The sequence below is a fragment of the Argopecten irradians genome, chromosome 1 (assembly GCF_041381155.1).
Source record: "Argopecten irradians isolate NY chromosome 1, Ai_NY, whole genome shotgun sequence".
NCBI classification, from domain to species: Eukaryota; Metazoa; Mollusca; class Bivalvia; order Pectinida; family Pectinidae; genus Argopecten; species Argopecten irradians.
Window position 1 is genome coordinate 23,049,044 of NC_091134.1, and position 256,445 is coordinate 23,305,488.

Genomic DNA, 256,445 nt, shown 5'->3' on the forward strand with positions numbered 1-256,445 from the left:
CAATAAACACTTTAAAGTTGTGTTTTGAAATGCGTGACGAGTTGACTTGCTTGTATAACGTTTGGGTTTTGGGCATGTTTGAAAACTCGTCCCGAAGGTGATGAACGGAAATACTTTGTCAGTCCGGCAATTTGGTTTGCTACTCCGTACGAGCACTGCACTCTTTTGCCGAACGGCAGATACACGTTTAACTTCATATTCACCAAAGTTGTACAAATGTACATGAAGATAAAGACTTTCGACCATTTCTACATAAAAATTTGTACAACGTCGATCCTGTTGTAGACATATTTCAATAATTCAAATAGATTTCAGAGATGAACCATGAATTTCAATGAAAATCCTTACTCTCAAAGATAGAAAGAATTATATTGTAATACAATTTTATCATGCAACCTACCACATATATTTTGCTCTATTCGGCACTGACGGAAAACAGTTGTATTTTTTCACATGTGTCGATTCCATCGATCTCCTATTAGTTGATCCATTGTTTGAAAGTCGTACATGTTTGTTGAACATTGTAATATACGAATGTGTTAATAAATGTAACACTGCTAAATATAAAAATAATATGCAATTTTGTTGGTGTTGCAGGTGGCTCGCCACTTTTGTCTTTCTTAACCCTCGCCAAAATGCAGCTTTTATTTTAAAACAATAACCATGTTTTGTCTATATATTCAAAATATCGATGGAGTATTTGGTATTTCAAATTTCAGCAACAAGGGTATATTTACTTATGTTTTGGGAGTATTTTACTCCCTCTACCTCGAGCAACGAAAGTTAAACAGACTTGTGTTGTAAGCAGACGACCCTCATAGCAAACTAAACATTTCCAATGTATTAGCATAAGATTATATTCTGGATCAATACCGACCTTCGTCGATATGCCTTGATCAGCTTGTATCTCTATTGTTCCACAACTAACTAATACTTACCAAAAGGTAATTGACCTCCGCTTGCCCCAAAATAGGGTACTTCGCTCCATGTAACGATGAACACCAAACTCGGAATGAAGTCTTCCTGCCCTGGAAATCCTGACTGTACGTCCGATCCTGTTCGGTTTAGAAGTTCTGGATTTGTGCTGAGCTTATACCAAATTTGTCCTTCATTAATCGTTGATAATGTCAGTCCAAAATCCAGCTATCATCACGAAGCTGGAACTAGGGAATGCGGAGGGAGTGTAATGTACTTAATGAATTCGCGAATGTAATGTCTCCGTTTGTGTTCACCTATAAAATATCAAACATAAGAATCAGAGAAACGTACATCCTCGATACTCCAGGCGTTATTATCACTGTTGTTATATCCACCCTCGTATACAATCATCAGAAAATAAAGAGCCGCAGAAAACAAGTGGTGTATTGAGAGCTTGGTTTTACCTAGCCCTCCACCACTGTTTCGCGAGTTCCGAGACCCAATTTGTGTATCAGCTAGGAACTACCAATAGATAGAGAAGAATTTTGTCCATCGAACTCAAATTTATTTTTCATTATGGCCGAAAATCATCAATTTTGTATTTTTAAAAATAAATACACAAACCTGTATCTTACATAAGCCTGAAGTGCCGCGGTGGGGGTGAAAATATGGGAACGAAATACAGGATTGCTTGTATGAACTACCGTGTCGTCCAATGCGATGTAGAAGCAGATCATCAGCTGTCGAAACATTGTCGTACGGGGTATGGATAAAAAAGAGTCTGTTCCAAGGTCAAAACTGACCACGCGCAAATTAAACAAATGGGCAATAGTAAACTGTAAGTACTTCCATATTGATCAGTACAGCAACATTATCCGACAAACATTATACAATCATTATGACTACATCTAACGTGAGTTTTACTTCAGGAAGTTGAGTGTAACTTATAACAACTATAAAACCCGAGCAAGGATGTATACCAAAAAAACCTGATTTTTATCTTTTTTTGTACTCTTATGTGGAAAATAAGGACGGCGGCTTATATTAGTGCCAATTGCATAATTTTATAACTATTGTAAAACGTACAAAAATAGTATCCTGTGGCAAGATATTATCTTCCTGCTTACAACTTAATTTGAGGCGTACCTGCAAGATACGGGATTGGATTTATTATTAGTTATAAACTGTCCTATTAACATTACAAGGTCACGATAAGGACATTGGCAGATTTATGCTGGTAGTGGAAATGCCGTGAACTCAACCCGAAGAAAAACCACCGTAACATCGGACCAGTACCTGGCAACTGCCCCACAAGGGTATTTCGAACATCGAACGATATTGTGTATGGCCTGTGGTAATAAGTCTGAGGACATCTTGAACCCACTACTCACACCGCACGCCCATCTGCAAGATACAATATACAGTTTTACGTTATATACTTGATAATAAGATTGTAGATACAAGATACTATGTTGTACGTAGAAAATCACTTTCTCGCGCCTCTATGAGTATCAACCAAAACCCATCAATATACGCCGTTTAGGAGTGGCAAAGTAATCGCCTGTCCATTTGGCCACCTGGTTCAAGGCCGATTAACCATTTCTTCCTGCGCATCCGAATTCAGTCAATCCCGCTTATAACTCTATATTCGGTTATATCAAAATAAAACGTAATGATTCATTCTGGTACATATTGTTTTCATAATTAAAAACAACCAAACAAATTGCATGGGTAAATGAACTGGAACGTCACATATTTCTAATAGCATTTATTAATACGAAACATTGTACCAATCACCAATGGCGGCGGACCTGTAACAATCACGAAAATGGTACCAGCACCAAATCGGACGAATAGAAAAATTCTAGCACCGGGTATCATGTGAGAATTCTCTGTCCGAGGTGCGAGAAAACTCGATCTCGATCACTTGTACGTACAAGATACTAAGTGGTTCGTACAAATGTTAAGTAATCTACAAGATAGATTACATAGTGGTCCTAATACGCCGCCGTAATAAAACTGGTTTTAAAAAATATTAGATTTATGTTTTAAAACTTTGATAAAGCTTTTTGTCGTCAAGATTAACCAGATAGTGTCTGTCAATAACATTAAGTAATATTACGTTGTCTTTTGTTCCGATTGCATAATCTTAGTATATATTTACATCCCATAGTTACAAACTGGTTCTGTTTCTTTTTTTTCTTGACTTCTATTTTATAAAGACCTGTCCAATCAAATTTAGCCGCGTGAGCAGGATGTAACTTGATAAACTGAAACAAATGAAAACTAAATCGGTCACATAAAGGATGATCCTTGTCTGTGTCATAGACAGTTGACTCTAACTATACTGCATAGTTGCAAATATGCGTAGGTGTTTGAATTTCGCTAAAGCAAATGCACCCTAAGTCGCGAAAAATACCTCGCTAATTTTTTCCACGAAGATGTATACATGTTGTTTACATACAATTTGTACTTGTATCACACCCTGAAACGTGAATGACATTTCAAAAGGCTATAGACTGCATTTTAGAGTTGTATCTTTGATTTCATAGTTTAATTAGGATATTGAATCAGAAAATAAAATAAATAGACAATACAGGTTTATGAGGTCAGAAACCATCAAATGAAATCACCTCACAACTAGAAAATACAAAGTTATCTGGTCGGCAACCATTAAAAGAAATCCCCTCGAAAACTAGACAATACAAGGTTATGTGGTCAGCAACCATCGAACGAAATCACCTCATAACTAGACAATACATGGTTATCTGGTCAGCAACCATCAAATGAAATCACCTCACAACTAGAAAATACAAAAGTTTATCTGGTCAGCAACCATTAAAAGAAATCACCTCGTAACTAGACAATCCAAGGTTATGTGGTCAGCAACCATCGAACGAAATCACCTCATAACTAGACGATACATGGTTATCTGGTCAGCAACCATCAAATGAAATCACCTCATACCTAAATAATACAAGGTTATCTGGTCAGCAACCATCAAACGAAATCACCTCAAAACTAGACAATACAAGTTTATCTAGTCAGCGACCATCAAATGAAATTCACCTCACAACTAGAAAATACAAAGTTATCTGGTCAGCAACCATCAAAAGAAATCACCTCAAAACTAGAGACAATACAAGTTTATCTGGTCAGCAACCATCAAACGAAATCACTGCTTCCCTAGACAACATCTACAAGAATAAATATTCTTCGGATCTGTCGATCGGCAAGTCTACAAACAAAGTCCCACCATTTTGAAGTATGACGTCCAAATTCATTAACGAAATGACATTATGATAGTTCGTGTTTGGGGAATCTCTTTGTCAAAATTTTACCGCCCATGTGGTGTTCAGTATGACCACAGTGACACTTTAACTGAAACCGCATACAGGTGCGTGTTACATCTGTCGCGCCAAAAAAACGTCCATTTTTTCTCAACAAAAACACATCAATAGAAAAATCATATTACAAATATTTTGATAAAAGTCCTCCCGTAATTGAATAAATATATCCTTTCTGTTTTTCAATTTAAAAAATAGTATTGCGCTTTATATTATTTTACTGTTCAACGCTTTTTCCAATGAAATTTCCGGCGTGACGTAAAAGTGACCGAACATTGTGCGTTTATGTTCATATCATTGCAATCAATGACCCAGTTCAACAATGAACCAGATTGAGGTTCAAAGGTCAAAGACACTATGTCCAATTGTTTTAGTTTGTTCTGTTCGTGTAACTTCTAGTAATCAATTTTAAGTAAATTTCTGGTATTAAACTTTTTAATGTATTAGTAGAGTAAAATATCTAAGCATAAAAACGCGAGTATACTTCTGTTTTCATCAGGTTCCGAAAATCAATCCTCCTCGTGGAGGAGACAGCCTTGTGACATTGTTCGGGAGTGGTGACCAGACTTCTCACAGTCTAGAAGGCAAGGAACAGGAGACGAGTTTCTCCTTCAAACTTTGGTACAGACAAGGGTGGCGATACTCTCATGTCTCTGTTCGGGGGAGGATCAGACAGTCAAAACAGCGGCAACGCAAAGGATTCAGGTTTCTCCATGAATTTTGGCGGTGGATCCAGCATCCCTGCCAATTCGCGAAGTTTTTAGCTTATTCTAAACGTAACCTTTTGAAACCAACGGTTAATGTTTTGTAAATGTATCAATATAATTATTTCTAATTGATAGTAAAAATATAGATAATGTATTGTAGAGAAAATTTGATGTCTTTTATATTCAATCTTCGTGTTTACATTGTTATTTGGGATTTTTTGTTAATTAACTTATTGAAATTTGTTAATGGTGAAATAAAGGGATTGAGTGTTTTTTTTTCTTCATTTTTTATGTGTTTGTAAAAACAATATTGCTGCACGCAAGCAGTGAATGAAAAACAAATTACCTTGCTATTTTGTAAATAGATTTGTATTCTTAGATTATTTATATTTTACATATAAAACTCCATTTATTTATATGAAGTGTAATGTAACACTATTTCTTTGCTAAAGACAACTGACTTTGAGCAAAAGGATATCCTGACCTGATTGTGAACATTTTCTTAAAAGGGACACACTGGTAAAATGCAGTCAGTTGTGGAAGAACTGTTGAAGTGTTAGCTGCTTACATACTTTGGATGAAAATATTATCCACTGGTATTTGATAACTCCTTAAGTTGCCAAAGTAAATGGAAACTATTCATCTAAAACATTGGCTACTGCTATAAATGGAGCACAGCAACTTGGCTACCATTTAAATTGTTTCCCGTTAATGGATTGAAACGATGAGCAGCGTGATTCTTCATTAGCTGCACCCTCTTAAGTAAGATATCCATACGAAATATTTGTTTTAAAATGGACGTAACAATTCGTTTAAAAGAAATATTGAAATATTATATATTAGTCATTTCATTGTTTTTCATCCTGAATCAGGCTTTTTAGAATCAAGAGCTACAAAAAACAAAAACAAACAAGCAAACAAAACAAAAACAGGGCATCAACATGTCGTCACTGGAACAGTCCAACAGTTTGTTAACCGACTTTAGTGTAAGGTAATTATATCCATTGTGTCTCCTCTTTCTTAGTTATGATTGAAATCGAAATTTTATGCATTCATATGTATAAATAAAAATTTCAGCTGTTTTTGCAAAATGCCCTCTTCAAAAATAATTTTCACAATAAGGGGTTAATTTAATTTTACGTTTTAGGCCAATTAAGTGAAACATCCTTGGTATTTTTGACAAAGACAAATGTTCTAAAAATCTAATACATGTATTTCCTTTTCAACAATAAAACCGGTATTATTTTTTTATCGACGGCTTGAACAGACACCATTCCTCCATCCAAAGTCCCAATCCCCATTTGAGTTACAGATGTAACAATACTACAATCCCCTGAAAAGGTTACAAATTTTCTTTCACATATTTGTTGCAAGGTTTCTTTCACATATTTGTTAACAAATTTTCTTTTGCATATTTTGGAACAATTTCCATAGTTTCAAAACTTTCTTCATTTTTATCTATAAATGAATCTTCTTAGTATTTTAAAGGGCCACTACCTTTTCCGAACGGCTTTTAATTTTTAAAATAGGAATGTAAAACGAGATCAATAAATTTTGTCCGCAGAATGTTATTAACTATACATTTACTAGCACACTTATCATCACCTTCAGAACTGTTTAATTAGAATAAATAAAATGTTAATTTTTCATAACGCGGGTCGTTTTATGTTCCCGCCGTCGTCCTAAATGCCGCGCCGGTAGTTGACTATCACTGCGCCTGATACTAACCTTACTTGTGATATATCTTCTTGTCTTTAAGCAAATACGATTCACATCAGGCAGTATTAATTATTAGAGCTGGACGTATCTCATGGTACTAGTAAAACATTTTTTTAGGTTTAATCTTAGAATAAGAAATAAAAAATGTCACTGTCACTTATACTTACCAGTATACATATATACATTGTACATGTACTTATTTCATCAAAGGCAAATGAGCGTTTTTAAGAAATATGAAAAATGTACTTACCCCCCCGAATATCATGTAATTTTTCAAAAAACAAATATTTCAAAATCAGCACTCAGTATATTTAATTGTTTTGATTTACCGCCCGCTCAGACGACGATTTGATCTTACTAATAAACGGCGGACTCTTCTGCACGTACGTAATATTTCTATCGCTCTTGAAATTGATAGTTGCGTTGTATGGTCCAATATAAACGAACGAGATATCGAGAAACAGACTTGATCGGTAGACGAGGTCACGTCAATAAATAAACAAAACGTTAATAGTACGTAAAACACATGTACAGAAGTGGTTTTATTCACCACAACTTGCGACAATATAACAAAGGTGTATACATAATTTCATTGTTTTCACTGTGTACATTAGGTCGTACACGCGGCCATATGTGTGTAGCTGATTACCTGTCAAAGTTGATCATGAGCACCTTACCAATGGGGACACCTACTCACCGGAAAAAACAGACGATAATCGGACACACAAAAACATGATGAAAAACGCCCGCTTCAAGATGAAAATACTGAAATTATGACATAAAGCAATGCATCTTCTTAACCTATCGTGCGTCAAAACACGTGTATTGTTAGAACTCTGTGAAATTATTAGATGTCGTCAAACTAGCTCAGATTTTGCAAACACATCGACACAAATTTTTTTTGACAGCAGGGATAATCGGTCACATTTTTAATTCACCCGTTATAAATTGCAAAAAATAAATTTTGCTGCCACAAAACTGTCCCGTTTACTAATATGTAATATATGACTGTTGGAAGAAAATATTTCATTCATTATATTGCTAGTGGAGAATCATATAACGGTGCTTAATTAGAAGTTATGAAAGTGATATCGGTCAACTTTAAAACTTTAGGGATGACGGTCACATCCAAAGTTACGAAAACTGTGGATAAGACGCCAAAATACTTTTATTGGATTTTATCTGATCTTGAAAGACGACTTTTGAACCCCCTATCAGCAAATGGTTAACGAGCTATTGAAATCGCTTTTCGTCTATTGCTCATCATCCGTCTGTCTTTTTTTCACAACGTGGCTATTGGTCACATTTTATTCACCGAAAATATGTCATGTGTAATTTTTTTTAACTTTACTGTTATTTACTGATATAAAATACCTTATATTTCAAATAGTAGCTACAGTTCATTTTATCCGCTCCAAAGACACTAAACCCAATAATCCCTTGTGGAGTGTATCTGACTTCGTTTTACCGTCATATATATAGGCGGTTGCTCCGATGCCGGAGGAATTTACCTTGATACATAGTGATAAAAAAAATTTTTAGAATAAGAAATAAAAAATGTCACTGTCACTTATACTTTACCAGTATACATATATACATTGTACATGTACTTATTTCATCAAAGGCAAATGAGCGTTTAAGAAATATGAAAATGTACTTACCCCGAATATCATGTAATTTTTAAAACAAATATGAAAATCAGCACTCAGTATATTTAATGTTTTGATTCCGAGTAATAGATAATCTACGGTAACATTCTGACCAAGAAATTGAAACATGCAGTAGAATATGATATATATCAATAAGCAAATGTTAGTATTTAGTATTACTGTGGAAATAGTTTAAATACGTTTGTAAAGAACCAAACGCATTACAAAATATATACATGTACATGTGTGCATATTCGATATTGCAATGATTTTAAAAGAGATAAATATGTTTATCGATCAGCCAATAATAATAAACATAAACATTCAACTATGGTTAATACACATTTATCTACAATATATATTGTAAAAGAAGATTTCATTGTTTTAAAACCATTAAAGGCCCAATATCCGTATCTTTCTTATTTTTTTCTTGATTTAGAAGAATGTTGAAAAAAAATCCTGTTGTAAATCATGCAGAGACAGGACTAAATCGAAGTCAAGATGAGCGATAATGATTCGTAATATTTCTTTAAAAATCAAATAAATATTAACTATCGCTAGGTTGGTCCCACTAAGTCAAACAAGCCGAAGTTAGCCGACAATGTAACGTCTGTTGCCGAGAACGTCATGTGACTACTGTAACTACGTAACGTCTGTCCGAACTCTTCCGAAAACGGGTCATGAACTTTCCGACTTCCGTTCGGCAATACTCGTAACTTCTATGGCGACCAGTTTAAAAATGAAGGCATGTTTACATGTATCGACTTTTAACAACTGCTGTACCAAAGTTATAAAAAAATCATTATGAATATTCTTTAATATATCTTAATTTTAACTACATCTACAAATACTAACAATATCGGAATCGAATTTAACTTGAATTTTTTTGTTGATAGTTACGTAATAGGTGTGGCTTTAATTAGCTACATAGGCTCATTGGGCTGTATTCAAATTTCTAGACCGAATCATCTCACTCTTAAAATAAGCAACAAAAACAACCATATCAATAAACAAAAAGTAAAAGTGACTCATTTTTTAGAGACAAATAATTCGGTCTATCGAATTTCATGATTGACATCATTTAACGTTTATTGTGAACTTGTACATATGTCCGTAATTACACACCTGTCCCCGTTGTTTTAAGAGATAGTTTCGTAGGCCGGCTGAATGGCACCTCTGTCAACCCGGAACAAGAACTTCCCAGGAACTCCAACATTAGATCGTAGTAGACGAGGTTGATCACGTCATCAGAGAGGGATCCGTTAACAGTGTAACAACTTATACCATCCCCAGCATTAAACCCAACCTACAAAAATGCCACAATGAACATTTCTGTAACCAGATACAAAACCAATTGACTGATTGATCAATAGATAATACAAATGTGATTAACGATAATATTGAATATCATCCAGGATTGTTTTTTCTTTTATTAAAGTATTGATCATATCAACATTTGCAGTGTTCAACTTCACACAAAATAATATACTATGTACTTAATTAAGCTATAGGCATGTAATTGAAATTTCATGCTTCGTGTTTTTGACAACAGATACTCCACATTTACTTCAATATCACGCAATACAAAAAAGACACAGAATGTCAATGCAATATGTAAATCAACACCTACAAAATAACATTTAAAATTGGTAACGCGAGAGGAAAGCTTCAAACAAGAAACGCATTTATATGTGTTACCTATATTTCTGGCTAACAACAGAAGGTTGTGAGCACAAGAATTTGAACTTACCATCGCGTTTCTGGCCCAGTCTAGTTTTAAATAATGCAGCATTACAAAGGACTTTGTACCATCAGTTGTCAGGACGATCTGGAAAGGGTTCCTCTGTAATCAGTGAAGGAAAAACGAAATAATTTCGTCCGTGTGTTGTTGTTTTATTAAAAAGATATAAAAGAGTCTAATACAAAAATGTTTGAGGAATCATAAATTAAATTACAGTAAATCACAAAAATGTTATTACATGTATATACGAAAATATGATGTTATTAATTCTCAGCTCAAAACATACGACAAAAATAATACACGAATGTTTCTGAAATATTTAGAATACCCGGTACTGACTATTGATTATATAACATTGTTGGCCTTCAAAAATCTGTTTGGAAACTCAGACAAGATAACGTTTTAAAATTCCTATGGTGAGTAGTTCAATGTACAGTCAAAGGAGATGAATTTCACATTGGTCAGGAAGTCCTTGTTTTCCGCTGACGAATGCTATTTTTTCACTATCAAAAACAGGAGCAGACGATTTAGTATTTTTCTTGAGTTACAAAAAGGTTTTTTTTTATATTTATTTTTTATTTTTCAAGACATTTTATAGTACATAACATAATACAAGCATATACACATTCACTCCGACATACCATATACATTATACATGTATAGTAATTGCAATCAAATGAAGTACATACATACATTCATACATCTATTACATAGATTTATACATACACACATATATTGTAAATCATATGTATAGTAGTTACATATTTCCTTATAAAAATACATACTTACATGCATACATAGATACATATACAAGCATACTTACAAAGCGTACATGCACAGGTACATATATAGTGTTGAAGTTATATACATATATGACATACATACATACATACACACCCTAACATATGCACACACACTTACACACCCTTGTATACCTTCACAAACTCTTAACTCATACACAAAGGAAAGAAAATCATCGTTTTTATTATCAACTATACATCAAACACTTAAATTTGGAGAGGGGGTGAGAAAAAGAGGGAAGAAAGAGAAAGAGAGAGAGATCCCACAACTGCTATAAGATGATGAAGAAGAGAAAAAAAAAACAAGAAAAAAAAACGAAAAAAAAGACATTTTTTCTAAAAAGGCAAAGTCAGGAATTAAAATTAAAGTTTTGGTTTCACACATGCCTGTTAAATTTTTATAGCTACATTTCAATAAAATGTTTCCATTTTCTCCAATTATTGTCAAATTTCCTTTTTATGTTTTCATTTTTATAATATGCGGTAAATTTCACAGTATTGAAATGATCTTTAATCGTATTGATGAGGGCGTCAACAAGAGTTACAAAAAGTTCATTACTTTACACCATTACCACCATTGAAAAGTTTGAGCTTTTAATTTTACATAAAGTTAAAAATATGAAAAAGAATTAACTGCATCCGAAAAAAATCTGTGGCACTATATCCTATATGAAATGAAGTACTGATTGCACATGCACCAATGGCAAAATAAATTATTTTATGTTATTTTTTGTGTTAGACATATATATACATGATTAAACACCAATTATTGCTCAAATGATGACTATCATTTATGCTCTGTCGGCGGTGGAGTTCTCAAGATAATTTTTGTATGAAGTGATTTGCCTTACTCCTGTTTTTTTATGAGGGGGTAAATACGAGATAAAGGAGTACGTTTAAGTTCATATTCATCACAGTTGTACAAATGTACATGATGATAAAGACTTTGGATCGTTTCTACATAAAAGTTTGTTTAATGTCGATGTTATTGCATCTACAGATTTCGATAATTAAGACAGATTTCAGAGATGAACCATGGATTTCAAGGAAAATCCTTGCTCTCAATTATGGAATTGTCTCACAATTGTATTCACAATAACTACAAGTTAAACACGCATACGTTATGCGCAAACGACCCCCATAGCAAACAAAGCACAACATTTCCAGTGGAATTTAATAGCAAAAGATTAGACTCTAGATCAATCTTCAACTTGACAGAACATCGAAATCAACACTTACCACTGAGAGGAATTGGTCTCTGCTTGCCCTATAAAAGAGTACTTCACTCCATGTAACGATGAACACCAAACTCAGAATGAAGTCTTCCTGCCCTGGAAATCCTGACTGTACGTCCGATCCTGTTCGGTTTAGAAGATCTGGACTTGTGCTGAGCTTATACCAAATGTGTCCTTCATTAGTCGTTATAATGTCGGTCCAAAATCCAGCTATCATCACGAAGCTGGAACTATGGAATGCGGAGGGAGTGTATTTAATGACTCGCGAATGTAATGTCTCCGTTTGTGTTCACCTATAAAATATCAAACATAAGAATCAGAGAAACGAACATCCTTGATACTCAAGGGGTTACTATCATTGTCGTTATATTCACCCCTGGAATATGTCATAGTAAAACTGGAGGCAATAGAAGAAACAGGTAATTTTTTGTTGATCTACATCAAAGTAATCGGATAACGAATTAACGATACACTTTGGTTAAATGTGTGGCTTTCAATCTGAGCGTCGTCCTCAAATGAAGGCTCTACAAGCCTGTAATATTGATAAGGTTTTTTCTCTCCTGAACTGCCCCAAGTTTTACTGTGAGATACAGAACGCAGTTTTAGAGATGCACCTGTGATTTCATAGTTTAATTAGGATATTGAATTAGTAAATAAAATAAGCATTAGCAAAATAGTTTATCTTATATAGTTAACCGATGCGAAAATATTACAACATCTAAGTGTGTTACCCTAGCTCGCAGACTTTTTCGAAAACAGTGGCACGAATCTTTATTGGCTGTGACTTTTAACATATCTTTATTCTAGTGGCTCCAGAATTTCCAGTTATTTAGTCTTTTATTTCTTGATGATTCAATTCAATTCAATTCATTTATTTGCATTTTTACATCCACAAACAAGGATCGATAGCAAATTACAAAGATAACATTACATGTATAACACAAAAATAATAAACAAGAACAACTTAATTAAGCATTCAGTAAGCCCGCTTTCCTCATCTTGCAGAAGTTGTTGTTCATTAGATGACAATAACTTTATTAAATTTTCATAGTCTGTGAACATAGAATTAATTTTGTATTTATATAAGAAAGTTTTTCTTTCAGTAGAATTTACTTGGTACTGTTAAGGATGAAGTTTTTCTCATTTTTTCCAGAGCTATATGGGCTTATCAGCTATTTTATCTAAATATTGCTTAATATCGAAAACCGAACTTTTCTACTTTTTTTTCACCAAGTTCCTGATTTTGAACTACATGTACATGTAGATCTATTTAAGACTATTTCTATCTACTTCTACAATGAGTTTATTGAGGTGGTTTGTGCCATTTCGTTATTTCGTCGAAAAAATAAGTCTAAAATGAAATTGAAGTTTGAATATTACTTGAAATCACCATTTGATTATTTGTTTTTTGATGATTTGGTAAGATCATCAACTAAGTAGGAGCTGACTGCTATGACGTAATTTCGGACTATCTCGTTAGAGTTATCTTTCTTTGATAACTTTCTAGCGAGGAGCTTTCCACGTGCGTGCTGACTTGTAACGTTAGGTAAAGTATGTTTCGTATTAGTCGATTTTTGTATCATTTGATGTATGACAACTTTGTTTTATTAGTCACTGTTAAAAATCTCATAATCTTTGCAATGCAGCTTTCTACAAGAAAGTGTTACCCATGCCTACTGTAACGTTATCTGTCAAAATATCCCTTCCTATGACCTAAGATGTTGACATCTCGCACGGACTGTTATTGACGTTTTACTGCAGAGCCATTCCTATCATGTGTGGTGGAGTAAAAGGGCCTTATAAGAACAGAAGTAATTGCGACCAGGTTAAATAATATGTACGTTTTCCACTTGACAAAATGGTAAGTGAAAAGACTCAAAACTGTCTTCGACCAGTTCTGAACCCGTGCTATTCCTAAAAGCATAAGACGCGTATTTAGAAATGAATCTAAAATTACCCGTGTAATTTACCTTGATTTGGTACTTGTGTCCTTGATTGCATGAGTACATTAGGGTTTGTTTCTGGATTGGATGCATGTGTCACTGTCATTGTGTTTTGTACCTGTGTAGTGTAATTTGACTTGGTACCTGTGTGAATGTACACTGTTGTACCTTGATTGCTTGAATGGGTACTGTATTGAATGCATTGTACTTGGATTGGTTACCTGTGTATTGTATCTGGATTGGTTAGCTGTGTATTGTACCTGGATTGGTGACCTGTGTTTTTTTCTGGATTGGTTACCTGTGTATTGTACCTTGATTGAGTACCTGTGTATTGTACCTGGATTGAGTACCTGTGTTTTTTCTGGATTGAGTACCTGCATATTGTACCTGGATTGGTTACCTGTGTATTGTACCTGGATTGGTTACCTGTGTATTGTACCTGGATTTAGTACCTGTGTATTGTACCTGGATTGGTTACCTGTATATTGTACCTGAATTGAGTACCTGTGTATTGTATCAGGATTGGTTACCTGTATATTGTACCTGAATTGAGTACATGTGTATTGTATCAGGATTGATTACCTGTGAATTGTACCTGAATTGAATATCTGTGTATTGTACTTGGATTGGTTACCTGTGTATTGAACCTTGATTGGTTACCTGTGTATTGTATCAGGATTGGTTACCTGTGTATTGCACCTAGATAGGTTACCTGTGTATTGTACCAGGATTGGTTACCTGTGTATTGTACCAGAATTAGTTAGCTGTGTATTGTGTCTGAATTTTGGTTACCTGTATATTTTATCTGAATTGAGTACCTCTGCATTGGAACTTGTACCTGTGTGTACCTGGTTTATGAACCTACAAGTGAGTACCATCTGTACCATATATTCTGTACCTGTGTATTGTACCTTGATTAGGCATTCTATATTTGTACCTTTGTGTTATTTGGTATAATCGTCGATAGATAAACCCTGAAATATCATCAAAATACAGGGGATTTTGCCTATGTGTGTTTGTACCTGGTTCATTCCTGACTAAGGCAGCGTTTCATCTTGATTTGTTTCTCTGGACTTCCTGTTCTTATCATTATGGTATCACTGAAGGGTTTCTGCTCAAATTAAATATGGAGGATAGGTCTGGTAGTCATGGTACTCCCAGCTTCTATGATAAGAACATTACCTGATAAAATACAACCAGCCAGGTGGAGGTTCAAGTGAATGATTAGTAGCCGAATGTGGCTTCTATGTTCTACTTCCCTAACATGGCTATTGTTTAATAAAAACACTCATTATGACACATCGCAGAAAGAAATCTCCAATAGAGGAAAAATTTTATTTCACCGGAAAAAGACTTGGGAGATATTATCTCCATATGAAGTAATAGGGAAAATTCAAATGTTTCAGTCAGATTGGAAAAAAGTTGTCTCTTAATTTTACTCAGGGATTTTTTTTATTTCATCATTTTAATTCTAAAAAGAAATGTCTTGTGCTAGTTTTGTTGTTTTATGTTTTCATGCATAGAAAAAAGGTTGAGTTGAACCAATTATGGATTTAAAAACAGTTCTTATTACATACAATCAGTTATTGAATCCAATTTCAGGGCAACTAGAGCATCTCGGTAACATAAACTAATCAAAAAACCAAAGTGTTGTGGTACCAAGATTCTCTAGTTGCAGGGTCATGAAAGGACATACCAGGTTTAGATTGTGGAGGAAAGCCTGAGTACTTGGAGAAAAACCACTGACTAGCAGTCAGTATCTGGTAAATATTCCATATGGGATTTGGACATTGGGGCAGCTTAACTAGTACCTACTTGGTCACCTATGATTCCAGAAAAAAATAACTGCAGATTTCTGGGTACAAACTTTGATCATGAGTCATGTACAGATAAGTTACAAACAGCTTGTATGTGGAACAAAAGTTCACTTTTACTAACCTCAGAAACAAATTGAGGTTGATATAGACAAATTGTATGTGACCTCTTGAGATGTTTGAGGAATTTCAGTATGTTGTTCCATAACAGTAGACAAGATAAGCTGACTGTAGTCCAGATAGTAACAGTGTCAAACCTGATACAGGGTCTGAACCCTCCTATTGTGTGTGAGGTAGATAGCTGTTTTTTTGATGCATCATGCCTGAGCGAAAATAAGGAATGCTCCAAATAATCGCTACTGATTAAAAATTGTAAAAGTCCACCAGTGTAAATTATTCTGGCAGTTTATTTTAAAACTAAACCAGGACAGGAATTGAATTTACATTAGGTAATTATTGAGAAATTGATTTAAATTACATATAATGAGGTCTTTAAAATCTGTATGAGATTGTTTATTGAGTTGTTGAATTATTTTACAAGCAATAAGGCTGAAGGAAACATAATAACATTTAGATACAAATACACAAAATGATTATATAAGTAGTTGAAATTTAGAGCATATATGGAAGAGAGAAGGTTCATTTTAATCCTCTATCTCCTTTCAGTGATAAATCTATGTGCGCATCCCGAGTCCTGGACTCACAGAATTTTAAAAGGACCCATGAAATTTCTGGGAACGGGTATCTATAACACTGTGGGACCCATTGTTTTCACAAAAACCTTTGAAAAGAACCCACGAAAAATAATCGTAGATTGAACACTGTCCTTTAAATAAAATGTGTTCGTGTAATGCTATTAATGGTTAACACGCATTGTGTTTGTTAAATGTCTTTGGAGGAAGGCTTCAGTGAGATAGCACTATGGAATGGGCATGAGTGCCACTGTCAGAATGAGATACAACACAAATGTACTGCAGCCTCCAAAAACACAGTCATTTATACAAAATACAAACCAAACCAATGATCCTCTTCAATACATCCTTAACTGTGCCAAACCAAGTTTAAATATGATGGAACATACAGTATATTATGCACAGACAATGTGCAGTACTTTTTAATTAGGTCATTTTATATCTGAAGCATGTACAGACAATGTACAGTGCTTTGTAATTACGTCATTTTATATCTTAAGCAAAAGTTTTGAGTAAAATTGCTTTCAAAATGGAAAGGTGTACACAAAATTTTTTACGAAAAGGTCTGATTGTTTAAATTGATCACTAAGACAAAGTTGAAAGAAAAACTTATGGTAGGATATGTTTGACTAAATGCATGTCAGGATTTAGTGGACAAGTATCTTATTCACTCCTTGTGAAGTTAATGTTATTCTTTAAGACGGTGACTTCTTCAATATATAGATTAGTAAATATTTATGAACTTCTGGTCTGATCATCAAAACAGTTTGTTTTTCATCCATAAGACCAACCATGACAACCACACAGTATGGATAAGATGGCAGGTCCATTCGTACATGGAGCGGGACTTTTTATACCATTGGTAGGTTTAATCTAAACACAGATAGTAATTTTGAAGCAGAAACGTCATGTTTACATTTCTGTGTATAAAATATAAATAGAGAGGTGGAAGCTGGCCAATCGTCAGCAACCTATCTGATTTCTTATCAGGACTGCAGCTGTGTACAGACCACCATTCTGTGATCTTTGACCTCAGCAAGAAATTTCTGCTCATCCAGAGGTTCCGGATTTCTTTTGAAATATTTACTTTACTTTCTGCTGCTTTTTGCAAGTTCCTTAAATTTAGTTTAATTCACTCAAAATTGGATTTCTGATCACCCATAAATTTTCTTCAGGTTGTTTTATATAAGGCATCCAATTCATACTGCAGCCTCCCAAAACATTCAGACATTAATCACACACCGCAACACAAGCACACACGGAAGGCCATCCTTAAATGAACCTGTCTGTTAAATAGGACCTTAAACCTAATCAAACCAAATCAATAAGTTATCAAATCTTTTGTCAACAAGGATTATTTTACAATATCAACAATAAATCAAATGACAAGAAGTTGTAGTGATCATAAATTAGCATAAACCCCAGTTCTGTTTGTCAGTTTCAGTATTTTACCCTTATCACCCAAATCATGTTCATTCCAGAATTCATATTTGAGTTTGTTCAAACACAGGGGAGATAACTCTGTTGTTGACATTGCCTGCTATAAACTTCACATTTTTCTGCCTGAATGATTTTCCTTATAAATGTGTTACACTTCAGGTGAATAAGTGAAGTGGAAAATCCAAGTGTCGTATGTCTGTTATACCTGAGGATGATTTTACCTGTTTACAACTTAATTGTCAACTTATTATGCTATCATATGAAGATTCCTGTTGATAATGTGTAAAATCAAATGCACGTTTTTTTGTGTGTTTTTATTCATATTTGATGTAATTATTTTTCTGGCAGATTCATACATGCGTGAAAAACTAAATGTATACATGTATAATATTTGGATTTGAATTAAATTCTTTCCCAGAGGAAATAACTACTTTATTTGTTTAATATCCTTATTGCTTCACAACCTGCAATAAAAGCTATTTATGAAAAAAAAGTGAAGGTCACTTACAAAAGCTTTAAAGAAAGCTCCTTACAAGATATTTTTCAGTTTCTTTGAAATTGCCTGTGAGACACAACTAACCATCTAGTGTTATAATTCTGAACACAGAAGTTATTTCCTTGATGTACTTTAACAATATCACTCAGCTTCTTATATCAAGGACTCAAGGTCAGCTCAACTCAAGGTCGTTGTTAGGTTAGAGGTGTCCACTTTATTTCAAGGTTAGATTTGGTCATAAGGTCATTTTTCAATTTCAATGCCGTTGTTCGTTTCAAGGTCATTAATCTAACTCAAGGTCAGACTGCACTATCTGAAAGTCTTTCATTTCCTTTTGACTAAAGGTCACAGTTTGGTCTCAAGGTCATTTGAATGACAGTTTGCTGTAAGCTGATTTTTTTATGTAGAATATAGAAATTCATGAATTCATTAATACTAAATCAATAATTACCAAGTATGAGTCAACTCAAAATAAATATGTATTTTGAAAGAGACACTTAGAACTATGGTAATTGGTAAAGGCTAACTATGTGTCAGAACCAGGTTATTGCCATGGCCAATGAAATATAATACAGCTGTTTAGGTCATTCAGACTGTAAAAAGGTGAGGCCAAAGCTCTCCACAGAGAGATGTTAGATCCATATAAACATGGTAGAAATTCGGAAGTCTTCAGTTAGAAATATGTTTTATGTGATGGTGATGGGAAGTTGTTATCGTTTTGTTCCCCTCTGAAACATCAAAACCAGTAAGGTATGGAAATACCCACTGGGAACCATGACTCATCCCCGCATAGTGGTTGTAGACTCAACACCTGTTCTGTACATAAATGAACTTCAGCAGAGAAATAAAGAATATTATATGGTACATAAGCTCCAGAGATAAAACAAGTATTTGAAAGATTTATCAGTGGTATCTTTCAATTAAAAACTGTATTTAAAGTATCTATTTTAAGTGATTTATAAAAGGAACTTGGTAAGGAAAGGTTATTTACAAAGAATGATGTGTATGTGTTCTATTTCACCCCATTACTCCTACCTTATCTTTACCACATTTGCAATAAATAAACCCTTCACATTGTGCAAAAACCGTATTCAACCCAATAGGCACACCAGAATGTGTAAAGAATATTATCAGGAGCGTTGGAGGAGTGGCTGCTGGTATATTTGTTCCAGGAGATTCTCATCCGAATTTTTGTGGTAGTCAGGTGTGGGAGTAGCAGAACCTTTGTTCCTTTATGTAAGCATTGATTTAGCAAATTACGAAAACAGCTAACATAGCATTGGACAACTTCATATAATGAACATGTTTTAAACAAGTAACAATGTGGTTATAAAATGTTTAGTTTTAAGCCACCTGTTTATTGAACAAGGATGCTTCAACCTATACCCAGATGTATGGTGTCTAACTGGAAGCCAATGACATTTTGCATTTTCGAGTCTTGTCTGACAGAGAATCGGTGCAGCACTTCAGGTTATGAGCTCCAAGGTTTTGTTTCTATGTCAACACTCAAAATTCATACAATTCTATTGTCATTGTGCATATAGAATATGCTGAATACGTTATACTGGAAGACTTGTAAGGTACTTTTGTAGTGAAATGGTTGGATGCACTATTGACCAACCAATGCTTTATCTGAATTTCAGTTTTACTTAGCAAAATGAAAGCATGTATATACTCTGACCACAGGCACACAGTAGCAAACGAAAGCACATAAGGTTGAACAAGAGTCTAGTCGAATCGAATGATATTAAGGCAACCCAGAAAGAGGCTTTGGAAGTCTTATGAAGCCAGCCAATACCATGATAAGGATTTTGATAGTGAAAACTAATCAAACATTTAGCTTGTTCTTGATGTGAACAGAAACACAGATGGAGTGTGGCAACATTTTAACAACGTTTTGATGCATGTAAGAATTCATTTGCATATGCAACAAAATTTTTCTTTTCAATCCCATTCCTGTTTCAATAAATGTGTAGATATGTATGCAGTGGTAAAGTAATGTACTGGTAATGTTGTTGTGAACATGCTAGATGGCTTTCCTACCACATACAATAAAGAAGATATTAGTGTGTTTCTTCTTCACTAGCATTTACTAGATCACCCTATGAAGTACAAAAAATCATCATCATCTGTACCCTTCACTGTTCATGCCTATCTTTGCTCGTCTGAAATGTAGGCTACAATCTTATATAAAATGCATTCAGTATTTATAGGAACATTCCTGCTGCACAAACTGATTGGTGCCAAGATTGATCAAGATAATTTAGAAATTGTCAGTGTAGTGGAGACTGTAACCTAGCAACAGTATCTAATATCACTACTCTATAGATGTAGCTTCAGTTAATAAAACCCAATGTAACAACTCAAATGTAAACAAGTAGCACATGGGATGTATTAAGGGTGAAACTTTTCCAAGCCTAAATCTTGTGTCTTTACACTTTAGCTGTACACAGCTGATCAAAATTTCTAAAGGTTCTGCTGGAAATATAAAGATTATCTTGACTTTTAATTAAATTTGAAGGATGCCATCTAATGCAGTGAAAAGATATCCTATTAACCTTTAAAGATGCTCCACCACCGACAGAGCAATAATGGTATTCTTCATTTGAACAATAATTGGTGTTTAATCATGTATATATATGTCTAATTAACACAAAAAATAATACAAAATAGTTTATTTTGCCTTTGGTGCATGCACAATCAGTACTTCATTCCATAAAGAATAGTGCCACAGAATTTTTTCGGGATTCATAATTATTTTTTAATATTTTTAACTTAAAGTAAAATTAAAAGTTCGAACTTTCCAATGGTGGTAATGATGTAAAGTTAGTAGCTTTTGTAACTGAAGAAAAATACTAAATCGTCTGCTTGTGTTTTTGACAGAGAAAAATACCATTTGTCAGCGGTGGAGCATCTTTAAGTATCATTATTTGTCAAATTAGAAAAATAGAGCAAAAAAAAGTGTGATGAAGATGACTGTATGTCTGAACATTATTTATTTGTTTTAAGTCCAATCCATGGGCCTTCAGACCCCAAAATGGAATTTAAATAGGTTCTTAATGTATGTTTTATGCATATGCATTAAGGTATTACTACTTTAGAGTGTTTACTGCAAAATTGCGAGTTGTATTCAGGTCTGTAAAAGAAGCTTGCTGGAGAAAAATGCTCATTGCAAATGGACCTCCAGTACGATACATTGTCAACTGCAGTTGACTCACAAGTATCTGTGAATTAGTGACAAGCATTATATGATTGGAACCAAGTATCAAACTGTTTCTTATCTATTCAGTCCTGCTTAATTCAACCTTCTTTTATTGTACTTTTGTAACAATTCTGGATCAGGTCGATTGATGGAAACCAACTAGTGGCTAGTGTTTAGAGGTCCTGAGTTTGAGCCCTGGTAGAACTTCCAGCTAGCATTTGAAAATCCTGAATTTGAGCACTGGTAGAACATACAGCTATTGTTTAAAGGTCTTGAGTTTGAGCCACGATAGAACTGGCTGCTAGTGTTTGGAGGTACTGAGTTTGAGCCCTGGTAGAACTTGCAGCTAGTGTTTGGAGGTCCTGAGTTTTTTAGCCCTGCAGCAAGTGTTCGGAGGTCCTGAGTTTGAACCCTGATAGTACTTGCAGGTAGTGTTTGGAGGTCCTGAGTTTGAGCCTTGGTAGAACTTGCAGGTAGTGTTTGGAGGTCCTGAGTTTTTAGCCCTGCAGCTAGTGTTCGGAGGTCCTGAGTTTGAACCCTGATAGAACTTGCAGCTAGTGTTTGGAGGTCCTGAGTTTGAGCCTTGGTAAACTTGCAGCTAGTGTTTGAGTTGAGATGTCGCTGTGTGAGTCTTTTAGCCTTGGTAGAACTGCAGCTGTGTTTGAGAGTTTTTAGCCTGCGGAGGTCCTGAGTTTGAACACTGATAGAACTTGCAGCTAGTGTTTGGAGATCCTGAGTTTGAGCCTTGGTAGAACTTGCAACTAGTGTTCGGAGGAGTTTGAGCCTTGGTAGAACTTGCAGCTAGTGTTTGGAGGTTCTGAGTTTGAGCCCTGGTAGAACTTGCAGCTAGTGTTCGGAGGTCCTGAGTTTGAGCCCTGGTAGAACTTGCAGCTAGTGTTTGGAGGTCCTGAGTTTGAACACAGGCCCTGCACAGGCCCTGCAGGTAGGGCCTTAGAATTGTACCTGCTGCCCCTACTGCATGATCATAAAAGGCGACTAAATTTAGGATCTTATCTTTTCTCTTCTTCCTAACTGACTTTATCTTTCCTAATGCCTCCCTTGGCACTGCCTCACTTCTGGCCTTGGGTTGAGCGTTCACCCCTGTTAGGAAGACTCTGGGTTCTGTCCCCTGGCCGAGACACACCAAAGTCTGTAAAAGTGGTAGTTTTTGCTCCTGCTTAGCGCTCAGAATATAGGGAGTGTAATGACTGGTTCACCCGTTGTCAGTATAATGTGACCGGATGGGGTGTGTTGCTTGGTGTCTTCAACGGTATGCTTCAGTGATGTAGCACTATAAAAAGGCCAACAGTTCCACTGTACAAGAAGACACAACACGAAACATACCGCAGTCTCCCAAAACACGCACCTCTCACTTCAAACATGCTACACACTGCAATAACTGCATACATGGGGGGCCGTCCTTACACAACCCTGGCTGTTAATAGGAGGTTAAAATAATCAAACAAACAAACAAACAAACAACAAAAGAGTTTGAACACCGATAGAACCGGCAGCAAGTGTTTGGAGGTCCTGAGCTTGAACACTGATAGAACCTGCAGCAAGTGTTTGGAGGTCCTGAGTTTGAACACTGTAGAACCTGCAGCTAGTGTTTGGAGGTCCTGAGTTTGAACACTGATAGAACCTGCAGCTAGTGTTTTGAGGTCCTGAGTTTGAACACTGATAGAACCTGCAGCTAGTGTTTGGAGGTCCTGAGTTTGAACACTGATAGAACCTGCAGCTAGTGTTTGGAGGTCCTGAGCTTGAACACTGATAGAACCTGCAGCAAGTGTTTGGAGGTCCTGAGTTTGAACACTGATAGAACCTGCAGCAAGTGTTTGGAGGTCCTGAGTTTGAACACTGATAGAACCTGCAGCAAGTGTTTGGAGGTCCTGAGTTTGAACACTGATAGAACCTGCAGCAAGTGTTTGGAGGTCCTGAGCTTGAACACTGATAGAACCTGCAGCTAGTGTTTGGAGGTCCTGAGCTTGAACACTGATAGAACCTGCAGCTAGTGTTTGGAGGTCCTGAGTTTGAACCATGATCTTGCCATTCATTTTGATTCTGCTATCACACTATTATTATAAGTACCTGTTGAATACATGTTACTATAGCCTGGCACATGTCAGACGGACCTTTAGTTTTGTATTTATCTCTCAGCTTGTCACTTTGTTTGGGGTATATCTAACAAACTCACACTTTCAACTGCCAAACGATATCTGTGATTAGATGCCAGGGTGTCAAGTACAAAAAAGCCAGGTCTAATGTCAATAATGTTTACTGGCACAGTTACAGTTGTACAGCTGACATCTAAAGTACAAATGAGCTGAACCAAGGTGCAGCATCTGGCAACATTCCATCCATAAACAAGATCTTTCTTAAAACAATTTTACAATTGAAGTTGTTACAATAACTCTCTGCTTCATTCACTAGGTACCTTTAGGAGCGTGGTTGGAAATTAAATGATGATCTGTAATTAAAGCACCCTTAAATGATATACCATTATTTAACAAAAGCTGAAGTTTAGTGAATATCTTAATCAATTATAAGGTAATAATACTTGTGTTTGGTTTGATTTTATGATCTTGTGTATCAGTTCTGTATGGGGTTGATCACTGATATTAACATTGAACAGTTCATCAACTGAAAAAATGACGAGTTTTCAAAGTCCAGTTGGTGCTAACCATGGTCATATCATGCATTGCAATCCTTTTACACTAGTAACAGATGAGGAACATTTATGACATTTAAAAAATTGCAAGTTTAGGTAGCGGAGGAATAACTACTTACCTATGACTTGTATATATGGTAACTGAACACGGGCCAAACACTCTTGACCAAATATGGAAAAATGTGGAAGGCTAGTGGTAGACCTTAACCACTTGTTGGGATGTCAGACATCTTATCCACTTGGCCACTGCTTTCTCTATCCAGGTTAGTTATAATACTACTACAGTGCTCTCTTGAATTATCACCACTTGATAATACCACCACCCTCGCATACTGCCAATTGAACCCTCAGAACACTTTTGCCCTATATGTGATTCCCCCTTTGATTCCGCAACACCTGCTGCCATATAAAATATGCTGTGCTGAAATATAATTGTTCCAAATATTAAAATTCCTTCCATAGTATCACCATTCTGTACTATTTTCAATTATTTATAAATCAAATTCAACATGAACACCACTATCTTTATAACACCAAAATAGACTGGACTAAAGGTGGCGGTATAACGAGGATGGACTGTATTTCTACCTGAAATGTAGGTCAGCCATTTTATATGTCTTCATTTTGGAAAAATAGCATGCTTTGAACAATAACACACTGTTTAAGAGAGAAAACACTGTCAAAAATAAATTATGGGGTGTTGACTATAAGGGGCAGTAAGTTTTAACAGATGATTACATTTAGTCCAGTCATGCATGATGTGTTTGTTCCGGAGACTGATTCAGGTGGTTAATTAGACATCCATAACGAGGTGGGGCAGGCAATGTAATAAAATTCATATTTATCTCAAGTTTTACCATATAGCCTGTTCGAACTAGGATATTGGTAAAACAAACAACTGTGAAGTTTAAGGTTACCTGGGAATATTGTTCTTGGCTTTCTCAATTTAGAATTTTAAAAGGAATCATTGATGTCAGAAAGGCAATGTATTGAATGAATTGCACAATTTATTGTTAAATCTTTTGTTTGGCATTTGTGATTAATATAACTAGGATACTACATGTTTTAACAGCTTGAAACTACTAGTATTTATTTCTTTACAAACAATTGGTTAGAGAAACACTTGGGGTAGCAAGCTATAACAGGAACAACATTTACCTGGTAATTTCACTTTTTGCTTGGAAGAAATTAAATTATTAATAATTAATTCTAAAGGAAAATTGAAATACCAAACAATTTGTCAGCCACAATGCAAATGATCATTTCATCCCAGACAGAATAACTGCTGACAAGAAAATAAATTAGTGTTGTGTTGACTATGCTATTTGCAGCAGAGCCAGTGAGGTAGGGTAGGACAATAGGTTGGGTAAGGAATGGCAACATGGTTCAGGTGTCTGATAAACTACCAATATTATCTGGCTGTATACCTGGTTCAAATATTCCCATTTGTAGTCCTGTATAAGATTGAAAAATTGTGTGTTTTAAACCACAGAGCTGTTTATTGTTTAAAAATGTGAAAGTAGGATTCTTTGTTTGCCCATAGAATTTACAGGTCTTCTTATAAAAAATAATAATTAAAAAGCCTGAAACCTGAAACATTAAAATCATGGTTTATACTGAATATAGGATATCTTATCTATATAGATTTATGACAGAAGTATAGGATTACCAAATATTATCATTTCATTTCAAATAAATACCGGTAAAAAACCAATTCATTGCTTTCTCCAAATTTGTAGTTTTTATAAAGAGGATTTATTGCTTTTGTGTAGTTACCTTTTTTCATGATCATAAAATTTGAATAAATTACAGAAGACTTGAATGACAATCATAAAATTGGCATCATGTTTCCTAAAGGAGCCATACATGCTATTGTTGTGAAAATAGGTAACCTTGTTGAGTCTGAACGATGCACATTAGCCGCAGCTGCACTGCAGGTTTGTTTGTGTAGAATGGCATAGCTGATTACAGGTAGGCTTTTATACCTGCTTTATGTCTACCTGGGCAGGTGACATGTTTGTTTTGGATGCAGATGTATGCATGGTTTGCATAATGACCGACTGTTAACAAGACCACTTAATTGTCCAGAGCTCAGCTAGTGCATGATGATTATATTTTAATGAACATGATTAAATGATAATTTTCGATGGAAATGTATAGCCGCCACATGGCTTTTAGTTTGGATCATCTAAAATGAAAAATAATTGAGACAGATTTCTGAATAAGTTACCTTCATCAGAATATCTACTGTTCCTTTTACCTGTTTGCTGAACCTGCTCAGTACAGCTACCTTTCTCTCATATCTTCCTTTTAATGAGACCCTAAACATCACAATGGATGAAGTATTGGTATGGTATTCAGCCCAATAAGTGCCCAGGGTGGTTAGAAATTGAAAAACTGAGGGGCACTTTATAGGACTAAATCTTTATCTTAAGTTTTCCCACAATGTAAACCATTTGTAAAAGAAATAAAATAGACAATACTGGCCTCAGAAAGGGGGAGGAGGGCTCATAGAGACAGGGGTGCTTATTAAATAAGGTGCTATTCGATTGGGGTTAAAATAAGGAAACCTTGAAGTTTAAGGTGGACAACTCTGCATCAGTAGATATGGTACTTTTATACTGCTGAACCTTGTTAGATTCGGTTTGTGTTTAAACTAAAAAATAGGGAAATATTACATCTTTGGGTAAATAAACCTCCATATCACACTGCCATTAAGGTTCATGTAAAGGCTTTAAACAGTGATATTTTACAAGCCTAAAACTCATTACTGTGCTGCAATTGAACAGAACTAATTTCATGAATTGTTGGTATATACCCTGGCTAACTGTCAGTCTTACTGTTGATATGTAATTTGTGAAGCTGCTTGTAAAATTCAGTAAAATATGAGAAAAATGTATATTTCTGGAGAAGACATAGAACTCGTTTGAATTGCATTGATGGAACCAAATAATCATGCCATCGTGTTCAGTTGTGAATATGTCAGGTACTCCAACAGTTTGTTTGGCAAAATCGGACCAGCAAATAGCGCAGGAGCCTATTGTAGTAACTGAAAATGGCTGCTATAAATGGCGGATCACAAATATCGCATATAAGAAGCCATCTCAATTGATACAAATGTTCTTATAGACACCATAAGGTACTCTGAACATGACAAGAAGACTCTTCACGAAAAAAATAGTTCAACCGATCTGTTTGGGGCGAAAAATGCAAATTTCCGGAAAGAGCCTCAAAGTCCACATTTTAACTATTTTTTTCGTAAATAGTCTTCTTGTCATGTTCAGAGTACCTTATAGTGTATATAAGAGCACTTGTATCAATTAAAATGTCTTCTTATATGCTATATTTGATCCGCCATTTAAAGCAGCCATTTGCATTTACAACAATAGGCTCCTGCGCTATTCGCTGGTCCGATTTTGCCAAACAAACTGTTGGAGTACCTGGCATAGTTACTACTGAACACGATAGCATGCTTATTTGGTGCCATCAATGCAATTCACACGAGTTCTATGTCTTCTCCAGAAATATACATTTTTCTCTTATTTTACTGAAATTTACAAGCAGCTTCACAAAATACATATCCACACTAAGACTGACAGTTAGCCAGGGTACATACCAACAATTGAAGTTAGTTTTGTTCAATTGCAGCACAGTAATGAGTTATAGGCTTGCAAAATATCACTGGTTAAAGCCTTTACATGAACCTTAAGGCCATAAATGCATAAAAGACCATGTGCATTTAGAAGTGTAATATATACCATATTTAACCCAATAAGTACACCCGTTTCTGTAAGTACCCTCTCACAGTTTCGATTTTTTTGAAGGCCTAGAGATTACTTACCTTGAATTAAAATCTTTATAACTGGGAGAAATAGGAGACTATAAAAACTTGAATATCGTAAAACCCCTTATTTCATTCCTTTTGTAGATTGATTTGTGACTTATTTTTATTATTAATTTTTTTGAAAGGGCTAACTTTGATCTCAAATGCCCAATCAATTTTCTCAATGTTGTAATTTAAGTGCTCTTGGCACTTACTTGGTCATATATGGTATATCAAAAAGATTGTGCAATCTTTAGTGCAGACTACACCTGTTTTTCTTGACAATTCCAAGAAATTGGCAAGTCAAGATAAGAAATGATCACATACACATTACAAAAAGGACTTACAACAGCTTGGTATCTACAGTGTCTTAAACTATTGGTCTTCTATCTGTGGGTTACAACTTTGACGCTTACATATAGGGTTATGTCTGGTTGTTGTTTTTTCTCTGGGAACTTTGATATATCATGAAACGTGGACAAATTTCTTCAATTATAACAGCTGTTAAATGGATGTAAGTATAATCAAATTTAAACAATTAACATTTATTCAATTTTGATTTTTCAGATGATGATTCAGTCCATGTAGAACAATGTCCAGACCATGATTACCATTATGGAATCATGAATGAAACATTGAAGGTAAGCTTTATCTCAGGATTTTCTTGTTAATGCTGTTAGTCAAAAAACATTTTGGCTAGTCTAGTAAAATCTATAAGATATAAACGTTACTTAATGTATGTCAAGTTTACTTAATTGTTTATAATTATGTTTTCGATATCATATTTCAATGCAGGTTATTCTGGTTCTGGTACTAGTTCTTATGTTTTCTGAGAAAAGGCTATTTAGATCAAAAGTCATTGCAGATGCCTTGACAAAGTCTGTTAGTTTGATGTTTTGTGCTATTAGGTCAAAGATCAAAAAAAAAAAAAAAAAAAAATCTGGTATAAAAATGTATAAAAAAGTACATCATAAATCTTGTTATAAAATTATGAAAGTCAAGTTAATCAAATATACCTTGTTCCAGGATCATGAAAGAATCTTAGACTTAAGTTTAGACTTACCCAATCATTACTAACCGTTATTAATGTAACATTTTGTATTGCCATTTTTGATTGGCTAAGTCTAAACTTAAGAGAATTTTGGACTTAAGACTATGTTATGGTCTCGAGACCTGATTATGCCTAGTGACAGCAATATACAATCACTTTCGCTTACGACGACAGTATATTTTTTTGAAAAATGCAAATGTACATGTTATGTGCTAGTTTAGAGCTTGCAAATAGAAATATATCAGTGTCTCTATGCCTGTGGTTTATGGGGATAGGAGGACTAATGCATTAGCATATTTCAAACATAACATATAACATTAAATGATGAGAAACTCTGTAGGCATATTGTGACCGACTTTTTCTGATTGATGCTGTTTTGAAAAGCAAAAATAATTTGAGACAACATGCTGTTTATTTTCTTGCTACATTTCAATTAGGGTGAATAACCATCTTGAGACATCTGGTGTATAGCCAAGGTTATTAGCTCACCTGGCTGAAGGTGTCAACTTTTCCCTTTAAACAACCTTGTCTTCAAAAGTATGAGATCTGAAATCGAGCTTGCTTGGATGATGGACCACCAAGTTTGTTCAAATGAATGACCTTGGCCTTTATTCAAGCTCACAGGGATCAAATAAGCTAAAATATTTAAACAACTTATTAATAACTAACAGGCCTATAGACCTGATATTGGGTCTATTGGATGTTTGTTCAAATGTATGACCTTGACCTTCATTCAAGGTCACAGGTCAAATACAATTAAATCTTTAAATGACTTGTGGTTAGTAACCATGAAGTCTAGAGACCTGATATTACCTTGGTCATACGTGGAAATTTGTATTGACTCTCTTAAATATGTTTAAGTAAGTACCATATTAACTAGATAGCAGGTGAACGATTTAATAATTGGGCTCTTGTTTGAGACATATTGTGTCATTGCCAAAGTCATTTTAGACATATTGAATATAGCCAAGGTCATGAGAGCCATGTGGTTGATTGTCAAGGTCATTTGAGACATTTGGTGAATTGCAATTTAAAGGTCATTTGAGTCATGTTTTTGGCTAGCTAAGGTCATTTGAGACATCTAGTTAAAATATAAATTGTTAAGATCAATTCTTGTATGGGTCATTGCTAAACATGTTAACCTTTCAAAAATAACATGTTACATGTATGTAGTTGCCATAAGGGGTAGTGAGAAATATTGTTCAGCCATTGGCTTACAGTTCATTAAGTTAAATCTGAGTTGGCCTCCTGGTTCTAGTTGTTTCAGTATTTTATTTAAGTTTGGCGTTGTTAAAACAGTATGTACATACAAGTTTTGGTTTATAAGTAATTGAGTTTTCAAAATATGATATCAGGATCAAGGTATATAAGTATAGCAGGTTTTCATTGTAAGCATTGTACATATATTAAGTGATTTGGTTGCCATTTAGCTTCATGTTAGAGGGAACTTCCCATAACTAGTCCGTAAAGCTGTGCACCTGTGAGTCCGGATTATGGGTTTGATCCAACTGGTAGCTCATTACTCTTGCCCTATTACATATATCAGAAAGATGAATTTAGCTAGGCTTCCCTATTTTAGTTGACACTACTTTTAACATTTGGACAGGTTCTACATGACTGCATTAAGTGATTTAGATGTATCTATAATCATGAGTTGGCAGTTTGGTTTCCAATAGGTCACCTTTTATAATGTCAGTGCGAAGAGTTCCGAGTCAAGGGAGATAATTATAGGGTAGGTGACCAGTTTATGGCTGGTGAACCTGACACTGGTACATTATTAGTCTGTCTGTGCTACTGTGGTAGTATAGTCTGTAGACAATATCATTCCACAAATATCAACCAAGATAAATTTTCAACTTTTGAGTGTGTGTTTCTTCAATGTATTGGAATAAATCATCGGTTAGATGGTACATTGCTAACACAAATTGCTTTTCACTGAGACTGCCCTACAGATGTGTATCCAATAGGTGAAGGGCTAGTCGGGTAATACATAAGAATACCTTATCAATTCTGTCACCAACACCTTCTCTTCCCCAACCCCTTCACTTCCCCCACCTTCCCCCACCCCTTCGCTGTCTCTACTACAAAAGTTCAGTAAAACCTCCACACTGAAAGTAATTACTTCATGAATGTCAAAATATTTTATTCAATGCATATAAACCATCAGATAAGTCAAATATTTTGCACAGTTTCATTGACTCCTTGGACTTGTGTGTATTATACTGTAATAAGGTCATTACTTTCTGATTATTAACATTAGTTATGCTCTTTAAGAATGGTGTGGCTACAGAATGCTGCCTTCTGATGAAGCAGTTTAGATGAACTACATGTCTCTTCCATAATCAGTAATGTCATAACTCATTCTGAATAAAACCTCTTAAAGATATCGAACTTCTTATGTTCAGAAAATCTGATTTGCTGAAAAGATTGACGATTGACTTCTGTCATCAAAATTTTACTGCTATAATAATGAGGTAAAAAGGATTCTGCCTTCAAATTCTTCCAAATTTTATTAGCTATAAATGTAGTTTGAGTCTGTAGATCATGGATGAGGATACCGTCACTAATAAGGGAGAAGTCTGTCCAATGTCTGGCGGTCTCCTGGGATTTGTAAGGTCTTGTGAGCGTTTGCATCCAGCATGCCTTAGGAGGTGGTGACACATAATTATACAGACATTGATTTCAGATTAAACGTCTAATCACCTAATGTTAAATAACTGCTTGTGGGAAAATTTCAATGGCTGATGGTAAAAAATGATAAAAGTGCAGAGAAATTTTAATGACATTGGATAACAGCATAAAAATTTCCTTCACTGCACTATTGTGTTTGAATTGTATTAACTTTAGGGTCATTTAGGAATAACTGATAATGGGAACTGATTAATCAAAATGATGATGTCTCTTCATTTTTTAGCTGCATTTGAAAATGAAATCTATAGTTTCTAGTAATTAAAGCAGCACTTTAAACAGGCAGTTCACAATTGATGAACAGAACAATTTATTGCATTACATGCAATAGTTTTGAAAACCATAATATGATAAAACATTTTATGGAAGAAATATTTGATAAAAGAAAGCCTGCAGTTCTTCGCTTTTCTGTAAGTGTAATAACTGTTAGCTTGTTCCTTGTAATTTTACTTTATTAAAAAATGCTAAGTGTTCTTAAGCTGCTGCAGGTCATTGGCAGATTTACACATTTCAAGCTTTTATTTTGAGTTTGAATGGACTGAAGTCTAATTCAATAAAGAACACGTGTCAAGTCGCTCTACTTTCCGATTTGTTGATTTGCATACCAATAACGAGGTAATATCATTATTAGGGAGTCTGTATCGCTGTGGGCTGTGTGTTTATTCACATGTCTGCAAACCATAGGCTTGAAGATTGCTATCGATGTATAATTTACCGGAAAAAAATCAATTGATGAAACATCTGATCTGCCCTGTGAGGTTGGACTTTGAGCATATATTAGTACTGCTGTGTATGGCTGCATAGTCTTTTTACATTATGTTTCTTTGATCAAATTAATGGTAATTTAAATACCCAAACATTTATTTCAGTTTAATTCATAGTTTAAAGCGTGTATATATTTCTGTTGCTTTTCTTGTTTCAATCTTTATGATTTTAATTAGTGGCATTAACATGCTTCAAAGTTCTCATATTACAAATTCATTTAATGATTCTTTACCAAATCATACATTGGTACCAGATTAAGAGCAGATAAAACCATATTTACTTATATTCAAAATATAGATTAGATAGAGATATATTAAGTTAAAGCTTGATTAAATTTCATAGTACTGCTAATGATACAGGATACAGTTTGCAATGTTATTCTGATTTCATTTTTGAAGCATCGAGTGAAAGTTAAGCAGTATGTGATAAAACACTTAAAATTACATTGACTTATTATAATTATAAACATATTGGAGGTCGATTTAGCTGATGATTAATTTCATCATTGGTCAACAAAAGTTAACTGGAGTAGTTTCACTTGTTCAGATAAATGAAGAAATATTAAAAAAAAGGTAATTCAAATTTACATGGTTCGATAAAAGTCCTAAGTGAAGATGTACATTGCCTTGAGTATAGTAAATAAGAGTGAACCCTATGGTGTCCCAGTTATGTTACATAGGGCAGTTGTCTGGTACTGCATGTCTTCAGCAAAGTAGGACATGTCCTAAACTGACCATTACTGTAACTATGACATAAAACACTAACAAACCAATCTAGTGATTGTAGACTTGTGATGTGGAGGTCAAGGTCACCGTGCCTGTGATGGAGTTGTTAGTCACTGGTATAGTATTGATTATACAGAAGCTGAGAGAAATACTGGCCATAGCTCTTACTGGCATGCTGTAGTCTCCTTCAGTCACACAGAACAAAAAGATTGGAATTTTATCATTGGCCAGGACAGTGCAAGTGTCTTCCGTCCTGTGGTCGTGTCAGCCTTCCCTACTGATACAGTTGTGGAGGGACCGAGTCACTCAAGGGGAACTTATTAGGTATCAGTGTGAAAAACTCAGTGAAGTGGAACATCGCAGCCTTTTACAGTCTAGGTGTTAGTTCATTCTTCTACAGGGAAGTACAGCAGATGGGCCGACAGAGGATTTTAAACTGGTTTGTATTGTACTCTATATGACGCGTGTGACAGTTTGGTAGACAGATGTGTTGTAGCGTTTTGTTGGTGTGTCAGTTCTCCTGAATTATTTATAAGATATTCAAATAATAAATTTGTCTATTTCACGGTGAATTTGAAGACTTCATCCAGAGTTGATTCCTATTACATCAGCTGGAGTCTGAATATCATAAGGAAAGATCGAGTTGGTGATACTTTTAAAACCTTTGGTACATGAGGACTGAAAAATTGGAATTAATTGTTTATTGATTTATGATTCCCCCATCTTATAGAGGTTAAAGCAAGTTATTTTCTAGAGAAATCCAAGAAATCAGAATGATTAATTTTGTTTACTTGTATACTGCATTCACCTACTGACATGCAGCATCCATATACTGCTCTGCAATCGTCAGACAGCCACGGTTGGGTGCACTACACTATGCTGTTGTAACAGTGGGTCTCCCTCGATGGCGTTTTACCTGGGTTTCAAACTCATGACGCAGAGGATGGAAGGGACGATGGTATGCCTTGACATAATAACAAGCTGCTATTGTTGCAGTCTCTTGGAGGTTAAGACATATTTTTTCATAGGTCCCAAGTATTCTTTGATATCTATTGTATTATAGGTATGCGACAATGGTACCGATTGAAATGGTACCATTCATAAGGATACCTATATTCCTTCATAGAATGGGGAGGAGCATTTATTGTGAGGGGGTTCGAATAAGGATACCTATACCTTTGTGAAAGGAGCGGGTCGGTGTGGTTTGTACATACTGTTAAATATGGTCTTCATAGTGTTAAAAACATACTAATGTCCGTAGTCAAATGACTGTCCTGGAACTCCAAATCGTCCTATTACACCTTCATAGAACTAGGAGGGAGGGGGGAGCTCTAATTAGGTAATTACACTTTTTTCAGGTATAGTTATATTTATCAACATCTGATATACAAATGTGTGTTAATTAAAAACTGTTTATTATATCTAGCTAAATGATTGGCTTATTGGAACATTTCTATCAATGAAACAATTGTATGAATACTCCATTGCTGTACACTTATAGACGACGATTTAGTGAAGCGTGATCGTCCTGGGTTTCCGACCATGTAAATTTTCCCTTGGTACCTTACTCTCACTTAGTACCCCTCAGCTTTACAGGTGAAAAACAATTCTGGATTTTGGAATTTAGGTTCATGTGAGGATTGACAGGAAAATGGTGTGATAATGAACACCTTTATACATGTACACTTTCAACTTTTACCATGACACTGTTGAGAAATTTAAGAAATTTCATTGTTTATTGCTGAAAGTTCACCTTCATCATATTTTTCTTTTATTCGTAATATTGCAACTCTATATTTGTAAGATATAAGATATGTTGTCTCAGTCATGTCATTGACATTTGTCTGTCTTGACATATCAACAACTTCATTTTACTTTCTCTTTTGCATTTATCTCATTTCTAATGCAAAATGAGAATGTGGCCACGAGGCAAATGCATATTTTACATTTTCTACTTACTTCACAGCTGTTAACTGATCGCAGAGCTGAGGTAATATTTGTATTATACATAAGGTTTCTATATCTAAGAGGCACTGTCGATAATATCACTTATATTTCTAATTGGTGTTACCGATGTCAGTGATGTTAACGATGTTACTGATGTCACTGATGTCTCTGATGTTACTGATTCCTGATGTTACTGATGTAACTGTGTTACCAATGTTTCTGATTTAACAGTTAATCAATGTTACTGATGTCACGATATCTCTGATGTTACTGATGTCTCTGATGTTACTGATGTAACTGATGTAACTGGTGTTACCAATGTTTCTGATGTTTACTGTTAACCGATGTTACTGATATCTCTGATGTTACTGAGGTCACTGATACCTCTTGATGTTACTGATGTCACTGATGTTACTGAAGTCTATGATGTCACTGATAACTGATGTTACTGATGTCTCTGATGTTACTGATATCTGTGATGTTACTGAGGCACTGATGTTACTGATGTCACTGATATCTCTGATGTCACTGATATCACTGATATCTCTGATGTTACTGATGTCACTGATATCTCTGATGTTACTGATGTCACTGATATCTCTGATGTTACTGATGTCACTGATATCTCTGGTGTTACTGATGTCACTGATATCTCTGATGTTACTGATGTCACTGATATCTCTGATGTTACTGATGTCACTGATATCTCTTGTGTTACTGATGTCACTAATATCTCTGATGTTACTGATGTCACTGATATCTCTGGTGTTACTGATGTCACTGATATCTCTGGTGTTACTGATGTCACTAATATCTCTGATGTTACTGATGTCACTGATATCTCTGATGTTACTGATGTCACTGATATCTCTGGTGTTACTGATGTCACTGATATCTCTGTGTTACTGATGTCACTGATATCTCTGGTGTTACTGATGTCACTGATATCTCTGATGTTACTGATGTCACTGATATCTCTGATGTTTACTGATGTCACTGATATCTCTGGTGTTACTGATGTCACTGATATCTCTGGTGTTACTGATGTCACTGATATCTCTGATGTTACTGATGTCACTGATATCTCTGATGTTACTGATGTCACTGATATCTCTGATGTTACTGATGTCACTGATATCTCTGATGTTACTGATGTCACTGATATCTCTGATGTTACTGATGTCACTGATATCTCTGATGTTACTGATGTCACTGATATCTCTGATGTTACTGATGTCACTGATGTTACTGATGTCACTGATATCTCTGATGTTACTGATGTCACTGATATCTCTGATGTTACTGATGTCACTGATATCTCTGATGTTACTGATGTCACTGATATCTCTGGTGTTACTGATGTCACTGTGGTCTCTGATGTTACTGATGTCACTGATATCTCTGATGTTACTGATATCACTGTGGTCACTGGTGTTACTGATGTCACTGATATCTCTGGTGTTACTGATGTCACTGATATCTCTGGTGTTACTGATATCACTGTGGTCACTGATGTTACTGAAGTCGATAATGTTTCTGATGTCATTATAATGTCACTCTGATGTTACTGTTGATAGAACTGAACCTTTAAATGTGCAGAATACTGAAAGTATACAAAACTACCGATATAGTGCATTTGAAACTATTAGTTAGGCAGGCATGATGTCATATTATAATACAACAGCGTTGCACAGATATGGGCAACACTATTTAGCCTCCCTCGTCCAGCTTGTTGTGAGGGCATAATTAGGATGTCTTGAGTTAAGTTTACAGATGAAGGAAAGTTTGTGGTGAAAAAGCGATCTAATATCGGATAAAAAAGGAGCAAAAAAGAGAGGAGAAAAAAAAATTGATATGAAAGTTTTATAGACAAAATATGATAACATTACTGGGGATGTTGGCAGGTTCTTTAAAAATTTATTTCTCTCCGAACTCTCTCATTTACCTGTATATCTCACCTTAGAATCAATTCAGACGTAGATAAGTACTCTTAAGTATACATAATAAGATTTGTGGTCCTTTCCTGGGATGTAAAAACTGCTGAAGTTCATTGGTAGGTCCATTACATAAACATCTTGCCTGTGGAGGTCAAAGGTTACCTGTAGAATAGGTGTTTATGGTGTGCAAGTTCAACCTCAGGACAATTAGGTTTAGATGTTTATTGATGCCAATTAACTTAACGCACCTGAGTCTGATGAGGTCAGGTAAGGACGTAGGTAATAGGTACATATTGAACCAGCCTCACGTAACAAGTTCATTACAGGTAATAGTGACAGGTGACCTAGTGTGAGGGACATGTACATGCTTAAATCAGATTTCATACCTACTTGGTGTCACAATTGGGTTCTGATAAAAAGCACTTAGATAATGTACAATGCAATATCATTATCCAGATCTAAAGAAAATCTGTTTGAGAACAGACCATAATTATGTTTGAAAATCAAGAATATTTTCAAGAATATACCTAAAGCTCAATGATGATCTTAAGCAATGTTACATTTACATATAAATCTGTTTTCTGTTTGTCAGACTCCTTTATGGCTTATTTCTATATAAAAGTTCCAACTACATGTACAAAGTAGACTTTTTACATTGAGAAAGTCCTAATGTAACTGGATTTCGGAACCAAATTCTTTGACATGAAATTATGAAATTGATTCAGTCATAGAAAAAAATAAGTTTGTTTTAATTTTGTTCCATGGGAATAAAATTCAGATCAAATGGTATTGCCAAGTATTTGTACAGATCTGTGTTACCCGGAACATACAGTTGATATTACTTCTTTGACCCACAAGGATTGATAGGAAAGTCTTAAGCCAATAATATCAATTAATGTTGTCACTTTGAGTTGAATCCTGAAGTATTTGATACTTGGATGATATTTTTGTTTATTTTGATCATTTTATCAATATTTATTTTAAGTGTAAAAAGGACAAAATCTGTATCCTAACAACTCCTGAAACGTTTGATGTTTTGAAGAAATGTTTACATTGCTATATCTCTATTTGAATCCAAGTACTAGTTAAGGTCAGTCAAACACTGATTGTAACAGGTGCCCTGTCAAATATTGACCAGACCGACCTGTAGGATAGTACTGACAAAGCCATTACTAAGTCAAAGTGTAAATACTTCAGAAGTCAACTGACTGTGCATGGGATATTGAATTTCCTGCTAAGTAAAAACATAAACAGTTGTAGAGGTTGTCTATTGATTCTTGATTGTTCACTGTTGTTTTACAAAATATCTAAATATTTAGAAAAATGTAAAAATATTATTAGAATATGCATAGAAACATTTCATATTCACAATATTACAATTGCATGCCAAGATTATCTGTTAATGAATTTGTGTCAGCTTCAGGGCCAATCATTGTTCCTTTATATGTATACTACAGATGTAAAATTTACAGAAAAGGTACACAATGATGGAACTTCAGGTATGAAGGTGTGATCTTGTCTTCTACTCAGGTGAGCACAGGTGTAAAACAGAGCCACTAAATTAGGGTCAGACTATTGTGTGGGTTTTTAGGATGGGACCTGTTGACAGAGGAACTTTTTAAGGGTTATAACTCTACATAACTGTGGTAGATACCTCAATCAAGTGTATGTACAGAGGTACTGATATTGGAGTTTACATATAGGCATCTTTCAAGCCATAAATTAGGATTGAACTTATCAGGATGATTAAATAAGTGGTACTTTTCCAGCATAATCCAACACAATTCCGAAACAGCCACAAAAACGCCAAAAACCGAACAGAAAATGCAAGAAAAAAAGCTCAGGAACTTTACCCAATGTATGGAAATACCTGACTAATTTTGAATTCCATTTGCCCAAATATTGAGGTTTGTTGACCAGTGAAAAGTTTTGCCATAATCTAACATTGATGAATATTTTAAGATTTTAATAATAGTTGTATGGGAATGGTTTGAGCTATTTATAGCATTTGACCCAAGTCAGAGTTCACAGACAATGGACCTTTGTGAGTTCAGATGTTGTTCTTCTGAGGAGAAAGTAATGAGCTTTGGAGACTGCTGAGGCCGTTGGTGGCCATTACTTTTTATTACCAATTGATGGTGGTGAGTTAGAATGAGACCAGGATAAGGGGAATGAACAAATCTGTAATCGTCACACTTAAATTACTGATCCATCCTGGCCTTTGGTGATGGCTTATAAATTGGCTAAAGAACCTGTTTCAGAATCTTTCTGCCAATTTTAGATTTTTTATCCCTTGACCTTTACTGTTCTAGATGTAAAACAAAAGTAAACAAAGTATACTCATCCAACCGTATCTGTCACTTTGCACAATTCTGATTTCATATGGATATGCCATAGTTGAAGAGCAAAACAATTTGTTTACTTTTTAACCAATTGAATTTTAAGTGGATTTCAATAAATTTGAATAAAGAAAAAAGCTCTTTGAAAGCAAAACGTATCTTAATAATTGGATAAAAATTTAAAGTAATAAAGGCTCCCTTGAAAGCATTGTCTACAGTATATATATCATCAAGTATATATTTCCCAGGGGAAATAATGTATACTTAACTCCATTGTTATTGATATACCCATGTGGCATGCTCTGTTATGGTTTCTGTTCATATAGATATGGTATAAGGGTCCAATGGAGAAGATGTTTATGCAGCATCCCAATCGATTTGAAGCTTTGTATATGTAGGATGTTACAAATTACTGACAGGGGCACAGTAAAAAACTATCGAGGCATTCTTGAAAGTTCTGATGTGGGGTTGTGAACAGCTCCCTTCTTCATTTTAATGTCAACCATTATTCATTTGAAAGTAATATATATTGATGGTTTGCATGTTAGCTACATGGTGTGCATCCCTATCAAATTGTAAAAGAATTAATTTCAAACATCTAGCTAGTATCTCAGCTTCCTTGTACTCCATCGGTGAAATTTAGATGGCCAGTAATGAGCATGTTCAAATGACTGACCTTGACATTTTTGAAGGTCAACAAGATCGGACATCTTTAAAGAAAGTCACAGATGTGCAGTTAATAAGCCATGTCATGAAGAATCTTAGCATTAACTTTAATAGGTCATTGAAGAGCTTATCAGCTGCAGAGATATACAATCCCAAATGGACAGTGGTTTATTTACCTCCTTTAATGATACAAATTAGATAATATTTGTCAAGATTGAAATCCAACATCTGTCTCCATTCCACTTTACTGTAAACTGTTTCTATCTGATATCTGTCAGAACTGTCCCCTGTCCAATAAGGAATGGCCAACCATATGGCATTATCTCCTGGCAGTGGTGATATTTTGACAGTAATAATGATTAATCAATCGTCATGACGACTTCACTGTGAATCAACATTCCTGACTGCTAATATACGCCCTACTAATCAGTGTCTGTGTGACAACATCAATATTGCTGCTGATGGCGTATTATTGTATGGTCGCCGTGACAATGGCACAGAAATATTGGGTCACGATGACCTAACCTGATATTTTGGATGTCATTCAAATCTAATTATATAATGGACGAATCATTGTTACATGTAACATTAAAAAAAAAAAAAAAAAATATTGAAAAAAAACTCAATTACTGAAATTAGAACATGAAATTTAATGTTGAAATTATTGAAAATTAATTTGGCTATTTTCTTTATCATTCTCATTCGCACTCCTTTTCAAAAAAAGAAAAGATCCCATGATTCACCATTCTGATTCCTTACCAGCTCTAGAATAATACTTTATATGATTTCGGTTGACTTGTTGACCTGGGAACCTATTGTTACCAAATGTCTAGGAACTAATTTGGTTGAATGACTAATGATGTGAGAGTTGTCCAGATATTGATTTCTTGGTCTGACTTAATCTTGTGTTTAAATCTAATGTGGCCAGTTTACCTCTAAGAGATGTCCTCCATAGAGAACGCTCCAATAATCAATGTTGTAAAGGGCTCTATCAGAGCTCAAACTGTCAAATGCAGGTTCACGAAACTTTATGCTAACCCTTGGACTGAAATCTGAAAACTGATGTCCAGCTAAGTACCTACAAACTTAAGACAATTTTGTACCTTACTGTAAACAGAAATTTATCAAAAAAGTGAATCAATGTTTGTTGTATATATCTATATTTACAATGTACTTATCATGCTAGGAGTCAGATTTTATTTATACAAAAATTACATAATATTCTCACGATGCTTGTCAATGTAAAATGCAGTTGATCACTTTGAATAGCTAGTGTTGGAATCTTGAAGCACACCAGGTGTAACCTAAATTGGATGAACAACCAGTGTTGATTGGTAAAACATTGCCCTTCCTCTACATTGGAGTTATTGATTTAGACTAGAAATATTGACTATAGTATAATTAATCAAACTTGAGATAGTGAATTTGATTTACTCTGTGAATACAATCAGCTGTTCTTTGTTTGCACATTCATTGACTTTGGTTCCTATTGGTGATGACCTTCACAGATCAGTGGGTAGTGTCCGTGTATTACAGTAAAAACATGTTTATAACAAACAACTTCCTCTCATGGTTTCTATATGATATCTGCAATATGTAACAAACTATGCTTATAAAGAAGTGATTTTGATGGTCCCCTAGAGTTTTGTTATAACCATGTTTTACTGTACACATACTTAAGAGCCACCTGGGAACACATTGGACAGGTAGAATCTTTTAAGTTACTGGTATATTAATTCTTTTAAGAATTCGTCATTACTTTTTCCATTCAAATGAAAGGAGTCGTGTACTGTTTTAGTATAGATTATTATTTTATTATTGATTACCTTTAACATTTGTTAGTTATCTTGACAAAGTACATTAAATGTATGCATGTATTACTTAAATCTGATATGCAGTTTGCTACTGTTAGTGATTGTGCCATCAATTCAAGGTCAAGGTCAAGTAAATGAGAAATTGAAGTTGATTTAGTTATTGTAATAAACCTTATCAGTTATAGAATACTTGAATCAGTCACATGATGTGCTGTGTAAAGTATTTAGGTCTGTTTGGTGGTGACATGACGGTCATTAATCGGACATTCTATTTCAAACATTTGCAGTTGTACATATAAAGATATAAACCATTGCATTCTCACAAACCTTCACAAAATGAGATTCTGATCATTTTGTTCTGTAAACAATGTGCTTTTGTTAATTTATAGGGCTGAATTGAAAACAGATTAATTCTATGATTTAACATGTTGCTTTCATAGAAGTATTAGAACTTTCAGTAAGTAACCAGTATATTCTTTGCTTCATCTTCTACTTGCCATGGCATACTATCTGTGCAGTCAAGAGTCTATCACCTATTCCTGTAGCTATATATTTTCATATAGCCTGGTTAATGTTTGTGAAGCAGACAGCATGTTTTCATGTAAATAACTGTACTTTACATTTTACTCATCTGCTGCATCAATTCAGTAACTGTTGTCTTCTCAGATTCTTAGCCCATGTAATGAAAAATTGATCAGTTTTATCCATGTCCTCGGCAGCCATCTTGGCAGGCTGATTGTCACTTCTGGTTGCCATGGCAACGGTCCAAGAATACCGTGTCCTTGTTAAATATTTATAGTTGGATGTGTTTTGTTCTCAAGGATATAGCATGTATGGTTGGTGAAAGTTTTCACAAAATATGAAGCAAATATTTTAAAAATTATATGTCTAAATTAACTTCTTGAAGGCTTCCAAAATTGTTCACATTTTCGCATTATTGCTTACATGAAACCATTGAAAGTCTACTTTTACATACTGTACAGTTTTCTAAATATCTTTATTAAGTGTCAGCCACAATTGTCACCATGTTTGGTGGTGTGGCCTAGTAGTTAAGGTGGCTGACATTATACCATTAGCCCTTCACATCTGGGTCTTGAGATCAGGGCTTATTAGGGCAGTTTGTCAGGAATCAGCTGTTATAAGGGTTGGTTGTTTCATTAGATACCTATATACAACAAAGTCTATGCTTTCCAAATTTTTGGCTACATAGATTTTGATGAGAAATATTCTGCAGCTTCCACTTTTAAGTTACCATCTTGCTGTTCAAAGAGTTTTTATTAGATTATGTATGTTGCGTTTGTGTACATTCTGGTACATGAAGAACACATCTGTCATAAAAAAAAGAAAGTTTATTTTAAAGAAAGGGTGAAAAAGTGTTTCAATCAGTAGGAGATAGATTACCGCTGTGCCAAAATAAATAAATACACACTCTATGATTCAGGGGAAATGAATTCTAACATAAAAACAAATCTAACACCACACTTTCTGAACTCTTGCAACGCCTTGATGCTTGTTGTTATCTGGTGGAAAATTGAGTCGCCATGTTGATATACATAAATTCTTCACTTCAAATTTCACTCAAATTCCAGTTGTATATTAATTTCAAAAAGCAGGCATGAATCATTGAGCCAAAACTGATAGAAGGACTGATTGTGTGGTAACCATGGAAATAGGACAAGGACCTCCACAACCATTGGTTAGAGGCTAGGTGCCAGGTTCCTGTATGGTGGAAATCTCTATCAGTATACTTGGGGCTATAGCAGCTTCCTGATAAGTCATCTGAATGGTTTTTCTCTTGAGTTTTTTAAATCAAATATTGAAATGGCACATTGGAAATTACGGTGCCTTTGGTTTTTCATGCTCTGATGTAAAACAATTTTCTTGTTCCTGTAAAAGTCTGTAATTTAACCCATCTGGAACTAATGAAGTTAGAGTTATGATAACAAAATTAGTTTACATGAAAATTCCACAAAGAAAAATCCACAAAGTTTCTCTAAAAAATTCAACAAACTATGACAACCCAAAACAATAAAATGTGTGCACATTGTCATAACAACTGCTAGTTGACACCCAAAAGTTTGGTGTAGTCTCAATAGGCAGAAGCAGGACATGTCTCTGGAGTTTCAAACATGATGAATAAAGTTTTGGAAAATTGATTAAGTTTTATCTTAAATTTCAGTCTCTAAGATAATTTGATCAATTAAAGCTAGTCAAAATTATCTTTTAATTTTTTGCTTTTTTATAATTCAACCAGTATAAGATTCCAGTATATCACTTCTCAGCTGAGAATTAAGCAGTGCCCTGGCTGTATAAGTCTATATATAGTTTGTACAACAGCGTTAAGGCCTCACTCAGCTGTCAATCAACTTGTGGTTATGTAGACAGCAGCTTTATCAATGGTAATGTAATTATTTCTCTGCACTTCCTGTAGCACAGGGGCCATGCTGGGGACAGATAACAAGTGGAGAACTTTTTATTGGTCTTTTAAAACTGAAATAGTAAGTTATAGGTACATTCTTTGATGTATAAATGTTACTTGTGAGCCAAGATCCTTTCTTTTCACTTCTTCTTTTCCTGCTGTCTTTTATCAAATATATAGGTTGATGGTTTTACTTCAGGTTCTCTGACTTTTTCCATATTATAAACCTGACTAGTATGATGTTACCAGGTGGAGTGTGCTGTTTGGTGACTTTGGCCGCATGCTTCAGTGAGATAGCACTTTACAATAAGACAAGAGCTCCTTTATTACAAGGACACACAGCATGAATATACTACAGTCTCCCAAAACATAAAGACATTCATACATGTAACACCTTAGATACGTTAGCTGTTAATATGATGTTAAACCCAACCAACCAATCAACCATAAACATGGTTTGTTTTTGTTTAGTTTTAAGTCCTATCAACAGCCAGGGTCATGTAAGGATGCACATAATTTGACATTCAAGATTTGAGGGTGGAGGAAAATTACCGACCAGCGGTCAGTACCTGGCAACTGCCCGACTTGGGATTCGAACTCACGACCCACAGGTGGAGGGCTTGTGGTAATATGTCGGGACATCTTATCATTGGGCGACCGCAGTCCCATCCTTAAACAACACCAGTTGTTAAAAGAATGATACACAACATTAACCAACATTTTATAAGTTATAGCCATAGATGGTAGCCAACCTATAGTTGTACCACTTTTCTCTAAATTGGTTTTATCTGGAACCCCACAGTGTCATCATTACAGGGTTATGAGGAGAACCACAGCCACATTTAAAAGAACATAAAATGACTGTCCTATCTCAAGGTTAATTGTGTATTATCTGTTAAGGGTGTCATCGGTAATTTGTTTGACACTCATGTCATTGCTGGTGGGCTGATGGTGTAGTGATATTTCTCAAGATCATCTCAGAATCTAGAACTATTAAATACTGACAACATTTAGTACAAATTGAGATTATTGTATGGTGTACTTGAATACACCAAGATACATGTTGGTCCTAGCCTTCTTAAGATATTAAGCTACTTAATCTCCCATCTTGTTTAGATAATCCAGCAATGTTCTATTCTATTGATAATCCTGCCATCACCTCACTTCCTGAGTCAGATAAACCAGTCGTCTTTGTTTCTAGTATTTAGAGATTAGTACAAGATGAAGAGTCAGCCATCCAGATTAGTGGTGACTGGTTAGTGGGCAACCAGATTAGTGGTGACTGGTTAGTGGGACAACCAGATTAGTGGTGTCTGGTTAGTGGGCAACCAGATTAGTGGTGACTGGTTAGTGGGACAACCAGATTAGTGGTGTCTGGTTAGTAAGGCAACTAGATTAGTGGTGACTGAATAGTGGGGCTACCAGATTAGTGGTGACTGGAAAGTGGGCAACCAGATTAGTGGTGACTGGTTTGTGGGACAACCTGATTAGTGGTGACTGGTTAGTAAGGCAACAAGACAAGTGGTGACTGAGTAGCTGGACAACTAGATTAGTGGTGACTGGATAGTGGGGCAACCAGGTTAGTGGTGACTAGATAGTGGGTCAACCAGATTAGTGATGACTGGATAGTGGGCAACCAGATAAGTGCTGACTGGTTAGTAAGGCAACTAGATTAGTGGTGACTGGGTAGCCGGACAACCAGATTAGTGGTGACCGGAAAGTGGTCAACCAGATTAGTGGTGACTGGATAGTAGGCGACCAGATAAGTGTTGACTGGTTAGTAAGACAACCAGATTAGTGGTGACCGGAAAGTGGTCAACCAGATTAGTGGTGACTGGATAGTAGGCGACCAAATAAGTGTTGACTGGTTAGTAAAGCAACCAGATTAGTGGTGACTGGAAAGTGGGCAACTAGATTAGTGTTGACTGAATAGTAGGCGACCAGATAAGTGTTGACGGGTTATAGTAAGGCAACCAGATTAGTGGTGACTGGATATTAGTGCTATCAGATTTAGTGATGACTTGATAGTGGTGCGACTGGGTAGTTGGACAACATGATTATTGGTGATTGAATTCTGAATGAGGCATGTTTGTACAGTGATATATTTCATTGCGCTTTTAATGTAAATAGGCGTCAAAGGCTATCATAGTGAATTGCTTTAAGATTACAACTGTATTGGCATCTGGTTACAGCCTAGCAAATCGGTAGAAGCAGACAAGGTCTATGTTTGTATGAATGCCTGAAGGTTAATGTGTAGGATTTTCTGTAACATAAATAATTATGTTATTACATTACTAGTGCAGTTCCAGGAATAAACAAATTGGCTGACTTTTAGATTGGAAGCTCTGTAAATCTTTGATAAACATACAAACTCCCATCAGACTGAACTAGCCACCAGACCCTATACAACATTGTGTACTAACCCTATCTCTATAATGAAGTAATGTATTCCTTTATTTTATACGCAACCTTACTTTAACGATGAAATTTACTAGCAATTGGATTTAAAGTTCATTATTCAGTTCCTGCTGCAGAGAGATTTGAAAGTGAATTATAAACCATTGTAAAGATCTCTTACACTGTAAAAAAAATCTTGGAAAAACAGAATCACATAACAACTCTGCTGAAAGCCACACTATACGTAACTATCAACAAAATTCAAGTTAAATTTGACTCCGATATTGTTAGTATTTGTAGATTTAGTTGAAATTAAGATATATTAAAGAATATTTATGATGTTTTTGTAATCACTTACAGCAGTTGTTGAAAGTCGATACATGTAAGCATGCCTTCATTTTAAACTGGTCGCCATAGAAGTTATGATTATTGCCGAACGGAAGTCGGAAAGTTCATGACCCGTTTTAGGAAGAGTTCTGACAGACGTTACGTAGTTACAGTAGTCACATGACGTTATCGGCAACGATGTTACAATGTCGTCTAACTTCGGCTTGTTTGACTAAGTGGGACCCACCTAGCGATGTTTAATATTTATTTGATTTTTATCAAAGTATTCGGAATCATAATCGCTCATTTTGACTTTGATTTAGTCTCGTCTCTGCATGATTTACAACAGGATTTTTTTTCAACGTTCTTCTAAATTTAGTTTGTGATATTAACTGATTCTAGTTGTTAACTCGTAAGTCAATCTTTAACATCTTTAATAACTGCTTTTTGTAGCCTTCTGAGAGGAAAAACACCTGTTAATACATAGTGATATCCAGGCCAGTATATTAATGTGTTATGATGACTCACACACTGTGTAATTTGTTAGCATGATTAATTACGCTGGTTCATTTATTGTGGTAAATGGGAGAAAAAAGGCATTCCTCATGCACAGGTAATATTGTCTGACAGGGAAAAGTCAATAAAATACAATTGTGTTTCAATACCAGTCTATTCCTTTGGACCAATCTCATTGATCATTAACCAATTGGATTGTATTGTTATTCTTAGTTTCCTCTCCTGTATGAGTTGTCATTCTGTCTCCCTTTATAACCTGATTTGTCGGGCCACCAGGTCTTAAATCAAGGTCATCTTCATGCAACATCCAAATCATATTTTTAGGTCATCTGACCCGAAGGGTCAGGATGACCTATTGTCATCATGCACCGTCCGTCGTCGTGCGCCGTGCGCCGTCCGCCGTCCGCCGTGCGCCGTGCGTAAACTTTTTATTCAAACGACTTCTTCTCAATAACCGGAAGGCCCAGGGTACTCATATTTGGCCTGTAGGTTGCTGGGATGGAGGGCTACCAAGTTTGTTCAAATGAATGACCTTGACCTTCATCAAGGTCACAGGGGTCAACAAGGCTAAAATCTTTAAACAACTTCTTCTCAAAAACCTTCTCAAGAACCAGAAGGCCCAGGGTACTGATATTTGGCCTGTAGGATGCTGGGATGAAGGGCTACCAAGTTTGTTCAAATAAATGACCTTGACCTTCATTCAAGGTCACAGGGGTCAAATAGGCTAAAATCCTTTAAACAACTTCTTGTGAATAACTAAGAGGCCTAGAGACCTGATATTAGGCCTGTGGGATGAAGGGCTACCAAGTTTGTTCAAATAAATGACCTTGACCTTCATTCAAGGTCACGAGGGTCAAATAGGCTAAAATCTTTAAACGACTTCTTCTCAAGAACCAGAAGGCCCAGGGTACTGATATTGGGCCTGTGACATGCTTGGATGAAGGGCTACCAAGTTTGTTCAAATGAATGACCTTAACCTTCATTCAAGGTCACGGGGGTCAAAAAGGCTAAAATATTTAAACGACTTCTTCTCAAGAACCAGAAGGCCCAGGGTACTGATATTTGGCCGGTAGGATGCTGGGATGAAGGGCTACCAAGTTTGTTCAAATAAATGACCTTGACCTTCATTCAAGGTCACAGGGGTCAAATAGGCTAAAATCATTTAAACAAATTCTTGTGAATAACTAAGAGGCCTAGAGACCTGATATTAGGCTGTGGCATGCTAGGATAAAGGGCTACCAAGTTTGTTCAAATGAATGACCTTGATCTTCATTCAAGGTCACAGGGGTCAAATAGGCTAAAATCTTTAAATGACTTCTTCTTAAGAACCAGAAGGCCCAGGGTACTGATATTGGGCATGTAGCATGCTGGGATGAAGGGATACCAAGTTTGTTCAAATAAATGACCTTGACCTTCATTTAAGGTCACAGGGGTCAAATAGGCTAAAATCTTTAAATGACTTCTTTTCAAGAACTAGAAGGCCAAGGCTACTGATATTGGGCATGTAGCATGCTTGGATGAAGGGCTACCAAGTTTGTTCAAATGAATTACCTTGACCTTCAATCAAGGTCACAGAGGTCAAATAGGCTAAAATCTTTAAACGACTATGTTGTATTGTACTAATAGTCAGATGACCGTTAAGGCCCATGGGCCTCTTGTATGATTTTGATGTCTGATTTAAATTCACTTTGAACAGATCCTGAGGCATAGCTGCACCAAGTCTCTGTCCTCTTGTGTCCCACTGCACTACCTATTTCTTTTAATTGCCTCCCTCTCTTCCAACTCCCCCTTCACATCAAAACTGACCATCAGCCCCTGTTAATTATAATGCTACATTATCCCCCTAATTTGAAACTTGGAATCAAACTCTAGGAGACCAAAATTATCAAACCAAATTTTAGTAATGATTTTAATATTCTAGAGACCTCACAGGTGGCCAATCTAATGTGGTTGATGTTTTGTTAAAGTCAACCCCTCCCTATATCCAAGGTCAGCCTCTGCCCCTGGGAATGTGATTACCACACAATCTAATCTACACATCTCTTTTGACTCAATAATTCAGTGTAACCAATCACCTAATTGGTAGTAAAATCCTGGCTGATAGAGGCTGCAATGTGTCCCTTTATGTGGTTCTGGACTGCTCTCAAGGGACCTTGCATTATTATTGACATTTCATCTTAACAATTAAAAACTTTGTTTGGGATTTGTTAAGTTACTTGTAAAACCCCATCAAAGAACAGGTACCAATACAGGCAACTAGAGTGTGAAAGGAGTGACGGATTCTTTCTAGATCATTGATGTAGAGTATTTCAGTAATTTTGCTTCCCCTCATTTCTATACTCTTGACTACAGAAAAAAAAGCAGATATGTAATTGATCTACATACAATTTGAGAATTATCAAAACAACGTTAAAAGTAAACAACATAGGGAGGAGCTAATGATCTAACTTTTTACAGACTTGATAAAAAAAGTGGAGGGGGCTTATTACTGAGCGAGGGCTTATTTTTGGTAGAATATCATACCATCAAATCCTCTATCTGTAAGGACGGTAAACAACGTGATAAGGATGTATCATTATGTTGTGCCTTGAATATCTGTGACAATAAACATGTTTTTGTGGTTTATCTAAGAGGTTTCTGCTTCAGTGAAGAAATTAGTGATGAGAATTATTGTGTATGCTACACTGACAACGATGATAGTTAATTATTAAATGCTGACGCATCTCATCGACACAATTACTAAGGGAAATTTCAAAATGTAATACACAAAAAATTAAGTATCTTTTAAAAGGTACACAAACTGTAACATGTACAAAAATGAAATTCGTAAAATTAATTTCATTCTAAAAAAAACCCCACATAACAACACAGGTATTTTGTACCACCATCTCTCTTGCCTGTCACAATGCCATGGTAGGTAGGCTGTAACAACATAAATTATGGTAGAGGAAAAAAGGCAAGACATTTGTGGACTTGAAAACATAAAAGTGATATCACATTTGTAATTAAATTAGCATACCATACTTCATCTAATAAACAACCAATATAAACAATTATTATTAAACTTATCATAGGCTTGTTGATCAAAGGCTGATAGGTCTAATCACATTATAACAAAAATACCAATTTCTGTTAAACCTTAATTTTTGAAACCTCTTAAGTACTCCTCTCATTCCCAATCCTAAGGGTCTATCAAGACTACCCAAGGGAGTAAGTAATAGCCAAGTGGTCTTTATACAGAGGTTGAATTGTGTATGGTCTTTATACAGAGGTTGAATTGTGTAGAGAAATTTACCATTTAGGACCCTAAGATGGTGGTCTTTATACAGAGGTTGAATTGTGTAGAAATTTACCATTTAGGACCCTAAGATGGTGGTCTTTATACAGAGGTTGAATTGTGTAGAAATTTACCATTTAGGACCCTAAGATGGTGGTCTTTATACAGAGGTTGAATTGTGTAGAAATTTACCATTTAGGACCCTAAGATGGTGGTCTTTATACAGAGGTTGAATTGTGTAGAAATTTACCATTTAGGACCCTAAGATGGTGGTCTTTATACAGAGGTTGAATTGTGTAGAAATTTACCATTTAGGACCCTAAGATGGTGGTCTTTATACAGAGGTTGAATTGTGTAGAAATTTACCATTTAGGACCCTAAGATGGTGGTCTTTATACAGAGGTTGAATTGTGTAGAAATTTACCATTTAGGACCCTAAGATGGTGGTCTTTATACAGAGGTTGAATTGTGTAGAAATTTACCATTTAGGACCCTAAGATGGTGGTCTTTATACAGAGGTTGAATTGTGTAGAAATTTACCATTTAGGACCCTAAGATAGTGGTCTTTATACAGAGATGGTCGCTTAGGAAGGTTTTGCAGATTTTGCTGCAGTTAAGGAAGAAATTGTCTCTAATCAGGTGACTTTGAACAACTGGGTCTGGGTATCAATATCAGTGTAGCATAAGATCAAATTTCAATGTTTTCAAACTGAAGCATCAGATTTGATGAACAGGAATCAAAATCAAAGAAAATTTTCCTTGGGGTGCCCCACAGCATAGTACACAAATAGCACTGTATGAGAATTCCCCTCGAGGTGCCTCACATTACTCTATATTATTCTGATTAGGGAGCATCCCTTTGAGAATGTAGATGACAGTTTGATACTGAGTGTGTAGGTCCCCCATGGAGAGCCCCATGCCAGTCTGAGATATACCAAGGGAAGTATCCTATTACTTGTGGGTTGGTACAGAGCAGATCTTTGTCCCCACTAGAACCTCACACTGCACAGTACCACAGACCTTATCAAATTGTGCCACTCAATTTAGAATCAATTTCATTCAGAAATGTTCAGGTGAATCTTCTTTCTGTGTTCACAGGCATTGAGTGATTGATATCTGGAACCTTGGAGGCAGCTGAATGAACTATTGGATTACACTGCTAGTGCGTTTTACATCAACCAAATATTTTTCAGTGAGTTTTTCTGTGGATTAATCTTCAGTGCTGAATGGAAGCGGAGATATATAGCTACTGCAGAGCCCAGTGTTAGTCGGGCAGTATTTGGAGGATTTTGTACTGTTCTATACACAAGATTGTGGAGGTGAAATTTGAGGTGAGTCCGCTACTGCAGCATCCGAACAAAGTAAATAGACCCTGGCCCCAGGTAATGGAGATAGGATTTGTACCATTAACTGAAGCATTTACCGTTTCTGAAGCAAGTTTTCTGGGGCCAACAAAAGACTACCCTGGAACCAAATAGGACCTCCAATTCCTATTTGAAATCATTTGTTTTGTAGAATCATAAGTTGAACTCACTCTATAGACTCTCTCTCTCTCTCTCTATATATATATAGACACATACTGACATCTTTCTGGTAGCAGTTTCTGGGTTAAGTTGAAGGCCCAGGTTCAAATCATATCAGGCGCTTATTGAGCTATGACCATTATGGGATGAAAAGTAACCTATTTCTAAAATGAAAATATCAAATTTTAAATCCAAATTTTCTTAATCCACAGATTGCTCCTTAATCTTCCTTCCCTATTGTGTAACTCCTCGTGTATATATGTCCTAATTAAGTTGAGCCTGTATCAGACTCATGCCATTGAATTACAATCCAATTATAAGGATAAGTACTCCAATGCCTATATGCATGTTCAATTAAACTAGTGTTATTATGGAAATATGGAAAAGTACATGTGACAGAAATAATTTGTATAGAAAAAATTGTGTTATTTTGAAGAATAAAAGTAGATTTGATAATTGGCACCAGATTGAAGTTTAAACTAAAACAAAAACCAAATAAATCTTAACTCACCAGGTGTTAGAAACTTGGATATTATTTTCTCCATACCAACAACCTATGTGGTCCTGTCAAATCATACCTGGTTTGTATGTGACTTGTCAGAATCCTTCAGTACAGAAAAAGCATCTTGAGCTCTGATAACACAAATTTCTATTAAAAGTGAGCCTCAAGTGAGTGGATTTTGTACTCTGCCAAACCATACCTGTGTCTATGGAGGGTTTTATTGTCTGTGGTTTGTCAGATTTCATAAAGATTTCTCAAAAAAAAATTCTGACATTCTATAAAAAAGACATCCATAAAAAATGAATATATAGCAAAGTGGTATACTCTGCCAAATCAGATTTGTGACTGTGTAAGCATTTCATTGAAACTATTAATATTTCCATTAAGATATTGCAGTAAAAAAAAACACCAAATGATGCTGTAAATTGTCAGTAAAAAATGAACATTCAACATGTAGATGTTCAACATATTGTTTCAATGCGCTGCCAATGTGATCTGTGTCTGTGCAGGAGTTTTATTGTTTCAGACTCGTCAGAATCCATAAAATAGCAAAAAAAATTACTGACAATACATCAAAATATCGTCAACAACATAGATGCTCAACATATAGATGCATACTCTGCCAATTTCTTCATTGTGTGTGACTTGTGCCTTGTGGCAAGTTCTCAAGTACTGATGTAGAAAACAGGATGAGGCGCTTCTGTGTGGAAGGTATTAGATGTAAGCATTTTAACACACATTGCTGGCCCATTAAACATGGCACAGACTTACATATCTGTTGGGAAATCTCAAATTCAGCTACAAACTATTAGAAAACTGTCCGTCATCTCCAGCATTTCTGTAAACTTTTTCCCATGGTAGAAAAGCTTACTTGTGATTGTTGCTTTGTATTTAACCATCAAATTTTTATTTTCTCAGGATTTACTTTGTATGTCTGTTTGCATCAGCTATTTATAGTCATAAATTCAGTACATTATACTATAATCAAATCACCCTCTAATATAAAGAACATTTGTCTATAAAAACTTCTATATAAAGGACACTTGTCTATAAATAAACTTCTATATAAAGGACACTTCAACTTGTCTATAAAAAGACTTTTATATATATAAAGGACACTTGTGACGTTGTCTATAAAAGACTTCTATATAAAGGACACTTGTCTATAAAAAAAACTTCTATAAAAAGGACACTTGTCTATAAAAACACATATATAAAGGACACTTGTCTAAAAAAAACTCTATTTAAAGGACACTTGTCTATAGAAAACTTCTATATAAAGGACACTTGTCTATAAAAAACTTCTATATAAAGGACACTTGTCTATAAAAACTTCTATATAAAGGACACTTGTCTATAGAAAACTTCTATATAAAGGACACTTGTCTATAAAAAACTTCTATTTAAAGGACACTTGTCTATAAAAAGTCTTCTATATAAAGGACACTTGTCTATAGAAAACTTCTATATAAAGGACACTTGTCTATAAAAACTTCTATTTAAAGGACACTTGTGACGTTGTCTATAAAAAGACTTCTATATAAAGGACACTTGTCTATAAAAAAACTTCTATATAAAGGACACTTGTCTATAAAAAACTTCTATATAAAGGACACTTGTCTATAAAAAACTTCTATATAAAGTACACTTGTCTATAAAAAACTTCTATATAAAGTACACTTGTCTATAAAAAACTTATATATAAAGGACAGTTGTCTATATAGGACTGCTTGGTTTGCTTTGATTCTTTGATTGGTTTAACGACCTATTAACATACAGGCTCTTATAAGAATGTGCCAGGTTTAGATGGTGGAAGAAAGCTAGAGTACCCAGAGAAAAATCACTGACCAGCGGTCAGTACCTGGCGAGTGCCTCATATTGGATTTGAACATGTGACCCCGAGGTGGAGGGCTTGTGGTAACATGTTGGGACATCTTAACACTCAGCCATTGTGGCCTTTTATATAAAGGACATACTTGTCTTGCCTTAGCAATAGAAGATATCAAATGTGTGTACAGGGGAGAATAAGGTAACTGTAACTTTCACTTGATCTAGTTTTTTTAGGCAAAATTTAAACTGGATGCCAATTTTATAGAGTCTAATGAACCCTAAAGTTTGATGACTTCCTACTATAAGATAATATCTATCAGCTTTTCAGTAAAAATATACCTACAAAATCCAGGATTATATATCATGCAGATGCTAATGGCTGATTGAATTGCTCCTTTGTATGGGATGCATTACTACACAATTTGCCTAAAAAGCAAGGGTGCCAAGATTTGGTATCTGTAGGCGTGTTGTAGACAGGGCGATGTTGGCTACAGTACTGTTTATATATTGGTCTGTAGGATGTGATAAAACATGCTACCTGTAGTACTGCTGTGTAATCCAGGATGTATTGGAGGAAACAGGTACAGAAACTAGGTATGTAGCCAACAGATAAAGTCAGGTAGATGTTACCTAGCCAACAGATAAAGTCGGGGTAGATGTTACGTAGCCAACAGATAAAGTCAGGGTAGATGTTACGTAGCCAACAGATAAAGTCAGGTAGATGTTACCTAGCCAACAGATAAAGTCAGGGTAGATGTTACGTAGCCAACAGATAAAGTCAGGGTAGATGTTACGTAGCCAACAGATAAAGTCAGGTAGATGTTACGTAGCCAACAGATAAAGTCGGGGTAGATGTTGCATTGAGGTAGATATCAGTGTAGGATAAAGTTTCTGTTACCGTCCCTCATACAAAGCCTGTAGTCTTCTGTGGTGCTGTTCTGTCACTCATATACACACTCTTGCACTCTTTGAATTGATGGCCATTTTCATCACCTTTACAGGTATTATGGCTGTTCTATGTCTCTCTTGCATATTTTTGTTAGTTCTTCTTCCCTTACTATTGAACACTTGATGGCTATTCTATCTTTTTTGCACACTTCTAATGGCTGGCCATAATTCTTCCATATTTTTGATGTCTGGTCCAATACTACTATTTTGGTGGATTTCTTGACAGAGTACTGATCATTAAGGCTGCTTATGTGGTCAATAGGCAAGGTCATGTGTAAAACTCATAGGAACTAACAGATATGAGCAAACTTTAGGAAAGTGTGATATTCCTGTCACATGTGTGTTAATTCCATGTGAATGAACAATTGTTTTGTGGTATGTGGTTGATTGTCTCGCCAAAGATAGCCTAAAGATACTTATTTTACAGGTGTAGTGTACAAGTGTGTAGCCTATATAAACAGATGTTTAATCGCCCTATAAAGTACTGCCATTTATAGTGTTTACCTAAATACTTTGACCTTGAAATCTAATGACCTTGTCATTGAGACCAATGGTGTAGCTCTCCAATAACCACTTACACTACGATTTAACAGGCCCTGTTATACCTAACAATGGTCTTATACTAGGTTGTCTCCCCTTAGTATGAATGAATCATAAGGACCAAAGTTATGAACTCTGTTTTTGAATGATTTTGATATTCTTACATATGTCTGATGACAAGGCACTGGATTATTTGTTTATAAATCAATAATATTTGCTTTGTTTGGATTGTATGTCTGGTTATCATTTATGAAAGTTGAATCTGCAAATTCTCTCAAGGGAGGATATGATAAAAACAGCAAAATAGCAAAAACCACAAAAGCATTCCCTGCAAATTATATTTGCGTGAAATGATTCCAGGCTTCTAACTTGCAGCAATGCTCTAAACTTGCACTTAAGTCATGTTAAAATAATTTATGGGGTCTTTTAAGAGGAATATAATTATTTATCAGCAACCAAAGAGTACAGGGACATTTCCCCCATATGATAAACATACATATATGTACAGATACATGTACCAGTAATGTTAAAGTGTTGTTGATGTTCAATTTCCTAGTGTAGATCAAGGTCACTAACATTACAGGCAGAGGTCAATGGCTGATAAGCTATTTTACTTATATCCATCATGTTGTTTTGGACTTCTTGACTCATGTAGTGTGCTATATGAGGTGTTATCATATTGATAATTGATACAAGTCAGTTATGTTTTATGTGGAGGCAATAATTAAAGACATGTAACTAGACATTACTTGTTGTGTGTCTGGGAGGTCACTAAGAGATGTAAGTTGACCATTCTTTATGTGTCTCTCTGAGGGCACTAAGAGATGTAAGTTGACCATTCTTTATGCGTGTCTCTGTGAGGGCACTAAGAGATGTAAGTTGACCATTCTTTATGTGTCTCTGTGAGGGCACTAAGAGATGTAAATTGACCATTCTTTATGTGTCTCTCTGAGGGCACTAAGAGATGTAAGTTAAACATTCTTTATGTGTCTCTCTGAGGGCACTAAGAGATGTAAGTTAAACATTCTTTATGCATGTCTCTGTGAGGGCACTAAGAGATGTAAGTTGACCATTCTTTATGTGTCTCTCTGATTGCACTAAGAGATGTAAATTGACCATTCTTTATGTGTCTCTCTGAGGGCACTAAGAGATGTAAGTTAAACATTCTTTATGTGTCTCTCTGAGGGCACTAAGAGATGTAAGTTGACAATTCTTTATGCATGTCTCTGTGAGGGCACTAAGAGATGTAAGTTGACCATTCTTTATGTGTCTCTCTGAGGGCACTAAGAGATGTAAATTGACCATTCTTTATGTGTCTCTCTGAGGGCACTAAGAGATGTAAGTTTAAACATTCTTTATGCATGTCTCTTGAGGGCACGAAGAGATGTTAGTTGACCATTCTTTATGTTCTTGAGGCATAGATGTAATTGTTTTCTTCTGAGGGCACTAAGAGATGTAAATTGACCATTCTTTATATGTCTCTGTGAGGGCACTAAGAGATGTAAGTTGACCATTCTTTTATGCATGTGTGTCTCTGTGAGGGCACTAAGAGATGTAAGTTGACCATTCTTTATGTGTGTCTCTGTGAGGGCACTAAGAGATGTAAGTTGACCATTCTTTATGTGTCTCTGTGAGGGCACTAAGAGATGTAAATTGACCATTCTTTATGCATGTCTCTGTGAGGGCACTAAGAGATGTTAGTTGACAATTCTTTATGCGTGTCTCTGTGAGGTCACTTGGAGATGTAAGTTGACCATTCTTTATGTGTGTCTCTGAGAGCACTAAGAGATGTAAATTGACCATTCTTTATGCGTGTCTCTGTGAGGTCACTAGGAGATGTAAGTTGACCATTCTTTATGTGTCTCTGTGAGGGCACTAAGAGATGTAAGTTGACCATTCTTTATGCGTGTCTCTGTGAGGGCACTAAGAGATGTAACTTGACCATTCTTTATGCGTGTCTCTGTGAGGGCACTAAGAGATGTAAGTTGACCATTCTTTATGTGTCTCTGTGAGGGCACTAAGAGATGTAAGTTGACCATTCTCTATGTGTGTCTCTGTGATGGCACTAGAAGATGTAAGTTGACCATTCTTTATGTGTGTCTCTGTGAGGTCACTAGGAGATGTAAGTTGACCATTTTTTATGAGTCTCTGTGAGGGCACTAAGAAATGTATTTAGACCATTCTTTCTTTGTGTCTCAGTGTGGGCACTAAGAGATGTAAGTTGACCATTCTTTATGTGTGTCAGTGAGGTCACTAAAAGATGTAAGTTGACCATACTTGTTGTGTCGCCTGTCACTTACCACACCTGAGTGATTCTGTCAGCCATAGAAGGTCGTGGTTCCTAATCGGCTAAGTGCATAACAAGCTTATCTAGCTTACTGCATAAATATATCGGGGAGAGGTGTACATGTAGTAATTGTGATATGGATATGAGGTAAGTATGTACACTCCTGTATTTACATTATATGATAATACACAACTTTAACGTGTGTCACATACATGTATTAGACAGTGTAGTCTTGTCTGTGCTGTCTGGATTCTCTGGCCTTTAATTTGATTTAAGTGGACCTAATATAAACATAAGGATTCTACCATTCAAGGTTGGTAAACTGTCTGTGGGTATACTATCAATGTAGATAAAATATACCTAAGATTGTTTGTATACTAGTGGTTTGTTTGTGTGAATGCAGTTTTATGTAGTTTTAATGACGTATAACTTCAGCTTTATTCCGTAATATTCTCATGAAACTGCTTTATAGTTGATCGATAATTCAGTTTTCTGTAGGCTATATACGCCTGTTAATGGTTGTATGTGTATATGTGCACGGAATCTTAATATAGCCTTTCAAGGTTATTATACATGTCATCCACACATATAGTTGGTAATCTAAATGGATAAGTCCTGTGTATACGTCTGGCCTATACACATGTATTTTATGGTCAAGTTCTATAAAGCCATGATGTACTTATAGATAGTAAAGTTGTACAAGCTAGACCTCAGCTGTCTGAATTGCCTGCCTGACATTTTCAAACATTTGATATCCACAAAATGTTATTTATATAATATAAATGCATAAAGGAACAAACTTATCAAATATTGATATGAACAAATAATAGAACTAATACATGGGTGGTATGATGGGGTGTTTGGAGGGAGGGGGGTATCCGTTTTTGAGTCTTTGTAATTAATTGTCTTAATTTTTGCTATATAAGGGATAAGAGATCCGGAGGAGGTTGCATATTGCACATCCGTCCTATCTCTGAATTTTACCAGGTCCAGTTTTGGATATCCAGCATTCAGAAGTATTGAAGGATAAGGGGGGAGGGGGATGTGCATTTTGCATATCCCTCGTAACCCTGATTTTGACCTGGTCGTTCAGGATATCAAGCATTATGAAGTATTTGATCTAAATGTAAAGTCTGAAAACTAGAACATATAGCTATAGGTATATAGGAACTGATAATACACAATGTATATGTATCTATTGCATGACTTTGAATTTGATTAGACATCTCCTTATATGGGCATGGTATTGAATTCCACTTGACTTCCCTTTCAATAGGAGAGAAATCCTGAGACGGTATATTGACACAGGTGTCTAGTGTTATTACTAATCTGGCTGTGTATCTGTGACTATCTGGTACAAAGGGATGGCCACATCGATAGGTAGATTTGTCAAATCCATGTGTGCTTCTACATACTAATGATCAAATGTACAAAATGATCATATTATTATTTATCTATTGTTTACATTATATTTCTAGTTCAACAAGGCTTCTTCAGTTTTGTTGATGGGCAAGTGGTCCAGGTGTCTATGCCCTCCACCTCTAAGCTTTGATATCTTCATAGTTATAAAAATTGTCTCAAATTAGATATCATTTAGCTCTTGGCTCTTGATCCAAGTGGTATAGAAGTCTTTGCACTGGGCCACTTGTCATCTAACTCCATGAGCTTCTTATGCTAGCCCATTTAGTCAATCTCAGTGTCTTGACATTCTACCAGAGTTTGTAAACCATTGGGCCATGTCTTCAAGGTTGATGTAGGGTAGATGCCAGGTGCTCATCCCAAAGTTCTGAACTAGCTTTGAGTTCATGGGATTTGCTTGGTAATTTAACCCTTATGGGGCAGTTGTTAGGCACATGACCATAGGGCAGTGGTCAGTTGGCATGTCCTTAAATGACCCATGCCTGGCTGTTGATCGGATATGCTTTAAAAGCGGATTTTGTCTTTTGAGAAATTAGGATTGTTTAATAACTATGTAATTAACATTTTTAATTTTAAATTGCAGATACATTAATTATCAGTTCTGTCACTCCTCTACATTGTTTGGGGACACCAACATTTAAACTGTCTAAAAAAGTGTCTGGAAGATAATTATATTACTTGTATAGAGATAAATACTCCAGACTACATGACCTGTAATTATTTAAGGAAATGGTCCATTTGAAATGTTGACTGGCAGATCTGATCAGTAATAAGCTAATGTCAGTTCAGATGGATATAAACAGTTCACTTCAAACACTTCAGATTCGGTAACGCCAATGTCTGTTTCTCTAGAGTAAGGAGTGTAGCGTAAACCAATTTTCAAATTAAGATCAATTCCAAATGTAGATATATCCTGATTTGTAGTAATGTCTGTTTCCCATTGTACCAGAACAGTTGGTTTTAGATAGAACCTTGGTCGACATGAATAAGGAGGGAAATGTAAGGATTGAAGGAATAGAGTATATCTCGTTTTGTGTCCTATCAATAGTGGTACGGAAGTGGATGTGGTCCCTGGGTATCTTAGGCTCTGTCAAACAACTACTAATATAGTCAAGATTTGGTTGTTTTCTGTTTTACACCTTATTGATTTTTGGTTGTTTATAGTCAAGATTTAGGTTAAAATCTCTACCTGAGACTTCTTCCCTCCTCCTTTCTCAACACAGGCCCGGTACAGGTTACATTAGAGTTACCCGATTGACAGCCATGGACATGTACATTGCATGGTATGGGTGACAGAGCAATGCTGGAGTACCTGAAGAAAAAACTCCTACCAATGGTCAATACGTATCTGTATGAAATTGCATGTCTTTATTCTGCATTGGTTACACTACAATACTAGAAGTTCTTAGTTTCTTAGATTCCATTAACTTGTAGTACTTTTAAGTTCAAAGGCAACAATTGGTATAGGTATCTTTTGTTTGAGTGAAATCTGAAGTAGCTAGTTGTAATTTCCTTGTTGCCACCTCATTCAAGCCATAAGATTAGATATTTACAGCTGAATGGAATACCAGTAGTAGGATGTACCTTTGTGTCTGAATGAACAGCATGGTCTCGGTTAATTTACAACAAGGAATGGATTAGATTAAGTACTATAACCTCAAGAGTTTTGGTGATGGTTAATTTCTACCCAGGAATGGACTAACTACTGATCCCTGTTATACCATATATGGTCAGGGTCAATTACTTCCCAAACTTGGCCAGTGCTTGGCCCACTTAGACAGAATGTGTGAATGAGTATATGGGCCAGAAAACAGATAGCCATGAATTAGAGGGCTATTGTTAACTGCTATCTCTGGTAAAGAATACAACCTGCTGGCCTAGCTATAGGTATTTTGTATTCTCTGGATAATAGACCACATTTTAGCTTGTCAACTTAGCTAATCAAGAAAATAGGGACTGAAAAGAAAAAGAATTACCTTGTAAAGTGACACTGTTGTTAGAAAAACTGTCAATGGTCTTATAAATCCATTTTAAAACAACATGATACTTAAATATTTCAATGGAGAAATAACATTTGACTGAAAAGCTTTTCCATGAAACTTGATCAAATTTCAATTATCGTTTTACCATTTTATAGATCACAGAAGGTCTTTAATTAAAAGTTATTATTTACCGATATCTATAGTGCTGTGTTAACTTAGTTATTTAGGTGTCTCACACACTTCCAACGATTCTCCAGTCAAGTGGTTAAGATGTCTGACGTTCTACCACTAGTCCTCCACCTTTGGGTTGTGAGTGGTTAAGATGTCTGAAATTCTATCACAAGCCCTCAGAACCTCTTGCCTCTGGTGGCTGAATGGTTAAGGTGTCTGACATTCTACCACTAGTCCTCCACCTTTGAGTTGTGACATTCTATCACAAGCCCTCAGAACCTCTTGCCTCTGGTGGCTGAATGGTTACGGTGTCTGACATTCTACCTCTGAGTCCTCCACCTCCAGGCTCTGGTGGCTTAGTGGTTAAGGTGTCAGATTATTGTCCTGTCAGTAGCCCAGTAGGGTTAGCTTCCATGTAAGACAATGATTTATTTCTGGGAAGTCTGCCTCTCTTACAATTCCAAAAAACAGACAAGTCCAGGTTTATTGAATGAAGTCGTTGACCGAAATTTAAACTGGCCACCAGACTCTAGGGTGTTTGTGTAATGGGAATTCCTCAGCTGAATTCTTTTCACATACTGTAATCTACCCAATAAGTTCCCAGGGTGCTTAAAGCAACTCAGGGATTGCTTAATAGAAACAAATTTGGACTTGTCTTTCATAAATCATTCTACAAATAAAATCATTCTACAAAGTAAACCATAAATCAATTTGCAAAAGAAATCAGTAAGAAAACCAACAATTTTTTTATTGAAGCATAAAAAAAGGGGAGGGCCGCTTATAGGGATGGGGGCACTTATTTGGTTGAATGCGGTATTATCATCTCCTCAAGTTGGAACTCTAGGATCTCAAACAATGTCATAGAGACAAAAATGATCAATCCAAATTTTAGTGATAATTTTTTATTTAGAAATTGATATTCTAGAAATTGAAAGCTAGTCAAATGGAAAGTGCTAAGGAAAGACTTGTACTTTTCTTAGTTGGTCATATCCTAGATGGTTAATGTTGTGTATTCTGGAATTGCTTCATCATAAGCTATGCAACAATCCAGGCCAGTGGTTCTCTGGGCTTCTCCTGTAGGTTTCTAAGCACCACTTGCTTACATGACTATATGATTCAATAAATAACATGAGAAATGTTCCCATGGGACAAATTAAAGAAGGAAATCTTTAGACTTGAAACCAATTTATATAGCTCGATGTATAGATTTATTCATGTGTAATGCCTCTGGTTCTTTACAAATCCAAACCATATCCTTCAATTTTCCCCAAGGCTTGGTTGTGTCTGTTAACATGCTAAGAAGTATGTGTACCACCTTTGACTTATTTATCCAAGCATTTTAAAGAATGTTTACGTCATCGTAGGAGATGAAATAACTGATCGCAGAAGTTGACTTCAGAGAATAACTTCTAAAAATTCTAAATGGTCAAGATGAAATTCCATGAAATAAAAGTTAACAGCAAGGAATAGACTTCATTTTATTTCTCAGAAACAGCTGATTTCCAGAGGAAGTTTTTCTTTCCTTAGAAATTGCAGATTTTATTTGTATGATATGAAAACATCTTAATGTTGGCAAATTGTTTTCGCCCACGCATGTTTGAGATTTGAGAGAGTTTTGTCATCTTTATAAACAAAGTGTAATGCAATGAGTTTGTTGTTAAACAACTGGATATTACAAGTATAATATCCTGGATTAACGGTGGCTGGATATAATGGCAACTGGATTAACAGTGACCGGATATTATGGCAACTGGATTAAAGGTGACTGGATATTATGGCAACTGGATTAAAGGTGACTGGATATTATGGCAACTGGATTAACGGTGACTGAATATTATGGCAACTGGATTAAAGGTGACTGGATATTATGGCAACTGGATTAACGGTAGCTGGATATTATGGCAACTGGATTAACGGTGACTGAATATTATGGCAACTGGATTAAAGGTGACTGGATATTTTGGCAACTGGATTAACGGTGACTGGATATTATGGCAACTGGATTAAAGGTGACTGGATATTATGGCAACTGGATTAACGGTGACTGAATATTATGGCAACTGGATTAAAGGTGACTGGATATTATGGCAACTGGATTAAAGGTGACTGGATATTATGGCAACTGGATTAACGGTAGCTGGATATTATGGCAACTGGATTAACGGTGACTGAATATATTGGTAACTGGATTAAACGGTGACCGGATATTATTATGGCAACTGGATTAACGGTGACTGAATATTATGGCAACTGGATTAAAGGTGACTGGATATTTTGGCAACTGGATTTAAGGTGACTGGATATTATGGCAACTGGATTAACGGTGACTGGATATTATGGCAACTGGATGAATGGTGACTGAATATAATGGCAACTGGATTAACAGTGACTGGATATTATACTGAACTGGATTAGTAGTGATTGATTGTGGTATGAAGAATACAAGTGGCCAAGAGGTAGCCCTTCCATGAACTGGAATAAACTGCTTTATTCGTGGGATAAATTATTAGTGAAAAATTATTAAGTGTTGGAAACAGACAAAAACTTGTTTCAAGATAAACACACTCGAAAGTTGTCAGACTGTTTCAAGGCTTGTTATGTATGCTGTGTAATTTGGTATCAGTGAACTTAATTGAATCTGACAAAATCTCTGGGTTAGGAAATATGACTGCAGATACAAGGCTTCTTTAGTTACAACACAGACAGTCATTCTCTGGTTTTACAGATTTAATACATCTGTGTATATGTTTACAACTTTCGATGAGGGAACCAACACATGTCACTGTTCATTAGTTTCAATGGGTTTTAGTGTTCCAAAAAAGCCCACAACATAAACAGTATAATTTAAAATTGGTTTTCCAGTACACAACTTAATTTATTGGTCTTAACTCTAACAGTACATGTTTTCCAATATAAACTGCCTCCTGGAGTTCATGGTATATAATTCCACTTTCAAGCACTTTAATAAAAAAATAAGCTACGGGCTCCAATTATTGATTTATAATTATATTGCATCACAAATGACTTACTCTGCATTTGAGGAATAGGGGATGTAAATAAAGTTTTGTTTTTTTTTCAATTTAATGATCTGTTAACTGTTGATAGATAAGTTAATCTCACAGTTGCATGTATTTTATACCTTTCCATAAAAATCTTTGAATTCATATCACAATATTGAAATAGTAATTGTTGAAGAGTTGTTGAGCCAATGGTTCACATTGCCATTCCATGTTAAGTTTTTTTGCTCTGACAATTTTTGAACATACTCTCCTTGTTCTTTCTTTGACAATCTAATGCATTTGCCCCATACCATGTGAGTTCTCTACCTCTTACTTTGACACTGTTTGAGTCCTTTGACTCCTGCCCTGATAAAATGCCACGCCCAGTATGATATTAACACCAGCTGTGGGAGGGAGTGATGCTGAGTCAGTCTCTATCTCCAATGGATGTGTGAACACACATGTATACACCTTGTTATGTAACAGATGGTAGCTCAGATAATGGGCTGTAAATATCCTCAAGTTTGATGGCTGTAATTAGTAAATAATTAATGTAATGATTCCTAGACGTTGTGGTAAATATCAACAAGTTTGATGGCTGTAATTAGTAAATAATTAATGTAATGATTCCTATAGACAGTGTGGTAAAAATATCCTCAAGTTTGATGACTGTAGTTAGTTTATAACTGATGTATTGATGGTTAGACTGTGGTAAATATCCTCAAGTTTGATGACTGTAGTTAGTTTATAAACTGATGTATTAATGGTTAGAGTAGACTGTGGTAAATATCCTCAAGTTTGATGGCTGTCATTAGTTTATAACTGATGTATTGATAGTTAGACTGTGGTAAATATCCTCAAGTTTGATGGCTGTCATTAGTTTATAACTGATGTATTGATAGTTAGACTGTGGTAAATATCCTCAAGTTTGATGGCTGTCATTAGTTTATAACTATTGTATTGATAGTTAGACTGTGGTAGATATCCTCAAGTTTGATGGCTGTTTTTGATTTATGACTGATGTATTGATAATTAGACTATGGTAAATATTCTGAATCTTCGCTCATTGTAAGTAGTGTTCAGGCCTGGGCAAGGAAGTAAACATACCAGTAAACGTTGGCGATATCATTTTGTTTAAGAAAAATATATGACACCCAGACAATAATGGAAATATATGAATCTTTAGTAGTTGACATAGATTTACAACATTTATCAGAATCAAATATTACTGATGATTATTTTTATCTCAAAGTGCAAATATCCCATGTAGTTATAATTATAAGTCCTCATCAAACTTATGATTTATCATTTAAAATCAATTACTAGGTAACTAATTTATCGCAGTGTTTCCGACTCCTTTTTAACAAAGGTTCATCTGTTGACAGGGCTGTAAATATCCACTAATCAGAATAAACTTAATAAGTTTATAATTACTGTTATGATACACATGCTGATATAGATTTATGGTTATACAGAACAGCAGGTTTTATAATTTGATCATTTAAAACAGATTGTGTGACAGGATGACTTGACATAAACTTTATTTACCATTATAAGTGCCCTAATGAATATAAGCATTCCTTAACTGTTCTGTGGAGATAGAAGTGCTATGTAAATGTTTATACAGATTGTGAAAGACCGGAATTATGATTTTCTTCTTATTTCTGGATTATGGATGACAATCCACAGAGTGCTATTGTGATACACAGGCATGCTTCCAAATATCTGAACAGTTAAACAGGTGGCTAAAACTAAATTTTAAACTTTGTCTCACTTCTAAATCTCCTTTTTTTAAATCACAACATTCCTGGATAATATATTGACTTGGATACTCAAATAAACTGACACACATCAAAAAGTGCATATATATGTTTTATTATTATGGACAACAAAGTGTAACCTTTAAGATGACCGTACAATAATTACAATTAATATGGTTCCTATGATTCAGTGGATACAAGGAATTGTAAATAGAGTGTTGATGTAATAATTGTACTGACAGGAATATTGGCTAGTATCCAACTCCATCAACAACAGAATTAGTTATATAACCAAGATTTTAAATGTCAGAGAATCAACGTCATGGTTTATTTACGTTATTCTATTATTGAAGTCATTAATTGTTAATGGGGCGAGGAATAGAGTTTGATTTAATTAATGTATGCAAACATGGAACTATAAATACAACAAACTGCACTTGATTTCTTATTTCAGTAGGCTGTTTGTGATGCAATTCTATTGTGAAATTAAAAACTTTATCTAAATGTATTTGCAAAGCTCTAGGGAACTTTTTGTACACCAACTGTTAACCGCTGCCAACTTCTCCATTCTCTCTATTTACTATTTGTATATGAATGGATCTTGCTCTCCCATGGTATTAAATCATAAACATAAGAAATCTCCTCGTGAAACTGAACTCAAATTGAACCAGGTTTCCACTCTATCACAAAGAGACATATGCTGAGTATATTGCAGATTCCTGTAACATGCAGACATGTAACTCATGTAAACTGATCTATAAAACCAATTTTAAACCATTTACACCTCTTTTATAATGGTATACAGTTTGTCATTATAAAACCTATTTAAGCTACAGAGATTTTTTTTTTGTATTTTGCAGAGTTAAGGATTTATCTTCCATCATGCTGATCCTGGGATTAAAATAACTTCAGAAAGGTAAGGGATTCAACATAAAATTCTTACTACTATCCTGAACTTGCTGTCTATTCTGTCTCTGCATATTAGAGTTACTTCCCTTGTGGAATGGTATTGATTGTGACTACATTATTTTGTGAGAGAAACACAGATCATTTTCTCTGAAAACTTTTGACGTTAGCTCTCTTAAACACATGACATCACAATCGATACCTATCGGCAAGGGCAGATAACTCTGCAATTTTCATTACAGAATAATTTATCTCAGTAATGGCAGATGCAAGAGAAATACTTTTGAGAGAGCACATCAGATTCCCCGTCTATCATATTCTGCTTTCTTATCATTTCTCATACATGGCCATTTTACAATTCAGAGCATGTATATTTAGCTTTGGAATTATTAAATCAACTTAAACTCTTCAACAAGTGTGATGAAATTTGATGACAATTTTTGTTAATGTGTTACAAATCAAGCCAGTGCAGATTTGTATTGCATAGTACACAAAGATACATCAAATTTATATTGCTACAAAAGAGACATGAAATTCTTTAGATGTAAATTGAAAAAAGACCGGAAGCCAAGAAAGTGAAGCATTTTAATGATAAAATATTCTGATATTTGGTTTCGATGAAAGAAAGGAGGACACCACAGGAATTTACAGAAATCTGACTCTAGGTTTGTTTTCTGTGACATGAATATCAATACGCTATGGAGGATTTTTGTGGTTCAGCAGATCTGACCTGAAATAGCACAGAGATGCTCACTGACTTGTTAGATTCATAAAATGATCAAAATTGATTAAAATGGCTTTTCTGCAACTTAATTGCTGAAGTTGCAGGGTCTCTAATTCTGCTAGTAGACAAGTAGGTCTAAGAAAAGCAAGTTTTCTATCCTGTCAACAGCAGAATTTAATAGCAGCAGGAGAAGAATTTCTACATAAAGCTAACCATGCTTAATAATTGTTTAATCTGGGAAATATATTTAAGAGCATTGTCAACTTAGTTTGAACTGGTTGTAGAAAGTAATTTCCAATAGATATAACTTTAGAAGTAAGTAAAATATGGAGTCCAAAATTAGATAAATGTCCCGAATAAAAGATAAAATTGGCAGTGATTATTGTTGATCATTATTGATCAGATTATGAAATATTTCAAGAGTTTCTAGACTTTGAAGATGTTTCCTGTTATGGACGAATCCATGCAGTCTTGCAGAATTTCCCTAGCTTGTGAAAATTCTGAAAAAAGAATACATTCATGTTTCTCTAAAATAGTGGTGAAGAAATGTGAAATCACCCAGGCGTAAAATGTCGGTGACAGATGAAGGTTGCATCACTCATGTGGAACACTGTCACATACCTTTGCAATCTACCTTTCCTACCCAAGGTATCAAATTCTTACCTGTCAAGTGTTACAAAATCTTAACAACATTCTACAAAGAAACCTTCTTCATAATTAGATTGAAAAACTTCAAGATCATCGAATAAAAGATAAAAGTATGATATTTGTTAACCATATTCGGGGTGAGGTACTTAAACTGGTATAATTTGTATTGTGAAATCTAACCATGAATTGTTTGAATGAAAACAATATATGCTAACCATACTTGGTATACTTTGTTGTATATAAGTGTAATTCATATGTTGAACATTTTGTTGTTATTATAATAAATCATGCCTGGTTCACTGGCTGACTGACTTTCTTCTAATCATGAAGCAATAAACTTTTCTGGGGTAGCTATAGAAAGGTGTGAGAAATATTACTTGGGATGAAGATGAAGATGTTTATATGTTACTATAGGTATGTGTTATACTCAGTTACGTGTGTACAGATCCTTATCTTTTAACTGAGCCATATATATACTCAGTTACATGTGTACAGATCCCTATCTTATAACTGAGCCATATATAAATCCAGATGACACAACTTAATTAAATATCTGTATTATAATGTATATCTTCTCTCTGGATTTCCCAACGGTAGAATATTAATGTTTTGTTTGTTAACTTGAAGATGTTGTGAATAGCCATCAATATAGAGACAGCTCATCTATATGTAGTAGCTGATGCGTACGTCATTAAACATCATTACTCAAGTTTTATCAACTATAGCATCATGCAGAATTTAAACAAAACATTGACTTAACCATAAAAAACTTTGTGTGTTTTATCATTTTTGACCACTTGGCCATTGTGACCCAGAGATGGAGGGCAAGTGGTAGAATATCAAGACACCTTAATCAAGATGTTACTATGATTGACGGATTTAGTCTTATTAAGGTTTTTTCCTGACTAATGTTGAATTATTTGGCCTTCACATCAACAAATTTCTCACCCTGTCTTAAATTCCATGTAATATTCATGATGTTAATCTTGATTTTCAAAAATTGTTTGTGTGGCATATTCCTGATCATGACAGCTATGCGGAAGATTTTGCAACTTATCAACCCAGTTGAACAGATTATCTGCAGAGTATGAATTGCCTTGAATAGAAACCTTTCACAGGTTCATTTAAAATTAATAAGACTTGAAGTTGAGCATTATTAAAGCTCTGTTTATGTAGTTTTATTGGTTAATTTGTGACATCCTGCAGTGTTTTGTTAAAAAGGAAAGCAGTATCGTATGATTTATTATAAAATTGTTTCCGACATGCAGTTATTTGCTGCAAGGCTCGTGTGTAAATTAATATTACCGACAGAGTCAATCAGCTGAATGTGTTTGTTGCTGTGGGCCTAAATGTATTTGTAGGTTTTAGGTAGACAAATACATTGTTAATGCTATTCGTCCACAGTGAGTAAAATATTTCGTATTCTGACTGGCTAATGTCTGAGTGATGGTGTCATGGTTTTCTCCTTTGAGACAAAAATAAACGCTTGCAATACCGTATTTGTGGTATTAAAGCGCTGTGGATGCCTGAAAAATTGATGCCAATTGGAAACTCCTTTAGACAGATAATAAAGATATTTTATATGCTGTTTGATTTAAGCGGCATCTATTGAAAAATTCATTCTGTGCAGCTATTGTAAGTACATTGACACCTAATGGTGTAATAAATTGGAGGTAGAAGTGTTGGCATATTGTCAGCACCTCTCAAAAAGCTAAGGGGTGTAACTATGCATTGGGGCATTAGTTCATTGGGATGGATTTATATAGAATTGGTGTAAAGAACTGTTAAGAACTGTTAAGGACTACAGAAAGTCCAGGTAAGGTTTGATAGATCATTCCATACTTTGTTATAGATCATACCATACCTTGCTAAATGATTCCAAATTGAGGCCAAGTCCCATGTGGAATGCAACCTCAAAAGGGATGAACTTGTTGACATTATATGGATATTGAATCTAAATTTTGGTAAGTGCATCAAAAGTTATGGAACATACTGAACATGGAGTTCATTCTAATGGTAGTGAATTAAGGTAATAAAAGTCTCCCAAAAGTATAGTGCTGATATTTACAAAACCTTCAATAGTAGGCTAACTGGTAGTATATAATCTACATACAAAAACAGTTAGGATAAGAATTAAAGCTCTTTAACTTGTGCTAACACAAAGGTAAAAAAACATCCTTAAATCACGATAAACGTTGACATACGTAGGTATGCACTGACAGTATAAGGGCTCTCCTGCATGAGGAGATGCATGTGCAGACGGACAGGTAGGTCAGGTGACTCACAGGTAGGTAATAATGAGGGACAGGTGAGTCACAGGTATCAGGTGTTATGTCTACTATCAAATATATCTTACATCACCTGGACGTTTTCAAGGACTCAAGTTTTCTCTGTCTATATACATAGCTGTGAGGTCGCTGGTTAAAATACAGACCATAATGCCTCTTTATAGAAATTTATATTTAAGTGCATTTAGTTTTGAAAAGAGAATATAGCTTGGGATGGGTTTGTCATCATACTCGGAGCAACTATTTTCTGTAGTATACAATGAAGCTTATTCCATGTTTTGCATTATCATTGAGTCAAAATAGCTAGTCTAAAGAATGTCCCAGCAGCTCTTCATAACAACCTTAAACCATATGGTGTATGGTAATTAATCCAATTAGCGATAAATGTCTGTGGACATGATATATTTGTTGAACTGGGGGTTTTATTTACCTATAATCTATAGAAAAGTACTGCATACTGAAACCATATAATTGGTTATTTTTTTGGATTTAAAACTTTGGTAATTTTGACAAAATTGGATCATGTTAGTAAATCATTGCTGCCTTGCAGCTATGAGGCACAGTAAAAAAATTTTTAGAAAATATTTTAAGTGACATGTTTTGAAATTCAAGTTGGATTTCAAATGTTCATTGTAATTGATATATGGTGTTTTTACCTTGCTAGATTTTAATCCATGGATTCAGTGGAATGAGACATTTTGTATTAAGTCTGAATGAGATTTTCCCTGGTGTCAGTAATGAGTTTGAAACTGATAGCTATTGTGTATGGTGTGGTTGAGCTCCTTTGTGAAGGTGATGTATGGGGCTATATGGTGACACTTGTATACTGAGGATACTCGGGTGATTTACTCATTGTTCTCCAAGTCCCGGTCCCTGTCCTGTTTTTTTTACAATTTTTGTGTTATAATTAAATAGAGGCCAGGAATGTTTTTGAAAAAAAAAGAGGTTAAAAAGGGAAACAAATGTTTAGGGTTCAGTTTTGACCATCTGTTATGTTTACCTTTTTCTTGAGCATTTTCTCATCTTATTTGATTTGAAATATTCCGTCACATGCAGAGATGAAAATCAGCAGCTGATTTTATCAATGGATTTGCAATCATGGAAAGTTTGAAATCACGTAATATATATATTTCTTGCTGGCAGTGCTTAAGACGATATTACAAGACCGAAACAGTACTTTAAGACGATAAGACATATAGTGACAGATTGATGTCGTGCTAAGGAGCCTTATATTCTATTGGAGTCTATAATCTATACTGCGCAGAACCACATAAAAAGGATATGAGCGTCATTCTGGAAACCGATGTACGATTGTGAGATGATGAATGGCTGTATCATATACCTTACTACGATCATTACTATAAGATGGTGTAGTGAATAGGACTGGTCATCCCGACAACTGTAGTGGTCAATTCTGACCACCACCTGTAGCTGATACACAAAAACAGGTGTGAGATGACATTTTATTTATACTTTCATTGGTCTCTCTGGAATGTTAACTGGCTACTGGTATATATACTAGGTAGCTTACTATATAGGTGACACAGAGGTCAAGGATGAAACTGTTCTCATACTGCTTAAATATCTAACCTGCAATGTCCTAGTTTTCTGTATGGGATGATACTACCGCTTATTAGGCAGTTTATTTATTTGAATATCTAAATATGGATTACCTTCAAGTAGACCATAATTCACCATCTTTGGATTTTATACTTTAAATGACGAGATTTCTGTTGTGTGTTTGGACACTTTACCTGAAGTATCCAGTAATTACAGGTGAGATTGTCTTTATGTTAATTAAAGTCTTATCCTTTACTTATTGTAAACTATTTTCATTGTATAGTATTCTAATAAGTATATTTCTTCTCTAAAATAATGAGTTAATAATACAGGAATTGTGAAACATCTTACGTACATATTTGATATGATTATTATCCATATTTTGCCCCTTAATATGCAGGGATTGTGAAACAGGTTATGTAACTGTTTTGTAATGTCACTATTTTGTCCCACAGGGATCCGGTAAAGGAAACATTTGTGGTGTTGAGCACAGATCTCTGTCTCAGATTACTGAATCAAATCTCCCGCCCCCACATCCTCAAAATAAAAAAAACTGAAGAAAAAACATGAAAGGTGACTGTATATCTCTTCCGCCTGCATTGCCCAAACATCAGTATGTCAGTAGTGTATCACTTGTCTACAGGACGTTAATAGAGGATAGAGAGGATTTGAAGGAGCTGAGATCCCCCCCCCCCTCCCCAGCTGATCTCTAAGACAGGTGCTGTTTGTTTGTATCACAGTCAGTATCCTGTATAAAACATGAAAGGTCTTATCACAGCTCTGAGGGCAGTCTCAATAAAACAAATTTATACACAGCAGGACCAAGGTCATTAGGTCAGATGTCAAAGAGCATAAAGGGGCTGTGGTCAGGTATAAACATTAGACCACAGCCCTCAAGTGATTGATATGATTTTCTCAGCAAAATTCTTACACTAGATTGAGACAAAAATTATTTATCTAGCTAGTTTTTAGTGGTGGTTTTATACTCTATGACATGGTGGCCTGTCTGTTTTAACCCTCCCACCTTTGGGTTTGGAGTTTGAAACTCTTACAACTCTATAATTACGTTTTGTATTCATGGAGTGAAGGCAAAGGGGTGGGGGCGTTAAGTCATACAGACATGTCATGTGTTTGGCAAAACTAAAATGTTTGGAGACAAGGAGAACTTGTATTTATGAGACAAATGTAGAAATTAATTACGTGTGTAGTACATTTTGTTTATGTGGTGGCCCTGTGTGTACTGACCCCTATGACCTTACAGTAAATAGTGACAGACTAAGTGTCCTGCTGGCTTTCACAGATTACTTTCTCCAAACTAATCTGACTTTCATTAGTTTGTAAACATGAACTTGATGTTTGTGGAGACTGGGCGCTGAGGGAGAAACCCTTACTGTCATGTGGTGGGGCCCTGAATGTTTGTGACACATGAAATATTTCTATTTCATTTTACAGATAAAACTAAGGTGGGGGACAATTTAACCAGATATCCCTTGTCTAAGGTTGGTGTCTCTTACTTACAATTTATTGTGTATCAGAGAAATTCTACTCTTACAAATTACATTTTTTTTCCATTCAGAAAATGAAGACTTTACAGTCTGAAAGATAAATGTCTCTAGTTTTATTTTTTTCAGTCATGATTGGCATTTCTTGTATTGTAAACCATTTGTAATGGATATTAGGTTTTTGTGTCACTATCAATGTGATAGCTTACTGTGAAATTTCAAACATTCTATGATGCAACTATGTCTCATTCAGTATTGTCAAAAGCTTTCTCTGTCTTAGTGGTTTTCTCATCTGAATTTCATGTAGGTTAATAAGATTTATAATGAAATTTGCCTTAATAATTTTGGTTTCAATTGTCTTGTGATACAGTAGTAGTCTTTACTAAGGGGGAGATAACTCTCATAAAGTCTAGCTACACAAACCTATACACAAGGGATCAGCCAGCATTTCTATATGGATATTGAAGTTTAGTGGTTTTAATACTGAAAATATGTGAAATGTAGTCTGAAAAAAACTATTCAGTATGAACATTCTTTGACTAATACTAGAGGCAGTTGAGAGGTGGATTATTAAGCTTTAAGACCATCATATGGTTCTGATTAGGTCCTATTTTTGCAGGCCTTGAGCCTGCTGAGGCTATTATCTATGTAAAGGGTGGTGACATGTTTACAATACTGAGCTCGGCCAGCTGGTACCAAGAATGTACTGGCATATTATCAGAGATTGGCTTTTTGATCCCAATCTGTCTTACTCATGGGCATACTGTTTCTTTTTATTGATAAGAATGCAAAATATTTTGAGGAAATATCATTTTAGGCGGAGTCTATATACAGCAGATGTTTTCTTACTTACTGAAGTGCATTTCAGATGACTGCATGCATGTCATCCAGATTAACAGAAGTAGAGACTGGTTCATTTCTCTGTTGCCAGATCTTGACACAATTTAATAAACACTGGGGGATGTTTTTGTCAAAGAAAACTAAAAAAAAAAAATTTCTATGATTTTTCTAAGAGATACAAATATATGAAAATAATTTGATTTTTTTTCCCCATTTATATATTATATTAGACAATGGCATGGGCATTATTAGGACACACTCAGGTAAACAGTCCCAGTAGGTGAAATGAAAACCTCTCCTATTTTATTTTTCTTACATTTACAGATTGTTTGTCAGTGTCAATGGCTTTTCCCTACGTTGTAACATCCATTTGTTTCGTGTTCTCCAGCGTTAATGCCTATTCTGCCTGTCAGAAACAAACAAATTCTGGATAACAAGTATATATACCTGATGTTTTGGCAATTCTGCACAACTTTCTGGTGACCTATTGAACATTTTCCCAGTGTAAAAAGGTGAAGGTCATCACTATGCAACTTGGATTGATGTATGCTTTTCAATCAATGGTTGTCAGGACGACAGCTATTCAATTTGCCTCCCTTTTCTGTAGTCAGGAGTAATTCACTACTCCATCACTGTCCATTGTGTAAATCACGATACCAATCACAGACAGTTTTTCAGAGAGGATGAAACTTTTTCAAAAAACTGAGATACACATTAACGATGAATCGTAAAGCTATTGATGAACATTTTTTTTGTTTAATGGATAAAACTTTTTCCATGGTATACCACTTGCAGCATAATGGCATGGATGTACCAATCTACTGAGATACTCTCTTGTGCAGCTACAGTTTTTATTCTCTTGATTATGCAGCTAAGGAAAGTTGTCAAGTAAGCCAAAGGTCAATTGTTTAACATTCAGCACCAATTTAAAGATGTTTTTATTTGTGTGCTTGACATAGTTTTACTGGATTGGTAGGGAGTTCTCACACAAAAATAGAAATTGTAATGTTCCCTGATAGAAATTGTGCTATAAAACAGAATCAGTATTTATCTTTAAAAATGACTGTGCCTTCAAATACATCATTAAGGTAATCCATGAAATATCATTATGTTGATATTCTGTTTTCTAGTTTGCTGATGGAAGCTCACCATTCAGATGTAGGAACTATTTTTGGTGTTCTCTACTTGTCTTTATAAACAATGTAATATAAATTGTTCCAGAAAAGATCAATTAATGAGATGCAGACTCTACTAAAGCCCTCACTAGTAATCCATTGTAATAATAGAAACTCTTGTTTCCAATGCAATCTTCTTAGGCACAAGACTTGTATAAACAAGGTTAGACTCCCTTTGTGGTGGAATGTCAATGGTTGTCCATCTGGCTTCTGTAGAAATGTCTGCAGATCTACAATTTGTGTACTTCAGCATAGCATAGTAACACTACAGAGAAATTAGGTACAGGCTGAGGGGAAGGCAATAAATACCAATCCAGCTATCATGGTGGAGCATCACAGGCATATTTTTTATACCTGGAGTACTCCAGTCACAGCATCATGAACAGAATGTCAAAAATCCTAGACTATTGGCTATGTTACTCATATCTAATTATCTTTTAATTATCCTCAAGCCTTCGACCCCTTGGTTGCAAGTTTGAAACCCACATGTAGCAGTTGTCAGGTACTATATAACCTTTTGACCTAGCTGAAATAGTTTTAATGATATAATTGTTTGTTCAGTGGATAATTTTGTGACAGATCCTTGTAGATGGTGACTAGCCTGTTGAAGACATGGCAATTTTTTTTTTTTTTTTTTTATTTTTCATCTTAGATGCACACACATCAGCATAGCCCGGTTAATTTCTCACATACTCAAAGTTTGCGGTCAGCATTAAGATACCTGGAATCTCTTTTTTGTGGTCTCAGATTGTGCTTATAATGTCTACTGCTTTCTGCTCTGAGCTGTCTGTCTTTCTGTTAAAGTAGAAAAATGTATTCCTGAAGGACAATGTCATATTCTCATAACAATCATGTTATGTGTGTTGGGGGAGCTTAATTATTGCCAGACAAAAGGTTATAAGCTTCCTGTATATTTATTCTGTACAGTTGCATCAGAGACACAATTTTTGATGCATCACAAAGAAAACAAGCGTATCGGTATAACAAATGGCATCTGAGGAAGTATAGAATGGTATTGTTGACATGATCAGACTGAACAGACTGGTGAAAACCTAGAGATGTAGGAATCTGTTGCTATTCCCAGGCGGTGTGCCATCAAGATCTTGTGTTTCACCTATTGATTTCTAAATAGCACAAAGACAAACAGCAGACATCTTTTTGAAACTTGTGTTGGCGTAATCTCAAAATGTCCTATTAATAGGACCATATAGTGTTGATGTAGTTTGCCAGACGTTGAAAGAAAACCTTGGTAATGATTGTTTTTGATTGAAATATATCAATTTCTCCTCCCGGTTTTTTCTGCCACCCTTTTCCCTATGTTTTGTTTATTACTTTTACATGCAGCCTGCCAAGATTACATCATCACTGACTTGTATGGTAACAAGGATATTTCTGTAGCAAGGTCTTTACAAGTCACACAACCAACCAGGAACCTGTGAAGGCATAGAAGAGGGCATACTTTAGTGATGGTTGTGTTTGTGGTGGTATAGGTGGGCCTGTATAGCCAAGTGGTTAGGTTCTGACTTTCTATCACTAGCCCTCATCATTTGGGTAGTATAGATATTCCAATTGAGGTAGTTTTAAGAGCTGGAATAAATTCATGTCTTTGTTTGAGAACTATAGCAAGTTCTGTACTACTGAATTTTGGAATATCTATGATGACCAAAGTTGTGCTACATATGATGCTTATATCAATAAGGTACTCCTTACACAATATTAAAAGTACTTAAGCTACGGTAAGAGTAGTGGTCATTGTGTTGTTATTTTGCAAAATTAGATCATCCATCATAAAACCTGTGTAATCATTTTGGAATTTTTGTCTTTAAACACATTATTTTTAGAAAAAGCTATAAGATTACTCCAGTGGTTTGTTTTTGTATGTGAAGTGATAAGTTTCAAGTGTTTGCTGGAAAAAGTTTACTTCTTTTTCTGTTGATACATTTCTTAAATGTTTCAATGAAAACATTGCCATTCCCTATGTGTTTTAGCTGTGTAATTTTATGTTACCTATTTATCCAAATTGGACACATAATGTAATCTTTGGTTACTGGATGAATAGGTGTCCCAACCTTTAACCTCCTTGTTGCAGTTGCCAGGTGACCACCAGTTTACCTCTAGCCTTTGCAGGATTGCATGTTCAAGGCCTTTACAGGAAAGTGACCAGATAATAGGTCATGGCCGGCTTTTCTCTTAATTGTTAGCTTTCTTCACCAAATATAAAGAAACTATAGCCATTAGCATGATGAAGATAAACACAAGGACCTGACAATATTGCACTATAAGACCAGACAACATCACATGTATTGACTGTTGACAGGCGTCAGTGACTCCAGGGGACAGTTGTCTGTAACATGTTGAGGTAATTAGCCTGCCGTAATTGGTCCATGTTAGTATAGGCTTTAATTGCTGCTGCTGCTGCCTTCAGGGAAATATTTTCATCTACACTACAGTTATTTCTGGGATAAATCTGTGTCCTGTACATATTGGATCCTGATGTTTGTATAACAGAGGTTTATCATGTTCAATGTTTGTACTCCTGAAGGTTGATGGTCACAGCACAATCATAATGTCTCTTCTGTCTTTGACTATATACAGGAGGAAGGTTCTATACATGTTCTGTTCAATATCATTTATAGAGCTGAGAGGTTTTCCATTTCTTCAGACCTTTATTTAGAGATTATTCAAACGATTTTAGTCACAAATAAATATCAGTTCACATATCTGCCCATGTTCACAAATAAGCCCACCACCTCAAATAAGCGTATGTTCCTAAAATAAGCTCATAGCCATAATGAAAATCAATTTTCACACATGCAGTCAACGTCAGCAATTATGACTCTTTCATCTTTGTAGAATTATCCTTCTTAGATAGTTGAGATAGTATAGCTAATTAACCTAGATAAAGCCCTCAAAATGTACATAAAAAACTCTTGATTGTAGATAGCTTTGATTTAATGAAATTAAAGTTTATTGTTTTGCAGATTCAGACAGCTCTGTCAAGGTAAACACTAGAGTATAAATAGTGTCAAGGATGCGTGGTGGATTTGTTTTGGTAGTATGGTATCAGGACACTCAACTCTATCAGAGATCAGATGTACATATTGCTTTTCTCTGTTTTATATAAAAGTATTTAAAATACTACTTATTTGCCAATTTTGTATGAAAGTTAAGGTACACCCTATATTGGATACTATAAAATGCAGCACATAAATGTATACAATACCTTGTGTAGGTGCATAAGGCAGTGCTAAGGTTTGCTGTACTTGGGTCCGCATGTGTATCTGATTTTTGGATGTACGTGCAGACAAAACACTCGACAGTAGGCCCAGACATTCCTCCATTAATCTTTGATGTAAAGGAACCAATTATTAATTTTCTTACTCATGTGACCTTTGACCTTTGTTTACCTGCATGCACACTCCAGTCTAACCATGCTAACTATGGTTATCTGTACTTGGTTCTAAATTCAGTGATACCACACACAAAAAGGGAAGGAAAAATCAACTGGTGACCTTTAGGTGATATTACACAGCTGCAATCTTATGTTGGTTTAGTTTAATAACAGCCAAGGTTATGTAAGGATATGCCAGATCCAGGAGGTGGAGGAAATCTGGAGTTCCCTGAGGAAAACCACTGACCTATGGTCAGAACTGATCATTACCTGGTAACTGCCCCATGTTGGAATTAAAACATCGCAACCCAGCTCATATATAACTATAGTTGGCTACTAGTGGTAATGTCAGAACACCTTAACCACTTAACCACGCGAGCTAAAAAGACTGCAGTTCATATCTTAGACCGTCCTAAAATATGAGTGACACTTGTGCTACTTGGCTACCAATGATTGTTTAAGACGTGCCTACTTTGTATACGTGACTCGTGTACATGCTGTTGTACATGTATGTGTGAGGAGGCAAATGCAAATATAACATGTATTTGATTAATATGTGCAGACAGCATAATCCACATATAGCAGAGTGTGACAGTATGGTAGTCCGCTAGCCAGCTGTTGTCTAAGGTATTACATAATAGTCATGCATGCTCAGACAAAACAAGCTTAACAAAGGGATATTTTACAAAAGTTTAAAGCTTAATGATTATTAAATGTTCTCACATATGATGTTTCAATAAACTTCTTTTTAGTGATCTCATTTGAACATGATACATATTGTTTCAGATATGCTACTAATAATAGTACAATAACTGTTAAGTTGAAATATTTTTGAGGGTTAATCAGAATCCATCAAGCTAACGTGTGAGAGTTGTTTCCTGGTGTTAAGTCAGTCTGTCAGGGGAGATTAATGGTTGTGTAAGGGATACACTGACAGATATAAATGGATTTTATAAATATTTCTAACATGCTGATTGTTTGGTCTGCTGCAGGTCCTTCCCATCATTCCTACTAGCCTCAGATATTTTCTGTATTGAGATACTCTTCTTTCAAAATCTTTTCTCAAATGAGGCATGCAGTATTAATATGGTGCCTCTGGTTCTATGTCTTCTAGAAAATTTTACCTGGTCAAAAAAAACCCAGAAAACTTTTGGCGATATCTTGACAAATCCTGAAACAGTACCATTTGGTTGCAGTGACTTTGACTCCAAAGCCAAAGGTGAAAATGTGTTGTTGATTTTGTTCAGGTGATAACTTTGGACCATTAAATTCAAAAGCTAAGATGCTACAGAATTTATGTATGATAATCCTTTACTATATGTTGTAGCCGATTATAGAATAACATAATCACACTCAAAGTGTCCCAATAACCACCCAAAGCAAATAATTGTAAAAGGAAGGGGCCCTTATTAGGATCAAATTTGGGTTAGCATTTTACACAATTATTACACAAAGGGAACAAGTCATAAATCAATTTACAAAAGATATCAAATAGGGAAACCTACACAATATTTTCATAGTTCAAATCTGTATTAAGTCTATAAGTGAAATTGAGGCTTAAAAAATAGGGCGTATATTGTGTCAAATATGATAGCTCAATTTGATTCAGAGACGGATAATACACCCACCAAGGTGTTTGCCAGGGTGATGTTATTTGTCCTTACTTTTTAAAGTGTTTAAGGAGAGATCTTTTTATTATTCACAAAATATTATTTCTAATCACTGATTAAAATAACATATGAATAACACCCTGTAAATTTCTGATGATATAGTGAAATGGAAAATCTCTTTAAGATTTAAACAAGCAAGGTTACATTTGTGGGACTTCGTTGCACCACCTTATTGACAATAGTTCACTATAAACCCTTTGCTGTTACAATCTGTTTATCCTTGTGCACTTCGTTATTATCGCTATCTAAAGCAACTTGCGTGATTAGTCGAGTCATCTTTGTTACAAATTACAGGACTTAGCCATTTAATATCTGAATCATGTGCCTGACTTCTTTCTCAAACAACTTTCTGCTTTGGTGATCTTTCTAGTTATAAATTCCTGCCTGGAGTTGCCTAAGCACATGATGCCTCTCGGTCAATCTGTTATTTCTAATAGGGTGCACCCCACTAATTACATAGCTAATGCTGTATATCTTCATCTCTTTCATCAGAAGCTGTCGCTGTTCAGCTATGTATATGGAACACCTGGGGCGTGATTTGTGGAATTCCCTTAAAAACACATGTGTATTTGGTGGAGGGCACCCTAGGATGGGATAGTTCAGGGAGAGAGGTGTACAGTTTGTACAAGCTGTTCACTTACTAATTCTGTTCTGCAGGTGTTGATGCTCCTTATAAGAAGCTAATGGGTAGTACACTTGTATTCATACAGAGTTATTGCCCTTTAAGTAATCACCTGTCTGTTTTCTATATGTTTGACCGGATAATTACTGCTAAAGCACTGAACCTATTATAATGATGTTTTCCAGTCCACCCTATGTACTGATGAGGTTTCTGTTTCTTTAAAGAGTTATGACCCTTTATTGTACCCTATGGCTATCCAGTTGCTCAATGAAATTCTGAACTTATATCAATAAATTGAGATAATTTGGATAATAAATTTAGGTTTTGTACTGATTTATTTCTGATCAGGGTGGTTTGTCATATCATAACTCATACAAAAGAGTGTTTCTCCCATTAGAAGCTGAAAGTTCAATCTAATCTTTGTATAGGTGGTGTAACTGAAGCTAAAAACTAACTGATCTTTGTTTAGACAGAGTTATCCCCCCCTGCTATAATTGATTTTAATGTATAGATATAGAATTATCTCCCCTGATATTGTTGCTGTAACTGTATAGACAGAGTTATTTCCCCCTCCATTGGAGATGTAACTGAATCTGACAGCTCCAGCTAATCTATCTATATCTTTATACCCTGACCCAATAACAGACTGATTTACATGTATGGCTGGCTGGTAACACAAGGGAAACTGAGAGATGTTCTGTCAGGTGGAGCCGCCATTGGTGATGGTGGTATGTGTGGCGATGAAGTGGTGAAGTAGAGCAGCCACACATGTAGAGACAGATTGTTTGGTGATAGTTATGTTGTAATCTGTATTGTAGATATTGTAACTCTCGCATCTGGTGTAAGTTAGATCTACAACCACGACCTAGTTAACATACAATTGTATCTTATTTGGTAGCTTACAATAAGTTTATAGAATGTTACATTGATATAAAGGAGATGATTATAGTATTGTCTCTTTCCTATGTCTAATTCAGCTTAGGCAATAGTAATCAACTTTGATGTTGAACCTTATTTGTTGGTAATTAGTTTTGATTGTTGAACTCTGTTTACGCAACAACAGCTTTATTTGATAGATTTGGGTGTCTTTTGAATCTTACTGTATGAATTGATCCTTTGAAAGTCTTGAATCACCATGCAAGCAATAATGTACTTTTCCTGACCTTGTCTCGAGTGATTCTGCAAATTCCACAAGAAAGAACATTGATGTATCCATTTGTCTGGTGCAAATATGTGAATTAATGGTACTTTAGTTTTAAGATTATACAATTGGTCTTGGATTTCAAACCTTGAGAGATGGTAAGTTCCTTGTCTGGTTTGGTTACAACACTACAATTTGTGTTCAATTTCAGTCTGAGATATAAACCTAATTGCTGTCTGTCTGAGGAATAAGATAGTCCATTGTCTGGAAGTGTCTGACAGCTTGTTTACATCAGCTGGCCTGGATGTTGACACTGTGAGATAGAATTGTTGACATGTTTCACGTGCCCCTGTCAGCCATGCTTTACTGTCCTGATAAGGCCATAGACAAGGGGAGACAACTGGCCAGGAGATCCTCCTCAGGACAGAAAATGGATATAGAAGAAAATAAACAAATAGATTAAACTGACCAAAATCATTAATAAATTTCCTGAGCAGAAGTCTGATACTAGGTTATTTCCCTGTAGTTTAAAACTTAAGAAACGAAAAAATAGATATATTGCTATGACAAAGATTATATGAAGACAAATTTTAGTGATTATTTTAATATTGTATAGATTGGTGTCTAACTGACTACCAAACCTCAGGTTTTTGAAAGAATTTCTTCCACAGAATCATAATACTCGGTTATCTCCTCTCATTTATAAGGAATTTTCTTATGTTAAATAAGCTCACCTGCAATTTGATAATATATGGAAAGAACACATATTTAATCCTGATGAATTCATAATATTCCATAGAGATTGTTGCCACTGTTGAGTAGGGGTTGAAGGACATGAAAAAAATGATCTGGCATTGTTGTTGTCACAAAATCTGAATAACTTGTCCACAGTCTCTAGAATAACATTGGTTTGTAAATTAGAAGAATATGAGATTAGATGTTGGTTAGAGAGAGAGTTTTACATCACATTTCCTGTGTTATGTAGAACAGTACATGTGTGACAGTGTCAAACAAGGTCAAGGATTCTGTGTGATGTTATGAATGGTTTGTAAGTGTTGTGGTTACCCCATCATCATCCCACTAATGACTCCATCTCACTACTGGTCTCCCTTTGTAGTCACAAGAGGCTGTAGAGACTGCTTCACAGCTGTACTGATAATCTTACAGCTTCATCTGGTCACAGTGAAACCTGTCTTAACAACCACCTCTGTACAAAGTCCACCTCTGTAGAATGACCACCTCTGTACAAAGACCATCTCTGTATAAGGACCACCTGATTAAGGCCACAATTTGACATGGGTATATGGACTACTTGTTTATAGAGACCAATTTTTCCTTAATGGGTCTTTATAAATAGGTTTGATTGTAGGACATTAAATTTGTCAGTAAGCTGCAGAGATAAAAAGAATATGAAAAATGATGTTCCCCTTGCCATGTGCTTTACAGACAAGTTAGAATTAGCATAACTGGACTGGGTCGCTCATGAGAGAATTAGCAAAACTGGACTGGGTCGCTCATGAGAGAATTAGCAAAACTGGACTGGGTCGCTTATGAGAGAATTAGCAAAACTGGACTGGGTCGCTCATGAGAGAATTAGCAAAACTGGACTGGGTCGCTCATGAGAGAATTAGCAAAACTGGACTGGGTTTGCTTATGAGAGAATTAGCAAAACTGGACTGGGTCTTTCATGAGAGAATTAGCAAAACTGGACTGGGTTTGCTTATGAGAGAATTAGCAAAACTGGACTGGGTCACTCAGAGAATTAGCAAAATTGGACTGGGTCGCTCATGAGAGAATTAACAAAACTGGACCGGGTTTGCTTATGAGAGAATTAGCAAAACTGAACTGGGTTTGCTTATGAGAGAATTAGCAAAACTGGACTGGGTTTGCTTATGAGAGAATTAGCAAAACTGGACTGGGTTTGCTTATGAGACACTATGATGCAAGGTTATTTTTAAGGCATTTTTATCTATGAATTAAAAGCCTCTGCTTATCGAACAAAGAAAAATGGTGGACAGAATGATGCATGGCACTGTCATTCTGGTTACTTCATTTTACCTGCAAGATTGGTTTTTCAAAGGACATGCAATAGTCCTGAAGCAACACCATTTGTCACTGAAGCTTGTGCTTGGATAGTTTGCTCGACAAATACCACACCATGATACATAATCAATTCTGTCTAGGGAAGAATTGTATGAGGGCAAAAGGGTTAAACATTTCATTTGATATAGAAGTGAAAACCATTTCTGTTTTTGACAGATTTTGAATCCATGTAAGATGTTGACCGTCTGGTCCTGTCCTTCTAATGAAAGGATGTATGCGGTATCAATGCTGCTCATCTAGTGTATTTGCTGTTGTTAAAGATTTCCCCAACATGAATTGGAAAAGAGGGAAGGTGATGCATGTAATATAGCACATATTGAATGTATCCTGTCACAGCCAGACTTAATATAGTGGCAGAAGCATTTCGGTCTTACATGTATTTTTACTTCTATTTTATCAAACAGTAAATAATCTTACGATTTCAGCAAAAATACTCCAAAGTTTGCATCCTTGTGCCATCCAACTGAAAGAATCAGTAAATCATATATAAATATTTTTGTTCTGTTTTTGCAGTTGTGAGGTAACAATCCCATCGCCATGGGAACCACACCCCGAGACCTGTTGGACTTCCTGGAGGAAGCGGAACTCTCCCAATACTATAGTGCCTTGTCCTCGGACCTCAAAATCACCTCCATTCTCCAGCTCAAGTATGTGGAGGAGGACGACCTGGTCGGGATCGGGATGACAAAACCAGAGATGAGGCGTCTCAAAAGACACTACAAAAAGGAATGTCCACAAGGTGCCCTTGGCAGGTTGAAAAAGGTGATTACCTCCCTTGATCAAGTATCTGATATTCTTGGCAAATTAATTAGATAATCTCCTTTTATTGTATTCATGCAATGAAATAGAATAGGCGTCATCAAGTGTTACCCATATCATATCCTATCCTGTCCCACCCAGGCCTGTCCCTGTACTTGAAATATGGAGGTTGGGCTTGATATGTGTTAAGACATTTCTAATTTTTAACACTACCATCATCAGATGGTGGGCTATTCAAATCGCCTTTTGTCCGTGGTCCGTCGTCCGTCCGTCCTTCCGTCCGTCCGTCCGTCCGTCCGTCCGTCCGTCCGTCCGTCCGTCCGTCCGTCCGTCCGTTAACAATTCTTGTTACCGCTATTTCTCTAAAAGTACTGAAGGGATCTTTCTCAAATTTCATATGTAGGTTCCCCTAGGACCCTAGTTGTGCATATTGTATTTTGGGACTGATCGGTCAACAAGATGGCCGCCAGGCAGCCATCTTGGATTTTTGATAGTTAAAGTTTGTTACCGCTAATTCTCAGAAAGTACTGAAGGGATCTTTCTCAAATTTCATATGTAGGTTCCCCTAGGACCCTAGTAGTGCATATTGCATTTTGGGACTGATCGGTCAACAAGATGGCCGCCAGGTAGCCATCTTGGATTTTGATAGTTAAAGTTTGTTACCGCTATTTCTCAGAAAGCACTGAAGGGATCTTTCTCAAATTTCATATGTAGGTTCCCCTAGGACCCTAGTTGTGCATATTGCATTTTGGGACTGATCGGTCAACAAGATGGCCGACCAGCCGCCATCTTGGATTTTGATAGTTAAAGTTTGTTACGGCTAATTCTCAGAAAGTACTGAAGGGATCTTTCTCAAATTTCATATGTAGGTTCCCCTAAGACCCTAGTAGTGCATATTGCATTTTGGGACTGATCGGTCAACAAGATGGCCGCCAGGTAGCCATCTTGGATTTTGATAGTTAAAGTTTGTTACCGCTATTTCTCAGAAAGCACTGAAGGGATCTTTCTCAAATTTCATATGTAGGTTCCCCTAGGACCCTAGTTGTGCATATTATATTTTGGGACTGATCGGTCAACAAGATGGCCACCAGGCAGCCATCTTGGATTTTGATAGTTAAAGTTTGTTACCGCTATTTCTCATAAAGTATTGAAGGGATCTTTCTCAAATTTCATATGTAGGTTCCCGTAGGACCCTAGTTGTGCATATTGCATTTTGGGACTGATCGGTCAACAAGATGGCCGACAAGCAGCCATCTTGGATTTTGATAGTTAAAGTTTGTTACGGCTATTTCTCAGAAAGTATTGAAGGGATTGTTCTCAAATTTCATATGTAGGTTCCCCTTGGACCCTAGTAGTGCATATTGCATTTTGGGACTGATCAGTCAACAAGATGGCCGCCAGGTAGCCATCTTGGATTTTGATAGTTAAAGTTTGTTACCGCTATTTCTCAAAAAGCACTAAAGGGATCTTTCTCAAATTTCATATGTAGGTTCCCCTAGGACCCCAGTTGTGCATATTGCATTTTTGGACTGATCGGTCAACAAGATGGCCGCCAGGTAGCCATCTTGGATTTTGATAGTTAAAGTTTGTTACCGCTATTTCTCAGAAAGCCCTGAAGGGATCTTTCTCAAATTTCATATGTAGGTTCCCCTAGGACCCCAGTTGTGCATATTGCATTTTGGGACTGATCGGTCAACAAGATGGCCGACCGGTGGCCATCTTGGATTTTGATAGTTAAAGTTTGTTACCGCTATTTCTCAGAAAGTATTGAAGGGATTGTTCTCAAATATCATATGTAGGTTCCTCTAGGACCCTAGTTCTGCCTATTGCATTTTGCGACCACCATCTTGGATTTTGATAGTTTAAAGTTTGAAAAGCAGAAAAAAGAATTGTAAGTTTGAAAAGCAGAGAAAAGATCCCTCTTTCATTTGTCAGACATAGATCAATCTTTGGTGGGCGCCAAGATCCCTCTGGGATCTCTTGTTAACACTATTAACTCCCTTTATTTGGAAAATGGGTGTTCTAGGGAGACAAAAAATGATGGGAATAGGTATTTTAAGCTTGTATCTATAATAATCCTTTTTCATCTATTAGCCCCTTAATCTATCAAAAAAATCTGTATTTTTTTGGGGTGGGGGTGGGGGGGGGGGGCCTGGAAGAAATAAACAAAAAAATATTTGAAATATTTGTTCAAATACGTATTTTAAACTAGTACAACAATACACTTGATATTAATATTGTGCTATTTATAACAAATATAAAATTCAATTCTAAAATTTTCCCTTAAAATGAAATATTTGTGTGTACATTCTTGCACGAATGTGGGTGTGTGTAAGGGTGAGTGTGTGGGTGTGAGGATGTGTGGGTGTGTGTATGTGTGTTTTTATGTGTGCTCGCGAGTGATATGTGATTGTGAATACATATATATGTGTACCTGTATATTGTTTTATGTGACTGTGTACATTGTGTTGTAATGTAATTATGCAAAAAGAAAAAAAAAGAAAAAAAATTAAAAAAAAAAAAGTTTAAATATTTGAGATGATCCTATATATAAACTGTATACTGATTGATTGCGTGGGGCTATTTATCACAGACGAAAGTGAAGGGATTATCAGGAAACCAAATATTGAGCTAGTGCATCAACTAAATGGAGCTCAAGCTCAGTAAAAAGATATGAACTTTATAGATAAAGGGATGTTTATGTAGGAAATTAGAATTCCTTCTCAGCAAAAACTGTAGTATCGGCCAGGAGAGGTGGAATCTGGTAGGATGGCTGATGTTTGATGGATGGTAGCTGTGTTCAGTGTTAAACTTCACAGTAACTCCTATACTATAAAACTTTACACAGTCTGATGTAGATATGTATCATAGATTCATCACCTAAACATGTCCAAAACATACTACAGAACTCTGGTCCAATGTACAGCATCAATATTATCATCAGTACATCATCTTAAATGATACAAAAAAATAAGAAAAACCAGCACCAATATCCTCTTATGAAATATTACTAATTTAGTAATGTCGTCGGATGATTATAAACCCCAGCAGCAACATCCTCATACATGATATTCATCATTCGCACAGTCAGCAACACGTCATATTCTATGTGCTGAATTCTGGTCTTCTGGCAATCTGACTTGAGTCTTTGAAAAATTATTTCTATCGGGAGGGGGGGGGGATCCTTCACTGAGGTATAGACATCCTATGATTTGTTGGCCTAAAGTGTTCAAAGTACTGACATATCAAAATCTATTGTTCCTTGTGAGTAAATCCTTCCTCTACATTTCCTTAGTACTTTAACAATGATGCTGTAAAAGTCACCCCGACAGTGATTCACATCTACCTGATACATCAGCAGTATCCCAATCCATTGTGAAGCCAACACAAGCTGATCGTATCACAGTGACCTATTTAAACAACAACATAAGGCCCAATACAATCAGCCCGATTCTCTGATCTGAAAGCTGATATATTTACTGTTGACAAAGATTTTTATCAAGATTATTTTTTATCAAGATTTTTAACAGCCAATTTCTGCAATCGAAAGTTTTTTATTGTGCGGTAAAAGGCTTTGAAATCGTATATAGCAACAGATGATTTGGTCCAACAGGCGGAAATGTGTTGTAATTTTAATCTTGATCTTCTTTCGGCCTGTTGAAATAATAATCCCCATCCTTGTAATGTTATTGAAGTAATTGTGGTGTGAAGTGTGTAAGTCGAGAGTATGTGATATTGTGGTCTTTGAATGTATACATAGGAATCTCATAAAGACTTGTCATTGGTTATTAAGATCATCATAATATACCCAGAGTACATCGACTCGGCACCGAGATGATACCTGTACAAAGTGCACGGACTCTACTCTAAAGATGATACATATAATACAAAGTGCATCGACTCAATACATAATACGATCTACAGCGACTTGAACATTAACCTGGTTAAAACTGATCCTAAGAGATGATAATAGCAGTCTCTCTTGTTTGTTATTATGTTAATGTAACAATATCTGTAGATAAAAGTTCATACATTATTTGTGTTTTGTAACTTTACAACTGATTTACAACTCATAGTAGCTGACTTATGTATTATGAACAGGAAATTGCCCATAAAGATATTCAGAAGTACATCATTAACCATCACATTTAAGCTCAGCTAAGCTTGACACACAAGTTGTTCTTTACACAAATTATCCAAATAATATGATCATGAGTATATCTTCCCTTCATATCTTGCTACTTCCACAGACAAGTGCACAAAAGTACACACTGTCCTTTTTCCTAGGTCAAGACAATTGTGGAAAACTAAAAGTTTGGGGCCGCGGTGGCCGAGTGGTTAAGATGTACCCACATATTACCACATGTCCTCCACCTCTGGGTCGCGAGTTCGAATCCCATGTGGGGCAGTTGCCAGGTACTGACTGCTGGTCGGTGGTTTTTCTCCGGGTACTCCGGCTTTCCTCCACCAACAAACCTGGCATGTCCCTAAATGACCCTGGCTGTTAATAGGATGTTAAACTAATCAAACCAAACAAACTAAAAGTTGGTATAGCTGACTCAAGAATCTTTAATGTAATGAAAGGGGAGATAATTTGGTTGTAAAACTGAGGGGTTATTGACGGTACATCTCTTGAGCACATAACTTGAATTCTTTAAACTTGTTAGTGGAATAGTTCATAACTGATTTGCATAAGTGAAGAAGGAGAATTCTGAAAGATGGACTTGCAGGAAAATTATGTAACACATTCTGGAGCATAACTTAAGAATCGATAGAACAATATTTATTGGTTTTGGATTTAAGTTGCAGTTGATAGATGATGATTGATAATCTTGATGGTGTGATTATCAGATTAGTATGGGCTCTGCTTTGGTAACCAACACTGATGTTTTGGCAATAGAAAAGAACATTGTTGCTGTTGTTGCTAGGGAGATGAAATGCTTATGTACATGATTCAGTTTCAGCATCTTCAAATCTTATAGTGTATAGCGCAGAAATACTTGTTGTATATATAGTCATAACTTGTAAAACAATTCATTCTGTATCAATATGTGAAATTATGTTCCATGAGGTTTGTGATATCATCAAAAATCTATAATATATCTGGGGGCCTGCCCTTCCTTTCCTTTTCAAATACAAACTCCATTTCCTAAATGTGGTTTAAATTGGATACATTATCAAGTTATATGCCTGTGCAATTATATAGGTATATTTGAGCACATGAAAGTGATGATTGATCGACAACAAAATCGCCCTGGGGGAAATGGTGACCTTCTGGTAAATCCTCCGATAAAAGTTAGTATATAGCTTACTAACGTACTTCATGAACTCAATAGATGTTGTTTAGATTGTGATTTTAATATGAAACTAAAGGTAAAATGTTTGTTTGGAAGTTTCTCTGAGTCACTTAACTTTTAAATAAAGCCATACCTGGTAAGAAGCTTTTAAATGTATTGGTGTACCTGAGTTTTATTTACCTGTCGAGACTTTCTCGACTACTGACTGGCCCAGTGAAAGGTTACTTGTGTGAACTGTCTGTGTTGTCATTATAATCTAGTAATCGAGGGCTAGAAAATGTTGACACTTTCACTGGCAATGTAGATCGTTTAGGGTAGATATTTCCGCCAGACCACAGACCTAGAAATGTGATACCATTGTGTCCGACTGTGTGTGTTGATATGGATTTATATGACATTTACTGTGTGCATATAACAGAAGAGCCCAGAATTTGAGGGTTAAAAAAACGAAGGCATTTTCATTGGATGTGTGGAGGGTAGAAGAGGCTTCTGAAAGCGTCAGACTTATTGTATTGAATCTGTACTGCATATATTAGTAGTATCATCTAGTAATCTCGCCCATTATTTGGATGTAAGAGGGAACAACATCAGACAAACTCAGACCAGTGTAGTACCCTGATGTCCTCTGTGTTTGAAGGGTCTGTGTAACATGTAGGTACAATGCACGATTGTGTCCTGATTGGGGTCATACAGGTGTTTAAAAGGGATGACTTCCGACCACTACAGACCGATATATGATACCTGGTGTCTGAGGACAGGGACCAATAGAATCTGCGTAAGCCTGTCGGATACCCCAGTGTCCTGAAGACTATGACAACCTAATATGATACCCCATCAGCGTGTTGACGTATCTGCGGTGGGCCTGTATGACGTGTACAGGACTGCAGTGTATAGGATGTACTACCACTGCTAAGTTAACTCTGTGCCATGTGTAGCAACCCTCCATGAATTTACTCATAGCCACTCCTGAAATCATTTCATTGATTTTTGAGGACAATGTGCGATACACGCTTAAACTGTTGAAGATTTCGGGACATATTACGTCTGTTTGGGAATTATGTGTTTTCGTAACGTTTCTGCCTGTATTAAAGGTTGTATCCTCTCAGGCATGTCACATAGTGTGATCCCTGTGTAGGGAGGATTTCGGTGTATTTTTGATGTAGTTGGATGTATGTGTGTACCGACAACTTGGTCTGTGTGATTATATAGTCAACCATTTTGTACTTGCTCTTACTCATTACGTGACGTGGAGCATTTACTTTCAAGGCACACCTCGATATTATATAATTGTTGTTTTTGTGAATGATTTCCTTATAGTTGTGTACTATAGCCTTGCGTGATTGTTTTACACTTAAACAATTCTCCGAGATTCCATGATAAATCACAGCGAATCCTTCTGTTTACATGGGATGTAACCGGATGTACAGGACTTAGGTTTTTGTGAATGATTGCTTGATTAAACCCAGAAATATAAATACTTCAGTATACTAAGGTGTGGATTGTGTACGGCCTGTGATATTTATACACTGCACGACTCCCATACGGATTACATGTGTACTTATTAACAAAGGATATATGTGTACAGTAGGATGAGAGGCATCGCAGCTCGAGCTCGGGTAATTCTCTAATTAATACCTTTACTTTGATTACTTATCATTTTATCTAATGATTGTCAATTAGAATATTGTGTCATGTAATGATGTTATTATATTAAGAGTGGGGTGTTCACAAGGATGATGATTATCCCAGTACCTGTTGTCCAATTCTCATTCTAACACATTTGTGTTTAAACATCAATTACCATGAAACAGTATACAATATATTAAGTTACTCATGTCAGTCTTGATGCATTTTACATTTTATAAGTCCCATTATCTTCATGATTTCATTTAGATATGAGGAGGGGGTAATATTGATGTTTTATAGGCATTTTTCAGTTATTTTTATATGCTCTATTATAAAATAATGAGGTAGGGTATAGTATTAATCCCCTTTGTCCCATCCCATGGCATCATATGTGTCACATTCTGTTGTGTGCAATCTTATCCCATCCTGCATGGATATGAAGGCGGGTCATTTATGCCTTATATAGGTAGATATTTTTAGTTCAATCTATTAATTAATTATTGGAGTATAAGAGCTAGATATTGCAATGAATTCCAAAGCCTATTGTCTTTTGAACATCTATATATAAATTTGAAAAACTGGTTTTATAATTTTTTAAATGAAATCTAAAACCGAAAATTAATTTTAAATATCCTACAAAAATTTTGAATATAGACATAAATTTGTAAAATTCTTCAGCTATAATAACATTGTCTACCTCTTTATCCAATCTTCTAAAATTTACCACCCATCATTATTTAAGTTTTAAAATCATTTTATATGATGTCTTCAATTATAGAAGTATGAGGACAGGTATGCAGTTGGTATGTGACCTAGTTAGGAATGTTGCTATACATGTGTATTGGTCCATCAATAGATACAGCCTCTCTATAGGATGTTCTCAGTGTTTAATTTCACTCTGTATAATGACTGCATTATATATACCCTAGCATTTCTTTCCACTACATTCTACAGTGATAAATCAAATTTTACAAAAATGAGAAATGTGTCTGGAATTTCAATTTACTCAGACAGTGAAATTTAATTGCTTTATTTCCATATATGCACATTAACTAGCTGTGTGAATGATGTGTATAAGCTGGTATTAATAATGAAATAAGGATTGCAAAAACAATGTGTGGTATACAACCCTATGAACACCTAAGCCTGTACAGTAAAATACAGTTATAACGAACCTCTGGTGACCAACAAAATCACTTCGTTATAAGAATAGTTCGTTATATACATATTGCAGATAAATTATAGAAACCTTGATGGGGACTGAAAATTACTACATTATAACTATGAAGTTGGTGTAAACATGGTCGTCATGAGGGTATTATACTGTTTAAAGGCCTACAACATCCCTTTCCCAACCAAATGTTAAGATATCAGATTTCACTGAAGCTGTTAGACTAAGCAAATAGCGTTTAAAATCATATTTTCATATCATAATGTCTACCAATGGATGTAGTCTGTTGGTTCTGTAGTGGCTCATTCCTTCCAAGATTTTCACGGCCGCCCCAGGCTTCCATGAACTAGGGGAGAAGGGGGCGTATTATAATGTTATACATTGGCATGTATGTCTCCTCCCAATTCAGTTTCAATTTGGTCGAATTGGAGTGGGGTGGAGTGCATTTATATCTTACAAACAATTATTGCTTTATTAATTTTCAAAATTCGGTTTCATGGAAATAAATAAAGATGTGGGTCAAGTCAAAAGATAAGATCTATGTTCCCACGGGGGTTTTCAATAACATCATGGTGCAACAAAATTGCAGTTTGGTTTCCATGTCTCCACCATGAAGGGATGGGGGTAATATAACCAATGACTCTGCTGCCCTGTCTGTCAAGATTTCTCATGGAGGCTGAGGCATTTACAATCTGATAGATTTTCTGGTGTAAGCATCTATAAATACAATGGTCAACAAACTTTTTGATGGTATTAGCAACACTATTGTGCTATATGTTTGGCCAAACCAAATTATGTATGTAGGTTTCTGTTTTTTCTCTAGGTACTCCAGCTTTCCTTCAACTCCTCTGTAAATGACCAAACAAAACAAACCCAACCCTAGTGAAACTTCTTGTATGAAATGACTCTTACAAAATAAGTCTGTAAACCATTTCATTTCAACTGCTAATTGATCTTAAATAAAATTGAATTATAGCTAGGTGTATGTGTTTGGAAGTCTGCCTCCATCAGGGGGCTTTAGAGGTAATTCAGGGACTTGAGTATAAGTCCCACTGCCCACCTGGTTTAGCTAGCCATGTGTTATTTTACCATTGTAGAATCTGATCCCAGGCTTCCCTTACACCCTATACTATATCACTATTACATGTTGGCATGGAAGGCATGGTTGACCTGTTCTTTATTTTTAAAGAATGGCAAAAACTTGACAACAAATTCGTGAAAGGGAAGACCAAATCATGTCTGTGTGTGATATATCAGATACCAGCCAGCTGCAAGGGGATGATCGGAATAGTTTGTGATATACTATACACTGCATAGTCATCCCCACCCTGCCATATGTCTATCTCGTGTGTACTGTAATACTGCAGCTCCCACCCCTCCACTCTACCTAGTATCCTGTAATACTGACAAATACAAATGTCTTTTAACTATAAGTGATTTATTTGCCCCGAAGAAATCTGAGAAGAGAAAATGCAAGTTCTGCAGTTTTCAGCCTAAGACCACCCATATACAGTCAATAACTCCTAATGTTTGCATTTGAATTAGCATTTTGCTCTGTGAGATAGGTTTTGTATTCTAATCATTGTTTTATTTCGCTACCCTAAACATAAGGGATTGAGGGTGATAATGGATTGCCAGGTTGGGTGCCCTACCAGTATATTGGGTGGTACATTTTAGTGGGGTCACACTTTAATGTGGATTATTCATTGTAGTTTGCTCCATCACAGGGGGGGGGGGATATATACAACAGCCTCCAAAAAAACAGGAGCAAATCCGCATAATGTATGCGTGTATTCATATAACACAAACAAGATCAGTGACACATTACACACTCTACGTTTGGAAAAGCTTTGGATCTTGTTTTGGTTATCTGTATCTGTGAAATCCTTTCGCTATGTAGAAAAATCACCTTTTGTAAGCTAGTAGTATTCTTTTCACCATTAACATGCATGTAGAAATCATTTTGTTCCTCAAAATAAAATTATGTAAAAAAAATAATACATTCCTCCATTTATATCTGTAGATCACAAGAATAGCCTACTAGAATCAACTGTGTTTAGTTCAATACTATATCTTGATGAAACTGGTTAAATTATGTTGTGTTTTCTCATGAATTATGAAGAACTGCCAACATGGGTTAATACCTCTGCATTACTCTATTATTTTATATGCTTCCACTTAACACTAAAAGACTATTCCAAACTAAATGTTGAAACTAAATGTTGATGTTTATTTTCAAGGCAATTCTGTCAAAGACCGGAAACGATGGCCTTGGAAGATCCCTTAGTCCATCGCCTCCAGAAAACCGGGCAAACAGGTCATCTTCTCGGCTATCGTCATACATCAGACCGCCCAGCAAACAGATTATACCTGCAGATTCCATCCAAGTCAACAAAACTCTTGGTGAAGGGGAATTTGGTGTTGTACAGCAAGGAGTCTGGACAACAGAGACTGGTGAAAAAGTAAGCTGTGCTATAAATAGACATCTTCAATTTCTGATTCTAATTTTAGATTAGATTTTCATAGAACAAATAAGTTTGAGATTAGTTTCTAATTTTAGATTAGATTTTCATAGCCCAATTGAAATTAGACAAAACTTCTCAACTATGACTATCACTATTTGAGAAAATCACTTCAGTTCATTTTCAAAGTAACAGAATTTTAGAAAACTTAATACTTGTATCAAAATTTTATTTATAAATCAAAGATACTATTTTCATTTTTTTTTTTTAAAGTTTTTTTTTTTATTATTATCTCTATTTAAAAATGTCCTTCCACATCACAATGTCCTCCCCACAGTGAGACATAAAGAGTCCTTCCTAAATTACCCAGCCACTCCAGGAAATAAACTCAAGCCAATGTTTATAGATGTAACTGTCATTATAATGATACTTTGTGATCTTTCACAGATTAAACTTTGTAAACAAGGAAGTAAAACATTACCATTGTTTTATGTTTGTTACCTCCTAAACCTGACTTCATCCTTACATGACCCTGACTTTTAATAGGACATAAAATAAACCGAACCAATGTTGAAAGTAACAGCCCTCCAGATGTGAAAAGTGTAATTAGAGTGTAATATCACTTAAAAATGTACTGAGAAGATTCTTTATAGGTTATGACTTCAAGATTCTGAAAGATGTGTACAGATAAAGGGAAGTAACCCTACTGATAAGATTCCAGCTGGATTCTCCTTCTTCCCCCACTCCCTTCCCCTATGTATGACTCAGCCTTCCACTCTACTACTAGACCTGATGATTTTACTCTAACAGAAATGTTATTTTTAACCCCCTAGGATTGTTGCTGAAATCCTACAGATTAGAAATTCCACTGAACGTTTTAAGGCATGATAACCCCCTGTGTTGTTTACTAGCCCAGGTTTGTTTAGAAGTGTAAACTTTATGATAAATCTCTCAAGATCAGTGAATTTTCTGCCAAAAAATGTAGATAATTTCTCATAAGAAGAATTTTTGGTGAATATTTCGCTTTTCACAAAGTAATTCAAAGTGAAAAAATGTATCTCCCTTCCTCCCCCATTACTTTCTGTTCCTGCTCCTTAGCTTTTCCTTGCCTTCAAAGGATAAGCCAATTCATTCAATTTGCAATAATGAAAATTTTAACAAGTCATTATATCATATTTGCTGTAAGTGCTCAAAAATGTTATGCAAAGTGAGAGAAAGAGAAAAATATTGGGGGATAGCATTGTTAGTGTGGTCAAGTGGTACAGATATGACATTTTACCACAAGCCCTCCACTTCTGTTTTACGAGTTAGAATCTTATGTAGGATTGTTACCGGACACTGACCACTGGTCAGTTGGTTTTCTCCCGCTACTCTGGCATTCTTCCACCTTAAGCTTAAGCCAAAATGACACTATCAGTTAAAAGGATATCTAACCAAACCAAAATAAAAAAACAAACTATTGTCTTACATTAGGATGACGTCCTATTACCAGAAAAAAACCACCAGCTTTCCTTTTCAACTTAGGACCAAAATTTACCTGTTAAGTCTGACCTATATGGAAAGACACTTACAATATTTAATGTGTATATTAGAAGTCCAAGTAGGTGACAGATTTAGGAAATGGAGGAAATCAGATAATAGCCTGCAGTCAGTTCCTGGTGACAAGTGGTAAAACTCATTCAGTCACTTAATTATTCCCTACTGTAAACTTAATTTCGAAACAAATTAATTCAAGGTCACATGATTAACTACATTTTCAAAATGATTTTTGTGATAAAGAGTCCTGTGCTTCTACTTGGCCTATGTTTGACACTTTTTGTGGCAGTCGAAATAAAATCGCACACGAAAATATGTTAGTTTATAGCATATAGGAAGACATGAAGTACCTAAGGTTTAGGGGTATTTAATTGGGGTGGAGGAGGTCCATTGAGAAAGCATGAGTACATGTTACTGTAAATACCACACTTATCATAATAGATCATTATTATTTAATTTTTTATCACATAAGATATTTAACACCAATTTATTCAATTAGTTCTAGTTCACATCAATTACCTATTAAAACGCTGTCAGACCTAATCAATATCTAAAAAGAAAATTAGTCAGCTTTTCAAAGGCGCTATCAGTATAGTGTACCAGTAAGACATTTACACAGTTTGAAGACAAGGAATAAGACTCCTGACATGTCTTCATTTTCTTGTTAACAAAACTTAACATGTAAATTTCTATTTAAGTCATAGACAGTACAGTTCTCATGTGTCAGTTACAACACATAAATTACTCATGCATTCAATTTGAAATTAAAATCTGTATTTGATAGAATCCTTTCCATCTATGGTGTATATATATTTTGACATGTCATTTCGTCCAATAAATTATTGCGTTGCTTTAGGTACACATGTCAAGAAGAATCAGTGAAACATGACTATATAGAACTTTTGTAATTCTGACATATTACTTTTTATCAAGTTCTTGTATTTCATGTTGTGCTTGAAATTCAAAATCAGGAATTGTTTTGTCATTTGAATTTGACTCCAATTTATTTGTCAGGATGCATGATCACTTTTAAAGACATAAAGATATACAAACTGGACATATTTAAATTCCATTGAATTTAATAATCTATAGGTTTCATATGTGTATGCCCCATGATAGATTTAGGGACCTTTAATGTAATATAAGTACATCCCATCCTGTGGTATCCCATTTCTATCTCCTATGATCTGGAGGCATACATGTTTAAGTCTTACAGATATTTCTTGTTGAATCTAACTGTGGAAAATGACTTTCACCTCCCTAAATCCACCCCTTAGTTTCTCAGACATTTGCATCCCCCTCATAAATATAGATATTACTATATCTCATAGCTACATAGCTGACTGATATATTTTGTTTTTTAAGGTCCAGGTAGCCATTAAGTGTCTGAGTAAGGAGAGGCTACAGAATGGAACAACAGAATTCCTCAAGGAGGCCGGTATCATGCAGACCATTGACCATGAGAACATCGTCCGGATGTTCGGGGTCGTCCTCGACAAGGAAAACACCATGATGCTGGTACACTCTTTTTTTTCTTCATCCTCTAACCCAATATATTGATTAATAAACATAAGACTGACAGAGTTGTTTCCCTTTTGCCATGTTAAAAATGCTTTCTGCTACATGTACACTTTCTTTCTTCAAATTGTATGTGTCCATTTTCAATTTCGGTTCAAACTCTTAGCTGACCAAAAAATATCTTCACAGTTAAATTATCAATAGAATCCATAGTCTTATCTGAATTCTGATGATTATTTAAGAACAAAAAGTATTTGTCACTGTGAGCTCACAAAAATGTTAATATAATTGAGATTGGTTGATAACCAACATTTTAACTTGCTCACCCCTATAATTATATTATGAACCGTTCCTGCTTTGATCTAAAAGAGTTCAAATGTGTTAATTACCCTGTGATCTGTTTGTAGGTGACAGAGTTAGCTCCCATGCGGTCATTACTTGAGTGTCTGAAGGAGCAGGCCCTACGTCTAGATTTCCCCCTGCCACGCCTCTGTGATTTCGCCCAGCAGATATGTGACGGCATGACCTACCTGGAAAATAAACGTCTTATTCACCGAGACTTAGCCGTCCGAAATATCCTGGTCTTCAGTAAAAATAAGGTAGGACACAAGAAATAGTTGATGGAAGAAATTATTACAATTTCAAAATATCCTGGAACATAAGTTAGTTTAGTACATTGCACATGTGAAGAAAAAATAAGAAGCAAAAGTAGAATGTCATTGACCAAAATATTTAAACTTGGACATAAACCACTGAGGCAAAGTTTCATTCATATTTCTTTATTTATGCTCGTTAAGTACTATTGTTCATAGGAAAACATCTAAGAAGTGTTCGGAGATTTTTTTACTTTTAAAATTTTGCTTGACTAAATGAAACTCAGGCCTGAAATATCCTATTCATTAGTAAATTAATGTTCTATGGTTGTAGCTAGCATGCTACAATAGTGTTTAGATGCATATTTAGCGAGCCAAATATTGTTTTCCTTCAACATTTCATTGAATTGTGTGACTTATTTTCATTTCAGGTTAAAATAAGCGACTTTGGGTTGTCACGGGCATTAGGCGTGGGTAAAGACTATTACCAGAGTAATTTCAGTATCAACCTTAAACTGCCAATAGCATGGTAAGTTGATGAAAACAACTGAGGTCAAAGTTCAGAATCCTGAAACAATCTGACTTAACCAATCACAAATTATGTAACTTGATTTATATGGGATGTGCAAAACCTCTAGAATTCTTTCATTGTCCTCAGGAAGTATTACCAATTAAAGTTCAAATTCACTCAGATTTGTGTGACTCAAAAATCCCACTTAATCAGAATTAGAAGTACATGTAACCTAATAATTCAATAATTATCACTAAAAAAAAAGGGAAAATAAAAAAAAAAGTGCAAAAAAATGATCCTCACCAGGCAGGTTTTGATACCAGACAAGAACCATGTACTTTGGCATGCGTAAATTTTACAGAACTGAATGTGATTGAGCATAATGAGTTTCTCTACCATACTAAGAAATGCCTATCTGAAAATATTTCCCAAATAGATTTATGAAATTGTTTCAACTTTGATTAGGATGTTATTATTAAAGTGTTGAATGTTATTTGTTATACAGGTGTGCCCCAGAATGTATAAACTATCTGAAATTTACGTCGGCCAGTGATGTTTGGGCATTTGGCGTTACTATGTGGGAACTTTTCAGTTACGGCCTCCAACCTTGGGCCAGTATGACAGGCCAACAGGTATTTTACAGAAACTGAACCATTTAAAAGTACAAAGATGTAAAAAGAAAGTAAAGATCAGAGAATATGTAACAATAACATGTTAAAACAAATAAAAAAAACTTTGAAAAGAATATTGAAATAATTCAACCAGATAATTCAATCAGATACAATATAAATCCAGTTTAAGGTATTGCTGATTATAGCCCCTTTGTTTATCTTTTGTTTGTATCATGGGTTAACTCTCCTGAGTTGATAATTTGTTATTTGTCTTCATAGATACTAGAAGCTATCGACACACCGAATGGTCAGAGGCTTGACCGACCTGACCTCTGTCCGAAGGAGTACTACGACCTAATGTGTAAATGTTGGGACCATGATACCACCAAACGGCCGACCTTCAGTGATATCTACACACAGTTACCATTTGTAAGTATTCCCATAGTTTTCACTATCACGAGACAAACAGATATCTACTGCAGTCATTTTAAACGCCCACTATTACAACGAGACAAATAGGAATAAAGGACATTCTCTAGAATGCTTACACTGACAGCATGCACATCCATTACATATGCAGAGTAGTTCATCAGTTCATCTATAAATAGCTTGACCTTTCTATGTATAAGTTGCTAAGGGGACTAAATCAAACTCTACATTCACAGTGGAGAATATCTTTGTTGACTATAGCTACTGTAGGTTATTAAGACACAAATCTATACAAATATTCAAAATCAGAAATAACTGAAAACACATAAGGTTTATACCTGGTTTGTCTTAAACGTCATGTGACAGTGATATCTGGTTATTGTTACAGATGCGACCAGTCCAGATGAAAGCTCTGAAAGATTTCCCAGAAGTCACTGTACCCAGGGACTTCCTGTACTACAAAGCGTCCGATATAATTTATGTTATTGATAAAACGTAAGACAAGATGTTTATTTCAGAATTTCAATAGTTTGTGACTAAAAGTTTTTACCTGAATTAATGAAAGTCATGTTTTACAAGTTTACTACTGTAATGCACCTTATCATATCGTTCATTCTTAATAGATATATATAAGCTTTCCTTAATTGATTTTATATATTAAGAACAAATCTTCCTGATGTTTCTACATAATGTCCTCTGAGTTTCATTTTGACAGTTTCTTTACTGGCATACAGGTCAACATGATTAAAAAAAATCTTTGGGGGCGCAAATGATATAAATATATGCATACAAAATGGTGCGTTCTTGTCTAGGAATATTCACTGTTAAGGTGATTTTGATATCTTTACATTAATATTCTGTTCATAGCCCAGTGAATGCACCTTCCTTTGGTCTGTGTCGAGGAGTCCTAAATAACGGTAAAGCTGGATTCTTTGACCCTGTCAACTGTACACCAATAGCGGAGACGAAACCTGACAGTCCCATCACATCTCTACCAAAACCTACCATCTCCAGGAAAGGTAGAACCTTTTACTTTGTAGAGTTAGGCTTGTTTGCATAACCAATCCTGTTTCAAACATCTTCGTATGACTCACATGATAATTTTAGTGTTATCGATATTGCTTCTACACTGAAAAAAAGAGATATTGTTATTTTAATATGTGGCTACAAATACTAAAAAAAATACTTATAAAACTTGTGGCTCATCATTCTTACATTATACATAAAAAGAAAAACTCCAGAAGGAGAAATTCTTAAGAACCAACGTCCTGCTATAAGTTCATGTGTGTTGTGGTTCATCTTCTGGTCGTCAGGACCTATTTTATACACAAAAGTTCTTCTGAACCACAAGACGAAATGTCAATTTTGAATTTTGTTGTAGAAACTTTAGGCTAATTAAGGTACTTCACTGAAATATACTAAACCTCATCTGAACTATTAAGATCAATGTCTAATCAGTCACTTTTTGCTTACACTATGTTTCAATGTGGTAGCTAACAGCTATCACACTGAGCAACATACAAGAAGTATGATATAAACAGGAGAAATCATGTAGAAATACTGGGTAATTTGACATGTGACTTTTTATCTTGTGTCTGATTGATGTGAAAACCTTCAATTACTAGCATTGTAAAAAGCTGGTGTTATGGCTACACAATTGATTAGTAATAGTTCTATCTAGGTAACCAATCATTCAGAAATTTGTTTCTGTTATTAATCCTAGAATCAAAGCGGAGTTCAAGCAGGAAGTTACGAGCAGAGATGATCAGTGGTCCAAAGAATGACCTCCGACACACAGGACACATTGGCTATGACGGAGCGGTGTTTGGGGACGTTTCCTTTATTGGTGATAACTACGACAAACTACCAGTTAATGTCGGTAGTGGTAGTGCAGGTAATTAGCATACTGTCTGATAATTAGTCTTTTCAATTTGATAAAATATAGATGAACTAAAGTCAATTATGACAATTTTCGATAATTGTGTTTTGCTAAAAGTATTTTAGGAGGCAGGTGGTGAAGGTTTCTGACATAATACCACAAGCTCTCTACAGCTTGGTCCATGAAGAAACTGTGTGGATCATGTGTCTTGACATTACACCTATAGCGTTTCACTTCTTGCTTATAATATCCCTCATAGGACAGTTGTCAAGTACTAAAGATATAGTTCAGTGGTTTTTCTCGAGGCACTCCTACTTTTTACAACCACCAAAAATCCTGTACCTCTCTAAATAATCTTTGATATAAATTAAATCGTTAAATTGGACTCATGGTATATCTTGGAGAATTATTTCATATAATTGCTCTGTTATAGGTGACAGATTATCGTCGTTTAGCTTACACAGACAAAGCCCTGATGGAGAACATGTGGGCCTCAATGGTGGAACCAACGGAGTCGGCTCTAATGGCTTGGGACACTCCTGGTAAGTAATTGTTTGATGCTAATATCATGTTTGATCACTTGATCTTGATTGTAACTGGTGTGAAATGAAATTCCAACAAATGCTGTAGTGTTTATTGTTGATAAATTCTAATTTACTCATATTCTACAATATAAGTGTTAGGGGAGATAATTGTATAGAAAATGTTCAAAGATTTTTAATAATAAGTTGAATATTGCCATTTAGAGAGGACCTATATCCTTTGGACGGTCGTAACGTATTTATGCGTAATTATTCATTTGCCCCATTTCATGCACCCTTCTGGAGCCCCATTGAGACCGATGAAAACCAAATACTAGTTTTTTGAAAAGAAGATGTTCATCCCTATATAGCATGTCAATATCGTTTCGGTCATTGCATTAGTGACGTCACAAATCACCTTTGAACATGCCCAAATAAGTCAAAAATTGAGGTCTGAAATCCGGATTTTAGTGTGTGCCCGGAAACCTGTCGTTGTGACCTTAATTAGCAAGATACAGACATGCAAATGGTCTTAAGCGATAGAAGAGATATCAAAGTAGGAGAAAATAGAGAGAAAGGGAAAAGGAAGGGGAAAAAAGCACCTATTTAAAAAAAAAAAAAAAAAAAAGTCCCGAACATGTCCAAATAAGTCAAAAATTGAGGTCAGAAATCCAGATTTTAGTGTGTGCCCGGAAACCTGTCGTTGTGACCTTAATTAGCAAGATACAGACATGCAGATGGTCTTAACGATAACGATAGAAGAGATATCAAAGTAGGAGAAAATAGAGAGAAAGGGAAAAGTAAGGGAAAATAGCACCTATTTAAAAAAAAAAAAAAAAAAAGTCCCGAACATGTCCAAATAAGTCAAAAATTGAGGTCAGAAATCCGGATTTTAGTGTGTGCCCAGAAACCTGTCGTTGTGACCTTAATTAGCAAGATACAGACATGCAAATGGTTTTAAACGATAGAAGAGATATCAAAGTAGGAGAAAAAGGAAAGGAAGGGGAAAATAGCACCGATTTCAAAAAAAAATAATCAAGTCCCATGCGAAGGTTTCTGCTTCCCATGACCCGTGCGTGGTGACCTTTAGGGGACTTCCGGTGACTGTTTTTGCTTGTTTGTAGTATGTACTGCTTGTTATCATCGTGAAAAGGGCATCAAACCGAAATCTAGATGCAAACTGCTTTAATAAATGGCATTTGTTATAACCTTCTATCAAAATTGAGTAAAGATCGAATCCTGCCGGCCGTCGAAAAGATATAGGCTTTGCCTGTTGTCTAATCCATTTATCAATACAATAATATAATATCTTTCTCTGTAACTCCTGTATAACTTGTATTGTTTAATAAAATATTCTGAAATGAAATTGAAATGAATATTGCCATTTGTATCAAATTTTAGTAGTTTTCAAGAACTTAAAGCAAAATACAATCAACATCAAAAATCAAAGCTGAATTTTTTATGAATTAAATGAAATATGAAGTTTTTCTACAAGTTCAGTTTTCAAATTTTGTTAGTAGGAAATGGTTTCAGTGTAAACTCTTGTTGTCTTTCAGGATCAGCCAGGAATCCATAGACAGCACCTTTAGAGATGAAAATGATGGAGATCGAACCCCACATTACCAGGACATAGAGGATGACTCACTGTTTGCTGACTTCAAGATGCCCGACATTGGGGTACCATCTTTGTTTTGTTCTGACAAATCTAGAAATCTAATATTAATACCAAAGACTGTGATGAAATAAATGTGAATCCATGAACTCGTCATTGCGCTCATTTTTGTAAAGTCAATTTTGTGCTCAATTTTGATTTGCACCAAAAAAAGGATGTTTACACTGTTCAGTTCATCTGTAAACACGTGTAGAATATTCTCATACACTCGGGATATTCAAATAATTTTTCATAACCTGATATCTTCAATGTAGAAGAAATGGATTATAGTATTTGAAAATCCTATTCATGGAAAAACTGGAAAGTCAAACTAATTTTCAATGAAAATAAACAGTAATTTATGTTTTCGTTATTGCAGTCGTCCTTTGATTTCGGTGGATCGTTTATGGACGAGGTATTAAAGGCTTTGAATGAGAAGGAAGCCAAGCTTGAGGCTTCTTCTCCTTCTGACTCAACTCCTTCACCTGATTCACAATTCCGCAACAGTTTCAATGACCGCAGTGGGTCCGTGTCACCACCGTCAGTGAAGGAATTTAAACACAACACTCCACCTCCACTGCCCGCTCAACCTCCAAGATCTGTAAGTGTTACCATAGCAACGGAGTAAGGCTGTTTATAAAGTCAAAATCTAGCATTATATTTATGATATCAAAGATTATGTTAAATTCAGAATTTAGTCAGTGTTGGATAATATAGATTAATAATATTCACACATGATCATCAGAAGAGTAAATATATTTATGTGCTGAAAGAAATTAATGTTTTTTTCTAAGTGAATTTGTAATGTGATTTGACTTGTTTCAAAATACTTATTTAACAGCCATGTTCCTAAAAAATTCATATGTATTCATTTTATATTTTATGCATTATTTAGCTCCAAAAGTAAATATAAACAGAACAGCATAAATGGAAAATCTCTTCTCGCTGCTTCTACTTGAATGTACTGAATTTCTTGACTACCCGTGTTGCTTCTAGGTTGCGGGATTCACGATCTTGCAGCAAACGATACACTTCGTGCACGCCATGGGATATACACATGTAAATGTAGGGTGCATGATGTGCAAAATCAAACGCTTCTTTGCATCCAAAACTATTCTGCATGCAACGAAGCTCTTTTTTTTTTCTTCTTTCTCTCAAACAGTATTTTATAATCTACTTACTAAAAATGACGGTTTTCAGATGTAGAAGCCATCTTGTCATCATAAAATAAATGGCTAAATTATGACAGGTTTTGTTATAGACCTGTGTATTGTGTTTTATGGGAGATATTCTCTACCATTTGTGTATAAAATCTAGTTCTAAAATCCATGTATGATACATACATCATGTACATTGGATTGCTATGTAGACAATGGAAAGTTGTTGTAGTAATCAAGAAGTTATATGATATCCCATATTTTAATGCATTCTAAATGGCCAGCATCAAGTTCTGAGATCATAGATTATTTAGATTTAAGTTGTTGTAGTAATCAAGAAGTTATATGATATCCCATATTTTAATGCATTCTAAATGGCCAGCATCAAGTTCTGAGATCATTAAATAATCTTAGATTTAAGATTTTGCTTTGCCCATCAAAATCAATACTGTTTTAGACTTAAAACCATTTCATGATGGTGGGGCAAAGTCTTCATAATGCAATCTAAATAGCTAGCCATAGATATCTCTAAATTTGTGACCTCAGCCATCCCTTATTTATCCTTAATGGATAGTTTCAGAAATCCCAGAAACAAACTGAAGGACCAATCTTAGATATCCATGCTATCAGGCTATCGTGGATTATTCGTGATAATCTTAAATGGCCTACCAGCCTTATATATTCCAGATACAACATCCTTAATGAATAGTCTGATATCCCTGATAGACCCTTATCTTGTAGCCTCAGATTCCCTGATAGTGTTTTAATATGTACATCCTTTTTGATTAGCTTCAAATATCTTTGATCTGCCCTAAATAAAAAGCCCTGACATTTAGATATCCCCAATACATTCTTTATACTCCAGTGCTGAGATACCAAAATGACATGGGTAAAGTATGACTTACTGTTGATTAGTCTCACCTTCTGGTGAATGTCAAGTCATTATTTCGACTGGATTTTTGTCACATCATAATCACCGGATGGTGGGACTTATCAGTGGTAAGTTACATCGTACCCATGTCGTTTTGGTTTTATCTAGAAACCCCTCTGTTAATTAGTAATGATTATATCACCACCACATCCTAAATTACCAGTCTTGTATATCCTCAATACAGCCTAAATGCAACATGGGTAGTATACTGTGCTGTATAAAAAGCTTTTACTATTATAAAATCTTATAAAAAATGCTTTGAAAGGAAATTGAATATTTAGTATTGTAAACAGACCACAAATATCTGTACATAGGTACCATATACTTCAGAACCTTGATATCTACAACTTTATAACATGCAAATCTCTTTTAATTTGAATTTTTGAATTAAATATTTGGTACTGGTCATACTATCATAGAAAGCTTTCAAGTGCTTTTTGTCCAATAGTATTTACAACATGTTGTTGCAGATGTTAAGGTACCAAGGTTCAACTGGATGTGGTATAGAATTCTTGACTAAATAGAGTTTTTTTGTTTATGACTATAAAAGAGAATTTTAACTTAAAGGAAATTTGGTATCAAACGAAGGGAGGTAAACAAGAAATATTGTTCTTAGCTTAAATGCAGAACTTCAGTACCTTGTCATATTTTAGTTAGAAACTCTGTATGGGAATAACAATGCGTTTCTATTGCAGGAGATTAAAAAGGAACCTCCTAAACCTGAGCCAAGGAAACAGGCAAAGGTCAAACCTATGTCTGCTTCTGAGGAGAAAATGATGGACGATGCCATCGCTCTGGCAAATGAGTGTGCTGTTGTGTCTTCTCAGAACCAGACATCAGAGACTCCCACTTCTCCCATGGGAGATAGGATGCGGTCTGACTCCGAAAGTGGGTCAGACTCTCCAAAACTCATCTCCAAATTAAAGAACTCATTTAAGAGAAGCCCTAAACTTGAGCGTAAACGAACTTTTTCTGAGGAGATTGCTAACAAAGGGGAAATAACTGAAGATGTTCCTCCGGAGGCTCAGGAAGCTTACAATATTCTTGTTGTCCGTGGTTCTGTTAAGGAAGACCAGAGGAAGGAACGACCTAAATATCCTGCACCGGTACCAGAGGCGAGGCCTTCATGGGAATCCAGGTCAGAAACGAAACCTTGGGAATCATCAAAGTCAGTAGAAACCAAGCACTCTTGGGAATCATCGAGAACGTCATCAGAATCCAAACCATCTTGGGAAACATCTCGTAACACGTCTGACTCCAGACCACCATGGGAGACAACAAAGAGCGACTCAAGGCCGTCGTGGGAACCAAAGAAGACTGTGAAAAATAGCATTAGGAGTAATGTGCCTCTAGCTAGCACAGAGGAGGTGGAATTGTTTGTTGACCTTGAACCCATAGAGAAGGTCGAGCCTTCTCCACCTCGTCCTGTTCCTAAACCTCGTGTGGAAATTCCTAAAAAATATGAGCCACCCGTCCCATCACCGAAACAGAGGCCTGAAATTCATCGTGTTGAACCAGTGCCTCGCCCCCAGCAACCGCCGCCACGGATTCCCATGACGTCGGCTGTGGCAGATCTTCAGTGGGACCTCAACGAAAGTTTTGGGTCAAGTCACAGTGTGGCTTCAAACCAGAGCTTTGGCAAAGACAGTTCACGTAGTGGTGGTTCAGATGTCCTCCGGATACAGGAGGATCGGGACGAGGTGTCCGAGAGGACGTCGGTACGTAGTTCAGACTATAGTGACTCGGATGATCCAAAAAGACATAGCGAAGTGTTACGGATTGACCTCCCTGACTCGACAGAGTATAGTACAGACTCATCAAGTACAAAAGAACTTCACATTGATGAAGGTCCACGAAGGGACTCGAGTTCTAAATCAAGTAGCCTGTTTGATGAGGAATTTAGTGAACCTTCCCCTCGAGAGATAATGAACAAACTAGCCAGAGAGAGCCGTATCCGGCGCTCGCTGGACCACCAGCGTGGTGTTGTTGGAGATATGGGCGAGCCTGCCCCTAATAGGAATTTACGTGAGCCCCAAGGGATCCCTGGTAAGAGCATGCCCACAAGTAACGGTGATGATGAGGAAGTGGATACAAATCCTTTGCGGATGTTACGTGGTGGAGCTATTCCAATACGTGGAGGCCGGGCGGGACAAGGTAATGCTCGACCCCCAAATCGACCTCCCAAATTACCATATAGAAAACCACAGTTTCACCATTCAATGAGTGTTGACTCTGGAAGCAACCATGTGCAGCATGTCAATATTTCTAGTTCAGTATTTAATGGGCATGAAGCCCCCAATAGTCGTGTAAATGGGTGTAACAATGTTTCCCGTACGGAGACACCTGTGGAGGGGTTTCCTGGGAGGTCTAGACCCCCTGCTATCCCACCTAGGTCTTACAGTGTTAGTGGTGATGGCGGAGGTCACCGGAACCTAAATGAAAACCCCCTTCCATTGCCACCTAGGACCGCCGCAACGCGATCAGTGATCCTAAGTACAACTCGGGAGCGAAAGTACCCGCTCATACTGGACGATGCTGACGACTGCGGCAATTCCACGGAAGGTCGCTTATCGTCCCAGTCTGTGTTGTCATCGTCATCAGCTGCTGTTCGTGTAACCTCTACCTCCTCCTCTTCTGTTGCATGGGCTCCTGCCGTCCCGGCCCGACAGGGACGACCTTCTGACCTTCGGCAACCTTCTGACCTCCCTCCTGCCCCTCTTTTACCAACCCCAAATTTAGATGAATCAAGTGATGATAGTTCTGACAGTGAAAATGATCATTTAAATGATAGTGTATTCGAAAATGAATCTAGCCCTGTGATACCTCGAAAAAGTCTTTCAACACCTATATGCCGATCTGGCTCCTCAACATTCCCTCGAGTGAAATTCCGTTTAAATAATAAAAATAATACTCATAATTTGGAACAATTAGGATTTTATAATCGCCATGATCCATTTTGGGTCAAGTCTTTAATATTGGCAGGGGAGAGAATTTCAGATAGGGAAGGCTCGGAAGAAATCTCGCCCATCATGCTTGCTAACTACAAAACATCTGATGGCGTGAGCTACGAAGATTTGCTTGATTTTGCATTAGATAGGTATGGTGTTATGTGTCTATATAGCCACTTAGTCACCTGCCTTCCCTCACACTAAACATCCTTTGGGGAAATGCATAGTTCATCAAAAACAAGTCACAGCGACCTACTTAACAGCACTGGTACAGGGTTAACAGAGTCAGGTTAAAGGTTTGTACACAGCTGACACAGGGCTCCATGGCCTGCTACCATCAGGACATTTCAATTCTTTGCAACATTTTCATTTACTTTATTTTGTCTCTTTGTTTCTATTTAGTTACTTTTATTTTCTATTTATTCAGATTTAATGCTTTTTCTTTTCCACTAATTTGCTTTAAGTTTACCCAGACCTATAAAATGGCTGTATTAGATATGTTACACTCCATTAGGAGTTCAATGACTTAAAGCTATAAATAATTTCATTTTCATTTCAACAGACAGAGAGGTAAGGTATGTAAACTTGAGTTACGTCCCCTTGTTTGACCTAGAAGCTTCAACATCCATTGTGTAAGTAAAACAAATGAATGTCACAGGTAATGTGAGATATAAACATTTAAGGGGGAAAATATAGTTATACTGGGTCCTGTACTAATGTATCAAAGTTAAAAAAATAACAGTTATTAATGCTTTGAAATCATTTAAACTGATAAAATAATGAAAGTTTGATTAATGATATAAGATAATGGAGAATCTGTGTCATCTTATCATAATGGATGTTGGCTAGTGGTCTCTATAAAATATGGGCTGTAATTTGGTACACAAGGAATTAGTTCTAACTAAAACCAAGATAGCTATACTCCACATTGGTTAACATTGAATGTGATGTAGCTGGAACAATGTAACCATGGAAACTGCATGGTAAAATCTAGAGTCACCTCCCTTGGCACATGGCATGCTGTTACTTGTCTTGTTTCAAATTAACGAGAGTTGTGGTTCTGACCTTGTTTACTTTTGACTTCTAAATCATAAATCTTGTTTAATCTCCACTTCATTTGCATTCATACTTACCCCATCTGACTGTTTCTTTTTCTCAGGATTATTGCTGTTTTTAACAGAACTATTTTAATCATTTTCAAATTTAGATCTTCTCGTGTGCCCAGAAACGATTACGTTACGGCACGTTAAGCTCTTCACTAATTCAATTTTAGATCTTCTTTTTTTAATTTACTAAAAAAAAGATATTTCAATTAGAATTAATAAGGTACATGGAATACTAAAACATGTTTACTATATCAATAGTTAGATCAGTTGTTTCTTGTAACTTAATTTTCAAACTTTTTATTAAATAATATCTTTCATAAATGTCCAAATAATTGACTATTTATTACATAGAGTGCCTTAATTTGCAAAATAACAATGGTAGCATCAAATTGAATCATTTTCTGCATCATTCTAGCAAATAACTAGTCAAGTGAAATTCTTTAAAAATTAGTGTCATTGTCAGATATTTTTCTAACAGAAACTCTGTGGTAAATATTTATAGGAAGAAATTCCACCTGTCTTTTCATGAGAAATGATAATTACCACCCCATCATTCTCTACAATGTGTTTCTATGACAACCAGAAAACTAAATAAATTGAAAGTAACAGCTGTGATGTGCCGAGGCATGTGATGTTTTCACCTTGTAGAGATAATACTGTTACACTGCTAGCTGGTGCTTCCGTTCTAACTTTTTTATGAATTCAGAATGAGATTCTGCTATGTCCTTTTTGTCATAGAGCAAAGATTTCTTGATTTTCTATTTAATATGTTAAATTTGATCATTCTGTAAATAATGCATTAATCATTTCTGATGTTATTTTGACATTTTTTTAATTGTGATTGCATAAAATGTTTTTCGTGAAAATTTCTCAAGCTGTTATATTATATTATGAAATTAATATTATGTATGAAATTGAATTTATTTCGGTAATTTGCAAATTCAAAAGAAGTAGAAATGGAAGCCTAGCACTGAAGCAGTGATAACAGTAGGTGACTGGTGATGAACCTAGACCAATAGTAATAGGGTTATAGGATAGGACACCTATATGTGTTTGTGTATAGAAACTGTAAACAGTGTGTGATATGTTAATCGAGATGTATCCATGACCAATAGTAATAGGGTTATAGGATAGGACACCTATATGTGTTTGTGTATAGAAACTGTAAACAGTGTGTGATATGTTAATCGAGATGTATCCATGACAAACTGTATTCACAGAAACGGAATGAATCACATATCTGTATATTACAGTTACACATGTATTCACAAGAACAGATTAGTTTATACTTTCACTATCAGAATGACACATGTATGTGAAATATTTTATACCAGAACATCTAGCATCAATAGAGAGTGTAAAATGTACAAAAATTAGAATAGCCATAATAAATTTAGTGAGCTCATTAAAGACATTTGAGCATTTCTTTGAAAGTTGTTTTCATATTCTTTCAGTATTTTCTATTTATTTCTGTATTGTATGTAGAAATCTATACAATTTCAATGGATTATTAATATCCTTACTAAGTATTGTACCAAGTTTATATACCAATCTGCTTCCTAATCTGAAGTAGTGATCCACTTCCTTATATGAAGTAGTGATCTACGTCCTGTTGTGAGTTATACTTCCTTTATAGATTAGTGATCCACTTCCTGTTGTGAGTTCTACTTCCTGCCATAGAGTAGTGATCCACTTCCTTTTGTGTGGTAATGTTTTGCTTCCTGTCATAAAGTATACATCCACTTCCTGTTGTGAAGTAGTGTTCTGCTTCCTGACTTTAAAATAGTGATCATTCCTGTTATAAGTAGTGATCCACTTCTTGTTGTGTGGGAATATTTTGCTTCCTGTCATAAAGTATACATCCACTTCCTGTAATGAAGTAGTGTTCTGCTTCCTGTCTTATTCCTGTCATAAGTAGTGATCCACTTCCTGTTGTGAAGTAGTTATTTATTTCATGTTGTGAAGTAATGTCCTGCTTCTAGGAGTGTCATAAATTGGTGAAGTACTTCCTGTTGTGAATGAAGTTATGATCCTCTTTGTGTTCAATAACTATGTTTCAATCCTTCTGAGAAGTGATCAGAAGTGACCCACTTCATGTTGTGAGAAGTGACCCACTTCCTGCTGTAAAGAAGTGACCCACTTCCTGCTGTTAAGAAGTGACCCACTTCCTGTTGTAAAGAAGTGATCTACTTCCTGTTGTAAAGAAGTGACCCACTTACTGTTGTATAGAAGTGATCTACTTCCTGTTGTAAAGAAGTGACCCACTTCCTGTTGTAAAGAAGTGATCTACTTCCTGTTGTAAAGAAGTGACCCACTTCCTGTTGTATAAGAAGTGATCTACTTCCTGTTGTAAAGAAGTGACCCACTTACTGTTGTATAGAAGTGATCTACTTCCTGTTGTAAAGAAGTGATCTACTTCCTGTTGTAAAGAAGTGACCCACTTACTGTTGTATAGAAGTGATCTACTTCCTGTTGTATAGAAGTGATCTACTTCCTGTTGTAAAGAAGTGACCCACTTCCTGTTGTAAAGAAGTGATCTACTTCCTGTTGTAAAGAAGTGATCTACTTCCTGTTGTAAAGAAGTGACCCACTTACTGTTGTATAGAAGTGATCTACTTCCTGTTGTAAAGAAGTGACCCACTTACTGTTGTATAGAAGTGATCTACTTCCTGTTGTAAAGAAGTGACCCACTTCCTGTTGTTAAGAAGTTATTTACTTCCTGTTGTAAAGAAGTGACCCACTTCCTGTTGTATAAAAGTGATCTACTTCCTGTTGTGAGAAGTGACCCACTTCCTGTTGTAAAAAAGTGATACACTTCCTGTTGTAGAGAAGTGACCCACTTCCTGTTGTATAGAAGTGATCTACTTCCTGTTGTAAAGAAGAGACCTTCCTTGTGTTGTGGAGTTATCTTCCACTTCCTGTTATGAAGCAGCAATCCATCCTCTGCTTTGATAAAAGTGATTTAATTCCTGATGCAACTTTGTCAAAGACATATGTGTTGGTTCCATGCATATTACATTAGTATTTGATGCTGTACTTGTCACATGTATCTTTTTCTTATCACTGTAACACAATTCCTGTTGTAATATGTACAATATTATAAGATGTATTAGGTATGGGTATAACCATCACTCATGTACATATGGTATTTATACATCCAAAAACATAAACCGCCCTCTAAAACCATAATTATTATAAACCTGATTCTGAAAACTCTGTACCTGAAATATATACGTAGATATTGGTACGGGGGAGTTCTATCTGGTCGGCTGGTGGCGGGTATCTAAGGTGACACTACGCGTCCCCAAGGTGACGTCTGGTCGTGAGGAAGGCTGTTTGCTGTGTACTCTATAGATAATAATCCTGAGAGTGCTATGAACTGTAGTCCTAGTGATATTAATCTGACATATCCTAGTATAACCTTAATCCACATAGACCTTACCAACATTAACCACGTTCTTTCTCTTTCAGTTTTTTCTCTAGATATTTAGCTGATTTTAAACCTTTTAAAAGTTTATAAAGGTATCTTCTTTGATTTGTTTTTTTTATTTATTTTCTTTTTATTTTTGTTTTGTTTATTATTGATTTTCATTATCATATTTTTTCTTTTCTTTTGTAATGAATCTTTACTTTTGTTGCATTTTGGGTATGGGATTGCATTTTGTCTGTTTCTTATTTGTTTTCTGCATTCTGTTTGAAAAGAAGTTTTTTATTTCACAACTTAACTAAGTTTCTTTGGGTTTATTTTTAAATCTATATAATGTTTAGTTATTTTCAAGTTAGCATTGTATATATATATGTGTGTGTGTATATGTATACATGAACTTAATAGCCTATAAGCCAAATTGTAAACAAAACTTTTAAAAGTATTATTTAACCCGGACTTTGCTGGCACTATTAGAATCATGGTCAAACTCTATTTACCTATTACATGTACCTATGTTCTTTTACACACAAAATAATGCTATCACAGCTGCGATTATATATATATATATATATATATATATATACAATGACAACATATTGCGTTTATTTGTACTAATTTTGTTTTTAAACCTTTTACTAATCATTTTTCACCGTTTTGATTTTCACATATTTGCTGAATTTTGTTTATATTTATTTTGATTTGTTTATATGCTATCATTGATGTATCCAACATGACAATATTGAGTCTGGTTTTTATACAGAGTTATCTGTTCTTGTGACTTTGATCTTTAGTTCATTATTTACAAATTATGATAAATTAACTTATTTTCACAGTGACTTATTTTTGTATTTTTATACCCAACATTTTTCACATGATTTCATTATTTAGGCTGCCAGGTTCTACTGTGTTATGTATGTTTTTCACGATGATTGATTTTCACAATTTTTGAACACTTGCAAAATATTAGAAAATTGATCAGATCTACACAAAAATAAGTTATACTGGTTGGAATTTTCCGAAATATAAGTTTGTTTACAGTATGTTGTGTTCAAACAAGATTTGTCAGAACAATTGATACTTGCCCACAGGTGTGGATAACTCTGCATAACAGAAGATTATACATTGTATAAACACCAGTTATATATCTTGGTATCCGTCTGAAAGTACAGAGAGCTCCTAAAGAAAATATGGATTTTTTTGTATCATTTGTAAATTACGTTTTTGCATACAATTAACCATGTAATTCCGTCAAGTAAAACCGTCTTGTCGAAAGAATTAGATTTTAAATGGTAAATTTCCTTACATTTCGATGATTTATGAAATTTTATGAAATCATCTAAATTGAAGATGACTCTTTCACATCTCTAAGATAAGTTTTCCTGAAAATCTGGAAAATCATTTGGCAATTATACATTCCTATGAAACAAGTGCATGATGTGTATTCATTGTTACGTTACATTTTAGTTTATTCTAGTCAAAGAACTTTGTTTGTTTGAAACTGTTTTGTTCCCCAGTAATATTGCTTATTGATTTAGTTATTTATTTTATTGTTGAATTAGCATGTTGAAATGGCAAATTCCTATGATTTTGATTTTTTTCTATTCTTTGATTTGATTTGATTACATACTCAGATACATATTAAACATGCAAACAAGATATTCCTTACAAGCAGAGCTAAAACAAACACGTATTATACTACACTGCTGTGAAGATTTCACCCATCCATGGTACTCTAGGGCTGGGATATAGTAGGGTTTTTTTTCTTTTCTGTTCAACTTTCATTCTTTGACATGTAAGCCCTCAACCTCTAGGTCACAAGTTTGAATCCCATGTGTGGCAGTTACCAGGTACTGACTGCAAACCTGGACCGTCATTTTATGACCCAGGTAATAGGACGTTAAACTAATCAAACCAAGTCTATTGTACAATCTCCTAAATTATATGTCATAGAAACTGTTTATAAAGATTCAAATTGGTGAGACACATTTTCATATACCAACTATGCATCATTCTGACCTATATTTTGTCTATAGTATACAAATAGACATCTATTTGTGGTGTATAATTTGACATCTGATGAGGCTTTATGTGTACATGTCTCTTGGTTCACATCAGATTTACTCAACCCAGTTTGTTATAGCTGGTTTATAATGAATTTACATGTTCATGTATCTCAAACTTCTAATCCTTTTGAGGATGGTTTAAAATGAAATACTTAACATTTATTTCACCTCATCTCTGTTTTTCTTCCTGTCAGAGTTTACTACCGTTCCTTTGACTCGATCTGTTCCAGTAACTTTCCTTTAATTTCCCCCATAAGATGGAGGGTCTATAGTGTCCCACCTTGTCCTGCAATGCCCTGTCCAGTCCATCCTGTCCTGTTGCACTGCACCCCATCTTACTTTGATGTATGGTGGCAGAGGGATTTATATTGTACAGACCTTCCTGTTACAAAGCTTCTTCTTTTTCACTCAGCACAAGTTGCTTCCCCTTGATTCAAATTTTAAGTGTTCATGAAGCAAATCATTAATCTTTTATCAATAGAAAGGTTATTGTTGTGTATAGGACCCAACCAGACAATCTGCATGACAGCTTATGCTTCAAACACAAGCTTCTAAATCTTAACACAGTGAAACAGCAATTCATAAAATCAAATACATGACCGCCCGGGCAACCACTTATGACCAGGGATAATGGTCAAATTGAGCAGTTGACATACCCGTACCTTAATTTCTCATTTTGGGATCTACCACCTTCTGTTGACACCTGCTATTCAAATTTTGCGAACTTTTATTTCTTATCAGTCTTATATCTTTCAAATAACTGCATGTATACTGCTGCAGAGAGATACCCTCATACATCATAAGAACCTTATTAAGAAATGAAAATATGAACTTTCTTTTTACATACATTTATATTTCGACTTTTAACATCAGTAAATCAACAAAACTTATTGAGCATCAAAATAACTCCATCTTTTGGATTGAGCATCAAAAAAAATAACCTGTAAATTTTCTAATTATCAAGAACTGTAAATAACTTGCTAATGGTGTTAGCACCAAAAATAATATCTCACTAGTTAATCTACATCATAAAATTGTATACATGTATGGAAAAAAGCTTTTATAACAGCGAAACATAGATAGGCTTATTTAGCTTATTAACATGTTTGGCAGTTGGCAAGCTATTGTTCACTCTTTATCTTGATCATCTACAGTGAGTTGAAAGTTTGCTTGAATTGGAGTTGCCCTACTAAGTGTAGATTTGTTATAATTTGGCTTGGCTACAGTCCATGGTAACAGCTTGAATACTTACACAGGTTGTTTGATTCACTTAAGGTTTATTTTGCTTGGTCTTTTTTCTACCTTGGGTTAATAGTCCCTTTTTTCTTTGGGATTAGTTTGCTTCTTCAATACTGTGAATATGGCCTTATTAGCGAAAAGGAAATATTTCCTTGATGGTGATATTTGCTTTGATGGATACATTAAGTTGAAAAAGTGTACAAACACATTAAAATTGACCCCCTTTGCCTATAAAAATCACAGGATTTTTTACCTTTATAAATAATAGTCATTTATTGGGAATCACTTGCTTTTGCACAAGAATGCACTACTCAGTAAGTCTCCGTGCTTAAATCCTATGGTGGCAACAGTACCATGTCAGCACTGTTCTTTGGTCTATTCTCTTGTGGTTTAGCTTCACAAATTGATGTAGTTTGGTATGAGTCATCATCAAAAAGTCTCTTGTTTAGAGTTTTATTAAGTCCTACACAAATCATGCTTGCATATCTCTCCTAATGCTTCTGGCTGCTATCCTATTAACCGAGGTAGACTTCTTCAGAGCCACCCAGGACTCCATGAGATCACCTTTAGTGGACTAGACCTCTTCGAAGATTCAACTTTTAACATTTTGTCATTAAAACCATATCTCTTTTCATGCCAAACTTATGATGCTGAAGATTCTTCATTATGCCATTTTTGAATTTGTAATCAGTACTTAATAATCATCATACAAAAGAAAATAATAATTATGAGACTTACAACACGATACCATCATAGCCTCCTTAAAGATTTCAAAGTAAAGTGGAAAATAACTAGTGACTAGTTTATAACTACTTATCATGTCTAACCTCTAGTGTTAAGCATTAGCTTTATGACTACCAGAATTCCTAATGCTGAAGTATATAAAGAGATTATAACATAGTCAGTCTCTGTAGTTGTAGTCAGACCATAGTTATATGAATAAGGTCAGACCAAAATGTATGTAAATTTATTTATTTTCATTATTATTATTTTCTGCCTAATATTTATAGCTATTGAAGCTTACCAACTTGATTTAGTTACTTCAATTAGTTATCTCCCCTTCCTGAATCTGTACACCAATATTGTCATTTAATGCACACAAATCCCCGGAGAATATCTCCAGTCAAGGTTCCCAGACCTTCATTTTTAAGGGTATTTTACGAAAATTGGAAGATTTGAAGATGGATACAATGCTGAATACTTTTGTTGGACTTTTTCCTTCATTCTCTTCTAAGAATGGTGAATTGTGACAGGATATAACCATTGTGAAGACAAATGTGTTAATCTAGCTTAAATGGATTAACAAGGATTATCCTGTGAACTTGACATTTTGGTCTGACTAAATATGACAAATTCAGTATGTTCAGACACTAGTTTATACTACATGATAGTCTACTACACCTTCTATTCAAGTTGAGACTGGATTGATATAATTTTCCTAAGTCATCTTTTCATCATGCAACATGGTTTTTTCATGTGAACGTGTAGAAATCGTTAAAGGGAGAGTAATGTTGATAAAGTTATACATTCACAGTTTTTGCCATATCAATGTCACAAAGTAAATTTAATTCTTACATTTATTTTTACATCTCATATATTTTTGATGCAAAATTTCTGGTGCAAAACTTGTTAAAAGATGATTTATACCATTAAAACTTGTCGTTTTATAATATCAAATCTCTGTCACAAAATTCATATCCAAAGAGCAGACAACTCTGTAGCTGAAAAGTTTAATAGAATATGTTGCCACTATTTGTAGCTTTGTCCCTAATTCATAATGTGTCACCGTCTTCAATAGTTGCCAAATTAACCATCACTTTTGAAGCTAGAAGTAGAGTCACAAACTGTTTGTAACAAGACATGTTGTGCTTGCTTTATCACAGGGAGAAGAACTGCGAGGAAATAGACACCATGCAGAAAGTGTTTGGTAACGAGGTAAGTAAGAAATCCATTGGATTATACTACAATCATGCATTTAGGAATGAGGTAATCTGTGACAATATTTATATTATCACTGTATAACCTCATTAGTTCGTAGAAAAGAGACATATTCTCTCTTTCTTGATTATCTGTTCTTTTGATTCGGGGTAAGGTGGGGTGAGGCAGTATCTATTAGTTATCTATGGAACTGGCTGAATAATTAGTATAATAAAGTTAATAGAAACATATCCCCTAAAATTGTCACGGTACCCCTGTCCTGGAAAATAAGTCCCTTGGTATGGCATCTTCAAGGACATATCATAACAATGTACAGATCAATAATATACACATTAACTCTTGGTTATGATTGTAATATTGACTTTATTGCAGTAGCCAAAACATCAAATATTAACTAGAAAATAAACACTATTCAGTTCATAATATACAACAACAAAAAACTTGTTTCTTGCAATCACTACAAATTTTGTGTTGCTAGGTAACGGTCCAGGACTGTATGTCTGCCTTGGAGGAGACAAAGTGGGATGTCCAGCGCGCCATCAAGTACGTCAAACTGAAACAGCTACTCAACGCACAGCTTGGCGACGTCCACCTATGTAAAGAGGCCCTAATGACATGTGACTGGGACGTCCAGCGTGCGGCCAACTTCATGCTGTCCAGTCCCCTTCCAAGTCCCGAGTGTGTGGATGTCTGAAATGTTGACGACACCTGTCAAAGAAAACAGTACTGGTTGTTCACAAAGTGATATATTAACACTGGGTCAGCATCCACAGTTCATAATGCACAGGACAAGAAGCCATTTATAATATTTCATCATGGGAAGTAACTCTTGGTTGTACTTACATTGTCTCCTTGCAATACAGACAAAATAACCAGTAAAACTTTACTAGACATTCAAGGGACACAATTCCACATGTGTGATCGAGAAACTGTGACTATTTTGATTGTGTTCTATTGCACAGCAGTAAATTCATGTCACACAAAATATTCATTACAAATTTCATTAAAATAGGAGAAGAAAAGAATTGTCTTTTCTGTGTACCTTCTGCATGGTACAAATCACTGGTTGTTTACATCTGTGTAGCTGTTGTGCAAGATGATCTGTTCCAGATACATGGCTCAAACTAATAGAAAAACAGCATAGGTATGGGTGAAGGAGTATATAATACAAATATGAACATTACTCTAGGGAGTGAAAAGGAACAGCTATTGATACACATGGGACTACAATATGGCTGACAATTCTTTCGGAGCCATGTTTCCTAGTGGTAATCAATAATGCCAGGCAAAATGATGTGGTTGTAGTACAATGTGAGACGTTCCCTTCCTATCCTGGAGAGAATATTTCCTTCTGTTCAGTCTCAACCATTGTGCATTTTGTTGATGTGATGACCCAATTTGATACAAATTTGTCAAATTAATCAGTATTTGAATTCGTTAGTGTAAAATCACCTTTGATGCAACGCTCAATACTTAATGTTTATATTTTTAATGAGTATGGAATTTTGTAAAAAGTTATGAACAGATCTGAGTGAAAGGAGACTTGGTCTTGCTGTGAATGTCCTGAGAGTCAATGACATGTCTTTCTCTGAATTTGAAGTATACCTACTTACATTTTTCAAGATTTAGAGGGGAAAAACAAAAGAAATTAAAAGCTTTTTGAAGTGTTTATAGAATATAAGAACACCTGGATATTCATCTCATTTATTAATGCATGAAAATATATATATATCCTAGCTGATTTATGATACAGAGTAGCATCACAGTTGTATTATATTCAGGTAACAAAGTCTTTTGCTGTACAGAGTTGCCTCCTCCTTTCAGCAGGATAGATAACTACTCTCTTGGTTTCATCCACTTGTAATGTTGTTTTCATAAAATTTGTACTACTCTGATAAAAATAACAATTAATGCTTGTTAGCAGGAGGAGACAACTCCTTAACAAAAGATGACATTGTGAACTGTCACCAGCCACCTTATGTTGCTTTGATTTGTATGTAGGTTTCAAGTCTAGTGCTATTACTGTTATATTTGCTTTACAATCATCAGATTCTTGTACTTCAAAAATTGTATGATAGTATTTCTAAGATAAAGGTGGGATATATTACAACATTTTTCACAGAATTTGGTGTGCAAAACAATATCAAAGAAACAATGATTTAATAGACATCTAATTATATGAGTATCAATAAGATCCCTACAAAAATATGTACATTTGAAGTATTACAAGAATATTTGAAGTTTTTCTAAGTATTACCCTTTTGAATGTTAAGATATTTGTTTTCGATGCTGGTTACTCAAGTAACGCTAAGCTTTCTGGCTCATATACACTTAACCTGTGAAAAAAAGTATTGTCAAAAAGGCAGGACAATTTCATGTTAAGCTCAATTAATACTACTTAATTGAATCAGAATACTAATGAGAAATAGAATCTTAAATAGTGGCGATCAGATGGATGTATATATTGATACTGTACTGCATGTGTAAAACATGTCTAGCTTGCCAGGTCTCTTGTCAAATACCAAAAAAATGAATTATATTTAGAAGATAATGCAATAAAATCATGTACTCACATAATGATGAAATTAATACTTACTGTATATCAAATGTAATGAAGCATAAATGTAAACTATTACTATTGTCTTATTGAAGCACAAATACCCAATTTTCTTTTGAAGAAATTATATTTATTTATATAATAGCATAATATGTTTATAAAATGTATACTGATTATATATTTTGTTGTTTAATTATATGTATATCATGCATCAAAACTTATAAACAGGAAAACAATTCAAAAGAAAAATCTTTGTATAAAAATTAATATTAGTTGTGATATACATTGAAGAGTACCTTTCAGTTTATAGCTCAGATTTTCTGTTTATTACAAATTTCGTTTTTTTTTCGTAGTAATAAACCTTTAAAAATCATGCGAAGTACTTACAATGCCCAAGTCTTCCTAACACTGCAAGAAACAAGTTATTTACTAAAGTTGACACCTAACAATAGGCAGGGCCATGTAGGCGGTAATCTGCATGACATGAAATATTCGTTATGTAAAAACTTTTGTTGTTTTCATGGTTTCTTTTGAACTAAAAACAAGTTAACATGGCTTTGTGATTATTGTTCCGTTTTTACCCATAAATTGGAATGAAAGCTACAACCCACGAATATTTCATTTTATACAGTACATTAATTAAGTCGGCATGGCACCTATAGTTGATAGGTTGTCTCTAGCAATAGGCTCTAGAAATGGGCTAAGTCATGTTGGTAGTAAATAACTGAGGTTATACCGGAATTCTTGAGTTAGCCATAATGGAAGGCCATGTAGAGTAAAACAAGAACAATTGAAATAGCCATAATACAATACTATATATCATTACTGTTGTGATTTCTATGTCAAGGTATAAAAGTGCTTTATGGAGAAGTAGGTTTCTCCTTGTTCAAGAATTCTCATTTTCTTGACTTAATCTATTGACTATTGATCACAATGTCGTATTCAGTGCAATATCTAATGATTAAATACTATGATTATCATTGTAATATAAATCAACCCAAACATATATGTAATATTAATTATGGTATACTGTGGTATATAACTCTTATATGTTTAAGCAGAGTACTCGAGCGAAGTTGTCACAGCCTTCTCCATGGGGAATTGTTGGGACGATTTTGTTTGAGAGTGGCTTTATTTTGTTTATTTGACAGTGATCACACCGTGCATTAAATGACCAGGATCTTTTAGAATATGCAAGCTGATGTTGTGCCATACTATTTAAGACTAGGCAGTAGCTAGGTAAGCAGACTGCCATTCACATATGCCAATTCTATCATCCTATGCGTTTTATATACTTATGTGTTAGGTAGCATTTACTTTCTCATACAAATAATTCTTTACCATTAAAAACGTTCAGTTTATGTTAACTTGTTGTTTTGTTTTCTGTTCAAAATTGTCCCTCCATATCCAGATTCCAGACTAGATCAAGATTACAGTCAGGAGCTTAAGCTCTGGAAGGATCCCTGTTTGACTTACAAAAGTCATCTACTGAGATTTGACTCAAGGTTTTCCTAGATCATAAGCGGTGAAAAAGATTGTAAGAGTCCTCTCTCTCTCTCTACTTTCATCCAAGTAACATTACATCAATCCACACTGTGTTAGAAGTCGTCTGCTTTTATCTAGATTTTGTTGATGTAGCTGTCTGCTTTTATCTAGATTTTGTTGAAGTAGCTGTCTGCTTTTATCTACATTTTGTTGATGGAGCCGTCTGTTTTATCTAGGTTTGTTGATGGAGCCGTCTGTTTTATCTAGATTGTTGATTGAGCCGTCTGTTTTATCTAGTTTGTTGATTGAGCCGTCTGTTTTATCTAGATTTTGTTGATGGAGCCGTCTGTTTTATCTAGATTTTGTTGATGGAGCTCTCTGTGTTTATCTAGATTTTGTTGATGGAGCCGTCTGTTTTATCTAGATTTGTTGATTGAGCCGTCTGTTTTATCTAGATTTGTTGATTGAGCCGTCTGTTTTATCTAGATTTTTTTGATGGAGCCGTCTGTTTTATCTAGATTTTGTTGATGTAGCCGTCTGCTTTTATCTAGATTTTGTTGATTGAGCCGTCTGTTTTATCTAGATTTTGTTGATGGAGCCGTCTGTTTTATCTAGATTTGTTGATTGAGCCGTCTGTTTTATCTAGATTTTGTTGATTGAGCCGTCTGTTTTATCTAGATTTTGTTGATGGAGCCATCTGTTTTATCTAGATTTTGTTGATGGAGCTCTCTGCTTTTATCTAGATTTGTTGATGGAGCTCTCTGCTTTTATCTAGATTTGTTGATGTAGCCGTCTGCTTTTATCTAGATTTTGATAATGTAGTCGTTGTCGTTTTATCTAGATTTTGATAATGTAGTCGTTGTCGTTTGCTTTTCTCTAGATTTTAATGATGGGGTGATGAGCAAGTTTCTGTGGGCCATGATATACTCACATCCAGACTGTATACTTCGATCAAGCACTTTAGAGTAGAACCATTTACTCTGATTGAGACATTGGATTATAAGTGATCTGCTCCGACACATTCTTGAAACATTTACTCCGATCTATTCTATTAATGGATAGCCATCTCTTCATTGAAATCAGTGCAGTAGTTAAGTTGGAGAACATAGGTTGTATCTCTACTGACTGTCTGTTTCCACTATCAGGTCCAGATTGTGGGTTGAGCAGTACTGCTTTGATCCCGACTGGAGGATTAATATCATCTTCTAAATTAGAAATGTTTGCTCGGATCAAGCCAATGGTTACTGAATTGAGCTGTAGCTAACGGAGCTAGATTGCCTATACGTATATACATATGCATATTAAAACAAAGTTGATTACTTAAGGTGGAACACATTTGACAAAAATCAGAATTTTTGTTGGAAAACTTTTGTCCAGATTCTGACTTGAGGTTGAAATCATGTGTCCAGATTCTGACATAAGGTTGAAATCGTGTTTCCAGATTCTGGCTTTAGGTTGAAATCGTTTGCCCAGATTCTAATTTTAGGTTGAAATCGTATGTCCAGATTTTGAATTAAAGTTGAAATCGCATGTCCAGATTCTGACTTTTAAGTTGAAATCGTATGTTCAGATTCTGTCTTTATGTTGAAATCGTACGTCCAGATTCTGACTTTGAAATCGTTTTGTTCAGATTATGTCTTTAGGTTGAAATCGTATGTTCAGATTATGTCTTTAGGTTGAAATCGTATGTCCACATTGTGACTTTATGTTGAAATCGTATTCTGACTTTAGGTTGAGGTCGTATGTCCAGATTTTGACTTCAGGTTGAAAAATTGTGTTTGTCGATCCAGGCTTAAAACTGAAAGAAACATTGAACCAGGCCAATGCTTTAGGTTGAAAGGATGGAACATGTTTGTCCATATTCAGACTTGGGGATGGAAAATTTGATTTAGCACAAAATCCTACTTTGATCGGTTGGATTGAAAACATTTTTTCCAGATTCAGGCTTTAGATTAAAAAATCTTTGTTCATATCTAACTATTTTGCTCTAACATCGTTTGTCCATGTCTTTGCTTTAGACATGAAACCGTTTGTCCAGATCCATACAGGCACTGGGTTGGATTGTAGGAAACAAAAGTGTCTAATAAAGACTATACGTTGGGGATGATCGTCCAGATCCAGGTTTGAAGTAGGAAAACATTTGGCAATATCAAAAGTTTAAGTTAGAAAGCGTTTCAGTTTGCCAGATCCAAGTTTCATGTTTGAAAGCATAAATGCAAATTTGCCAATAGCAGGGCTTAAGGTTGGAAAACAATTGCTTAGATTTGAATAGATTTACCCAGATCTAGGCTCTAGGTCAGAAAACAAAACCCAGGTCAAGGCCGTGGTTTGGGAAACAAAAGCCAGGTCAAGGCTTTGGGTCGAAAAATGTTTGCTTAGATGAAGTCGTTAGGTTAACAAGGTCCGTGATCTAAGTTGGAAAATAATTGACAAAAATCCTGGCCCTACTTTGGGAAATGTTTACCTCGACCCAAGTTTTAGATTGATTTGTGCCAAGATCATTGCTTCGATTAGCCAAAATAAAGCATAAGGATGGAAAGCGTTTGTCAAAGTCCTTGCTGTAGATCAGGATGCGTTTGCCCTACCCCAACATATGGGTGTATATGAGAAGCTTTCCTCCAGATTTGGTTGTGGAACACTATCGAGATTCTGACAGTTCTCGTTGGAGGCAAGTGCCATTCTGATTTTATGTTTACTTAGTTGTAAATACGTACCTGAACTCTAGAAACCTGTGAATCAGACTGGGATCGCCATTATATGGTCGGTGTGTATGGAGGCGCCATCGTGATGGAGCTGGTCACTACATCTCTGACAAAGGGCCAGCATCGCTTGGTCATCTACAATAGACACGGCATATACTTTCGACAATCGTAAGGTCATTGACAGGGTGTGTGTGGGTTTTTTTTTAACCAAATGACTTGACGCTTCAAAAGTCCATCATCATACTAAATCTCTATCATTGTTGGAGAAAGATCAGTATAGATAGGCATACTTAATACAGCGTTTTCTGTTTTATCATACTTAACTTCACTACTGATATTTTCCTTTACATTTATCCTAAAAGAAAATGAAATAAAAATCACAATGTAATCTTCAAACTTGATCGTAATGACCTGGCAAAAACACTCTACGTCACTAATCGATTGGATATAATAAGTTTTGTGATAGTTTAAACAGTATTTATTGGGCTGGTTCGTTAGAAAAATTAACAGTTGATCAATTTGCAATATTTTTAATACTGCTGTTCTAGATACAGCCAAAAATATATATTCCTAATAAAACTGTTTTGATTAGACACAAAGAACCACCTTTGATGTGTAGTGGAATTAGGAAATTGATAAGGATTCGTAAGAGACTTCATAAAAAAGCGACATGCACACAAAATCCACTTAGTTTGCAACGATTTAGAGAGGCCAGAAATAAATGTATTGATGCCATAAGGAAAGCAAAAAGTGATTATATTCTAAAGCTAACTGGTAAAATAAAATGTATGTCTACGTCCACGCGTGACTGGTGGAAACTTATAAACACTTTCACACATTTTCAACAAACAAAGACCGCACATATTCCAACGCTTATACACAATAACACAAATTATGGAGATGATAAAAAAAATCAAACATTGTCAAAAATTATTTTATAAATCAGTCAACTCTAGACGACTCTAATGCCATTTTACCTCGTAACAACTCCTGAACGTAAACTAGAAAATATTATTATTACAGCACAGGATGTTAAGGATGCAATAAGTTTGTGAGATGTCTCTAAAGCTTCTGGTCCTGATAATATAAGTCCACGTATCATTAAGGAAGCAAAATCAGAGTCAATAATTTAAGCTATTATCAATATTTTTGATAAATCTATTGATTGAGGTATTTAACCTGCAATTTGGAAATTAGCCAATGTTACGCCAGTTTTTAAAAAAGGTAATAAAAGTACTGTTTCAAACTATAGACCTATATCTTTGATAAGTGTTGTTGGGAAATTAATGAAAAGGTGCATTTTTAAACAAATTTTCATTTTATTAGGGACACAGATTTTTTCCCTAAAATTCAGTCAGGTTTTATGCCTGGAGATTCTGCAACTCATCAATTATTAGACATTACAAACGAAATTGGGAGGGCTAAAACGTATTCTGGGAAGCAAATTATAGCTGTATTCTGTGATATAAGCAAAGCATTCGATCGAGTTTGGCTTAGGAGTTTAATATTTAAATTGAAACAATCTGGTATCTCTGGAAACTCATTATCTTGGTGTGAAAACTATTTATTTGATAGACATCAAAAAGTTGTAATTAACGGTACTTCTTCTGAAACACATACTATTAAGGCAGGTGTACCTCAAGGTTCAATCCTAGGTCCACTCTCCTTTCTTGTTTAAATTAATGATATAGTGAAAGATATCAATTGTAAAATTAAATTGTTTGCTGATGACACTGACTTGTATATAACCTTGTTGATAATCCTACATTTGCTGTTGATACCATTAATGATGACCTTTTAAAGATACGTGCATGGGCAAACCAATGGTTAGTACGTTTTACTCCAGAAAAAAAAAAGAATCATTATTAATAACTAGGAAAACAACACATAGACACTACGACCCCATAATTATGAATAATACTAATGTATCAAATGTAAAATCCCACAAACACGTAGGAGTTGTAATAAATGAAGATGGTACATAGAAAAATCACATAGATTATATTTTAAAAATGTTTCTCCAAGGATAGGTGTCTTAAGTTTAAGATATACTCTAGATAGGAACTCTCTCCAAACTATCTATTTTTCATTGATAAGTCCGATTCTAGAATATTCTGATTTTGTATGGGACAACCTACCAAATTATATATGCCAAAATTTAGAAAATATACAATTGGAGACAGCAAGAATAGTAACAGGTGCTAATACATCATCAAGTATCAGTCTATTTCAGAAAGATTTAGACTGGGAAAAAATATCCAAAAGAAGAGAAAATCATTAATTTTTGCAGTTCCACAAAATGTATCATGGGAAAACTCCAGATTATCTATCACGTCTAAAGGTGGTAAATTTTGGTAAAATAAGGTTTCAAAAGGTTATATGTATAATACTAGACATTCAGACAATTTACAGCTACTAAATCGCAAAACACAATCTTATAAAGATTCTTTTTTAAATTCTTCAATTAAGTTATGGAATGCATTACCAGTAAAAAATCGTGAAAATCCTTCTTTTGGCATAATTAAACGCTTCTTGCATAAAAAGTATAAATACCCCCCCCCCCTTATATATTAACTCGGGTGATAGAAATCTTCAGATTTTACACACTCGTTTAAGACTAAAATGTAGTAATCTCAAACAACATTTATATATAATAAACTTATACGAATATATAAGAAGATATTCCACTCTGTACCTGTGGTTTAGTCGAAACTAATCATCTTTTTTTTATTATCATGTTCTAACTATACTATTATTAGACAAAATACACTACATCAATTAGATATAATTCTTACCGAAAAAACTTTACTTTGGGGAGATGATAGCTATTCAATACAAAAAAAGAGAGAAATATTTCTAGCAGTACATACCTTTATCAAATTAAGTAAACGATTTTGTTGAGGTGTAATTTCACCAGAGTTGTTAAACTGACTGTTTATTAATAACACTTTATACCAAATTTTAATAGCACTATGAACCATTTTTTATATTGTAATCACCACATGTATGATAATGTTCATTGTATGTATTTATCTTGCATTCACCACATGTTACTACACATGTTACTATACATAGTAACATGTGGTGAATACAAGATAAATACATGTACACGTATTTTTCTAAATTTAATATTTTTCTGCGTTAAACTTTCTTTATACACGTAAAAGATGTTTCCAGTGCCGAACTTTCCTCTGGCTTGATATTTCAGGGAAAGGAATTAATATACGCTTTAAGCTTGTTTTCCGATTCCGAAATGAGTTTATTTTTTATGTATCAACTAAAAAAAATGATTATTTTTTATGTATCAACTAAAAAAAATGATTGGAGATAAAGTGTTTTTATTTAAATTATTATCAATATCATTAATATGTTTGGAGAAATATTTGTATTGTTAGATAATCAAAATTGAATTCCATTCACCAATAAAACATGTTTGTACAATGAAACAGCGGTTTTTTTTAAAAATAAGTTGCAACATACCGTCAGTTTGTCCACAAAGCGGGCACAACAAAATGGCTTGAACTGCTCGGCAAAACTTGCACATCTTATCTGCGTATGGTACTATGGAAACTGCTTTAGCACAACCTGGATGTACTCTGCGATGACAGGCTCGGCACAGCACTAAAACTGGATAAAATCACTAAAAATCGTAAAAATACAAAATAAATACTAAGGGACACATGTTTATTCAACACGTGTTAGTTGTTTATTTTCAATTCGTCGTAAAAATTCCGTTGTAGGTGCTGAAAATCCACATTAAAAACCTGTTTCTTTTAAGATGGAAAAATTATTTTACATTTTTTATTTTACATTATTTTATGCATCATTAAAATTATGTGGCCCATTGCCTTTTATAACCCATGTGATAAAATAAAATTTTGCTCCCTAATAGGACACGGTTTTCTGAAACGGACAAATTATAATAAGCTGAACAGGTGAACAATTCCATGTATACGCGTTCCAGATTGATTAGGATCTATCGTAAATAACATACAAATTTAAGTTAGTTCAAAGAAAAACATACGATACGTTGTATGGAACAAATCGCCAAATGTATAAATACCTTGCAACTGTTGTCTTTTGATATTTTTCTCTTTTCATTTGATACATTGCAAAAAAAACACTTATGAATTGGGGGGAAAACACTCGTCAAAAGGCGCAAGTGGCAGGATGATACATCATTGGAGTAATTTGATGAATTATATTTGTCGCAATTAACAGTTTTCGACGTGAACAAATAACAACATTAAAAACACATATTTTGACATTGAAACCTGTATTTTTGCAGTAAAATGTAAAATTAGGCCTCGAAAACATTGAAAAAAAATTTCTTCTTTTGTACTGAAGGCAGTGACGACTGAAAAGGAAAACTACTAATTGTAATCATATGACATATTAGAAACTCAAAATGTCACCAATACCTGTTCCGCAGCTGATGATGGAAACGTTGGGGAAATGATTCAAACACCTTCCACACGTAAGACTGGGCACAGGACCGGAAATTGACGCCATCCTGGAAAATACCGCTGCTGCTGCTGAATGGTTAATGCGTATGTGCGCGTCATTGCTGACGTCATCAACAATGTGCGTGACATTTAGCGTATTTTAGCTCTGTGACCGATTGTATTGACGGTGTTTGATATTGCGTTCTATGCATAATTTCTCGGCGTTATAAAAATGGGGTTCTTTTAACTTGTATGATTTCTTTTCCTTCAATATAATCGTGAAATATGAAGCTCCGCTATTACTCACATATTGAACAACTCTGAACATACATTTAATATAAAATTCAATGATTATTTAAGTACAGGATACAGTATGAGTTACAGTGAGTTGCGGTTTACCTCCTACAAAATACATAAAACTATATGTAGTGTCTGTATATTTTATAATCATCTTGATAGCGGTAAAAGGGAAATGAGAGAAAAGCTCGCTATGACGTCTGTCATACCTAAGATTATTGATTAGGGGAGGGGGGTCATATGTAGTGGTTCGGCATAGAAAATGTCCATTAATTGCCTGTCATAAACGGGAATGTGAAACAAGATTGTCTTTTTTAAAGATGCTCCACCTCCGACAGAGCATAAATGACTTCATCATTAGAACAATAGTTGGTGTTTAATCATGTATACATGTATCTAATTAACACAAACAAATAATATAAAATAATTTATTTTGCAAATGATCCACGCGCAATCAGTACTTCATTCCATATAGGATATAGTGCCACGGATTTTGATCGGGATGCAATTAAATTTTTTGTTTATATTTTCAACTTAAAGAAAAAATAGAAACTCAAACTTTTCAATGGTGGTAATGGTGTAAATTAAGTAACTTTTGTAACTGAAGAAAAATACTAAATCGTCTTGTCCTGTTTTTGATAGTGAAAAAATACCATTTGTCAGCGGTGGAGCATCTTTAAGATTCACAAAATTTATCGGCTTAATTACTGTTAATAATTAAACGTATCATCGCTTTTTGAACAATGTTATTAATGTAAATTAAATGTAAATTTATCATAATGCAGGTCGTCTTATGTTCCTGTCGTCATCCTAATTACTGCGCTAGACATTCTCGATACTCCAGGGGTTACTGTTACTATATCCACATCTGGACTGTCTCAGTAAAACTCTTAAAGGACTCTTTCTGTAGTCTTCGAAGGAAGTCTTTGTAGGCCTGTGACTGGTCAGACTTTTTTATTTGAACTACCTACAGTTGAAGCTATGAGACAGTCCATGAGTAGATATAACGTCACTAATAGTAACTCCTGGATGTGCGCCAAACGGCATAGCGAATGAATCTTCACTGTTAACATAAATTACACAAGGAATCTTACATTTGTTTGGTGTTGCAACCTCATCTTAGGTCATCATTAGGACAGTCCTGGGGTCATCCTCGATACTCCATGGGTTCCGATCACTTACGATCTCTACACCCTTGGACTATCTCATAGCAAACTTGGAGGCAGCTCAGCGGAAAACATTTGAACCAATCACAGGCCTTCAAAGATTTCCTTTGAAAACTACAGAGAGAACGGCGACCAACATCAAAGCCACACAGTCAACCACGTGTACTGTTATACGGCTCTTTTGGTGAACATCAAAGGATTAAATTAACTGTTATGTTCTGTTCTGTTGCCTCCAATTTTACAATGAGATAGTCCAGGGGTGTAGAGATCGAAGTGATCGGAACCCCTGGAGTATCGAGGATGTCCTGGAGGAAGAACTATATTATATACGCAGCAAACGGCCGATGCAACTTTAGCATGAAAAAGTGATCAGTTGAAAAAGTTGATCTGTCCAAAACACTGGCTTGTAGTGAAATATGGTTTCCAAAAGTTGTTCACTATGCGTTAACTACATCGAAGAATGGTAGAGGAACGCAGTCCAGTTGCAAACCAGCAGATAAAGATCAAGTGCCACATGTCTTTCAGACGGACGATATGCGTGGCGCCACCATATGACTGTAGATATACTCCAGAGGTAGATATCAAAATGTCTAATAAGCACCGATGATGGGTTATAAAATGAAATATGTAAAAGAATTTTAATGACAATCGAAACTATTTAATTTCAAGGGGAGAACCCCCCCCCCCCCCTCCGGCCGCTCTTGCGAGAAACTACCTTCCTCCGAATCCGCTCCTGAAAGGGGTCAATTTAACAACAAACACAAAGTTGCGAGATTATTGGGTTCAGTTTGCAGTTTCGTCCTCGTAGTCTCGATCTCGCGAAATCGACTTGAATGCGAAATGGCCCTAACCGCCCATCATAAGGGGCACATATCATTTGGATCTTCCTATTTAAAATTTACCATTTTATACCATTTTAAGATCATAGTCATCTACTATATATCAGAAATATAAATAACCTGTGTTTAATTTACGTATCTATGTGTTAACTGCTGTCGAAACAAAAAAAAACATCACATGATATGTAAAAATTAACTTTCAAATCATTGCCTCCAAAAAGTAGGTGTGGCTGATCTAGGTAGTATCTAAATCCGGTGTAGCATATTTGCATCACTAAAAGTACTTCCGTTTCCGTATACGGGGCCTCCCTTAGGTCACGTGATACATACACACAAACACGGCCATATTGGTTTTGTGCTTCGTGTTCAGGCTGTTGAACATTGCAAAAAAATCAGGTACATTGTCATGCTTGTGCTTAAAATTTCATTCAGTCATTAAATCATATATCTTTCTTCATAATTTGGTTACCCGTTCTATCATTGTGCGATGCCAGGGTTTATATAAAGTCCATGTGCTTCACCGTATGCCAGATTCACGATGCATGTTTTCATGAAGTCGTAACTTAATGTAATTCTTGTTTTCTTATAATGTTGACCCATACTAAAAAATGGCTTTTATGACTTGTCATCAAACGTCGGATTATTCTCAATAGTGTGTTGGGCATATGGGATCAAAGTGAATTAAGATCAAAGTTGAAGCCACATGTGTTCATTTCAGGAAATGACAGCTGATCATGAAACTTTCAGAAAGTTATTGGCAAGTTTGGATTTTGCTCTGTATTGAAAAAATGTTCCTATGCATTGCCATAGTGACAATCAATGTTAGTAACATTTAATGATCTATACCCATAGCTGAATGTAACCATTAGATTGTTAGGCCTAATGATTGACTACGTGTACATTTTTTGTCCAAATCACACTGAATCAGATAAAAATATTACATTATTGTTATTTACGTTAAGGAAAATCAGTTGAACATGTCATTATGAATTTTGCCACCCAGTATATAAACGTAATCTCTAGTTGTTAAAAGCTAGCTGTCGTAAGTGCATTTTGCCATCAAACCATTTGGGCACCTCCAGTTAAAAGTTATTGTTTTCTCCAAAGACAAATTGAAACCTCTAAGTAGCGAGAAAAGAATTTTTTAGAAACCTACAATAGACAAGACATTTCAGAAACAAGATACAACATTGGCACTGGAGACAAATTCTACAATAGCATTATTGTCATATGTACCATCAACATGTATAGAATAAAATTTTCTTCATAAACTTTTGTCGTCATCATTAGGGCCACTCTTGGAATAATTCTTTTTTTTTACATCAGACATCAAGGTATATTGGCTTCTTTTCAGAATCAGAAAAAAAAGTGACAAAAGAGAAAGAAGAGATGGCAGACACATTGAAGTTTGGCCCAGAATGGTAAGCATTTTCCATATAATATGTGTGGGTCTCTTCATGTATTGGTACCATTAAGTTTATTAATTAAAGTTTATTAATTAATATGACTGAAGGCAAGGCCTTTAAGGGCGCAGCCAGATGTTTCAGTAACCATTAATTATGCACTGTTAAAAAGTTCAAATATCGAAGTTGAATGTTCTTTTTATTTGTATTCATAAATTAACACTCTATTAGCTGACTTCAAAGCATCGCATTCACGCTGATGGGATTTTTTACAGTGGGTAAACAATGGCCGCCGCAAACTGAAGCTGTCAGTGTTTAGGATTGAAATTTGAAGATTGAGTTTTTTCTTATATTTTCATGTATGTGTTACTCTAGAAGTACTTTGCACTTCGGGCATGAAGGGCTGCACCCTTATAAATGTAGTGTCCCCATTATGTATATATTAATTTAAGATATTTTATTAACAGATATTTTATTAACAACTACAGTATAACATGTTATTTTTGCGAGCCAAAATTTTAGCTAAAAATTTTAAAAAGTTAAAAAGGTTTAAATTTTCCTTACAATCTGGCTTAAAAGGTATCATTATATATGAATTAACCATTTCTCAATATTTCACGGATCAAGTCTTTGTGATCATAGCAATATCCAATCCTGCAAATTCTCAAAAATGTCATCCCCGCGAAAGGAACTGGCTATACGGTATCATTGAAAATCTTAATGTACCAACTTGTGTAAAAGCAGTAATCCAAGTGGAGAACTTTTAGTCTATTCTGATTCATTACAGAGTTTGTATAACACAATCAAACCAAGTCAGTGATTTTGTCACTTGTTTTCCTAAGGCAAAGTAGTGAAAATGCCATAGTTTTTCCTTTTATTTTACATTTTGTTTTGTTTTTCACAGGCTCAGAGCTTTGTCCGATGGAAACAGTTTGGGAACTCCTCCGCCGTCACCAGGCTTTGGGAAATATAAGTTAGCAGATTATCGTTACGGTCGAGAGGAAATGTTAGCTTTATATAACCCAAACAGTAAGATACCAGAGGAGCTGGAGGGTCAAACATATGTCTTGGTAGAAAAAACACAAGAGCCCCTTGCACTCATACCGCTTTCAGAAGATGAGCAGGTATGTTTTAAGTGAAAGTCAAAATATCTACTTATTAATCTGTATAACCATGGACATACTTCGATCAGTGTAAGTTTTCATTGGTACTTTTGTTTTCCTTTCCTTACAAATCACTGTATTAAACTATTTTCTCAAATATAAATGGCTTTTAAGAAATATATAATGCATAATTAAACCATAAATCACCTTGTCTAAGCCATTCATTCCTAAAAACACATTTGAACTATTACTTATTCAAATATTAGATAAGTTCATTTTAAAATTACAGGGGTGAGAAGTTGTATGTTGATAATTTTTTTGACGTTCCTTGATTTACAGAGACTTCTATCACAGAGTGTAAACAGTATGGCAGTTTTACGAATGTTTGGACGAGGAGGCCCCCCTGGGGTGAGGGGTGGTCGAGGGATGGGGCCAGAACGGGGGCGAGGCAGAGGTTTGGGTAAGTATTTCCACTCTTGAACTTGTGTGAATCGAAGACTCTGGCTGATTAAAAAAAAAATTGGTCCTATTTTCATTTTGCATTCAAATGAAATGTTCATCTGAGTCCAAATTTTTACCAATCCTGTTAACTTCATATTAACAAAGGTTAACTGTATTTTTTCATGACCAATACGTTTGACTTTAAGAATTTTCATTAAAGTTGTTGACATGTCAGGTTCTAAAAGTCGCTATGTTCAATTATTCCAGATACATAATATATTTTCTTGACCTCTTTATTATAATTTCTCTCACATTCTGAAAACATAGGGATATATATGAATAAACAGTCTTTAAACTTGTAGTCCTCCCAGGGTGGCTTGAAGTTTATGGATTTTCTTTGAGCCAGTTCAAATGAATTCCTCAGTAAATCCAGCTTGATCCATAACATTACAATTGTAGGAGATTTAAACTCTATTAGAACAGATTAAATTATATCAAGTATCCTTTAAAACTTGTTCCATTTGTAACATTAGGTCGTGGAAGAGGAGAAGGAGGTTTCTTACAGAGAGGTACATCATATGAAGAGACGGGAGGTGGAGGGTTTGGTCGCCCAACAAGTCACAACAGAACAGACGGATGGGAGGAAGTGTGAGTGTACTCAAATGTTATAGCAAGAAAACCACAAAGGGCTATATCAGTCAATCTTTAGTTTAGAAATTAGGGTTATAGTTACCAAATTAAAGTTTGTCTACTGATTACTTTCTATATTACTATCTAACAGGTAAGGAGCTGAATTACGATATTTTATAAATCAAGCACTTTCTATGAATTGCTAAGCTAATGATATCGTTTTGTATGTTTTATTATTCTGTTGATTTAAAGCTGAAAGTTATTGATTTCTGTGCGGTGGTTCCCTTCTAAAATTTGGTCAAGTTTATCTTTATCTTCTGTATGTAGTGAACAGTCATATGAGGCTTTGTTGTTGGAAGAAAGAACAAAACAATACACCGTCATTTTCACCAGATCTCTTCAGTTTCTTCCCATAATCTTTGTTAATAGTATAACATTAAGGAACAAGGATATTCATGATGACTTATCATAATATACCTTAATATTTTACATACTAGTGTTAGGGCATGTATATATCTTATCTTTCTCGTCCATGTGATAAGACGACTTGTACAACAAACATGTACTAGCTGTATCAAGTAAATACAGCTTAGGCTACAACAGTGATAAGGGTTGAGATAAGATGAAGTGTTCTTTATAGACTGTGTAAGGCATTTAATTCTACCGGTTCAAGTTCTGGTCAACAGTCTCAATATATCTTTATAAAATCATTAGGTATGCTCGGTATGTGGAATTTATTGTTGTTCCAATAACTGATTGTTATTCAAAGTTTTAAACATGACGCTTCCTTACTAAGAATTACTTAAAATGATTTTTAATTTGACCAAAATAGAGCCTTCCTTCTGTTTCTTGCAGAGGGAGTAAACGTAATTATCAGAATCGGTATGATGAAACGGGCGTGCCTCGTCGAGAGTTCACACGATCAGTTAGTAGCACAGATAATTGGCGAGGTAGAGATGAAGAAGAGGAAGGTGATGGTGATTGGCGTAAAGCAGGTTCATCTAAATGGGGTAAGAGACTTATCTAATAAATTATGGCATTGTGTTAATTACATTTAGTGTCAGTTCTGACTAATATTTCACAAAATAGCAGATACTTGTACAATTATTATTAGATGTTTACGTTGAATATCCTGAACTTTGGTTTTCTTTTCTTTTTCCTGGATTTTTAGGGCGAGCAGAGTACGCTCGCCCTATTGTTTTCCTTGTCGTGTGTAGAGTCTGTGTACATCCGTTATGCCTAGTGCGCATGAAATACCGGAAGTGAGATCTACGTATTGAATAACTATATTCTGTTGGTCTTTGGCTTATGGTTACATACACAGCTTATGATTACATAAACATAAATTAAATATTAACTCTTTTGCAACGATTTACATATGCAATTGTCAGTAATCAAGAACGTACCTGGATTAAACACTTATCACAAAAATACGTTTGGAACTGGAAGCGTATAATCATAAAAACGCTTGCATCTCTCTATATATTCAAGCACCTCGCCGATTTTGTACACCAATGTGCATTAAGGTTTAAATAGTCGATAAAGGATTATGGAACTGGAAGCGTATAAACATACAAACGCTTGTATGTCTCAAGAAATTCATGCACCTCACCGATGATGTATTAAAAAGGTTCAAATAGTCGATAAATATAGACGCATTGTGAAGCGCATTATCATACGATTGAAAAAAAAAGACAATATAAAATATCAGTCTGGGTGTCTGAGCTCTAGATCTAATGTACCCCAGAAAGGCGTTCAAGCGTGGCACAGGTGAGTCACCATGTGCACAGAGACTAGACAGTGTTCTAGCGGACGACTATTTTGAACAGCGAATCAAGTCTTGAGTCTATCGTATCAATATCTACAATGTATATAATAATAAACACGCTTCTATGTAACAAAGAACACACTTAACAAAGTTCAAAGGTATTTCACATTTAAAGTTCTGATGAAGTAAAGGAATGTATCTATTACAATACACCAAGGGTGTAAACCATCTCCTTGCAATAGTCCCAGAGATAATGAGCGAAAGTGCTATGTACACGGGGACACCTGTCGCCGAGGATTATTTCATACTGGAAATTAAGGTTAGGAAGTAGTTAGCGAGCACTTAATGTCTAACAGACATATTTCTAGTTTTTCTTCTTTTCTTTTTCCTGGATTTATTAATTGATACTACTAATCAATTTTGTTATAGACTTTTATGACTTACGCATTTATGCGCTAGATTACATGTTTTACCACATGTTGCAAAGTCTATCATAAATGATTAAAGAGGTAGAAATTTTAGTTTAATAAAATATATAGAAATTGTTATGCTGATAACTTCAGGTGCCCGAGGAAACTGGAGGGACCCTAGCAATAGGGAAAGGGGTGGTTTTGATTCTCGTCCAAACGGTGTGCAGCGTGGGGGCAGGACATACCAGAGGAGTAGGAACAGTGAGTCCTGGGATGACGAAGGTAAGATATTCACCCTACAAAGAATTTGAGGTATGTCTGAAGTTTTGATAGACTCGGTAGATTGATCACCATTTTCACATTGTACTTTGTCAGTACTTACAAAAGTACAGATATCGAGAAATAACCTTTGGATCATCAAAACTTTGTGTGTTATGCATTGTTTCACCCTATAAATTGTATGTGGCTTACAAGAAATAATAATTGATTTGTAATCTGATTTCGTTCATCATTCTTATCAATTGTTTTGTTGTTGTAGGTGAAAACTTACCAGAATGGAGTATGCCCGACTCAGATGATGTAGAGGAGCCCGGTACATTTGATTCTAGTGGAGCATTTGTCTTTAATAAGGTAAGGTTAGAGTGTCTTCTGAGAATCTGTACTCTCTACATATGTTGTACCTCATTACAAATATTAAATTATTGAAGATTAAATGAGTAGGTTTATTATGTTTACAAAGAATAATTTGTATGATAAATAGAATGTTTATGAATGCATTCTTCTCTTGTATTTGTGAACTGGTTGTTAATAAGATTATACATCTACAATCATGTGCCATCTGTGTATATTAGAGAGAAAAAACATATCTAGAGAATATATTGGAAATTAAAAGAAAATTGCATAGGTCTCCATCCAAGTTCCTTGGCTGTTATCTGTAGTATGTATAAGTAAATATTACTGTATTTGTTCTATTGCAGTTAAAAGGTATGGTAAGAGGAGGTAGAGGGGATCACGAGGAGAACCCGGAAAAGAGGGGGGCTCCAGGCTTCAAAAAACGTGAGGCTCCTTCAGGGACAGACTCCCAGCAAAATGATGATTCTAAGGACAAAAGTGACTCAGATTTTAACGTTCAGAATGGGGACGGAGATACAGACACGTCTGTAAAGGAAAATCGGGACAAGTCGCCTCGTGATAAGATAGATAATAACGATAGAAATAAACGAGTCAAATCTAATCAACAGAGTGCCCCACAGGAAGTGGAGCGACCAAGAAATAAATCTCAAATGTCTGACAACACAAGTTCATCAGATTCCCCCACAGTGCCTCCTCAAGCTCCAAAACAGACTTCTGTAGCAAACAAAAACGATGAAACAGAACTCAGTGATACGACAAGTAGTGCTCAAAAACAGAAAAGTGCTCCATCTACCACAGAGACAAAGAAATCTACAAAGAAAGCCTCGTCTAAAAAGGAATCTCAGATGGAACAAGAAGCTTTGGACCGACTTAAGGAAAAGGCTGAGAATATGGTCCTGGAAGCTATTGATGTCGAGGCAGAGGTAGGAATGTTGTATCACCAGCAGCAAACAGGTGACAAATGTATCAGAGAGGCGTCCATAGGGACAAACAGCTTCTGAAACAGTTTTGTTTAATAGACCTGCTGATACAACGAAGTTGGCGGGGGATATACAAATGGGTTCCGTCCGTCCCTCCGTCCATCTGTCCGTCCGTCCGTACGAATGGTTTCCGGAGCATAACTCTAAAACCAGTAGAAATATTTCCACGAAACTTCATACACACATTGGTCTTATGGTCTAGTAGTGCCTTTTGCTATTTTTAGGTTTTCATTGTCTGCATTTTTTCCGTAACCATGGAAACATTGCTGAAAATATCATATTTTGTACCAGGTTCGTTTCCGGAGCATAACTCTAAAACCAGAAGAGATATTTCCACGAAACTTCATAGACACATTGGTCTTATGGTCTAGTAGTGCCTTTTGCTATTTTAAGGTTTTCACTTTGTGTACTTTTTTCTGTAACCATGGAAACATTGCTGAAAATGGCAGATTTTTGTGCAAGAATCGTTTCCGGAGCATAACTGGAAAACCGGTTGAGATATATGCACGGAACTCCATAGGCACATTAGTCTTATGGTCTAGTAGGGCTTTTTGATATTTTAAGGTTTTCACTTTTTGTACTTTTTTCTGTAACCATGGAAACATTGCTGAAAATGACAGATTTTTGCGTAAGAATAGTTTCCGGAGCACAACTCTAAAACCAGCAGAGATATTTCCATGAAACTTCATAGATACATTGTTCTTATGGTCTAGTAGTGCCTTTTGCTATTTTTAGGTTTTCACTTTTCGTGCTTTTTTCTGTAACCATGGAAACATTGCTGAAAATATCATATTTTTGTAGCAGGTTCATTTCCGGAGCATAACTCTAAAACCAGCAGAGATATTTCCACGAAACTTCATAGACACATTCTTTTTATGGTCTAGTTGTACCTTTTGCTATTTTTAGGTTTTCATTATTTGCACTTTTTCCGTTACCATGGAAACATTGCTGAAAATATCATGGTAAATGGTAAATGTTACTTTGCAAAACTCCACCCATCTTTGTGTATATAGTCTAATATAAATGTCAAGGCTGTATACCTGATTCAACAATTGCAGCCCCGCTCTACTTGAATTATACACCATCTTTCTTTAGCTCAACTTCCTTTTTCCTGGTTTTTTGACACATAAGTCTCCACAATCAAACTTACTTCAGCTTTGATATCTCCATTGGCGGGGGATCTGAATGACTATGTCCTTGTTGTGTTAAGATTTCGATGAAAATCAAAGAATAAAAATCAACAGTGCATGGTTTAAAGCTTCAGATTATTATAGTTTGTGTGGCAGGTGTAACTGAGAAATATACTGGTCTGTCCTGTTTTGTCCTTTGGAAATAGTCTTTATTTTAAAGGTAACGCAAAGCTAAAGAATCATTTTTTGATAATGATTATTTATAAATGATGTGTCATTTATGAACTTCTAGGATGAAGAAGCAGAAAACACACAGGAAGATGAAAATACAAAGAAATGGTTCTATTTAGATCCACAAGGAGATGTCCAAGGTAGGTCTCTTCTTGAAATCTTCAAATCATTTTAAAAGACATTTTTAGCAAAAACAAAAGCACAAATATCTACCTCTGTGGTTTTAAAAATATTTTTCTTTTTCCTCAATTGACTGATCACTAAGCATTATGTAGCCATGCCTCATGCTCGCACTCACACATGTTTCCTTTCAGTGGCGGAGCAAACATATCATACACAATACAAAATGCAAAGTCACATGCGTTACCCGTGAAGTTTAGTTGACAGCTGGCAATTATTTTCTTTACAGTGATTGAGGGTAGAGCTGTTATGATAAGAATTCTTGTTTATTTTCTCTCGATAAATACATTTTGATTTCTTTAAATAATAAGTTAACTCAAGTTTCTTCATGTGAACAATAATGTGTTTCTCTTTGGTTAGGTCCCTTTGCTTCCAGTGAAATGGCAGAGTGGTTTAGTGCGGGATATTTTACCATGAACTTAAAAGTGAAACGTGGCTGTGATGATCGGTATTCACCTTTAGGTAAGATGCTATAACTGCAAAATAAAACTCACTTGAACTTGTTATTAGCTTGTTTCAGTCAGTCTCATGTAATTTGAAGTTAATGAAGTATATCTAAAATTCATATGTTTGTTGATGGACATTGGAATTCAGAAATGTTTTTGAGAATTCAGACTTGGGAATAGGTGATGAAAATAGACTCTTGTAATTTTAGGAGAGTTAATAAAGAGGTGGGGCAGGGTGCCGTTCTTGCCAGGGGCAGCACCTCCTCCGTTACTGGTGAGTACTCTGTTTATAACACTTTATCATTCATCCCGTAGGTCAGGACAAATCCTTCACAGTAAATTCAATCTCTACCAAGGGTTGTCATTTCTTACTATGGCTTACATATGTATCTATTTGGAATGTAGATCCATTGACGGTAAATTATGTACCAACAATCCATTGATAATCCACTGTGTATGTATTACCCTTAATAAATAATGAGGTATTAGTTGTTAGTATACAAGTTTAATATTTAATTCCAAGATCAAAAATAAAACTGAAAATACTTAAATATGTTTTGCTGATTTTGTTGATCAGAATTCCCCACAGAGGCAAGCTAGTCCTGACCTGGCAGCACAACAACAACAGGACCAGTTAAAACTTCTACAACAGCAGTACGTCTTACAGCAACACATGATGCACCAACAGATGGTCCTCAGGTCAGTAGTCATCGCTCTTTATTTACTGATCTTACTTCAGAATGAATACAGTATGTTGAAAGTGTTCTAAGAAACTTTAGATAAGTTACATAAAGATGCTCCACCGCCGACAGAGCATAAATGATATTCATGATTTGAACAATAATCGGTGTTTAATCGTGTATATATATGTCTAATTAACGCAAAAAAATAATATAAAATAATTTATTTTGTCTTTGGTGCATGGGCAATCAGTACTTCATTCAATATAGGATATAGTTCCACAGATTTTTTTCGGGATGCAATTAATTATTTTGCATTTAACTTGAAGTAAAATTAGAAGCTCAAACTTTTCAATGGTGGTGATGGTGTAAATTAAGTAACTTTTGTAACTGAAGAAAAATACTAAATCGTCTGCTCCTGTATTTGATAGTGAAAAAATACTATTTGTCAGTGGTGGAGCATCTTTAAGTTACTCAAGTCAGTAAATAGTATAAAGTTGGTTTGGGAGACTTTGGTTTGAAAATAAGCTATAAATGTAACAATACTTATTTCAGAAAATAAGCTGTTAGAGTTAGAAAGTTGCTATTGTTAGAGAAAACCAAGGTCATTATTTCGGATCATCTTTGCCAGAGATAATAAATACGTGATGTGCAGAAAGTTGTAAAATGGATATTTTATTCTTAAATATTTGTCTTGATAGCTTGATCCTTGTGTTTCAGACACTTACAAATGCAACAGGTCATGACACAGTTACAGGAAAATGAAGAATTTAAAAACTTGCCTCCTCTACACCAGCAACAGCTGGCCACAGAAATACTCCTTAAACAGCCCATATTACCTGTGCATGGCGTCCCGACCTCCGAACCTAAACTGTCTCCAAGGTAAGAGTCAGTCAAGTTTAGATGACAACATTGTCACCTTGAATTTGCAAATTTGCAAGTTAAGTGTAATATACATAGTGGATTGTAATATGTACACAGATGTTTGTATCTTTATAGTGACTTATCTTTACAGGTATAAAAACAAGACAGTGCTAAAATATGGCTACAATTTCATTGGTGATAGCAAGTGTCAATAAAACCCCAAAATGTGTATTAAGTATTAAAGAGTTTTTACAAAAGGACTAGATACGGTAATGACTCTTTTTGGCCCCTAAATCTACCAAATTTCAAATTAAGTATTTAGAAATTAAGTTGCTGCTTTTGAAATATTGAATACGCCCCTGATAAAAACTTAATGATATTTTTTTTGACAGAAAGTATGATTTTGCTATATCACCATGGTAACTTTGCATAAATTATGCAAATTTGAAAATTTGGTCAATTTTGGCATATTTTTTGATAGTTTTTCTTTTAAAAGCATTAGAGCACAACCTAGAACAAACTTTATATTTTAAGGAAATTAGCAGACACGAAGAATACATCATTTTGAGAAATATAAAGTTTGTTCTAGAATGTGCTCTATGTTGACTAGATGAAAAACTGCATAAAAAGACCAATTTTGATGAATTTTTCACATTTTGCATAATTTATGTATAATAAAAATGGTTGCCATGACAACTAGAACTGCTATATTACCTAAAAACACTATCAAATATGTCAGGTATGTATTTAATATTTGAAATGCAAGATTAACATCTTTAAATAACAGATTTTAAAAAATAGCTCATTTGGGGGCCACAAAAGACCCTTACCATACCTAGTCCTTTAACATAAAAAGTTGACATGAAATTATAAATTGAAATTACTCAAAAGCATCCCTTCCTTAACCTTACAGTTAAATTCTAATGAGGAGATGTATTTGATTATTGATATGGTATAACCATGCAGAGTGTCGTTTGTTTCCAGGTCTCCCCCTACAGAGCGGGTGGGTGGTGAGTCCCCAAGACCAATGTCCCACAACTTTCACCGCTCAATGTCTCAGCCCGCTGACCTCACCAAGTCACCACCACAGACTGAAGAAGGGTCAATATGGGGAAGTATTAACCCTGCAGTTCAAGGCAAGTCATTAATTGTCTTAGCATATTCTATGACCAATACACACAGAAATTTAAGAGTCTAACTTTTTACCTTATATCAAAGAAATGAAATTAATGTGTCTTCTACAATTATTTCTAAATTAATAATTTCTTTTGGTGAAGATAAACTAATATTACTCATTTTAATTTTGGATTGGAAAGTCCATAGTCAATTTGGTAAAGAGTCAATGAAAAAGAAAATAAAGCTAGTAAAATTGGATATTTTACCATTAATATGGAAAACAGAAGGAAAAATGGAAATAAGTTTTACAATAGTGAAAATGTAGTTTGACTGATCGGTTGTGTTTTACAGACCTGTTAAACCAGGGCACAGGGAGTGTGTGGGATCTTGATCCAAAATCTGTGATATCCGCTACAGACTTAGAAGCTCAACTAGAAAAGGCTAGAAAGGTAATGGACATCTCTCAAGTAGGGGTGGGAATGTTTTGTTAATAAAGGCAGTTTCAAATCATTCATAAATTTTGATTAAATATTTAATCAATTAATGCTAAATTTGATTGTCATGATAATGTACCAAATTTTTATGTGCAGGAAACTGATGACCGCCAGAAAGAAGAGGAAGAAAAACTACGAGCAGAATTATTCCAGAGAAAGCAAGAAGAACTTAGATTACAAAAGGAAGAAATACAAAGAGAGAAAGAGAGGATGGAAATGGAAAGACAGAAATACATGGAAATGAAAGTAAGTAACAGAAGACATGTTTCTTTTCAAACCTGCACAAAGAAAATCAAGATTTGTTATTACTGCTTGAAGTCAAAGAGTTTCAGTTGCTGCCCAATCTCTGATAATGTGAATTTGGTTTAGGGGTGCCAGTACTATATAACCTTCCTTGGGTGGTAAGTTTAAGGCCTCTTTGTCCACTGGTTTTCTCTATGCTCCTTGGTTTACTTTATATATTTTCATGATTTTTTATATTGCTGTATGTTTGGTTTAAGCAAGTGGAGTGAAATTTTGTTGTACAAAATGTTTTCCAAAATACATAAAAAACTTGTCAGACTTTTACTTAATATAAATGAATTAAAATGGTTACAGAAGTTGGAAGAAATACGACAGAAAGAAGAAGCAGAGAAACAATTAAGAGAAGAGAAAGAAATGCAGCGGAGAAAAGCTGAAGAGGAGAGGCGACAAATAGAAGAAAAAATGAGACGACAAAAGGAAGAAGAACAACGAAGAAGAAAGGAAGAAGAGATGAGGTGAGTTCAGATTTTAACTGACAGCATCTGATTTGTCTACTCTTCAGATATCCTTACATATATGAAATGACACCAATTCATAGTAGAGAACATATCTGATTTTACTCCAGCAAATTAATAAGTGGTATCTGCAGATTCATCTCATTTAAAATAATTTGTGTGGATTAATGATCCAAGGATACTAGGATTAACAATCTTTCTAATTAAATTGGACCCTCTAGTTCTAAGAGTTTGGCTTATTGGAACTAAACTAAAAGAAAATATGGAGAGACATGGAAAATGCAAAGAGAATTAGCGGTAAGATAACTTCAAATATCACATTATTTTTGTTCAGATTACAAGAGCTACATAGACAACAAGCAGAGTTACGGCAACAAGAAATACAGCGACAGGAACTGATCCGTCAACAGGAGATTCAGCGACAGCAAGAGTTAAAACGACAAGAGGAAGAGGAGATGGAGAAACAGAAACAACTCGAAATACAGAAAAGACAGGTATGTGAACCAGGCTGACACATATATATTAGTCTTTATTATTTATAGCTGATGTGACTTGTATTTGAGCTAATACAGTATAGCAGGTTATGTTCGTCAGTCAAAATTTTCGTGATTTGAATGAAAAACAAGAAAATTAAGTAAAGTGATTTTGAGTTTTTGAGATCTGGCTTTAAGGGTATATATGATTAAACCATTTTCAATTTTTACCAAATCAAGTATTTGTGAACATAACAATATCCCAAGAAGTTGTGAAATTATCATACTCAGGGAAATCACCACCTACACTAATCTTGATTAGTCATCTATCTGTTACTGGTGTTGTCACTGACGTACCTGTACAATTCTGATCAGATGATAATATAATGTGATGTCTTTTAGGAAGCACAAAGATTACAGGAATTACAACAGAAACAACAGGAGGCACTCCGCAAACTTCAACAGGAACAGCTGGCAAAAATACAGGTGTGTACAAGATTAATATTCACAAAAAAAAAGATCTTTCATGTTGTTATAAATTGATGGATCGAGATGAATATCAGACATGCTGCTACAACATTATGAGTACTGTTGATCCTACACTACTTATCATTAGAATGTCACATTGAGTTTTGTGTTTTACTTTCAAGTTTAAATTGGTCGGTGTTAGGGTGTTAATATGGCAAATTGTTTTGTTTATTTGCAGCATTCTAAAAAAGTTAAAACTTCTTTGAAAGTTAAATATGCTAATACTCTATGGATGCTATTATTCGCAGGGGTTTTACTTTCGCTAAATTTACAGATCCACTCAAATTTGTGAAATTTAATACCTCACAATGTTTATCAAAATAATGGTTTTACATATTATAGCCTGTCATCTAAATGATGCTTTCAAGGACTACTCAGGAAATTCACAGGAATAAACCCCCACGAATAATGCCTAAACAGTTTACAACTGCAAAATTTAACAACTGTACAGTATAAGGATAGCTATGTTGTCTTTTGTAAATCTTGATAATATGATACATAGTCCATTGTTAATGTTTTAGTTACCGTCCCATGCCCAGTGGGCTAACCAACAGTCGAATGCCATGGGGGCCAGCGGAGTGCCTAGTAAAACTCAGTCCCTTCTAGAAATTCAGGAGCAGGAAGAGAGGGAGCGATTTGAGCAAGAAACTGTAAGTTAATAAAGTAAAGATTATATGAATAAAAAAGAAAAATTAAAAAGAGAGAATATACAATGTATTCAGAATCTCATTCTATTCTTTTTCTATTTTTAGTTTTGAATGATTGAAATTAATATCATGTCTCTCAGAAACAAATTAGTTATCTAAAATTCTTTTGCAGTATGTATCATATACAAACAAATACTTGACTAAATAAAAACAAAATTGGTCAAGAATTTTGGCCCTTTTATATGATTCAAATATGATTTTCTAAACCTAAACATGATATTACTGGGTATGTACAACTAAATTTAAGGTTTGTATCCTAAAATTCATGATTTCCACAGATGCAAATGCAGCAGCGCAAAGCAGAGGCTCAACGACAGCAGATGTTCTCTTCACAACAACAGCAGCAACAGAAATCCTGGTCTAGTCAAGTGTAAGTGGTCACTTTATGTTAGAGGCTACTAAACAGCAACAGAAATCCTGGTCTAGTCAAGTGTAAGTGGTCACTTTGTGTTAGAGGCTACTAAACAGCAACAGAAATCCTGGTCTAGTCAAGTGTAAGTGGTCACTTTATGTTAGAGGCTACTAAACAGCAACAGAAATCCTGGTCTAGTCAAGTGTAAGTGGTCACTTTGTGTTAGAGGCTACTAAACAGCAACAGAAATCCTGGTCTAGTCAAGTGTAAGTGGTCACTTTATGTTAGAGGCTCCTGGTCTAGTCAAGTGTAAGCAACGTCTTAGTCAAGTGTAAGTGGTCACTTTGTGTTAGAGGCTACTAAACAGCAACAGAAATCCTGGTCTAGTCAAGTGTAAGTGGTCACTTTGTGTTAGAGGCTACTAAACAGCAACAGAAATCCTGGTCTAGTCAAGTGTAAGTGGTCACTTTGTGTTAGAGGCTACTAAACAGCAACAGAAATCCTGGTCTAGTCAAGTGTAAGTGGTCACTTTATGTTAGAGGCTACTAAACAGCAACAGAAATCCTGGTCTAGTCAAGTGTAAGTGGTCACTTTATGTTAGAGGCTACTAAACAGCAACAGAAATCCTGGTCTAGTCAAGTGTAAGTGGTCACTTTATGTTAGAGGCTACTAAACAACAACAAGAATCCTGGTCTAGTCAAGTGTAAGTGGTCACTTTATGTTAGAGGCTACTAAACAGCAACAGAAATCCTGGTCTAGTCAAGTGTAAGTGGTAACTTTATGTTAGAGGCTACTAAACAGCAACAGAAATCCTGGTCTAGTCAAGTGTAAGTGTTCACTTTGTGTTAGAGGCTACTAAACAGCAACAGAAATCCTGGTCTAGTCAAGTGTAAGTGGTCACTTTGTTAGAGGCTACTAAACAGCAACAGAAATCCTGGTCTAGTCAAGTGTAAGTGGTCACTTTGTTAGAGGCTACAAACAGCAACAGAAATCCTGGTCTAGTCAAGTGTAAGTGTTCACTTTATGTTAGAGGCTACTAAACAGCAACAGAAATCCTGGTCTAGTCAAGTGTAAGTGTTCACTTTATGTTAGAGGCTACTAAACAGCAACAGAAATCCTGGTCTAGTCAAGTGTAAGTGGTCACTTTATGTTAGAGGCTACTAAACAGCAACAGAAATCCTGGTCTAGTCAAGTGTAAGTGGTCACTTTATGTTAGAGGCTACTAAACAGCAACAGAAATCCTGGTCTAGTCAAGTGTAAGTGGTCACTTTGTGTTAGAGGCTACTAAACAGCAACAGAAATCCTGGTCTAGTCAAGTGTAAGTGGTCTCTCTTTGTGTTAGAGGCTACTAAACAGCAACAGAAATCCTGGTCTAGTCAAGTGTAAGTGGTCACTTTATGTTAGAGGCTACTAAACAGCAACAGAAATCCTGGTCTAGTCAAGTGTAAGTGGTCACTTTGTGTTAGAGGCTACTAAACAGCAACAGAAATCCTGGTCTAGTCAAGTGTAAGTGGTCACTTTATGTTAGAGGCTACTAAACAGCAACAGAAATCCTGGTCTAGTCAAGTGTAAGTGGTCACTTTATGTTAGAGGCTCCTGGTCTAGTCAAGTGTAAGTGGTCACTTTATGTTAGAGGCTACTAAACAGCAACAGAAATCCTGGTCTAGTCAAGTGTAAGTGGTCACTTTATGTTAGAGGCTACTAAACAGCAACAGAAATCCTGGTCTAGTCAAGTGTAAGTGGTCACTTTATGTTAGAGGCTCCTGGTCTAGTCAAGTGTAAGTGGTCACTTTATGTTAGAGGCTACTAAACAGCAACAGAAATCCTGGTCTAGTCAAGTGTAAGTGGTCACTTTATGTTAGAGGCTACTAAACAGCAACAGAAATCCTGGTCTAGTCAAGTGTAAGTGGTCACTTTATGTTAGAGGCTACTAAACAGCAACAGAAATCCTGGTCTAGTCAAGTGTAAGTGGTCACTTTATGTTAGAGGCTACTAAACAGCAACAGAAATCCTGGTCTAGTCAAGTGTAAGTGGTCACTTTATGTTAGAGGCTACTAAACAGCAACAGAAATCCTGGTCTAGTCAAGTGTAAGTGGTCACTTTATGTTAGAGGCTACTAAACAGCAACAGAAATCCTGGTCTAGTCAAGTGTTAGTGGTCACTTTATGTTAGAGGCTACTAAACAGCAACAGAAATCCTGGTCTAGTCAAGTGTTAGTGGTCACTTTATGTTAGAGGCTACTAAACAGCAACAGAAATCCTGGTCTAGTCAAGTGTAAGTGGTCACTTTATGTTAGAGGCTACTAAACAGCAACAGAAATCCTGGTCTAGTCAAGTGTTAGTGGTCACTTTATGTTAGAGGCTACTAAACAGCAACAGAAATCCTGGTCTAGTCAAGTGTAAGTGGTCACTTTATGTTAGAGGCTACTAAACAACAACAGAAATCCTGGTCTAGTCAAGTGTAAGTGGTCACTTTATGTTAGAGGCTACTTTAAAAACAGCAACAGAAATCCAGGCAACAGAAATCCTGGTCTAGTCAAGTGTAAGTGGTCACTTTATGTTAGAGGCTACTAAACAGCAACAGAAATCCAGGGAAATGGGATATTGTAGATAATGAATTCACATGTACTGTCTCTGTACACAGAATGCCCAGTCAGGGTAATGGGATATTGTAGATAATGAATTCACATGTACTGTCTCTGCACACAGAATGCCCAGTCAGGGTAATGGGATATTGTAGATAATGAATTCACATGTACTGTCTCTGTACACAGAATGCCCAGTCAGGGTAATGGGATATTGTAGATAACAAATTCACATGTACTGTCTCTGTACACAGAATGCCCAGTCAGGGTAATGGGATATTGTAGATAATGAATTCACATGTACTGTCTCTGTACACAGAATGCCAGTCAGGGTAATGGGATATTGTAGGTAACAAATTCACATGTACTGTCTCTGTACACAGAATGCCAGTCAGGGTAATGGGATATTGTAGATAACAAATTCACATGTACTGTCTCTGTAAACAGCAACAGAAATCCAGGGAAATGGGATATTGTAGATAACAAATTCACATGTACCGTCTCTATACACAGAATGCCTAGTCAGGGTAATGGGATATTGTAGATAACAAATTCACATGTACTGTATCTGTACACAGAATGCCCAGTCAGGGTAATGGGATATTGTAGATAATGATTCCACATGTACTGTCTCTGTACACAGAATGCCCAGTCAGGGTAATGGGATATTGTAGATAACAAATTCACATACTGTCTCTGCACACAGAATGCCCAGTCAGGGTAATGGGATATTGTAGATAATGAATTCACATGTACTGTCTCTGCACACAGAATGCCCAGTCAGGGTAATGGGATATTGTAGATAATGAATTCACATGTACTGTCTCTGCACACAGAATGCCCAGTCAGGGTAATGGGATATTGTAGATAATGAATTCACATGTACTGTCTCTGTACACAGAATGCCCAGTCAGGGTAATGGGATATTGTAGATAATGAATTCACATGTACTGTCTCTGTACACAGAATGCCAGTCAGGGTAATGGGATATTGTAGGTAACAAATTCACATGTACTGTCTCTGTACACAGAATGCCAGTCAGGGTAATGGGATATTGTAGATAACAAATTCACATGTACTGTCTCTGTACACAGAATACCCAGTCAGGGTAACGGGATATTGTAGATAATGATTCCACATGTACTGTCTCTGTACACAGAATGCCTAGTCAGGGTAATGGGATATTGTAGATAACAAATTCACATGTACTGTATCTGTACACAGAATGCCCAGTCAGGGTAATGGGATATTGTAGATAATGAATTCACATGTACTGTCTCTGTACACAGAATGCCCAGTCAGGGTAATGGGATATTGTAGATAACAAATTCACATGTACTGTCTCTGCACACAGAATGCCCAGTCAGGGTAATGGGATATTGTAGATAATGAATTCACATGTACTGTCTCTGCACACAGAATGCCCAGTCAGGGTAATGGGATATTGTAGATAATGAATTCACATGTACTGTCTCTGCACACAGAATGCCCAGTCAGGGTAATGGGATATTGTAGATAATGAATTCACATGTACTGTCTCTGTACACAGAATGCCCAGTCAGGGTAATGGGATATTGTAGATAATGAATTCACATGTACTGTCTCTGCACACAGAATGCCCAGTCAGGGTAATGGGATATTGTAGATAATGAATTCACATGTACTGTCTCTGTACACAGAATGCCCAGTCAGGGTAATGGGATATTGTAGATAATGAATTCACATGTACTGTCTCTGTACACAGAATGCCCAGTCAGGGTAATGGGATATTGTAGATAATGAATTCACATGTACTGTCTCTGTACACAGAATGCCCAGTCAGGGTAACGGGAAGACACTGTTGGAGATCCAAGAAGAACAGTCAAAACAGGAGACAGAGCGTAAGAATGAACGGCAACAATCACAACAAAATCAGGCAAAGGTACACTATATTGATGAATATTTTAGCTGATAGGATACAAATGTATGACATGAATAATGCAAACCAACTAATATTTCATTAAAATTCTCGAAAAGTAATTGCAAAACAATCATAACATTAGATCACGGAAAAATTTGTGGAGTAGTTAAACTTCAAATTTAAAACCAAAATTTAAAACCTGTGAAAATATAAAGTGAAAATATAAAGTTAACACATTCAGCCCTAAGAACTTGCCTTATTTGAAGATTGAACATTTCATTATAATATTGAATTGTTGAAAGGGTTAGTACCAGATAAGTTATTACCAGTATTATCAATATACTGATTCAATTATGTGTCAACAGCAGAATTTAACACTTGGAGCAGCGAGTGTTTGGGGTGGGGTTACCTCACCTTCACACTGGGCTAGTGAGGGAGCGTGGGGCAATGCTGTCCGAGCCCAGACAAACTCACAACAGAACAGCGGCACCAGTAATGGTGCAGGATCTCTGGGCTTCTGGGACGACGCTATCATCTCATCTAAACGGGCACCAGCTGCCTCCTCAAGGAATAGGTAAATGTTGACATGCAAAATTGTCTGAAATTATGTACCATATTTCAAATGGCCTAAGCCCAAAAGTTTTTATTTTTACAAAAGAGAAGTGAAAAATGAAGAGTTACAAATACCTAATGGTATGACTTTGTGATGTTTTAGTGGCGGACAAACCAACAATGCAGAGTTCCCAGCCCTGAAGGGTGGACAAGTGAATACCTCAGCACCAGTCCTTAATACCACCAGTAAGCCAAAGCCATCCAAGATGAAGAAAGAGGAGGTAAAATTCCGAGATCAGTGGCTGAAGGTCTACATTGATTCATAAAAAGACTAAATTTTATTAAAACTTTGTTTGTTGATGGTCTCTTTCATAAAAAAGATTTATGGACTTTGTGAACTATCTTGTTTTGAAATATGGCAAATATTAAATTGTAGCTTATAGTCATAGTAATCATAAAGAAAAATTATTTTAGTAATTAAAAAAACCCTCAACATTTGCTGTGTTAGGGGTGAAGTAATCCCACTTTTGAATTATTTCTAGACATGTAATATTTTTTGTAACAAATTTTGAAATATATCTGGATGTGTAATATTTTGTAGTATATGTCAACAGCAGAATTTAACACTTGGAGCAGCGAGTGTTTGGGGTGGGGTTACCTCCCCTTCACACTGGGCTAGTGAGGGAGCGTGGGGCAATGCTGTCCGAGCCCAGACAAACTCACAACAGAACAGCGGCACCAGTAATGGTGCAGGATCTCTGGGCTTCTGGGACGATGCTATCATCTCATCTAAACGGGCACCAGCTGCCTCCTCAAGGAATAGGTAAATGTTGACATGCAAAATTGTCTGAAATTATGTACCATATTTCAAATGGTCTAAGCCCAAAAGTTTCTTTTTACAAAAGAGAAGTGGAAAATGAAAAGTTACAAATACCTAATGGTATGACTTTGTGATGTTTTAGTGGCGGACAAACCAACAATGCAGAGTTCCCAGCCCTGAAGGGTGGACAAGTGAATACCTCAGCACCAGTCCTTAATACCACCAGTAAGCTAAAGCCATCCAAGATGAAGAAAGAGGAGGTAAATTTCCGAGATCAGTGCTGAAGGTACACATTGATAAAAAGACTAAATTTTAGAAAATTTGTTTGTTGAGGTCTCTTTCAAAAAAGATTATGGACTTTGTGAACTAGTTGTTTTGAAATATGGCAAATATCAATTGTAGTTTAGTCATAGTAATCATAAAGAAAAATTATTTTAGTATAGTGTAAAATCCTCAACATTTGCTGGTTAGGGCACCTCTTTGAATTATTTCTAGACGTGTAACATTTTGGAAATTTGGCCATTCTGGATGTGTAATATAGTAAGAGTTACAATCAGGAAATATGGTCACCTCTGTAAATAGTAAGTGTTACAATCAGGAATATGGTCACCTCTGTAAATAGTAAGTGTTACAATCAGGAAATATGGCCACCTCTGTAGATAGTAAGTGTTACAATCAGGAAATATGGTCACCTCTGTAAATAGTAAGTGTTACAATCAGGAAATATGGTCACCTCTGTAAATAGTAAGTGTTACAATCAGGAAATATGGCCACCTCTGTAGATAGTAAGTGTTACAATCAGGAAATATGGTCACCTCTGTAGATAGTAAGTGTTACAATCAGGAAATATGGTCACCTCTGTAGATAGTAAGTGTTACAATCAGGAAATATGGCCACCTCTGTAGATAGTAAGTGTTACAATCAGGAAATATGGTCACCTCTGTAGATAGTAAGTGTTACAATCAGGAAATATGGCCACCTCTGTAGATAGTAAGTGTTACAATCAGGAAATATGGCCACCTCTGTAAATAGTAAGTGTTACAATCAGGAAATATGGTCACCTCTGTAGATAGTAAGTGTTACAATCAGGAAATATGGTCACCTCTGTAGATAATAAGTGTTACAATCAGGAAATATGGCCACCTCTGTAAATAGTAAGTGTTACAATCAGGAAATATGGTCACCTCTGTAGATAGTAAGTGTTACAATCAGGAAATATGGTCACCTCTGTAGATAGTAAGTGTTACAATCAGGAAATATGGCCACCTCTGTAAATAGTAAGTGTTACAATCAGGAAATATGGTCACCTCTGTAAATAGTAAGTGTTACAATCAGGAAATATGGCCACCTCTGTAAATAGTAAGTGTTACAATCAGGAAATATGGTCACCTCTGTAAATAGTAAGTGTTACAATCAGGAAATATGGTCACCTCTGTAAATAGTAAGTGTTACAATCAGGAAATATGGTCACCTCTGTAAATAGTAAGTGTTACAATCAGGAAGTATGGTCACCTCTGTAAATAGTAAGTGTTACAGTCAGGAAATATGGCCACCTCTGTAGATAGTAAGTGTTACAATCAGGAAATATGGTCACCTCTGTAGATAGTAAGTGTTACAATCAGGAAATATGGTCACCTCTGTAGATAGTAAGTGTTACAATCAGGAAATATGGCCACCTCTGTAAATAGTAAGTGTTACAATCAGGAAATATGGTCACCTCTGTAATAGTAAGTGTTACAATCAGGAAATATGGTCACCTCTGTAAATAGTAAGTGTTACAATCAGGAAATATGGTCACCTCTGTAAATAGTAAGTGTTACAATCAGGAAATATGGCCACCTCTGTAATATAAGTGTTACAATCAGAAATATGGCACCTCTGAAATAGTAAGTGTTACAAAAAATATGGTCACCTCTGTAAATAGTAAGTGTTACAATCAGGAAATATGGTTACCTCTGTAGTAAGTAAATGTTACAGTCAGCAAAGGTAGCTTTGTGAGTTTTACGATTAGGAAATTTAGCTTTGTAAGTGTTACAATCAGGAAGTATGGTCACCTCTGTAAATAGTAAGTGTTACAGTCAGCAAAGGTAGCTTTGTGAGTTTTACGATTAGGAAATTTAGCTTCGTGAATCTGGTACTGATTATATCGGTATAATTCAAGCAATTTCTTGATGTCAAAATAGTTACAAATTCATGACTTTAGTTTTTGTGCATATGTGATATTGACACAAATTAACCACCCCTTTATAAAATTGCCATGCCCATTACTCCATCCTATCCAGATTTCAAGGTTTGATTTTTTAGAAATTGGATAAAGTAGTGTGTAAATATGATATATGTAATATGATAAATACCAAAGTGGATAAAAAGTAGTACATCTAGAATGTTTTGGCCAGTGTACAATTTTGATGATACATAATGCCACTTTATTGATGCTGTGAAACAGCATTCTTAGGTACACATTGTTTAAGTGTTCCGTTGTAACTCTATGATATTGGTATTACTCCGAGATAGTAGTCTCCCGTAAATCACGAACAACGCCTTCTTCGCTGTCTTCCTCCGCGGCAGACTTTCGGTGGATTATGGATTGTGTATGTTTATTTAAATTTTAGGTAATTCATGCTACTGATCGATTTCTGTAATCAAATGTTTGGAAGGTTACTACAAAAGAAAGTTCTTAAAAAGCTTATAAAGTTTTTTGTGTTGGTTGCATTGACGAACTTACACTGTATTATTGTGCAGTAAAAGTTAATTGTTTTGAGTATGTGTCTGTCACTGGAAGTTGTGTCTTTTGTTTATCGACAACTGCGTTATATTGAAAGGGGAAAGGTACAACATTTATCAACATAAACTTACAAAATATAATGATGATATAGATCTATATATGTACGAGCATTTTAAAGTGACAAATAAACTTATATTGCCTTGTATTGTACGGTAGCAAACTTATATTGCCTTGTATTGTACTGTAGCCTTATGAAGACTTTCTAAAGTCCGATGTATTGCATGATGTTTTTTTGATGTTAGCGTTCTTATGAATTCAAAAGAAATTTGAGTGTTATAAGTAACCAAATAATGTACCTTTTACTTGGCAAAAGTATATGGCCATGTTTCCTCATGAGTCAAAAGTCAGCAAAGCACAACTCACGGTATAATGTTCTGCACGATATAACCATTTACTGTTAGGCTTACGAAGACTTGCTAAAGTCCGGTACATTACATGAAGTTTTCTTGATGTTAACGGCTAGCGATCTTGTGAATTTAAAAGAAATCCGAGTGATATAGGTAATGAAATAATGTACCTTTTATTCGGCAAAAGTATCTGGCCATGATTTATTAGTCAAAAATCGGCAAAGCAACCCATGTAAGTTTTCTAAAAAGGACACCAAAACATGTCCGGAAATGGTAATATTTCTAATATTATATTTTTCCGAAAATATTCTTCAATATTAAGTGGATATTAAGATACGGATATGTTTACTTATTATTTTTTGTCTTTGAAGAGACATTGATGAAATTGATAATTTAGTAATTAAAAAAGAATTATAAAAAATGATACTCAGAAGAACGGTTTCATTGGTGTCGAAATTGTTATTTCAGAAATAATTTAGATATAAAATTTATTACAGTTATTTCAGGAAAATGAGTTATTCAACTTATCAATCTTAAAAAACTTATAAATAATAAATACGGTATACTGTAAATATATTTTGTTAAACTCCGAAATTCAACACTGCACACTTAAAGTATATCAAATTCAACATTTAAATAAAAAAACAATTTCTTTATTATTTGGTTTGGATCCTTCAATCACAGCATCTATGAGTGGCCTTGGCACTTTGATCTTTAGTGTTAAAAAAGAAATAACATGCGAATTCAAACATATGAAATAAATTTTCCCCTTAATTACTTTTCAGTTCCCACATTTATCTCCTTCCTGAAAGAAGTGGATTCTCCATATGAGGTAAGTATTGATCTTGATAGTCAAGGTAGTCTGTAAATGAAACAGCAAATTTCCAAGGCTTTGAAATAAAAGAAAAATTCAACAGTATTCCTTTCCAATTTTCTTGAACCATTTTAAAATTATTAAATGTACTTGTCTGTTGATAAGATTCAAACACTTGAGCAGATGTTTATGTGTTCAGTTAAGTACTCTTTTTACCTTTTAAAATCTGGCTTTGATCTGATGTCATTTCTAGGAACATACTTATGTGTGATCTCATGTGTCAAATTTAGAATTTGATCCGATGTCTTTTCCAGGTACATGACTATGTCCGGTCTTACCTTGGAGAAAACAAGGCAGCAATAGAATTCGCAAAACAATTTTTGGAAAGGAGAAGCCAAAACAGAAACAAGAGTCGCCAACAGCAGCAGCAACCCGAGGTAATTTGCAAAGAAATCAGATATAAAAACTTAGCAACATATACTCATTGTGAGAAGATCAATGCTTATTACCTATTTTATTCACCAAAATCTAATGTACAATGCAATAATTAATTGACTTAATTCTAATACATCACTACTATTTATTTCTGATATTGAATTACAGGACAGTATTTGGGGCCCGGCGCCTGCACGAGACTTTCGCCAGTCACAGCCTTCAAACCAAGTCAACGAGTTCGAGACCCAGAAAGCCAAGGGCAAGAAGAAGAAGAAGATGACAAAGATTGACAGCAGTATTCTCGGTTTCACTGTCCACGCCGATCCTACTCGTAAAAATGTTGGTGAAATTGACAATGTCAACAAGTGAAAAAGTGGAGAATATTGTTTTGGTGACTTTTATATAACGTTTAACATGTGGGGATATGCTGTCAGCTATACAATCACAAGTTGTCAGGGTTGGAAAGCTTTAGAGGTGAAGGTCAAGGACAGTGTTATAAAGCTTGTATGTCAATTGAGTTAACAGACAATTTGACCAAGTTTGAGTGTCTATGGACAGTTAAGTCTTGAATGTCAACATAGTCGAAGGACTGGACAGAATGACAGAGCTGGATTTTCAGTCTGGAGCTGTCTCCCGTGTGATACCCCTCAAGCCCGGAGGAAGTGCGGAGTCGCATCATCAAGTGTACAACTGGCCCGTTGTGTGTACACTAAACTATCTGGCTAAATATGGTGCTCAAGAAGGCTTGTGGAGCCGGGAGTTACCTCCCTTCCCCAGATATAACGAGGAGAAATATATAATATGGCTTTTCTGCTTGTTCAGGAGATAGACAATACACAATCTATATATTGTCTAATGCCATACCAGTTCAGTGTGAACAAAGAAGCAATGAAAAAGAAAAAAATATGATTTTTAATACAGATTTAGAATTTCAATTTTATTTCAAATATTATTTGAAAAGGGATTGAACAACAGGCATAGCCTTTATAAGTTCTCTCCCTAAACACAGATTTAGAATCATGTTTTTTTGTAATTTTACCAAAACACAAAAATAGTGTGATTTTCCAAAGAAAACCAACACGAGAATCATGCAGTTTTTAAAAATGTGATTTACAGAGTCTTTTTTTCTGATTCTGATTTTTGGCATCTAGTTTCAAATTTTAGATTATTTTTTAAATATCAGAGTAAGTTTTATCATAGAAAGCATAAGTGACCTTGAGGTTTCCATGGTTATCATATGATAAATCCCACAAAATAAACAATAAAGATAGTTACCAAAAAGTTCAATACATCATGGATAAATCACAGGAAGATGTGGATACCAATCAAATTTTAATGTTATTATTTTAATCTGTCATGTGGCATGATGGAGCTTTCTGTGATATGGAATTGACTTTTAAGGTCAAAAGTCAAAGGTCAAGGTCACACTGGTTGAAGTCTGGTTAGATTACAAATCATTGAGTTATGTTTGTGGTCTAAAGTTAACATACTGGTGCTATTGTTAGCAGATTTTATCTTTTATGATTTGCTTCAGAATAAAAAAGATAATTATAAGCTCTAAGCAGGTAGGTTGGTAAGGTCAGCAGGTTGAATTCATTTGAAAGATATTACATCAAGGTCTAGAATTTAAGAATGTTAATTAATTACTGCTCTCATACAGTGGTCTGATATTATTAAAAGCTTGTAGGACTTTGTTTTAAATTTTAAATTAAGGATAATACAGTGGAACCTCCCGAAACCGATCATGGTCGGTGCATATAATTTCGGCCGGTTTAGAGAGGGTTCGGTTTGGAGAAGTGAACCGAATACCGATCATCACAATCCGGATTTAATCGATCGGAAGTCGTTTTTTACATTAGTGCATCGCATGTATGCCTAGTGTTCGTTAAAACCGACCGATATTGATTGTTAATGTGAATGTTATCACAAAAGAGAGAATCATACGTTTAAAAGGAATGGATTACAGCAAACTTGACTTTGTAACCGCTTATAAACATAGTTTAGTTAGTTAGTTGCGTGAATGTTCTTGGGGATGTTCTCGTCTGCAACCTACATACGACCGATCGCTTCCGGTTACGTCAAGAATCAAATTATATGGTCTAATTACACGATGATCAGTCGATGCCGGTCATTATATGACATAGTCATTTTCTAAAAAAATACATGGTTTCGGCTTCTTCATACAGATAATTTACGTTATCCGACAACTACATATGTAAATAAAAAAACGTGTGATTTGAATACGAAACTTTCTCTTTATTACTAGCTCTGCTTGTATTCTTAGAGTAAACAAACCGCGTGCACATGGTAGACCTTCGTTAGATATCTAAACAATAGGCATGATGAAATAATTACACCACCATCTCGGGTATAATTACCGTGTACCTATAACCATTCACATATGTATACATGCCCAAGGACATGGCATGCAACAGCTATGGTACAGGTACGTGTGTATTTCACGGTCGGTTGATCAGACCTCAATGTAATCTATCGGTGTCGCTCAGGTAAGGCCGGTTTTCAGAAGTGTATTTTAGTTACATTTGACTATTCCGATCTCAAAATCGGTCCGGTATTCGGAATTGGGAGGGATCGGTTTTGGGAAGTTTTATATACTATTAATAAAGAGGAATTCATTCCGTACATGACATCCATGTTCGGTTTCTAGAGGTGATCGGTTTTGAGAAGGTTCGGTTTTGGGAGGTTCCACTGTATTGGGATTGTAGTTTGAATTCTGAATATCAAAACTAAACTCGGAAAACAATGTAAGTAGTATTGATTTTATGCTAATTAAAGTTATATGTGCCATATTTTTCATACTCACGAATCAAGATGAGCTTTTAATATGTTATTCAGCACCAAAATGACCAACTTTTTGAAAATTACAGTGCTTTCGATGCATAGGTTTTAATTTTACATGTACAAATAAGAGCTGAAAATGATTTTTGACAGTACTGCCAAAAATCATTTATGTACATGAATAGTGAAATGAGTACATACGATGAGACCATGAAGCCAAATTGTGGTCTACTAAATTTTATTACACATTTTTACTATGTTTTTAGTAATTGTAAAGTGCCTTCTGCAGGTATGTTTTCATTTAAACATATTTAAGGCATAAAAACAACAATTTTACAATACAAAATTTCTGTGTTATAACTAACGTTTATAAGTCATCTTAAGCCTTTTGAATGATTCTTACAGCTTTATTCACCAAACCTCATGGTTTTAAATAAGTTAATGATGAAAAAATAGCATGTCAAAATTATCGCCCAGTTACGGCACATATAACTTTAATCAAAGTTTTTATCAGAGTTTAAAACTCACTTTGTTTTCAGATTGCTACTTCTGACTAGCTTAAAAGACTGTATACATACCATATTTCATATTTACTGACAGTAAATGAGCTGACTGCATGCTTTCATTCCTTTTATAGTTTATTTTGGAGTGATGTTTTAAGCTTATTGCAGCATCCTCAGTAATGTGCCATTTCACTTCTATTTTACCAACATGATCAGTATTAATCATTTTATAGCAACGTGGAGTGGAAAACAATGCAGATATATACCTTGCTGAATTAATAAATCTTAAATACAGTGAAAGCAAGGGCTCAAAAGAATGTCACAACTCTTTTATTTTGTTCAGATCTGTTTACTGTTAGTCCGTATAAGCACTGGTAAGGTGGAATTTTCAAGGTCATGTGAAGGTCAATGACCTACAGACAGTACATTTAATTGGGTAGTTGGAAAAAATCTTCAGGCTATCTTGTCTATACAATCAGCTTACACAGTTTGGATTTCAAAAACAGCTTTACATTGTTGTAATCATGCCAATGAAATGAGGAGAAGGGGACATATAGAGTGTTGGCCATGTCTGGCCTGTAGAGTTACGTTAAGTGCGACTTTCCTATAAAGGTGAGACATACCATGTCTGGCCTGTAGAGTCGCATTCAGAGTGACTTTCCTATAAAGGTGAGACATACCATGTCTGGCCTGTAGAGTCACATTCAGTGTGACTTTCCTATAAAGGTGAGACATTAATGTCCTACAGATATTTTCTTTTCCCTTTAAAGCCACAGACAAGCAGTTTTTACATACTTTTCCCCTCCTATCTGATATCTAATGACCTTCTCTAGGAGGTGGGGGGGGAGGACCTTGGGATATAATCTCCAATACGAATTGTTATCTAGAACTTCAGATTTTATTTAGATATCTTATTTTTATTTGAAGAAGTATTTTAAAGACAATCCTATGATATTGCGAGTCTAAAGTAGGTTTAAAGTCTTTACTCAGTATTTTATTGTAATAGGACTCCATACAGGTCTGAAGAGTTCTCATACATTTTAATTGTTAAAAGGGAATCCCAAAATAACTTACTTTTGTCAAAGTACCCAGGGAAATGGTAGCCACTGCAGATTACAATAAAGAAGTATGGAGTGGGTGGAAAAAGATGTTTGTGTATAGCAAACATGAATCTTGTTTTTTTCTGTGAAAGATGAAAAAAAAATAATTGAGAAAACAAATAAAAAATTATAAAATATTACTTTGGTGTCAGTTGCTCTTTTTATAGTTGTTTTATATACGAGTACCCAATCCCTTGAGGGTGAATTTTTAGCCCACCATCATCAGATGGTGGGCTATTCAAATCGCTTTTTGTCCGTGGTCCATCGTCCGTTAACAATTCTTGTTATCGCTATTTCTCAGAAAGTACTGACGAGATCTGCCTCAAATTTCATATGTAGGTCCCCTTAGGGCCCTAGTTGTGCATATTGCATTTTGGGATCAATCGGTCAACAAGATGGCTGCCAGGCAGCCATCTTGGATTTTGATAGTCAAAGTTTGTTATCGCTATTTCTCACAAAGTACCGAAGGGATCTGCCTCAAATTTCATATGCATGTTCCCCTAGGGCCCTAGTTGTGCATATTGCATTTTGAGACTTATCGGCTGACAAGATGGCCGCCAGGCAGCCATTTTGGATTTTGATAGTTAAAGTTTGTTATCGCTATTTCTCAGAAAGTGCTGAAGGCATCTGTCTCATATTTCATATGTAGATTAAATTCCCCTAGGTCCCTAGTTGTGCATATTGCGTTTTGGGACCGATCGATCAACAAGATGGTCACCATGGAGCCATCTTTGATTTTGCTAGTTGAAGTTTGTTACTGCTATTTCTCAGAAAGTACTGAAGCGATCTGTCTCAAATTTTGTATGTAGTATGTTTGAAAAAGTTTGAAAAGCAGAGAAAAGATCCATCTTTCCATTGTCAGACATAGATCATTCTTTGGTGGGAGCCAAGATCCCTCTGGGATCTCTTGTTTCCTGAAACTGGTTATAAAAATTGATCGGCTGTCAATGCAAGGAAATATTCCTGTGACAGTGATAGTTAATGCTCACTCCCACCTTACAGGGAGTGGTCAGTCTATTGTTAGTATAATGTGGTCATTTGAGTTTTGCTGCTCTATGTCTGGCAGTATATTTCAGTGAGGTAGCTATGGGTACCAAGGCCCAGTTTCATGAACATTCCTTAGCTTTCAGGAATTCCTTAACTTAAATTTCCCCATAGAAAATAAAGTAAGGAAAATATCTTAAGTTAAGGAGCCTTCCTTAAAATCTGTACTGCTTTCCTATGGAATAAGAGATTTGTTAAAGTTAAGAAATGTTCATGAAACTGAGCCCTTGTACAATCAATACATGATAGTTCCTCCTTGTGCTAAGCTCTTTGGAAACAGGAATCTGCTACAGTAAAACATTTATAATGAACATCAACTAATTCACTACAAGCATAGTTCGTCATACACTTTAGACAAATCATAGGAACGGGAAATGAAAATGACTACGTTATAACGATGAATTTGTTGTCGGTTACAGAGAAGAAGGTCTCGTTCCAAGGTGAAGATGACCAACGCAGCTGGTAATCAAATATTAACCTCTACATCTCATAACACATACTCATCAGTCATACCTGTCCGTACAAGATCATCCTTGAACACCAAACAAATTGGTTTGTATCATAGATAATAGAACACTGAAAAAATTTGTTTTTATTAGTTTATTTTTCTCAATGTGATGCTAAAATTGACACACAGCTGAAAATACCAATTATCTAGGCTTAAATTTTCACTTAACTTTAGCTGATTTGAAGCAACCCTTCATAGATTGATGTTTTCACACTGTTGAACAATGATGAAAGGTTTAACATCTAACCTGGTAAGAAAATATATTTACAAAAACATTAACATGTCTTTATCAATGATTTAAATATTGACCGTGATTTTAATTTAGTAACAGTAAACAAAACATGTAAAGGATGGATTTTTAAACGAAAACGGAGACCATGAAACAAGTTGGAAACAGAATAAGCTAAGTAATGCACCAAATCAGAATATCATGATAAATTAGTAACAAGAAATATTTCAAAATGTTCCTTCTCCATTGTGGAATATCTTTACATTGCAATTATAAATGAGGATTTTTCCATCATTTATGAATTTCAAACACTTGCAAAAGTTGCCATTTTATGAGGTGTGTTTACTTGCATAAAGACAGCATCTTGTATAGAAGAAAAATTCTCGTTCAAACTAAGGGAGGACAACTGGCTTTGTTCTCGAAAACGAAAATGAACAAAATCGCATGTGTCAAACCATTAGTGATGGTGTATTTGAATTTTGTAAAATATTTCATAAAAATTGATTATTGATACTTTGACTTCATGCAACCTTTGTCTCTTATCTGTGAGTTGGAATAACTTGTAAGAGATCTTAGATGTGTCAAAGACACTTTGAACACAGGGACTTACAAATGACAACCCATCCATAACTCATATATAATATGTACAAAACATAGTGAATTGAAAATAAGTGTCAAGTCCCTGTGGTAAACAACACATTATGAAATGGCAAATTCAGGCTTGATAAAGTGGCACAAGAAATATATTTCATTTCCTTCAGTTAAGATGTCATTTTCTCATACAAATATGATGTAACAATCAATACTCTGATCCATCATGCAAATAATTTGATTTTAGAATGAATTCATATTAGCATGTACACAAATTACTTTCAAGAACACATTTTAATTTGTTTTCAAAAACTAAGGTAAACACGATGCTCCTCTCTACAGCTGGATTAGACGATTAACTCATTCTCCCCTGAATTTTTATAATGGACTGGTCTAGTCTTTGATTTAGAAGAGTCTAAAAGTGTAGTCAGGGGTGAATGAGTTCATGACCCTGTATTATTTAAACAGCAGCAAGTAAACATTCCATGAAAGATAAAATGGGAATCTCTAAGAGACCTGTCTGTATATAGGATGAGATACAAGGCCAGCTTGTAGTTAGATGATGTTGATTTGAAAGGCTATAGAGGAAATGACTGAGTTACATGTATCAAAACATAGCCTCTAGGAGCAAGCATCATCTAGGGCTAAAATTGGAACATTTTACATCTGAACAAAAATCGATGAAAAACTTTGACTCATTGTTCTCGAGGAATGAATTATGTGTACAGTATTCTGATTTTTTATTATTTAAGAAAATTTGTTCCAATTAAAAATCTTCAAAATTTAAAATCATAGAGATAAAAATTGTTATCATTTTGCAATAAAGACAGTTTGTGAGATAAGTATTTAAAAAGGAACTACCAAGAAAGCCATGAAATTTAGTTTGTGAGATAAGTATTTAAAAAGGAACTATCAAGAAAGCCATGAAATGTTCTTTGGTAGAAAAATGATATTATGATCAGTGTGTAAAAGACATATGAATGTTGTGTATATTATGCGGAGCTGTGGATGATACCCTTCTGTGTTCATGATTTGTCGTCTGCTATTCATGATACATATATAGTAACAAAAACAAAACAAAGATGTCAAGGTAAAACTTAGATTTCAAAGATTTCCATCCACTGCATCAAGACAATGAACAAAACTCTGATTTAATGTAAAAATTCTAAAATACATGCTCACAAAAACTTCTAAACAAGTACATGTACAAATATTGTACATCATAAAATTCTGTGACTGATAATGGAGTTATGTTAAAAGTTGTGCCTGCAATGAATTACAGTAATATACTGGGAAATGTTATGTGTCGGTTTTGAATTTGAAATCTTCTTGAGATACTATAAAATTGTTTACTCATACTAATACCAGCCACAAGGGAGATAACTCTGTGATTGTGGTTCTTAATACATGAAAGTCTTCAAGCTCTAAAAATTGTTATGAAATTTGAAATTTTAATTTAATTTTACTTTATACTGTCATTAGCTCTTCGGGCATGCATTGTTGTTAAAAGATATACTTTTAATTGGTAAACTGCCAACATAATATTTAAAATTAAAATTAAATAAAATGTAATTGATATTAAATTATTAAATAAAATAGGATAATTTACACTAGTTCAGTTCATGATTAAATGATATTTACATAAATGATGATTTAACTAAACTAAACACATGAGAAACTTAAAGCACAAATGAGACACACTGTCATATACATGTATGTAAACTAGAATTATTTACACAAGGTTGTAAACTATAAAACAAATGAAAACACTAAACTAAATATCACAGACTAAAATCAGAACTTTTTATCACAGACAACACAAAGTTAGTTCAGAAAACATTTCAGTGGAGCTCAAATGAAGCTAATAATGATTTGTAAACCCAGAGCCTTTTGAGGGACAAAATAAACTGTGAAATGACTGAGGATTTCTTAATGACTTTGGAAAATTCATCTTCTATGCTTGGACGGAACAGACAAGTACTGAATTATCAACATCTGTAAGGTTTGATGAAAACGAAATTTTCCAGGAATTTGTTGATTGAAAATAATTTTTGTTAGATCTCCATTTTTGTATATATGTGATGAAGCTTTTAAACCATGAATTATGGGAGGATAGATTCATTCAAAAAGTAAAAGTCGTACATAAATAACAAGAAATCTAATTAAAAGATTAAAAATCAACTACCTTTAACTGATTTTAAATTTGAATTTTATGTAATTTCTTTGATAATTTCTTTTTTGAAAAAAATTGCTTCATGATTTCTGGCAAATTTCATGCATGATTTTAATGATACAAATACACAAAAAGTGATTCATAATAGGATCATCAATTGTGTTCAGAGTGAAGAGCACCATTAGCAATGCTACCGAATAAATAATAATACAGGTAACGTCTACCTGTATTGACTGACAACAAAAATTAATTATCATAAATTAACGGAAACACTTTGTATCACATTAACAGCACTGGCAGGAATGTAAACAGTTTTCTACACATAGTGTGTTTATATTCTGGATGTATGACATAAAATTATACCATTTACTTACAACAAAAGTCCATGCTCATGTGGGGGTAAAATTCACAAGACCGGGAATTTTATTTTGTGATAATTTATTACTCTCCAAAAAACCATCTGGTCTTTCATTTTCACATGGAATGTTTACAATAGCATTTAAAAAGATTTTTTTTTTGCCAAGTAATTTTTCATCAAAATTGGCCTTTTTTTGAATGACGTGCATCATGCACATGGAATTTTGTTTCTGAAAAATGATAGATACATCCACATGTACATCTCAAGCTTTAACAATGGTCATGGACGGATACCACAATAAAAACGCCACAACGTCAACAAATGGCATGAAAAACAAACATCAAATATATCAACGATCTGACAAAAATAATGGACGGATTCCTGTTGTTACAGATCAGAATTTAACATATTCAACCGGGATGTTAGCTGTCTGAACAATTCTTTACAAGAACATTTTTTTTTACCAAAAATTTGAAAACTTTTCTGAAAATAATAAAAAATATTTAACTGTGCTTTACTAGAGGTCAGTGGTTATAACAATAACGTTAACGTACTTTAACAAAAACACTGATAACAATAATCCTGTATGGTAACAAATTCACAACATGAACTGCATTTTCTTCAGATTTCGATCTTTTATCATTTTGCCAAATTCAAAACAAATATTATTTAACAACATTACTCATTATAACCTGTTTTAAAACGATGGATTTTTTTTTCTCCAAAGAATTCATAAATCTTATTGGAACAAAAAAGAATTGTAGATAAAAAATTATGTGTGTTAATCAGTCTGATGACTTGAGAACCAAAATTATATTGTGAATGAATTTGATATTGTGATATACACAGATACAAAAAAATGAGCATGATAAAGGATTTGGACAAAAACAATATATGTTAGTGTTCGATTAACAAAATAATCATAGCTTCTTTACATGCGATATTGAATAATCTTAAACAATACAAGGTAACCATGGTTACCATACATTTGATGATATGTTATATATTTAGGAATGTTCAATCTACAAATGTATTCGTGTTGACACCATACCTGAGGTTCTTTTCAAAATTACTGCCTTAAAACAATAATCTTTTTAAACTGATTAACTTGTTTCCATGGTAACAACTTTTTGTTTTGTTCATGGGCTTTTTGAGGCTCTTTATGTAGCTTCAATATTAAATTTATTGTCATGAGATAAATGTGTCTGTATCAATTACATTATGTTAATGAGTTCAATTTCCTCCAATTTAAAAAGTATCATTGAATAAAATATAATATAATGGTGACATTAAGTTAGGTGCCCGTGGCACAGTCAATCTGTGTTAAATAAAACGGAATCTGACTATATTGTTTATCAAGAAATCACAGATGGCTTTTTACTAATTATAGTTAATGATACACAATTTGTTTAAGCAAACAGCTTGTACCAACAGTTACAAGACAAACATTTCAGCACTAGTAATTTGACAATATGAACCGAAACTTTTCGGCCAAGTCGAAAAAGAGTTTATGAGGACATGAACTGTAGTTTTAAGACTGCTGAAACACAGAACAGAATTCAGAACTTTTTGACCATAGAGAAACATTGTTCTGTATCAACACCTTATGCACATTTTTTGCTAGGAGTCTGACGTATCCAGCTGGTAAGTAGTTCTGACGGCAATTTACATGTAACTGTCATCTCAAATTCTCAGTTTTAAGACTCAGGATATTTGTTTCCACAAGCAATCCTTTCCAAGTGGATCACAAAGTACGTTAATCCATGACCAATTCTGACTTTGACTGGAATCACAAGCTCCAAATATCCAGTGCCAGTTCCAACTTCATGACCAGTTCAACACAGACAAACCTATCACTACAGAATATGGTAAGTTCCTATTCCATAAAGATACTGATTCTGAATCACATTTAAGCCTCATTACTCAATGAATGTAAAATAGAAGTCATAAGTCTAAATATTCATAGCTAACTCGGAGAGCATTTGTGAATAGTCTTGGTTTATGCTAAGTGATGGCAGAGTGACACTATTTTCACCATTTCGTATTGTCACCAGTTGTAAAGAAGTATTTCCAGCCAAATGTGCTTGTCGACTTTCCAGCGTGAGCTGAGGAAAGAATTTCTCTGTCATTGTCTCCATAAGGTATGGATCGTCTCCTGATATCAAGGTCTTCGTGCTGGTGGCTTTTGGAACTGTGACTTTTCTTGGTCTGTAACATAAAGTTAAATAACGTCATTAGAATCTGTTCTTGAAAAGATTTACAGTCTTTGACATTTCATCTACAGGACAATTAAAATATATCCTTTATTAGGACAAGGATATGCCTAAACAAGTAAATTTTATGTACTGGGATAGGTCAAAGGTCAAAATGACTTTCCTTTGGTACTTGACTCATTACCTAAAAAGTTCTAGTTAGAAATAGAACATATTTAAGCAGTTTCTTTAAAGTAAATTAAGTGTCAAAATACTGGTCACAGTGACCTAATTTTGGTTCACACAGTCACCAGTTCACCCATAGGTAAAATGAGATTCCAGCAACAAATGGTAAAAGAGACCTAGCTTTGACAGAATTATGAGCAGGAATAATGGACAGATGGATGGATGGACTGGATAAAGCAATAAAAACTAAATTTATGAATAGGCCTCTTCCCTATTCCCCGTTACAGTTGGTGAATAAATAAAGATGACTAACCTTCCTCTCTTTATCTGTTGTGCTTTTTTGTCGTCACCCTGATTTACCCCCGCAAACAGATTCTTCAGAAGAAGGTCAGTATCCCCTACGATCAACTTCCTCTCCGGAGGTCGCTGTAGTGTCTTTTTCTGTCTAGCTTCTCGCTCCTCCGGTGGAGTAATGGGCCTCACATCTATTAGGAAAACAAGAAAAACTGTGTAGGGCATACTCAAGGTTTGCCAACAAACAAATCTGTAATACTCAAGGTTTGCCAACAAACAAATCTGTAAATCTTAACTTTCTAAAGGGCCATTCCTTTGAAAAGACATGCAAAACGCACAAATTCTAAACATAAAAGTCAATACAAGGAAGTTAAATGCATGGATTTATAATTCTTACCATTAATAGAAGTGATATCAAATGGTATGGGAAATGGTATGTAGCCTAAACAAATACAGAAAGTACATGTATTGTCATATAAAAATATTTTTGAATATCATGGGTATCGGTATTAAAATACATTTTCCATATTAGTTTTATTTTGACATCATAACCATTATAAATGAAACACTGACTTTAAACTTTTGAACAAACAAGCCATTGAAAGAAAAAAGTTCATAGTGCTCTGGATTTTTGACATATAAAATCTTTCATACAAACATGTATATCAAGTCAAGTGTAAGACTAAAAGTTCACTTACCATATATTCATCGGTAAAAGAACTTTTAGTTTCACACTTGACTTACTACTCCTACAATTGTGTAAAATGTTTCTATTGTCATGGATATCTCTACTTAATCATTTAATGGACGAATTTTCACAGATTGAATGCTCAATATTAATTTAAATCTTGATTTGGTATTGTAGAACTACTTTCACTTGAAAGAGAATTAACTTTTTGTGAATTAATCAGAAAACATAATCTCTGGTAACGAAGACGGTTTAGAATAACAACGTCTATATGTGTGTAACAAGGTTGACTTTGTAGTGCCGCACCAACCTTTAAACCAAGGAACAACATTTTACACTCCTGTATACATTTAGATAAGTTAATCTGCCTCAAATTTATAAGTACCAGGTACATTGTATTGATTTTCTATTATTTCAGTTGATATAGCAGCACAGCAGGTTTGTTAGGGAATCCCATTACATGTGTTTTTGTCCTCACCAGGATTCTGTTGACTTTTGTTCCTGTTTTAATCTGACCATATTAAACTGTACTTTTATCTGTTTCCTTTTTATTCATATCCCATTTTTAACTCCCATAACCTTTATAAGGACATCAGAGATTTTTGAGATAAAAACAACAGCCCTAGGCTACCAAGAGTTACCTCAGCAACTAGTTCTCCCATCCACCTCCTGCTGACCTCTAACCCTCATCCTTGGGTGTGAACATAGTTTTGTGAACGGTATCACATAACATGTTATTTTTGTTATCACTTAATAGTTCCTGTTATTCTCAATGTTGTGTGTTGCTATTACTCGATATCATCTTCACAGTTCCCACATATTTACCACATTGGTAGCACCACACCAGTTTTATAATTCTAAATTGGTTGGATTGGTGTTATGTCCTATTAACAACTAGTCCGGGCTGTTTAAGAATGAGCCAGGTTTAGGAGGTGGAGAAAAGCTGTAGTACCAAGAGATAAACCACCAACCTGTAGCCAGTATACAACAATATATTAAAACATCTAACCACTCATAAATAACCACTTATTTACGTGGGAATAATGAATCACTGAAAACACTTTAAAATAATATATTTTACGAAAATAAGTATCACTCAATAAAATTATATATATTTGTTTGTTTGTTTGATTATCTTAATGTCCTATTAACAGCCAGGATCATGTAAGGACAGCCTCTCATGTATGCAGTGAGTAACGTGTTTGAAGTGCGAGGTGCGTGTTTTGGGAGACTGCAGTATGTTCGTGTTGTGTCTTCTTGAAAGACACAACACAAAGTATTGTGAGGGTTTGAAATGACCACCAATCAACAACTGTGACAGTATAATATGTTTATTAACAGCTTTTATCTAGACTCAATAGCAAGTTTTACAGAGTAGATCGTGTTATGATTGGAATCATCAGTTTTCAGCACACTTGAACAGAACAACCACTATATTTTTATGTTTGGCCTTATCTTTGTTAATAACAATATGATTGTGAGTTGTTTTTTCACCTGATAATAGCTAACCACCATTGTAACACTCGTATCCATTATGTAAACAACAGTCACCACAATGGCAGCACTGCGGCAGTCCTGTAACGAATCACTGTGGTAGAACTAGCTATTGTACTGTATTGATGTTTATACCTGGTTAGAATTCATATACACCTTTAATTGCATTTCATTGTAGCACAAGCGAGTGGCAATGGTTTTTTTCCCTCATTAGGCACTGATAACTTAACTTATTAGTATAACTGTATCAAAATACAGTTATAGGCTGAACTTTCACGTTGTAATCAACATCAGATGTATATCAAATGGTCCATCCTTTTGTAAGAAGCTTTGACGTTCATTTATACCTACTTAATAACCAATTATCAACACATCGGTCGGAAATCCACATGGAATTCTTAATTATTATTGTTCTCTTTGTAGAAAATGGAGAACTTACTGGTCTCGTGTATAATGGGTCTCGGGGGACGTTTTCATGGCTACACCTGATTTATACTGGCCTATACTGTAGGTTATAGACCGAGATATACGGGTTAACCAGTTAATGGTATTCAACAACAGCAATAGTACCCACTGTATACCAAATGAGCTCCAGGACTCTAATGCTCACATACAACACATTGTATACAGGGGACTGACCATCCTTAAATGAAGAACGTTAATCAACTAACCAATTAAACAACAATATCAAAATAATTTGATTATTGTTTTTTATATTCACGATTCTGTTAAAGAACCATATTATTTCATGATATACCTATATACAGTGCCATTTATAGACACTATTTATTGTCAGAACATTATAATAACAAAATAATAATCTTGTCACTGTGCATAATTCAGTAATTTTCACCTGTTTCTATTTAACAATTTATTATCAAAAGCCAATGACCATATCTGCTGCCATGCATACCTTTGTCAATGACATTTTTATATTGTATGCACAAAAATATGATAGCCTAATGTTGAATAATAAACATTTCCATGATTCTGGTAGTTATGGTTGCAACAAAGATTGTCAAAGCCAATCACCGGGACAATTCAGATGTATACCTGTGTATTATGGTTCTGCTGCTTCAGTATGTGGTTTATGTAAGTTTCATGTGTACACTTTCCACAATCGATTACAAAGGAAGGATAGACATTGTGTAGACTGGTATACCTATCATTGTCTCATTTGTTATTCAGGTAAATAATTCAGAGAGGAATGAAGTTACAGTCGCAAAAAACAGATAAACAAACCCTCGCAATACACAACAGCTAGTCGTCTGTAACCTTGAACACATGCAGGAATAAAGGTTTGCTATCGAGAAGGTCATAGCAGAGTAGTCAATGATTGACAAGGTCTGGAAAGGATAGTCAAGTTTAAACTTTAAACAGTGGTTCGAGACTGTTTGGATTTAACACAGTCCTAAAAACATGGGACAGGTATGAGGACAGACGGCAAGGACCCAGGATCATATTTAACGTTGTCAAGGAGGCACCAACAGTCAGGGTCATACTGGGGTGGAAGTCATGGAGACACCAACAGTCAGGGTCATACTGGGGTGGAAGTCATGGAGACACCAACAGTCAGGGTCATACTGGGGTGGAGGTCAAGAAGACACCAACAGTCAGGGTCATACTGGGGTGGAGGTCAAGAAGACACCAACAGTCAGGGTCATACTGGGGTGGAAGTCAAGGAGACACCAACAGTCAGGGTCATACTTGGGTGGAAGTCAAGAAGACACCAACAGCCAGGGTCATACTGGGGTGGATGTCAAGGAGACACCAACAGCCAGGGTCATACTGGGACAGATGTCAAGGAGACACCAACAGCCAGGGTCATACTGGGACAGATGTCAAGGAGACACCAACAGTCAGGGTCATACTGGGGTGGAAGTCAAGGAGACACCAACAGCCAGGGTCATACTGGGGTGGAAGTCAAGGAGACACCAACAGTCAGGGTCATACTGGGATAGAGGTCAAGGAGACACCAACAGTCAGGGTCATACTGGAATGGAAGTCAAGGAGATAACAACAGTCAGGGTCATACTGGGACAGATGTCAAGGAGACACAAACAGTCAGGGTCGTATTGGGAGAGAAGTGAAGATGATACTAGTGATAGCAAGTGTTGTCAGAGACTCCATCACGGTTGACAACATACCTGGTACATTTAGACAGTCTGATGTGGTATACAGTAACAACACAAATGTACTTTAAGCCAATAGATCTTTAAATGCTGTGTTCAGTGTATACAAATTTCATTTCATTGAGTTGCACATGACAAATCCCAATTTCAAATAGATCTCTACCTTGTGGTTAATACTACAAATATTTACACTTCTTTTGTCAACAAACACCTGACTAAAAGTCACAATGTACTGTTCGAATTCTTTCGCCATTATTGTAGTTTCATGTGCCCAATAACAACTAAAATTTCTAATAAAGAAATACAATTATGGATATGGCAGTGTTCCATATATTGATTTTAAACTACATATTTTTTTATTACGCTAAAATTAAAATATGAAGTCAATTATTTTCAAATTTATTCATTTAACATGAAGACGAGTTATAGAAATAGTCTAAAGTTTTGACAATTTAACTCAGGTATTTAGCACATGTGTGCAATAAGCCTTTTTTTGGCTGTAGATGGCAAGGTTCCAAATCTGGCAATCATGAAGGAATACAATGATATGTTCTTGTTCCTGAACCGCTGCCAATTAAAATTCCTGATCATGTTTGGTCGTTACTATCGACGCCGTCAGAAAGTTTACAACATGTCTTTTAGAACATTCTTTAAAATTACGTCGGTGAACAATTTATTTTCCGTCTTACATCACCAACTGACAAGTTTAAGCAAGAGTAAAATGAAAAGTACAGGCGGACATATTTAACCTATTGTGTTTTTTAAAGCTGTATCCCAAAGCAGACAATACATTGAGAAGGAATTATATTCTGATGTTCTAATTACTGGTCTACAGCTTATACTGCCAAATGTCTTAATAACCCAGTGAAATATTTAGCCAGATTACCAGGCAATGAAAGAAATTACACATTAGGTACATGATAGAATTTTGTATATTCATCCATAGACGTAAAATTCCAAGACATTTAAAAAATAATCTGTGGTTGGGTTAAGTGCTATTCTTGAGTCCATAGTGACAATTCATATGAAAGGGTTTAATATAAGAAGGTAAATAGCCTCCAATGAATACCCTAAGACTTTCATCATGTGTAATATATGAATTATTTGACCTTTGTACTTTTTATATCTAGAGACTATGTAAAACATGAATGGCTTGACCTTTAAAACTTTTTAAATCTTAAGATTATCAGATCAATATAAATATTACATAAAGGTGAAAATATATTTAGATTTATCTTCCTTTAATGTGACCACCATGTGATATATTCAGCAATTTTTTTGAAAGAGATTTATTTGAATCATAGTATGATATACATTAAACATATATCATGATTCATGAATAATGCCTACGTTTTTATTTACCATTTATATACATCACCTCTACATTGTAAGACACTATATTTCAGTATGTCAAAGCAAATGGCACACAGGGCCTGTTCTGCTTATTTCCTTCTGATACAGTAAACATGGCTTAGAACCGCCTCTGTATAAAGACCACCTGATTCGCAAGACCACTTTTCTATGGTATCAAACAAACAATTTCAACACAATTTAACATGTGTATAAAAACCAACTGGCTATAACAACCATGTTTCCTCTGTCACTTGAGTGGTCTTTATGGACAGTTTTGACTGTATCTACAAGTTCATGGGCAGTACATGTAAAATGTACAGTACTGTATTCAGTTTTATATTTTACTAAATGTGAAATATCATACACAACAGCATCATTAAATATATCAAGTTGAAGGAATCATAATCATGTATGTTTAAAAAAAATCAGCTGATTTTCATTTCCTTTTACAGAAAAGATTTTTAGAAAACTTAACTTTACACATATCTTAAGTATTTTGGACAAATATGTTGGTCATATATTATATCATGAAACTACATCATATAGTCAATAACAAAAATATCAATATCAATTGGATGTTAGAAAATGTATTTGGAAACAACAGAACACTCAGTAAAGAATTATACAAATCAAGTAATCTATTGCAGCATGCACCAAGATAGTTCGTCAATCAAGTCCTATTGATTTATTTAGAAAGTTCAATAAACAATGCCTTGAAATTTTTAGCATGTTTGAACTTAGTGACTTACTCTCTATTTATGTACTGTATATGGTAACAGCATTCTATCTATTCACCTGCTGTGTATTATAGATATTCACGACTCGACCTATGTACATTGGTAATGTACTGAATATTGATCTCCCAGAGAGCTCGGGTACAAACACTCCAAGTAAAATACTGATGGATTGTGAAATAGGTATACCGCTTCATATTTACTCAGTCAAGCTTAGTGAATATTTATAAGAAAAAGTATACCCGCAATGCATTGATTTATCTATAATTAGATCCAGAAAAGCTTTGATAAAGAATGATTATATTATTCTAAAGAATCTTGATCAAGGTTGCAATTTGACTTTCCATACAAATAGGTATCACGACTCCTCCACAAATTGAAAAAAAAACCCAACAAATAGTCAATTAATAATGTTGACAATAGGTTTAGTGCGATTGGTGTATGATCATAGCGATTTCATTGTCATTATAGAATATACCTACATAGCTTGGAAAGGCTATATTTATAATGTAATAAGGAAGTTTCACCACAATAACTAAATTTATAATGGAAAATCAATTACCAATGCCTCCATTAAAAGGATACTGCATATTTACATTTGAGTGGTTATCTTGGTTCAGGAAGATAATTCAACTATGGGGTTAAGAACATGATGTATGCTATAGATGTTTGCTAAAGTTAACAAAATTAGAAAATGTATGTGAAAGGGCCTATCTGATAGTAAAACCAAATTTTATGTCTAAAGTTGTCAATGTAGAATTGCTGATCAAGAGGTCTGATGGGCCTGGGTAGTTAAGCAACATTATGTATTTCTCCTTACATTTTTTATTAAGAAGAAGCTGTTGAAGTGGTTTGTGTATTGGATCACTGTTTTAAAACCTTAAATCCCTGCATTTTGATATTATAGCTACATGTGTGGATTAGTTGATTTCAAACCCATGGCCCAGTGGTGTTGGTATTATACTTAACCCACTAGAACTGTCATCCAGGAGTTGCTTTAAAAGCCTTCCAATAGTTTAGGATGAGAAGTCAGTCGATTGTTTTGTAATGAAGGGGCATAATAAGCAAATGTGGGAGATTCAGGTACCAAAAAATATTGGGGAGGGTTGACAGGTATGCCACTTAGCCATCGTGACCCAGTCTGTTCTCTCTCAATGATGAGTAAAGACTGACAAATCAGACAATGTACAACCTCAAACTTACCCGTGATTTCATCCATGGATTCTCTAGAGCAGAGTGGAGGTAAGGACGGGAACACATTCGCTGGTGACACCTGGTTTGGCACATTAGGCTGTTTCCAAAATGACTGAGGTAGTGCACGAAGTCTCATGGGCACAGACTCTGTAACAGATAGATTGTAACAGGTTAGAAAGGCACAGACTCTGAAACAGATTGTAACAGGTTAGAAGGGCACAGACTCTGAAACAGATTGTAACAGGTTAAAAATCTCATGGGCACAGACTTTGAAACAGATTGTAACAGGTTAAAAATCTCATGGGCACAGACTCTGTAAAAGATTGTAACAGGTTAGAAATCTCATGGGCACAGAGTCTGTGACAGATTGTAACAGGTTAGAAATATCATGGGCACAGACTCTGTAAAAGATTGTAACAGGTTAGAAATCTCATGGGCACAGACTCTGTAAAAGATTGTAACAGGTTAGAAATCTCATGGGCACAGAGTCTGTGACAGATTGTAACAGGTTAGAAATCTCATGGGCACAGACTCTGTAAAAGATTGTAACAGGTTAGAAATCTCATGGGCACAGACTCTGTAAAAGATTGTAACAGGTTAGAAATATCATGGGCACTGACTCTGTCACTGATTGTATCAGGTTAGAAATCTCATGGGCACAGACTCTGTAATAGATTAGAAATCTCATGGGCAAAGACTCTGTCACAGATTGTAATAGGTTCTAGAAATCTCATCGGCACAGATTGTAACAGGTTCTAGAAACCTCATGGGCACAAACTCTGTCACAGATTGTAACAGATTAGAAATATCATGGGCACAGACTCTGTAAAAGATTGTAACAGGTTAGAAATCTCATGGGCACAGAGTCTGTGACAGATTGTCACAGGTTAGAAATCTCATAGGCATAGACTCTGAAACAGATTGTAACAGGTTAGAAATCTCATGGGCACAGACTCTGTCACAGATTGTTACAGGTTAGAAGGGCACAGACTCTGATACAGATTGTAATAGGTTTGAAATCTCATGGGCACAGACTCTGTCACAGATTGTAACAGATTAGAAATCTCATGGGCAAAGACTCTGTCACAGATTGTAACAGGTTCTAGAAATCTCATGTGCACAGACTCTGTCACAGATTGTAACAGTTCTAGAAATCTCATGGGCACAGACTCTGTCACAGATTGTTACAGCTTAGAAATATCATGGGCACAGACTCTGTCACAGATTGTAACATGTTAGAAGGGCACATGGGCACAGACTCTGAAACAGATTATAACAGGTTTGAAATCTCATGGGCAAAGACTCTGTAAAAGATTGTAACAGGTTGAAATTAAGTATACAACATCAAAGATATCATCACTTTTATAGTAAAGGGCATATAAATGTATACAATACCACAGATTGGTTTTATTTTCACTTGTCATTTAAGGATGACTTCTCTTCTATACAACCCCATGTGTGTGCTGATTGCATTTGTTTTGGGAATAAGGTATTAATGAATGTTCAAGGCTTCCAAAAATAAAAACTTTGAGACAAGTTTCACAACACGTCATATGAAATTGCCACAAAGCACTAATGATACTTTTTATCATGTGATGTGTAAAAGCAAATATGCTACATCATCATCAACTTATACAATACCTACATTGTAGGGAGATTATACTTCAACATATCACAGTTATACAAAGGCTAATGGAACAGGTATAAACACCTTTCTACTGATATCATAGCGCATTAATTCACACTTCTATTGAAGTAAACACTCAAATTTATTTTTTAATATGATCAGATTTAAAGTTATATTGAATGTATAAAGACCTCCCTGTGATAAGTCTAACAAATTAGCTGCACAGAAGTGACAGTACAATACAGAAAGGTACAGTGAAAAGGTAAAAAAGGTAAAAATATTTTCATTAATTTCCGTCCAAATTATACCTAATGCATAACATATGTTTATATCAAAACCATTTTAAAAAGTTGGATTCTTCAGATCTCTGCAATTTATTTTAAATATGAACAGATTTATAGTGTATTGATCTAGAGAGTCTAAAGGCCTCCCTGTGATATTTCTAACAAATTAGCTGCAATATACACACATAAAAGGTATGTATCATAAACGAAAAGATAAAAATATATTCATTAATTTCCGTTTCAACTTATATCTAATGCATAATATATGTTTATATGGAAACCATTTTTTAAAAAGTTGAATTCTTCTGGAGATCAGACCATGTATACAATCGATTTGTCTGATACGATTAGCCAATCATTTGAGGAATGTCTGTTATAGCTACTTATCTGTCTCGATAGCCTACTTCTTATGGCAAAAAATAATCATCCAAGTGTACTAGGTCTAAATCTGAATTTCATAACTGCAGTTAAAAAGCTGTTAACTTTTGATAAGGCTATTCTGAATTTTCTAGTTTTCTGATTTCAGTTTTTTATCAATTTAAACTAATGGATTGCAGGAGAATTTATAGTGACTACATGTTTAATATGGTCTTTAGTATTATTTACAAATGCGCAGACTGTTAATGAACTGTCATCCGGCTTAAAGATGCTCCACCGCTGACAAATGTTGTTTTTTTTCACTATTAAAAACAGAAGCAGACTATTTAGTATTTTTCTTCAGTTACAAAAGTTACTTAATTTACACCATTACCACCATTGAAAAGTTTGAGCTTCTAATTTTACTTCAAGTTGAAATTATGAAAAATAATTAATTGCATCCTGAAAAAATTCTGTGGCACTATATCCTATATGGAATGAAGTACTGATTGCTCATGCACCAAAGGCAAAATAAATTATTTTGTATTATTTTTTGTGTTAATTAGACATATATATATACAATTAAACACCAATTATTGTTCGAATGATGAATATCATTTATGCTCTGTCGGCGGTGGAGCATCTTTAAGTGACTGTAACCTTCCACAACAACCTTTTGTCTGAAATGGACACCTTTCTATAATGTCAATCGGTCAATATCAATTACCTGTATAGAATGGTCACCTTTCTGTAGTGTCAATCTGTCAATATCAATTACCTGTCTAAAATGGTTACTTTTCTGTAATGTCAATCTGTAATATCAGTTACTTGTCTAAAATGGTCCCCTGTCTATAATGTCAATCTGTCAATATCAGTTACCTGTCTAAAATGGTCCCCTGTCTATAATGTCAATCTGTCAATATCAGTTACCTTTCTAAAATGGTCCCCTGTCTATAATGTCAATCTGTCAATATCAGTTACTTGTCTAAAATGGTCCCCTGTCTATAATGTCAATCTGTAAATGTCAGTTACCTGTCTAAAATGGTCCCCTGTCTATAATGTCAATTTGCCTATATTAGTTACCAGTGTCCCCTTTTTTCTGTTAAATGGTCACCTGTATATTATGGTAGCCTTTCTAAATAATAACCTGATTATTATGGTATAGTAACATAGTATGGTCACCTGTCTATAATGGTTCCCTACCAGGTATCAATAATGGTAACATCTTTCATGATCACCTCTGTATAATGGTTACCTGTCCATATCAGTCACCTGTCAATCTTTAGACATCTTGTTTCAATCTAATTGTGTGTAGCTTTATGGTGTACTTGCTATGAAAGAGTTATAATGTACCAGGTACTAAACTCTACGAACTTTAAATATGACCTTAATCATCCAATTTACAACCAACAATTATCACGGTTAATTGTTTAGATATTAAGTGGTAACATGAATCAAATAACTATAATGGACTTTTTTTACATTTTTTTTTGTAATTGCGCAATTATAACTAACCTCAATTAAACATGAGAAGACTTATTAGTATAGAACTTGCCCTATATATAAAATAAGTAATGTATCGTAGTATTGCTGAAATCCCTTAGCTCTATAGACATTTCAGACTTTGACAACTACGTAGTACCAATGGAGTAGATAAATATTAGCATATCATGACCACTAACACAAAATCTATTCAACAAATAAGAGCAGTACTACACATGTTTCTACCCCCTTGGTAGAGCCTAGTGACAATGACCTGAACTTCTAAGTTCATATCATTAATATGTTAAAATGTAACTTCAGATTGCAGGTACTCCCCCACACTCGACCATCTTTGTAGCCCAAAGTACAACTATGTCTCCCCATAGTCACACACATACCACATCTTCTCAGAGATCACTGTACACCTCCGCTGTATTAGATATTATATAATGCCATAAATTGCCTAGATTATTCTGTTGCTCCATATTCATTTTGCCTATTTAGTAATTTAGCATGTTAATTTTTGTGAGCCTTTGGGTGTGGTCATGTTCACTACACATAATCTTTTCAGCAGTTCTTGAAAAGAAGTTTAAAAAGGGATACTGAGGGATATTAATGTCAGCAAATTATTGTAAATGCAGCAAAATTTTTATAAAGTTAAGGTGCGGCCATGTTTTGAAGTTAATTAAAACAGAAAAAGAAAACGGAAGAAGGAGTTAGGAAGGAAACGAAAATGTTTGTTTGTAGTACAAACTTTGTACTAGCAAAGCAATTGTTGAGATATTTAAACACATGTTTCATTGTATATATAGATATAATGCCATATGTTAATACACAAGGCCTCGGGGGAAAAACTTAACCACAGGAATTTACCGTCGACGTTCAGCCATATTAGTATTGATCAGTAGTAACCTATATTTCTGGACACATTGGCTATCGTTTGATCTCTCCGCTTAATCGATCAGGAATACTAGAATACATATGTTTGAAGTCTTGGCCAGAAATACTTCCAAAGCAGGTGTGTAGGTATATATCTGACTGATTGTCATTGCTAAAAATTGATACCACTCAGACTGTACTGGATTTATTTCACAATAAGCTGAAAACATATATGGGAAAGATAAACGCTTTATCTTTACAATTATATGAGAAACAATAAAAATGACATAACTTGAAAACTTGTAATGGTTAGCAGTTCTCATCATAATGTGTACCATATACATGTATATAAATGTACTCATTACCCCAAAAAATTGACTATTGCTTCTCATTATTTAGATATTACAGCTTAACTCACTGCTATAAAATGTTTGTGACCAGGATGATGAACAATTTGGCTGCAGCCGTCCAATCAGGATTATAAGGTTTTACTGTGATTTCTACAATTATTAATGATTATTTAAATATATACATGCAGGATATAAAAAATAAATTAAAAAAAAAATAATTGAGGCGTTCTTGTTAACAACTGTCAGCAGGAGCAAAAAAAAATGTTATTGTCAGATATTTATTTACTCTGATATTCATTCAGTGCCAACAGGTGAAATTCAATATCAAAAACATATTGATGATCCCAAGAGAACATGTTGGTTGGAGAACCCTCTGGATCATCAGTTATATTTTTAAAAATAATACATTGTAGTAACAACCCAGTATGCAGACTGCCTGATTTCACTAATGGCTTGGTGACCCAAGTAGCGCCCTGTGAAGTGTTTTAGGTTTGCTTCCATTACATCAGATCAGCTTACGTCAAATATTACCTGCATATTGAAATTTTGCTTCCTGTTCCAGATAAAGTTTCCTAGCGACAGGCTTGTGTTCTACAGTGAATGAGTAAATAAACGAATGACATCATTACTGGTATCGGTTTTAGGAATTTCCATGAGCTCTTTAACATAAAGTTACCAAGACTTGGTGTCTATATACAAGTTATAAGGTCACTTCATAATGAAATTGTGTATTTTATTTTACAAAATTGAGTCATTTTAATGTAAACTTTAACATGTTTTGAGTAAATTCTGATGAATTGAATATTTTACCTAACACACTTAACTATTTAAAACTACTGACTTTATCACTGGCTTGAAAAAATAGAACTTTTATCTGTCCTCAACATTTTTTAAACTAACAATAAATAAAAGATCTTTTTATGATTTAAGCTGAATTCATTTTTAGATCACAGGTTTTTTTCACAACTTTGGAAATGGGGTATGTGATTTTGAATTTGGGAATATATGCAACAAAACCAAGATTTGGAGAAAATAATAAAACCTTATGAATAATGAATAGGATAATTATTCCCAATGCAGTTTATGTTCATTTTGAAACAAGTACACAAATATCTAAAGCCTTAATCAACTAAGTTCATCCAAAATGTTTGAATAGTTTTCAAGTTTACAACTTCAATTTTGAAAATTTAAAGCTTGAATAGGGGAAAAATATGAGTCTTTGCCATTGGGAATGGGGACAAAATCTGGCTCCAAATCATGCTGGAAAAAAAAACCTGGATTATGTCCTATGAACAGCCAAGGTTTAAATGTAAACGGTGTGCCATATCATTTTCATGGTGAGGAAATCCAGAGTACCAAAGAGAAATACTAAACATCTGTCCTGTGGAGAGCAACCTAGCAGGAGGAAACTGGCAACAACGCACCATGTAAGCAAGTAAATTGGCCACATATTTATATAATACTAACATCTCTACAAAATTCATTGATTCAAGGAAATAAACTGGATGAGACTTGTTGTTTGCTTTGATTAGTTTAACATTCTATTAACAGCCAGGGTCATTTAAGTACCTGCCAGGTTTAGGTGGTGGAGGAAAGCCGGAGTCCCAGGAGCAAAACCACTGACCAGTGGTCACTACATGTATCTGTCAATTGGTAATATGTTGGGACATCATAACCACACTGGGCCACCATCGCTCCTCTGTTGTCCAACAAATACTGTCTTTTTGTTTTCAAAAGATATTTGATATTACAATGTACTGTCTATTGATAAATTAACAACAAAGACAGATTTACTGTTGTTTTTATGATTTGGGCAACATGTAGTGCAAAATCAATAATTTCATTCACATGTGGCTTTTATGGTTCAAACAAAACATGGGAGGTTTTACTGCAGGGAAAAAACAAGAAGTTAAAGAAAATGCAATTGAGATATATGGATGTACTTATGCTGTCATATGTTGTTTTCACAGTCTGATGCATGTAGAGAATCGCCCAGGCATAAATAAAATAAAGACCAAAACTACACAAAACTATAGATTTGAAATAATTTTGTTTTATAAGCACCTTTTCTTTTTTTCAATTTTTAAACGCCCTGGATGCTAATTGGGTCGAATACTGTAGGTATAAATATCAAATTGATTGGTTGACATCTACAAATAATGCAGGTATATATGATAATTTCACCACAATGTCCTATCTAGAAATCAATATTGTGATGATACCTAAGGATGTGTAACTGCGTCAACAACTGAACTGCCCGGGGGAAGAGGGACAGTTTACTGTCAACAAGGTGAATTATTCATAAACCGCAGAATTCATAATGATTTCATACCCTACCTGCAAGCATGATGGCATTGATTGTAAACTAACGTTGAATCTTCAAGTTACAGATTATAGTAATTATGATGGATTAAAGTAACATATAAATACAACACAACCCATATGGTACAATGCAGTTATGAACTATGGAGGAGATCTACATTATATGCACACATGCATGCCTGTTGGATTTTTTTCATTTTCTCATTAATTTCTGAGACCACTCCTGAAGCAACTCTGTGACATTAAAGTCTCAATCCAATACCTTAGTGAATAATCCCTGACCTGATTGGCAACATAGCATTGATTGCATGACTGTTGATAATGAATTACAATTTAATATGCTTATACATAGGTACAAAATCATTGATTATATAACCTCATAAAATGATGTGAGCATGATATATATCTTGCTCGGATTATCATTTGTGAAATGTAGACTAGACATTTGATGAATGATTTAGTGTATTATCCTGATGGAGAGACTGACTAGACTCTCCTGTGTTGTCCTGGTAATTACATCCTCTAATTTACCAGCCTGTGTTCATTAATAAGATTTTCCTTATATATTAGGAACCAGGTGTTGTGTTATTATACTATTGATAGAGATGAAATTGTATTTCAGATTTCAAGGCAGGTAGCATACTTAAAATGCACGTTAGAAGATGTAAACGTTCATAAATAAACTGGCATCATTCTAAATTCTGGCTATCCGCTACAAGTAGAGTAGTCTGAATCATAATGACATTCTTTAGACTTTTTATTGGTCTTAATGGTCTGGCATCAACTCAAGAACAATTTTAAAAGTTAATGTAATATCAGAATAATATGGATTAGCAGGTATGTTAAGGTAAAATATAAGGTGAACCCTCAGGTAACAAATTACAATAACGTAAACTATACATGTAGGTAAGGCACTTCCCTTTTACTTTAGAATGTGATCTATTGGGTCTCCTAAATCAAACAAGAAAGGAGCGTTGTATACATAGCATAACAAATATTGTATTTTTATCCATGTTAAGTAATTGGTGAGCCTAAAACTTCCCAGGTATTTTCTATTGTTGCATGATTACTACTGTTTGGGAAGTGAAAATTTTACATTTAAAAAGTAAATAAAATAAAATGTTTGAAATTTCAACACACAATTGATATTTTATCAGAAACACATGTATATAAATACTGGAATTAATAATTTATCATTAAAATTCAAAACACAATTTGAATTACCTCTCCTTGGACGCACTTTCGGTGGAGTTGGAGCCCGCTTTTTCAAGCCTGATGACCTAAATTCAAGTAAAGCTGTCTTTTTCTTTTTCGTTTTTTTAATTTCCTGTGCATGATGTTTAAAACCAGGTGGTCGCACATAAACAGGTCCACTAGCTGTGCTGCTTCCACTAGGGGAAGCTACATTTTCATAATCATGATCGTGTTCGTATGCCTCACATGCACGTTGCTGTGATTGTGATTGTTGTGATGGTTGATGATGCTGGTGTTGCTGTGATGATGACTGATGTTTTTGTTGTTGATATGACAGGTTGTTTGAACAGTTAGATCGTGGACTGGTAGATCCATCACTCTCTTCGTCGCTTGTTGTCACAATAGGGCCCGACGCACCTCTCTTCGCTGCCCCATTTAGGTGCGGAGCTCTCGGCGTCAGAGAAATGTTAGACACTGGGATCATCTGATTCTCGGAGAGGGTGATTAGTCCTGGAGCCCCCTTTTTACCTCCATGTTGTTTTGGGGTTGTAGAGGGGAGTTCTATCAAAGTGGTACTCATCTTGTCACTCTAAACTTGAATTGCTGCAAACTGGTTAGGCCTAATTCATTTTCACTAATTATCCATTCAATTCCATAAGTGCAAATCACAATTAAGAAACCGACAATGTTTGGTTAATAATAAAAATACACCATTGTTTGACTATCCTGGCCGACTGTAACCGTTAGCTAAATCCGCTAACAAAGCACAACAAATGTAACGGTAAAATCCGACGTCATAACACGAAAAAGGCCAGGTAAAAAAATGCAGACGAAATATTACACTCTACTGTGTCTACTGTGTTACCATTTTCACAGAATTGATGTATTAAAATCCACTTTTTGATGGCATCGTCATTATTGTCTGTTGATACCCTGCCGAGGTACGTAAGTACCGAAGCCACCAACCCTCTGACAAGCAACGTGACCGAACGAGTTTGGAACTGTCAAACGCACGCCTCGGATAGCCACTTAGCAGGCGTGTACCGACTCGCATTTAGCGCACCTTGCAACCGTTCTTTAAGAATTTCCACTAAGATATTTACATGCGATCACATTGATCTATCAAGTATATGGTATGCAAATCGCTTCCTTTTTGCTCACAACTCACCTAGCCCGTTAACAATAGACAGTGCGCCATATTGATTGTTTTGATGCTTCGTTGGTAATACACACTTTCGTATCCATGTGCCATGAGGACCGTACTGGCGATATAACGCATGTTTTGATTGGTCAAAAACGCGCTCTGACGTTTACGGTGTATTCCAAGATGTATCTATTTTAAGAAATTACAACACGTGCAAAAATCCCTTGTTTTTGTTAAGTTATTGTGTTTATAAAGCGTGAATTTCTCTTTTAATCACGTACTGACCAATAATATTTGGTAAATGTATTTTTTTTTCAGGTACAAAGTCGTCTTTTATTAAAATTTATCATGTAAGAGTTATTCCCCTTTAAGCACCTGCTGCACGTAGATAACCTGCCTATATTAGCAGACAAAAATTAAAAAAAAAAATTTAAAAAAAAATTAGAAACATAATATTATTGGTAGGTTTAGCGGACAGCCAGACGAGATACAATGCACTTGATGCACATCATCTCATTTGCCGTAGACAGACAAGACGGTTTAAGAATCGTTGATCGAATACCACGTTTTAACATTTAATCCCATACATCCTTTAAGGGGACTTTTTCACTTAAGTTAAGACAAAAAGTATTTCATTAAGGGAAAAAAATCATAACGCAAATAATTGATTCACCTTAGGTAGAAGAAATTCACATAAGGGAAATTCTTTTTGAAGTACAATAAGACATAATTCGAATATATGTCAAATTCACTGTAAGATAAAGAGAATTTCACTTAGTGAAATAAATTAAGAATATGACGAACATTGATAAGCCGAATGTTGTGCGTAGTGGATAGTGTACTTGTGCCATCTGGGTCGAAAAAGATCATTCACGCAGTCTTAAACAATACTTCCTTTTTAGTGAAAATTTCTTAACTATAATTAATGATAATATACATGAAGGCCTCTGTCACATTCCTTTCATATACCTGCACCTTCTTACATATTCTATCTTTACCCTTCCCTTATCCACACTTTCACAAAAAATACTATTTTATTGTTAATGTCATCTTGTATAATTTTGTATGTGTTACCTAATATTGTATGGAAAGGGCTTAATATAAGTTGGTAAAACTTGTGCCCAATCCTATTGTACATATTTGATACAATAAAATATGTTTGAACTAAACTAATTAAGAATATATTTTACCTTAAGAGAAAATGGGATTAGATATTAAAACGGCTTGCTATACAAACTGGTAAACTCTCACACTATAATCCTCAGATCAACAGGGAAAATGAATGGGAATGTTTGAAACTTTACCATGATACTTTCTTCAGTCAAACAGCTTATCTTTATTTTTTTCCAAAATGAAGAGTAAAACATAGATATGATTATGTTAATATAAACACAAAAAGTACAAAAGTAAAGAATAATTTAGCATATCATATTAGACAAAGAAGAGGAGATGGAAATGCTCCCGGATATACAATGTATATAGATACATTTTATATTATATGCATTCAACCAAGGATTTATAAGCGATACTGATAGTCATCTACGCCCTTGAGTACAATGTAGTTCACGTAAAGACGCGGAACTTTGCTTATACCAGAAATAGATATATTAATGTAGAAATGTTTCTGCTTATATAACTTTTTAATCCCTTTTTAATACACCTAGAAATAAAATATTTTACATAGATCTTGCGGAAAAGTACAAAAATATACTTGGACACCTACATTTGTAACACCTTATAAAATACCTGTAGGCTATTTCATGCATTTTAACTTTTTCTGTGTATTTTCCTGATCGGATCTCTACATGGATTTTGACATGCTTTTAAATAATTTCACTTTCAGCTCATTTTCATAACTTGTCAATCTTTCGTTTTTAAAATATCACTATTTTACGTTTTGATTTTATTTCCTTCCAAAATCCCAACGAAAAAGAAGAAAAGCTAGCTAGGTTTTCTCAAAAATAAAAAAGTAAAATTATGAAAATCTTATGAGTTGAAAATGTTGACAATTCCCTATAAGTACACAAAATTTGCCTAAAATCCGTCAATAGATGAGATCCGGAAAATGAGTAAAATAATAGTGGAAAATATGCAGGTGTCAAAGTACTTTTTACTGTAGCTGGAGTTACTTCCCTTCCCGTCAATCTTCAAGCATCTGCGAGACCCCGATGACTGAGATTTTCGCCTAAAAGGTTGTTGTAGCAACACGGCGCTGGCGGGAATAGAATCTTTGAACTTTTGATAACAGGTGCTGTATAATTATATTGATGTGGCCAAATAGTCTCCTTTGCTATGATTTAGATGTTTTGTTGATGAACCATCTTATGAATAATTTTGATGGGAGCTTACATCAGGACAGTCGCAACTCAACTCCAGTCTGCAAAAATAGAAATCGACACCTTTTATACTCCGGAATCAAATAGCTTAATTCTGTATATACATGACAATGTTTTACCCCATTAGGCCCAACGCCCTTTATATTTTCTTACATATAAACCCCATTGGTACTCCAAAATACTCGTATACATGTACGGAGACGGCAAATGAAAATGTTTTTTTTTCTTCTTTTGAGCTAGGGGTTCATTTCTGTCATCAACTTATCAAGAGCTTTAAAGTAAGATGCATAATTTGGCATTGAACTGTATCATATTGATTTTTGAATGACACAAGTGAAACATTTTAACTGTTTAATTACAATCATCAAATGAAAATATGTTGAATTGAAATGAAATTGAATAATTCAAATTACTATACAGTAAATGTATTTCTACATATACATAGTGACATGTCAGTATATTGTTGTTGTTAACTTTACAGTATCAAGTGACCACAGGATGTCTGACATCCACTCTACCGCCTTCAGGTATGAGGCAGTGTGTACGGAAATGGGCATTGAGCCGAATCCTTACTTCACATTGATGTTTGATAAAGAAAAGGATGAAGCCGTGTTGTAAGTCTCTTACTCTGTTTGTTAACATGCACTGTATCCAGGGATCCTCTATAATGTCTGCGTTATGTCTTTGGTACAACATAACACATTTGAATTTGTGAAATTGCATGCATAGCAGTGCACAAAAATTCTGTATTATAAGTCTGTTCATTTCAAATCTTTAATAATGAAAAACAACACGTGTGATTTCTAATTTTCATTTCTAAGCATGAGTTTGTGGATTAACATTCCGGTTGTAATGTAGGTATATTCTACTAGACCACTAAATGATACTGGCTAAGAACTTTTCATTTACACAGTAAGATTTAGATTGTAAACTGATTAATGTCAGAGTGCTAACATTAATGATTTAATGTCAAAATAATGATAATGAATTTCTGTAATTTCCTAATAGGCCTATTAACTGGCTGTTAAGTATGTATGGAATATTCAGAATTGTGTATTGTAAAATGTTGATATAAATTATTAATATAAATTGAAAGAAGTCACTCAATATTTTTAATGAAAAATGTAGGCTCAGGGGAGCATCCTGGTTAGTTAATGAAGCATATAAATCAATTATCTTCATGTTAATGTCATGGTCTAATGACAACAAAAAGTATTGTTAACTTTCAATCATCTTTTTTGAACTTTTTTTTTATCAGAAGTTAATTTTTCTGAAGTTCAGTTTAACTGGTAGAAGAACTGGTATATAGAATTTAGTATCAGTGCTACAGTAACAAGGAAAGATTAAGAAATGAACCATGGTGATGTTTACTCAACCAGCTGGTCTCAAACTTACCAACGAGTTCTCTATAAAAGGTTTATCAATACTGTAACATTGCATGATGTTTGAATACCCTCCTGTTTTAGCAGTGTGTTTATTAATTTATTTAAATTCACTCTTGGTTGATTAACAAAACACCAATAAAACAACCCTTCACATTTTTGATACAAAACAGACGAAAGAAAAAAGGGTAAGTATTCATGGATGAAATTACTACTTGAACTTAAAAAATCTGGACCAAAGAAAGGCTTTTATAAAAATAATTTCTTCTTCTAGCCACCTTAGATTTTTCTGAGTCAGAGTCCTTCGTGTTCAGCAATTACATAAAAGGTAATTCCAGAGAAATCCAGAACTCTATTCTGAACAGTAGCTTCTATAAATTTATGCAAATTTAATATACTTAAGGATGAACCAAATATATTGCACTATTGAGTCAGAATGTTAGTTACGGGTAATTCAATAATATTAGACATTGATGTTAGAGACGATTATCAAATGTGTCTCGTCATGCTATACCTCTAACATTTTTGGAGTAAGTTACGGCTAGTGTGTGCATGTAAGTCTCCCTGTAATATCATGTGATGAGGACTCAGATCACCGATGACTCAGTAGACTCATTATAGAATGATACATCATATGTATTGGAGCTTTAACTTTGGTCCAGATTTTATAATTGAGTTACTGTTGACTGTATACTTGACACAAATTTAGTGTTTGTTTTAAATCTTAACACATCTTTCCTTTGTAGTTAGTCATCTTTCCTAACAGCATGCAATTAAATGTGCATGACACTGAAGATTAAAATAATATATATAGATGTCACATGGGTCATCTGCAACAAAGTGTAAAAACTGTTGAATGAAATTTAGACATACATTGTACAAACTTGTATTATTAATTTGATTGCTGTGTGATCTTTGTGTTCCTACAGGTAAACATAACTTGTTGCCTTATATCTCCTTTTCATAATCACCATCCTCAGTTTAATATTTGTTAATTATACCTGACGATGTATAAACTCATTTACCAGGTATACTGATATTTCCATCATTACCATTGATATAACACTGGCTATTTATAGAACATTAAAATAATCCAACCAAACCAAAACTCCATTGATAAATTTGCTCTTGTAATCTGCTAAGGTATTGTTTTTTTCTCACATGCTATATTATATTACTTTGCTATGTTGATTTTAAAAACAAACACATAACTTAGTAATCATTTCTGAGAGATAATGAAAATGAAAAGATAAAATGATGTACTGATAGACCATTACCTACCTAAGACCCATCCAATACTTCAGAGATGTGTACCATCCCATACATATTCTCTTCACCTACAAAATGACCAGTGGAGTTTATAATTTCACACTCTGCTTAACTTCCATTATGTAACAATAAACATATTAATATGCTATATTACACGATACACTTGATGATTACATCTCTGATATGTATTTTTAATAGATTAAATTGGACATAAAATCAATATTAGTAATTTGAATTAATCAATTATGTGTCATGTATTTTCGATTTAGCTTATATCATGGGACACATGTAATATAGTAATAAAGTATCATAGTGTTTAAATATTCACAAATTTATCCACACATCTACCGGTATATTATCACAACATAAGAGTGCTGAGTGTCAGCTTATTTGAATCACTATCTGTAGATATGTACAATGATTTTTTTTTTTTTGCACTCACCATCTTTTCGCTACAGCAAGTATCAAAAGTTCACAACAGCAAGTATCAAAAGGCCATTCCTAACTGAAAGTCTTATGCTTAACATCATGATTTCCATTATTTCTTTTGTAAGACTTGATTTCAGCATCTTGTTTTGACATTTCTCTTTTCAACATCAGTGTCTCTTGTAAAATGCAAGTTGTGTCCCTATAAATCAAAGTTCTTTTCACGCACTTCTTTATATTCATTCACAATTTCTTCATGATTCTGTCATCTAAGTCTGTCCTCATTCTCCCTTTCCTCAACACCAATACTCCTCTGAATAATTCACACTGTTGAGTATGCACCCTTTGGAAATGTCTGAGTTGAATTGAAAAAAAATGTCAATATCCATAGAAGATATAAAATACACTGTGATTAAGATAAAACCCAATCTGTATGAGATTTAACATAAGATTGAGATAGCTTAGCATTAACAGTATAATATACATCCTTCAATAATTATTTCTTAGTTTGCATTTATACATGTATACATATCTTACATACATGTACGTTACAGTTATTTTGAGATTTTTAAAGTATATTTAGAGAAAATACTTTATATGTGTAATTCAAATTAATAAGTTAACTGTCATGAACCGGTATGTTTAATATCTTTACTTTATATCATGTATGATGGTTTATATATAATAACAAAGAAATAGTATCATAAATAAGTGCAGAAAAACTGCATTTTCAAAATATTTTTGTTTAACTACCTTGTAATGAAGAGTTAAATGCATTTAAAGACTTAATTTGGATAATGAATAATTAACAGTGATTATAATTAGAAAATTATGTAAATCACAGTGAGTTTAAGGAGTCTATGGACCTGTATCTGGCCGGGAACAACAAACTGCTGACAGACAAACGCCTGGAAGACTCTGATGCGGAGGCATTGTATAAAACTCTATGTAACAATACTTTTGTCCACGGACTTGATCTTCGCTACAACAACCTGACCAATGTGGGCGCCAAGTATATCGCCAAATTGCTAGAGGTTTGTAGACAAAACTACTAGATTGTGTATGTCTAACTGTGTAGATATTTATAGTGAGATACCCAGTCAATTCATGATATGTCTAGGTTTATTAATTAATGAAAGTTAATTATGAATCACTGAATAGGAGGTAACTCATATACATAATTAATATCTGCTAGATGAGTTCATTATATCAAACAACAACCTTACTGCAACATAACAATGTTTCATCTTTATAGAATTTGTGTGGGAATCTAGGACATACAGTAGTAGTCATTTACATATTTAAGGTGCCCTGCTATCCTTAAGTGACTGACTCCCATCTTGTCAGTTATATTATACCAATTTTAGAATGTTCAATTTAACTTAAAGGGCCACTACCTTTCCGGAGCAAAATTTATAGGTTTCTTAAAAACATTAATAACAAAAGAAGATATATATCGATGGCTTAAGATGAGGTTACAACACCAAACATATGCAAGATTTCCTGTCTAATGTACGATAACAGTGAAAATTCATTTCGCTGTTTTGCCGTCTGGCGCAGTGATAGTCAACTACCGTGCGGCATTTAGGACGACGGCGGGAAACATAAAACGACCCGCGTTATGAAAATTAACATTTTATTTATTCTAATTAAACAGTTCTGAAGGTGGTGATAAGTGTGCTAGTAAACGTATAGTTAATAACTTCAGCGACTCTACAAAATTATTGATCTCGTTTCACATTCCTATTTTAAAAATTAAAAGCCGTTTCGGAAAGGTAGTGGCCCTTTAATTCATTATATTTTTTTTTCTGCTTGTAGGATACCGTGACTCTAAAACACTTGAACTTAATGTGTAATGATATTGAAGCTGAGGGAGCAGAAGCCATTGCCAGGGCCTTACATGTATGAACATACAGTATTTAAATATGCTGCAATTGCATTGTACATTTATATATAATATACACTCATTACCACCTAATATATATGTTGCATGTGCACATTCACTAATCTTATATAAGTAATTCATAAAAACTTTAGTATTATTTCACCAATTAATTCATAAAAACTTTAGTATTATTTCACCAATTAAGATGATTTATTCATGTTGTGCTTGCACTTTCTTTATATTTTATGAACACTTCACATTTATACTCTAATTTTCATTGAACCATCGTCTTGCATGTTTACTGGTATATTTCTTTCAAATGACTCTTTAACTTGCATTAATTAATGAATAACTTTTACACTATTCATACTCCCATATGCTGCATTTATACTGAAATTAGTTTAAATTTGATTATAATTAACAATTGAGTTAATATCAGAATTTCTATGTTACACATGGAAAACTTTTGGTTCAAATATTTCTTTGTATTATTTTTAGAAAAATGAGAGCTTAAAATCCCTACGATTAACTGGAAACAAGATTGGCAATAGAGGTGGAATGTGTTTTGCTCAGATGTTACAAGTTAATAAAACATTGGAGGCTCTAGACCTGGGAGATACAGATATGGTAAGTAATAAACCACTGAGGCTCTAGACCATTGAGATACAGATATGGTAAGTAATAAACTTCTGAGGCTCTAGATTTGGGAGATAAAGGCATGGTAAGTAATAAACCTCTGAGGCTCTAGACCTGGGAGATACAGACATGGTTAATACTAAACCTTAGAGGCACTAGACCAGGGAGATACAGGCATGGTAAGAACTAAACCTCTAAGGCTCAGCTCTAGACCTGGGAGATACAGGCAAGGTTAGTAATAAACTTCTGAGGCTCTTGACCTAAAAGATACAGACATGGTAAATAATAAACCTCAGAGGCTCTAGACCTGGAAGATACAGACATCATGGTAAGTAGCTTAAACTTCTGAGGCTCTAGACCTAAAAGATACAGACATGGTAAATAATAAACCTCAGAGGCTCTAGACCTGGAAGATACAGACATCATGGTAAGTGAAAAACTTCTGAGGCTCTAGACCTGGGAGATACATTTTATGTAGACTGTGTATTACACTTGCTGGTATTGCAGATGATTGAGGTTGTTATTTTACCCTTTGCATTGTACATGAATGACATGTTTATCTATCCTCTTATCGTGTTACAGACCATTGAGGCAGTTATTGCCTTGCCAACAGTCCTCTTCAGAAACACCACACTGAAGTGCCTCAATGTTAACAGGCCTCTCCTCTTCAGCTGCCAGGAAGAAACCACTGTCCACTTTGCCAAGATGCTCAAAGTAAGGAAAGATACTTCTCGTAACTGCAAAGATGGATTAAAAAAAAAACCTTGTGATATAATTTCTGTTGTGGACATGTCAGCCACATTTCCAACATGTTTTCTCATTTCTCTTTCAAACAGGAATATGTTTATGTATTGCGTAATTTTCTTTGACCTTTACTCCAGGTGAATACATCTTTAGAAGAGCTTCATCTACAGAAATATGACATGAGAGATTTTGGAGCCACAAGATTAGCAGAAAATCTAATGGAAAATATGACCTTCTGCTACCTAGATCTCAGCTGGTAAGCTTTTCTCACTTTCCAGTCTCTTTATCAGAATATCAAATTCTACTTCTGATGCCGCAACATTTGATGCATTGCAGCATCATTAAAATGGCGTTCCCTAAGACCAACAGTAGAAAATTCCAGTCAATAATAAAATATTCTATCATAGACTTGATGTAAAAGATACATTATTTAGTTATTTAGTGTAAATCCCTCAGAAGCAAGATCCCTAATCTTCATACCCTCATGTGAAAGAGTGTAATGTATAATATTCATTCTATGTTGTTGTGCTTATTTACAGCAATAGAATCACTCGAGATGGTACAAAGGAGCTTGCTAAAGTTTTGAAAAACAATACATCCATCAAAACTCTGGATCTGGGATTCAACCGACTGGAAGATGATGGTGCGATGCATTTAGCTGAGGCCATCGCTACCTACAACACCACACTGGAGACGTGAGTATTGTCATGAAAAAAAGTAAAAAAAATTATTACACGAGTCCTTATACAGTCGAATCTGTACTAACGACCATCTCTATTAAGCGACCCTCTTCTAAACAACCAATTTAAGTCCTCCCAAGCGTTCATATTTACCACCAATACCAGATGTGGTGGTCAAGTGGTTACAAGCACTGTTTGCTGATGTCTTGTTTTATAATCCACCTCAAAAACCTGTCAAGTGTCCCTTATAAGATACTTTATAATTATAACTATTAATAGGATAGAAAAGGCAGTGAAAAAAACCAAACTGAAAACCCTTTCCAAGCAAATTGTTTTGCTTTCTTTAAAGAAATGATCCGACATACTGAACTATATTACTGGAAGATGATATGCATGATCCATGGTCTGACATTTGACTTGTAGACAAGAGCATTATAACTTTGACCTTTGAGAGAACTGTATCATATACTTTGTATTGGTTAACAGTTTGGTGGTGTCTAGTAATAACATTGGAAGCAAGGGCCTGTGTGCTCTGGCAGACGCCATGAAGACCAACACCACACTCACCAGTATATACATATGGGGAAATAACCTAGAGGAGCCAGCATGTATTGTAAGTTCTGTCAGATAATTGCCTATCTAGTAAAGTTTATCTTAAAGGATAAAAATGCATTGTAATCAAACTCTTTGCAAATAACCTTTGACTACTGTGTAACAATGCTTCATAACTTGAAAAATAAAACTTATTATTGCAAAAAAAACAAACAAAAAAAACCAACATTAAAACTGTGACAAGAAATCCTGCCAAACATTAAATTAATACTTTATGTAGGATTAAGATCAACTTTATTCAAATCCCAAATAGAAATTATTTGCAAATCTATAATAACTTTTCAGGCTTTTGCAAGTTTACTTGAGACTGGACGTCTTAAACCAGAGAACACAGACGTGCAGGCCTATGTTGTGGACGGTGTGACCAAACTGTGTGAACTCAGTAACCAAATCAGACGCCACTATTACTGGGCTCCAAATTACGGCAACGACGTACCATCCTGGCAACCACGGGGAAAGAATCCAAGAGGTTCGGACATCGTCATCGTGAAAAACCTGACTGTATATTGATCAGGCAATAAAATGGACATAAACAATACATTAAAGTACAACTATCATTTCAGAGCTGAGTCAAAGATTTAACTTTTCTACCATGAAAGTTTATTTCTATGATAGTTTAAAAACCAACATAACATGAAATTGTGATATCATTACATTTGAAAGTCTTCAAGTTTTCCAACTTGCCATGATGAAGATCTTTACCATATGTTAAATGATGGGATCATACAAACCAAATGACTTTGTTGAAAAAGCGGTATTATAATCTGAAACAATCTTTGTTTCCTATTCATGGTAGTACTACTGATATGCTGATGCCATGAAGGAAGTTCAAGCTATCCTTGTGTACTTTTATTTCACAGATGGAAGCTTTGTACTTTTAATAGATAGAAGCAGTTGCTTACTGGTACAGGTACAAGGTCTTCAGATGAAATAAGGCTTCAAATTTAAGACATCTTTAATGAGAACACTTTGTTATTGTCTATGATAAGTCAATAATATCAATTTTCTGTGATATCTTCCTAAAAATGATTTATCAATGCGTTGTTGTCAAAATCTACTTTGAAAGGCGATCTGGTTATAGGCCTCATAAACGTATCAAATCCTCTGTTAACATTTGCTTTTAAATTATTTATATATTATTGTATAAAACCAAATCTGCATTATGGATATTTTTTGTATGGATTAAGTGCGCCAAAGCAAAGTATCAAAAACAATAACAACCACTTAATTTTGTTATCATCAAGAATGTCAAATGTTTTATTCTATATGATGGTTATCCATTGATACCAAACATAATAAAAAATACTACACATATTCATTGTTTCATTGTTAGTGTTTGTGTTGAATCCTGCTTCCAACTTTTTAAATTCTATCCATGAACACATCTACCTGGTACACTATCACACAAAAGATGTGACATTGATGTTTTGAAGTCTTTAACAATATACTGATGAAAGAGGATGATTTCAAAAATTATGTAAAGAATGCAGATTATATTACCAAAATGCTTATGTTGGTCCTGCAAAATTAAATCTAAATGTATTTTCTGTTTTCTGCATCACAAAATTACCAGCAGTAAGGTCTTTTTCATCACATATTGAGCTGTCTTTTTCACTATTTTCTGTGTTAATGTCTTCAGATGATTTCTCTGGCGATTGGAAACCAAATGTAAAGTCTCCATCTGACTTCACAAAAGTGAATTTTTCAAGTCTTTCAGATACTTCCTCTTCCTGGCTTTTTATGGAGTTATCCCCCTTCCCGGCAGAGTTATCTCCCATAGATGAAGGTTGATGGGGATCTTTATGATGTTGATTGGTCGACTGAGATGAACCTTCGCCTGATTGGCTATTGTACTGTTTACTGACACTTTTCTTATAGAACACAGACTTGTTACTACTGCTTTCTGCCATAGGTGTCATCGTTGTTTTCTTTAATTCTGGAAAATGAGAAAAATAAAAAGAGTGTCACTCATGAAACAAAATGTTCAGTTAAATCTAGTATTCTAGAGGTCAGTAGGATTGAGGTATTTTGTTTTTTGAATTTCATCAGTCTTTAAGATCTGTTCGAAGATCAACTTACTTGCAGCACTTTTTTTCTCTGCATTGAGCATCTTCTGTCTGTAATCACCAAAAGCATTCCTCATAGCTTGTCTTTTCTTGATCACAGGAGCCTTGTCGCTGCAAAGAATCTTTAACATTTTTTGTGCTTCGCGAGCTGCAATAGGAAAAAGGCAAAGTGAAGCGTTTCTTCCAGATTCATAAAAATGTTGATAGTGATTGGAGTAATGACATCTTTATTGAAGGTAAATCATAATGCTCCTGTTAGTATAAATGATCATTATTTTTCAAATGAAATCAATGTTTGGGAAAAATAAGGAATTAAGAAACTCACGCTCAGTAAACAACACTTTTCACTGTTACCTTGTTTGGAATCTGGGTTGTGTGTTTCGAGTCCAAGGTGGAGTTGTTCAACACACCAGTGCAATTCTCGTAAAAACTGCTCCTCTGTTGTCTGTCGAAATAGAACATACAATAAAAATTTGAATTTCTTGATCTTCCATGAAGGTCTTAGTCATTCATTTGAACAAACTTAAAAGCCTTTCATCTCAGCGATTCTACAGACCCAATATAGAGTCTTCATGCAACTTGGTATTTTAATTGGTTTCTATAAAGGTAAAAGTTGACATCTGCAAGGACAGTCAACGTACATTGTACCATGGTTAAGCTCACTTGCATGAAGCCAAGAGTTAAAAATGTTTTTTTTTTTTCAGAATGAAAATAAAATATCAAATTTATGCGATGCAACTTTGAACCACTTGATTCTGGCAGAAACATATATATACACATATATTTCTGATTCCAGGACTTTAAACCTAAAGACAGATTTAGCATTTTATTTTCATTTATTTATTTCAATATTTCTTTTAAATTTAATTAGTTTCTGATGAAATTATAATTTCATTAAAAAGCTTTCCATCAATTGAACTTTTACATGAACTGAAAAATTCAAATTATTTTTGAAAAATCTCAATGCGAAATTTCATTCCGGATTTATCGACCGTCGACCCGAATTTAGTTTTAGAATGGTGCTTCCACTTCAACATTAGCCTTGTCGAGTCTGCAGCAGAAACATGGATTTTGAAATAAGTCCGCTGGCTTACGTCAATAACGAGTGAGTAAACAATGAAAGAATAACATATTCAAAGGAAGTATGGGGTAATGAATTCAAAACATAACCATTTCCCGATAAGTAAACCGAAGTGATGTCTACGTGGCCTACTTTCACTTTGTCAGCGACCGGCAACAGGACACAATGGCATTGTATGGACAGAGGCGGAACGGGTGTACATTTTATGTTATTGCTAGGTCTAATCAAATAAGATTTGCTACGAATAATTGTACAAAATAGCTTTGATATGTCAGGGCTAAATTGGTGTCACGAACGTTATCAGTGATACTGACACATACATTGTATGATTTAAATATCTAGGTTTAAATCCTAATGTTAGGGCACATGATAGACAGTTATGCATGTGGTCTGTTCATATAATGAAGGTCAATGAACAAATTACACGAAGAAGAATATCCCAACTGTACCGAACGTTTGTCCTTTATTGCATTTCATGTCATGCATATCTATAGTCATGCAAATGATATACATCAATGTATGTATGTGACTCAAAGAACTTGAAGTACAAAAATGTACATAATATCAACGGTTGTAATTCAGATAACACTGGGTCCTTATAAACAAATTTCTGTAGGATCCAATTTACTTGAAGTATTAAATAGGGGGTAAAGAATTTATTCTACCATTGACGACAATAATTCTCAAATTTTTGAGACAATCTACCCCTTTATCAAGACACAAAAATAAACAAACTTACAGGTAAATACGGTCACAAAACATGTACAAAATGTAAACAAATATTACAAAAGGGCACCACAGATAAACCAAAGACAATGCATGATCCCTTTGGTCAGTCACTATATTGCAGTAATTGTATCTTATATATTTCTGGTTGAAAACATGATCATTTTTATACAATGATAAATGTGCAATAAATAACTTAAAGCTGACAGAAAAGCTTACTTTGTGTTACTAAGGCCCCGCCCAGAGGACAAAGTGGTGACCAGATTATTTGAGGAAGTGTGGAGTTGGAGACTCAGAACAAGTCCAGAGTTTGCTTCCTATTGCGGCGTCCATGATTATGATGACAAATTAGATGATATTGGACTAGTGGCATTTCAAGAATGGAAGGTATTTGTTAAACTGAAATTTTTAACTACCAACACTACTTTTATTTTTTGATTGACCCCTTAAAATGACAGTATGGCAGTTGATCAATGATTATGGGTTAGAAATGGTCAGAAAAGTGGAGCGGGTATGATTAAATAACATTCCGGATAATTGCTATTGCTAATTGATATTTTACTAAATATTCGGAACATAGATGTTCTTGAATCTGTTTTATGTTTTAGTTGAAAATAAACATATGGAAGACTTGAATCATGTCTTTTACTGCTGAGATTATTACCAAATATTGACGTTTTATACAAAAGCAGTAGCATTTCTCCAGGTCTACTGCACATCAATTTTGAATACTATAACTTTATACCCTAGACCACAGTGGAGGGGTTTCTCGAAAGGTCAAAAGAAATCAACAAAGAGACGATTAGTGACGGTGCTAAACTGAACCTTGCACTGCTTCAGGAAGAATTCAGAACCTTCCTGTCAGCCTGCAAGTTTAAGGGGTAAGTTATACAATGCAACTATTGTAATAGAATGATACTGCTCGAACAATTTTGATATCTTAGAGACTGCATGGTGGCCATTCTATTGTGCAGAACACATCACAAGATGTGATTTCAATTCATTATAAAGTTATATTTTATTCAAGACATTTCAGTTTATCATTTTCTCAAATCAATCCATTTTTGTTTGTATTCCATTCTTTTGCAAAAATGTATTTTTTTTTTTTTTTATAAAGATGGTGTTTCCCAATAACATTCCAAGATGGTGTTCATAATGATGTCCACCTACTGCTGAGCTTTTCCAAGTTTGAAAAGGAATCTGACTACAAGGTCTACATAGAAAGACTCAAATGTTACCCCAGACAGGTGAGTTAGTAAACCCCAGACAGGTGAGTTAAATGTTACCCCAGACAGATGAGTTCATTGTTACCCCAGACAGGTGAGTTAGTAAACCCCAGACAGGTGAATTAGTAAACCCCAGACAGGTGAGTTAGTAATGATTTATACACTACAGCTTACAGTAATACAGGGTTCCATAAATCAAGATTTTATTAAATTTGTCTGTCATTCTACCATTAACCCACCATCTCTGTTAAAAGGAACCGCTCATAGCACTCAATAACCCTGATATTGTTTGACCTCTGCACTTAATGACCTGTGGTGTACCCAAAAAACTGAACTTGGTGACCTTACCCTGATGCCTTATTGTCATCATTTGAATGAGTGGAAGTCTTTTCATTGTTAAAATAATCACTACACTACCAAGTCCTATTTATTACAAGCCCTCCGTCTCTGGGTTGCGAGTTCGAATACCATTTGGGACAGTTGCCAGGTACTGCCCACTGGTCAGTGGTTTTTTCTGGTTCTCTGGTTTTCTCCACCACTTAAACCTGTCACATCCTTAAATGACACAGGTTGTTAGATAGGAAGTTGAAACTATCAAAGCAAACCAAACCAAATCATTTGTTTTTCAATTTTTCAGATTTCACAAGTCCGAGAGATGTGTGAAGAAGGAATTAGGACAGGTTATATGAATCACATGGTATCTATGGTTAGTATCAAATTCATGGAAGGGGGCATACCCCCAGGTCCCAGGTATATTATTATCTACATTGATACCATCAACACCTGTTCAGCTTTGATATATGGGGACAATGCATTATGTCTTACAGACATTTAAATGTATTTTTTGATGTTATAACATATTTACTAGTGTAGGTAACCTAGATGGTATCTGCCAGTCTCCTTCTAATAGCCCATATCTGTGGTGAATTGGTAAAATCTTATCAGAATGAAATCTCCAAATGTCTGTCTCCAGAATGAAGTCCCAGACCAGATCAACATCCTGACAAACAGAGGAAAGCTGGATACCAAAACATCAACGTTTCTGTCACCATTCCGGAAGGAGGTGGAGGGCATTTCTCCAGATAAATTGTAAGTAAAGACAAATAAAACCTTAATTTGTTCATCCTTTAAACCAGGCTTGAATTCTTCTAAAACTGTGAGTCACTAAACATCTTCATGTATTCCTTCTTTGCTTCAGTTACTTGAAGTACATGTACTGTAGAGATTGAAACACATATTATTCTTTTCCTGAAATATTTTACTAATATAGCCATAAAATTCATCAAGAAGCCCCAATGCTCTTTCTCTGCAGAAAGATGGTTGTGTGCAACATACCATACAACCAGGTAGCCGTGGAGTTGATATTATTCTTAAATAACTAATTTTCTTGTTTTTTAGTCTGAATTGGAAAAATTTTTACCCCTGAAAATAATGTGCTATATGTTACAGGTCCTTGATATTGAATTGTTTCAAACATCACTGCAATGTACACTTTTACAACATTTATGTATTTGAAAACGTCACCCCTGTATTTATTATTATATTGGTTTTAGGTTGGAGCTGGAGAAGGAAGCTATATCTGTGGTAGAGGAAAGCTTAATCCCTGCCTTTTTAGATCTTCGAGATTATCTCCTGTCTGTATGTATATGATACATCTCTGTTGTAACATATCCTACTGTACGGTTACTCCCTGATATTTACCAGTTATAAGGATTTATTGCGTCTAAATTGAAGTCATAGTTCTCATTTAATTTCAAAGATGCTCCTATCTTAGCTTTCATTGTATGTTGTGCATTCCAAAACTTTTGTGAGGTTGACAGAAATGATTTAATTATCTGGTTATATAATCTATACTACATTATATACTTTGAGGTAATCAATTACTTAACTGGCCCTAATGGAATTATATGTGGGTGTGAACATTTCACATCATCAGTTGTCACAGAACATGCATATACTTAGGTATAGAATACTTTAACATCAACCATGTAACAAGCTGTAAAACTATATGAATTGCATTTATTGGCCCAAAGGACAAACAAGTGATCATGCTATGGGAGAAATTTGAGTATTTGGAGAAAACCACAGGTTTGACATATGGCCCATACCTTTAAATAATCTGTGTCATTACCATGCAACCTAACCACTAATCAGAAGTTAATTTCCCTCCCTCTAAACAATACAGTAAAAGACATTTTCTGTATGCACAGGTATATATGAAGAAAACCCGGCCCTGTATAGGTGTGTGTACACTTCCTAACGGACAGAGTTACTACCAGAAATGTCTAACCTTCCACACCTCCACCAGTCTCACCCCACAGGAGATCCATCAGCTTGGTCTGCAGGAGGTCGAGAGGATTTCAAAAGCCATGCAGAAAATATCAATGGAGGAGGGATTTGGTTCCAATGTCCAGCGCTTCATGAACCACATCAAAAACAGCAAGCAATATTACTACCAAACTGAGGTGATTTATGTACAAAGAATTGAAAAGGACCACCTGTTTTATAAGACCATTTTCTCAGAGTCCAAAATGGTCGATATCAACACAGTGCGTCTGTCTATAACGGCCACTTGGTTATCAAGACTTTTTTTCTTTGTACCTTGGATGGTCTTATACACAAGGTTGACTGTACTTAAAAATAAACTCAACTGAAGCCTCTTAAATTATTAAACTTTCTACACGTTTCAATTCCTTTCAAACTGTACATGTCTATCAAATTCCTTTGATTGTTTATTCATGAAAATGGCGCTCAAAAGATTTTGGCCACTGCATATTTTGATATGCTAAATCTCTTCAGTCAGAATTTACAACTCTCCTGTCATTTTCCTTTGAGAACAGGAAGAGTTGTTGTCCGGTATTAAAGACATCTGCACAAACAGAATACGACCCAAACTCTCACAGCTGTTCAAGACTGTCCCTGATGTTGATATGACGTAAGTTTGATCATTTTTGAGCATGACCTACTCTTTGTATTTGAATGAAGCTGAGGTTCATTTTGTTGTCAGGAATAAGCTCGATTTAAACAACTTTAGGGTCAATATACCTGACTAATGCAAAGTTTAAAGTTTGTGTGTCTATAGATATGAGGTCAAAATGAAAGACACCATTATTACCTATGCTATATGAAGCCTTGATTAAGGTCAATGAAATAGAAGATTCAAAGACATGCCTGACCTTTAATAACATGTAACTTATTTTCACATGTTCTAATCATGGATATCTTATTTATAGAATCCAGGCATCACCCAGTTCTATGAGTTCAGCCCCAGCAGCGTTTTACATGGCAGGTACAACAGATGGATCCAGACCAGGAATTTACTATGTCAACACCTCTCACGTTACAGACACGTAAGTCACATCATAGACATTAAGTCACGTTACAGACATGTAAGTCACATCACAGACATTAAGTCACGTTACAGACTCGTAAGTAGATGAGCCATGTTGCAGTCTCACAAGTCACATCACAGACACAGGAGTTACTCAAGATGTCACAGACAGATACTATAAACCTACTTTAATTTTGCTGAGATTTACATTTTTGTTCTTGTATTTGAATCTTTTTCATGGCAATTTATTTTCCTAGATATTTATCACTTGGATTCACACAAAATTGAACCACACACAGAAATAAGTTGGTGTACAGTTAAGCCACAGACACATTTTTAACGTCACACAAACTTCAGTCACATCATACATGCATATAATGTCACTTAGTCATGTCACAGACACATTGTTAACTCAAAAAACTTCAGTCACATCATACATGTATATAATGTCACTTAGTCTTGTCACAGACACATTGTTAACCACAAAAAAACTTCAGTCACATCATACATGCATATAATGTCACTTTGTCTGTCACAGACACATTGTTAACCTCAAAAAACTTCAGTCATCACATCATACATGCATATAATGTCACTTTGTCATTTCACAGACACATTGTTAACTCAAAAAACTTCAGTCACATCATACATGCATATAATGTCACTTAGTCATGTCACAGACACATTGTTAATCTCAAAAAAACTTCAGTCACATCATACATGTATATAATGTCACTTAGTCATGTCACAGACTCATTGTTAACCTAAAAAAAACTTCAGTCACATCATACATGCATATAATGTCACTTTGTCATGTCACAGACACATTGTTAACCTAAAAAAACTTCAGTCACATCATACATGCATATAATGTCACTTTGTCATGTCACAGACTCATTGTTAACCTAAAAAAAAACTTCAGTCACATCATACATGCATATAATGTCACTTTGTCATGTCACAGACACATTGTTAACCTCAAAAAAACTTCAGTCACATCATACATGCATATAATGTCACTTTGTCATGTCACAGACTCATTGTTAACCTCAAAAAAACTTCAGTCACATCATACATGCATATAATGTCACTTTGTCATGTCACAGACTCATTGTTAACCTAAAAAAAACTTCAGTCACATCATACATGCATATAATGTCACTTAGTCATGTCACAGACTCATTGTTAACCTCAAAAAAACTTCAGTCACATCATACATGCATATAATGTCACTTTGTCATGTCACAGACTCATTGTTAACATAAAAAAAAACTTCAGTCACATCATATATACATGCATATAATGTCACTTTGTCATGTCACAGACTCATTGTTAACCTAAAAAAACTTCAGTCACATTATACATGCATATAATGTCACTTTGTCATGTCACAGACTCATTGTTAACCTCAAAAAAACTTCAGTCACATTCATACATGCATATAATGTCACTTTGTCATGTCACAGACTCATTGTTAACAAAAAAAAAACTTCAGTCACATCATACAAGCATATAATGTCACTTAGTCATGTCACAGACTCATTGTTAACCTCAAAAAAACTTCAGTCACATCATACAAGCATATAATGTCACTTAGTCATGTCACAGACACATTGTTAACCTAAAAAAAACTTCAGTCACATCATGCATGCATATAATGTTACTTTGTCATGTCACAGACTCATTGTTAACCTAAAAAAACCTTCAGTCACATCATGCATGCATATAATGTCACATTGTCATGCACAGACTCATTGTTAACTAAAAAAACTTCAGTCACATCATCATGCATATATGTCACTTGTCATGCACAGACTCATTGTTAACAAAAAAAAAACACTTCATGCACAGACTCATGTTAACTAAAAAAACTTCAGTCACATCATACATGCATATAATGTCACTTTGTCATGTCACAGACTCATTGTTAACCTAAAAAAAACTTCAGTCACATCATGCATGCATATAATGTCACATTGTCATGCACAGACTCATTGTTAACCTACAAAAAAACTTCAGTCACATCATACAAGTATATAATGTCACTTTGTCATGTCACAGACTCATTGTTAACCTCACAAAAAAACTTCAGTCACATCATACATGCATATAATGTTACTTTGTCATGTCACAGACACATTGTTAACCTCAAAAAAACTTCAGTCACATCATACATGCATATAATGTCACTTTGTCATGTCACAGACACATTGTTAACCTCAAAAAAACTTCAGTCACATCATACATGTATATAATGTTACTTACACAAATGAGAGCAAACTGTCATTTAGCTCTTATGTAAGTGATATGTTTTTCGTTCCAGACCAAAATATGAGTTGATGGCTTTGAGCCTCCATGAGGGTGAGCCTGGCCACCATCTACAGGTGAGAACTCACTGTGGTAGTGATTTGAATGTTGATAAATGGAATCAAAGTAACATCTTATATACATCAGAAATGAATTTTAAAAGAGATTATCTTCTATTTTAGAAATCAATGACATGTTTATCGGAGGACACCACAGTGTCCGACCAGTTGAAATCTGTCTGTTTTCCAATACCTAGTGACATTTATACGACATGTCAATTGAGTGTATTCCAATTGTCACATCTTATACTTATAAAGATTATTAATAATCACAATTTTTCTGAAATTAAGTAGTGTAATATGGCCGGCTAAGTTTTAGACCTTGACACAGTATTACATATATATAGAGAGTAAAAGGTCTTTAGAGCCAAAGGCCTGTGATTTAAAATGGTCTGGTTACCCTTGATAATTTCAAAGACTACACAAGCTGTTTTGGTCTGTAGTGTGAAAGGTGCTGTAATTTGTATGTTGGTAATATTAATGTGATCTATCATATGTTACAGAGTATGTATGCCATACAACAGAAAGGAGTGCCAACCTTCCGTCAGTACATAGAAGACATGAAGTATTCCAGAGCTCCTACAAGGTTCTCACTCCAAACAGCTTATATTGAGGTAAATTTTCTATCAACATTCATATAATCACCTCAAGTAAATTGCAACACCTAGAGAGCAAAGTCAGTGTTTCCTTGTAACTGCTATTGTTAGGATGTGTAAAGGTTTGATGAAAGGGTTCCTGGAAGAAAACCAATGACATATTATGACATATACCCATAAGAATGCCCTGCATCTGGTCAATGTAGGTTTTGAAGTAGCAACCAAGAAGTGGACGGTTCATTGTAGAGTGTTAAATATCTTGACCACTTCCACCTCTACCAAAAGATGGAAACCTCGAACATCAAACCCTTTAAAACCATCTGGCCACCATGATCGGTAGGTGGAGGGCTAATTATAGGTTTATCAAAAGCAGTAACCATATGACTTAGCAATGAGGGGCTGTAATGATAGCTAGACTGTCTTGTAGACGCACAGTTCCTCTTTAATTTCGGTAATTGGTGATGAATATTTCTCTTGTTATTTACAGCTAGCCAATTAGTATATCTGGCATTAAAATCCTATGTATTTGGTAAAACCTTCGAAGTTTACATGAAATATACAATTACTGATTATGATATCTACCCACAGGGCTGGGGACTGTACTGTGAGGCGTTAGGAGAGGAGCTAGGTCTATACACTACAAATTATGAACTGTAAGTATAAATCATGTGTTATAAAGTTTTTAATCTTTAATTAAAAAATCTAACAACAAAAAAACCCCAAAAAATAAGAGGTCCAAGGGGTCTGTATTGCTCACCTGGATATTGCAATTATTGTGGAAAATAAAAATCAAAAGTTTACAAAGGAAGAATTTTAAAGAATTTATTTTATTTTTCAAAAGATATGTTTTTTTGAAATGGGAAATCACTTATTTTCTCTCATCAGAGTCAATATATAGATGCCTAAGAAAAGTACATTGACATCTCGTTTCATTTGTACAGGTTTGGCAGATACACCTTTGAAATCCTGAGAGCTGCTCGTTTAGTGGTTGATACTGGCCTTCATGCAATGGGGTATGTATTTTACACTTCACTTGTTATTCAATAGCCTCAATATGATGTAACTGTGTTATTGTGCTACTTTGAAAGCATTAAAATGAGATCCCAGAGGGATCTTGGCGCCCACCAAAGAATGATCTATATCTGACAAAGGAAAGATGGACCTTTTCTCTACTTTTTAAACTTTTTCAAACATACTACATATCAAATTTGAGACAGATCGCTTCAGTACCTTTTGAGAAATAGCGGTAACAAACTTCAACTATCAAAATCCAAGATGACTCCTTGACAGCCATCTTGTTGATCAATCGGTCCCAAATCACAATATGCACAACTAGGGCCCTAGGGGAACCTACATATGAATTTTGAGACAGATCCCTTCAGTACTTTCTGAGAAATAGCAATAACAAACTTTAAATAACAAAATCCAAGATGGCTGCCTGGTGGCCATCTTGTTAACCGATCTGTCCCAAAATGCAATATGCACAACTAGGTCCCTAGGGGAACCTACATATGAAATTTGAGACTGATCCCTTCAGTACTATCTGAGAAATAGCCATAACAAACTTTAACTATCGAAATCTAAGATGGCGGTCTGGCGGCCATCTTGTTCACCGATTGGTCCAAAAATGCAATATGTACAACAAGGGCCCTAGGGGAACCTACATATTAAATTTGAGAAAGATCCCTTCAGCACTTTTTGAGAAATGGGGATATCAAACCTTAACTATCAAAATCCAAGATGGCCGCCTGGCGGCCATCTTGTTTTTCCTATCAGCCTCAAAATCTGTATTGCACAACTAGGGACCAAGGGTAACCTCCATGTGAAGTTTGAACAAAATTCCTTCAATAGTTCTCAAGAAATATCGATAACAAACTTCAACTGCCAAAATCAAAGATGGCTGCCTGGCGGCCACCTTGTTTTTCCGAACAGCCGCAAAATCTGTATGGCACAACTAGGGACCAAGGGTACCCTCCATGTGAAGTTTGAACAAAATTCCTTCAGTAGTTCTCAAGAAATATCGATAACAAACTTCAACTGCCAAAATCAAAGCTGGCTGCCTGGCGGCCATCTTGTTTTTCCGAACAGCCGCAAAATCTGAATGGCACAACTAGGGACCAAGGGTACCCTCCATGTGAAGTTTGAACAAAATTCCTTCAGTAGTTCTCAAGAAATATCGATAACAAACTTCAACTGCCAAAATCAAAGATGGCTGCCTGGCGGCCATCTTGTTTTTCCGATCAGCCTCAAAATCTGTATGGCACAAATATGGACCAAGGGGACCCTCCATGTGAAGTTTGAACAAAATCCCTGCAGCAGTATTTAAGAAATAGTGATAACAAGCATTGTTTACGGACGGACGACGGACAACGGACGCAGGGCGATTTGAATAGCCCACCATCTGATGATGGTGGGCATTAAAATGTGATACAAATGCAAAAGTTTTATTAACAGAAGGCTGATAAAAGTAATTTCATATGAAGTTTTCAAGTTTGTAGTTGTTCATTGTATGCAAGTTTCCCTTCACACTGTATCATGTCCCATAGTGCTAGAAAAAATAGTATGATGCTTGCAACAGCCATTATAAAATATCTGAACCAAGATACCTCAGAAACCACTGTGACATCATTACAGGAAACAAGTATAAATGTTACATATTTAGCATACTTAAAGATTTCCTTCCTATCAGCAGTTGAACATGCCTAAAGTCTAAAATTCTCTCAAGTTTAGAATTAATCAAAAGTGACGTTACAAAACGTTCCGTCAGTAAAGATTGGCTAAGTTTATACTTAAGTCAACGAATTTCATAATTGTGGAGCTAGGTTTCTGATGATGTTTTGTTGAGGACCCTTGTGCCAATAAGCTAGGTTAACCTGGAATATTCCAAATAAGGTTCAAGAAACTGGATATTGAGGTTTACAATTCATTAAGAAGTAGGTTTTGACATTTTCCATAACAATTCTATAGAAAGCTGAAATCTAAGTTAAAGTCATTTCTTTTCAGATGGACATTTGAGAATACTAAAAAGTACCTTATAGAAAGGGCATTTATGCACGAGTGGTTTGCTGACAGCGAATCGAAACGTTACATCACCTGGCCTGGGCAGGTAGGTTTTATATACACGGTATATGAGTGGAAGTCTAGATTTATACAGACTATTATCTTTCAAAATACACGTACATAAAAAAAATATTATATATTTGAATATTGTGAAGGCTATCCAATCCTTATATAGATCACTTTGTCAATGACCTTGATACCACAATCTTGTTAAGAAAGATATAATTTTGCTTCCCCTAGGCTTGTGCATACAAGATAGGAGAGCTGAAGATAAAGGAGCTGAGGAAGAAAGCAGAGGAGGAACTAGGTATGTTTGTACCTAGTGTGTATTACTGATAATATCCCAGGGGGAAACAGAGCTGTTCTTTTTGAAGGTCTAGCCAAACTATTTTCAGGATTCTTAAATCTTATTTATATTTTGACAGTTGTCAATACTCAATATGTACTGTTCAACACTTGACCTAAGCTGTTATATCTTCTGTTCCTTTACTAATACTATTGCCTCAAACAGCCGAAAATCACTTGGACGTATAGTTAGCTGTTGTTTGTTATAAAGCACAATTTATTCTAGATATTATTTTGGAACACTTTGCCTTTGTCAGATTTCCACTTGTAAAGGAACATTATTTTCTGATTATAGGTGATGCTTTTGATGTTCGTGAATTCCATGAGGCCGTTCTACAATGTGGACCTGTCCCTCTGAACGTACTCGAGGGCATGATCACAGCTTTTATCAGAGACAACAAAATATCTACAGAGATCTCTAATCAAGACAAAAGTTCTGAATTGTCATCATAGAATGAACTTAACTAGGTGCTTGTCATTTTCACAGTGAAATGTTTGTCATTAAAATCCATATTTATATGTATTGCCCTGTCAACTGCTTTAGGGGTATAGTTATAAGTAGTGTACTATACTGCTTTACCTGTTTCTGATACAAACCATTCTATACTAGTCAAAATGATCAGCAATATGTTAAACATGTGTGCTCAGTGTAAACCAGAATTTGAAAATTACTGTAATTATATTCAACAAATAAATATCTATTTTTATAGGTCCTTGCTTGAAATGAAATGTTGCATTATGCTGTTGTGCCATATAACATGGTTATGTTGAATCATCATTAAATTGGGGAATATTTTGCCTGGTCCTGATGATTTTAATTGAATTATCGTTGTTATAATGTAATTGGGATTAGAAAGTTAACTGTGACATTTTATAGAAAATCTCTATACTAACTTGTAAAGGTATTATGTAACAAAAATTAAGAAAAGTTATTCAAGAAATTAAAAAAAGACTTTCAGAGCAATATAGCAATGTAGCTATACATGCACAATGTACATGCAAGCTTACATGGTGATAAGATTTTTTTGGGGGGAAAAAAGTGTTTTTATAGGATATTGTTTGAATGCAGTTTATTTGATTGCATATTTTCTATGTACTGTTTCCATATTCACCAGTCTAAAATATCCCTGTAATGTTAAATCCCTAACAAATATTACAAACCATACTAGTTGCAATCTCTTATTTATAGTAACTAATTCATGTAGTACAAATTTGTGTTTCTTTATTTCTGTAATAAATTTGTAATACATTTGTTCTTTTTGCTTTGATTGTTATTTTACAAGTGTGTTTATATTTTCTATCAAATTTTAAAACTGTGTACGTACATATTACCATTTTGACCAGCTTTATAAGGCTCAGTACCATTCACTCTACGCTAGCCCAAACATCAAACATTAGACAGATTTTTTGTCAACACAAACAGAAACATATGAATTAAACATTTACAAAAGCAATAAAACACCTTTTTGTCTTATAGAGATGACATATACACATACATTTATATGTAAAAAATACAATAGGAATATATGCAATATCTTGAAATTGTATCATTGCTTGCCTTCAAGGGTTATCTCCCTTAGGGATACACACTACCTTGCACATTAACCCTGTGGTCAGTGAAGAGTTATCTCCCTTATGGATAAACACTACCTTACATATTATACATGTGGAAAGGTATCTCCCTTAAAGACGCACATCACATTACTTGGTGGACCTGTGATATGTGAAGGTTTATCTCCCTTAATGATGCATATTAAATCTGATTTGTTTAGAGTTATCTCCCTTAATGATACACACCCTTGGGAAACATGAATTATCAAGGGGAAACAAATCTTCAAGTCTCCCTCTCACCAGGGTAATAAATGTTGTTTTTTTTTCCATATCCACAACTGTATATGTTAAAACTGTTTAGACTACTATACCAGTGAACAAAGAGTAGACTTCATGGGCAGTATAGTAATATTTAATAAAAAGGAGGAAATACAACATAAATATTCATCAACAATTTATTTATAACAATTTTAACTGTGATAAAACGTTTTCAACAACTCTTTATCTATAACAGAACATTTTCTTTTTGTCTGAAAATAATTGTTATGAAAACACCGAAGAGGTTCTGAGAGGGCAACTCAATGTTTGTTTTCCAGAAATGTGATACTGTTAATTGTTAAAACAATCAGCAATATATAAGGATACACATTACATTACACAGTGGACATGTGATCTTTAAAGAGTTGTCTCCTTTAAGTTTACACACTCTATTACACAGTATACATGTGATCTGACGCATAGACTGGTTACTGTACAGAATAATAGAAAACATGTACATTACCATTTGGTCAGCCATTATTCTACTGTCAGTAGACCAAGCCTGGATAATAGATAAAGTTCTGAAAGACAAAAATAACTTCATTTCAATTATACATGTAAATCAATCTGATTAAAATACAGATCCCTATTATCACTATGTTTGATAAGCGGTTCTGACAACATCCTATCAGGGGTCATGTCCAGGTGACCTTTGAAAATGACCAATCAAATTGCTACTTGCAGCATCTTGAAAGTAAGTTTCAGAGGTTGAAATATTTGTGTACATCTCGCCCAAAGAGCACAATAAAGGTAAATGTACTGTATGTATACTGGGACAAAATAGCATTTATAATTGATGTAGCAAGGTGTATAGAAAATGCATTTACCGGGGTAATCTGAAGTAAAGGCGGTATAAAGGTCATCCGAACATGACCCCTTATGGGATGTTGTCAGATCCTTTATTGAACATAGTGGTAATAACTTATAAGGGTCTGTATTTTAATCAGATTGATATGTAAATATGTCTATTTTGTTAATCCTAACTCTGGAATTATAGTGTTAGACCAAAATTACTATAGATAACTATAGCAACCAATGACACCTACATTTAACTTTGTAGAATAAAAGGGTTTCCTCAAATTAGAAAATTGAATATCAAAAATCATATTTGATACTTCTCTAAATATTCTAGCTGATATGTTGAAATCAAGCCTCTGCTAAAGTTTAATATGACCAGAACATATTTTGGATTAATACATTACAATTATACTTTTGTTGTTGTAATGTACAGCTTGTGACAGGCCCCTGTGATGAATACATCTACAAATAAGTGGAGACACAATGTGGTGATAATAAGTGGAGACACAATGTGGTGATAGGTTCTAGTGATATACATATCCTTAATTGTTTGATGACAAGCCCCATGTGAATGATGCGCAATTGGATGATGACAGGTCCCTGTGATACACACATCAACAAATTATAATGTGTTGTACTGTTGTGACAAACTCTAGTAGTACTAGTATATACATGTATACATCCCCACTATTCATAGATGACAGGCAGAGCTATGATGTACACAGCCTCAATCCACAATGTTGTAGTGACAGGCCCATGTGATGCAGACCCCAAATAGACCCCTGTGAGTGGTTCACAAAAATACATGTACAGTGGTGACAAGACCCTGTGATACACAGTAGGTTGGTGATATTACAACAAGCTCTAGCTGTGAGGCACACATTTACAAGCATATAGAGACATATTCCTCTGATATACATTTCCACACTATTTTGAGGTGAAATGCCTCTGTTATGTACCATGACATTCCCAATTTCAGATGTCTGGCCCCTGTGATGCAGACCCCGTGATTGCACACATCCGAAGTATTGTAGTAATAGGCCCCTGTAATGTACACAATAATCATTTGGTGGCATGCTCATGTCACAGTGACTCGTTACTAATGAGAAAATTATAAGATGGGTGGCGGTTATTTACTTAAAAATCTGTGTCAATAAACCGCGACCCATAATATATACATTATCATTATTGACGAGTCCCTGTGCCCATCATCCATGCGAAACACAACCGTGGCCCCACGTGGACAGTTAATCCAGTTCCGATGAGGACACACACATAATGCTTTTGTGTTGTAATAGTCATACAGGTTATCATTATCATCGTTTATTATCAATATGTCACTGTTGTATAGAAATAACTTACCTTTCTTGAAAATATTTCCTTAAGTGTGTATGTTCGGAACCTTTCTAATGTCTTGATCACAAAGATGATAATGTACGAGGTGCTCTGAATGAAGTTATATTACAATAAAGGAGAGGGATGGATTCCGGACTGGCGATTTTGAAATGAATTCATTAGACCTACCACAACAGTATTTTTTATTTTTTTTGCACAAACACCGTATCCTCTACTTTGTTGTAACACTCTAGATAAAGCCAATTTGCCACTACTTTTGTACCTTCTCGAAACGGCTTTTAATTTTTTAAATTGGAATGAAGAACGAGATTGATAATTTTGTCAAGAGTCGCAAAAGTTATTAGCTTACCGTTAATACTAACTTTTATCGTCATCTCCAAATAATCTAATTGAAGTAAATCAAATGACAATTTTCATAATGCGGATCATACATGTAAATGTTTCCCACCGTTGTCATAATACCGCACGTTAGTTAATTATCACTGCAGCAGTATGGCAAACCAGAGAAATAAATCTTCGCTGTTAAAATAGATTGCACAGGGACTCATCCATTTATTTGGTGTTGTAACCTTATCTTAGATCATCGACATATATATACTTGCTTATTTTATTATTGTTTTTAAGGAACTTTGAAATTTTGTTTCGGAAAGGTAATGGTTTAGTTGTGATCTTTATATACATGCAGTACTAGTATATGTACAGACGAAAATTATTTGAAGACCGGTTTGATTCTATTTAAATTGCTTTTTTTCTACGTGATTTTAGTATCATTGCATCGTCTGTGAAAGCCAAAACTGCTCAAGATCGCGAATAGCTTACATGTTCAGTTGTTGTTATAGACGATCTTAGAACTGATAATCTGGGCCAATGTGAATTTTTCAAGTCGTCGGAGAGTGTTGTTCATCGTCTAGCTAAGCTGTTCACAAATGAATCCAGATTTTAAATTTAATTTTAGAAAACGCTGTTTTCGTGATAAGGACGACAAAAGGACTCGATTTTATATCGTTTTGGTTTTCAAATATGCCGGGATAGACAGAGAGCTCTATCATTGTGAGGAGCTGGTTGTCAAAGGGATAGGTTGCCACTGGGTCTTATATTTCAAATCCAGCGACTGTATCAAAATGATACGTTGCCAAGCAATCTGGTATGCACAGGATCTTCTGACTGCAGCACAGCGAGATACTTTAGAAATATTACGCCGTGTGACTGGCTAACACTCAGCGAAATAACGTCCATATGACAAATAGGTTGACCAGTGGCCTCTCGTGTTATAGGAGTAGACAGCCTCTTTCATCTTCTCCAGAAGCTCTCATAGGTATTAAACTCGACTGACAATATATATCAATATATAGATAATATTATTATAATTGACACACATTGTAAAACGAGTTTACTTAGTAATACCTATTCAAGCTCTCTGTCGAACACCTTTTCCGGCACTGTCAGGACAGTTGCTGCCCCTTTCTACGGAGGCTTGATGATGATGCTTTCTTCCCCTGGGCATAAATCTACTTTTTCTCCTAGATCTTGCTAAAGAGATTGTGCATAGTACATTGATGTCTGTCTCTTGATCATGTTCCACAGTTTCTTGGAATATCTGGTGGTATTACAGGGGCAGATCGGTTTAAATAGCAGTTCCTGGAAGTATTCTGCCCATCTCCTTGGCTTCCAAGGCTATCAATGTGGTCTCTTTTGTCATTCCTGGTATTTGTTTTTCGCCTCTATATTGGCTGCTTTATATTCTTCTTGCGCTCTGACTTTGGATTTCTCGTCCTGTTCCTAATTTGCGAATTGTGTCCACAGATCCCCATCTTTTTGTTGTATGCTCTTCTACCCCAACACTTCTTCACGTCGTGTCGTATCAGAGTTGCTTTGTGTTCTGCCATCGTCTCTCAGTGTCTGTTCCATCATTTTCTATCAGATGCTGTAGTGATGGTTGGAACCTCTCTGAAATGATCTTCTGAACTTACGAGTAATGTAGATGTAACTAGTTTGGTTCTCTATGACACAATCAGGGATCTCCATATAGCTTAGTGTCTCCGTTTATGAGGAAAAATGCTTCCTCCTATAACCTTCTGATTCGTGAAACAGAGATCTGCAAAGCAACCCCCCCCCTCAACTCTTGTTCATTTGCCCCGCCGCCACCAGTTCATATTTTTTCTATGATATCATCTGTTGTTCTGCCATTTCTTGGCGTAGAATTCGCCTATCAATAGGACATCATGTTACTGATGCTGTTCAAAAAGTCATCTTCTTCTCATTTTGCACATCATTTATAGGAGCATAGCACTAGATAATATTTAGCTTGATAATTTTCTTTTTGGCAGTGAATCATGATGATACGGGCTTGACAGTTTCCTAGGCAATGACTGTACACTACCTTTAGTACCAGTATCAGCAAGCTACACTTTCCGCGTGATGAGCTTTCTCCTCAGTGTCCCGAATACATCTCTCTATATGAAAGTATTATCTGTTCTATTTCTGTAACCATCTTGTCTTAGTCTCGCTTAGCCCTAGCAATTATACGCTATAGTTTTCAGTTCTTGCTTCTTACATAAATGGTCTCTTTTGGCTTTCACTGCACAGCGTCATACGTCTGAGACCTTTCGATCTGCCCAGCATGGTGTCACTGCCAGGAGTTTGTGCTTCCGCTGGCACAGTCGGATAGGACTAAAATATTCTTGGAAGTTACATGCTATTCATAAAGATTATTTTGTTATCTCTTCTGACTCTGTTATAAGTTCAACTCGATCTTAAATTTTACGTCACCAAAAAGTTGTCATATATTTTGGAAACTGGGCTAGTGGACTGTTACTCACATGATATAACATCTAAGCATGGCACTATTTAGATTCTCAATGTCATGTGCCTGAATTACCTCGACATGTTTGGGGAGAAGTGGTATTATTCTCGAGACAGACATTTGGATCTATCAGTTACTTCCCTTTATTGCACTCAACCAGGACTGCAAAGAGGGTCGAGATGTTGAACATTGGTTGATTATTTTCCCAAATAAGGACATAATAAACACAATATTTTACAGTATTTTATTACCACTTTTATTTTTCACAATTAATACCACCCAACACAAATGTATTTTTTCCAAACATTGCATTAGAAGATAGCACTAGATTTCATCACACAACTTAGTAACATTACCATGTGTATATTTATAGTCTTATTACCAGGTGATTGTTTGCATTAAATATCATAAGAAAATTTACTAAAACCCCATCTTTGCTAGCCAAGGGTATTCAGTACGATACTCTTCCAAACAACCCTTGGCTAGTGAAGTTGCTAAACCCCATGCAAACCATATTTTAGTGAATTGGGAAACCATATATTATTGTCAAGATAATCAAGAAAATGTGATAACTTAATAAACCATGACATTTTTTACAACAAAAGAAATTAATTGAACAGACATGTACATAAATATGCCTTATCTATACAATTACCAAATATATCTCTATTTTCTCTATTTCATCCATTCATCTCTCTTCATCATTCTTTCCTCTTCTTTCCTCTTCTTTTCACTCTGTCATTCATCTTTCTGTCCTTTCTTCACTTCAATTTCTTTCTTTCATCTCTTCCTTTTTCTATCAGTCTTTCTTTTAACACATTCTAACTATCTATTTTTTCCTTCCTTTTTCTCTCATTCTTTCTCCAGACTCCACTTTCTGTGACACTAATGATAAAAGAAAGATGTAGTGGAATGAATCCCTTGTATTTTGAATGTGTGGAGTTGCATGAATCTGGTTGATGATAATGAGCGACTACCATCTACACAGATCATATATTACTGATGCCCAGTCTCTCTGCTTGTTCTATTGCCTGCTGGAGATTCGTGTCAAACAAGTCACATCTGGAAAAGAAAAAAGTCAATTATTAATGTTGTCTACAGTTATATCACAGGCACCTGTACTTTACTTTATCAGTTATATCACAGGCACCTGTACTTTACTTTATCAGTTATATCACAGGCACCTGTACTTTACTTTATCAGTTATATCACAGGCACCTGTACTTTACTTTATCAGTTATATCACAGGCACCTGTATTTTACTTTATCAGTTATATCACAGGCACCTGTATTTTACTTTATCAGTTATATCACAGGCACCTGTATTTTACTTTATCAGTTATATCACAGGCACCTGTACTTTACTTTATCAGTTATCATATCAGTTATATCACAGGCACCTGTACTTTACTTTATCAGTTATATCACAGGCACCTGTACTTTACTTTATCAGTTTATATCACAGGCACCTGTACTTTACTTTATCAGTTATATCACAGGCACCTGTACTTTACTTTATCAGTTATATCACAGGCACCTGTACTTTACTTTATCAGTTATATCACAGGCACCTGTACTTTACTTTATCAGTTATATCACAGGCACCTGTACTGTACTTTATCAGTTATATCACAGGCACCTGTACTTTACTTTATCAGTTATATCACAGGCACCTGTACTTTACTTTATCAGTTATATCACAGGCACCTGTACTTTACTTTATCAGTTATATCACAGGCACCTGTACTTTACTTTATCAGTTATATCACAGGCACCTGTACTTTACTTTATCAGTTATATCACAGGCACCTGTACTTTACTTTATCAGTTATATCACAGGCACCTGTACTTTACTTTATCAGTTATATCACAGGCACCTGTACTGTACTTTATCAGTTATATCACAGGCACCTGTACTTTACTTTATCAGTTATATCACAGGCACCTGTACTTTACTTTATCAACAAAGTGAACATATCAGACATAAGAAGAAATGAGCAGAACTTTGATTTACATATTTACATGAAATTACAATTCAACCTAACTGAAGTATTGAACATACGCAAGCAATAAAACACCTAAGTTTTTCTGATGTTTCAAATTGAATGCTTTTGTGGTATGACATTTTAACTTTTTATAAGACATCACATACAATGCATCGTATTTGACCCAATAAGTAACCCCTTATTTTGAGGCCTCAATTTCAGTTAAATTGACCTAAAATCAGACTGACACTATGAAAACCAAGAAAAATTTTTTTCTTGTTTTTTTTTATTTGTTACCTTGATTAATGGCATATTCTGTACATTGTGAAATATTAGTCCAAATTTGGTCCTTTAAATCGTCCCTTGGTTTTTCAATTTTTTAAACACCCTGGGTGCTATTTATAGGGTCAAATATGGTACCAGTAATGTAGTGCCAGGCATCAATGTATCCACCTCCATACAGGACGGGATGGGACACTATATACATTATATGGGGGTAAAATGTGTAGTCACCTGATTGGCATGTCCAATGAGTAGAATGGGTTCTTAAGTGCAAAGTCTGAGTAAACTTCATACAACTTCTTCAGCAACACATCAACTGCCATCTGTCGCGGGTCAGCCAGGATAATAAACTTTATACCTGAAAGAGATTTAGTGTTAGTTGTATCATCTACAGAGAAGACACACAGGATATGAGGCCTAGTCTAGACTCTTCCTTCATTGTTTAATAATTATGGCAAAGTTGGTAGTCTTCCTTTTACAATATTTTTTTGCTTTGACAAGGTAACTCTATGCCCATAACAGATCCGTGTATATATTAATAATTTCTAAAAATCAAAAACATGTACTTCAAAATTGCAATTTTGATGGCACAGTTGCATGTGAGCACTGATTATTTTTTTAAACATATATGTTAATACTTATATTCATTAGTTCAAAAGAAAATGTTGATGACCACTTTTCATTGGTCCATGAAATAGCTAGATATGCCATCCCTAAAAACTATTCCACTATGCAGTTTTGATGTGACCATGGCTTTCACATGTAAAAACTTTTTAAAATAAATACCTGTCATGGTCTGGAAGCAATGGAGTTTAAAAGTGTCTGTCTCCAGGACTTCTATACCAGAGCTCCTTGGCTCCGGGGACAGTTGAGATCCAATAGCAAAGAGTCTACAACGAATATTGAATATTGATCCATATATGGTATTAGTAAAGATAGAACAATAATGGAAAGAAATACAAACTAAAGACTTACTATGTATATCAAATACAAAATGAAGACTTATAATTTTATTATATGAATATCTTTAATGTATATTATATGAATATTATACTAGACTTTGCCATTATTTTTATAATTAGTAATTTAGCACTCAATCAGGGCACCTGCAAAAGTTAATTATTTGAAAATAAAAATGTAATAAACATTGGCAACTGCCCCATTTTGGTCTTGAATACACAGCATCCATGTGAATAGATAGTGTACAACAGATTTTATTCATACTTACGAGTGAAACATACTGGCCAACATAATTCTCTCATTTGTGGTCAGTTTTGTTCGTCCAAACTTGAGGTTGATTGGGTAATTTTCTTCTGCAGCAATGATATCCATTATATCTTTTCCATCACTCTTCAAAAACCGCCCCTCTGCTGGGACGCCATTCACTGATAGTAGGGTGTGACCAACTATAAACAAATACAGAAATGTATTATCTTAATTCTGCTTTTGTTGTACCTCTAGCAATGTTGAGAAGAAACAGAGTAAGGTGCTTGTTTTTGCATGTTTAACGAACATAGCATTTATTGTTGTAGCTTGTAAGGCATGGACAAGCTAACAGATTAACTGTTCTGATCTTCAAATCCTTTACCTACATCGATACAACAATGTTCCTTAACTTGTACAAGTCCCTGATTAGGCCTAATATAGAATATGCATCCTGCATTTGGAACCCTATGTAACTTAAGGATAAATTTGTGATCGAGAAATGTCCAGAGGAGAGAGCGACCAAAAGATTAAATGGATTAACCAACTTATCCTACGAACAGCAACTGAGATCCTTAGGATTACCAAGCCTTGAATATAGGAGAAAACGTTCCCATCTCATCCAAATTTTTAAGATTATCAACAACATCGATAAAGTCGACAAAGATCAATTGTTTATAATCTCTCCAATCACCTTCACAATAGGTCACTCTAAAAAGATCGTGAAGCCAGTATCCAGACTAGAAGTAACCAAACATCGATTTAACAGCAGAATTGTAGATATTTGGAAGAATTTGCCAGAAAAATGTAGTGTCTGCAAAGTCTGTGAACTCCTTTAAATCACGCCTTAACCAGCACTGGCACAATGAACCCTCCAAATTCTCTACTACTTGTTATAGTGCTACCTGATCGATTATTTGATCATATACAAGGATACGACTCCAGAAGTCACAAGGACTTAAATTGGTGTTTTAATTACATGATTACATGATTACAATTGAAAAGAAACAGATATCATATTTCAATCAAGGATGCAGAATTGAAACATGTATCTGACATCAACTTGAAATCTTATCAGCCTGAGATTCTCTGAATTAGCCATTTTGACAGATATATGTTAGACAGAGTATCATGGGCTAAAACATTATACATTCAATCTCCTTCCTGTTCAGTGTTAAGAGATATATTGCTTGTCAAAAAGAAAGTTGTAAAATCAGACAGAATATAAGGGTGGTATCTGCTTTGGTTTGGTAAACTAAACCAAAACAATTACAACCCTGATTAATTATCATCAAATTGAAGAGTCAGCTTCTTTTCAACAGCCTAATTATATAAATATATATTATATGTGATTATCAAAGTGATGAATCTACCAGGTAATAGATGATATAGACTATAGAAATGATAATTTACTATATAATATAATGTATATCAATCATTTATGTTTTCCAATATTCATTAATCATTCAGATTCTCAATGTAGTCTTTGTCTTCAAGTACATGCACATAACGTAATTTGAAAGCATACCAAAATTTAAATGATTCATTTATTTTAACATATTGCAATGAAAATCAACGGAAAGCATAATTTGAAGATGAAATAGCAAATAATATATACAGTAATTATGTCCTACCCTTGTATGTACTTGATTGTTGTCGGATGATAAAGGCATAGGTATTAAACTCGTCTGACAATACATGTCAATATAATATTATATATATTAACGTGTATTGTCAGACGAGCTTAATACCTAAGGATAAAGATAGAGAATCAGCTGCTGTAACAAAATGTTGGCACGCCCACCTTTGATACCATCCCTTTCTCCAAATGCCACGACAAGTTTCTCGTCATGAACTTTTAATACCAGTTCAAGAGGATAACTAAAAGTCTTCTCCACTTCGGGTCTGGCACCAGAGTGGTCATATTGGTATATTAACCCCCCTGCTTTGTTAATGATGTAAACACTGTAGATCGCCATCACTCCATTGCTCGCTAGTAGGGGAGGTAACTCATAGCAGAGCAGAACTCTTCAGGACTGGAAGGTACGAAAATTCAACCGTGTTTACCTTAGCAATGGGTGAGTAAGGTGCTATAGTTTGCAGTTTGCATGTTTAACGAACTTTTAGCATTTATTGAAAACTGTATATAAATCTCGCTATTTAGACTGTTTCTAACATTTATTCAAAATGACTTTCAACTGATTGAAAATTTTTGCTTCAGTTTTCTTTTTGTTCACTGTTGAACTGGTCAGACACTCTTTCTACTTTTAGATCCATATAATGCATATGTTGTTTACAAAGATAGCAGACTAAAAACAACTAAAAAATATACAAAAATAATAAAATGACGAAATATAACACTTTGATTTTAATACAGTTCAATGTCAAGTGAAGTGTCAGGGAAATCTGTGCTTGGTTCTAATAAGTGAAAGCAAAGTGCAAAATAAAGATTATAAACAATGTAACGTTAGGCAAAATCTAGTAATGTTTAAACGTAAATAATGGGGTCATTCAAAAGTACGCTTATTTTGATTTTAAAAGGTTGATGGTGAAATGACACAGATGGAAATATAAATCAAGATGTAATAGCAGTGCTATTTACTTTGGGAGGAATCTGAGAATAAACAATGGATTTTGCAAATACAATATAAAAACGGCAATAGACATAAAATGGATGACAAACGAGTAAAAGCTGTCCTCCGTGGATCGTTGCTATTCTGACATTTCTCATTACTTTTATAGAGTCTTCTAATCTAAGTAAGTTTAAGAGAGTTAATAAAAGCATAAATCTTAGTCATTTATAAGCCACCATTAATATAATTTTGAACAACTACTTCCTTTGAATTTTTGAATAATTACTTCCTTTTAAATCTTATCTGGTTTTCCATTACACAGAAATGTATTTAAAAGTTTCTTTATAAATTTATCATCAGGGTTAGGATGTGATATAAGTAGGTGGTTATATTGAGATTTGAGTAGAGATTTTATAATATTAATTTTTCCAATAGTTGTTAATAACCTCCTTGTCCAAATCAAGTGATTTGAGTTTAGTTAGCTTTTTGTCAAAATCAAGTTTAGAGATCTCATGAAGATTTACACTAAATTTTATTTTTAACAATGTGAATTTTTCTTTTCTCCACTGAAGATTTAGCTCAGGTAAATAATAATCCTCACTATACTTTTTACTCCCGATCTATATAACCTGAGTTTTTCTACATTCATTTTTAATTAATTTTTTAAGCTCACATACTGCTTCCTTTAATGACCTCTCTGTTTTAGTGAAGTATCATCAGCATACTATGATAATGAAATTGGACAGTAATCAATATTTACACCATTGATATTTTCATTATTATTATATTCATTCTTAGTTTTGTAGCTAACACTTCTGCACAGGGAATATATAGATATTGTGCTAAAAACAACAATTTTACAGTTGTTACTATAACGTTTATAAGGCATCTGAAGCCATTTAAATGATTTTCACGGCTTACTTCATCAAACCTTATGATTTTCAATAGATTAATGAAGAAAAATTAACACGAAAAATTTTCGCCAAATTACGGAACATATAACTTTAACACTCAAGAAAAGTGTAGCGTAGTGTAGTCAGACGATGAATATTGCTGATGATAAAATAGAATGTACAACTTTTCGCCCAGTTACGGCACACATAGCTGCTTTAAATAAGACAGGTATAGATGATTACGGATTTGTATTATACAAGTATCATGACACGGCCTGGTACATGTGTGACAGAAAAGATAAGTTCGGGTGTCACTATCAAGAACATAAATAACTTGGGTTGCCTCGATATCAAAATATTTTAATTATGCTTGTAACGAATATTTTCATTGGCTTTAAAAATAGCGTGGCCGTTTGTTACGTCGCTTCTGATTGGCTGTTAAGATGTCGTAATGATGTAATAGAAAAAAAAGAGTTCTAGAATGATTTTATGATTTGTATCTATCAAATGTCCATTTTTTTAAAAGACAAACATATCTTTCAAAGCTAGCTGGACTAAATAAAGATGATAAAAATGACAATCTTTACTATTCAGTTTTAGATATTTCTACTTTGAGTATATGAACTTGCACATGTGAAATAATTCATGTCGATTTATTACGTTTTGCGGATTTGACTTGTCGCAATTTAATTCGTAATTGTATCGTTTGTGCTGATTCTTTTCATTGACACACCATTTTAAATATTGTGACGAAAGTCGAGGAATTGAAATCGTTAGGTAGATATTCGTTCGCAAAAGGAGATACATGTACATTTTTCGAGAAAAAAATGTTCCTTGTCCGACATTTTAAGATATCAAAATGAATCAAGACCTAATCCGGCCTCGAAACAAAAGTGCAGACTTTAGCCAAAACTTAAGTTTTTCTCCTTATATAATTTATATGAAAATTTATGACTTAAGTCAGTTTTTTTACTTAATATTGTTTCGAGGAATCGGAGCCCGGACTATACCCTGACATTACAATATTGGGTATACGATTATGGTGGACATTGAAATGATGTCAGCCGTTATCTAAACAAACACGTATCGAGAGACAGCCATGCGCATATGTAACAGATACAAGTATGTTCACCGCGTTCACCGCATGTATAATTATTCAGAAGAGGTAATATTTATCGAGGCCAACAAATAACTGGGACTAATATAATAGTCTTTTACATGTTTGCTGAAATTGACAAAGAAAATGTTGTTTTATATCGGATATTGACAGTAACAATTGTTATATGACTGTGAGTTTTGCCGTTTTCTGATTGGTCTACACCGCTCGGACAGGTCTTGACAAAATGCAGATGTCAACCTGAGACCGATGAACACCTGTTCAGAGGTTGACATTGCAAATCCGGTAACCTGGCTATAATGGCTATAAATAACACAGGGAATTCCCGGTCTCTTTCACATTTTTGACCAATCAAAATACGGCATTGCCGATCATCGAGCAAGAGTCTAATCAGACATGGTAGACAACACTGTGGTAGGATCAACATAGATATTTTACACACGTCGAATGTAGCTGTATGTCTGAAGATTATATTGTGAAAAGGTATAACAAAAGTACTACAAATACTTATTGAGGTATACGTGGATGGATATTTTCTTGATTTTGTTTTTGTTTAATTTTAAAATCAATCCATTGTCCTTTCTTAATTTTTTTTTAAATACTAGAAAACCAAAGCTTGTATCGCTTCATATAACAAAACAATTATTGACTTTTAGTAGGTAAATACGAGGAATTGTTAAACCTTTGAAAGGTGATATTTCCCTCGGTCTTCGGCCTCGGTCGTGAATATCACCTTTCTCATGTTTTACAGTTCCTCGTATTAACCTTCAAAAAGTCAATATGTGTATAATGTCGTCAATGCAGTAGAAATGTCTTGATCCTCCGCAGCGTCTGGCTCCCTCCTTTTTTTATACTACAGTAACGGCGATACAGACGTCAGAACTAGAATGCTTCCAATTACATTAATACATGAAATATCCGGTATTTTGGTTAAATCAGAATCATACGGTCGTTATAATGTCCACCATACTTACGATCAATTTATATTAAGAACAGTCAAGGTACAATAACACATAGATATTTGTTTAGCAGTAGTTGAAACATGCAGTATATTGTAATAGCTCAGATAAGGTTCGTTTTTCTAGTGTTCTGTAAATTTATTTTTGTGCCAATTTAATTTCGCATTTTAATTTTTACCTACTTTTTCTTGGCCATTTAATTTGGCGTTACTTTTTCGTGTCAATTTAATTTCGGGTTTTCATGTCTACTTTTTTTTCGTGTCAATTTGATTTCGCGTTTTCATACCAACCTACTTTTTCGTGTCAATTCAATTTCGCGTTTTCTTGTCGACTTTCTTTTTTCGTGTAAATTTGATTTCGCGTTTTCATACCAACCTACTTTTCACACCTACCTACATTGTCGTGTCAATTTGATTTCGCGTTTTCATGTTTACTTACTCTTTCGTGTCAATTTGATTTCGCATTTTCATGTCTACTACATTTTCGTGTCAATTTAATTTCGCTTATTCATGTCTACTTACATTTTCGTGTAAATTTAATTTCGCGATCTAGTTAAGTGATTTCAATACTTTTATTAACCATTATATAGAGAGTTGAAGAGACGGCGGACGACAGACGGACAAGCGAATTGAATAGCCCACCATCTAATGGTGATTGGTTAAATAAATTAAAGAAAGTAACTGACAGCAGTATATATAAATCAGGATCAGACTATATAACAGTATCGTTTATAAGTTGATGTAGGACATTTTAGTGGTGATAGCAGTTATCTAAACGAACAGGTATTATGAGACAGTGTGGTACATACATTTAACTGCGCCACATACAGATGTATAACTACTGCCGGATAAACTTGTGCTTCAGTCAATATGAAATGCTTTATCCGTCAATACGATCACGCATGCATTTGTTCCATATTTGACGGAACTTTTTCTAACTTGACTCATAACTTGAACCTTCCGGTGAATGAAACGTCATTCAGTCCCGCTAAAAGGTGACGTCACATTCACTGGAATAACGTCATTTTTACGATATCAAAAATCTCGTATGGCGGGACAAAGATATGTATTGTAAATTAATTCTTTGATGTTTTAGTGTATTTTCATATTGTTTCAGGTACTGTTTACGAATGCGCTTATATATTTCCCACGGAAGTAAAATGGAGTACACTCTCTTTCAGTTCAGTGAATGAATCTTTCATTTTGAATGTCATAATTATTGCAGGTTATATAGATTATATAATCATGGACCACCAGAGTGCCCTAAGACCATTTTTAGACGTTTAAGAGGTCTAGATTAAAAAAACGAATATAAAAATCATACATTTCTGTAAAACGTCACCTTCCGGTTGGATATAGGGATCAAAGTTCCAAAGTGCAATTTTTCTAACAAATCATTAAAGGATATTCATCTCAAGTTCTAGAAGGCGCAGATATTTAATATTATGCATGTAGCATGCTGACATAAATGGCTACCAGGTTTAGTAATATGAATGACCTTGACTTTCATTCAAGATATCATGGATAAAAAAAGCGTAAGACTTTCAAATGACACTTTAATCTGAAATTCCTATAAGGCCTACAGGCCTCCATATCAGACTGTAGTATGCTGCCCATTATTTTTTATTAAATTTCATCAATATGATTGACCTTGACCTATATTTAAAGTCAAAGGGACCAAGGATTCTAAAATCTTTGAACTACTTCTTGTCAAGTTCAGAAAGGCCCAGAGACCTGAAATTGGACCTGTAGCTTGTTATGAAGGGCTACCACGCTTGTTTAATATGAATGACCTTGACTGAAATTCCTTGTTGGTGAAAAAAGCCCGTTAAATTGTCCAATGACAATCTCTAGTTAAATTTTGTTTCAATTTATCAAACTACGTGTCCCCATCTATTGGTATCCTGCTGGCATGTGATTGGACAGTGTTTTCTTCCTGAATTGCCGTCATTGCTATGACATTTTCCAGGTGTGGACATCACGACAGTGATAGTATCCCCTGGAGTATCGAGGATATAAATGACCAACAAAACATGGATCTTAATGATTTTAATAATAAAGTTCCCGTAAAAAATTTCAGTTGAGGAAAAAAATGACAATTATAGGCCTGTAAAAATACCTTTACATGTTAATTGTCATGTACGAGTTACCCCTCTTGATCTGGTAACCGATGATAGGTTTTTTGTAATATATGTGCACTAAAATAAATACATAAACAAACAGCACACATTTTTTTTTAATTTATTAGAAATAATAAGCTCCGAATAATAACAAATGATGATGATTAATATGATATTAATACATAAAACTATCTTCACCATATAACTTGGTATCATGAGATTTATACACCAAGATCACTGATACGATATTCACCAAAATCTTATAAATGGTGACATAATGTAAACTAACTTTCTTTCACGTACGATTTATTTCGCGAATTTCGAGATCACAGTAAATTCGCGAAGCGTTATCTCTGGGATGGTACACTGATATAAATATCACCTATATTGATCAATATTTCATGTACTTTTAAATCCGCGAAATTTAATTTTCGCAAAATTGTTTTCAAAAAGAAATCGCGAAGTTTAGTAACCGGAAAGAAAGTTGATTTACAGTAATATATCTATTAAAACTCCTCATATCATAATAGAAACCATGTTGTACTGTCAACGTGAACATATTCGCGAGTGTTTAATTTCACGATTAAACATTTCGTCCTATTATTCATTTCGCTATTAATACACATGTTCAACATAATGCAACATAAACAGTTCTAAAAATATTTACCAAATATTACGCACAGGAACGATTTCGCACTGAAAAACCATTCGCCTTTTTACCGTAAATTCCCCCCTCGCTTAAATTTCCACATTTGCAGTAAGTCGAAGAGTATATAGACATTTAACTTGGAAAAATACAGTTTATATGACAAATGCAATGTAACAATGACTTAGATAGTTCATTAATTAATGTTTGTTAATATAGCAGGTAATAAAGTAATTCTATAAGGGAAAAAAATGATTGATTTAATTTCTTTGTTTTATTAAAAATTATCATGATGAATAAATATGAAGTTATCATAAGTGCACAATGTAATTCTTAGCGCTAGGATATTTACAAATGAAAACTAACATTCGTCAATATCAACAGTTATTGAGGTTAAATACTTACAAATATGAAATAAAAACTAGAATAATTGTCCTTTTAGCAGTAAATACACATATTAAAATCATTATCACTAAAATTAATTTATTCACACATTAAATCTGATCACTAGAGATTAATTTCTCGATATTTGCACTTCATTTAACAATGAGAAATAAATGATGTTAAATTGTTTATGATTACTAGGTTGATAGGTCGGTCTAATGCACGAATGTTCACGTTATGTGTTGTAATCCGTACGTTCAGGTATTGGGATATATCATTGTTACAAAGAATACTCTTGAATTATTTCAGGTACTTGAAGACTTTCATGTCACTGTTAAAATGACTGATCCAGAGCATACTGTCACCCTGTAGACTGATACTCCAAGGTACTCCTCCATCTGGCATGTATACTGTCCTCAGGTAGTGGCCAGTGTTACCGTCTATCAGTAACACTGACCTGGTCACTCCTTCCGCTACAAGGATATCACCATCACGGTCAAAACAAACATCATAGGGGTAGAACTTGGACTGCTGACTTCCACTTGTTTGTGATCCGATACCATCAATATACCGACATTGGAACTTAAGTTTCAGATGTCTATCCATCACGATGAGTCGGGGTTGTTTTCCTGGTACCTTACCAGCCACGTAGTTATCAAACGATACACAGTCACTGTCAGACGCCGCTACATCCCCGGTGTTGGTACAGTAGGCCATGAACCAGGGAATCACCGCTTCCTGTCTACAGATACGTCCGTCTTCGTCTACCACCTTCCTCCCGTTTGAAGTATACAGGACTATACCATTCAACTCTGATCCCACCACCACCATGTCCTCCTGTGTGATACATAACGACGTTGGGACTGACTCCACATTAAACCGTATCACTATACCACCATCAGACGTTATCTCTCGGATACTTCTGTCTTCCTGTACACAGAACCACACCCTCCCCGTGGTCGGTGAGACTATGATTGAGCGGACCTTGACCTTACACTCGATCTTCTTTTTTATGTTCCCCTGCTGATCCACTCTGTATATCTGTTCACCATTACAGTAAGATAACCAAGCCTCGCGATCGTCACCTGTACGACATGTACGGACGTGACTGTTATGGAATGATGTTCGGAAACTTGATATAATTTTACATGGTGGGACAGGACGAAACGACTGGTTTTCTCCGTCAACTAACACCGTACCTAACATACGGTCAAGGACGGCATTAGATATAATCCCAGGTTTGAAGACAGCAGACTTAAATGCTGTTATGGTTGGCGGTGTATCTGGTCCACGATTCCTGATTTCTTCCGCTACTGCTATGACGTCATCTGTGGTACCGGAAGTTCTTGCACCCTGACAATTGTCAAGCTGAGGCCTCATTTTCTCCCTCAGATATGTTTCCAGTACAGTTTTGTTCTTCTCTTTAATGTCCGAATTCAACTTCTCCAAATCTGTACAGAGTCTCACCAACTTGTCAGTGAATTTGTCGATGTCTTTTTTCATCTGTTCTCCCTGACGTTTGATGTGATGAATTGTCTCCGCAATCTCTTTACTGTTTTCCTTGAATTTTTTCTCATTTTCTTTAAGATCACGCTCTAACTTCGGAATGTCAGTTTTTGTCAGTTTTTCCTCGTATTGCTGAATCAAAAGTGTCTGTTTCGATACATACTCCGTTAGACTGCCAAGTTTGTGTTCATTATGACGATCAAGGACACAATCTATACAAATCAGGTCATTGTTACACGTCTTACAGACATAAACAAACCCCTTACCAGGATGACGGGTACATCCCGGCACTGGTGTCTGTGCCGCCATTACTGTTGTCGATCAGGAAAAGAGAATGTTAACTATTATTGTTAGTCCATACGTCTATACAAACATGTCGGCGCCTTAACATTTTCAATATATCGATTACGATTCTTAGTATTCCCGGGGTGACCTATACCGAGAAATGAGCTAAAAATATCTTACCTGTAAAACACATACCTGGCTGTCAGTCGAGGGGTGTCTACACAGGTAAATGACAATGTCACAACACAGCTGTTATACCTATGGGTATAGAAGTACTACAGTTGTAGAGTAGACTTTTTATACTACATTACATTTAATTGTACACGCTGTTGATTTCCAACGATTAAGTAGAGTCTGTTTTTTAATTAATTTTGTAACGAATACTAGCAAATATTGGTGTCTGGTTATTTGATGGAATGTAAACTTTCCCTGGTGCAGGTTCTTTAAAAGTATGCAATATGTCGCATCTTTAGCAAATTAGACAATAAATATCAAAGATGATATTTCTCAGACAATAACGCTATTTGTTCAAAGTACGAATCTACAAGTCTGTGTTTTCATTTACGATTTTTTGTAACCGGTTAGCAGACTTCCGGCTAAGTAATCGGTTAACCGGTTAGCAGACTTCCGACTGGTTTATCGGTAAACCGGTTAGCAGACTTCCAATTGGTTTATCGGTTAACCGGTTAGCAGACTTCCGGCTGAGTAATCGGTTAACCGGTTACCATACTTCCGATTGGTTTATCGGTTGACCGGTTGACCGGTTTAGCAGACTTCCGATTGGTTTATCGGTTAGCCTGTTAGCATACATCCGATTGGTTTATCGGTTGACCGGTTGACCGGTTTAGCAGACTTCCGATTGGTTTATCGGTTAGCCTGTTAGCATACTTCCGATTGGTTTATCGGTTAACCGGTTAGCAGACTTCCGACTGATTAATCGGTTAAACGGTTAGCAGACTTCCGACTGAGTAATCGGTTAACCGGTTAGCAGACTCCCGATTGGTTTATCGGTTAACCGGTAAGCAGACTTCGGACTGGATAATCGGTTAACCGGTTAGCAGACTTCCGACTGATTAATCGGTTAACCGGTTAGCAGACTTCTGACTGAGTAATCGGTTAACCGGTTAGCAGACTTCCGACTGGTTTATCGATTAACCTGTTAAAGGGACAATTCACTCAGGCTAATTCTTTTACATAACCACGAAACAAAATATGGCATAAATCTATTGTTCTACATTTCTTATGAAACATATAACATAAAATATTGACAAATCCCACGTCATTGTTTAGTATTTTGATTTATACCGTTGTAATTACAAATCGTTGATCAATACGATTTAGCAGGTATAATATGTACGCTGTATACCTTACCCGAGCAAAAGTCACGCACGTTAAACAAATGAACTACATAACCACCGAGGAGGTGATAAAATGATTTTGAGGCAAGAAAATTCACATTATAAGGTTAACACACTACTGTCAGAGCGATTTTAGCAGTTCTAGACAACAGTAGCATTACTCTACGAGCATGGGACAGGGTTCGGCATACAAGTTGTTCGACCCACAATGTGTTATGACGGACAGCGAGCGAGTTTGAACATTTCACACGCATTTCACCACCATGGGCTTTTATGGCATATCACAGCAAAACTGGGTTTTTTCCCGATATATGTACAAACTTTAATGTTCTCTTAGATTGAATTGTCCCTTTAAAGTCGACAACACTAATTATACTGTAAAAGTAAATATAGATCTAGTATTGATCATTAAAGGTGATAAAAACTCTAAATCCTAATACAGCCCAAATTGTTCGCCAAAATAGCGATTATTTATCATTCACTGGTAACCCAAAATGTGTTAATCTTGCCGAAACTTGTTAGAATAACGGCAAAATACTTAATTTTTAACAAGTTTCGGCAGGATTAACATATGTGCTTTTTTATTCAGTATTAACCCTTTATATTAAGACTTTTCCTCAGAATTCCAATTCGATCAATAAAATTAAGTATTTCTGCCGTAAAATTAAGTATTTTTCTGTCCGCCGTGGATCGTGACGGCTGACGGCCGAATAACAGAGGGTATCAGTCACAATTACCCAACTTCGTTACGTGCACGGCTATTTATTGCTACATTGTCAGAGGTTGGGAATCGCCAAACTTTTCCGATGCGACGGTGAAATTAACAGATTCGGCGATAGAATTAAGAGTTTCTGCGTTTATATTCAGTGTTTCTGCGTTTATATTCAATGTTTCTGCGCTAATATTAACACATTTCGTCGCTTACATCGAGCGGGCGCGCCGAGCCGTGACGGCCGAGCACACGGCTTACACAGGTAAACTTTACCTTGTGAAACGAGACTTACAGTACGTACAGCCGCCAGCCGATTGTACCTGTAAAATAATTATGTTTACAGTTCTCTTTTCCCCTTTAAAAATACATATATCCTCATTATCCTATTCTCCTATCTTTTTGTTGTTTTCTTTCCCGCGTCTCGTCATTTGAGCTATGCATTTTGCACCTTTTTTCGGAAGAGTTCCGATACGAGCGGTAACAAATGAATAACTGTCAAGCGGTAACAAATGAATAACTGTCTAGGTTATGTGTAAAATATGTGTACATACACGGGGATTAACTATGACAAACAAATTATGTGTTTGATTATGTGCAATTACATGTATGTATATTCTTCTAACAAATTTGAATTGTTGACGATATTAAAATAAGATCGTTTTCCATAAAATAAATAAATATTTGTTATTTACAGATGTTTTGAAAGATATTTTGCTGTTGCTTTTAATTGTAAAATGCTGATTAAGTGTTATATATAATGATCTGCTTTTCAGGTTTGCTGAATTGATTTGATATACATAAAACGACTGATATCATATTCTGGTAATATTTGATGTACTTTGTTGCATGTAATTCCAGTATTTATTTATTTCTGCGTTTATATTCAATGTTTCTGCGTTTATATTCAATGTTTCTGCGTTTATATTCAATGTTTCTGCGCTAATATTAACACATTTCGTCGCTTACATCGAGCGGGCGCGCCGAGCCGTGACGCAAGGTAAGCCTAGTACTATACATGTATACAGCATATATACGTATACGTTAGATCTACAATTTGAGTTTTTCGAGTAAATGGTTATTCTAGCTTTATGATGTAGATATTTTCAGTTTCAAAACATTCCATTTACACCACTTCAAAAATTCAAACAAGCATATATTTAACTTTAGATTAGATAATCAGTCCAATTTGATAGCGATATCAAAATGATGTTCGGATCAGTCTGGACTGAGATTTAGATAGCATATGATGTAAATTTCAGTGGAATAAAAAAAAAGTATAATGTAACCAAGGATTTATATATATAAATTTATACGTCCTTGAATGTAACACTATTTTTTACGAGTAAAATCCCAAAATTTAGCATGAATATATCTAGAATCCGTGTTTTTATTTCATTCAAACTTCTGCTATAACGATATGATGAAAACACGGCACCGTTTTTGAGTAAAAATAAAATGTGGACGGTTATCAGTTATGTGATATTGGAGTTACAGTACCGAACTTATACCGAAAATAATATGTATATCTATATTGTTGCCTTTGAAACTTTATCCATAACGTTTACTAAAAAGCAGAAATACATCAATGGTATTTCTGATATATGTTCCTATATTACAGTTTAAGTGTAGATTTAAATTCATTATTTCAAAATTATACTAAAATCTTTAATAGTATATAAAACTGCGCATGCGCGTGGTAAGATGGAAGTCGTGTTAAATTCTCAGGTGCCATACTTCGAGGAAAATGTTTAAAAAAATGTGTTATTAGAGCAATGAAGAAAGCCTTGTGTGATGTGAATATGTTTATTAACTATGGGTCACGGCGGACGGACTAAACGGAGGAAACGGAAAGACGGGTCAGGAGTTACACCACCTAGTAAAATACAGGTAACGTCTACACACATTCCGCATGACAATATGGCGTCTCCACGCGCCTCTACACCGTCCACATCAGTAGCCTCTTCAGTAACCGCGACACCGGTCAATCAAGTGTCAAGTCAAGTGTCGCCACTATTATCTCAAACGATATCCCATGCACACTCTGCTCTATTTGGCGCCAGCCCGTCAAATTCTGACTTTCCTATATCACCTCAAATTCAACAAGCGCCTGTGTCGCACCCCGGGCCCATCATGTACCCACCATATATGGCCGGACAACCTACCCGATTCCAGTTACCACCACCGACACCACCTGCTGTCCCAGATATTGCAATGCAAATGATATTTAGTAATATCCAAATACTCAGTGACAAGTTAGAAAAAATAGACAGTTTTATGGGTGAACAGTTACCGAAACTGGATTTATTACAACAAATTCACCAAAAATTTGAGCAAATGGAGAAAACGATTGTAAACATGACATGTGAAATAGAAAACTTAAAAGAGACTGTAACTAGACAAGACAAATTGTTACAAAAACAAGAAGGACACCATTATGAAGTGGAAAACAGAATAGCGCATGTGGAACGTGCAAATGAAAGCTTGGAATACGAAAATTTCACATTGAAAGAAGAAGGGTTAAAACAACAAACACACAATATGAAATACAATTTAATTTTCAACGGTATTCCAGAGACACAGGCAGAACATACAAACGATGGACGAGAAACAGAATTGGTGTTAAAAGAATTTGTGAAGACATATCTAAAACTAGAAGACGCAAATGACATTCCACTCCACAATGTACATCGACTCCGTCCCCGCTCCGATGGGAAGCCCAGGGGAATTATAGCGAAATTTGTCAGGTTCGCGGACCGTGAGAGAGTGTTAAAAGCAGCGCCAGAAAACCTTAAGGATCTGCGACAGTATTCTGTCTTCCAACAATTCCCACCTGAGATCGCGCAACGAAGAGCCAACTTGTACCCTAAAATGAGGGAGCTCAAACACAATGGTAATCGGGTTAAATTGGTGTACGACACATTAATTGTTAATGGCACCCCGTATGAGGCCCCTTCGTCATCGAACGCGCCACCACCCGATCGACCAAATAGGCAAGTCCGTTGGAATGGACCCGACCATGACAGAGGACGATCTCGTGCACGTGAGGAGCGGGTAAACCAAATGTAGGACAGTCGCCCAGACGACCCCGGGACGGGCAATACACAAACTGATCAACTTCATGTTGGTTTTTTGAACGTCTGCGGGTTAAAATCAAAGTTAAATAACCCTGATTTTCTGTCTTTGATTACAGAATATGACATTTTTATGTGTGTGGAGACGAAAACCGATAACCTTGATGAAATTGTAGTACCCAATGGTTATAATTATCATTTGACAAATAGGATGAAGTGTAAAAAAAAAAAGTCCGGAGGAATTATTGTTATATATAAGCAGATATTGGCTGATGTTTTGCATTTTCATAAAACCGAATCGGAGTTTGTACAGTGGTTTGAAATAACTAAAAACAAATCATTAATACATAACAATGTTTTATTTGGATGTGTGTACATTCCTCCAGAATATTCCAAATATTCGTCAGAAAATGCCTTTACCGATTTGGAAGATGAATTGATAGCACTTTCTAAACATAATCATAACATAATATTAACTGGTGATTTTAATGCAAGATCAGCGACATTATCTGATTATATTGTACCGGATGAAAATCTTTTTGGTATACTAAATATTTCTGATAATAATAATGATATCAATAACATGTATTCAATTCAACAGCTTCTTGATCAAAATGTTCCTTTAACTAGATATAGCATGGATAACAGTAATCCTAACAGGTACACGACTTATTGAGTTATGTAAGCGATGTTCTATATTTATAGATAATGGACGTATAGGAAAAGATATATTCATAGGAGAAACGACATGTCGAGATGTAAGCGTGGTAGACTATCTTCTTTTGTCAGCTGCAAGTTTTAAGTTTGTATCTGACTTTGAAGTCTGTGAATTTAATCCGATGTTCTCCGATGTTCTCCGATGTTCATAAACAACTTCACTTCAAAGTAAATATTAACTATGAAATTTGTTCGCAATCTAAAAACCAAGTAAGTAATTGTCCTAGTATTAAGTGGAATTCTATGAAAACAGACGATTTTGTATCTGCTCTTAATTTAAATTCGAATATTGAATTACAAGATATTAATGCAAAACTAAATGAAATAGTGACACTTACTGATGTAAATCATACAGATATTAACAATATTGTTGAGGACTTGAGTAAAGTTCTGACGTCTACAGCGTCAAATGTATTTGGTGTAAACCAAGCTCACAAAAGTAAAGCTTGTAGTAAACTAAGTAAGCCATGGTTTAACAAAGAATGTAAAGTAGCCCGTAACGCATTTAATTATATTAAAAATATCTATAAAAATAATAAGTCGAGAGAAAACAAAACACAATTAAATAAAAAGGGAAGAGAATATCGAAAGACAATTCATATTAATTTTAAAAAATATCAAGAGAAATGTGCGAAAGAACTGAGAACGCTATCAAGATGTAGTCCTAAGGCTTTTTGGAAAACTTTGAATAAATTTAGTCAGTCGACAAAGAAATCCCCTTGTATTCCCTTAGATATTTTCTATAGATACTTCAAAAAGATTAATCGTGGTGATGATGATGATGATGATGATGATGATGATGGAAGTGGTGATGATGATGATGATGATGATGATGATAATGGTGATGATGATTATGATGATGGAAGTGGTGATGATGATGATAATGATAATGATGATGGTGATGGTGATGATGATGATGATGATGATAGAAGTGGAAGTTATGATGATGATGATGATGATGATGAAGTTAGTAGTGATGCTGATGATGATGGTGACGTTGATGATGATGGTGATGATGGTGATGATGATGGGGATGATGGTGATGATGATGATGAGGATGATATATTGAATAGTGAAATAACCGAACTTGAATTACGTAATGCTATTAAACAGTTAAAAAACAATAAGGCCCCTGGTATTGACATGATATTAAATGAATACTTAAAAAACTCTCCGCCTGAACTATTAACTATATATTGTAAACTTTTTAATGTCATTTTGGATACAGGATTATTACCTGAGAGTTGGACTATTGGTATTATAAAACCCATGTACAAAAATAAAGGAAGTGAGCAAGATCCGGATAATTATAGAGCAATAACCCTTATAAGTTGTCTTGGGAAATTGTTTACTTCTATCATAAACACAAGGTTGAATAAATACTCTATTCAAAGAAACCTCATTTCAAAAAATCAGGCAGGATTTAGAAAGAATCACTCCACGATGGATAATGTTTTTATTTTGCAATCTCTGATATCTCTATATCTCGCTAATAATAAAAAGCTGTATTGCACTTTTGTTGATTTTCGAAAAGCATTTGATACTGTGTGGCGTGTAGGTTTATGGAAAAAGATTAGGAAAAGCAAAATAAAGGGAAAATGTTTTAAAGTAATTTATAATATGTATGATAATATAAAATCTTGTGTACAATACAATGGTCAAATATCTGATTGTTTCCCGTGCCTAGTTGGTGTCCGCCAGGGTGAAAATCTATCCCCATTTCTTTTCTCAATATTCCTAAACGATTTAGAACAATATATGGAGGTTGCAGGAGTTAGCTCCCTTGAGACTATCGAACAGAAAATGTCTGATAAATTAAGCATATTTTTGAAAATATTCATATTACTTTATGCAGATGATACTGTGATACTTTCCGAAACACCAGAAGGTATGCAAAACGCACTAGATATTTTTCAACAGTATTGCGATACATGGAAACTTCAGGTAAATATTAACAAAACTAAAGTGTTAGTGTTCAGCAAGAGGAAAACTAAACAGGTGTATAATTTCGTGCTTAACGGTCATGTCTTGGAAACAACAGATACTTTTACATATTTAGGCATCACTTTTAAATATAATGGTAATTTTTCCAACGCTATTAACAGATTGGTTGACCAAGCCCAAAAATCAATATTCGCTATATATAAAAAGGTGCGTAACCAAGCTATTCCAATAGATTTACAACTAAAATTATTTGATTCGTTAGTTGAACCAATACTGCTATATGGTTCCGAAGTTTGGGGGTATGGGAATTTAAAGTCAGTCGAGCAAACACACCTGAAATTCTGCAAACGAATACTTAAAGTCAGAAGTAGCACTCCAGATTTTATGGTGTATGGGGAACTGGGAAGATTCCCACTCGAAATAAATATCAAACTGAGAATGCTGTGTTTTTGGAATAGACTTATACAAAATGAAAATAAATTAAGTAGTATACTTTATAAACTAATCTCGAAGTTACATTTCGAAGGAATATACACATTTAAATGGATATCTTTCATTAAAAATATTTTTGATGAATCTGGTCAGTCAATTGTCTTCCTCAATGAAAAACAAATGATTAACAGTTTTTTATAAAAGTTTTATGAAACAGCGCCTTCAAGATCAGTTTATACAAAAATGGTTCTCAGATGTGGAAAATTCCTCAAGAGGGCAAACTTATCTAATATACAAAAAAGAATTTGGATTTGAAAATTATCTTATAAAATTATCGGAAATGAATAGAGTATACATAACTAAATTCCGTACATCAAATTTAAAAATTCCAATTGAGACTGGAAGATGGCGTAATGTTGAGAAACGTGAAAGAATATGCCATTTATGCAATGAAAATATCGGGGATGAATTTCACTATCTTTTTGTATGTAAACACGAAGAAATAAAAAAATATACGTATTAAATATATCCCACAGTATTATTATAGTAATCCCAGTCTTCATAAGATGGGTGGCCTTATAGGTATTTGTAATATCCAATTATTGAAGAAGGTGTCTCTATTCATTAGAAAAATGATGGTATTTTTGTAAATGTGAATAAAAGCTATGATAGTAGTACGGTATAAATATTGTTAATTTCCAAATTAATTGTCCATATTTTAGTAATTGGTAATGATATATATTGTCCATCCTGCCACGTGCAGTTGAAAATGTAACTTGTAATTTTATAATCCATGTAACACATTTTAATGTGTCTGGGAGACTATAATAAAATCAAAAAAAAAAAAAACCGCACGGTCTAAAAAAATAGTTTGTTTTGCTTAATATCTCAATATTTAGATCTTTTATAATATCGAAAGTTAATTCTTTCTACCACATGTTGAAACGTTTTACGGTATTGTAATAAATGTATCTCTATTTATTCGGTTAGCAACACACAACACAATGTTTGTAATGATAAATCATCGGTGTGTACGTATGTCAAGCATCATATCCTTGATGCTTTAATCAAGAATTTCTTCAATTGTTACGTAAAATTTCATTCTACAGTCACAAACTTTGCAATTCACAATGTATCAAAGATACAGACTACAGGAAAATATTATTTAATTAAAGCGAATTCGTTGCTGAACTCCTCGACAAAAAATCGGAAACTTTTATTTCTGTGTGGATTTTCTTTTATAATTACACGAAGATACCTGCTATTAGAGCATAAATTAGAGTATATTCGAGACAAAGTTATTGTACGATTAACTTCACTCAAAAGTAATCATAAAAAAAATCTTTGATCGGCTTTTCCTGTGACCGTCGATGTAAGTGATAGCACATCAGTTAAAGTACAGCAATAAGCCACGGACTATTGTGACGTCACACGGTTTAGGGCTAGAAAATATGCATAATCGGGCGGTCAGAAAATTTGACCTCGATATCGGCGGTTTACAGGTTAATCCGGTCGCGCGCGACACGGAGAGGTTTCTACACGGTCTAATAAAGCCATTTCCAGCATAAACTAAAAAATTATCATTTTTGACTACACAAATCCTTTAAATATATCACGGAATTATAAATGCTTATAAATCCTTGTATATATGTAATCGTGTTCCGTATTTTATTAACACTTTTTGAACTTGATTTAGGCCTAATAGTTATCGGACTAACGCACCATTTTATCATAATAAAAATGTAAATGTGTACAGATTACCGAGTACCCGGATGTACTGTTACATGAATCTCCTAAAAGTGCTGACTTGCAATATGGCGTGTGTGTGTCAATGATTATATATATATAAAGTCAAGTGAATGTATTATATATGCCAATTCATAAATACTTGGTACTGAAACCACCCCCATTTTGTATCCCAACATCGTCAAAAGTATCATCAAGGATTTATAAGTGAGAACTGTCTCTTTACCCTACTAAACACCACGCGTAACGCTAGACCAAGGACGTATATGAGTCTCACTTATAAATCCTTGGCTAGACGAACCGGGAAATCGAGTCCAACGAAACACCAATGTAAAGCTAATAAAATTTCACAACGTTTAGTACTTGCTTTAAGGACGGAAGATTTAGAAGATATGTCTTAAATTTCTGTTAAAAAAAAAAAACTCATGAAATGACGCTTCAGAAAGTAAGACGGTAACCCTCGCACCCACAAGCTACATCAAAGGCTGCGCCGGCGGATATTAACGGAAAATCAGTCGTCGCCCAACGTCACGGTCAGTACACAAACGCAAAAGCTCCTACGTCGTACTTGCCCAAAACCCAGCGTGACTTATTCACCTCACATACGTCCTTGGTATCATCAAGGATGTATTTTAGACAAAAATCCTTAGTATCATATTATCATCTTATTATAAGCGACCGCGGTGTGAAAAAGTGCTCACAGAAATTAGACATACACTACATATGACACTATATATACTATGGTCTCATTAAATTATTAGGTAGCTGTATGACTGTGTTTCTGGTGTTAAAAATCATACACATATGATCGCATTGAAAAAGTGTATACAACTATCGTCGGCCATTTTTTCTCACTTCGAGCTCCCCAAAATGCATACGCATCCCCTTCGTAACCCCGCAGGGTACCGCTAGCTAGCTCCTACCCGTGGTGTCAGGATGGCCCCAAGCAATATAGCTAAATTTGTCCACGGCGTCCGTTATCTGTGGAGTTAATTAGTCGGATGACACGTGTGCGGTACACAGTACACCTGAGAGGTGTATCTATAGCGACAACATATAAGTAAATGTACAGGTAATATAATTCACCTGACAGAGAGAGAGAAGAACATATACTGGCAATAAGTTTTTTTTTTGTAAAGTTCATTCTTTGTAAACCCCCATTAAAGTGTACTGGGTTAAAAAGGGTCTTCCCGAACTTCACTGACAATCTAGTCTCTGTCTTTCGTTGATTAGCATTTTGAGTATATAATTTTCTAACAAATGTATAGCACAGTGATCGTTCATATGATATTTTATGTTTATCATAGTGACGTTGTGTATCGATTACGTCACGCACTAAATATAGCCTTGAAAAAAATGCTAGTCGTTGGTCGGTTTGTGTTGACACAATATTACATGTAAATGTGTATTTTATGGTGTAATAAATAACATGCCAGCTATGATATCTCCCAGTAACTGGGTTTCGAAAGGTGTGCTCTTAAACTGTAAATTGTATGAAAATTCTGTTATTATGTGACCTTCTTATTAGTGCTTTATTCGATTCTTGCCATGACGGTTCATCAGGATATCTATTCAAACCAATATTATTTTCACTTTTGTGTCTCATTTTTTTAGAAATAAGGTATGATGATTAATACAGACACCGGTATATCCCGATGTCATTTCCTATAACGAGTTGTACATAGATCTAACAAATATCCCCAGCTAACCAGTTGCTTTTAAAGACGTTTTTAATATTGTCCCAGTGATAGTAATATTAGGAAAAAACCCTTTTAAAGATATTTTTAGGTGTAACGACGTCACGAGTATAAAAATGCATACTGAATCAGAAACGTATAAAAAACACCCTGACATCATTTGCCAACACGACAGAGACTTGTTGAAGACAACCTCAATCCGAGCTAAAGATGGTACACACCTGAAACCGTCGGCGGAAGTTGCTTTCTCCAACAGCATTGACCGGGCCATCAGACACATGAGGGCTTGATCTTATAATCAGCCAATCCTTTATAAAAAAAAAAAGCCATTTTCATGGCTACCCAAATATCACAAAAAGACCCATGAACACTCGAAAATACGCATTTATATATTACGAATTATATATCTTTAGCATGAATAAAAAACAACTGAAAATTGACACGTGTATACTATTTATAATTTTATGATAAATAATTGACGAATACTTCTTAAAACTAAACATGTATTTAATCAGAAACATATATGTATAATTGTTTCTGACAATATGAATTAAATTTTATCGTATTAGTTCACCAGTTAAGTTTGGCCTCTATACTGGCATTACGTGCAACAAAGTACATCAAATAATTACCAGAATATGATATCGGTCGTTTAATGTATATCAAATCAATTCAGCAAACCTGAAAAGCAGATCTTTATGTATAACACCAATATAATCAGCATGTTACAATTAAAGGCAACGCCAGTCAGAAATATCATTCAACAACTCTTAAATAAACACTTAATTATTTACATATTTTTATTGGAAAAACAATTCTACTTTAATATCAGTAATAATATTCAACTTTTGTGTGATGATCCTATACATTACCATGTATTTTTCACATAATTAAAACACAAAATTTTGTTTGTTCATTGATACATCCCCTTTTAACATTTGTTTACGCTCATATTCGAAAAAAACTCCTTGTCCGAAAATAAAAATATGCATTTTGCGATAAGGCTCAAAATTGACGATACGCAGGAAATAAAACCAACCAAATATATAACTGTAGGTGGGGAATAGGATAATTAGGTTTATTTGTAAATTTGGTAAGGGGAAAAGTGAATTGTAAAACATTAATTGGTTTGAACAGGTACAAATTCGGCTGGCGGCTGTACGTTCTGTAAGACTCGTTTCACAAGGTAAATATTATACACGTGTATCCCGTGTTGCTTCGGCCACAGTCACGGCGCGGCGCGCCCGCATCGATGTAAGCGACGTCACAATGGTGATACTTATCTAGAAGCAGGAAAAACATTTGGAAATATAAACGCAGGAAAAATTTGAACTATAAACGCTGTATTTAACACTTGGAATCATAAACCGCACAGAAATTAAATAAAATAACTGGGTGAAAATTACGTGCCCCACAATCGTAACATCAAAAATTATTTACCAGAAAATGATATCGGTTCGTTTAATGTATATCAAATCACAATTACAGTGCAAACCTGAGAAATGGCAGGAGGATATTATGTATAACCAACTTAATCAGCATTTTACAATTAAAGGCAACAGCAAAATATCTTTCAAAAACGTCTGTAAATAACAAAATATTTATTTATTTTATGGAAAAACGATATTCTTATTTTAAATATCGTCAACAATTCAAATTTGTGAGAAGAATATACATACATGTAATTTGCACATAATCAAACACATAATTTGTTTGTTCATAGTGAATCCCCGTGTTATACACAGTTTATTTTACACATAACCTAGACAGTAATTCATTTGTTTACCGCTCGTATCGGAACTCTTCCGAAAAAAAAGGTGCAAAATGCATAGCTCAAATGACGAGACGCGGGAAAAGAAAACAACAAAAGATAGGAGAATAGGATAATGAGGATATATGTATATTTTAAAGGGGGAAAAGAGAATTGTAAACTTTATTATTTTTAACAGGTACAATCGGCTGCTGTCGTGTTAGTACCTGTAAAGCTCTCGTTTTCCATTGGTTTAAAAAGTTTTACTGTTTGGTGTCAAGCCGTGTGATCGGGCCGTTCACGGGCTTCGGCGCGCCACGACCCCGGCCCCGCCCGCCGCGTCGATGTAAGCGGCGGATATGTGTTATTATTAAGCGGAGGATACTATTCGATTTTAAGAAACGTATACATACATTGATTTATAAATACGCAGGTAAAAACTCATAATTCTATCGCCGAATCTGTTAATTTTCACGTCGCATCAGCGAAAAAGTTTTGGCGATTCCCAACGCACTATGGACAATGTTGCAAATAAATTTGACGGGGCACACGTATACGAAGTTGGGGGTAAAGTTGTGGGAATGTATACATCTGTTATTCGGCCGTCAGCCGTCACGATCCACGGCGGACAGAAAAATACTTAATTTTACGGCAGAAATACTTAATTTTATTGATCGAATTGGAATTCTGAGGAAAAGTCTTAATATAAAGGGTTAATACTGAATAAAAAAAGCACATATGTTAATCCTGCCGAAACTTGTTAAAAATTAAGTATTCTGCCGTTATTCTAACAAGTTTCGGCAAGATTAACACATCTTGGGTTACCAGTGATTAAAACATGTTACATCATGTTTTAAAAAAAAACCCGTTTTCATATCTTATTCGAATGTTTAGAAATGGCATATTTCCTCAGTCGCTCGTATCCGACAGTCTGTACGCAGTTAGTTCCCTTTGTCTGTGACGTCACACAGGCCAGCACCCGCGAAGCTGTCAAAATCGAGCTGTCAATGCAGGCGACAGAGCGGAAAACGTAAAAAAAACACGGTACAGTGTGCGGCGTTGAATTGCACCAACAGATCAGATGATGGGGAGAAAACCAGTATGTTTTTGTTTCCTAAGGATAGAAAATTAAGAAAGGAATGGACTGTAAAATTGAAACGAGAATTCCCCTCACACATCAGAAAAAACTAAATCCCACGCATTGTAGGTCATCACGTAATATTTACATTTTCAATGCAGTCCCACTATGTAACCTTACCGAGCGCAGTTGGCAGTCATATAGACAATGAACTTCAAGCGCTTATCATGACGTAATTATCATTGTGACGTCACAATTGTCGTGCCAGTGATCAAGGAAGACGGCTGTTCAAATGGCTGTTCCATCCATGACGATAACGAATGATTAATTCATTATAAAATGCAAAATTCCTTGGGATTTCGTCATAAAATTGTAACCAAATGTAAATAAATCACTTTTAGAAATTTCATTGTTCTCTATTGCAGTAATGACATCGTTCACGAGTGTTGATTTGTTGTTTAAAAAATTCTGTTCACAGTAAATTGCGCATTGAGTAGCCTACATAATCAAGTTCTTTCAATCTATTTACAACTGCAACTTTAAACTTTTTTGAAGAGGTCTTAAAAATTTAAAATTTTGTTGATCAGTGCAGAAATCACCATGCTTGTTACAGCTGCATTCTGGCATTTTTAGTCTAGAAAAACCCCACAAAAATATAGTACAGATTATGTCGCATATTATGATAAATACATGTTATTCACTTCTAAATATGCATTGATTAAGTTTAATCGCACAATATTTTGTAATAAAACGTAAAATTTTAGTGATTTTGTTGACTTTTTAATGACTAATTCAATCACCAATGATATTTTAAGATTACGGTCTGCATTGATGTGCATCCGTATTATTTTTACATCATTGACTCGATTTCGAAATTTAGACTGGTTCCCGCCTCAGTTACCTCCCTTGCGTACGCTTCACTCGCGTCACTGAAAGAAAAACAAAATGCTTGCCAGTTAGAGTTTTTATAGTGAATATTATAGTCGACATACACGACATGTTGACAACAATATCAAATTGAACACGACTAATGCTACGGGTACCCCGCATCACTTTCGCGATATTCACGTTGCATATACATGTAGCATATACACAGTTGAATTTTGTTTATCTTTCAACTACACGTGGTTTTTTTAAAAATAAAACCGCTCTCAAGCGAAGTTGATTGGCTGCCGTTTGCTCTACTAAATGTGTATACGGCGGCCATTACAAATCTGTGAAATAGAAGGGTCTCGGAAGTATTTCATTGTGCAGAGTTGTTTAACCCTTTGAGTGCCACAGGAATCCTCTTAGAGAGTGCCAAGCCGTGTTTCGATCAAAATGTGATTTGAAAAAAAATATGACGTAGAACAATTGAACAATAGAACCAGCGATGACGTCACGTCATTATCACGGCAAGCCTGTATTCCTCTCGTCACAAAATGGATATTATTGTGCACAACTGATAAAAGTACATGTTTGTGTACAGTTTCTAGCCAAGTGATTTTTTACCAAATTTGACATACCGGTACTAATGGGAAATTTTCTACTCTTTCAGCTCATGATATTTGCATAGTTTCTCGTCACTGATTCTTTTGAGAAAAAACATATTTTTATAAACAAAAAAAACATCTTCATCGCCGTGTTTAGCATAACAAGGAAAGGAAGGTGTCAGCTTTGAGATGTGCACAAAACTAATGATATCTTAAAAAAATTAACATTGGAGAGCTATGCAAATATAATGAGCTGAACATATAGATGAATTTGGAAAAAATCCACTAATAAAGAGATAAGAAAAATTCAAAGATAAAATGAAAATAAAACAAATATATAGGAAAATTTAACAATGCGGAAAGACTTTTGACCCGAAACTGTTGATGTAGCGTTTAAGGTCATGTGCTATATGTCTATTTTCAGATATTTTAACAGAAGTTTTTAAATAGAATTATATGAATCGTTGAAATAAAAAACAATGTATCGTCTCAAATCACATTTTATTCCAAACAGAAAACCAAACAACATTTATTCTTCGTGACGTCATCTGTACATGTATGCATGTGTCTTACATGTAATCGACGGAAATTCCTTGAACGTACCGTATTCGCACATTTGTATCACTCTAAAATGTATAAAAAAAACTAAGAATGATATAGGAAAAACAGACGGTCAGCCACCGAGATACATTGTATATCCATTCGGTAAATAAATGATAGCGGTGGATGGGGGAACGAGAGAATGGTACAGCGATACGGTATAAGCACAGGGGTTTGGCTCTATAGATAGTTCTCTCTCTCTCTCTCTCTCTCTCTCTCTCTTTATTTATATTATACAAGGTAATACTGTGTCACAGTATTACATATATATATATGTAATAGAGAGAAACATGTCTATAGAGCCTAACGCCTGTGGTATATATAACCGCAACATAGCAAGCCAAGTACCCAAAACAGTGATAGTATCGTAATGGCTACCGAGGTAGGTGTAATCGATAACTTCACTTCATATATTTCTTTATTTTAAAGATGCTCCACCGCCGACAGAGCATAAATGATAGTCATCATTTGAACAATAATTTGTGTTTAATCGTGTATATATATGCCTAATTAACACAAAAAATAACATAAGATAATTTATTTCGCCTTTGGTGCATGCGCAATCACTACTTCATTCCATATAGGATATAGTGCGACGGAATTTTTTCGGGATGCAATTATTTATTTTTCATATTTTTAACTTGAAGTAAAATTAGAAGCTCAAACTTTTCAATGGTGGTAATGATGTTAAGTTAGTAACTTTTATAACTGAAGAAAAATACTAAATCGTCTACTCCTGTTTTTGATAGTGAAAAAATACTATTCGTCAGCGGTGGAGCATCTTTAAGATAAGGAATTCGAACAAATGATATAATTTTTTCCCGGTGCAGACTTTGTGCATTTTCAAAATCTATTTTTTCAGAAAGATTAATAAGGCGAACGAGTCCGCATTAAATCGTATGCATGTATATGTGTAAGTTATTCACATTAATCAGAGAGAAATCTGAACAGTATTGCCAGCCGCGCGAGTACACCAAAAAGCCCGCGAAAAAATATCCTACAATCGACTAAAGTTGATTTGTTAGTTACTTATTTTTGGTGATGTCGATATTTATTGACGTACATTTGATATGTCGGTAATTATTAACATTCAAGCGAACGAGAGCTATTTGTCTAAGCATACATTTGTATTTAACATAAAACATGTTTTGTGCCTGTGCTTATTTCAACAGATAAGAATGCAACTGTCAATCAATGTTCTCGTATATTTATGATATTGATATATTGCGTTAATACCTGTGCATTTTATGTTGCTCTTAAGCATAAATCCCTTAAAATTAAATTATATAACGTAAAATTTATATACTTAATTATCGCCTTTTGTCCGTCGTTCTTCAGCCGTCCGTATTCTTTGTACCGCTACAGGTAATTCTCGAACAGTATTTGAGGTGATTTCTTTTCATTTATATGTCCCGCTTCCTATGAACATGCATATTGTAACTTAGGACAAATCAGAAAACAACATGGCTGACAGGCACCAATGCACATGCATTTGGAATTTTAAGTATTTTACTGCTACGAATAGACTTCTTATGCTCAATTTCGGCTGAAACGTCTTTTCACATGGTCAATTTTTGCAATATAGATCTACCTGATTTTATTTATTCATTGATTCTAAACAAGTTGCCAAACATCTAGAAAATTATCTACTCTTACAGATCATACATCAGTAATTTTAATTTATATTGTTTTTTTAGAAAACCTTGTCCTATGAGCAAGCATTTTCACGCTATTTGTAAAAAAAAAAAAAAAAAAAATGTTTCATGGAGTTTTAACGGTGCAAAAATAATGATATTTTGAAAATGAAACATCGAAAGACTCAGCAAATAGTATGAACTGAGAGAGCAGACAATTTCGTATTGTTATACTAAATTTGGTAAATATCCGTCGATAAATAAAGCCATTGTTCTTAGGTGAAAAAAGTCGAAACCTTGGAGCAAACAATCACGTCACCATTTTCCCGTCGAGGGCCGATCTGGAGCGCGAAAATGACGTTGCAGAATAGTTAGATGACGTCATCACTATTGTTAAACTGCCGAATTTCAGAGAGCCTAAAAAAAGGCCCTTTGGCACTCAACGGTAGTATCATAGAGCCTATATATAGGCTCTGTGGCACTCTAGGGGTTAATATTTCATAAATGGGATGTAACATGGGGGCAGTGGAGTACATAAGATCTCAATATATAGGTACTGGTTGGCGACATATTATCGTGAAGAACATATTATCGTGATTTTGATTGGCGGGTTACACTGAATGCGATTTTAAAACGGTTTTGTGTTTAGAAAGATGACACCTACCACAAATTACCAACAATATTTTCAAATTTAGTAGAAAATTTAATTTTTAAACATAAAAATACCAAATTTCAGTAAATCTTACCTCACAAGTACAACATAAGCCCAGGGAAATGCATGATATCGGCTTTATTCTAAGATAATAGTCCCGATTTATATATCGTCTGCTTCCTCTGATGACAGACAAGAGCGTTCAAAAAACTAATGTTATAAGGGAGGTAATTCAATCTTAGAAAAAGAACGCTTATCTGGGTCACTCAAGCGCTTTTGACCAGACGACAAAATACAAGGTAGTAAACAATGCCGATTTGATTTGCTATTTTATTGTTTAAAGAATTAATCACCATCAGAAATCATTCAAATATCTTTTATATTTATTCAGAATGCTAATAATTTATACAGACATGTGAGAAATATTTGTCATTTTGCCAGAAATAGATTGGTAAATGGCGACCTCTTCATTTCCCCTGTCAGCGTAATCTAACGATTTGACATGTTATAAACAATACACGTTTTCTCTCGTTTGAAACGCAGTTTTTACATCAATTATTTTTTTAAAATAGTTCAAATGTTTATCTTTATGTTGATACCAAATTTAATTTATTCCATCACACGTAACTATTTTTAATATTTTTTTGAAAAAAATCACGATAATATGTTCAGTAAAATGACACGAAAACCTATTTGACCGACTTTTTTCAAAGGGCTGTATTTATTGTAAAATATCATATAAATTCACTTAAAGCTTATTTATTTAAAGTGTTGTGGACTAAAGCTTATTTACAACTCTAAAAATCTAAATTTAAATACAACGTTTAGAAAAAAATCGAGAAAAATCGCTATTTTTTCACGATAATATGTCGCCAGCCAGTATGTGTATGTTTTCCCGGCATTGCATGGACAATATATTAGAAATATACCGCTGACGTAGCGTAGGCCAAATCTGGCCTACGATTTCACATTTTTAAGAGGTAGGGCCTACTGCGAGCTGACTATATATTAGGCAAAAAAAAAAATTAAAAAAATCCTAATAATATAGGCAGGTTTAGCGGACTACTTACATACATGCAAGATTGTTGGTTGGGTTCACCAAACCAAGATATACAGTTGGTAGTAGACTAAAGGTTACACCCTTGTGCACACGGAGTGCACTACGTTTAGACTACAGGTAGACACCGAGTGCACGAGGTTTAGACTACAGGTAGACACGGAGTGCACAAGATTTAGACTACAGGTAGACACGGAGTGCACGAGATTTAGACTACAGGTAGACACGGAGTGCACTACGTGTGAACACGGTGTCCACTACAGGTGGACATCGTGTCCAGGTACATTGAGACCTAGACAGACAAGGTGATGTGTTACAGTTAGGGATAGGGGAAGAATAAGTTCTTCAATTTGAAATAATACATAATTATAATTTTTAAGTGTTTATCTTTTTTAATTACAACATCTACAATTTACAGTACAGTATATATAACTATATAATACAATATTTTTTAGTATACATGAATAAAACCTTTTCACTGCAAAAGTAATAAAGATTGATTTATATTCATTAAGTATATGTCTATTTAATTTTATATCAGTAGTTTCCATTTCTTATCTTAAATTGTCTATATTACGTTTTCAAAAGTAAATGTTTTATGGGTAAATTGCATTAAATATATATATATATATATATATATATATATCATTTACATCAAGCATTTTCACAAGTCAAAAACAACTTTGAATTGCAGCAAAAACCAGTCCTAATGTGCTTTTGAGACACTTTTTCTTTTATAATAAGCTATCAGTAATACAATCATATACCGGGTAATACATAGCTTTTAAACAAAAAGATTTGGTGCCTATCAATCAGTTGTCTAGCGATACCCTTGTAGATCGTCTTTCATTAAAATATATACACTTTTATAATATTTTTCTTGCTATTTTAAGTTCTAAAAGTATTGTACGTAAAAATAGCTTAATTACATATTCTTTATTAAAAACTGAACGTCTTTAAAAGATCATGCAGAATTAAATCCACTTCAAACTATATGACGTCCTCCACATAATTGGTGGCTAGTCTACCTACAAGTACCCAATTCAGCTTGTTTTGATTCTTATTGCCCGTACACACAATAAGTTTATGATCCCAACCCCGCAAGTTATCTTGATCGTATATTGCGTCATGGTCCAATAATTATAACTTGTCAAACATACAGGTAAGCCACAGTATCCAGCTATACAGGTGCCTCAAGGTGACCATCGATAGATGGCCAGAGGCAGAATCGTTACCTTCTGTGTTTGCACGGCTTTATGAGAATGGGGGCAGTATCTTTATATAATATGTGATTTTAGAATTGTTTCTATGGAAGTTTGTTAAGACAAACAAATATACTTTACCGTTTAAAAATCATATAGGTTCATGAGTTTGAAACACATAAGTACCATTCTTATTAGATACATGTACATGCTTGTTGTAGAGCCTGGGTAAACATGTACACCGGTTCCCGGGGGGGGGGGGGGGGGTGGAGATTGGGATGAGGTATGAGGGTAAAAACTAGCTGGCAAAACATATAGTAAGTGATGCTGAATACACCTCAATTATTGTCATGACAGGCAGCCGTGAAGTGGAGCTGACGGTAGCTGTACAATGCGTAAATCATGCATGTCTGTCACAACCTTGAATTTACCAATAATACATATATATATTATAATCAAAATTAATGTAGATTAGGTACTTATTCAACATTGTAATATGGTATTTTATATACATAGTCATGATAATCAGGTTTCTGATATATGTAA

General features: G+C 35.0%; 10 protein-coding genes and 2 long non-coding RNA genes across 23 annotated transcripts; 5 read left to right on the forward strand and 7 right to left on the reverse strand.

Annotated features, from left to right (window-relative positions):
* Positions 1-9,569: 9,569 nt before the first annotated feature.
* Positions 9,570-12,399, reverse strand: LOC138310070 (uncharacterized). Its single transcript, XR_011206358.1, has 3 exons — positions 12,121-12,399; positions 10,091-10,183; positions 9,570-9,646 (listed from the first exon to the last, which is right to left on the reverse strand). It is a non-coding gene; the product is annotated as an uncharacterized lncRNA (long non-coding RNA).
* A 1,247-nt stretch (positions 12,400-13,646) lies between these two features.
* LOC138321293 (activated Cdc42 kinase-like) lies at positions 13,647-124,890 on the forward strand. Of its 9 annotated transcripts, none has more exons than XR_011208310.1 (21): positions 13,647-13,662; positions 28,762-28,835; positions 52,161-52,393; positions 67,884-67,939; positions 86,107-86,355; positions 96,687-96,908; positions 99,810-99,962; positions 100,370-100,561; positions 100,987-101,084; positions 101,572-101,698; positions 101,957-102,106; positions 102,495-102,601; positions 102,974-103,125; positions 103,830-104,000; positions 104,419-104,527; positions 106,063-106,183; positions 106,537-106,758; positions 108,941-110,399; positions 115,771-115,821; positions 120,912-120,963; positions 121,445-121,496. XR_011208310.1 is itself a non-coding variant. In XM_069264871.1 (21 exons), the coding sequence occupies exons 5-21, from the start codon at positions 86,131-86,133 to the stop codon at positions 121,658-121,660; spliced, it is 3,846 nt and encodes a 1,281-aa protein (XP_069120972.1). In that variant the 5' UTR covers positions 13,647-13,662; positions 28,762-28,835; positions 52,161-52,393; positions 67,884-67,939; positions 86,107-86,130; the 3' UTR covers positions 121,661-124,890. The 9 variants fall into 9 exon arrangements, 8 of the variants coding, with proteins under 8 accessions (XP_069120972.1, XP_069121018.1, XP_069121036.1 ...); XM_069264871.1 differs by lacking the exon at positions 115,771-115,821 and adding an exon at positions 111,756-111,825 and having other exon boundaries at positions 121,445-124,890; XM_069264917.1 differs by lacking the exon at positions 115,771-115,821 and adding an exon at positions 111,756-111,768 and having other exon boundaries at positions 121,445-124,890.
* On the reverse strand, positions 21,863-23,757 carry LOC138318785 (mucin-22-like). The gene is made up of 2 exons (XM_069261521.1): positions 23,212-23,757; positions 21,863-22,504 (listed from the first exon to the last, which is right to left on the reverse strand). Exons 1-2 carry the CDS (start codon positions 23,755-23,757, stop codon positions 21,863-21,865), a joined length of 1,188 nt encoding a protein of 395 aa, XP_069117622.1.
* On the forward strand, positions 31,790-36,932 carry LOC138318851 (internalin A-like). The gene is made up of 2 exons (XM_069261651.1): positions 31,790-31,865; positions 35,860-36,932. The coding sequence occupies exons 1-2, from the start codon at positions 31,790-31,792 to the stop codon at positions 36,930-36,932; spliced, it is 1,149 nt and encodes a 382-aa protein (XP_069117752.1).
* LOC138321326 (uncharacterized) lies at positions 121,537-132,264 on the reverse strand. The gene is made up of 4 exons (XR_011208311.1): positions 132,132-132,264; positions 131,191-131,337; positions 127,723-127,845; positions 121,537-121,674 (listed from the first exon to the last, which is right to left on the reverse strand). It is a non-coding gene; the product is annotated as an uncharacterized lncRNA (long non-coding RNA).
* Positions 132,265-134,757: 2,493 nt separating this feature from the next.
* LOC138318921 (GRB10-interacting GYF protein 2-like) lies at positions 134,758-164,563 on the forward strand. Its single transcript, XM_069261775.1, has 31 exons — positions 134,758-134,853; positions 135,812-135,878; positions 136,765-136,984; positions 137,303-137,423; positions 137,938-138,052; positions 138,890-139,044; positions 140,366-140,494; positions 140,751-140,842; positions 141,190-141,768; positions 143,248-143,326; positions 143,727-143,828; positions 144,022-144,086; positions 144,390-144,511; positions 145,213-145,374; positions 146,341-146,492; positions 146,824-146,921; positions 147,063-147,212; positions 147,564-147,724; positions 148,059-148,218; positions 148,600-148,683; positions 149,247-149,375; positions 149,711-149,802; positions 154,178-154,289; positions 154,634-154,842; positions 154,984-155,101; positions 155,435-155,643; positions 155,783-155,900; positions 157,177-157,204; positions 159,558-159,604; positions 159,901-160,023; positions 160,190-164,563. Exons 2-31 carry the CDS (start codon positions 135,847-135,849, stop codon positions 160,388-160,390), a joined length of 4,164 nt encoding a protein of 1,387 aa, XP_069117876.1. The 5' UTR covers positions 134,758-134,853; positions 135,812-135,846; the 3' UTR covers positions 160,391-164,563.
* Positions 164,564-166,052: 1,489 nt separating this feature from the next.
* Positions 166,053-188,823, reverse strand: LOC138321332 (uncharacterized). Its single transcript, XM_069264960.1, has 4 exons — positions 188,119-188,823; positions 179,603-179,740; positions 172,018-172,189; positions 166,053-171,534 (listed from the first exon to the last, which is right to left on the reverse strand). The coding sequence occupies exons 1-4, from the start codon at positions 188,666-188,668 to the stop codon at positions 171,279-171,281; spliced, it is 1,116 nt and encodes a 371-aa protein (XP_069121061.1). The 5' UTR covers positions 188,669-188,823; the 3' UTR covers positions 166,053-171,278.
* Positions 188,824-191,359: 2,536 nt separating this feature from the next.
* On the forward strand, positions 191,360-200,516 carry LOC138321351 (leucine-rich repeat-containing protein 34-like). 2 transcript variants are annotated; one of them, XM_069264991.1, is made up of 11 exons: positions 191,360-191,480; positions 192,050-192,182; positions 193,124-193,138; positions 195,490-195,679; positions 196,464-196,547; positions 197,029-197,157; positions 197,749-197,880; positions 198,048-198,166; positions 198,450-198,605; positions 199,077-199,203; positions 199,488-200,516. In XM_069264991.1, the coding sequence occupies exons 2-11, from the start codon at positions 192,067-192,069 to the stop codon at positions 199,710-199,712; spliced, it is 1,293 nt and encodes a 430-aa protein (XP_069121092.1). In that variant the 5' UTR covers positions 191,360-191,480; positions 192,050-192,066; the 3' UTR covers positions 199,713-200,516. The 2 variants fall into 2 exon arrangements, with proteins under 2 accessions (XP_069121092.1, XP_069121099.1); XM_069264998.1 differs by lacking the exon at positions 193,124-193,138.
* A 116-nt stretch (positions 200,517-200,632) lies between these two features.
* LOC138321363 (UPF0488 protein C8orf33 homolog) lies at positions 200,633-218,142 on the reverse strand. 2 transcript variants are annotated; one of them, XM_069265010.1, is made up of 5 exons: positions 218,029-218,142; positions 216,332-216,389; positions 201,623-201,713; positions 201,282-201,416; positions 200,633-201,138 (listed from the first exon to the last, which is right to left on the reverse strand). In XM_069265010.1, exons 2-5 carry the CDS (start codon positions 216,344-216,346, stop codon positions 200,711-200,713), a joined length of 669 nt encoding a protein of 222 aa, XP_069121111.1. In that variant the 5' UTR covers positions 216,347-216,389; positions 218,029-218,142; the 3' UTR covers positions 200,633-200,710. The 2 variants fall into 2 exon arrangements, with proteins under 2 accessions (XP_069121111.1, XP_069121118.1); XM_069265017.1 differs by lacking the exon at positions 218,029-218,142 and adding an exon at positions 217,071-217,090.
* On the forward strand, positions 202,260-215,251 carry LOC138321339 (uncharacterized). 2 transcript variants are annotated; one of them, XM_069264969.1, is made up of 17 exons: positions 202,260-202,373; positions 203,309-203,462; positions 203,826-203,956; positions 204,193-204,322; positions 204,939-205,007; positions 205,275-205,390; positions 205,855-205,939; positions 206,512-206,766; positions 207,142-207,236; positions 207,535-207,651; positions 209,956-210,016; positions 210,502-210,612; positions 211,183-211,247; positions 211,536-211,607; positions 213,598-213,700; positions 213,895-213,961; positions 214,295-215,251. In XM_069264969.1, exons 1-17 carry the CDS (start codon positions 202,333-202,335, stop codon positions 214,450-214,452), a joined length of 1,830 nt encoding a protein of 609 aa, XP_069121070.1. In that variant the 5' UTR covers positions 202,260-202,332; the 3' UTR covers positions 214,453-215,251. The 2 variants fall into 2 exon arrangements, with proteins under 2 accessions (XP_069121070.1, XP_069121077.1); XM_069264976.1 differs by lacking the exon at positions 202,260-202,373 and adding an exon at positions 202,500-202,522.
* A 2,912-nt stretch (positions 218,143-221,054) lies between the features above and the next one.
* On the reverse strand, positions 221,055-226,309 carry LOC138321377 (trafficking protein particle complex subunit 4-like). Its single transcript, XM_069265030.1, has 5 exons — positions 226,100-226,309; positions 224,321-224,498; positions 223,879-223,982; positions 223,324-223,450; positions 221,055-221,887 (listed from the first exon to the last, which is right to left on the reverse strand). The coding sequence occupies exons 1-5, from the start codon at positions 226,272-226,274 to the stop codon at positions 221,815-221,817; spliced, it is 657 nt and encodes a 218-aa protein (XP_069121131.1). The 5' UTR covers positions 226,275-226,309; the 3' UTR covers positions 221,055-221,814.
* Positions 226,310-231,948: 5,639 nt separating this feature from the next.
* Positions 231,949-234,995, reverse strand: LOC138321383 (uncharacterized). The gene has a single exon (XM_069265043.1). It carries the CDS (start codon positions 234,799-234,801, stop codon positions 233,287-233,289), a length of 1,515 nt encoding a protein of 504 aa, XP_069121144.1. The 5' UTR covers positions 234,802-234,995; the 3' UTR covers positions 231,949-233,286.
* Between the last annotated feature and the right edge of the window lie 21,450 nt (positions 234,996-256,445).

Coding starts and splice junctions, on each gene's coding strand:
- LOC138321377 (XM_069265030.1), bottom strand. CDS start 226,274: ATGGCGATCTACAGTGTTTACATCATTAACAAAGCAGGGGGGTTAATA. Junction 224,499..226,099: donor AGAAAGGGATGGTATCAAAG/GTGGGCGTGCCA, acceptor ATTTGTTTATAG/TTGGTCACACCCTACTATCA. Junction 221,888..223,323: donor TCATTGGACATGCCAATCAG/GTGACTACACAT, acceptor TTTCTTTTCCAG/ATGTGACTTGTTTGACACGA.
- LOC138321383 (XM_069265043.1), bottom strand. CDS start 234,801: ATGGCGGCACAGACACCAGTGCCGGGATGTACCCGTCATCCTGGTAAG.
- LOC138321293 (XM_069264871.1), top strand. CDS start 86,131: ATGGGAACCACACCCCGAGACCTGTTGGACTTCCTGGAGGAAGCGGAA. Junction 106,184..106,536: donor TCAAGATGCCCGACATTGGG/GTACCATCTTTG, acceptor TCGTTATTGCAG/TCGTCCTTTGATTTCGGTGG. Junction 111,826..120,911: donor GAAGCTTCAACATCCATTGT/GTAAGTAAAACA, acceptor GCTTTATCACAG/GGAGAAGAACTGCGAGGAAA.
- LOC138321339 (XM_069264969.1), top strand. CDS start 202,333: ATGGATTTTGAAATAAGTCCGCTGGCTTACGTCAATAACGA. Junction 203,463..203,825: donor TGGCATTTCAAGAATGGAAG/GTATTTGTTAAA, acceptor TTTATACCCTAG/ACCACAGTGGAGGGGTTTCT. Junction 210,017..210,501: donor AGCCTGGCCACCATCTACAG/GTGAGAACTCAC, acceptor CATATGTTACAG/AGTATGTATGCCATACAACA.
- LOC138318921 (XM_069261775.1), top strand. CDS start 135,847: ATGGCAGACACATTGAAGTTTGGCCCAGAATG. Junction 141,769..143,247: donor CTATTGATGTCGAGGCAGAG/GTAGGAATGTTG, acceptor ATGAACTTCTAG/GATGAAGAAGCAGAAAACAC. Junction 149,376..149,710: donor AGCGATTTGAGCAAGAAACT/GTAAGTTAATAA, acceptor TGATTTCCACAG/ATGCAAATGCAGCAGCGCAA.
- LOC138321363 (XM_069265010.1), bottom strand. Junction 201,417..201,622: donor CAACCCAGATTCCAAACAAG/GTAACAGTGAAA, acceptor TTCCTATTGCAG/CTCGCGAAGCACAAAAAATG. Junction 201,139..201,281: donor AGAGAAAAAAAGTGCTGCAA/GTAAGTTGATCT, acceptor CTCATTTTCCAG/AATTAAAGAAAACAACGATG.
- LOC138321332 (XM_069264960.1), bottom strand. CDS start 188,668: ATGAGTACCACTTTGATAGAACTCCCCTCTACAACCCCAAAACAACAT. Junction 179,741..188,118: donor GAAAGTGCGTCCAAGGAGAG/GTAATTCAAATT, acceptor TATCTGTTACAG/AGTCTGTGCCCATGAGACTT. Junction 171,535..172,017: donor CAACAGATAAAGAGAGGAAG/GTTAGTCATCTT, acceptor TTTATGTTACAG/ACCAAGAAAAGTCACAGTTC.
- LOC138318785 (XM_069261521.1), bottom strand. CDS start 23,757: ATGAATGGCAAGATCATGGTTCAAACTCAGGACCTCCAAACACTAGCT. Junction 22,505..23,211: donor CCTCCAAACACTTGCTGCCG/GTTCTATCGGTG, acceptor TCCAAACACTAG/CTGCAAGTTCTACCAAGGCT.
- LOC138321351 (XM_069264991.1), top strand. CDS start 192,067: ATGTCTGACATCCACTCTACCGCCTTCAGGTATGAGGCAGTGTGTACG. Junction 196,548..197,028: donor CCATTGCCAGGGCCTTACAT/GTATGAACATAC, acceptor TATTATTTTTAG/AAAAATGAGAGCTTAAAATC. Junction 198,167..198,449: donor TGCTACCTAGATCTCAGCTG/GTAAGCTTTTCT, acceptor GCTTATTTACAG/CAATAGAATCACTCGAGATG.
- LOC138318851 (XM_069261651.1), top strand. CDS start 31,790: ATGGATGAGGATACCGTCACTAATAAGGGAGAAGTCTGTCCAATGTCT. Junction 31,866..35,859: donor CCTGGGATTTGTAAGGTCTT/GTGAGCGTTTGC, acceptor GATGTTACTGAG/GCACTGATGTTACTGATGTC.